At 38.0% G+C, this 288,358-nt stretch overlaps 1 protein-coding gene across 1 annotated transcript; it reads right to left on the bottom strand.

Annotated features, from left to right (window-relative positions):
• Positions 1-66,608: 66,608 nt before the first annotated feature.
• MAN2A1 (mannosidase alpha class 2A member 1) lies at positions 66,609-234,293 on the bottom strand. Its single transcript, XM_004267441.4, has 22 exons — positions 233,950-234,293; positions 198,534-198,791; positions 196,089-196,233; positions 180,632-180,803; positions 164,787-164,914; positions 157,195-157,368; positions 154,287-154,473; positions 150,016-150,193; positions 144,334-144,536; positions 141,379-141,561; positions 136,741-136,855; positions 135,938-136,005; positions 113,643-113,808; positions 112,092-112,310; positions 111,237-111,359; positions 107,976-108,090; positions 93,982-94,115; positions 90,300-90,441; positions 87,755-87,888; positions 80,603-80,797; positions 70,988-71,098; positions 66,609-69,361 (listed from the first exon to the last, which is right to left on the bottom strand). Exons 1-22 carry the CDS (start codon positions 234,082-234,084, stop codon positions 69,209-69,211), a joined length of 3,438 nt encoding a protein of 1,145 aa, XP_004267489.1. The 5' UTR covers positions 234,085-234,293; the 3' UTR covers positions 66,609-69,208.
• Between the last annotated feature and the right edge of the window lie 54,065 nt (positions 234,294-288,358).

Consider the following 288,358-nt stretch of genomic DNA (forward strand, 5'->3'; position numbering starts at 1 on the left):
GGAGTCATTGAGCCACTGATGTGTCCCAAGGAGCCATACCTAACAGAACATGGGCAGGGACAATTCAGTCAGTGAAGCCACGCAAAATAATCATGCCTGAAAGGAAGCCACACTATTGGGATATCACTAAAGAAAATCGGGAAGAAATGGACAAATTCTTAGAAGGGTACAGTCTCCCAAGACTGAACCAGGAAGAAATAGAAAATATGAACAGATCAATCACAAGTAATGAAATTGAAACTGTGATTAAAAATCTTCCAGCAAATAAAAGTCCAGGACCAGATGGCTTCACAAGTGAATTCTATCAAACATTTAGAGAAGAGCTAACACCCATCCTTCTCAAACTCTTCCAAAAAATTGCAGAGGAAGGAACACTCCCAAACTCATTCTATGAGGCCACCATCACCCTGATAGCAAAACCAGAAAAAGATACTACAAAAAAAAGAAAATTACAGACCAATATCACTAATGAATATAGATGCAAAAATCCTCAACAAAATACTAGCAAACAGAATCCAACAACACATTAAAAGGATCATACACCATGATCCAGTAGGATTTATCCCAGGGATGCAAGGATTCTTCAATATAAGCAAATCATTCAATGGGATACACCATATTAACAAACCATATTAACAAATAAAAACCATATGATCATCTCAATAGATGTGTAAAAAGCTTTTGCCAAAATTCAACACCCATTTATGATAAAAACTCTCCAGAAATTGGGCATAGAGGGAACCTACCTCAACATAATAAAGGCCATATATGACAAACCCACATCAAACATCATTCTCAATGGTGAAAAAGTGAAAGCATTCCCTCTAAGATCAGGAACAAGGCAAGGATGTCCACTATTGCCTCTATTATTCAACACAGTTGTTGAAGTCCTAGCCACAGTAATCAGAGAAGAGAAAGAAATAAAAGGAATTCAAATTGGAAAAGAAGAAGTAAAACTGTCACTGTTTGCAGATGACATGATACTATACAAAGAGAATCCTAAAGATGCCACCAGAAAACTACTAGAGCTAATCAATGAATCTGGTAAAGTTGCAGGGTACAAAATTAATGCACAGAAATCTCTTGCATTCCTATATACTAACAATGAAAGATCAGAAAGAGAAATTAAAGAAACAATCCCATTCACCATTGCAACCATGGCAACAAAAAGAATAAAATACCTAGGAATAAACCTACCTAAGGAGGTAAAAGACCTGTACTCAGAAAACTATAAGACACTGATGAAAGAAATCAAAGATGACACAAACAGATGGAGAGATATACCATGTTCTTGGATTGGAAGAATCAATATTGTGAAAATGACTATACTACCCAAAGCAATCTACAGATTCAATGCAATCCCTATCAAATTACCAATGGCATGTTTTACAGAACTAGAACAAAAAATCTTAAAAGTTGTATGGAGTCAGACAGAAAAGACCCCGAATAGCCAAAGCAATCTTAAGGGAAAAAAGACGAAGCTGGAGGAATCAGGCTCCCTGACTTCAGACTATACTACAAAGCTACAGTAATCAAGTCAATATGGTACTTGCACAAAAACAGAAATATAGATCAATGGAACAGGATAGAAAGCCCAGAGATAAACCCATGCACTTATGGTCAACTAGTCTATGACAAAGGAGGCAAGGATATACAATGGAGAAAAGATAGTCTCTTCAATAAGTGGTGCTGGGAAAACTGGACAGCTACATGTAAAAGAATGAAATTAGAACACTCCCTAACACTATACACAAAAATAAACTCAAAATGGATTAAAGAACTAAATGTAAGTCTGGACACTATAAAACTCTTAGAGGAAAACATAGGAAGAACACTCTTTGACATAATCACAGCAAGATCTCTTTTGATCCACCTCCTAGAGTAATGGAAATAAAAACAAAAGTAAACAAATGGGACCTAATGAAACTTCAAAGCTTTTGCAAAGCAAAGGAAACTATAAACAAGACGAAAAGACAACCCTCAGAATGGGAGAAAATATTTGCAAATGAATCAATGGAGAAAGGATTAGTCTCCAAAATGTATAAAAAGCTCATGCAGCTTAGTATTAGAAAAACAAACAACCCAATGAAAAAATGGGCAGAAGACTTAAATAGACGTTTCTCCAAAGAAGACACACAAATGGCCAAGAGGCACATGAAAACATGCTCAACATCACTGATTATTAGAGAAATGCAAATCAAAACTACAATGAGTTATCACCTCACACCAGTCAGAATGGCTGTCATCAAAAAATCTTCAAACAATAAATGCTGGAGAGAGTGTGGAGAAAAGGGAACCCTCTTCCACTGTTGGTGGGAATGTAAGTTGATACAGCCACTATGGAGAACAATATGCAGGTTCCTTAAAAAACTAAAAATAGAACTACCATATGACCCAGCAATCCCACTACTGGGCATATAGCCAGAGAAAATCATAATTCAAAAGGACACATGAACCGCAGTGTTCATTGCAGCACTATTTACAATAGCCAGGTCATGAAGCAACCTAAATGCCCATCGACAGACGAATGGATAAAGAATATGTGGTACATATATAAAATGGAATATTACTCAGCCATAAAAAGGAACAAATATTGGTCATTTGTAGAGATGTGGATGAACCTAGAGAGTGAACCTACAGAGTGAAGTAAGTCAGAAAGAGAAAAACAAATATCATATATTAACACATATATGTGGAATCTAGAAAAGTGATACAAATGAACTGGTTTGCAAGGCACAAATAGAGATACAGATGTAGAGAACAAACGTATGGACACCAAGGCGGGGAAGCGGGGGTTGGTGGTGAGATGGGGGTGGTGGGATGAATTGGGAGATTGGGATTAACATATATATACTAATATGTATAAAATACATATGTATAAAATACATAACTAATACATACATAACTAATAAGAACTTGCTGTATAAAGAATATAAATAAAATAAAATTACCAGAAGAGACCAAGAGACATTTTAGAAAAGTCTTTTGGAAAATCAAAACCAATAATCCATGTTAAAGCTGGAATCTCTAGTAGGATCTCTAGCAGCTTAGGAAATTGACTGGGTTGTATTTAAATCTATATGTATCCTAGTTCCTGAAGAGTAGCTGTGTGCAGTCACTATCTCCAGAATAGCTGATCCCAGTTCACTGAGCACTGATGGGCTTGTTCATATGTTTTCACTCATCACACCCAAAATAGTGCATCAGAGGGAGGTAACATCACACAGTAGTCAAAGAGCTGGAGTCTGCACTCAGAGAACATGATTTCAAATCCTGGTTCCACCTCTCATTAAACGTGTGACTGCAAGCACTACTTAATTGCTATAGGTTTCAGTTTCTTCCCCTTCAAAAATGGGGAAGGGGTAATAATGGCGCTTACCTCACAGTGGGGTCTGAGAGTTAAGTGAGTCAATATATGTGAAATGGTAGAACAGTGCCTGGCAAATACTATATACCAAGTAAGTGCTGATTCTCATTATGGATAATAGAAACACATGGATTGCTTCTCACAATTGGACAAATTGTTCATACTTCTTGTTGTTTGAATCCCTGTTCCGGAAAGAACGTGAGGCAGCTAACAAAAGTAAAATACAGTAGAATAGCATAATTTTCAAGCGGGAGCAAAAGAAATAAAAGCAAGGGTGGAGCTAAAATTAAGCTAGCGTATTTACTGCATTTTTTTATTGTGAGTTGACCTCGTAAAGGAAAGACAATAGTTAGAGAAATAGGGAAGCTGCATCCTCATGTACAATAAGCCTTATAGCAGACGCTACAGCCTATTCTTAAATAATTTTCTGGTTGGTGTGTCATTATTGCTTCCTTTGAAGTAAACATTTTTGCTGGTTTTGTTCTCTTTCCTTTGCATCACTGATCCTTAACGCTCATGCAGAAATGTAGAGCAGGGATGAGGAACCACTACTAGAGAGAAGACGGGGAGAAGGTGAGGAGGTGGAAGGTTAGAACAAAGGCAGACAGTGCAAAAGGCAAGGAGGAGAATCAGGGTGTCTAAGGGGCTTACAGCACTCCCTCCCCAGTCCTAGAAAGATGTGCTCTATATACGCCAGAGTCCTCTGGGGCTCCCAGGATCTACAAGGAACTCCCAGCCTGACTTCTGCTTCCAATTAATGTTGCCCATTAACATTTTCATGAGGTGATGCATTTGTCTTCTGAATATGGTAATGATCTGAGTTCTTCCTTGTCTTGGGAGAATTTATTCACCAAAAGTGTCTGCTCCAGGAACCAATTAGGAGAGCACTGTCTTAGAGAATTTTACCGTGGTTCCATCATCAGGATTAACTTCAGTGTAGGTCATGTTTACATGTCACAGAAACAAGGAAGTTACTGATATTCTAGAACTGGTTGATTACAATAACAATTCATGTTTAGACTCATGAAACTAGAGGGGACCTTTTAGGGATCATTGAATTCTGCTTCCTTATTTTGCAGCTGAGATGAAATAACTTTCCTCAGACCACCTTACACTAATCTTATTAGAGTAAGGGTAGATGCACAAAAGTGAATTTTTCTGTCAAAAGAGATTATTGGAACACAGTGCATGATTTTCCTCATGTTTCAGTTTTGTCAGTGTCTGAGCATCTTTCCTGCTCTAAGCTGCTGTCTCGGGGGCTAGATGTGTCAGGATGTTCACTACAGTTGTTCTGAGGGGGCCATTCAGGACGCTCTGTTGATTCCTTTCTGGCTGCCCAGCTGCCATCTGTCAGTGTAGCCATTTTTATTTCTCATGAGAATCAGCTATGACTTGAGGTGAGTTCCTACTCCTCAAGGGGAAACCACATCACCAAGATTACTACACTGGGAAGCACATTTTGTTCAAAATGTAATCAGTCAACTCTAGCTGGAGAATCAGAAGGTAATTCTGTACTTGTGTGCATGAGCATGAGCTTTATGCCACCTATTTTTCTGACTTCTTAGAAACATGGTGGCAAAAGAAATGGCCCCTGGCAATAGACTGCCTTGGTTATCAGCTACATGATCTTAGGCTAACCTCGCTAAGCTTCAGTTTCCTTATATGAGAATAGAGACTCTAACAATAGTACCAATGACATATGGTTATTGCATGATGTAAATGAGATAAACCAAGTAAAGCACTAGTACATGTAGGCATTAAATAAAGCAAAAGAAGTATCTCAAGCCTGGGGAGTAGACAGACACTCATTTAACATAATAAGGCAATAAAAAGAGACGCCAAGCTATCAGGAGATTAACCTTTGTAATGCAAGACATCTGACTGTGTTTTTTTTAGACATTTCACTCAGAGAACAGACCTCCAGGCTTCTTCTCCCTCCCCTTCTTTACCCTCATGACGCTATTATTTCAAGGCTACCACTCCCCCCACCCCCCCACACACATTCCATTCAGCAGAAAAAAAAAATACTGGATTGAGCAAAAAATGACTATCACCCATGTTTTGAGGCTGGACACAGGAAAAGGCAGAAACATGAGGGGTGGGGAGCAAAGGGGTTAAATGGACTGAGAAACTGTAGGGATTGTCATAAGGAAGACGGAGGGAAGGCCATCCATGTATCTAACACCCCCAAGAATCTAGAATTCAACTTGTGGGCAAATTGAATAGATCAAGGAATCTAATTTTGCTTCATGGGCCAAATGGGGATTGGGCAGGGGAGTACCTGCTGTTTTTCCCCATCCCTACCTCCAACTTCTATCAAACACTTGGATTTCTCCATTTGGAGCTCGGGAGGTAGAGAGAAACAGGTACAGCATTTAGCAACCATCATAGTAATAGCTGACTCAAACAAGAATTATCAAAGGATGATAAAACAATTGGGTAAAAGTTTGATGGAAAACAGGGTGCTTATGTAGTTTCCAAATACTAATTACAAAGAAGAAAGTGTAACTTTACAGTGGATGCCTCATAACCACACAATCCAAGCTAACATCATCAATAATGAGACAAATGGATATTACCTGCCTCCTGATATGATGCATTAAGATGGATACAATATCACTTGTATAGTATTCCTTCCAAAAATGCATAACCGGAAAGTAATCATGAGGAAAGAGTCAGACAAACACAAATCACTGGGCATTTCACAAAACAACTGGCCAGGTACTCTTTCAAAATGCCAATGCCATGAAGGACAACTAAAGGCTGAGGAACTATTCCAGATTAAAGGAGACTCAAGAGTACAATAAGTGATCCTAGGTTTGATCCTGAATCAAGAGAAAAATGATACGTATAAGAGATATTATTGAGATGAGAGCTAAACATGAACTGCATATTAAAGACTACTGTTATATCAGTGTTAAGTTTCCTGCATCTGATCATTATATTGTGGGTATGTAAAAGAATATTCTTGTTTTTAAGAGATACACACAGAAGTATTTAGGGGTAAAAGTTATGGCATCTTGGGCTTCCCTGGTGGCGGAGTGGTTGAGAGTTCGCCTGCCGATGCAGGGGACACGGGTTCGTGCCCCGGTCCAGGAAGATCCCGCATGCCACGGAGCGGCTGGGCCTGTGAGCCATGGCCGCTGAGCCTGTGCGTCCGGAGCCTGTGCTCCGCAACGGGAGAGGCCACAGCAGTGAGAGGCCCGCGTACCGCAAAAAAAAAAAAAAAAAAAAGTTATGGCATCTCAAATCATTTAGCAAGTTTCATAAGAAGGAAGAGGAGGAGTAGGAAGAAAAGAAGTATGTGCAAGGGGGTGGTGAAGCATGTAGAAAGAGAGAAACAAAGCAAAGACTGCAAAATGTTAACATTGGTGAATCTAGGTAAAGGGGCAAGGAAGTTCATTACATTATACTTGCATCTTTCTGTAAGTTTGAATTTTTTCCAAACAAAACATTGTGTAAAACATTAGAGAAAAAGAGAGAGCAAGACATATATATAAGACAAACAACAAGCTGATTGCAAGATGGACTTTCTGTGGAAGGCACCACCTCCTTGCATGAGAGGCACGCTGGCCTGCGTCACTTGGGGTGCCTGGCTGAGCTCCCATATTGTTGCAGGCTCCGAGGGTGCGACCACCAATCATTGTGCTTTCACGACAAAGACAGACTGCTGATTTTGTGTGGACTTAATTCTTTTGGAATTTACTAAATTTTTTTTTTTTTTTAGTAAAACTCCTCTTATGTTACCTACCGATCAGGAAGAATAGGTAACTGGTTAACTGCAAAAAGTTTATGAAAGCAGCAAACCATTTTCAAAAATTACGCATACATGGCTTAAATACTTCTTTTCCCTTGAAACTTTGTGTATTTTCTTTGAGTGGGTGTTTGCCAGTTAGAGTTGCATGTTGTCTTTCTTGCATCAAGTACATTCATACAACCCATACATCACCAATTATTTCCAGATTTAGTTTCTTTAAAGTTGAAAGTGCAGTTCTTCTAGATGTTTACTTCTTTTCAATCATTTACAGGTGTCTCGCCCACTAATTTTACATAGACTTTTTAAGCACTTGACTTTATCGAGTTTCTCCAGAGCATTCAACTTATTTTTCATAGAAAAAAAGAACCTCTTTCCTTACATGTATCATCAGTTTATGTAATATCTAATTAAATTCTATAATTACAATCTGAAGCACAACTGGGAGGAAGAGATTTGGAAACAAATGCAACTGGGTCTTGGTTAGCACACAGGCATACAGCTCACTCAGGAAGAAGAACGAGGGCGTGGTGCTGAGTTGCCGACAGGCTATATGCATTCAGTGGCCATGAGCTCCAGCCAACATGTGTTAGAGAAGAGATGGAAGAACACCGGTTAATTCCATGGGGAGTTGGGTGTCACTACGTAGAGATCATTAAAAGATTTTCTGTATTTACTGACTTTCAGCCAGCAAAAAAAGATTTGATACTCCAAGGATAAAAATACCCTTCTGGTGATGAATATTAATTCTCTATGAAATTTACCACATATCAGAGAAACTAAAAATAGGAATTTGGTTACATACAGAAAATTGAGTGCCTACTATGTGCCAGGCACTGTTCTATGTACTAGGGTACAGAGCTTCCAACATCATGGGTCTAGTTCCGTGGTGGGCCTGCTGGGCTCGGTTTTTCTACCCTGGAGGAATCTGCAAAAAATGCTTGCTTGACTGAATAAGCAAGAAATTAATTCAAGGCTGTCCTTTTTCTCTTCTGAGGACCTGGAAGGATGACAAAGAGGGAATTTTCTTACCCTGTGTCGAGTTAAATGATGTTATCATTTGCCACATATGCAACATGTTGTTTATGGTACAGTCAATTGATCATGACGCCTGAAACCAAGTGATAGATGGGATATGGCTGGAGCGGCAGCAGAAAAACAAGGAAAAATAGCCATAATTAACATATGGAGGCACACTGATGCAATTTGGTGTCTTCTTTTACTTAAGCAATTTTCTAAATTTGAGATGATTCCTTTAATTAATCATAGAGCCAAGGCTTTTCAGTTTCCAGTATTTATCTTTACCTTCAAATTACATCGAAAAGACTGCTGCTGCTTTTAATAGAAAGAACCTTGCCTTCAAGTGGGAAAGGAAACTGGGAAGCTTCCTGAAATATTTGGGTTAAAGAACATAGCTATAGGTTCCAGCATTGATTTCTGCATTGCCTACCCCCCTAACTGGGTCTACCCCTCTTTGCCTGTAATCTGTCTCCACTCCCCTCCTTCCTCAGCTCCCATCCCCACAAGGCAGGCCATCCCCTCTGCAGACATACATCCACCTCTAAGCCCGATGAATAAAAGTGGCCCTGCTAAGAGTGGCTTCCTCCTTCCTCTCCCTGAATTGAATCCTATACTTTGCTAAATGCTCAAATCAAGGCTCCCTTCCTCTGAGCAATTTTCTGTCCCCACTCCTGTCTTATGGATACATAAAAGTGCATCTCATGAATACTTTTTAGGAATGACCAAGTTCAAACTCTTTTATCAGAAGAAAACCGAGGCTGGTAGAGAATGAATAGCACAGCCCCTGTCATATGGTAGAATGGGAGCAAAACTCAAAGTATCCTCTTTCTCAGCTAAGGGCCCTTTCTACTCTCTTATTTTTATTACTTTAGCACTTATTCATATAGCCTCTGCATAAGTGCCCTGAACTTGCTTCCCATCAGAATCCATCTGATTCAGTTATGTGAAGCCTGCCCACCCAATTAGCATGCAGGTTCCTTGAGGGTAGGGACTGTGCCTTTCATGTCCTCGGCTTGCACAGAGCGAGAAGACACTGACTAAAGGACAGTTGAATTTAATTAGCTAAATCTCAAACCAGACAGCATCAGATCCTTCCTCCCAGAAACCTCCCAGTGCCCCAATAATCTCAGCCAGCACACGTCTTCTGACTGCATTTCCAGGCCCCCCTGTGCTTTTGATTAACTTCTGTATTTTTCAGCCGTTGCATTGCCAAAGCATCCATTTTGTTTCCCCAGGTGGCATATAGAACTGGAGGTAACAGGCAGTTAATAAGCTTAACAGGTAGGGACAGAGGCTCATTAAGGGTTGCTCTGTGATTTGTGGTCAGTTCCCACAGCACCTAAATCTTGAAATAAATATATTCCGAGACTCCGTGATTCCGGAAGAGGACATGGATCATTTTTCTTTCATTAACAATGAGCCACTACAGCAACATTTTTATTTATATGCACACTTCCAAGCCTAAAAGCTTGTCCCTTTAAACCTGCTCGCAGTAAATTTTGATCAGCCCTTGATGAAAGAAGACTTATGGATCGGAGACAACCTGGTAACCATCTGTGCCCAATGCATATTAAAGGAAATGTAAATTCACAAAATCCTCCCCAGCATGTATCAGTTTATCCACTCTGGGAAGACAGGATGATTAGATGATCGGGGACCAAAGCTCCAGATTCAGCAGGGCCATGTGAATGAGGAACTTTGCTGAAGTACGCAACAGGGAGTACCTTCAAATACAGAAATTTCTAGCTAACGGGTGTGTCCAGTTATCCTTTCTCTGGTTATCTATCTGATGTGGTAGACACTTACAGAGGCCCCTGTCTAACCATAAGATCTCACACACACGCACACACACATGCATCTCTGAGCCATAATGAAGATGGGTCTAGGCAGCCATGTTAATATTGTATGACCTCCTCTCTACTACCACCACCCACTCTCCTCCCTCCCCCTGCTGCCCTACGTCCATAGCCTTGGAGCTGCTTTGGACTCAGGCTGTTAGGCCTCTCTATGATCAGAACTTGGGTAATCGCCATATCCCGCCCTCTGAACCCTTTGAATTTACTCTAACTTAATCTCAACTAATCAGATTTTTTTTTTTTCTGTGACTTTGGAATTGGCACTGAGAGGATCAGCTCTGCTGTTTGCCTGAACTGAGGGCTTTGTAAAATTGGGAGCTAAGAGGTGGCGTCTTCTGCCATGTGCTAGAAGTAACAGCAAAGGTTGGTGCAGTGAGAGAAGAAAAAAGCAGGTACACAGTGACAAGTTGGGAGCCAGAGCCTGGCAAGTCTCAGAGGGAGGCGGAAAGAGAAAGAAACTGTGTTGCATTTTGGACATTTTCCAGGTGCTGGGCCCAGCCAGCCATGGGCCCATGCCTAGCCTTCCCTTGAGTTTCAGGCAGTAGCCCCAGTTTTGTAACATCAGTCCTTCATTCTGTTTAGTTTGTGTGCAATCAAAATCAGCTTTGAGGAAGACCCCGGGCCAGGTAAGGGCAGGGTCCAATCCAGGCTTCGCGGCCAGCCCTCAGCAAAGTCACGCTGGGCTGGGAGCTTGCCACCACCTGGCCTGACCAGTGCCTGACCTATTTCAGAAGCAGACCCTCCTGCTGCCACTGAAAGAATCTTTTCAACGCTCTGTCTTTGCCTGAGGCACGTGGAGCCAGAAGACTAAGGCACAAAGGAGGAGGGAGGGAGCCTCCGGCAGAAGTAAAAGCAAACCAGGAACTGCTGTTGACAACTGCATCTCTCCCTTGCTGTTCTCAAGCTGTAACCTGTTGGGACTCCACCGAAGTGTTCTCAGCTGAATTCTGTCCTGGGGTCAGGGACAAAGAAGCAGCCCCACTTCCCTACAATGGACAGTCAGTCGGTCACATCTAAAAGCTGCAGGGTTGAGTGTTCCAGTGTGGCTGTAACACAGTCCTCCTGCCAGAAGGAAAGAGAGGTGGGCAACTCCCCGTCTCTCCACCACAGTGAAGGTCTGCCTGTTCTTTCTTTAGAAGCATACGACAGGCTCAAGGATGTACTGTACAACATGGGTAATATAGCCAATATTTTGCAGTAGTTGTAAATGGAAAATGACCTTAAAAATTGTACAAAAATTTAAAAATTTAAGACATCCTGACATATGTGCCCCTAATATGATCACTAAGAAGAGCACGTCGCCCCACAGTGTGCCCGCCAAAAACGTATTACCTCATCCTAACCTTGAGAACACTTAGGCTAAACACAAATTGAGGGGCCTTCCACAAAATCCCTGTACTCCACAAAAGTGTCAAATCACAAGAAGACAAGGGAAGAACAAAGACTTGTCAAAGATCGAAGGAGACAAAGGGAGACGTGACAACAGACTACAACATGGGATCCTGAACTGGATCCTAGAACAGGAAAATGACATTAATGGAAAAACAGGTGAAACCTGAATCCAGTCTGCTGTTAATAGCACTGCACCAATGTCAATGTCTTAGGTTTGATAGCTGTGCAATGGTTAGGTAAGATGTTAACACTAGGAGAAGCTGGGGGGGTGGGAATTCTCGGTACTGTTTTCCCAACTCTTCTCTGAGTCTAAAATTATCTCAAAATAAAAAGGGTTTTAAAAAATCAAAAAAAAAAAAAGAAGAAGATACTTTATACACTATCCCATTTTCAATGAAAATTCTATACCCAATCTGGTCAAAGTTCCATCTTTCCTTAGCTCCAATACAGGTTCTAAGTCTCTGATCACTGGACTCAAATCAGTACCAAAAGAATTTCACTTCCCCCAAACAAAGCGGAAGCATGTCCACCCACAGCTCCCTCCAAGGCGATGCCATTCCCCATTGCCCCATCTTTGCCCACCATACTTCCTCGATAAGCCTCCCCGTTCCTTCTGGAGACCGCCAGAGCAACAGGGAGAAATTTAGTACCACACAGGACGCTTTATCCTTGGAGTGCTAAATACAAGTTAAGACTCGTGACTCTTTTCAGCTCTAATCACAGACTAATTTCTCTGATAAAGCCACTCCAGATTTCGATTCAGCTCACACCCTTGGCATCAGACCTCGGAGCTGTTCCCAGCCCAGGCTGCATGGCACATCCTGTGATCTGAGCTCAGGCAGTCACCACATCCCTCCCCCCCTGAACCTTTTAACCTGTTTTGTTTTGATTGTTTTAAAATCCTGCCAAACCCATTAGGGCTAATGCTCAGCTGAAAGCAGCCACGACCTCCTGTCAGTGCTTGGCATGGCAGGGCTATCTGCGACAAGGAGGAAGCTCAGGATCTTCTCCAAAAGAGGCCAGAACCCTCTGCTTCCAAAGTGGGGGGAGCAACAGTGGAAAAGGCACCTCCCGCCTAAACCTCTAAAGTCAAAGTCTCCCCTCCCCCTACAGCTCAGTCCTCAGCTCTCTGAAGGATTTGAGCAGCTTCTGAAGCACCATCGGCCTCACGATTCAAAAAGCCGCACCAGCAGCTCTCTGAGTTTGTAATCAAAACAAAACCACATCTGCTCGGTGCTTTGTGACCACCTAGAGGGGTGGGATAGGGAGGGTGGGAGGGAGGGAGACGCAAGAGGGAAGAGGTATGGGAACATATATATATGTATAACTGATTCACTTTGTTACGGGGCGGAAGCTAACACACCACTGTAAAGCAATTATACTCCAATAAAGATGTTAAAAAAAAAAGCACACCTGTGTTTTGGCAGCTTCAAAGGGGTCACAAGTGGGGAGTGAATGCCACATGGTTAAGAGAGAAGCGCTTTGAGTCTACGACTGCTGCAGATGCACCCCAGCGTTCTGGCACCAAGGATGCGTGGTGACCTTGAGGGGTCACCTAATGGACCCTCAACATGAGAGAGTCATAGCTGGTTTGCCTTGAAACAAAGGTGCCCTCAGGAACTCAGTCTATAATTAAAGCCACTCACAGCCTGTCTTTCCAAGGCTTGGATTTGTACCACTTCTCTCTAACGTTGAATCAAAGCTTCCTGCAGCCTCCCCTTTGTTCTTGGCTCCTGGAATGTTCCTCCCTCCCGCAACTCAAATCTGGCACATTCTCTAAGACCCAGCTTTAGTTACTTTTTCTCTAAGGCTTTCTTGGCTGCCTACCACAGCCCTCAAGGCTCCTCCTACAACCCTTTCAGGAGGTTGCACACAATTCTGCAGTCATTTTAGATTCTTTTCTATTGTTCTCAGTCATTATGTCTGTGTTAATATTGTGTCCCTCAATGTCATGAGCTCCTCCAGCCCAAATCATTTTAGTGCACTCTTAGATTGCATGATTGATTAGAAGGAAAGAAAATCATAAAAACAGTGACAGTGCGCATCTCAGGGCATGGTTTCCCAGCCACCCTCCTTAGTATTCGTACTCTGCATCACGAGAATGAAGCGCTGTGTAATTTCCAAAGGTCAGAGCAAGGTGACTGTGGTTGGCCACCAAAGGTCTGGCGAGCCATGACCATCTGTATGTCCCTGCTGTCTATTTCTGTGTAATCCTCCCCTCATTGAGGGAGTCTGCACTGCAAATGGTGGTGGCTTCCAATCCACAATTACATCATCTTTCCTTTAGCCCCAAGTGTGGATCATTTCTGGGTCCCTGCCTTGGCAGCCACAGGGCTTATCCAGCTCTTATCAACTGCAAGAAGTAGTGACAGGACCATAAGGCTCCTACAGCTGCAGGAAGGGACCACAGGTGACCATAACCACCAGAAATGACCAAAAGGACTCTGCCTGTTTGCTTCACCTTGGGTGTCCTTGGAGGGCCAGGCCTGGCTGAGAGAAGAGTTGGGGAAATCAGAAAGGAGGCTTTGCAGTGTAACGCTGAGGAAAGCTAGCCCTGTGGACCCCCAGAGGTAAAGAGTCCTGAACAGTAGGAAGATAGCAATCCGCATCAACACCACACTCTCAAGGACCCACAGAGACGTGCCCCTGGCTGTGGCTTACCAAGAGTCCTACCTTCCCAGGGAGCAAGGGGCAGGGCCCTCACTGGCCTTGGAATCCCTGATCACTCTCAGTAGTGGAGAAGGAGGAACAAGAAAGAAAATCCACTCAAAGTCAGCTCCTAGCAGAGTCCATATAAGATTAAAACAAAAATTTTTAAGTCAGTTTAGAAGGATCTAGGAGCTCAGTCACTGGCTCATTTCTCTGCACCCAATCCATCATGGACAATCAATGTTTTGGCTCAAGTGCTTCTAAATTGAGGTATGAAGTAAGGGAAACATTATACGTTTTATTTTGTCCTGAGGAGGGGAAACCAATTTTCAGGGGTAATACTGCTGAGGAAGAGGAAGATAAACATTAAAAAAAAATGAGGTGAGGGTTTCCCTGGTGGCGCGGTGGTTGAGAGTCCGCCTGCCGATGCAGGGGACGCGGGTTCGTGCCCCGGTCCGGGAGGATCCCACGTGCCGCGGAGCGGCTAGGCCCGTGAGCCATGGCCGCTGAGCCTGCGCGTCCGGAGCCTGTGCTCCGCAACGGGAGAGGCCACAGCAGTGAGAGGCCCTCATACCGCAAAAAAAAAAAAAAAAAAAAGAGGTGAAAAAAATCAAAATGAATACATCCAAAAAAGCCTCTAAGACTTCAGATATCATCCTAGCATATACATTTGACAGAGCTGCATTTGCTCTAGGAGGGCTAGACTTCTTTTTCCTGGAAATGTCCTGTTCTCTGCCCACCACGGCCCTCCCATTCCACACTCCGGGACTTCTGTAGACCACCCAGCCCCTCACCACTCACACACCAGCCCAGCAGCTCCAATGGCTGTCAGGAGAATTGCCTGTTATCAGGCTTATGTGAGATTAAATTTAGTCATTATCTTGGAAGACAATTATCCCATGTTGACAAAGTCCCTCAGAGTTCACTGTAGAGAACTTTAATTTCCACATTCAAATGAGATTTGAATTTGATCAGGCATCAATTAAACACTGTGCATTACACAGTGACCTAACTTCTGAAGAAGACACACTACCTGCTCTGGGCTTGTTCAGCTCTAAGGTTTTATTTCCTCCTAAAACTCTAGTCTGAGGTTATAGGGCAGACTTGGAAATAATGGGCAATACATTTACAGTAATACACATGGGTTTGATTGCTGCTTTTAAGAAGAGCCATAACATTCTAAATTACAGGCTAACTTTCCTGGGTCAGCTCAGTCTCAATGAGGATAATACCATGTGGCAGTTAAGAGCAACCAGACAGACCTGAATCCAAATCTCATGCCATTACTTTTAGCCATGTCAAATCAGGCAAGTTAATTAACCTCTCCATGTTCAGTTTCCTCATCTACAACATAGGAAATAACAATGAGATGATGATTATAAAAGGCATAGCACAATGCCTGATATAGAAGAAGCACTCAATAAATGACAGCTGCCACTTTCAGTACCCCTCTTAGGATATTAATCATTTTCTACATTCAATTATTTATTTATTCAATCATCAAATGTATGTTGAGTACCTACTAACCCACTGGGGAAGATAGTAGGGATAGAAAAATAAAAATATGTGGCCTCAAAGAGCTTATAATTTTGAGGTGAGACATACTTCTCATCAAGCTTATGAGACTGTATACACAGTGTTATGAGCATATTGGAGAAGGAGCTTTCAAATTTGACTGAGGAAATCAAGGAAAGCTTTATAGAAGAGGTTGCTCTTAAACTCACATTTGAAGGGTAAGCATGTAGTAAGGACACAAATGCAGGGAGGCCATTCACTTCAGAGGTAATAGCTTGTGCTGAGTCTCATGGGCTTGAGAGAGCACAGCTCACCCAGGTAACTCTAAGCTGGTCCATCATGCCTGGTGAGGAGAGGTGAAAGCAAAGGTAACGGAGCAAACAAGAGCTGGATGATAAAGGACCACTGTAGACTCTCAGTAAGGAAGAAATTACTTTAGCAGTTTTGCACATTGAGGACAAGGCCCAGCTCTTATTCATTTGTACCCAGCACAGAGACATGCTGTGGTGGTTAATTTTATGTATCAACTTGAAAGGGCCACAACATGCCCAGATATCTGGTTAGGTATTATTTCTGAGTGTGTCTGTGAGGGTATCTCCAGAATAGATTAGCATTTTAATTCGTGGACTGAGTAAAGCTTCCCCAAAGTGGGGAGGCATCAACCAACCCACTGAGAGCCCAAGTAGAACATAAAGGCAGAAGAACATTGCATTCACTCTCTCTGCCTAAATGCATGAGCTGAGACATCAGTCTTTGCAGACTGGGACTTACACCATCAGGCGATCTCAGACCTTTAGACTCAGACTAGAATTTATACCTTTGGCTTTCCTGGGCATCCAGCTTGCAGACAGCAGATCATGCGACTTCTCAGCCTCCATAATCATATATGTATCTATATCTATTTTGATATCTATCTATTGCACCTATTAGTTCTGTTTCTCTAGAGAAGATTACCTGCACATAGCAGATGCTCAATAAGTGTTACTCGAAACACAAATTAATGAATAGATCCTCCCAGGATTACTGTCTCACTTTCAGGAATTGGATCAGATTTCGAGGGGGGGAGGATTAAAAGGGGGAAAATGGAAGTTGCCACAGAAATCTGGTCCTAAACCTCTGTATTTTGCCCAGGGAAAGCCAAGACCTCACATGTTAGATCCTAGGACATACCTGAGCATACTTTTCAAGCTATGGACTATCATACAATCAGTTTATACTCAGGTGACATTGCTCTCTGAACATCAGCATTTCCACCCCCAAAATGGGGAGCACTTACTGTAGGGTAAGTCAGTACCTTTGGTAAAAAAACAAAACAAAACAAAACAAACCAGGGGCTTCCCTGGTGACGCAGTGGTTGAGAGTCCGCCCGCCGATGCAGAGGACACGGGTTCGTGCCCCGGTCTGGGAAGATCCCACATGCCGTGGAGCGGCTGGGCCCGTGAGCCATGGCCGCTGAGCCTGCGCGTCCGGAGCCTGTGCTCCACAACGGGAGAGGCCACAACAGTGAGGGGCCCGCGTACCGCAAACAAAACAAAACAAAACAAACCCAAGCACCTTTCAAAACAAAGGATTTACATGTATGGTTCAGGAATTCAGATGAGCCAGAGCCAGTCCTCTAGTGTGCAAGCACATCTGAAGTGGGAGCAAAAGAAGGGCTGGGCTGGTGGGGCAGGGAATAGAGGAGATCCCCGAGGGAGGAAGACGGTGTCTTCCGGGTTCCTCTGGGGAAAGAAAACCAGAAGGGACCCAGGCACTTGTCCTCATCCACTAAGCACTGCGTTTCTTCATTAACCATTTTGCTCTGCATTCGCCATGCACGTCCCTATGGGCAGAAATACTACCTAAATAGATGTTCTGTACTTTGCTTATTGTTGGCACCCAAATAAATATTGAATAATAATGAAAATTGTACCTATATAAGTACCATCCGTTTAGCTACACATGCCACAGAGAAGAGGCCTTATGAGCTGCCAGTTTTGGGGATTCACCCACTTACTCCTTGGCTATTCAAGATTACACAGTAAATACAGTAAACCAGAAGGCATAAACAATGTGTTTTCCATATTCCTTGGTTTTGGTAGGCACTGACTGAAAAGTAACTTTAGGATCTGGGTAAAAGGGCAGGGTAAGGTGGCTGGTTCTAAGAATTCAAGGGAGCAGAACCCTGTTAATTATGAGGAGAGGAGACCAACAATGCTTTGCTCAGTGGAGTGTCCCATGAAGGGTTTGTCAAGATCACTTTCCCAGAGAAAGAGTGACTTCGATGCTGTTTCCTTTGATTTTGTGTTCTCTCTAAGTTCTTCTGTGGGGAGGATTCTAAATAGAAATTAACTTCCAAGGGAAAAGTAGCAGCATTCGGTAACCAATTTTTTTTTAACTTCATTTATAGTCTGTCCTTTCTCTGACCTTCAGCATGAATTAGAAGGAGAGAGCAACGGACAGAAGAAATGCATTTTGAAAGCTGGAGAGTCCTTCGTTGTTCACTTGAAAGAGTTAAGTCTGATTCTCCCAGGCCTAACACATCTTCCTGCCTGTGCTCGATAAAACAACCAGGCTGCTTCTTCCCGTGAAATAACCATATTTGCCACTCAATGAGACTCCTTTTTCCTTCAGAAGGTCTCCCTGGCAATGTTAGCATGCATGTGAACTCTTATTCTCACGTGTTGGTCAAGACGACGCTTGTTAATTAGATTCCACGGTGGCTTGGGTGAGTGGTCAAAATCACTTTGCATTTGTCTCACTAATAACTTCACACTTGGAGTCAGCCTTCCTGCAAGTCACAGCTGCCCAGAGAGGCTGATCTGGGAAGAACCAGAAAAATCCCACAACCCTTGCCCAAAGATATCTGCACCAACCAGGAGCTACAGGGCTAGAAATGTTGACATTTTCAACTTGTTTTTTGCAGCGGTAGCATAACCTTTTCAAAGAGTTCTGTATTTTCCATTTGGCAAACATACGTTAAGCATCCTTCAAGCATGCACAGGCATTATGAGAGACTCTGCAGTACGACAGCCTACACTATACAGAGTCCACATGGAAGATGGATAAGTATCAATAACCATGTCTAGGATGAAAAGTATAAGTGTCTTAAGAGAGTTTCGGGTAAAATGCTTTTGGGAACTCAAAAGAGGAAGTTATTGATCACTTTTGACTCAGAGGATCATTTGACATTTGAGCTGTGCCTTAAAGGGTGGGTATGGTTTGCACCTAACTGGAAGGCATTCTAGAGGCGCTGAAATTTGTGAGCTTTTTTCCTGTCTTTTTAACAGTGAATATCCTAAAATAAATAAGTGATTTTGTCTTTCAGATAAATTTTCTCTGTGGCAAGAGAAGTCTGGGATCAGCAAGTGTTTCATCAAGCACCACACCAATCACTTCAAAGGAAAGGGCACCAAAACAGCTGGACTGGTGAACTTCCTAGATTCACATTTTTACCTGTACCAGGCAAAACTTTGATATAAGTGATAGAAACTGATATTTTCCAGTAACTCCTTTGGGGGATATATGATCCCATAGTAGCAGGGGGACCAAAGCCCTGTCAATGGCTGGGTATGGGGGCTTGGGGAAGGACTGCCCTCAGTCTGGAAGTATATGTAGGAAAGGTGGGCTAGCTATGGTCAATCCAAAGTCAGCAGGTGCGATGTCACAGAAAATGTGGGGCACAAGGTCAATTCTAGCAGTTCCTTGAGATACTGAGACTATGCCTTTTTGTAAAAATCTTTTTTTTTTTTTTACTTCTAGTTGTGATAAAATATACATAACATAAAATTCGCCATCTTAACCATTTAAAAAAAATTTATTGGAGTATAGTTGCTTTACAGTGTTGTGTTTATTTCTGCTATACAGCAAAGTGAATCAGCTAAATGGGTTAAGCTCATTCACATTGTTGTACAACCAATCTCCACAACTTCATTCACCTTGTGAAACTGAAACTTTACACCCATTAAACAACTCTGCATTTCCCCCTCCCCGCAGCGCCTGGCAACCACCATTCTATTTTCTCTCTCTAAATTTGACTACTCTAAGTACCTCATATAAGTGGAATCAAACAGTATTTGCCCTTTATGTGACTGGCTTTTTTCACTTAGTTAATACCCTCAAGTTTCATCCATGCTGTGGCATATGTCAGAATTTCCTTCCTCTTTAAGGCTGAGTAATATTCCATTGTATGTACCTACCACATTTTGTTTATCCTTTCATTCGTCGATAGGCACTTGGGTTGCTCCCACTTTTTGGCTATTGTAAATAATGCTGCAATGAATGTGGGCACATAGGTATCTCTTCAAGACCCTGCTTTCAGTTCTTTGGGGTACATATATCCAGAAGGGAAATTATTGGATCACAAAGTGATTCTACTTTTAATTTTTTGAGGAACGACCATACTGTTTCCCGCAGAACTGTACCATTTGACATTGCCACCAACAGTGTACAAGCGTTCCAATTTCTCTACATCTTGCCAACTCTTGCTATTTTCTGGTTTTTTGAAAGTAACCAACCTGATGGGTATGAGGTGGCACAGAGACTTATAATATTGTGCCCAGCGGATGAACCTGCCTCTGCAGGGAGGGAGCCATTAGACAGGAGAACTGGTGCAGCTTCAGTCTTAAAATAGCGATGCCCCTCAGCAAGCCTGCAAAATAAGGCAAAAGAGAGGCTGCCAGGGAAGGGTTGCCTGCCAGCCTGCCTGATCAGGCCCACTTTGAAACTCCTGAGATATGCATGAGCCATCCGCCATCTGAAGCTATTGTCCTGTAACTCAATGGAACAGTTTCAACAGGAAAGGCCTGCGTTTGGCAGCATTGTGAAAGGGGAACATATTGCTCAAAGAAGTAGTGTTAGGAGGTGAAGGCAAAATGCCCAACCCCTCCTCCGAGGCTTGATGTACAAGCACAGGGCAGTGCCACAGGCATTGCCAAAGGAATCCCAACCAATGGGGGGCAGTGTGAGAGGCTGAAGGTGTAGCTGGTTCTATCCTGAGCTTAAAACAATCTATAGGTCCTAGAACTGCAATTTTTTTAGTGATACCAGATAATATAATTAGCCCACCATATTATACTATGAACTCTTGGAGGGAGGAGGGTACTGAATATTTTTTTTAGAACACGGGCGTGAATGTTTTTGAAGGGGAAGAACTGGATTTGAACTGCTTTTCTGGCCCATTTAGAGAAATCCCCAGGATTCTGAGTCAAAGCTTCAACCACAGAAATGTGAATCCTTTGAATGTAGATGGGCCCCTTTTTTGCTGGCACCTCTACCCCTGAGATGACACTAAAATTTCCTCCAAATGTCACTGCTCTTAAATAGGCCATCATCTCTCAGCCAGCTTGAACTCTGTCCACCCATGGCCAAAGTGTCCAGATGCTGGGCTCCGTCAGTGTAATCTGAAAACACAAGCATCCAGGCAGTTCTTACCCTGGTTCATAATGATATTTTGGGATACAATCTGCTGTTTAAAACAGCTGTTGTTGATTTACTTGGGTTCACATGCTGATTTTACGTCAAACAGAATGTCACGCAAACTTCTCAAGGAGTCCTAGCGAAAAGAAAGAAGAGCATTTATAAACATTTGCCTACATTTGAATCCCCTGTATAAAAATTTTCAGACATTCTGGGAAATAATGTGCCTATCTGACTTCAGATTTCCTATTTCATCATGCATGCTCTTATGCTTATGTGAACCAAAGAGGAAAGGAAAATATATCTTCTGACAGTGAAGCACTAGTTACACTGAGGAAGCCTCTAATAAATACTGAAATAATAATGAAAAACATTATGACAATTCTTTATTTTCAGGGAGGGACCTTACCTCCCCAAGTCTTCTCTTTTCTGTTCAACCTTCCTTTAGTCCCCTAATCTCAACCACTTTTCATCATCTTTTTCTTTCCAAAATGAAACCAAATTTATTTGGTTTAACAAAGACTTCTTTCTTTGTAGGTTTATTGAGCACAAATAACACAGACTGTGATCAATTTGAGGATATAAATAGAATGGATCTTTTAGCTTCCTGTCAGAAAGACTGCCAGATGTGGGCGCTTAATAAATTCCTAAATAATCAATTAGGTTGAATGAAGAGTTGGTTAGTGCTCCAGAAGGCATCATCTGAGGGACTTCCTGAGTGGAAGTTTGTCTCTGCCTTACCACTCTGCCCTCTCTCCTGCAGATAACTATCTACTCCTATGGCTCAGCCCTGTACTCAACCCCTCACCTTGCCATTGGCCATCAATAGCCTTCCACCTTCCAGCTACTGGGCCTCTTTGCTCTGTCTTTAGGTATCATATTGGTCTGTGCACAAGGCTATCAGTTCTGCTTTCTTCAATGTGCTGGAACCATCCCTGTCCTGGATTACTCTTTTTCCAGTTCACTCTCCTCCATTCTCAAGTTTAATTGGTTCAAACCACAGTCCTCATACTGACACATCTGTGTTTCAGGAAGGTGACCAAAAAAGAAGAACCGGGTTTTTTATAGTTTCACCAAAAAGCCAATTCCAAAGCACATCCAAGTGGTCAATTTCCCTTATGATCTATGATACACTGACATATCTAGGACTCCTTAGGGAGAAAAAAAAAACACAGAAGTTATAAAGAATCAGTCACGAAACAAACACTGCTACTCAAATTCACTATGATAATAAAGGATAGCATATTGGAGCTATCCAATACAGCAGGCACCTTCTGATTCCACAAAGAAGACCTGGTCTACTTATGGATCAAAAATTCAACATAACAAAGCAATTTTGAAAAATTTAAAAGGTGTGGTGAATTAATCAGAGGCAAAAAAATCACTATGTAGCATGTCTTAATCTATTCAAGCTGTTATAACAAAATATCCCAGACAGGGTAGTTTATAAACAACAGAAATTTATTTCTCACAGTTCTGGAGGCTGGGAAGACCAAGATTGAGGTGCTGGCATGGTCACATTCTGGTGAAAGCCCTCTTCCTGGTACATACCCAGCACCTTCTAGTTATGTCCTCATATGGCAGAAGGGGTGAGGGAGTTCCGTGGGATCTCTTTTGTAAGAACACTAAATCTCCCAATATAAATCAGTACAATTATTATGGAGAACAGTATGGAGGTTCCTTAAAAAACTAAAAATAGAGCTACCATAGGCTCCAGCAATCCCACTCCTGGGCATATATCCGGAGAAAACCATACATGCACCCCAGTGTTCACTGCAGCACTATGTACAATAGCAAAGACATAGAAGCAAACTAAGTGTCCATCGACAGAGGAATGGATAAAGAAGATGTGGCACATATATACAATGGAATATTACTCAGCCTTAAAAAAGAATGAAATAATGCCATTTGCAGCAATATGGATGGACCTAGAGATTATCATACTAAGTGAAGTAAATCAGAAAGAGAAAGACAAATATTATATGATATAACTTATATATGGAATCTAAAAAAAAAATGATAAGATGAACATTTACAAAACAGAAACAGACTCACAGATTTTGAAAACAAACTTATGGTTACCAAAGGGGAAAGGTAGGGGGAGAGATAAATTAGGAGTTTGGGATTAACATATACACACTACTATATATAAAATAGATAATCTACAAGGACCTACTGTATAGCACAGGGAACTCTACTCAATATTCTGTAATAACCTATATGGAAAAAGAATCTGAAAAAGAATGGATATATGTATATGAATAACTGAATCACTTTGCTGTACACCTGAAACTAATACAATGTTGTAAATCAACTATACTCTGATATAAAAAAATGTTTTAAAAAGAACACTAATCCCATTTATGAGGACTCCACCCTCATGACCTAAGCACCTCCCAAAGTCCCCACCTACTAATACCATCACCTTTGGGGTTTGGAATATTAACATCTGAATTTGAGGGGAACACAAACATTCAGACCATAGCACAGCACCAATATAGGCTAGGCTTATCCTAGATACTGAAGATCCAATAGTAAACTTTAAAAGTCCCTGCCTATTGAGAATTTACATTTATTTGGGAAGACAGAGAAAAGCAAGTAAAGACAGTAACTGAAAGATGTACCTTTAGATACTAATAAATGCTCTGAAGAAAATATAATCAGGTTGAGGGATTGTAGTAAAACAGCAGTGGGGGCAAGGACTGTTTTAGGTTGGATGGGTGGGGAAAGAGTCTTTGTGCAAACTCTTTCAAAGATCTGGAAGAGGGCTTCCCTGGTCGCGCAGTGGTTGAGAATCCGCCTGCTAATGCAGGGGACATGGGTTCGAGCCCTGGTTCAGGAGGATCCCACATGCCTCGGAGCAACTAAGCCCGTGCGCCACAACTACTGAGCCTGTGCTCTAGAGCCCGCGAGCCACAACTACTGAGCCCGTGAGCCACAACTACTGAAGCCTGTGCGCCTGGAGCTCATGCTCCGCAACAAGAGAAGCCACTGTAATGAGAAGCCCGCACACGGCAACAAAGAGTAGCCTCCGCTCGCCACAACTACAGAAAGCTCGCGCGCAGCAAATGAAGACCTAATGCAGCCAAAAATAAATAAATAAATTTATTTTAAAAATAAATAATAAAGTCTGGAAAAGACTCTTCAGACAGAGGAAAGAGTAATTGCAATAATCCTGAGGAGGAAATAAGCCTGGTGTGTTCATGGGACCTAAGAAAGCTCACATGACCAGAACAGAATATGTAATAGGGACAGAAATTGAAAATTAGATTAGAGAAATAGGAAGAAGTCAAAGTATATGGGCCTTGTTGGCCATGATAAAAATTTTGATTTTATCATAGGTATGATAGGAACATACTGGAGGATTTTGAATGAGAAGTGGCAGAATCTGACTTAGGTTTTAAAAATACAATTGAGGCTGCTGTGTGGAGATTGGATTTGGGTCAGTCTCAACCAGAAGCAAAAAGATTCATAAGGAGGCTTTTGCACTAGTCCAAATGACTGTTTATGGTGATGCAATAGGACAGTAGTTTTGAAATTGAGGAATAGTTAGATTTGAGGTGTAATTTGAAGAATAGACAGGATTTTCTAATAGATAAGATCTAGAATATGAAGTCAACAAAAGATTAAAAGGTGGCTCCTATAGTTTTGACCTGAACAACTGAGTAGATTTATTGTACATGCTAAGTTTGATAAATTTATTGGACATTGGAGATTCCAACAAGGCACTATGCTGTGAATTTGGAGTTCAGATGAGGGGTTGAGGCTGAAGGCAGAGGATACACATAATACTTAAAGACATGAAACTAGATGCCTAGTTTCTTAGATGGAATCATCTAGGAATATAAGAAGACAGAGATCTGAGACATGAGTCCCAGTGTACCCCAAATAGTGGTCAGAAAGAAGAGGTGGAGCCAGCAGAGAAGGCTGACAAGTAGTTGAGGATACAGAATGAATATCAGAAAACTGGGATGGCTTAGAAGCCAAGAGAAGAGTGTTTCAAAAATAAGAAGTGAAAATTTGTGTCAAATGATGCTGAGAGTTCCCCAAAGATGAGAACTGTAAGGTGGTTACTAGAGTTGGCAATAGGGAAGGGACTGGGGACTTGACCAGGAGTGGTGAGGACAAAACACAAGGGAATGAATTAAGAAGAGATTCAAAGACGAGCAAGTAGAAACAGAGTATAGACAACTGTATTGGAGTTTCTGTCATCAAGAAACAGTGAAAACAGTTTGAGCAGTGAAAATAGGATATAGGTGAAGGAAGACATGGGACTTGGGGTCAAGTTTTCTCTCCTTGTTGTTTATTTTAAGATAGGAAGTATTAAGAGTATTTGTATACCTATGGGAACAATCCAGTAGAGAGGAGAAAATTGATTATATGTGCTATGGACTGACTGTGTCTCCCCAAAAGTCATGTGTTGAAGTCCTATTCCCCCATGTGATGGTATTGAATATTGGAGGTGGACCCTTTGAGAGGTGATTAAATTATAAGGGCAGAGCCCTCATGAATGAGATTAGTGCCCTTATAATAAGAGACACAAGAGAAATAATGTCTCTCCACCATGTGAGATACAGCAAGAAGGCATCTATCTGCAAACCAGAAGTGCTCTCACCAAGAAATGAGGCTGCCATCATCTTGATCTTGGACTTCCAGCTTCCAGACTGTGAGAAACAAATTTCTGTTGTTTAAGCCACCCAGTCTACGGTACTTTTCTTATAACAACCGAAACTAAGACAATACAGGACGGAAAATGAAGAATTGCTGGGGTTTAATTAAAAGAGGATAAGCTCCAGTTCCTAAATGAATAGAGGCATTGGCTTTGATAGGACAAATGCTTTCTAATCTAAGTGTTTTTTTTCCAGAATAAATATACTAATTGCTTCCATTTTTTCCTCCTTTCATATGGGCTACATATGAAACATAGGTATTATTTATTTCCCATTTCACCAGGAAAATGAGACAATATAGTTAAGCAACTTTGTCTGAAGTCAAACACCTAATATCAGTATCAGAGCAGGACTCATACTCTGAGCTTCTGAGGCCCCATCCCTGGGGGGGTCTCCCTACTTCTCCACACAGCACATGCATAGGTGACATACAATGGAAATGCCACTCTCAGGGGGATGAGTCAAGGCCACCGGTTTAGTAACTTGTGGAAATTAAGTAAGGCAAACTTTTGACAAATTCATTCAAAACGAATGTTTTCAACTTTGAGCTGCACCTGTCTTCCCCAGTCAGCCTAGCCCAGAGACTCAGTACTGACAGATGGTCATTACGACTTAACCAACGGAGCACTACGATTCCTTCTCTTCTGCCAGTCCTTCCAGATGCATTTCTTCCCAAATGGCAGACTTATCAAGGATATAGTGTATTCTGCTAGCAAGTAGCCAAGTGATGGACCAGAAACATATTAGACAGCAGAGCGAAGATGGTCTGGAATTATCAGTTTGCTGGGTCTAATGCTCAAATGCATAATTAACAGCTGACAATAGTTCTGGGTTGGGCACAGTCCTGTAATGGTCAGATCAAGGCATCATCTATAGCACTTAAACCTGGGCATTTGCGATTCTTCTCCCCTTAATTAGGAAGTTGGAAGCTTTCTATCTTAAACAGCTTTTTCTTTTCCCTTTTTTTTTTTCCATCTCTACCACTACCTAACTTGCCCTTTAAAAATATGCTCAGTTTCTTCCAAGGATAAAACCAGAGTGAGAGATAAAGAGGATATGAATCTGAAAGGTAGTCTTTGCTGTTTTGCTACATCTGCTTGAAATTCCACAGCTGGCACTGAATCCTAGAGATTACTGGATGACTAATGAGTCACACAGTTCCCAGTCTTAAATGAGCTTGTGAAAATGTTTAGGGATTTGACCACAACTTTTCAACATCAAGAATGAGAGGTGTGAGAGCTCTCAGACATCAGCTAGCTCACCTCTTGCCAGGTCTGGATTTTTCCCTTCTGGATGAGATTCTAGCAGATGCTTTAGCTAGTCTTGTTTTATTTATTTTTTAATTATTATAATTATTTTTTGCAGTACGCAGGCCTCTCACTGTTGTGGCCTCTCCCATTGCGGAGCACAGGCTCCGGACGCGCAGGCTCAGTGGCCATGGCTCATGGGCCCAGCCGCTCTGCGGCATGTGGGATCCTCCCAGACCGGGGCACGAACCCGTGTCCCCTGCATCGGCAGGCGGACTCTCAACCACCGCGCCACCAGGGAAGCCCTCTAGTCTTGTTTTAAATATCTTAAATGATGGCACTCCTTCCCCTTTCCACTGAAAGGCTATTTCACAGTCCAGTGGATCTTATCACCAGACTGTGTTTTCCAGAAAGTTGCCTGAAATTCATTTTTTGTTAATTTCTTAACATAACTCACATTGGCAACTCACCTGTGAGTAGCCTCTCTCCCTCGATGGCAATTAAGCGAGTAAATCTACAATGGAGAGATCATCAGCCAATCACTTCCCAGTACTCCTTTTTCCTGTTGGATACACCCAGCATGCTGAGAAGCTTTGGGCACTGAACACCCAGTGGTGTTCTGTGGCTTTTACTCTGTCTCTTCAATTATCACCTCATCACTCTCAGCCACTGCATGGAATGTACCCATCTACCAGGCTTGGCAGGGGATTCAGTCATTAACACAATGCCGTTTATTCACACTGATTCCCTCCCTGGCCCTGACCCGACAAGGATTCTTAACAAATTCTACTGACAGTGATTGCAGGGTGGGGACAGTCAGCAGAAGGTACCCACTGCAAAGGTGGTCAAGGTAGAAGACTTCTCCCACCTCCCTCAAGTGGATCCCTGTTTCCCACTGCCACAGTGTCCTGGTCCATTCTCATGACAGGTCCTCTGGACTCAAATTCACTGATGCTTTTCCTTCCACTCATCCTCCTCAGTCTAGTCACTACATCTGGCCATCTTTCCAAATTTTCCCATTTCTCTGAACCCATTTCTCTTTCTTCTTCCACCTTACAACTCTTATCTCTGAAATACATTAATCACTTTCATCTTTCTCTCAGGTGACAGACAACCCTGTGGGCTATATAAGACAGACAGTATTTCTTTCAACTTTTCACATACTGGGAAACTGAGATATCATGGTCAAGTGACTTGTCTGAAGTCAAGCAGCTATTATCAGTATCAGAGCAGGACTCCTACCCTGAGCCTCTGCAGCCCCATCCATGGCTCTCCCTGCTTTTCCCCACAGCACGTTCCATTGTGCGTTCATGACACACAATGGAAGCAGTCTTTGCTATCTACTCCCCTGTTTTCCTAGGAGGTACTTCATATCTAAATATACTTATTTTAATGCCATAAAGAATCAACCTTCTAACTTTCCTTTTGGGAAAAGGAAATACCCAGAATTGGGTATTCTGGATGTGGTTTTAAATGGTTAAAAACAAAGGAGCAGTTTCTTCCAAAGTTATTTCTTTTTCTTTTTGCACTTAGGCTAAATGTGTTTCACTATCTAGAAATGCTTCAGTACCTTATATGATGACTGAAAAGTAATTTAATAGAATTTACATTTTGAATCCAAGAAAATCCCATTAGGCTAAGGATTTATAAAGACAATTTTATTTTGCTCAGTTCTTGCTTGAACTAAACACCCAACTTGCCACAATCAAACAAAAAGCTTTTGTCTTCCTAAACTGATGTCACGTGAGTTGCTCTGTTCTGCTTTAGAATCCACAGGACTAGAGTGAAAAAAAAAGAAACAAAACCAAAACAAAACCAGCAGTAACTGGAAAGCTAACAGGATCAGGAGGATGTGACTAACATAACCTGCATACTGCTTACTAAATTGCTTTGAATTTCCACACAATATGATCTACCGGTCTACTTCAGTTTCCACACTGCACTTTAAGAGTTTTTGCTTCACTACTCTGGTTTAATTTCTAAAAAAACACAGGATTTCAAAGTTATGGCCAACTGCTTATCCCAGGCAAATTAAATTAAGCCCCTGGCATGCAACTAAAAGTTTGTTTCACCTAATTGAGCAGCTAATGGGTATGGATGAATTTGAGGTACAGATAAAAATATTGTTTTCAAAGAGCCTTTCTGATTAGCATGCTCTGAAATGGGCAAAGAAAAATATTTATGCAGCCATTTTTATAAGCACGTTCAAATCCATTCGTTAAGCTCCAGGGAAGATTTTGAAGGACTCTGTCCTGTTTTTACATGAAGTGATCTACTTATTGCTGAAAGAGGACTAAAATCCTTCACCAAAGACATTCTGACATTAGGCTGAATCAACACCAGGCCAGTAGAAAATGTGCTTTTCCCATTACCAGTTTGTGTCTTCACTCGAGGAATGAGTGTGTCTCCATTCCGATGAAACTCTATTGTTTCATCTGATAAATGGCCTCATCTAATAAATGGGTTTAGTGCTACTGTGCCACTAAAGCGGCTCTTAGTGGGACAGAGGAGCAAAGAAACAAATAGCTGGGGAGGATTCTCTGAAATATTAACATTCTGGAACTTGTTGCATTAATTCCTTAGCATTTTGCTGTGTTTGTTTTATAGTATTGAATGTCAGGGCAGATGGCTGTTTCTCCCTATGAATCTCCTTCTTCAATATTGTCTTTTTAAAATAAGCTTTTGTTAACAACAAAACCATATATGTATTATTTTCTACATCTAGAAAAGACATGCAAAAAGACACCATGCTTCTAGAATTCACATGCCATTTTAAAGTCAGTTAACAAAACCTTAGAGACACTATTTTAAATGACAGCTATCACTGTGACAAATTTGCCTCAAATTCTATTATTCCTGTACATCTACAACCTTCTGAGGGTCTTGTGTTTGTCTGTTTGTTCACTGTAGTTCTGGTTTTCTGTTCAGCTCTCCTGCTCATTTATAATGAAAGAACAGAGGAAATACTCTGGGGTGGAGAGTAGGATACAAAAGGCACACGGATTATGTCCCAGCAGCTACATTCCCTGAAAACTAAAGTCAGGTTGTCGTGGGGATAATTCTCTAGCAAATGCTTGACTCGATGGCCTTCCATGCGTTTACTTCATTTGGTCCATAGGTGAACCTGTCACATCACATTTACAAGGAGCAATAAACCTGTTTCCAGTACACCCTGAATCTTAAAGGAGCTCCTACTAAAAACATTCTCTATCCAAGTAATCTGTTTTCCATACCTGTGTCCAGAACTGATTGTCAGAGATGCAAAAGTTGCCATCTTAATACAATTTGTCTCTTCTTTTGCTGAGCTAGGAGCATAGTATCTAGTGGACACTTTCAAGTTTCAGAACTGTTGTGCAGTTCAGTTGAATTATATCCCCCAGCCCTACCCCAAATTCATATGTTGAAATCCCCAGTACCTCAGAATGTGACCATATTTGGAGGCAAGATCTTTACAGAGGTAATCAAGTTAAAATGAGGGCACAGTGTGGGTCCTAATCCAATATGACTGGTGTCCTTATAAAAGGGGAAACTTGGAGACAGAAACATATAGAGGGAGGATGATGTGAAGACACAGGGAGAAGACAGCCATCGACAAGTCAAACAGAAAAGCCTGGAACAGATCCTTCCTTCCTTCACAGCCCTCAGGAGGAACCTGTCTTCAAGATGCCAACATCTTGAACTTATAGCTTCCAGAACTATGAGAAAATAAATTTCTGTTATTTAAGCCACCTTGGTTGTAGCACTTGGTTATGGAAGCCCTTGAAAACCAATACAGATAATCATTTAATCATCTACTTCCTGTGCTCATTTAATAAATAATCAAGACTGACCTGAAAAGGCTTCCACATCTACTGGTGGGAATCCCGCAGTCTGGCTATTGAGCAATCTTTATAACAAGAAATTCTAATTTTTTGGTGCTGCTCATCAGTCTGCCGCAGATTAAATTCATTCTTATTCCTGGTTTGAGCAAGAAAATTTCACTTCTGTTTGTCCCATTAAGGTGCAGAACTTTTCTTCCCTAACTAACATTAGCCCAGCAAGTAATCGCTCTCTACACTGAGATCAAGATTCCAATTCCATTCTCTTCTGGGTGTAAAAGTAACAGATGCTAATTACACATCATTTTATTGTTCACTTACTACCTCAAAATGCATAGCAATTTTGTGTCCCTTTGTGTGACACATGTACATCCATGAGCCATATGCACACACATACACACACATTTATCAATCTACTTTCCCCCTGTCTACAAACTCTTGCTATGTACCCAGAATTGGCCCATCCTGGAGGTCACAGGTAGAGCTCTCACCTGGAATGTGAGGGAAGAAAGGAAGGAACTTAACACGTCTATACCACCTACTATATGTATATAAAGTTAAGACATATACTATCCTAATTAATACTCAAAACAACGCTGCGAGGTATGTACTATTACAGATAAAACAAATGAACCCAGGGTGGTAATGGTCACTCACATTTAAGTGTCCTGGCCAGGACAGATACCTTTCTTTTCCCCCAAGTCTTCACTGCAATACCACCCATGCATGTATATCCAGGCTTCCTCCTCAATCAGAGAAAACATCTGACATGTCCAGAAAAAGAAGCACTGTTCAGTCCTCATGACCAAGCAGAGTTTCCTCCTTGAAAGTTTCCATGGCAAGACCATTAATTGGGGCCAACAGCACCTGGAGGCAGGAGCTCTCTTCTCCCCACCTGTCAAGACTTGGCTCACATGCCATCCATCTCACAGGACCAGGGAGTGTTTAATGGAGTGGATTGGGATCAGTGGAGATTGGTGTTTAGGCCGTTCTCCAAGACCTCTAGAATGGCTGGGAAACATGCCTGTTTTTGGCAAGGAGTCCAGTGCTTATTGTGGTTTTATTTTTAAATAAACCTCTCTGACATTTTTTTTAGTTCCCTGTTCTATTGAAAGCTCTTTCAGTTATTCAGATCAATTCAATCAGAATTTATTGAGCACCTATTCTGTGCCAGACAGAGCTGGGGTATAAAAAGATCACTAAGATACTGCTCCAGGAACTTGAGGAATGAGGAAGAGGCAAAGACGAGAGCAATGAAGGGTTACAGATAAAGAGCTATAGGAACTCAGGCAAAGGAGGCATCGCTTCTGGTTGGAAAAAAGACAACATGTATAAGGAGCTAGCATTCGATACAGACCTTTAGGAATTCAGTCATTCAGTCATTTAGTCAGAAAAGATTTAATGAACATCTCTCATGTGCCAGGCATGTGCTAAGAACTGGAGACACAAGAGGGACACAGTCCTTGCCCTCAAGAGATCTGCATTCTAGTGAATAATTAGACAAGGGGCAAGTAAACTAATTAATTAATTATAGCTTGTTATGGATATGAGAATTGAATGAGCAGAAGGCACTGATAGTATTAACCAGGGTAGGTGGTGCTGGTGGCAGGGCAGGGTACCTACTTTGGCAAAGTGGGCAGGGAAGGCCTTACTCCAGAAGTGAGTTTTAGTGGAAATCTGAGGCATGAGGAAGAACCAGCTATTTGAAAAGCAGGGATTGGAATGATCAAGATTCTGTGAGCATTAAGTGAAAAGTTCTTAAAAAGAAAAAGAATTTGGGATTATCAAGAAAGAGTCAAAAGGTCACTGTGGCCAGAAAATGGAAGCAATGGGACAGCCAGCTTGAGAAGGGCTGGAGAAATAGGTGGGGTTCAGTCTTGCAAGGCATTGGTCATAGGAAGGAATCTGGATTTTCTCCCAATTGTAGAAGGACCTTTGACAGGTTTTAAGCTGGGCAGTGGCATGAAGCCAATTTGCATTTTGAAAAGAAAGGTCCTCATCCACCAGAGGGCAGAGAGCAGAAACAAGGAGAACTACAATCCTGCAGCCTGTGGAACAAAAACCACATTCACAGAAAGATAGACAAGATGAAAAGGCAGAGGGCTATGTACCAGATGAAGGAACAAGATGAAACCCCAGAAAAACAACTAAATGAAGTGGAGATAGGCAACCTTCCAGAAAAAGAATTCAGAATAATAATAGTGAAGATAATCCAGGACCTCGGAAAAACAATGGAGGCAAAGAGCAAGAAGATGCAAGAAATGTTTAACAAAGACCTAGAAGAATTAAAGAACAAACAAACAGAGATAAGCAACACAATACCTGAAATGAAAAATACACTAGAAGGAATCAATAGCAGAATAACTGAGGTAGAAGAACAGATAAGTGACTTGGAAGACAGAATGGTGGAATTCACTGCTGCAGAACAGACTAAAGAAAAAAGAATGAAAAGAAATGAAGGACAGCCTAAGAAACCTCTGGGACAACATTAAACTCAACAACATTCACATTATAGGGGTCCCAGAAGAAGAGAGAGAGAAAGAACAGAGAATATATTTAAAGAGATTATAGTCAAAAACCTGCCTAACATGGGAAAGGAAATAGCCACCCAAGTCCAGGAAGCGCAGCGAGTCCCATACAGGATAAACCCAAGGAGAAACACGCCAAGATACATAGTAATCAAATTGGCAAAAATTAAAGACAAATTATTGAAAGCAGCAAGGGAAAAATGACAAATAACATACAAGAGAACTCCCATAAGGTTAATAGCTGATTTCTCAGCAGAAATTCTACAAGCCAGAAGGCAGTGGCATGATATACTTAAAGTGAAGAAAGGGAAGAACCTACAACAAAGATTACTCTACCAGCAAGGATCTCATTCAGATTTGATGGAGAAATCAAAAGCTTTACAGACAAGCAAAAGTTAAGAGAATTCAGCACCACCAAACCAGCTCTACAACAAATGCTAAAGGAACTTCTCTAAGTGGGAAACACAAGAGAAGAAAAGGATCTACAAAGACAAACTCAAAACAATTAAGAAAATGGTCATAGGAACATACATATCGATAATTACCTTAAATGTGAATGGATTAAATGCTCCAACCAAAAGACACAGGCTTGCCAAATGGATACAAAGGCAAGACTCATCTATATGCTGTCTACGAGAGACCCACTTCTGACCTAGGGAAACATACAGACTGAAAGTGAAGGGATGGAAAAAGATATTCCATGCAAATGGAAATCAAAAGAAAGCTGGAGTAGCTATACTCATATCAGATAAAATAGACTTTAAAATAAAGAATGTTACAAGGGACAGGAAGAACACTACATAATGATCAAGGGATCAATCCAAGAAGAAGATATAACAATTATAAATATATATGCACCCAACATAGGAGCACCTCAATACCTAAGACAACTGCTAACAGCTATAAAAGAGGAAATCGACAGTAACACAATAATAGTGGGGAACTTTAACACCCCATTTTCTCCAATGGACAGATCATCCAAAATGGAAATAAATAAGGAAACACAAGCTTTAAATGATACATTAAACAAGATGGACTTAATTGATATTTATAGGACATTCTGTCCAAAAACAACAGAATACACATTTTTCTCAAGTGCTCATGGAACATTCTCCAGGATAGATCATATCTTGGGTCACAAATAAAGCCTTGGTAAATTTAAGAAAATTGAAATTGTATCAAGTATCTTTTCCAACCACAATGCTATGAGATTAGATATAAATTAGAGGAAAAGATCTATAAAAAATACAAACACATGGAGGCTAAACAATACACTACTTAATAATGAACTGATCACTGAAGAAATCAAAGAGGAAATAAAAAAATACCTAGAAACAAATGACAATGGAAACATGACAACCCAAAACCTATGGGATGCAGCAAAAACAGTTCTAAGAGGGAGGTTTATAGCAATACAATCCTACCTTAAGAAACAGGAAACATCTCAAATAAACAACCTAACCTTGCACCTAAAGCAATTAGAGAAAGAACAAAAAAACTCCAAAGTTAGCAGAAGGAAAGAAATCATAAAAATAAGATCAGAAATAAATGAAAAAGAAATGAAGGAAACGATAGCAAAGATCAATAAAACTAAAAGCTGGTTCTTTGAGAAGATAAATAAAATTGATAAACCACTAGTCAGACTCATCAAAAAAAAAAAGAGAGAAGACTCAAATCAATAGAATTAGAAATGAAAAAGGAGAAGTAACAACTGACACTGCAGAAATACAAAAGATCATGAGAGATTACTCATGATCTTTACAAGCAACTCTATGCCAATAAAATGGACAACCTGGAAGAAATGGACAAATTCTTAGAAATGCACAACCTGCCAAGACTGAACCAGGAAGAAATAGAAAATATGAACAAACCAATCACAAGCACTGAAATTGAGACTGTGAGTAAAAATCTTCCAACAAACAAAAGCCCAGGACCAGATGGCTTCACATGCGAATTCTAGCAAACATTTAGAGAAGAGCTAACACCTATCCTTCTCAAACACTTCCAAAATATAGCAGAGGGAGGAACACTCCCAAACTCATTCTATGAGGCAACCATCACCCTGATACCAAAACCAGACAAAGATGATACAAAGAAAGAAAACTAAAGGCCAATATTACTGATGAACATAGATGCAAAAATCCTCAACAAAATACTAGCAAACAGAATCCAACAGCACATTAAAAGGATCATACACCATGATCAAGTGGGGTTTATTCCAGGAATGCAAGGATTCTTCAATATACGCAAATCAATCAACGTGATACACCATATTAACAAATTGAAGGAGAAAAAACATATGATCATCTCAGTAGATGCAGAGAAAGCTTTTGACAAAATTCAACACCGATTTATGATAAAAACTCTGCAGAAAGTAGGCATAGAGGGAACTTTCCTCAACATAATAAAGGCCATATATGACAAACCCACAGCAAACATCGTCCTCAATGGTGAAAAACTGAAACCATTTCCACTAAGATCAGGAACAAGACAAGGTTGCCCAGTCTCACTACTATTATTCAGCATAGTTTTGGAATTTTTAGCCACAGCAATCAAAGAAGAAAAAGAAATAAAAGGAATCCAAATTGGAAAAGAAGAAGTAAAGCTGTCACTGTTTGCAGATGACATGATAGTATACATAGAGAATCCCAAAGATGCTACCAGAAAACTACTAGAGCTAATTAATGAATTTGGTAAAGTAGCAGGATACAAAATTAATGCACAGAAATCTCTGGCATTCCTATACACTAATGATGAAAAATCTGAAAGTGAAATTAAGAAAACACTCCCATTTACCACTGCAACAAAAAGAATAAAATATCTAGGAATAAACCTACCTAATGAGACAAGAGACCTGTATGCAGAAAATTATAAGACACTGATGAAAGAAATTAAAGATGATACAAATAGATGTATAGATATACCATGTTCTTGGATTGGAAGAATCAACATTGTGAAAATGACTCTACTACCCAAAGCAATCCACAGATTCAATTCAATCCCTATCAAACTAACACTGGCATTTTTCACAGAACTAGAACAAAAATTTTCACAATTTGTATGGAAACACAAAAGACCCCAAATAGCCAAAGCAATCTTGAGAACGAAAAATGGAGCTGGAGGAATCAGGCTCCCTGACTTCAGACTATACTACAAAGCTACAGTAATCAAGACAATATGGTACTGGCACAAAAACAGAAAGATAGATCAATGGAACAGGATAGAAAGCCCAGAAATAAACCCTTGTACATATGGTCACCTTATCTTTGATAAAGGAGGCAAGAACATACAGTGGAGAAAAGACAGCCTCTTCAATTAGTGGTGCTGGGAAAACTGGACAGGTACATATAAAAGTATGAGATTAGAACACTCCCTAACACCATACAAAAAAATAAGCTCAAAATGGATTAAAGACCTAAATGTAAGGCCAGAAACTATCAAACTTTTAGAGGAAAACATAGGCAGAACGCTCTATGACATAAATCACAGCAAGATCCATTTTGACCTACCTCCTAGAGAAATGGAAATAAAAACAAAAACAAACAAATGGGACCTAATGAAACCTCAAAGCTTTTGCACAGCAAAGGAAACCATAAACAAGACCAAAAGACAACCCTCAGAATGGGAGAAAATATTTGCAGATGAAGCAACTCACAAAGGATTAATCTCCAAAATTTACAAGCAGCTCATGCAGCTCAATAACAAAAAAATAAACAACCCAATCAAAAAATGGGCAGAAGACCTAAATAGACATTTCTCCAAAGAAGATATACAGATTGCCAACAAACACATGAAAGAATGCTCAACATCATTAATCATTAGAGAAATGCAAATCAAAACTACAATGAGATATCATCTCATACCAGTCAGAATGGCCATCATCAAAAAATCTAGAAACAATAAATGCTGGAGAGGGTGTGGAGAAAAGGGAACATTCTTGCACTGCTGGTGGGAATATAAATTGATACCACCACTACGGAGAACAGTATGGAGGTTCCTTAAAAAACTAAAAATAGAACTACCGTATGACCCAGCAATCCCACTACTGGGCATATACGCTGAGAAAACCGTAATTCAAAAAGTCATGTACCAAAATGTTCATTGCAACTCTATATTTGCAATAGCTAGGAGATGGAAGCAACCTAAGTGTCCATCATCGGATGAATGGATAAAGAAGATGTGGCACATATATACAATGGAATATTACTCAGCCATAAAAAGAACCGAAATTGAGTTATTTGTAGTAAGGTGGATGGACCTAGAGTCTGTCATACAGAGTGAAGTAAGTCAGAAAGAGAAAAACAAATACCGTATGCTTACACATATATATGGAATCTAAGAAAAAAAAATGTCATGAAGAACCTAGGGGTAAGACGGGAATAAAGACACAGACCTACTAGAGAATGGACTTGAGGATATGGGGAGGGGGAAAGGTAAGCTGTGACAAAGTGAGAGAGTGGCATGGACATATATACACTACCAAATGTAAAATAGATAGCTCGTGGGAAGCAGCCGCATAGCACAGGGAGATCAGCTCAGTGCTTTGTGACCACTTAGAGGGGTGGGATAGGGAGGGTGGGAGGGAGGGAGATGCAAGAGGGAAGAGATATGGGAACATATGCATATGTATAACTGATTCACTTTATTATAAAGCGGAAACTAACACACCATTGTAAAGCAATTATACTCCAATAAAGATGTTAAAAAAAAAAACCTATGGGATGCAGCAAAAGCAGTTCTAAGAGGGAAGTTTATAGCTATAAAAGCCTACCTCAAGAAACAAGAAAAATTGCAAATTAACAATGTAACCTTACACCTAAAGGAACTAGAGAAAGAAGAACAAAGAAAACCCAAAGTTAGCAGAAGGAAAGAAATCATAAAGATCAGAGCAGAAATAAATGAAATAGAAACAAAGAAAACAATAGCAAAGATCAATAAAACTAAAAGCTGGTTCTTTGAGAAGATAAACAAAATTGATAAACCATTAGCCAGACTCATCAAGAAAAAGAGGGAGAGGACTCAAATAAAATTAGAAATGAAAAAGGAGAAGTTACGACAGACACCACAGAAATACAAAGCATCCTGAGACTACTACAAGGAACTCTATGCCAATAAAATGAACAATCTGGAAGAAATGGACAAATTCTTAGAAACGTATAACCTTCAAAGACTGAACCGGGAGAAACAGAAAATATGAACAGATGAATCACAAGTAATGATATTGAAACTGCGATTAAAAATCTTACAACAAACAAAACTCCAGGACCAGAGGGCTTCACAGGTGAATTCTATCAAACATTTAGAGAAGAGCTAACACCCATCCTTCTCAAACTCTTTCAAAAATTTTCAGGGGAAGGAACACTCCCAAACTCATTCTATGAGGACACCATCTCCCTGATACCAAAACCAGACAAAGGTACTACAAAAAAAGAAAATTACAGACCAATATCACTGATGTATATAGATGCAAAAATCCTCAGCAAAATACCAGCAAACAGAATCCAACAACACATTAAAAGGATCATACACCATGATCAAGTGGGATTTATCCGAGGGATGCAAGGATTCTTCAATATATGCAAATCAATCAACATGATACACCAGATTAACAAATTGAAGGAGAAAAACCATATGTTCATCTGAATAGATGCAGAAAAATCTTTTGACAAAATTCAACACCGATTTATGATAAAAACTCTCCACAAAGCGGGCATAGAGGGAAACTACCTCAACATAATAAAGGCCATATATGACAAACCCACAGCAAACATCATTCTCAATGGAGAAAAACTGAAAGCATTCCCTCTAAGATCAGGAATGAGACAAGGATGTCCACTCTCACCAGTATTATTCAACATAGTTTTGGAAGTCCTAGCCATGGCAATTAGAGAAGAAAAAGAAATAAAAGGAATATAAATTGGAAGAGAAGAAGTAAAGCTGTCACTGTTTGCAGTGACATGATACTATACATAGAGAATCCTAAAGATGCGACCAGAAAACTACTAGAGCTAATCAATGAATTTGGTAAAGTTGCAGGATACAAAATTAATGCACAGAAATCTCTGGCATTCCTATACACTAATGATGAAAGATCTGAAAGAGAAATTATGGAAACACTCCCATGTACCATTGCAACAAAAAGACTAAAATACCTAGGAATAAACCTACCTAGGGAAGCAAAAGACCTGTATGTAGAAAACTATAAGACACTGATGAAAGAAATTAAAGATGATACCAACAGAAAGAGAGATATACCATGTTCTTGGATTGGAAGAAACAACATTGTGAAAATGACTCTACTACCCAAAGCAATCTACGGATTCAATGCAATCCCTATCAAATTACCAATGGCAATTTTTACAGAACTAGAACAAAAAATCTTAAAATTTGTATGGAGACAGAAAAGACCCCGAATAGCCAAAGCAGTCTTGAGGGAAAAAAACAGAGCTGGAGGAATCAGACTCCCTGACTTCAGACTATACTACAAAGCTACAGTAATGAAGACAGTATGGTACTGGCACAGAAACAGAAACACAGATCAATGGAACAAGATAGAAAGCCCAGAGATAAACCCAGGCACCTATGGTGAACTAATCTATGACAAAGGAGGCAAGGATATACAATGGAGAAAAGACAGTCTCTTCAATAAGCGGTGCAGGGAAAACTGGACAACTACATGTAAAAGAATGAAATTAGAACACTCCATAACACCATATACAAAAATAAACTCAAAGTGGATTAGAGACCTAAATGTAAGACTGGACACTATAGAACTCTTAGAGGAAAACAGAGGAAGAACACTCTTTGACATAAATCACAGCAAGATCTTTTTTGATCCACCCCCTAGAGTAATGGAAATAAAACCAAGTAAACAAATGGGACCTAATGAAACTTAAAATCTTTTTCACAGCAAAGGAAACCATAAACAAGACGAAAAGACAACCCTCAGAATGGGAGAAAATATTCGCAAATGAATCAACGGACAAAGGATTAATCTCCAAAATATATAAACAGCTCATGTAGCTCAATATTAAAGAAACAAAGAACCCAATCCAAAAATGCTCAGAAGACCTAAATAGACATTTCTCCAAAGAAAACATACAGATGGCCAAGAAGCACATGAAAAGCTGCTCAACATTACTAATTATTAGAGAAATGCAAATCAAAACTACAATGAGGTATCACCTCACACCAGTTAGAATGGGCATCATCAGAAAATCTACAAACAACAAATGCTGGAGAGGGTGTGGAGAAAAGGGAATCCTCTTGCACTGTTGGTGCAAATGTAAATTGATACAGCCACTATGGAGAACAGTAAGGAGGTTCCTTAAAAAACTAAAAATAGAATTACCATATGATCCAGCAATCCCACTACTGGGCATATACCCAGAGAAAACCATAATTCAAAAATACACATGCACCCCAATATTCATTGCAGCACTATTTACAATAGCCAGGTAATGGAAGCAACCTAAATGTCCATCAACAGATTAATGTATAAAGAAGATGTGGTACATATATACAATGGAATATTACTCAGCCATAAAAAAGACTGAAATTGAGTCATTTGTTGAGACGTGGATGGACCTAGAGACTGTCATACAGAGTGAAGTAAGTCAGAAAGAGAAAAAGAAATATCGTATATTGATGCATGTATGTGGAACCTAGAAAAATGGTACGGATGAACTGGTTTGCAGGGCAGAAGTTGAGACACAGGTGTAGAGAACAAATGTATGGACACCAAGGGGAGAAAACCGTGTTGGGGTGGTGATGGTGGTGTGCTGAATTGGGCGATTGGGATTGACATGTATACACTGATGTGTAAAAAATTGGTGATTGATAAGAACCTGCAGTATAAAAAAACAATCAAGAAAAACAACTAATACTAAACTTTCTTTGGGTTATTTGTATGGAAATATGTTAATATAAATGTTTCAGATATTACATGAAATTTCTAAAAATCTTATACGTTCTGGTATAATGTTATAAGTCATAGTTCTAGTTATTAGTTTAAAATGTATATCTGAGAAATAACTAAATTTCCTTGTCAATTGCATTATTACGAACTTTCATGAAATCTTTAACTGTGGTCATTTTTAAGTTTTTTGTCATGTACAGACAGTTCTGGGTGTACTCTGAAGCTTTTGCAAAAATATTCCTATAAAAAAAAGGAAAAGAAAGGTCAAGTTGGAGCACCATGTGGAGAATGGGCTGGACCTGGGAGGGGAATAAGGAGACTGTAGCATTTGTCCATTTGAGACAATGTGTTTTATACAAGGATGAGGCCCGGAGTTACAAAGGTAGATAAATTTGAGACATATTTTGGAAAAACAAACAACAAGAACTACGGGATTTAGGTAGAACACGGCATTTAAGTAGATAAAACCACATAAGCAAAGATTCAAAGGGGAAAAATGGTGGCTCTACGTGGGTTTCATTGAGACTAAAACAGCATAACTCTTCTTTGTAATAGAGCCCTGGGTCAAGGAACAGCATTATCCTCACTCCTTAATTGCAGCTTTACTCCCCACCCCCGCACCTCCACTCTCCACATATGACTCATCATAATAAAACAAGTAAAGGTTGCTGGAGTTCACAGACACCTAAACAAACATTGAGGCCAACATTCCCCAACATATAGTCTGTGAAATACTTGGTATACTACATGCTTCTTGAAAAAAAGAAAGGGGGTTTGTGGTCAAATAAGTTTAGAAAATGACTTTCACATCCCCTTCCTAGAAAACTACAATGCACATTGGCATACTAAAGACTCCGAGATTTTTTTTTTTTTAACACAACAATCTATTTACTTTTGTTAACAGTTAACCCATTTTTTTCCCAAACTGATAGGACTTTGGGTCCCTTATTCCATAGAACAACCCTAGGGATCCTGTAGATCACTGACCTGGCCCACAGGACCAGCTACATAATTTGCAAGGCTCAGGAAAAAACCAACCCAAGGGTAGGGCCATTTAAGCATGGGGTTCTGAGGGACCGCACAGATCTAGTACAACCATGAAGCCAGCCTTGAAGGTCCATCATCTTCAAGTTACAGAGGAGAGAACAACCCAGAAAAGTGAAGTGGCCTCCCCATGATCTCTTGTTAGGTCAGTGGTGGCACAAGATCTGCCCCCTGGGCCTTGTGATCATTTACAGTACGCCAGATTGGCTTCTACAGGGTGAACCAGATACTATGGGAGATGGATCTTATTGCTACCTCTGTAATTCATGTCACTCCTCAGCCAGGCACTTCAGCAGGCTCCCTACCACCCTAAAGGACCAACTCTGGCACAGCTTACTTCTCATTTGCTACTCAAGCCAATTTCACTGCTCTCTCCAGTCATCACTCTGGTTTATTGAAACTGGTCACAGAACCTAATTCCTACCCTAACAGCAGTGTGGGAATAAAGTATGGCTTATAGAAATACTGTGAACTGCCTGGCTACAGATGAATAAGAAAGCCAGGTTAGAGGAGTAGAGGAGAAGACCATGATTATTTGACTCTTCCCCTGTTTGTGAGAAAGAACAAATATTTCCTATCCATATTCCATAGACACATAACACAATATTTTGTAAAGAGCATGTGCCCAAAAAAGAAAGTGCTCTTTCTCCCTTAAAGGTAGGGAAGCTGAAGAAGTCTATGTGGAAATAGAATGAGCAAATTGTAAGGAAACTCCAGTGCCCTGTGAAACTATAAAGTGGGTGAAGCCTAGTTCTCCAAGAGTAAAAACAGGGAGGGCTTCAAGGAAAGGATATTAATGAGCTCTAGAACAGACTGCCCTGAAATAGACATATTTCAGGGACAGAAAGGAGAGGATGCAGGTAGATAGAACACACAGCCTGAAAAGGAATAGAAAGTCTTAGAGAGAAGAAATGGGGAGTTAGTCTACTGTTTTTCCTGTTATATTAGTTAGCATTTTCCAAAGAAACAGAACCAGTCTGTACACATGGAGAGAGAGAGAGAGGGGAGAGAGAGAAATGGTTCAAGTTATTATGAAAGCTGACAAGTTTCAAGATCTCAACAGGGTGAGTTGGCAAACTGAAGAACCAGGAGAACCAATGATGTAAGTTCTAATCCAAAGACCAGCAGGCTCAAGACCCAGGAAGATACAGGGCAGGAACAGTTGGGGACCACTATGTGAAAAGGACCTACCTGAAAAACAGAGCTGAGGGATGAGGAGAGAGAAAGAGAGAGAAAATGAGTCCTGGTGACATGGTTTGGTTTGACCCCCTGATTCAACTTTGCTTGGACTTTTTAGTGGCATGAGTTATGTGAGTTAGTTGCTTGAGTTTCATTTCATGTTTAAGTTGATTTAAGGTAAGTCCTTTTCTTTTATAAGCAACCAGTCCTGACAGATGCTGTGAGCACATTATGCTCAGAGAATAAGCCAAGGAAATGGGCCTCCCTTACCTAAGGAGCAGAGAGCAAGCAGCTGGCAGCTCTGCTTTCCAAATGGTCCTTTTAAACTAAGTTACAGTGTCACTGAAGGCAGATGAGTGAGCTGGACTTAGCTCCTGAGGCTGAAGTTAAATCTATGAACTACTAATGTCACACTATTAACTGGAAATCATTTTGTTCCTGAAATTCTATCACTTTGACCATGAAAATCATCTGGTGTCATTTAATATGAGCATATATAGTGTACTGTCAGGGCTAGAATGGGGAGAGTGAGCATAGAGCTCAAAATCCAAATACTATTGCTTTGAGTGATAGGAACAGAATTTGGGACCCCGGATGATTCCAGGGATGAGTTAGAGGTACAGGTCAGGGTTACTTGATGTCAGCAAGATGGTGGGATAGGAGGCCCTAAACTCTCCTCTCCTCAGACACACTGATTCAACAACAACACATGGATCAATACCCTTGTGGGAAATCAGAAACAAGGTGACAGGTTCCTACATCCTAGGCAAGTACAAATCCAGCCACACTAAAACAAATAGGACAAACAGAGAACACCCTCCCACCATCATTCCCACCCCTAGTAAAGGGTCATATGATCAGGAGGGAACCCCCAGCTCAAGGATTCTCCTTAAGAAGCAAAGGAGTTAGACCACACACCTAGTGTCCCAACTTCTCTCAGTGCTACCCAAGAGCCTGGTTTGAATCTTGCCTGTCTCAGAGAGTTAACAGGATCTGGCATTTGCTAGTCCCTGGAGTTACAGAGAACAGAATGATTTGAACTGGTGTACAGGCACTCACCACGGCTCTTCCCTCCAGTTCAGCACATAGTGACAGGCAATAAACCCCAGCTTCTAGCTTCTCCCTGAGGAGTAAAAGAGGTGAATCACACATCTAATGTCCCAAGTTTTCATAGTGCTGCCCAAGGAACTGGCTTCTCACTTGTCTCACCTGTACTGACAGGACCTGGCATACTCTAGGTTCCTGGGGGGCTGCTAAGAATAAAGAAAACAGGTTGAACTAGCACAAAAGTTTGAGAGGCCTCCATAATCTCTATCTGGACTTATTGGAGGGTCTTCTCCTCTACAAGGTCAGTCCATGAAGGTTGGGAAAAGTGGCTGTTTTATGTAATGCACAGGCACAAACATAGAGACTCAAGGAAAATAAAGAAACAAGAAAATGTGTCCTCCCATGACCTCCCCCCAAAAAGAACAAGATAAACCTTCAGAAACCAACCATAATGAAATGAAGATATATGATTTACCTGTCCAATGGAATTTTTTATAGAAATAGAAAAAAAAACAATTATAAAATTCATATGAAACTGTAAAAGACCATGAATAGCCAAAACAATCTTGATAAAGGAGAACAAAGCTGGAGGTATCACACTTCTTAACTTCAAAATATATTACAAAGCTACAACAATTAAAACAGTATGGTACTGGCATAAAGACAAACATATAGACCAATAGAACAAAATAGAGATCCCAGAAATAAATCCACACATATATGGTTAACAGATCTTCAACAAGAGTGCCAAGAATACATAATGGGGAAAGGATAGTCTCTTCAACAAATGGTGTTGGGAAAACTGGATTTCCACATGCAAAATAATAAAATTGTACCCTATCTCATACCATACACAAAAATCAACTCAAAATGGATTAAAGACTTAAACATAAGAATTGAAACTATAAAACTCCGAGGAGACAATACAGGGGCAAAACTTCATGACATTGGTCTTGGCAATTATTTCATGGATATACCACTAAAAGCATAGGTAACAAAAGCAAGTAGGACTACATTAAACTAAACAGCTTCTGCACAGCAAAGGAAACAATGGAGTAAAAAGGCAACCTATGGAATGGGAGAAAATATTTGCAAACTGTGTATCTGATAGGGGTTAATTTCCAAAATATGTAAGAAATTCAAACAACTCAAGAGCAAAAAAAGCAAAACAAAACCAAAAACACAAAAATCAGAAACGAAAACAAACTAATAACTTGATTTAAAAATGGGCAAATGGGGCTTCCCTGGTGGCGCAGTGGTTGAGAGTCCGCCTGCCGATGCAAGGGACACGGGTTCGTGCCCCGGTCCGGGAAGATCCCACATGCCGCAGAGCAGCTGGGCCCATGAGCCATGGCCGTTGAGCCTGCACGTCCGGAGCCTGTGCTCCGCAACAGGAGAGGCCACAATAGTGAGAGGCCCACATACCGCAAAAAAAAAGGGCAAATGACTTCAACAGACATTTCTCCAAAGAAGACATACAAATGGCCAATAGGTGTGTGTGTGTATATGCGTATATATATATATATATATGGTATAAGGTGTGGATACATAGGATATATAAAGGTATATATAAATGTACTCAACATAAATTAATCATCAGGAAAATGCAAATCAAAACCACAAGATATCACTTCACACCCATTAGGATGGTTATTATCAAAAAAACAAAAGACAATATATTTTGGTGAGGATGAGGAGAAAGCAGAACCCTCATAAAGAGTTGGTGGGAATGCAAAATGGTGCAGCTACAATGGAAAACAGTACAGAGGTTCCACAAAAAAATTAAATATAGAACTACCATATGACCCAGCAATTCCACTTCTGGGTATTTATCCAAAAGAATTGAAATTAGGATACAGAAGAGATATTATCACTTTCAGATTTGTTGTAGCACTATTCATATTAGCCAAAATACAGAAACAATCTAAATATCCAAAGATGGATAAATGAATTTTAAAATGTGGTATATACATGCAGTGGAATATTATTCAGCCTTAACTAAAAAGAAGGAAGTCTTACAGTATGCAACAGCATAGATGAATCTTGAGGACATTATGCTAAGTGAGGACATTATGCTAAGTGAAATAAACCAGTCACAAAAAGACAAGCCTTGCATGATTCCACTTATATGAAGTAGCTAAAAAAGTCAAATGTATAGCAGCAAAGAATAGAATGGTGGTTGCCAGTGGCTAGGGTTGGGGGAGAGGAAATGGGCAGTTGCTAATCAGTGGGTGTAAAATTTCATTTACGCAAGATGAATAAGTTCTATACCTATGTGCAATGTTATACCTATAGTTAACAATACTATAGTATTTTACACTTTAAAATATGTTAAGAGGGTAGATCTCATGTTAAGTGTTCTTGCCACAATAAAACAAGATAAAATAGGAATTTCAACTCCAAAAAACAAAAAATGGCAGCAACAACATAGGATGGGAAGCTGGAGCCACTTGCGCGTCACTGTTAACTTCAAACAAATCCATGTTGATTACTATGTTGTTTTCTTCTTTTCCTCTCTCCCCTCCTCTCTCTTTTCTTTCTTTATTTTTTTCCCCACAATTTTTGAGCTCTCAACTGTTCCAAGAACTATGCCAATCACAAAGTTTATGAAAACAAGCACTAAAGACATTCACAAGCTGGGATTAGGAAGGTCATGGTGGTGGGGAGAGGATAAAACATGCATCACTATTACACTACAGTAAGAACAGTGTTGTAATAGTGACACAAATTGCCTTGAAAGCACAGGGAAGGAATGACTCATTCACCATTTGTAGGGTGTAATCAGGAATGTTTTCCAATGCTTTGGGTCTCAGTATCAGGGGAAAAGTAATTCTGAAAAAATAATTTCTATTGCTTAACCTTGGAACCTTGTAATTGGTCACATTTTCTTCTCTGCTTTGACCACTAGGATGCTCAGAACCAATACATGGTCTATATTCTAAAGTAACTCTAGTTCATTATGACAATCATTTCATATCTTAACCTGATCACTGGATATATCTTATTTTTGTAATGTTCTCACTTATTTTCATTCTGTTGTGTTTTGTACATTTGTGTAAAATATTCCAAAGCCTTTGGTAATGAAGCATGCATAAAGAAATTATGTCCATATATGCCTTAGTGAGTAATTTTAGCTATTTAAAATAAATAATATTCTTAAATGATAATTTGAGCAGATAGTAATTCTTTTACAGTAACCCTATGATTCTTATTTAAATAAATAAAGTAATATGTACTGCTTAAAGAAACGATAGGTAAATCAATAGGATAAAATAAACAGCCAAGAACTTGCCAATATTAGTATATATAATAATTTAATGTAAGACAAATGTAGTATCACACCTTTGTGGGGGAAAATAAATATTCAATGAATATTCAAGTGTTGGGATAATTAGCTCATCTTTGAAAAAAAATAAAAGTTTACCTTAATCAGATAAAACTTTTGATGGTTTAAAGAGTGAAATGCTAAAAATTAGCCTCAAACAAATGAGAAGAAAATGTATTTAGTATTTATCAGATCTTAATGTTTGGAATGCCTTTTAAGGAATTAATAAATATAAAAATCAAAACAGAAAAGGGCAGTAGAATTGGTCATAAAATATAAAACTTTCTATATAAAAAATACCATAAACAATTTTAAATGGCAAACAATATACTGGGAGCTGTTACTTGACATGGAATATGCTAGCTCAATACATAATATTTTAAACATGTAAAGAAACAAGAAGAAAAGAGCCCTAACATGGTTATAAAAGTGAGCCAAGGGCTATAACAAAGAATTCAGAAAAGGGAAAGACACAAAAGGCTATTAAGAACAATATTTTAGGGCTTCCCTGGTGGCGCAGTGGTTGAGAGTCCGCCTGCCGATGCAGGGGACACGGGTTCGTGCCCCGGTCCGGGAGGATCCCACATGCTGAGGAGTGGCTGGGCCCGTGAGCCATGGCCACTGAGCCTGCGCGTCCGGAGCCTGTGCTCCGCAACGGGAGAGGCCACAACAGTGAGAGGCCCGCGTACCGCAAAAAAAAAAAAAAAAAAGAACAATATTTTAACACATTTGTCTCTGTAATCTCAGTTTTTAGGATTTTACCTAAGAAAACAACCTGTGGTAAATCAGATAAATGTTATTAGGATTTGGATGGAGCATTATGTAGAATAGTGAAAAACTGGAAATATCCTAAATGTCCAGCAATAAAGGAATCATCACATAAATTTCAAAGATAATGTAATAAAATGGGATAAAAACTCATAAAACTTTCAAAAATAACTTTATAAAACTAATAATTTTAAAAATAACCTTAAAGTGCTAAAAACTATGATTCCAAGGCTAGATATGTAAATAAATATAATAAAATAACAGGTAGCAGGAATATAATCAATTTTCAAAGCAACGTTTTTTCTCAATCTTCTACAATGAGTATATGTTAACTTTACAGACAACAGCAAAGTTTCTTAAATATTGAGGAATTTTGAAAAGATTTTCAGAGAGAAAGAAGACGAGAAATACATTTAAGAGGAGTGTATTTAAGCCTCCTGTTCCCAAAGCAACCTCAGAAAATATAGTCCCTCAAGCTTCCGTGTCTTATTCAGAAACACAGGCATTGAACATGGTCTTACATGGCCTGAATACAGTCATGGCCTCCTGCAGCTGCTTGTGGTAGGGGGCAGGGCAGCAACACCTTTCCTTTGCAGATGCTCAGTTCCCTGGTCTTCTTGCAGCCTTTTCCAGCAGGGCCAGCCTCACAGAATGAGGGAGGGTCAGAGGTTATATCTAAACTTGGTTTAACATCAGACTAGGTGCTAAGGAGCTGGATAAATGCAGGCCTGGCTGACAGGGAGGCCTCTTTTGTGTAGAGTCTACACAAAAGAGCCTGTGCTTTGGCATCTTCCAAGCCTGGGTGCCCTCCAGGTTCCCCTTCCTCTCTGTCTCCTCCAAGTTGAGCGACAATAGCACAACTACTTAACCTTCTTGAGTCTCAGTTTCCTCAACTATAAAATAGAAATGATAATCTCTGCCTCATGGTGTTGTAAGCAGGGCTTCCAACCAGGCAGCCCTCAATGGTTCAGCTGTATTGATTGCTAAAATATTAAAAATTTTCAGTACAGGTTGGTAAATAATCACTGCCCAAGCCTCTACAGCCTCCCCATGGCCCCTACTCACACTTCTCTATAATCTTCCAACTAAAGACACAGAGGGGACTTCAGGTCCCTGCTCCAGGCCCTGTTTGAGGGTGCCATTTGAATCATCCATGAAGTTATCTTATTAGTTGTTAAATGTTTTGAATATCATCCCTTGTTGTGGGAATTAAATATGAATGAGGTGATTCACATCCGTGAGATTATAGACTGCAGAGATTTGGAGATTTTTTTCAAGACGCATATACTTGCAGTAACCGACCCAGGTCAAGAGGATATTTTTGCTCCTTGGGACCAAGATACCTCCCCTAAAAAGGTAAGGAAGACTTGAGGAGTGGGTGAAAGAGAAGTGAAGAGTATGACCCAAAAGCAACTCTCTTGGCCTTTAATCACTGCCTATTCCAAGCTCAGAGGATTGGGCAAGTTCAACCATTCATTAAGCCTCATTATGTAATCACCAGAAGTGACCTTCCTTAGCCTTGTCACTTTGCATATGAAGAAGATAACTAGTTTTTTTCACAATAAAAATAGTTTCTCTGAAGAGAAAGTATATGGCCTCAGAATTTAATAGATCATCTGAGAGTTTCTGACACTGATAAAGTTTAAGTGTTGAACTTATGGTCTATCTGGTTTCAGAGCTGGGCTGCCAACTCTTCAGAAAACAGAGGTGCTAAGAAAAAAAACCCTTAGTTTATGATTCTGGTCTTTTCTCCAGCGTATTTTGTCCATTCCTTACAAAGATGGACCTAGAAGAGTCTGCTCAGAGATATTTCATGAGAGTGATCACTAATTCTGGTAGACACCCCTCATAATGGACAATCCACACCCTTACTCTTTTCCAAAGCATTTTTTTGCCCTTTCATGAGATAATATTGAGAAACCTTCTGGACACTGATGATCTAACACAAATTTGTTAAGAAAAAATATTGTCTACATTTTCTAGACATACGCACATTAATGATACCAAAGTGAGTACAACTTACATAGAATTACTTCTTTCTTGTTCTTGATGTAAATGCTACAAAAACATAACATGTGATATTTAACTGGCCCAGCTTCCAGAGACATTGTTATTCAGTTGGAGTGAGAATTATATTAATCTGAGTGTACTTAAATGGGATAGAATTCAGATACTTTTCTTTCACGTGCTAGGCTTCCTGTTAAAAAATGTGCCTTTCTTAACACTATATGTTCTACTCATTCTCAGTTGTTATTAAGTCCTGGGGAAAAGAGAACAATCCAAATTCTTGTGCCCATGTCTATTTTTTGGCACTTAATTTTGCACACCTGCTCTACCAATTTGGAAACCTGACACTCAAAAGGCTCCAGTGCCCCTAAAGACAATTTCATGAACTATTACTGTTCTTTTCCTCCAGGTAAAAGGTTCTTTTATCTTGTGAACCTCATGACCAAACTTTGGAGGAAGGCAACCTGCACTTTTCACAGGTGTTCTTGTTTGTCACAAAGAACAAATTAAGTCTCCAAAAAGACTCATCTGCTAGCTTTTTCTGATGACTTCTATTTCAAGGTCTTCTCTCTCTAATTAGCCTCCCCAAATGGACTGTTTAATGCATAACTAATCTTGAACTTGCTCTTTTCTTTGACTGAAGAGAAAATTGCACTTCATTTTGTTGAGCTATGGTGCTTATGTTGCACATTTAACAACGAGTGATATTTTAGAATTCTAGATGGCAGCTGTTCAGAGTTTTCTCATTGGCACTATTAGATTGGGAATTACTAATGGTGAATATATAAGCCCTCTTTAATATGCAATCTAATTAAAAATTTTCTAAATATTTAGCTTCTTAAATTCAAATTATTTTCCAAAGTATATTAGTCTAATGTGAAAAAGGAGCACTCTTTTTCGGATCCAGAGGAAAGTTGAAAGCATTTATAACCTTTATCATGTGACCAGATAAATCAATGATGACAATATAATACAGTGTGTTAATCTTAACATCTTCCTAGCTCTGTACTAACATCGTTTTATCTATTTCTATTATTTTCTTTTCAACAGTAAATAAAATATTTCAAAAAAATTTAGTGTGGAAAAAAAAAAGCCATACTTTCTTTGTGTTGTTTTACCAAAGTCATTTTTTTTAAGTTTGTTTTTGTTTGTCATTCTACTGCAAGTAAAGAAGTGGAACAAAATAAATATACACAAGCTGAAATACTACAAGCAAATAGAGTTCACAAAATGATTCCTTTCAATGCTTGATGCCACACTTAAGTAGCCAACAAACAACAGTGTCTCTCCTGTCCCTACAAGCAAACAGAGTTCCCTTGAAGCAAGTAAGAATCTGTGGGCAAAGAGCCCAGCGTATTACAAAAACTTCCTAAACTTTTCTTTCTAAGAAGTACAGCCCTTACCTTTTTAAAGGAGCCTTGAATTGAATAGAAAGTGGGAACAAAAGCTAAAAATCCTTAGGTTTGGGGGTGGGGCGATATCAACCAAGGAAATAAGAAATTGAGAAGAGTTGCAGAATCAAAGAATTTTATATCAAAAATGGTATAAAACAGGTGCTCTAGGGTGGACTTCACAGAAGGAGGAGGCACTTATCAGGTGGAAGAGAAGAAGAGAAAGTCCCAGACATAAGGAAACAGAGTCACATGAGTGCTCAAGAGTTACATACACACCACGTCGCCACCCCGCTGTACAGATCTGTCTCCAACTGAACACAACAGGAAACTAAAATGGATCTGGGGCTTGGTTTAGACTGAAGCTCTAAGACTATAGGCAGAAACTGCTCCCAGATTCCAAAATGATGCACCTCTGCAAGGCTTGTATCACACATGGTCCAAAGCCAGTCTTGCCTTTTTCAAAAGAAGGGTAGGAAATGGTTGAAATGAATGCCTACCAGGTTGCTAAAGGAAAAAATGGTCTGTGTTTGGGGAAGATATTGTATTCAAAGATGGAGATGTACCACAAGATATCCAGGGACTGTGAGAGGAAGCCAGTGATTGCTAAAAGCTTGTGTCCACATCAAGGGAAAGGTCAGTGAGAGAATACCAGCAATGGAGAGGGTTCCCAAAGAACCCAGGAAAATGTCCCATGACAAAGTCAACTTTAAATGTCTACCATTGATTGAGGCCAGTCAGTGAAGACCTTCCCCCATTCTCTTGCCTCTCCTGCCTCCCTCTTACCTTGTTAAGGAGTTGGAGAGTCAGGCAGAGAAGAGCTGGCAGAACAATGAAGCCAGTCACATCCTCTTCACCTTCTCACGTTGGGCTCTGATAGGCCAAAACTGGAGGAAGGGAGAAATTATAAATTTGAATAAAATTTGGAGTTATGACTGGAAATCCAGGTGATTGAATTGAGACTACTCAGATTAAATATTTTTAATCAGATTAAATTATCTGATTTAAGCAGATTAAATATTTTAATTTTCTAACTGTGACCAGAAAAGTCAGTGGTATCTACCTCCAATTTTATCTGGGGACAGAAAAGAACCAGCTTGTGGAGTGGGTTTGCTGCAGCAGTTGTAAGAGAAAAAAAAAATTTAATTACTTTATGTTTGTTCCTTATAAGTCCTGTTTGTTCATTGTAATGGTAACATAGAAATGCATATAAACAGTTAAACAGGTAGGTGAAAGAATAGCACGTTGAAGAATAACACTAAAAAATGAGAAAACATTCCACAGAAGAGATGCAGAATTAGGAAAGACTGAAAATCTGTTGGAGGTACAAAGAAAAATCTGCACTGCATTTAGGAAAATATAGAAATGGAACTAAAGAGGCTCTGATAACAGTAACTGTTTCATAGTAACTATCTTTAAAAAAAAAAATTGTCTCTGGGCTGAAAGACTAACTTCCTTCTCTTGAGGAAAACAAAATAAGAACAATCTACTGATGTGGAATAAGCATTTCTCACTCAATCCTTAAATAAGAAGGGAGTGGCATTTCTGGTGGGACAACTGGTCTATGTTTGGGGGCCACGTGTACCTCCGTGTAATGCAGGAAATCAACTTCCTAATATAAAGTAGTCATGTGTGAGTTTGGGTAACAAGTCAGTTCTCCCAGAACCTCACAACTAAAAGTGTGCTTTCCCCTGGTTCCTTCAAATGCCATGCTGGCACCCTCTGCTGAAGTTTCAGCTCTAGTTGTAAGGTCATACTTGTGACTTCTTTCTCACCCTAGGCCTCTTCTGGTCCACCACTTCTTTCATTTCTCATCCCTGCCAGGGATATAGCACATGGTAGGATATGAATAAATGGGGTGATATCTAAAGCTCAGCCCTCTAGACACCTTCCTAAGCCATTTCTAAAATGCTGTCTGGCACCATGCTAGAAGTAGTGTCATGCCAACTGTGGGGATGCTCTGAAATATATGCTAGGATAAGCCACTGTTCTGGAACATGTTTTTGCCACGTATTCCAAGAAAGTACAACCCCAAGGGGGCCAGACAGCTGGGATATTCATGTCTGATGACTCGTATTTCTTCTCCTTTCTACACTCAAACACCTCCTCTCAAAAATGGAAGGGTCTTGGGCTTCCCTGGTGGCGCAGTGGTTGAGAGTCCACCTGCCGATGCAGGGGACACGGGTTCATGACCCGGTCCGGGAAGATCCCACATGCCGCGGAGCAGCTGGGCCCGTGAGCCATGGCCGCTGAGCCTGCATGTAACAAATGTCAGTCCTCTCTACACTATGGCTTAAGATAAAATGCAGTGATCCAGATTCCCTAGGCTTAGGATTTGATTTGTAAAAGGAATTTTGGCAAATTTAAACAACTTTTTCCCCCCTCTCAACAAAGCCTGGATTTCAACACTGTAGTCTCACTGTGAATTTTTTTAAAATACGGTTTTCCACTCACCATCAAGAAATGACTTCTCTGTTCCAAACTCCCATGACGTGATGAAGTCCATTGATTTATTAAGTACAGAGCCACATGACTTCTGGGAATGAAAAAATGTCAGTTTAATGTTTGCAAAAATATTATTCCTGTAAAAATAATAATCTAGATATATCTGCCTTTGGGGAATTGTGAGCTAAGAAAATAATTTATGCAAGTATAACCATTGTATCTAGGGCCATAGATGATAAACAGCTTAAGACCAAATATGGCTGAGTTTCTACAAATTTGGATCTCTTGCAGATGCTAGAATCATAGAAACATAGGGAATAAGACTCTGTAGAGATTATTACAGAGAAATTTGGTACAACGAGAGATGACTTCTCCTAGGAAACCAACGAGATTAGTAGTATCTATTCTTTCACAACTTGACCCTAATCTAGTACTCCAGCCATATTTCCCATTCCTCACCTGTGTCAACCTTCTCTTTCAACAAAGCCTGCCAACCCATGGGCCTTCACATCCACTGACTGCATTCCTATATTTGTGTCTTTGGTCTTATTATAGTCACTTCAGTCCGAATGCCCCTAAGTTAGAGCTTTAAAGAGCAAATCCATGAGGATTGAGTATCACAAGTCTTGCCTCCTTATATTTCCATCAAACGAGGGAATCTTGTGTTGCTATAAGAATGGAAGTACAATATTTAGTTAGATTTCCTAAAAAAAATTGGACAATTGTGGTATCATACTTTGAGGGAAAAAGAGATATGTCCAATTTCCATTTGCTATAGTTTGTCTATTCCTTTCAAAAGGACATCTGAGTGGGAGCCATAAAGCTGAGTCTGGCTCTGAGGAGAGGGAAAAAATGGGAGCATAAACACTGAGCAGAAAGCGGGGAGGCCATGGTTGTTACCATAGTGATGAACATACAGTCCGGATGGTGTTGTTGCCGGCTTGCGCTAGTGAGTGGGAGAAAAACCACCTTCCTTCTGGACTAGTGGAGCTGAGGACAGAAAAATCCGAGTTGACCAATTTAACTCTCTACTTGAGAGCTTAAATTGTGTCTCTGCAGATATGGCCAATGTTTATTAAGCACCAACTAAGTGGTTGGCAATGTGCCGGGTATTTTAGAGGATTTAATGTATGTAAATCCCCAAAGTTAGGGACTAACACCCTTATTTTAAATATGAAGAAAGTAAAGTTTCAAGAGGGTAAATAACTTGTTATTTAATGACCTAGCTAGTAAAAAGGCAGGGCTAAGATTTAAATCCAGGTCTTTAACTTAATTTAATCAAATTTACTTTCAACATAAACCTATTTCCACCAAGCCATAACTATGCCTATCAAATGACAAGGCAGGAAAATTGTGTCCATTTGAATAATGCAAACTTAGGAAATCCATGGTTATTCCAAGCTTTGACATTTTAGTTTTCCTTCTCTTGCAAGTTTCTCAGAAAAATAATTGATGTTAAAGCTTTCTTTCCTTCATTTAAAATAGAATTAGTTTTCTGATAACAAATTAATTGATTAAGAAATGATTCAAAATGACAGCTTTCAATGTATTTTGCATTAATGTGACAGTATCTATGATTTACTGACTGCAAACATCATCTTACAGATAGGCAAAGGTCATTGAATTATCTCATTTGTTCTTTTTCTTCCAAAATAGGGGAAGCTTTGAATTTTTAACAACAATCACTTATTACCAGTAAACATAATAAACAATATCAAGATATTAAAGGCCCTAATAGTTCTATTCCCATTCCCATCCCTAATCTAAAATAATAACTGTTGGCACTTGTCCATTTCGAACATTTATGCACAGTGTAGTGATTCAGAGTGTAAATTCACACTCCAGCTTTACCACTTATTAGCTGTGTGACTAGGCAAATTAACCTTAGACCTCAATTATTTATGTGTAAAATAGGGATAATAATACTACCTAAACACATGTGAATGTTGTATGGAATAAACGAGATGAGATAAATTATGTTAACTGTATAGCACAGTACTTGGCACATTGTAGCACTTTATAAATGGGTGAATACATGTATGTATATCTTTATACATTTTACAGAAATGGATCATGCTACACATATTGAACTATAATTCTCACTTAACAAAATATCTTAAGACATATATCCATCCATGTCTGTATGTAAGAAGTCACCCTATCAAATGCTGCATAATACTTTATAAGACAATGTGCCCTCACATGGCCTTTCCTCAGTGTGTGTCCGTGGAGGGAGAGAGAGCGAGCTTTCTCATGTCTGTTTACAAGGGCACTAATCCCATATTGGAGGCCCCACCCTCATGACCTCACCTAACACTAATTACCTCTTAAAGGCCCAAATACCATCATTTTGGGGGTTAGGGCTTCAACATATAAATTTTGGGGAGATACAAACATTCAGTTCATGACACATTAACAGAGGGACAAATTTTTAAATTGTAAGTGTTGATATGCATCATCAGAGTTTCTACAATTTACACTCCTATCAAAATATGTGAGTTCCCATCTCTCTACATCTTATCATTAACAGTTTTTATAACTCATTTTATTATTTGATAATCTGATAAAGCACTATATCTAACTTTGGTGTGCATATATTTGACTATGCATGAGGATAAACATTTTTTCATATATTTATTGGTGAACCATATTTCTCCATTTGGGAATTTCCAGTATATATCTATTGTTGATTTTTCTATGTTAATATTTTTCTCATTGATTTCCATGAGTTATTTATACACAAGATATTAACTCCTGTCTGTCAATACTTATCTACACCATATTTTTCCCATGGCATCCAGGCTTGACCTTTCTAATACTCATTATACTTTAAATTGTTCAATGTGATTCCTTACTTACTAAATCACAAGTTTCACACTGAATAAGATCTGTACTTATCTTATTCAGTGTTTTGTTTCCAGCACCAACTACAGTGTCTGGCCCATAGCTGGTGCTCCAAAGCTGTTGAATATATTAATGAATAAAACATATATTGCAAATATTTACCACGGTATATTGTTTTGTTTTTCTTTTAACTCTATTTCTGACATCTTGGTCACACCACTTTTAATTTTTATAATCAAATTTGTCAGGATGGGATAGGGAGGGTGGGAGTGAGGTGCAAAAGGGAGGGGATATATGTATATGTATAGCTGATTCACTTTGTTATAAAGCAGAAATTAACACACCACTATAAAGCAATTATACTCCAATAAAGATGTTTAAAAAAATTTTGTCTAATTGTTTTTACAGCTCTCAAGTTCTTATCTTGCATAGAAATGCCTTCTTCAATCCTAAGTGATTAAAATAGTCTCCTGTATTTTTTCTATTATATGTATAGTCTTAATTTTTGCAATTAACTCTTTAATCTGCCAATTATTTGCATTGTGTGTTTGCGGTAGATATACAATTTCATTTTTCTCTAAATAAAGACCATGCTATTTATTGAATGATCCACCTCTTTACCACCAATGTGAATTGCAATCCTTATATTCTTTACAAGATGTTATATCTGTATGTTTTGTTATGTGATAAGGCAAATCTCTATTTTTCTTCTTTAAAACTTTCTTTCCTAGTCTCCTTCAAGGACACAGCCAGGTAACTGTGTTGTCAATTTATCAAGTCTCTGTTGAGTCAAGTCAATCCCTAAAAGGTAAGCCAATGAGCAGGGCATTGGATCAGGAAAAAATATCTGTCAATCAGGCTGCCTTCATTAGTTTTCCAGTTTTAAGTCGCACAGCTCTGAAAGATCCATAATCATACCTATCTGACCTGCTTCACAGAGTTATTATGAGAGAAAAGAGTGCAAATTAATCTTCATATTAATAGTGCTCTAAAAATTAGAAGTTCCTAAGAAGTGAAAATTATTCATATTCTCCATTATTGACAAGTATCCAACCATTTCATCTTGAGAAGACTTTACTCAAATTTATTGGAACTAGATGAATAACTTTCTGTGGTAAGTGGTGGCAAATCACTAAAAACATTTTCCTGTTTTTATTGCAAGTCGTACTCTAAACTGCCAGCGGATAAGTAATCCCACAAAATGAATCAAATACCAAAGGGGTTCCTGTCCAGTTCTGTGCTTCTCTGTTTTTGGCAAAGTGCTGTGTCTGCCACAAATCAACATAATCCTGCAGCCTTTCATTCTCTGACAGGATCCCAGGGGAGACTGGGGAAAGCCCCGTGTGCTTCTCCAGACAGGCAGTAGGATGGTTAGATGTATTCTGAGTACTATATTAGTTTCCTGAGGCTTCTGTAACAAATTACTTCAACTGGGTGGCTTAAAACAACAGAAATTTATCCTCTCACAGTTCTGGAGGCCAGAAGTCTGAAATCAACGTGTCGGCAGGGTCACACTCCCTCGGGAGGATCTAGGGGAGAATCCTCCCGTGACTCTTCCAGCCTTAGGTAGCTGTCAGCGTTCCTTGACTTGGGGTCGCATCTCTCTAGTCTCTGCCTCCGTGGTCACATTGCTTCCTCCTTGCTGTGTTTTCCATGCTGTCTCTTATAAGGACATTTGCATTAGATTTAGGGCCCACCCAGATAATCCATCTCATCTCAAGGTCTTTAATTCAATCACATATGCAAAGACCCTTGTACCACATAAGGTAACATAGCAGGTTCCAGGGATTAGGATATGGACAAATCTCTTGGGACCCCTCCCCATCCCCCGCTTCAACCCACGACACATGCCTGTGTCATAAGAGATCAGGCTCAGGATGTGCAGTGCTTTACCAACTTGAGACCCGACAGGACACAACTGACATTTGCCAAATGGAAGTTCATTCCTAAATGGTGGACATGAAGTTCTGACGTCTTTCTCTTTCTAAAATATACTTATAGCTTCTCTCACACTCAAACTTGACTCAGGTTGAATTCAAAGATATACATCTAATTATTTCCTTCCTGCTCCCACTCCAAATCTTTATGCTTTAAAAAGAAAAGAGTCAAGACAGGATCACCAAACTAACACATTTCTTGCTTCAAACAAACACGACGCAGTATTGGAACAAGATACAGGTCCCATCACCAGCCTTCTCATCAGGCAGTAGCTCAGGCACTTATCACAAGGCAGCTTGTATTTTTTCCCCTAAGCAGTCCTTTCCCTTAATCTTTCAGGGTAAAGCTACACCAGGACTGATTTTTCACCACAGATGGCAAAAGACTAAGATTCCTTGAGATTTAAAGTGATTTCTTAACTTAGTCCTTCAATGGAAGAATCTCCTGTTCCACAGGTCCCTGCACTGATCTGAAGCCCACAACATGTAGGTGCTGTTGGTGCTGACTCACAGCTTGAAACTCAATGGTTTTTACATAATCCTTTTGGGATTTTTTATATTACTCTTCACATTCAGCCTTCAATCTCCCTAGAAAAAGCTTCAGGCTTAGGTGGTTTCAGTGGAAGGAAACCCTGGCATTCACAAAAACAAAACAAAACAAAACAGTTTTTGCATTAAACAGAATATTCCCATTCTGAAACATCTTTCTACCCAAAGGTGCCATACCCCAAACATGCAGAAATAGGACTTCAAAAGGTTATTTGGCAAGAGCTGTGAGCGTTGCCATGGAGAACTGGTAAAAATGCATTTTATTTGATCAGTTAAAATAGCTTTTTGCAAACCAGAAAAACTGTTTAGGAAATCTTTTAATTTGGAAGCTTGGCAGTGTTGCTTTAATGAGCAGATCAGGAAGAAAGATTTCTTAGGAGGTGGAGTGACTTTTCCAAGGTCCCAGTTACTTTTTGCAGAATTGAGACAAGAATCTAGATTGTCAGGCTCCCAGTCTCATGCTCTTTCCACTACTGCTGCCACATTTTCCATTCTTTTATAGTTAAAATGTTCTCAATATTCACTGAAGTGACAAGTCTGGGGATTCCACATCAAGTGGACTCTATAGTCAGATAAAAGGTCTACTTTTTTCTCTAAAGGACCATCAGCAAATATTTTCAGCTTTGTGGGCCATATGGTCTCTGTCACAACTACTCAATTCTGCCTTTGTAGCCATACAGTACCCATAAAAAGTATGTAACAAATGGTATCACTGTGTTCCAATACGATGTTATTTACACAAACAGGCAGTAGGCTAACTTTGACCTGTGGACCGTAGTTCTCAGACCCCCAGTAGACCAAGACTGGAATTGTATTTCTTTAGCCTTCACTTTCCTTTTCTGTAAAATGGGTATAATAATAGTACAGCCTTTACAGGGTGGCTGTAAGGCATACCTAAGTATGCCATGTATTTACAGTGCCTGGGACATAACACTCAGTAAGTGTTGGCAATGATTATTATGATCATATTTTACTTCCGGCCATGACTTCTGAAAAAGGAAGAGAAAAGGGAATCAGCATTTAGTGATCCTTTCTTTTCCCTCGTCCTCTGACAATATTTGCCCGCTCTCACGAGCCCCCGCTGCTCTACAAACATTATCAGGTAGCTGATTGTCATAACCACACAGATGGCAACACCAGACCCTACAGGCCCGAGACAGACAGTTTGCCTTCTATTGGGAACCCTGGCAAGTTTGGAACTCCTACAGCCTCCTGGCTCCATGGTACCAGGTGTTCAAGTAGGTAGCTTTCTTTTTAAATGTTGAAAAGCTTTCATTTTCATTGTTTATTTCTAGAGATTTTAATGAAGCGAGGTGCATATTTTCAAAAACCAGTCATTTTTGCTGGTGCCATCTTGCCCCTTGTGTTCCCTTCTAATTTGAAGTGTTGGCCTTCAAAGGGCTCCATGTCCCCCATACCTGTTAAAGCTGTAAGAACTGGGGCTACAACTTTGTTGAAATCTCAATCATCTCTCATCATGCAAACAGGGTGGGATTCAGGATCAGGTGGGCTGGTCTTTCACCTTATGTAGTTTTTACTGACTTACAAAACCTCATCATTACGTTTCAATGACACAGGCCCAAGAGACTGCATATGACAAAGTTTTACTAAACTTTAAAATAGTAGACCCTTTTAAAAGTATTTTAATAACGTGTCTCATTAATTCTTTGACCTCTTATCTGGGTGACAAATACTCTAGAGTTTATAGCTGACAAATTAAATTGTAGAGACAGTCCTGAAGTAGATGCACTATGGACTAATGAAAGGAGCTAGTTACTTCGATACCCTGTAAAATGGTTCTGTCCAAGCTTAGATTACTATTTCACTAATAAAATCACTATAGATTTCTGAAGTCAACAGTCTCATACACAAGAAACTAATTGCCTTAATCAGGCATCACGTGGCTACAATGAAAAAAATCAATTCAGACATATATGCTTCCCTTTCTTCACAATTACTGGCAATTATTAAGGGTTCCTGAAAACTACACACATGCTTCTTTCCTTTCACCTTCTTAAATGTGTTGATCAATCAATATCTATGTGCATACTACCGCATCTCCATTTTCTTCTGTAGAGTCCAAAGTCTAGATACAGATTATGGGGGGCCTTTAAATTATACAAAAACATTTCCAGTATAACTTCCAATGATTTCCCTTCACAAAATTTCCACCAGACATGAGATTTCTTGTTTTCATGCTGTTGGTGCCATGCCACCCTCCTCTCCCACATCTAGTTGGTGATATACTTATATCCTTCCAGGCTCAGCTCAAATCCTCCCACCTCCTCTTCTCCCCTCATCACTCCATATGGAAGCAAAGTCTCCTTCCTATGTGCTTTAAGTACCTTATCATTTGTGCCGCCAGCGCTAACATGGCCCTCTTGCCCTATGGTCTTCTAGTACCTTAACTCCATGCACGATTTCTCTCCCTTACTAGACAGGAGGGCAAGATTATTAAAATCCCACTCCCCCAGAGCCCAGCACAGGTACCCTGAGCAAATGACAACTCCCATGAATGTTTATTGAAAGCTCAATGCAAAATCTAAAACCAACTGCCTTCAGACTCTATTAATGGGAGCCCACACATTCAATGAAGATGAATTTGTAGATTTTTCTTAAGAAAATAGATTTAAACTTCAAAGTAATCTTATTAACTGCACTTTAAAAATCCATCTAGGAAGATAAAATAAACAAATGAGTCAAATCACTTTTTTTGAAAACTCACTTCCATAGAGCCAGCCCAAAATGTTTTCAATCCTGCATGTGACAAGGACATCCATCCCAAGAAAGGTGAGTGCTCTGATCTGCTCCAGTTGGGGGGGAGTTTTGGATCAAAACAAAGGCCTCCTCACAACTTCAGATCATGCTCTGAAAGTCAACCAATGAGGGCTCCATTTGGTTTAGTAAAAGAGTTTTCACACATCCAGACCCTAGAGACACATCTTGCTTGCTAACATTGCCACTTAGATTTGGGACCAGAAAATGAGCCCCAAGGCTAAGCTTATGAATAAAAAATTGGAAAGCTACATAGAGCACGGGAGCCAAGAACACTGGGTTCCATGTAAGGCCCTTAAAATATGCCCTTTAAAATAGCACTGTTACAATTTCCTTCCTTTGCCTGGTTTGGAGATTCAGAAATTCACTTACAGTCCTTCAAAGATTTAAATCTATTTGGAAAAATCTTAAAATAGTTAAAGAATTAGCTGACATACTTCAAAGAGGCTAGCCTCCACCGACTCATTGCTCCCACCCCAGCCCCTTGGTTTTCTTCCCCTCTGCCTCCAGATTTTGCTTATCATTTGGTTAACATAAGGTTCACCATACTAGAGAAGCCAGCCCCAATTCCACATTTGAGTTGACACTCTCTGAGGGCATATGCCAAAGGAGCTCTGCAGTCTTCAGGCATTTTGCTAGTACACACATCCTGGATTCATTTTGCATTTTTAAAAATCCTGCTTCTCATATTTGAAAAAATGTCTACACAATATCATTAAGAACAGTTTTATTTAATATTTTGAGCAAATGTGCAAGGTGGTGGGAGCAATAGGGACAAAGTAAGAGGCTGTGTTCTGAGAAACTGACTTTACAACTAAGCTTTAGTCAGGCAAGTACACATGTACCCATTCAAAACAAGAGAGCACGGTGCTGAGGCAGCAGTGAGGGGCATCAGTTTAAATGTTTTCAGCTCTTTGTAACATAACACTAAACTCGAATTGTCTTAAATACTAAAGTGACATTACTTCATATAACAAGAAGGTGGGAGTTGGTTCATTCAGCAGCTCAGCATCATCAGCTCTACTCATTTGTTATTTGGTCATCCAGTTGACTTTTGTCGTCAGGCTTGTCTCTGCAGGGTTGCAAAATGGCTGCAGCAGCTCCAGCATCAACACTTACACAAAACTGCCTTTGAACTTTGTTGCATGAGGATAAGATGCTCTGCCCTTTTGAGGAGGAGTCCTCTCCCAGAAGCCCTCAACAGACTTCCCATCATAGTTCATTGGCCAAAATTGTGTCACAAGTCAATTCCTAAATCAGTCATCAAGCCTAGAGAAGGAAATCATCATGACTAATTTAGACCAATCACAATTCACCTCCTGAGGCGTATGACTGTCTGATATGTGAATCAAATCAGGATTTTATTAGCAAAGAAGCCAGAGGGCCAGTAGCTGGTTGTTAAGCAACAATATCTTCCATAAAGAGGTCACATCCTTTAGGCAAATTAGGAATGCAGCTTGAAACGTTTATACTTTAATTTCTGGTAATGGGACTTTTCAGCAGGAAAATAACATGAACAAATACAATTAAGATGTAAGGGACTTCACAGCCTTCTCATTCTGAAAATTGCAATTTTTGTTTCTCAACACTTAATGGTGATAAACATTTTCATCAATTTATTGAACACCTATTTTCTGAATGTCTGCTGTTGCAAGTGTGGGGATAACAAGGCTGAACGAACAGCTGGGGTTCCTGCCTTCAGTAGCACTTATATCAGTGAGGAAGGCAAACTGACATGATTTCACACTTGGCTCTGTTAGGAAGAAAGGAAGCAGGGTAATAAAATACTTAGTGAAGAAGTGGAGGTAGGACTTGTATAAATTGGCTGGTCCAGGGAGATTCTTGAGAAGGTGACTATGAACCAAAGCAGAATATCAAGGAGCCTGTCCCAGGAAGGTATGAAAGTAGGATCACTGAAGCAGAGGGAACCAGTGCAAAGCCCTAAAGAAAAGGAATCATAACAGTGTATGAAGGTTCCCTTTTCTCCACATGCTTGCCAACGCTTCTTATTTCTTGCCTTTTTGATAACTGACTTTTTGATAACAGCCATTCTAACAGGCGTGAGAGACTTTGTTTCTTGAAAAATGTTCTAGGCTGGAGCTTTAGTATGCACGTTAATCCTCTGGGGGTCTTGCTAAAACGTAGATTATGATTCAGCAGGTCTGGGGGCGGGGAACTAACAAGTTTCCAGGTAATGCCAATGCTTCTGGTCTGAGGACCACACTGAGTAGCAGGATTGTAGCAGAATGTGTCCTCAACTTGCATTTTAAGTTGTATTTCCTATTAGTATCTTATAGCTACCATGTGCTCCAGACCAGGGTTAATACTGTAGACACATGTTGCTATTCAACTAGAATAAGCTGTTCAGTTCCTTAGTTGCACTCTCCACATTTCAAATGTTCAAGAGCCACATGTGGCTAGTGGCTACCATACTGGACAGCACATGTAGAAAGAACCTCGCCATTACCACAGAAAAGTTTTATTGGACGGTGCTGCTCCAGACAGAAGGAACTATTTCTAGTTCTTCAGGCTTGCTGTTACCATGTCCTTCCTCATTCTGGTCTTTTACGGAGTACACGCATATTGTTCTACCTCCTAAAGTCAAATGCATCTTTTAGGAACTATTGATATTTCAAGCCTACCTCTTCTATGAAACCTTTCCTGAAATGGAAGCTACGTGTGCTTTCTACTTCCTTTAAATTTGCACATTTGTTTTTTCTCAGCAATATTTCGTACTGTATTTTGCCTGCCTAGAATCCATAGTATCCCAGTATCCAACTCCCTTTCCTCTGGTTGTAAAATCCCATTTTCTATGAGATGGGGGATGATGAGAGGACTATTTCTCACGCTTTTTGCCCATGGGGTTCAGTTGAACCTAACTCTACCCTTAGCCACCATCATTAGGATATGAGCAAGATGACGGCCAGTACTGTCAATCCCAGGACATTTGCTGAAAATGTGGATGAAGGTGCTCTTACCAATGGGGTCACTAAGCCGGCTGGGATGCAAGTCTGAGTCTGCTGGTAGCCATCTTGCCATCAAATGTGCAGTCCTTGCCTGAGAAGAATAACTCAGAGGAAAGCAAAACATGAGAAAAAAAACATATCCTGGATGACATCACCTTAGAGTCGGCTACAGCTGTATTTGGAGTGCTGTCTACCCTTGAACCTTAGGTACTAGGGACAATAAATCACCTGTTTTTGCTTAAGCCAGTGTACGTTGAAGGAGGCTCGTCCATTACCTCTCTTCAGGCATTCTCTATATAGGCTATACGGCAGCATATGTCATAGGGTCCTCCTCCCACTCCCCTTTGGGCCACTACTTCAACCATTCACAGCCACAATCACCCTTAGTTGGTTTCACATCGCAGCTCTGTAGGAGGAATGTGAACATATGCCCACCTACACAAAATTTTTCTTTACCAGTTTTAACATTCAAATGATTTTGACATGCTGAACATCAAATATGCAGCCAAAAATAATTTTCACTATCTGATGATGAAATTAGTATTTTTATTAATATTTCTCTAGGGTTTTATAGCTCAGTATATACATATTACAAATTGATTAATCTCTTTACTTTTTAAGTCACTCAAAACAAGTCCAAACTTCCTAGTCAGCATGTATCGTTTGCCTGGGTAACCCATATGTACCTCTGGGATATTTATCCCTCCCCCTCCCCCACCTCCTGGCTTTGAAGGAATTCCCCCCAAACCACTAAGTTGTGTGCTGGTCTGGGCCAGCAGGCTGGCAGAGTGCCTCCAGATTCCACTCTTCCAACACACCTTACCTTCCGGATCAGCTCACATGGACCTTCTTCATTTCACATCTTGGTTTACTCTCATCTTATCCTGGAATACATGGAATGTGACCACAATTCTCGCCCTGCTCATTGGTTCAGAAGGTCCTACAGGCACGGCGTTCCTGGGAAGGTTCCTGGACTCCAACCTCAAAGCTGACCCCAAACCCAGATGTGAAACTCACTATCACCCCCACCTGCTACTTGCTTGCTAAAACTATCTTTTCTAACTAGAATGGACTGAAGAAGGAGCGATTCATTCATAATGGAAGAAAGAACAAGCCCTCACACCTCCACCCTACCCCTCAAAATGTTTTAATATATCTTGTTTACAAAATAGGACTTAAGAACTACTCTAGAGGACCATGTACATGATAATATTTATCTTTTATTAGATATATTACATATTCCCAAAAAGATATAAAATATTCCAAGAGAAAATATCAAAACCTATTGATTTCAAGGTAAGCAACATAAACAAAATGAAAGCAAAGAATTTCTTCCAGAAAAAGGAATGTGAAAACATTTCAGCACAAATACAACAAAGACATGGGAAGGTAATTACAATGTTTTACATTTTACAGCATTTTGTTTTAATCAGTATTTGTAGAAAACAAGGATGCTGAGTTCTCAAACACTGTAGTTATAAGCACAAATTAAATTTTCAGAAAAAAAATAAGAGAAAGTAATGAACTACTGAACATCTGCAATAATAAATGTAATAAAACATAAGCAAACAAATATGCCACTGAGATCACAACTGAAGTGTATGATTTTTAGCGTGTGCCAGGGTCACTAAACCATTTAATCAGTTCTTGACCACAACCCAAAGCAAAAGCATCCTCTCTTCATTTCCCTGATGATTTATTCTAAAAATAAAAAGCAGAAACTTGCTGGTAAAAGAGAATTTCTGCTTTATCTGTGAGCAGCTAGTGGCAACACACACTGAATAAGACCCCAACCAAACACGGGACAGATCCATCTCAAACAACCGGGAGTGGCAAAACCACTATTATTGCATCAAGATTTTTTTATTTCAATTGATCAGAAATTCCAGAACAATTAAGCACACCCACTTAAACCACAGAACACAGTAAACTCCTATAGGAAGGTTCTACATTTAAGACACAACGAAAATACTGATCTCATTCCTGGGATTTGCTTCTGGTAATCCTAACACCTGTAGATGTCCACAAAAAGGAAGCTTTTTTTTTTAAAGTTGTTTATCCCCCCAAAATGAGGAAGAAAACTTACAGTACATGTTTATTGCATGAAATTACTCCCTTGTAATATCTCGATCAACACTAGTATTGTTTCCTTAATAATTAAAGGAGAAAGAAGTTTATGAATTTAACATAACAATAATCTTAGGAGCTGCATCCTGACTGAAAATCCAGATGATAATCAGACTACATGATAACATAGAAATTGTGTTTTATTTCTGTATGAAGATGTTGGAATGGCAGGAGGTATAATGGAAGTTTAACGTCAGGTAATACTAAATCTATTAGTTAACACAAAGAGAATTTTCAGAAGTGCATATAGTCAAGAATCCTTTCTATGCTAAAACTGAATCTTCTAAATGTTGCTAATGTTGCTTTTATTTTAATGTCAAGTTCACGATGATCCCAAATAAATTTTATCAAGAGTACTGTAATGGCACATAGGTTTAGAGCTTCACTTTGAGGTTAGCATGTACGAAAGTCTGGAATTCACTGAACAAACATACTCTTTAATAAGATAAATTATGATGAGCTACATGTAAGTGGGTTTAAAACAGGGTCTATTTTAAAGCATTCTCTCTTCAAAATGGTGAACTCCTGTGAAATGGAAACAGCATGTGGATTCTGCATGTTACAAAATCCTTGCTTCACGTTGCAGTCTCCTTGGCAGCAGCATATTTTACTTAACAATATTTTTCTTCCTTCTTTTGTTTTCTGACATCTCAGTACATTCAAATAGTCAAAATGTTTAAAGTAACATCACCACAAATTTAATGAAACAGATCAGAACGTGGCCAGCATTGTCAGGCAAAAATTATACAATTTATGTGTCATAGAAAGTACCCACCCCTCCACCTCCCCCCAGCCTCTTCCCTTCCCCCAACCATAATATGGACACCAAAAGATTTAACAGGACTTATAAAAAAATAAGGCACATTTATTCTGATACGATAATTTTAAAATAGAAAACCCCTTCTCAGAACATCTGTATTCAAATGAGCTGCGTAAAAAGACACCTTGTGGTACCTAAAAGAGGTCATGGTACCTATGGAATTGCTGCTTCTATTTTAGTGACAATGGAATAAATTGCACCTATCCCACACTGTCAAGTAATGAAAATATGCCTCTTTGTCTACTACTGAATGATTCAAAATCTTATATTTCTGGAAATACTTACAAAGGGTAGGAGGGGAGGGGTCAAGTGGTACAAGTGGTAGAAAAACACATAGTCAACTATGTATAAGGGTTGACGGATTGCACTTTTCCACATATTTCAACACATAAAATTTTTCTAACATGTATGAATGATTGCAACCATTTTGGCCATTAGCTATTACCCACCAGCTTTTTATTCCATTTTGGTAAAAATGGGTATTTTTGTAAGACTAACAAAGGGTCAGCAACATGAATACTTACAACAATCTCTTCACAACCCCCAACACAGATATAATTAGTTAACATTTAACCTGAGATACAATCTGTTGAGAGGTTGTCTTTAGACATTTCTTTGTTTGTTGCATCAATTCATACTGATGATGGTAGTTCATGGAAGGAACTTAAAAAAAAAAAGTTTATAGCATGGCTTTTTTTTTTTCCTCTCTTACTGTACTGGTTTAAAAAAAAAAAATCACAGATTTCATGTCCTCACAGTAGCCAGAAGCTAAAATAATGTGCTTCTTTATTGCACGTCAAACCAAGAAGTGTATAAAAGCCAATGCTTCCCAATCCAAATCTGAAAGCCAGGTTCACCTCAACTGGATTCGGAATGTGCTGATTTCCATGGGACTCAAGTTGATCTCACTTATATTTCGGGCGTCTGGAGGTGAATGCATCAAGGATAATGACGAAGGTATGAGACTTACAACAGTAAACTTGTTAAAAAGTTTCTGTACCAATATCTAAAAAGTAAATGATAAAAAAATTGCACGTTTAGAACAACTCTGAAGAAAGATTAGTAGCGCATCTATATATTCAGTGGGAGAAAAAGTGAAAAGTATGTTTGAAGTTCCCTTTTAATGAAAAATAAGGGGAAGGGGAGGGAGATTAAATCCACCTCTACATACTTGAACGTGGAGACTAACCCTGGAGGGAGACAGAGGAAACTGTAACGGGAGGATGATGGGTTCTGGATTCCTTTTCTGTTGCTTGAGAACACATCAGGTGCAGGGGCCATTTTTTCAATAAAAGAAAGGACATCTATAGGCCAAGAAGCTTTAAACACATCTATATCCTCTTTCAGTCAATACTTACCCCTAACAGTGGTGCTCATCCACCATATTCCCTGTGCCCAAAGAGCCGGGAGATAGGACACAGGCTGCCACAAGGAAGGCCCATCATGTCAGTGAGTCCCATTTATAGGGTGGGGAGGTTGTTTAGAAAATACTGTCCTCACTTCTAGCAGGTTATTCTAATATGTCTCTCTGGACCGTATAACCCCCTAAAGACTCAATGCCTTAATGTTTGAGTACAAATGTTCACAAGCAAGTATTCTCAGATCATCACTAATAAGGGAGAGTGCAAATGTAATGAAACAAAGATATCAGTGCTTTCTTAGCACCAACCACATACAGGGTGAGGCAACAGAAATGCAGAAGCTTATCTATCTAAGCAGATTTAGGCCCCCCTACTATATTTTCTTTTCTTTTTGGGTCTTATGCACATACTAATTTTGTAGGGCTGGAACTGAATCACTTGAGTCTGGTCTAACACTATGTCTATTAGGTTTTGGAGAAGAGCTGGGTCCCCTGAGCTGACTTGGTGGAGGAGACCCGCCAGTGTGGTAGAATCAGCCCAAGCATCTTCTTGTAGTTACAGCTAGCTCAGAGCCACAGGCATAAGATTGGAGGTTCATTTGCTTCCAGGGAGAGTTCTCTGATGAGAACTGTCAGCAAGACCGCCTTGAAGTCAGAAATGCGCAGCCACCAAGCAGTGGTCAGCCTGAGGATCTGTTTGGTCTGCAGAGTGTGGACTCATATGCAAATCTTGCTTAATCAGAAGATCTAGCCCTGCATCTTTCCCCTGGGGAAACAACTGACTGGAGCTAAGTACAGCTGCCCTGGGGTCTTCGGTTGAGTTATCCCACTGGCCACAGTCTCATTGCTCCCTCTCTTCCCATACTGCAAGCCAGCACCCCACTTTAGTTACTGTAAAACTTGTCTGGGCCCCTGTAGGACTTGGGTTTGCCACCCCTGAACTGGATCATACATGACCATGTCCGAGAGAGGTGGAAATGAGGGGGTGGGCAGGAAGAAGGTGCTATGCAGGTTGGAAATGGAAGACCTAAGAATCGATGAGGACACTGCCTTCAAACGTGTACATGTTTGCCTATGCATTTTAATGGTGATAAGAAGAGACTGAACGTTAAGAAAGGGCTTTCTTAAGATGGGGAAACTTGAACTAATTTGAAGTTGAGGGGAATGAGTCAGCGAAGAGGCAATGAAACATGTCATTGTCAAGATTATCTGCAGAAAGTAAGGATTTCAAAGCACACTAACTCAACAAGCAAAAATAAGCTTTCAGCTCACCTTTCCCTGGGTAGTGGAACAAAGCAGCCCCGTGTCTCTGCTAGAGAAGCAGCAATCAAACCCCTTCCTGTGGAGGATCAAGGCTGCCTCATTGGAATGCTTGCCATCCACCTGCAAATGAGCAGAGCGCCAACACGCCACGGTGACATGAAGGCAAATACTGACACTATTGCATACCCTTGACGTCAGTGTCCCCAAACCACAAATGCTCATTTTATTGAAAAGTGAATCCAGGCAAATCCATTTCCATTCAGGTTCCATGCTCACTGTGCCCACCCACCCCCTGCTACACTCCCTCCCACAAGGAGTCAGGTGATATTATGTTCTAAGAATCCCTGTTAAGTCACTCAAGCCTTGGTTTCCTCCATAGTTCCTGAGGACGTGGGTTATCTTTCGTCCACATATTATATATCGTTTTATCAAAGTTTCTTCAAATAAAGCATTTTATTTTTAATAAATCCATCAACTGAATAAAGTATACCTGAATTTAGTCCTTATCTTGTCATTGAATGATATATTATCCATCTTAAAACTGAAACATGCTTCTTCGCTGAATACTAATTTTTGCTAATTGCATTAACATTTTTAATCTTTAATGTACTGGTTCATTATTTTTATATAAGAGGCATTTAAATTGAATTAGTTATGCTTATCACTTGCTAAGCCAACCACATTTATTAGATTGATATATCATTTAAATTCACATTACAGAAGCTATTCTTCTTGTGCAGGCAAAAAGGAAAATACTAAACATGGCAAGTCAGCTACAGGGATCAGTATATAGTTTCTTGCAATGAAATTTCTTGTACCCATTTAAGTAGCAATGTCACAAATGCTTCAAGTCCTTGAATATTTAAAATTACAACTATTTAATAAATTTTATGTTTCTAAACTGGGAAAATGTTTATGATAAATAAACTGAATTAAAAATCCTTGGAAAAGTTAAGAAGTGCATATTTATTCCAAGGAGAGTCATGTGCTGCTTGGCACTGACACTGTGACGAAATTGGTCCCTTTTTCTTTTTTGTGGCCACAGATATGAATATGCCCATGTTCTTGATCATCCTTACTAGGGCATAAAATTTTTAATGTGCTACAGAGACATCTTTTCTGAACAGCTGCCAGCATTCCCATCACTGATTTGATTTTAATGTGACTGAACAACTTAAAGCTGTCCTCACCTCAGATTCTTGGCTGGAATAACCTGTTTTATGACATTTAACACTGGTATTTTGCAGTGGTACTGCTGAAATTTTGTTTGAAGGGAGAGAAAAAAGTCATTTAAGGGATTCTGTGAGTCATCACAGGACCACATGATACACACAGTAGGTTGAAATCACATGACAGAGATTTCTAATGAAATTTCAAACAATTTCACAGTCCCAAAATGGCACTAAAAGAGCACATAAGAAAACGCTTTATTTATTATATACAGAAGGATAATAGTTGTGCCAATTGTGAAACCTTGGAATAGTCCTTTATTCTTCCTAATTGTCAGTTTCCTTGTCTGTAAAATGGAGCTAATGCATGTCTACCTCCTTCATGGAGTCATGGTGCAGGTTAACCCATTGAAAATACTATGTAAGGTAGCCCAGCTTATAGGACAGAATGTGCTAGTTAAGAAGCTGTAGAAATGAATGGTTCAGAATCTGAGCTGGGAGTCAGACAGCCTAAGATCTGTATCTTAGTTCTGCAATTTACTAGCTGCTGATTTCAGCAAAACAGTTTTTCCTTTACCATAAAAAAAAAAAAAAAAGAGAGAGATGAAATGAAATGAAATAGCGTAACAAGGACTTAGCCTAGGGTTTGGAGCAGAGGAAGCCCTCAGTATGTTGTTATTGTTTCTATCAACATCATCCATCAAATAAATAGTGATTATTTTCATAGTAGTTACAAATTAAACAATATTCTTATCTAACTTCTCATTCACAAATTTCTTTTATTGACATCATAACTTTGTAGCTAAGGAATCAGGGAAGCTCCAAATTATATGTCCACAATTATACATCAAAATCATAACAGAACCCTGATTCAAATTCACAAATTAGATGCCCTCTTAATTAGACTCCAAAAGCACTTATCACTATTAACCTAAAGCATCTGGCCATCTTAACTCACTAGACCATCCTTAAAGAAACACTGATAAGCAGGCATTGCTAAAATTCCTGCAACACATTTGTTCTTGAATAATGAATATGTAAGGCCTTTAGCAGACTGAAGGTGACAAAAAATTGGGAAGGGAAACACTTTTGGAATTCTGCCACTGAATTCGATAAGAGATTTAAACAAACAATACAAAAGTAGAGATTAAAGTCATAAAAATTAATTTTCACCAATGGGAAAAAGTTTTACTTTCTCTGAAAACCAAAACTGTATCACTATTCATAAGGACTAAAACACCAAATGAAATGGCATTCATCTTGTGTAAGTTTTAAAAATCAAGTATTCATGAAAGTATCAGTTTTCAAGCAAAAATACCTGAGGCAAAGCAGCAGTTTTTCAGTTTCAAAGTCTGTCTAGACATTTTATTTCCAAGAAAACTGTTTTTCAAAGTAGGGAAGCTGTGAATTTAACTTGAATATGTGTACAGGAAAACAGATACCTTCAAGTAGTCACACTATATACTCTAGGAGAGTAAACAAATTTTGAAAGACCTGTTTTTATATTCATTAACACATTAGTAGCATCCAGACCTCAGAAAAGAAGGGGAGGGTGTGGGGAAGAAAACTTACAAATTTTGAAATTGCACCAAGCACTGTGCTAGGTGAGCTTCAAATGAAGTGTCTTTGTAAAACAGTTCAGATCACCATTGAGACTGAACCCCTGCTTGGATGTTCCCAAGTTGCACCAGGAAAATCCACTGTAGAACTTATTTCAGGGGATAAACCAACATCTAGCTCCCAGACTAAGGGGGGGCCTATGAAATGTCTCCAGCAACTGGGGGAACTAGGGGGGAAGGTGATCTGGCTTACCAAATGAAGCCATCAGGCTCAGAGAAAGCTAGACTGGAGGCAAGGTTTGGTTCCACCACGAATCAGTTAAGTGACTGAGTCTATCCTCTGAAAATTCAGGGAACTAGGTTAGACTCATGACAAACCCCTTTGAGGATCCACCACAGGGAGGACAATAACAGTAACTGCAGCTAACACTTATTGAGCACCTGCTGTGTGCCAGTCATGTACAGAATGCTTTTCATGGATTAACTCATTTCATCTTGCAACAACCTTTGAAGTAGCTGAGGTGATATACAAGGTGTATTGCTCTCTTTAAAGGTAAAGGAACACCCCTATCACAAAACATTCCCTCTCATACTCAAAGTGCAATTATCACTAATGACTCTATAACGGCCCTTCATGACCGTTCCCCATCAATGGCTGGTGAACACTTTTACAGTGTCCCATCATTATTGAGTAGACAAGAAGAAAACAGGCAGTGTGTTCCCTAACATTTTTAGCACTAGTGCTCCCCTCGTCTTCCCAGGCAGTATAAGGTTCTGAGCAGGGAGATCTGGAGTCAGGCTCGCTGCGGTGTGGCTCCCAGCACCGCCGCTTACTGGCTGTGTGACCTGGAAAGTTACCCCAGCCCTAGGTCAGTCAGTTTTCTCTTCCACACGATGGGGCCCAAATAGTGCCTACTTCCACAGTGTTGTCGTGAGAGCTAAATAAGGCTCAGGTAAAGCACTCAGGGTAATACCTGGCATGGAGACACTTCTAGGTACGTTGTTTTGGAAAATCTGAGGAATCAGTAATAAACTATATAAGGAATACACATCACAGTGACATCAAGATTTACTTTGGCAATACACTTCAACCTTCTCCAATTTATAAAAAAAACAGTGCCAAGATTTTCACTTCATTATTAGTAACAATCACAACTGCTTATGACTGAATGATCACAGTTGAGAACCTTTATTTGTCAAGCACTTAGTGGTTACTACATGCCAGCTGCTGCTCTAAATGCTTTACAAACATCAACTCATTTAATCCTCTCAGAACATCTCTAAGGTGGGTACTATTACCATTGCCTTGTTACTCTTGAGGAAACTGGGACTCAGAGAATTAAGAGATTTGCTCTAAGACACCCAGCCAGCAAGTACGGGGAATGCACTCAAACCTAGGTGGTCTGACTCCCAAGTCTGTACTTTCACAACTACATTCTCCTGCCTTTGCTCTAGCTGTGGATCCGTGCTCAGAGATACTTAGCTTGGAGGGCAAAGGGGAGGATTGCTTTTGACTTAATATAATGAAAGGCTATCAACTAAAGGAGATCCCCCCCTCTGATCCGAGGCTGGAAAAAGGGAGTATTCATTAATGGTTCCAATAGAGCTAAAACCATGATTTACCAACACATATTCAGAAAGAAAGGTTTAGAAACTATCATTTCTATCCATCTACAACCCTCCCACCTATCCACTCATCCCATTTTGAAACAGGATTTAAAGTCTCTCTGAAAATTACACACACATCTGACAGTCTCTTCTAAGAAAAGGAAGAGCCAAATGTTCCTCTCCTGAGGTGGATGAGAACTCTGCAAAACGTGAGAGCTGAGCTACTCGCATCTCACACCAAAAGAAGCTGGATTTGCTCCTTACAAAAGTGAGGGTCACAAATCTGTAACGCCTGGAAGCTGTGCTAAACAGCATACGTACACACGTTGTTTCTGAGGAAGAGAGGGGTTGTAACTTTGACCAGATTCTCCAAGAAGAATGTGACCCCACCCTTCTCAGAGGATGTGTAAGTGGTACACAGATAAAGGCATAGCTAAACACCTGGTGGGAAAATTTCTCCAACTTGCCCAGATTCTTTGAAAATGCCAAACAACACTCATATTTCAGTGCATTCTGGCAGCTGGGAAGGTTAGAAAATCTCACACTGTGTTATAAGTCCTGAGACAGGAAATAACCAGTAGAAATTCATTTTCCAGGGCCCTCGTTAAAATGTCAATAACAGTTATCCTGTTTTAATCAACAAGATAGCATGACAGAAAGAAAGGGGAAGGTGAATAGCTGTTCTCAGATATGTACAACAAAGGACATTTTTTCCCACAATTTTCACCTTTCGAGAAGCTAGGGAGATCAATAAAGCACCAATCAATTCTTATAAGAAGGGCAAAATAAAGTAAAACCTTAAACTGCCTCTTACAAGAAAAGGAGGGGGTGGTATAAACAAGTTGAGAGAGAAAATCTTATTCAGTAAGTGGTGCTGATGTTGAAATGACTGGTTAACTATTTGTAAGAAACAGTTAAGCACAAATCAAAATAAATTCCATACAGAGTGAAGAGTTAAATGTAATACATAGCTATAGATAGAGAGTATAGATATAAAGATATATATCTAAAATTAAATTAAATAAAAATATATGTAAACATAAAAGCAGTGGAAACAATCTGCAAAAAAAAGTTGAAACAGATATCACTGTTCAAAACATCAAGGCAGAATGGCTCCATGAAGCCTAGATGAACAGCTTAATCAAGTTCCTCCTCATCTCTGGAATGTCAGCATTCCAGGATGAACCTTTCACTGTAGCCTGACCCATGATCCGTCCTCCCATGAGATTCTCCCAGCATCCTCTCTACCAAGCCTCTCTTCTCCCTAAATCATTACCCTTTCCCAATGACATGGTTTTCCCGTTTAGTGCACTTGAGTGGTCCTCTTATTCCCCAGTTTTCAAATCTTTATAGAAGCTTCGTTTTGTATCTCAAACTGTTGATAGTGTAAGAACAGAGGGTGATAAAGAGAGTTGGAGGCCAGGCATATAGGATGAGAAGGCTAACATTTAAATTCCTAGACAGGGGCTGGAGCATGCTGGGCCATACAGCTATGAGGCAGGGTTTTAAGAGATGTTTGTTTCCCTCTTCATCTGACTACAAATATATGACATATAATTAAGTTTTTTCCAAAAAAAATTATAAACTAGAAAAGCAAGAGATGCCTATGTAAAAATAAACTCATCTACCAATATAGAACAATTTCTGAAAAACTGGACTTTTTCTCCTTGAGAAACTGGACTTTAAGAACAGATTTAGTAAGTCTTAAAAGGTCAAATACCACCCTCTGAGGCTACGTTCAGCACCCAGGTTCAGAAGACCTGGATGTGGCTCCTGATTCTGCCATTTACTGCTGGGTAGTTTAATTTTAATCATTTAATTTTTCTAACCCTTACTTTCCTAATTTAGCCAATGGTGATAACTCAGCAATTTCTAGAATCACGAGGAGAGTTATTAAAAATTACTGATTCCTAAGCTCTCCACACCAGACCTACAGAATCAGAATCTCAGAGATGGGGGAATTTGTAAAAGTCTCTTCTTGTAAAAATCTCCTCAGTGTGATCTGGACACAGTGACTCGCAGAATGATAGCTCGAAATGCTGAACCAGCTCAGTGGTTAGCAAACCTCCAGCCCCCACCTTCCTTCTCTCACTATTGCTTGAGCCCATAACTCCTTTCTCCTCAAGGAGTGAAGGAGACTGAGGCTTAGAACTGAGCAACCTTCAGACAGCAGCCTGGGCATGGGCAAGCAGAGGACGTGTCCTCTGTTACACAGCTGATGGGGGAGGTCACAAGGGAAGACAGACGTGCCCTTATCATGTCAAGGGGGTCCTCAGACACTTTTCTCATGGAAATACTGTGAGGTGATGGTTAGGAAAATGCTTACTTAGATATAGGCCAATGTAGACCTCTAGTCTTGCTTGGAAGCAGCCAACACCTCTGTTTACATAATTTCAATGGGAAAAATGCACTGCAGTCTCTGAAAAACTCATTATTGTATGCTGGAAGCTGCCAGCACACAAAAAAAACAAGAACACAATCCAAAATGATTAGCTCTGGCTTCTGGATTGAGTTATTTTTGTCTTTCTTTTAGTATAATCATGAAATTACACTTGACACCTTTTAAGTATCAAGCTTTCTTTGAATGAATACCTACATTAGCTTCCTTCAATGATTACTTTCCTATTATCAGAGGTTAGGGGACAGAGAGCAATTCTTTAAAGTATCCCTTCAGACTACTGGTAAGTTTTTTCTTTTCCCCCTGCAATTTTATTATTTATTTATTTTTTACATCTTCCCTGGAGTATAATTGTACTGGTAAGTTTTTGAACAACTGTTCGAAATACGTGCTAAGAGTCAAAGACTAACATAGAACTGGCACCAATTTATATGATAATACAAAAAAGCCCCAAATATTTAGTTCTGATCACGTGTTAGGCATTAACCTATGCCTATGGTTAGGCATTTCGGTCTTTATTCTTCCTGGTCAAATTGTTAAATTGCTTTTATTCCCTCTGCTAAAACTCCAGTTTGCACCTGCGTTGGCATGTACTGTAAGCATCATCAGGATAACAATGTATGTCTACAAAGCACTTCTGTTTCAAAGGGCTCTCACAGCACTATTTCATCTGTTTTTCATACTAGACCTGAAACAGGCATATCTGATATCAGGCCCATTTTATAAATGGTAGCTGAGTCAGCAGTCACGCAGCCAGCAGGGAGTGAAGGTGGTTCACCTTCCAAAGGTGAGAAGGGCAATGGGAAGCCAGGTGGCTACAGCCAGCGAGGCCAGACTGCAGAGGGACTGAATGCCCAAGGGTCTAAATCAACTTTGTAGGCAATGGGATTTTTAATCCCGAAAGTGATTAGATTTGTATTACAGGAAGCTAGCCAACAGCAGGAAGAATGAAAGGAACAGGTAATCATAAAAAAGAGGTGACCTGGAAAACAAGCGAAAACCTTGGAGGGTAAAACCCTACACTCACCGATTCTGGAGTCAGCTGGTGCTGCTTCCAGAAAATAATCATGGGAAAGAGTCATCTAAAAGTGAGGCTAAAACTTCTCCATGGCCGCCATGGACCCCAGAAGCCCCTGGATCCCTCAGCTGCTAATGTCCTCTACCATCCATGCCCCGAGGTGGCAGCCTGAGGCTCAGAGTCTGGTGTCTCCACCCTATCCTTTCATTCTCTTTAGCCCATGAATTAATGACAGGTTACCTCAGGGAGGCTGCCCATCTCTAGTGCGTTCTTTCCCTGAGTCAAAAAGTAGACCCACAAAAGACCATAGTAGAATCCTAGAGAGAACGCTCACAAGATCCACTTGTTCAACAAACTGTCACCGAGCCCCTACTAGGTGCAGGCGCTGTTCTCGGCAGGGGGATACAGCAAGGCATCAAAGAACAGCCCAGGTTTCATGGCTCTTCCATTCTGACCAGCATCTCCTGCCTTCAGGCCTTCCACTTGCTCCTAACTCTTCCCAACCGCTCTACCCTCAGAAATCTGCATTTCTTATTCCCTGACCTCCTTTGGATTTTTACTCCATTATCACCTTTTCTGCAAGGCCTTCTCCAACCACGCTATTCAAATCACCTTCTAAAACTGTCCTTCCTTCCTTCTTCCCCTTCATTATAACACTTATCATCATCTAACATATGTTTCTCTTATTTTTTCATCTTTAATTATTTTTCTCCTCTCACTAGAATCTAAGCTTCAGAAAGGCAAGGGCTCTTGTCTGTTTAGTCCATGACTATACCCCAGTGCCTTTAGCAATAACTGGCATGTAGCAGGCATGAAATAAATCCTGAAGTTCACTCACGTGATCAAACAAGCCCTTTTGACACAGAGATACACACAGAGGCCTCTAACGTTCACTTGCATTCATTATTATTAGACACATGTATTTTCCTACATAGTCAGGCGTAAGTTCCCTATCTTGGACATATAGTTTTAAAGCCCTAAATGTCCAAATTTGTAGGCATTGATCCTTTCTTTGTTTGGTTCTCTTCAGTTCTTTGTTCTCGAGCTAAACATTTTTTTCCTCTTACACTCTCTTCCAACATGAACACTCTTCTTTTCGCGCTCAGGCCATTTATTATAAGACATTTCCTACAGAATCTATAACCACTCACTATTTCCGGCTAAGTGGATGTCAATCCACAAGATGAAACAGCTTTACAAAACATAAAAATGATGTCAAACCTCTCATCTTTTCTTCTTTTCAAATGCAGTCTCTGACTTTAAAAGTAGGCATATAGGTAAACTCAAGCAATCAAACTGTGTTAAAATTCCATCCCTAATAAAATCTTCCCTTGTTTCTTCCTCTGATGTGTTTTTGTATCTCACCTACATAGCTGGATTCTCAATGCAAAGATTTGGGGTTTTTTAGGATTTTTTTTGTATTTTTAGGAGAAAAGATATGAATGTACAAAGTCTCTGGTACAGAAATAATTACACACTATACCTTCTGTTTCTCTAACTCCTGAGAAACACTGACTAATAAGGAGAAACAAATGGAAAATGCCAGTAGGGCTGATCTTAAGGCCTGGTTCTCCCACCTACTAATTATGTGACCTCAGGCCAGTCTCAGCTTCCTTATCTGTAAAAAGAACCTGATATTCCCTGACCTGCTCACCACACAGAACTTTTCTGAGAATAAAATAAATCAGTCTAAGGAAACACTCTAAACTACAGAGCAACAGTCAAATGAAAGGTACAATGATGTTGCCTAAAGGTGAAGTCCTCTTAATCATTCTTTGAAGCAGAGTAAAATTTACAGTTTTATTCCTTCCACCCCCTTACACCAAGTATACTACAAAAAGTAATTTTTTATAGATATGTTTTGGGATATACCTTTGATTGTATCGTCCTCAGATTAACCAGATGAATGTCACAAGGGAAAGATGACATTAATGGAGAGAATTCACCGAGCAGCTGAAGGGTGGGCACAGGGACCTTTTCTGTCATTGGAAAGATAGGATGATTCAGGAAAGAAGAAGTTATGTGGCTAAGGAGGGAAGGATAACTGACCGACTTCTTTTCTTCTTCCTATCAAGAAAAAACAAAAATGCTTAAGAGTTATATATTTGCAGTTCTTACAGTATTAATTGAATTATCAGACAGGGCTTAAACAGGAAAAAAATATACAAATATATTAATACTTTGATTTCATTATAGTTTATAAATAAGTCTTAGACAATGCACAGTAGATTATCAAGTTCAGTTCTAAGAAAACAGTGTCCACCTAACTCCCATGTTGAGAAATATCTCTTTTCCATTGCTTTAAAACTAAAAATCCTGACAACATTCTCAACATTCTAGGACAAGGTATAACTTTTTATGAAAATTCTTTCTCAACCTACCACAAAAGTCTTAAAGTAGATGGGTTGGGATGTTCATATATCTTATACATCGTCAAATGCTATCTCTTCTCCCTCAGGTTTTACCCATCATATTCTTATGGTTTCATTTATACACTTAACTAGACTGTAAAGTTATGTATTGATCCAAAGTTATGTTTTATAAATGTTACCCAATGATAGGATTTTTTAAAAAAAACTCAGAAATAAATATTTAAAATAACACAGGTAGCATAACCAGATCATCTGGTTTTTTTTTAAATTTGGTAAAATCATTGTCAGTTGCTTCACTTTATTCCAAAAATAGGAACTACTATATGTGTTATAGAATAGTTATCACACATTTACATGGTACACAATTTATTCAGTATAATTTTTAAATACTTTAGTCTTTGCTATGGTGTATGCTTAGAGCCAAGTATTTCAGCATGTTCAAACATTAAGTAAATCAACCAGAACTAGGGATATACATATGGTAGATGACATACACAATTAATTAAATCAATGATTAAGTAGAACCTTAACCAATAATGCCTAAGGTGTAAAAGCAGACACAGAAAAGCACTAAGAAGAAAACATAATTTATGTAGAAAGGTCTTTTGATCACCAGCAACATTTATAGAGAATTTAATTTTATATCTTATTTTTCGTAATGACTATTTCACTGATATCTTCTGATATATTTTTAATATATTTTTAATAGAGGGCTCAAATAAAAGGTTTGGCTACTTATCTGTGTGAAAAGATAAGATTTACAGAAGATACAGAGCTTAAAATTCAGAATGTCAGATTAGCATTGAACAGAGGGTGGTAGCAAAGAGTGAGGAGCATCTTGCCAGCAGCAAACTGTAGATACCATTACAATTCAGACTATGAAGAGAGAAAAGAAATTTTTTTCAAGGCAACAGAGGGACACTACAATATTAAGATACTGACAAAAAATATTAGGTATAAAAAGCGTTGTTAAAAAATTTTATCCATTCCACATTCCTTTTTTTAAGGAAAGATTAAATAAAGCATATAAAATAATATTCTTCAGCAATATTGAAATTTAATGCAGCTTGTAGAATAACATGAAGAGAGAGGGAACAGTTTCAACAAGAAGCTTTAAGTATACTCAAATATCAAAGGACTTCATAATCTAGGTCAGGATTGCTGACAAAATCACTTTTGAGTAATAAAAGATAAAAGCTTTTTAAGGCAGGAAAACACCTGCCTTATCAGATTCCGGAGGCATTAAGTCCATTCTAGGTCAAGAAACATTCAGAAAAAGCTTTCTGGCTTTGTCTTATGCTCTTGGAGGAATCCTTGGACGCTTCAGTGAGTATGTAGGGTACTTCTTGATAGATTATCTATACCTTAGTAGCAGTGATGTGCATATTTACTATTCCTCCAAACCCAAATCAGTTCTGACCTTCAGTGCTTCCCCCACATTGACCATACAGCAGAATCGCTTGGGGAACTTTTAGAAAACATAGATCCCTGGACCCGAACCCAAATCTACTGAATCAGAACCTCCTGGGGTGGGACCCTCGGAAGGTAAAGTTAAAAGCCCCCCAGATGACTGTCATATAGTCAGTCCCACACCGCTCTGCTGACCTGTGCTAGGAACTGCCACCCCAGACATCCTCCCAACATTTTAGAAGAAACAAAGCTCCCTTTGGAATCAAAAATATAAACCTCATCCTTTAACTTGTTTGGGATTAAAAAAACCAATATGCAGACTCGAAAACATGTTAATGAAAAGTCTTGTCAAATGATACAATGCCGTGAATGTAAGCACTTTTAGCATTCAAGAACTGTGCTATTTATTGTCTCCTAAGCAAGATAAAGAAGAAAAGTTTATATAAGAGTTGTGGTTTGGTGTCAGAAGAGCTCCTTGAACAAGTAACACTGCTGGACGCTGGCCAAGTCGGGTGTGGCAAAGTCTCAGGCAGAGCGCCATCATTCCCACACTTTCTGAACATATTTATAGCAGTAAGGGGCTAGCAAGATATTTAACTGTGGAGCTATCACCAATCTTTTAACCATAACCCTGATGATAAACCCAAAGCTTATAAAATATATTTACTATAGGAAATTTTACATGTTCGTTTAAGCTATAAATGAATTTCCCAGCCTTATAGTAACTAATATACTACTCTAAACATTATTTGGTTTCTTGTAGGTTGGAAGGTTTCAGACTGTACAGGTCTGGTTTTCTCCCTGCATCCTGTTCAACATTAAAAAGAGTTTCTAGCACATTCTGATCCAAACTACATCAAGTTGCGATCTTCTCTATTGGGTTTCAGCCCTTATTTCATAAGTCAGAATTTCTTGCCAGGCTCCTTCGTGCCCTTCATTAAGCCCAGATGAGTTCTCTGATTCCTAAACATCACAGGTTTCCATTCTGTCTACATTAACACCTGCTAAATTATTAAGAAAAAGATCGTTTTTTTAGTCACCTTTGTTTATTCAGAATGACCTGACACACGGTGAGAACTTGATAAATGTTTGTTGATGATTAATTAATTTATTAATTACTACATTAACAAGCAATGCAGTATAAATGAAAGAGAAAATTACTGTAGGGGGAAGGATGGGGTAAAAAGACAAAGAGGGAGGAGAGAGAATGAATGAAAATATGTAGACCTGTAAGATTTAGAGATAAATATCATTTAGCGCAGAGCTGAAGCCTAGTAGTATATGGGCCAAGCTGGCCTATTAGACATGTTTTGGTAGCTCTGTATGGTATTAAAAAGTTACTTGTTTTTCAGCCACCTCTCAAAAAAAGAAAAAAATCCAAGAGATTTCACATTAAAATCATCAACACAACAATAATAACAAAAACTCCCCTTAACAGATAACTGTTTTTTTACCCCAAACACTGGGTCCCCACATTCTCATGTGGAAACATCATCTAGGGCTGAGCTGTGGCTCCTAAGTGGGATGTGTCCATCCTCATGTTCACCACAGACCCTCTGGTCACCTCATGTAAGCATTTGTCCTCAAACCTGAACAACCTCCCTCATGCCATCACTTCCCTGAGCCCTGTCAGCATTTGAGTTTTTACCTGATCTCTCCAACTTCCTCTCCTTATATGTGAAGAACTGGTATCCAGAGGTAAAATGACCCAGTTGTAACACACGAACACTTCCTAGTTCAACACCCCCTTTACTATTATACTAGTCGCCAGAAGAAAGGGGGTAGGAAGTAAGGGTGAAAGAAACAAACCCTGAAGAGTAATGCTGATAAGACAGTTCCTATTTTCCACTTCTGCTGAGCCTTGAGCATTATTCCCACGGATGACAGTCAACCTCACACAGCCACAGTGCTTCACTGGGCATTTATACCTCTCCCAGCAATTATTTATCATTCCAGTCTTGTTCTCACTGCCTCTCTGCAGAACGCTCAAGAACAGGACGCTTTCATTTAGTCATCCAGGATTATTCCCATGAGGCTCAAAGCTTCCCACTAAAATGCATTCCCTTCCAGGGAGTGTCTCCCCACCTCAGTTTCTACCATTGATATTTTAGTCATAAGTCTGAGTTGAAAATAAAGACACTTTCTAGAAAATTTAAGTTACATGATGACATATTAACATTTCTTAATCAAATGTCTTTTTAATCAATTTCGCTAGAAATTAAAATGTATTTTTTCTTCTCTAGTTTATTTCTTATTTAAAAGAAACTATTGATTTAAGCCCAAGAATTTATAGTTTAGCAAAAGAAAAATTTAACCAACACAGGATTATAAAATCTTTGAATCAAATTTAAATCAATTACTACCCAAAGAGTTCTGAATGACAGTAAACAAATTATTTAACTTCTAAGTGAAAGCTTTATAGATCTGACATGAACATTTTTATTGCCATAGTTAACAGAAGTTTTGTAAATTAGTGTCTATAGAGAGAAAAATCGTCAAAGCCAGAAACATTTCAGGAGGAGCAAAGGATAGTAGCTGCCAGCACTCAGACAATGATTTTTATATAAAGTTTTAATCCTAAAACTAAGCTCTTATCAGTAATTGATTTAAACCACGAGTCTCAAGAACTTGGTATAAATCTTGACATCTAAAGTGGATATTAAAATCTTTTCTTAAAAGGTTCTAAATACTGGGAGAATTCTTTGCCATAATTAGCTGTTGCCATTTCATTCAATCAACTAGTATTTTATTTATAGCATGCCTACCACAGGCAAGGAGGCCCTGTGGGGCACATGCAAATGAAGTAGACAAATCCCTAGAATCTAGTAGGGAGAATAGAACATGCATACGGTGACAAGGCAGTAAGCAGTAATTGCGATAAACACAGTGGTGCAATGTGCTATCACAGTTCATTCATCTGTGCATTTGTGTATTCATTCACAGAACATACACTGGGTGCTTGCTCTGCTAGGAATAATCCTAGAAGCAGATAGAGACATAAGCCCTACTCCCAGTGAGTTTACGGTCCCAAAGAGGAGAAAAACAATGATCACATAATCACACAAACACAAAGGAGAGGTGCATGGTTCTGAGGGAGCACAGAAGGGGATCTGACCTGGTCAAGCCGAAGCAGTTGATGAAGTAGGCCCTGATCTGAACTATTACTAAGAGTCGCTGGGCAGAGAGATTGAAAGGCGTGTGCAAAGGTGCTTTGAGGGCTGGGTGCATGGGAAGTCCTTATGACTGAAAGAAAAACCAGCTGGCCCAGAGCAGAAACAGGGAAAGCCATGTAGATGAGGATGGGGGACAGGCAGGGCCCATACCACGAGGAGATCTGTGGGCTATGGTAAGGATTTGGCTTTTATATTGAGAGCAATGAGAAGACATAGTGGGGTTAAGCAGGGCACAGGGAGGACAGATTTGGTTTTGAAAAAACAAAAAACACTGCTTACTGGGTTAAAAACAGATATAGCAGAAAGAAGAGACAAGAGTGGATGTGTATAGGCTACCTCCAGGAAACACATGATGCTAGTTTAGATTAGAGTCGCTGAAGTAATCAAGTTCATAGATTTGAAATATTCAGGCAATGAGATAGCCAAGCACTGGTGATGACTCTGCTGTGAGAAGAGAGCAAGCAAAGGAGAAGTGTCTATCAGAGATGACTCATAGGCGGCTGGACTGGATGGAAGGTGGTGCTAGTTATCAAGAGAGGGAACACTGGAAAAGGGCCAGGTGTGGGGGGGAGATCACAAGAATGATATTGGATATGTCGAGCTTGAGATGCCCTTAAAAATGTAGAAAGAAATGCCAGGAAGCAACCAGATAGATGGGTCTGGAGGTGAGAGGTGAAACCGAAGCTGGGGGCTTGTATTTGTGGGTTCCAATTGACGCAGAGGAAGGCCATACAAAATGAGAAAAGGAAAAGGCCTGGGGCCGAGCCTTGAGGGCTCTAATATTTAATGGCTGAATAAACAGCTATGAGAGAGACAGAGAAAGAACTACCCCAGAGTCAGGAGGAAAACCAAGTAAAACCAAGTAAGTAGGGCACCATGGAAGCTCGCTAGGCAGTGTTTTAGGATATGACAATGGTCAGTGTCACATGCTGTTGAAAGGTGAAGTAAGATGATAACTGAAAACATCCACTGGATCTAGTGACACTGGCAAGAGCATATGATGGGGGCTCAAACCAGACTGAAATGAACTGAGTGTGAGAGGGAGGTGAGGACACAAACTCACCTCATCAGCTCTGGCTCAGTGGGGTAGAGGAGATAGTGTAGGGGAAACAGAAATGAGAGTCTGAGTGAGGGCTGTTTTTTGTTTTTGTTTTTCATGATAGAAAACGAAGAGCATTTAAAAGCCAACTGGAAGGCTATGAGGAGCAGGGACAGGGAAGGAGGGAGGATGATTAACAAAAGGATCCTCAGGAGGGAGACTGGGGTCAGTTCCAAGGACACTGGAGGGACTGGGCTACAAGGAAAGGAAGGTAACACAAGGGAAGAAGGACAAGGTGGGAGTAGATGCTTGGTATCTAGAACAGAGAGCCCTACGAATGGCTGTTCTCTCTACACAGTGGATGGTGAGGCCACTGGCTGAAAAGAGTAGAAAAGATCTGAAATGGTCAGTGTGGAAAGATGAAAAGCAGAGTAAGTGAAAACGGGCCATGTCCAGGGCCATCTGAGGTGGGTAGTCAGCAGTCTATGGGGGGCTCTGAGGTAACTTTTCTGCCACCTGAAGGAGTATACTGTCAGGTTGGTTCATGTCCGATCAAGCTTTTGCCAGACTCTTTTACATGGAATGCTAGATTTTTGCTTTGAGTAATGAAAACTGAACAAGAAAGCGTTCAAGTAAATCTACTTTCAACAGATGAGCCTAAGACTAGAATGAGTATACTAAGGTTTCAAATAAATTTTATTAATCAAACTTAATCTCCTAAGTACATGACTAAGCTCTATCCTTTAAACTCAACGCTCATTTCTTTCAAAGTAATTTCAGGAAATTTCACCCAAGCTGATTCCTTAACATTATTTTATATCTACACAATAAGCAAAACTAAAAATTAAAATGGCCTGAATGTAAATCTTACACAGTATATATAAATGAAGTTCTCTTTTTTGTGAATACAGGCTAAGTCTATTACAAAAATATCTCAATATTGGAAAATGCAAAAAATAAAAAAGTATAAAGTCATAATTTTGGATGGCAAAGAACAAACAACGTCCGAACATGAGAGCTTTTTTCCTACCATATTCATGACACTTCTTTTTTCTAGTAGTATTCGAAATAAATTAGCTGTAATCTTGTTATCATGGACACCTTGCTCAAGGCCACGATTATCATCTTGCATGAGTCTTCGATCCATGATAACTTCAATCTGACCTACCAAACAAACAAACAGGCCAGGGTTATTCATTGAGAACCTCATAATACAAGGCAGGGTCTCGATTGAAGTTTTTCCTCCAGTCAGGGAGACAGACCTATACAACCCACAGTACCATGGGCTTCCTCTCGATAATAGCGCAAAGCAGCTAGTATAAACTCATAAAGCAAGATTGTATTTCTTCTTTTCTTTATCAGCTTCTAGTAAAATCTAATAAGAAATTTAAAAATGGGACAGAAGAGATCAAAATTAAAGTGAAACTTACAAAAAATGAATAGAACCAGTAAATTAAATCCTCCAAAAATTTAGTGGCTTCATTTGGAATTTAAAAATGTACATCACGCATGGAGTAATAAGACAAACACAGAAGGACAGAATCTAAAAAGGATTTGAAGTAAAATTTTAGGTTACTTGATATGCTGTGATTCTCTGAAGCCCTAGAATTTGGAGACACCCACCATGTACCCCCTTCCCTCTCTGATACTGTGTTAGTTTGTCTTTTCTCCTATGGCCCCAAAAGTTGTCATATTTGGTTCCTTTATTTGCTATGCAATAATTCTACAACTCCTTTAGTTTAAATTGTAAGCTAATGGTTAGGTTATAAAATTACAGACTAAAAAAAAAACTGAAAAGAAATCACCCAGAGACATATTTATATGCTTAAGATTATACTCCCCCCAAACCCACTCAAGTTATATGTGTTTAAATATATATATTCATCTATCCATTCATTCATATTTACTACTGTATTGAGCAATCATTTGGCATAAAAGGGAACTACATAAAGGATTTTAATAACTATTATGCTTACATAGTCAAACCAAGTCTGTTTAGTTTCTATCTTCTCAGTTTAGGTATCCAGTACATAAAATTAACAGTGCTGGTTAGAATTTTCATTGTTGTTTCCCCCATATTTCATAAGACAATTGTCCAGAACATGCTCTTCAGGCACTGGGGCTAACTGTCCCCATGCCTATGTAGAATTTGATCTCTTCACACACAAATTAGTATATCAATCTCTTGGTCATTTCTAACTCTTCTCTCTGCCTCCAAATGTTAGCTCATATACTATGTGACACTGAGTAACTTCCTGGCCTGTACTCAAATTGTTTTTATGTCCATAGCTCTCTTGATCAGGGAAGTGAGATAATACTGTTTGGTTCATGACTGCTTGAATCCTAAGGTCTAGTCCCCTATTTAAGTAGAGCCCAGTTTTGAGAATTTAAGGCAGAGTTTAAAAATGGGTAGCTCAGGAGTCATCTCTGACACAAAGAGGCTTTATGTTCTGATTTTTAAAACATTATGTCACAAGTTACAGAATGGGCAACTTCTCATAAAATTCCAAACTTCTGGGCTTTTCTTCAAAAACTGAAAAATTTGGCAACACTGGGCCCCTTTCCCCATGGCGACAAGTAGCTGACACAAAGCAGTGGCCACCCCAGTGTACAGGGGGGATGTGCTCCGCAATTCACTCAAATCCCAGCACTCCCCACTGGAGCCCCAACATGAGGCCATTATTATTTTTATAACTGTATTCATGTCTTCATGACATGATCTCATGATTTTGTCTAGTGAAGGCCACAAAGAAAAATGATAAGTAGTAAGGTTTTCTGTGTGTGGAAGTACAGAATGCATGTATATACATAATATAAATAGTGGGATTGTATGCATATACCCAATATAAAATGAATATGCCAGGCATCTGTACACATTTATTATCTGCCTGGCTCCATAACATGCTTGTCTTAGCAACTCTTAGTATGTAAGGAAAGAAGAGCAATTGACACGTATATGATAATTAAAAACATGTATTATGAGGGAGAAAGTCTCCCAATAGAAAGTTCTAAAAAAAAAATCAATCAGCGTCTACTATCTATTTTCTCTTTCACTCCATTACATTCTCTCTTTTGGAATCTGTAAAGTCATGTCTGTCACCTCTTTATCCCCATATCTGTATCATCTCTACTCCCTTTCTTCTTTTCAGCTGGTAGTGTCCTAGAAGGATGGGATTCAGAGAAGGACCTAAGTTTGAACTGTAACTTTCCACCTTTGTAAACCTGGTTAAGTTATCTGAACTCTATCTAAACTTAGTTTAATTTGAGTCTGAATTTCCATTCCCAATCAGTCACAATAATGACAGACTTCTGCAAACAATGAGCCATCAGGTGAAGTAAATTATCTTTAAAAATAATCAGTTTCATGGACTTTTAGGTCCCTCTTTTTTCATCTGAAGATTAAGGAAATTTATTATTTTACATTGGTCTCATAAAGCTCAAAATTAACTAACAGTCTGGTTCTCAAAAGAAGAAAGCCTGTGACTGGGGATGATAATTAATACATATTACCAGCAGAAAGATTATACACTGGGGAGTGAAACTTATAAGAGCAAAAAATAATCTAAACAACACACCACTTTTCAAACTCGAAACACCTAAAGATTGAGCAGAGAGCAGGGTCAAGCGATACTCAGCATCCTGGACATATGCCATTGTAGTCATCGGATAAACGTTCGCCTGGAGAGGCAATTTGCTCAGTGTCATTCTAGGTTGAATCTGTAAGACCAAACAGTTCTCGTTAAGGAAAAAAAAATCAAGTGATATTTACACATGTACTTAAAAAAATTACTATCGACTACAGATGGTTTTCCTTCCAAACAAAAAAAGGTACAGCACCTTTCTTGTCCAATAGAACAGCTAACTTAGAAATGAAAACATTCTTCAAAACAATATGAAGAAAAATCATGAGCATCTTAGAAAACAATTTTTAAGTGAGAAAGGTAGAACTTGTCCAGATTTTTAAAATAGGCATTACCATTTAAATTCAGAATAAAAATTCTTAACAAGTTTTCTAGCTCTCCCAATATTTGCATAAAACAAATTATAAAGGTATTAAGGATTCACTTCTCATTTACATCTAACATACTGCTTTTGTAATGAAGGCTAAGCATAATAGCTCTCTATCCCCTTTCAAGAAATATCTCTTATGATTCTTGTATCAGTTTTAATAAATACCACACATCTCCTCACCAAATCCTCTAACATACTATGTTATAATAATCAAATGCATATTTATATTTAAAAACTATTCAAGGCTTACTCTTCTTGTTTAGTTTCAATGTAGACAGTTCCAAATTCCAATTTTTCTTGGTCTAGTATCTGAATGCATGAAATACAACTCTAATTTTATATTTTGAGAGACTGACAATGCACTAAGCTGATCTGGGTCAAGGAGACTCACTCAAACCTCAGGAGGAGACATCAAACAGAGACTTTGTTATCAGAAATCTTATACCACATAAAAATGCCATCTCTTCTTTTAAACTCATGAAAGTTCGACATGAAACTCAGAAAAGGAGAAGTTCAACATAAACATAATAGTTAACATGTACTGAGTAACCATTAATGCCAGGCACAGTATTGAGAATTTCACAGATAAGATCTTTAATCTTCACAACAACCCTGCAGTAGGTCATTCAACTTACTGGTTCTGAATAGTGTCCCCCCAAATTCATGTTCGCCCAGAACCTGTGAATGTCATTTTACTTTGAAATATGGTCTCTGCAGATAAAAATCAAGTTATACTGGACTAGGGTGAGCGATAATCTAAAGAACAGTGTCGGTGCTTTGTGACCGCCTGGAGGGATGGGACAGGGAGGGTGGGAGGGAGGGAGACGCAAGAGGGAAGAGATATGGGAACATATGTATATGTATAAGTGATCCACTTTGTTATAAAGCAGAAACTAACACAGCATTGTAAAGCAATTATACTCCAATAAAGATGTAAAAAAAAAAAAAACAAAAAAACTAGATGTTTGGGACTTCCCTGGCGGCGCAGTGGTTAAGAATCAGCCTGCCAATGCAGGAGACACGGGTTCAGTCCCTGGTCAGGGAAGATCCCACATGCCACAGAGCAACTAAGTCCGTGCGCCACAACTACTGAAGCCCGTGCGCCCGCACGCCTAGAGCCTCTGCTCCGCAACAAGAGAAGCCACCTCAATGAGAAGCCTGCGCACCGCAACGAAGAGTAGCCCCCGCTCAACGCAACTAGATAAAGCCCGTGCACAGCAATGAAGACCCAACACAGCCAAAAATAAATAAAAAAATAAGATTGAAAAAAAAAAAAGAATGGTGTCCTTACAAGAAATGGGGAATCTGGACACAGAGAGAGACATTCAGAGGCACAAGGAGACCATGTGACAGCACAGGCAGAGATTGGAGTGATATGTCTACAAGGCAAGGTGTACCAAGGATTGTCTGCAACCACCAGAAGCTAGAAAATGCAAGGTTATACTTCCCTAGAGTCGATGGAAGGAGTGGGGCCCTGCCTACATCTTGATTCTGGACTCCTAATGTCCAAAACTGTGAGAGAATAAATTTTTGTTGTTTTAAGCCACCCAGTTTGTGGCGGTTTATATCACAGCCCTAGGACATTAACAAACTGGTGGAAAAAACAACTGTAAAATGTTAAAAAAAAAAAAAAAAAAGGAAGGAAGGAAGGGAAGCTAATTAAAAGAAATCTTCAATCCTGATCTTCCTACTCCATTTACTTGTATACTTAAAAAAAAGACATTTAAAACGGTCACAATTGTGTAGCTGTTACCCTCACTCCCCACCTGCGGGTCTAGATTTCTAGTTTGGCCCAAGTAACTACTCTTTTCAAAGCTTAAGAAATGGCCTATTCTAAAAAAGAGGAAACACTTAGGCTATAGACTTAAAAATAATATTTTCCTATTTATTAAAATGGTCGAACCTTGTAAAGAAAATTCACATTTTTATTCATTTTTACTAAGTTTTTTCATTCATGTATACACCCACACATACATATTACTGCTTCTGTAAGACTTTAAGAAAAGCCTTTCTTTTGTACACAAGGAAAATGAATCACCATAAAGCCAGGGCTTCATTTGAAAACCAAACAGCTGTAGAAGAATTAACATGTTAATTCAAAATGTATGCTGCAATTTTTATGCTCTGAAAAGGTTTAAATTTAACTTTTGCAGGAAATTGTAGAAGAGAAAATTATCACAATCCCTTCCACTCATCCCAGTTGAAAATCAAAGTAACAGCATTTGTGAAATTATTTCTATTCGTAGCCAGAAATTTCTAAAATGCTAATGCCTCAAAAACATGCTCATGGGGCTTCCCTGGTGGCGCAGTGGTTGAGAGTCCGCCTGCGGATGCAGGGGACATGGGTTCGTGCCCCGGTCCGGGAAGATCCCACACGCCACAGAGCGGCTGGGACCGTGAGCCATGGCCGCTGAGTCTGCGCGTCTGGAGCCTGTGCTCCACAACGGGAGAGGCCACAGCAGTGAGAGGCCCGCGTACCGCAAAACAAACAAACAAACAAACAAAAACAAACATGCTCATGTTTCTAATAGTATTATTTCAAAGATATGTTGTTACACTCTGAATAGAGATTTAGGTAACAATCAAAAGAGCTCTAGTAAATTAGAGAAATGACAATCTTAAAAATTTTTATGAATCAATTTTCCCATTACTATTTTAAACTATTTCATGAAAATTTTGACTAAATACACACCTACTCACATTTCTAAACTGATGTTTTTATTTGTATATCTATGTCTATGTCCACATATGTGTGTGTATATATGTACACACACATATACATCAGAGAGAAGAGTTTTCCTGAAATTTAAAAGAGCCCAGTATTAAATCATACATTTAAAAACATATGTGGAATAAACTAAATATACATAGACCAATTCCTTATGAGGAAAAAAAAAGATATACTCCATCAGTCCCTAATTAATATTCCCTTTCTATTAGATAAATTCATATACATTTTGGCATCAAGGTATTTAACATGCGTAATGGTCACTAAATCTTCCTTTGAAAAAATAAATCCTTACAAATAGACATTTCACAAAATAGTCTTGCAAATATATTTGTTCTAACCTTGAAAATATGGTTGAATACAGAACCTCAAAGTGTCTGTTAAAATTCAGTTTTATTTTAGAAATAATTTGCAACCTTAAGCATATTTTTTCAAAGATTCCAAAATTAACTGGCCCATCATCACATATAAAAGTTACATATTATAACCATTACTTAAACATTTTAAAGGGAAATTACCTGGTATCCATTTAGGTCAGTATAAAATCTATTTTGGTTGTTGATGCTAGAAGAAATTCTCATTGCAATCTCACGGTTATGTTCTTTTCGGATGTCCACAATATTGGAAATTTCCACAGACTGTCCTTCTATTCCTAAAGTTAAAAGAATATATACATTAATAAAAAATAATTGCCGCGCTTTTCTTAAATATACTATACAGAACTCTTTCTAACGTTACAGGTATTTTCCTGTTTCCTATTTCCTATCTTTACTATCTCTCATATGCCAAATGGTGTCACAATTCACCTTTTTTTAAATCAGACAATAGAAAACATTTATTCAGGGGCATATATAACTCAACAGAAGGATGAAGAGGCTAGAATGAGATAAATGTAGGTGAAATATAATATGCAAATGATTCTGCAATGAGATCCAGAGGGGAAAGAGGACATTAAATGAGAAAAGGTCAGCCACACTACAGGCCAATCCACCACTCATGTGCACTGCCACTCCCCAACAGAGCCATTCAAGCCTACTTCTTCACCAGGCTCTCCTCACACATTGGAAATTATGAGCGGTGAAATTTACACCCTGGTGGTTCAAGAGACAGTGTATTACTGCCCATGATCTATAGCCAGGAAAAGAGACAGGAGGTCCAATGCAATGATTTATGGCTAAAACTGGTATTACCATATTAGTATTTGTGAAGTATAATCTGGAGAGCTCCCCAGAACTTAAATCAATTTAAATTGAGTTTGGTGTCTCTTAGGATCCCTTGTTATGGAGTGATTCATTTTGCCGTTTGCTATATAAAGCAGAGGAGAGCTTGAAAAAGTCCCAGATGTATCGAACATTTTTGTTTTTTTGGATAAGCCTGAAGTATTTACTAATTTCTATCTGTCATGCTACCCTAACTATATCTTCAGGTCCTCAGTGAACCCTTGGGTCTATTTCAGAGCTGGAGAGAGGAGTTATGAAGAAACCCAACACTCTTAATACAGATTTGAGTGGATATAGAAGATACTGTAGGATCTTCTAAGGAAGAGAATGATTACGAAAGTGGTCAAAGAAGAAAGATTGGCCATATCCTATTTCATACAGCTGAAGTTTTTTGAGGTTCCAAGAACCCTGGACACTTAACCACCGTTGTTATTCATGACCCACCTCTCCCCCTTCTCACACACAATCTGTCACTCTGCTGATAACCAGCATACTCTTTGGAGAAAGAGGGCTGTGTACAGAAAAGCAGGGAGGGGAGAAAGAGGGTGAGGAAGGCTTTTTCCAGGAGCCAAGAAGAATCCCCAGAGTTTAGACAGCAAATAGAAAGGAAGTTTGGATCTGTGGGATTTGTGGAAAAAATGTAAATGCAGCTGGCCCAGGCATTATAGGTTTATGTGAAAAGTACAACTGGAAATTGTACACCATAAATAATAATGTGGTAACAATACTAAATGGGCTGCAGTTTCCATCAATATAATTTTCAGCATGCTCACAGAAATTCTCTTCTGGTAGATGTTGTCTTTCCAACTCAACAACCTCAACCAGAGCCAACTTCAGTTTCTTACTATGATGAGCATGATCTCCATGGGTGGGGGAAGGAAGTGCCATTTTTTTTCCTGCTTTATAGCCACAGTCTGAACCACTAACCTCTGCTAATTAAATGCATACATACATTTCCTTCTGAGAATTACCAGAACCTGCCAACATAGTTGATCCAAACTTCTTCACCACTATTGGGAAGTTTGGGGGCGGGGGGGGAAAGCAAGTGCATATGCTGGTGATAGAACAATAGTGTGTTCTTTGAACTGGGAAATGCATTACTTTAGATGCAAACTTTCCTTCCAGTATACTTACATTGTCCAGAATATTTTTCTAAAACCAAATGAATTGTATATAAAATTTTAAAAGACAAGCATCCACAAATGAACCAAAGATGCCCAAAACCCAACATGTAGCACTAGAGATGCTAGTATTAATGCAGCACTAGGGAAAACAGCAGATGGCAAGTGACTCTACTTTACTGAAAGCATTCATAGCGTTTTTAGTACTGCTTTATGTTTTCTCCTCTCTAGATGGACTATTATCTCAGGGGTCAACAAAATACATGAAATGAAATAAAGTCTTCACAAAGGAGACCATCATTAATTTCAAGGTATGTATCTCTGGAAAACATTTACAAAAAACATGCTTCGAGAAAAAATTAGTAATTTCACATTATCTCTAGCAATGATAAATTATTTCCATTGAGAAAATCATCTTTCTCAAGCTCAGTATTATGCTCAGATCCTGTTGGGGCAACAAACGCTTAAAGCTCCTTTAAAAGGAGCCTTCACGTCCATTCACAATTCAGCAAGACACTGATTTAAATTCTGTGCCAGGGTAGACTTAAAATAAGTTCAGACTTAACATACTTATGGTGAACAAACCAAATGAAACCTGTAATGGTAAAAAAAAAGCAAGGAGGTATCCCTGAGTTCTCAAAGAAAAATAATTATTTTTAAAAGAAGAACATGTGTGAGGGAGAAAGAAGACTGCTGACTTTTCCTATTCTGTGTCAAGAATTCCTAAGATGTGTCAGTCCCAAAGAAGCTCATGGGACTGAGGGCAGAACTCCCCAGGAAGCAGGGGTACAAACCCAGTGGTCCCAGTGATATGCTGGATCTTTGCAGGATGTGGCAGCAAAAGATACTTTTACTAAAATGGTTCTACCTGAGCATAGATGGCCAGGGCTTTCTAAGTCCTTCTAGTTTTTCTTCAATCCTGGGAAAGAAAATAGCTCCTACTTAACAAGAGTAGTCCATGGGGGAGGGGGAGCGGGTGTGAGGCCATTCCCAGGTTTCAACAGAGAACTAAGTGCCCTTTTGCTAGCACCTCACACTCTGTGCCCTTGGAGAAGAGAGGATGGAGATTGTTTATCCTTATTAACACACAGGCAATGCAAAGTAAAATTTAGCCAGTTCACAGGTGAAAAGCTATAACAGAGAAGCCAAACGAGTGTTTCAGAACCCTGGAGCTCTTTAATTTTTCCTCCCTAGAGCCTATGAGCTGCTCACAAACACAGACTGTCTTATACACTATCTCATATTTCAGTTTTTAACAATGTTTTGGGCAGGTGGTCGGTGCTGAATCACTGTTAAACAGAATGAGTAAAGATGTGAGAGGCTGTCCCTCATGATGCAGAAGTTAACTGGTTGGGAGAAAGCAGATGGGCTATAGATAAGGTTCAAATAGATAAAAGATGAGTAAGTACTTTCATTTTGAGCAAACACATGCATGTTAGAAGGTCAGTTCCTCAGGTATAGGGACCATGTCTTATTTATCTTATGCTCCCAGCACATAACAGGTACACAAGAAGTGAGTGAAGGGTTCAGCTGCATAGGGGAAGGACAACAGTCAACAAGTACCAAGTGCTTACTATGTACCATACATTATAGGCTTTACATATAATCATTCCTGACCCTAAGCCTAGGAGGAAATTATCTGCCCCAGATCACAAGGCCTGGCAGAACCAGGACTAAACCTCTCAACCATCATGTCTCAATAGCAGACCAACTACTGGAAAATGTTGAAATTACTTTGGGACCAAGGATTGGGAAAAGCTTTGTAGGAATGCTTAAGTAGAGAGGAGAGCTCCAGACTATTTTCAAACAAGGAGAGAGGGCACTGATCTGGGATCTGATAAGCTGCGAGAGTTACTGAATTGAGTGAAATAAAATTAAGGGACAAGGCTTGCCAGAACCCAAAGCTTCTTTAAAACAATCCAAAAATCTCTTTCAAAACGTCACAGTCACTTTAGAAGCCAATAAAGTAATATATCTTAAATATTAAAAACACATACCCTAATTACCTCTCTTATCTACCTAAAATGAACACTAATCACGAGCACAAGCATGTTTACAGCGAGTGCACTGGTGCCAAGAGTAAAAAAAATGGGGAAACATGCTAGATGTCCATCAACAGGCAAATGAATAATAAAATCAGGTACACCCATGCTATGGAATGCTGTGTAGCAAATGAAAAGAAGGAGGCAACTCTCTGTCCTGGCAGAGAAAGATCTGATGGGAAAAGCAAACAGAGCGTTTGCACAGTACAATAAACTTTATGCTGACACAGACACAAACATAATACTATACATTTCTGTAGGTGTGTGTGTGTGTGTGAGAGAGAGAGAGAGAGAGAGAAAGAGAGAGAGCGTGCAAATATCTGTATTACCTCTCTTGACCAGTGGATAGGGGCCAGACACAGATTCCAGAGAGACTTTATGTTATGTCCATAATGTGTGAAATTTTTGTCAAAAGAGTATGTGTGTAAATAGACACACACACATACATGTATATAATTTGCATTTTATACATAAAAATAATTTTAAGCATTTTTTAAAAAGAATATTTTCTAAGATGGCAGGGAAAAATGAAACTAAGGAGGCAAGGGATCAGGGTCGGAAGGCAAGACCCTCTTGACTCCGTTGCTCAGCACTGGTCTTAAGGAAACCAAGAAACATACTCCTTTGAGTATGGAGAGAAAAACTGGAGGGCGCCTTGAACACATGCCCTGTGCCTGAAAGAAGAGGTGGAGCAAATATCCAGGATGGTCTAATGACTAAGTCATGCAGATGGAAAGGCTGGGGTCATGGCTCTGAGCAGCAACTGAGGGCCTCTGGAGAATCTTAGGCGTATCTCCTCTGCACAATCTACTCTCTTCATGTCAGATCATTCTAAAATCTATCTGGACCAGCCTAATTCAGCCCTCTCCACCTGCCTAGACCACCTTATTCTAACAATTCTGAAATGCAAGGCATACTTTTCCAAGGAATATAAATCGGACGCCTCTCTCACGACACTGAAGTAGTTATAGGAATAAGAGGCAGCAGCTTGGGGAAAAGAGCAAGACAGCCCCTCTCTCACTCCAGCAAGAATCCAATATCTTATTAGTGGCACTCAATGTGTGCTTAGGACAAGTTATCAGATCAAGATGGAAAAACAGCAACTGGCCCACACCCACCTGGGAAAATGAAAAGTGAAGGTGAGAGCCCTAAGAGAGGTGTTTAAGCCTTCAAACAAAAGTCTAACTGAAATGTGACATAGATAGGAAATCAAATATAAAATAAATCCTCAAAAAACCCACCCAGGATTTAAAGCAAGGTCTTTCAGTGACTGTCCTTAAAATGTGTGCTCTGGGGCAAAAATGGAACCTTGCTATCAACCTGCTGTCCTCATCCCTTTTCCTCAAATCTGTGTCTGAACGGAGAGAGGGCCTGAGCCCTCATGTCATAGCAGAAGTAAGGCAATAAGAACTGTCATGAAAAACCAGGGCTCCTAATTTTGAATATCTCCCCTTCAATTTTCGGAGTATTTTGTTTTGTATTTAAATGATCAAAAATATAAAAGTAACTCTCCTAGTGTGTATTTACTTTGTGACATTGTTTTTGTAAACTTATCCAACTTAACTGGGAGTTGACACATGATTATTAATTAACACACACTGCTTAGTTTGACACATACACTTAAATGACAATACACAACAATGATAAATTTAGTAGGTCAACATGTAGATAATGTTTCTAAAGAGCAAATATTATCATGACTATATTAAAAAAAAAAACAAACAAACTGTACTCCCATCTGAAAGTACCAAGAATAGAAATGGTAGTAATTCCCACAACCGGATGACCTTTTTATCCATGTTGACTGACTCAACTTATCATCCATTACAAGATCTAATTTATTCTCTGAGGTACCTGCCGATTTCCAGGCCTGTAAATGTTCACGTTGATTATTTCTCCACAAGTGAAAATTTTAACATCTGCTTTCAGGAATACACAGTTTAGTAAATTTCATTCCAAGACTCAAATTTAAGAAAATAATGATGCATCACTGTGTTTCATTTATAAAGCACTAGATAAGTAACTACCACTGCTTACTGATCAACGTATGAGCTAGGCACTAGTCTACGTACTTTATGCTCTTCATTTCAACAATTCTCACAATAACACAAAAGTAAATGCATAATAAGAAAGGTATAGCATTTCGATCACACAGATTACAAATTCTGGTTAAAGATTCTACCAATTAAGTATGATATATGTGAAAAATGCCTAATAACTGAAACATACACAACAAAACTGGGAATCTGTCATTTTTTTTCTAATAAACACTGATTTTAAAAAACAACAGGTTTTTTAGAAGCCCTGTTTTGGAGGAACATAACACCTACATCAGTAACATTCTTTTAAATCCAAAACAGACGTGGTCTAACTAACCTGGGAGGTGAATAAACAGCTCATGACCCACAGTCCAGACTTGGGCTGGTCTAGTACAGAGAAGGAAGGATGCTGGAGTAATCTCAGTGGTCTGCCTGCCTCCACACTGACAGTCACTCTGGAGTTGCCTACTTCCTGTTCTTGCAAACATACTCTTTTCCAAGGTGCTTTTAGATAGGAAGCTCAGATTCCACTGAAACATACCTGCCATGGAAGCATGTGGTTCTTCCTTTTCTTTTTTTTAAACCACACTTTCACTATTCCTTCTCCCAGCTTAACCAAAAAAAAGAAAAAAAAGGCAGCAGCATGCCTCTCACCCACCCTAACTCAAGTGGGGCTGAACAAAAACAATTTGAAGTATTGGTGTCTGATTGAACTTCAACAACCAGGGAACAAATATTTTTGCAAAACACATGGTTTTCCAATTGTTGGCTTTCAACAAAATTGAAGGTTACCTAGTAAAGTTGTCAGACAGTAGATCATTAAAAATAATTGATTAATGTTTGGCAATAGATCACTGTGATTTATGGAATATAACTCAGAAGGAGTTCAAGGAATTAAATGGCATTCTCATAACTAAACTCCTTCAATTTCCACCTACTTATTTATGTTAGCAACATTCCTTTGCCTTTCATTTATAAGAACAAAAAGAATAAAATCAATGCTGAAACCTATCTCTTCTAGCAATAAGTAACATTTACCAATGAATGCATAAACATTTAGGATACAAACGGTACAATTCATGTCATTAAGAAAAATGTTTCTATTAAAGTTTATAAATGATCAAAGTGGTAATATATATAGATCAATTATACATTTTGATCAATCATATACTATAACAATTTTTATAACTCAATCCAGAAGAAATTTAATACTGCGAGTTTTAGGATGACAGAATTTTAAAACATACATATATATATTTAAAACACATATATATATTTCTTTCAGAAGAATGAAAAGTTGACCAATAATAAGACTCTCAAGCATAAAGTATTATATTAAGATAAAATTTGGTGGAGGAAGTAGAATGGAAATATGAGTTCAAGGAGAAAATAATGATATGAAATTTGACTGTTTAAGAAGAGTTTGTTGAGGGGCTTCCCTGGCGGCGCAATGGTTGAGAGTCCGCCTGCCGATGCAGGGGACACGGGTTTGTGTCCCAGTCTGGGAAGATCCCACATGCCGCGGAGCGGCTGGGCCCGTGAGCCATGGCCGCTGAGCCTGCGCGTCTGGAGCCTGTGCTCCGCAATGGGAGAGGTCACGACAGTGAGAGGCCCGCGTATCGAAGAAAAAAAAAAAATAAAAGAGTTTGTTGAGGCTTTTAAAAAATGCATGATTTGGGCTTCCCTGGTGGCGCAGTGGTTGAGAATCTGCCTGCCAGCGCAGGGGACATGGGTTCGAGCCCTGGTCTGAGAAGATCCCACATGCCGCGGAGCAACTAGGCCTGTGAGCCACAACTACTGAGCCTGCACGTCTGGAGCCTGTGCCCCGCAACAAGAGAGGCCGTGACAGTGAAAGGCCCGCGCACCGTGATGAAGAGTGGACCCCGCTTGCCGCAACTAGAGAAAGCCCTCACATAGAAACGAAGACCCAACACAGCCAAAAAAATTTTAAATAAATAAATAAGTCAGGAGATCTTAAAAAAAAATGCATGATTTAGTATCAAATTGCTACCCATTGGATATGCTTATCTTAAAATGTCAATATTTACAGTATACCAAAAATAAAACCCTTTGCAAATACTTAAATGTATAAAGGAAAACTAGATGTCAAATTACAAATATGTAACGGACACAGATTCTTCAAATTCTTATAGGAACAAGGGAATTTGATCTCACCCACACCACTTCACACTTTGTGCTATTCTTTTCCTCTTTTCTGCCCATTCAAGTGACATTTCTCTAAGACCTAGCATCTCAGAAACTCACTTCCTTTATCAAATCTTCTCCAAATGCCTCAACCCTCCAATGACCACTCTCTCAGGCCTGCACATCCTTCTTAAGGAGATACAACACTTAGTGTGTGTCAGGTTTTATGTACATTAACTCAGTTAATCCTCCAACACTCCTATGAGGAAGACTCTATTATTGTCATCATTTTTAGGATGATGAAGCCAAGACCATGTATGTAATAACCTGCACAAGGTCAAACACCTGGTAAGCGGCAGAGCAGGTTTGGAAGCTGGGAATGAAATGTACATGGGCTAACTCTGGAGTCGGAGCTCTTAACCGTCACACTTGCCTGTGTTTCCCATCCCTATTCCCTTCATCTTAGTTTAGTATAACACATATTTGTGGGAGATGATGCTATTTCCCACTAAGAAGCTATGCCTTCAATGCAGCAGCTGCTGTCAAACAGCCCCCAAGATAACCTCTGAGTTCTGAATTTGTGTAACCAGAATGTGCCTATAGTCCCTTAGAATAACCTTCCTTTTCACGCCTATAGGGAATAATCAGATTTGACACATAGCTACTTATTTCATTTTTTAAAAGTTCCAATTAACAGGAAAAAAATTCTTAGCAGTCAATTGCATATTATGATATTCCAAAAATGTTTTAATTACCTAAGTCTGCCCAGCCATAACTTACTTAATGCTTTTTACTCTTAAATCAAACTAAATATGGAACGTAGTCCTGGGAAAAATGAGAGATTGATTATAAACCATTTTAATATCCTCATGAATCTTTTTATGGAAATAAAAACAACTTCAGCGAAGCTGTGAGACCTTGTTTGTAAGTGGAAGGACTCCAGGGATGAGGGCCCCAGATTCAAGCATCCTTAGAAGATGAATTTAGGAGCAAGGAGTCAAGCACCAAAGAAACTTGATGTGAAAACAAGTGTTGTTAAGACTCTTTGATGGTGATACCTAATTGACCATCAAGTCTTTCTCTCCTAAGAAGTTAAAGAACAAACTCAAGGTCACTCTAGTTTGCTTAGAGGCGAAACTAAGGATTCAGATCTCTAATTCCCAAAGTGATTCTCTTATATGTTTAACTGGATACAATTCATTTTGACTCTCTAAAAGTCAAGGGTCGTGTTATGAATCCATTTAGATTATATATTCAAAACAGAAGAAAAACAAAGCAACTTCTCTTTGATTGCTAAATATGCCCTTGGAAGGAAATTATCAGTCATTTCAGCCAAAAGAAAGTCTTTTCTTCCATACTTCTTGATGGCAGTTCATTACATTTTACCCCCAGGCTACTGTGTACTTTCTTTTGGCAAGATCCACTACATGCAGTACTTTCATAATATGTTGGTGGAAAACAGGCAAAAGTATTTACTGCGTTTAAGGTATTTCTCCTAAGGGTTGAAACATGGTTTACACAGACACATTCACTCACTCACTCACTCACAAACACCTGCCTAGGAGAACATAGTCCTGAGGGGGGGAAAAATACCTTGAAGGTATATATTAACAGATCTGGAACCTGAACCTTGTGCCAGTGAAAATGAACATGATACATTGGTAACCCATAGCAACCTAATTCTTCAAAGTAGCAGTTTATGTCAGAAAATAGCACCAGTCTAATAATTACAACTCTGAAGACAAATGAAACTACGGCTCGTGAATGTCACTTACTGATCATAACATCACAGCAAGATACGTATTTTTTGTGATGGTAAAATAACAAATTACTATAACACAAGGTGGTACAGGGGTTTCTGTTTGTATTATATTCTATCTTCTAATCCAAGGTTAATGATAAAAGCTAAAGCAACATATCTGGTAACATTTACAGCTTCAATTTAACGAAAGATGATTACACTACAAGAAAAATTAATCCCCACCTCTCCCACCTTTTCCTCCAGAAAAATGTTATTTTCTATGAATGAAATAATCTTTTAGAAATCATAAAATAGTCCTAAAAGGGCATTTCATTAAGTTATGGTCACCATAAAAAGGATTTATTTAACTTGATATAAGGCAAAGCATGATGTTTCATTAGAAATCTCTGATCTTTTGAAGCTTTTAAAGCTTGTGAGCACAAAATTTCCTCTAATTTAATATTTCTAAAAACCTTTTGAATGTAATGTCTGAACAATAATGAAAATAAAATCACAGTGTTTTTAATAGCTTAAATGATGTTAAGAGAGAGATTTTAACCTGTACTGCTTATTATTTTCAGAATCTGGAGAGAACACAAATAGAGAAACTAAAGTTAAATACCAAACCAAGAACAAAATCAGAAGTCAGGCTGCACCCGGGCCTCCCAACTCAGTTTGTTTCAAAATCAACAAGGATCACACAGTTTATGTAATTTGGGAAGTGTTGGTTGATTTTTGTCCTTGACTTTGTTTTCTGCTGAAGATTAAATTGGGCAAAAGTTACTTTATGGAGAGAAGGATCAAAGAGTAACTAAAAAAGGAGACTGAGAAATTTAAATATATTTTGTCAGGTTTGCATTACCTTAGGTTTTAAAAGAATGTTTCAAGTAAATGGAATTTGAAAGGTTTAATATGAACGGATACTCAGTAAAGACAATCTATAATAAAACTCATTTTCTGTTTCTTCACCCTTCTTGCTCAGAGATAATAAAATCTTTTGTGTGATTAACTGGTTTAGTAAACATACAATTTCAGTATGTAATCTTAAAATATTAATAGTCTCCCTCCCCCCAACACCCATTGATCATGAATTTGGTACTAACAACAGGCTCTAGTCATTAATACTCATCCAAATAACCATATCCACTCAGTTTAAAGGGGGCAAAATTAGTCTATGCCTGAAAATAGTTTAATAAGTTAAGTTCAAGAATAGATATTTTTGTTATCTTAAGACATTTAAAACCAAAGCCAATCTATAAAAGCTTGGAAGTTGGCTGAAGTATTCGTAGCACCTAAGATCAAAAGTCAGTTTGTCTATGCATTTTGATCAATCACTCAGAAGCCTAGTTTACAAGAGGCCAAAGTTCAAAAGAGCTGTCAAGTATTTCTTAGTACAGACGCTTTAGCGCTGCATAACCAAACCCTTTTCAGGTACTATGAACACCTAGAGAGTCAAACACCCTGAAGAGTTCACATCTCTGTCACAGGCCTGGGTTAGTGATTTAATTAAAACCCACTAAGACAGGATCCAGACAACCTGCACCCTCACGCGATAGTGTATGAAAGAAAAGGACAGATGGAAATGGGTCACAGAGGCTACCAAGAAAAGGCTCTATCTCTAGAACTGGGCTTTTTTTCTTTTTTTTTCCCAGGAGCTCAGATACAAACATGGGAGGCTATACAGTTTGGAAGAAAGCCTTTCAGGTGATCTAATATCTCCATTTTTCACAAACTGTAGTCTTGTTGGGGAAAAAAAATGCTCTGGGCTTGAGACAGCAAAAAGAAAGATGGATCTGAATAGTTACATATGCTGGTTTCAGGTTCAGTCCAAGCAAGTACAGTAAAACTCATCTGAACAGCACTTTAAGTTAACTTCACATTATATCCAACTTATTTATCTGTCATTTCCCACAAACTTCTGAAGCTTCCTGCTTCCAAGCTGCAAAAATCTACCATCAGCAAAAAAGGCTTGAGCTCAAGTTTATTCCACTCACTGAGACATCCAGAGGCAATCTGAGGTCTGCATATTTATTTTTTATTAGTATTTTTGTTATGCTAATACTCTAAGTACTCCGTTCAAAACAACCTCTATTCCTTAACTGACTAATCAGAGCCAGCACTGCCACCTTGGAGAGTTGGGGCTCAGTGAATCCTCCGTGGCCCCTGCTCCTGCTAAAGGGCTGCTCGTCAGCCATTGGGCATTTCTGACTGCTCAGTAGGGGACAGGAGGGGAGGGGAAGAGGAGAAAAGACAAGCATTTAGTTCTGATGCGTGTGTGTTTATTGGAATAAGTAAACGGGCCAAGTCAGAGCCTATTAATTTCCAAATTGGCCATTGAAGCATGACGGCAAGCTAGGCTACAGCCACAGAAGCAGAAGAGGGCCCTCTAATTTACAGAAACCACCCTTTGATATGAGACCCAGATCCCATGGCCAACAGAAGAAAATTCAGAAGTTGCATTGATGGATGGATGCAATTAAACAGAAGCAAAAGCAATTAAGCAAATACACCTGTTGAGAAGTTGGAATTTTTCTGATGAGTTGCTTCAGCAACTCTGAGACACAGCCTATCCCTAAATATAACTGATGAAAAGCAATAGTAAACCAAGCCTGATGATGGAGATCTGTGCCAAACGGTGCCATGTTATATTCAAGGAAGAACGTCTCCATTAAAACACAATAGTTTTAGCAAACTTAAAAAGTAGATAAGCACATCTCCTGTGTGATCATGCTATTTTCTACCCATAAAATGAAACCTTTGGTGAAACATAGGTGAAGATGGAGTTTTAGGGCTCTCAGAAACAGTAAACAATGGCTTATGCAAGAGTACAAAGAGATAGCCAAAAATAGTGTTTCTGACTTAAAAGGTTTTGGGAAACTAAATAAAAGATTATTTCAAAACTACAAACTTTCTTGTAGGTAGCAAAGTGATTTCAGATAATTGCAAAAGACACATAGTTAGTGTCTAATATGACTTTACCATCTTCTAGAAGACCTTTTACTTCTTAATTCAACATACAAATCATGGGTACTCCTGAAAACATATCACATTACCACCTAAGAAGTCACATGAGAAAGTTTGTCCACACCTGAAATTCTACCAAAAGGCAAACATCGTTGAGATTTGAAGTTTAAGAAAGTTAACTAAAAACAAAATCAAATTTAGACACTGAAATTTGAAAACTGAACTTAGTTGTCCAAGAAATTCCCTGAACATAGCAGCCTTTGCTTCCGCACAATACCTAAAAAGTAAACAGGGCCTGCCCATTCATTTTATCACTGGTTTTGAAATGCTTTATTGTCTACCTGCCTAAAGATTCTGGGAAAGAATATTTTCCTTTCCTAATTTTTCATCTTAGCTAACAGCAACAAAACATTTAAAGTGGCATTTTTATGAGGTCTTTTCTAAGAGAGTTGATATAACGGTAAATGGCCTGGTTATCAGGATTAAACTTGTGGTTGGAAGAGTACTCTATTCTAAAAAGAGCAAATTCAAAATCAAACAACAAGACTGTACAATTCTGAGATTGTTTGGGAACCACAGCTCCACCCAAATCCTATGGAAGGACCAGTGCCACGGTCCACAGTTCAGTTTCTAGTGAGATCAAAGGCCTACTTCTTATCACTTGATTAACAAAGAAGCTGCTTCAATACTGTCCTAAAAGCAATGAAAACTGCCTGATTTTATGCTCTATAAGCTAAAGAGTCATAAACAAGCAGAACAAGCAGAGAACATTTTTCTTTTAAAGTTAAATTCTAGTAGTACACTATGACAATACATTCTATATTTAAGGCAGGCCGTGTGTGTGTGTGTGTGTGTGTGTGTGTGTGTGAGACAGAGGTAGTCAGTGATCCATTAATTGAAAGCCACATTTAATATAATTTCCATTTTATAAAATAAAACCACTATACTGTTTTTAAATCTGAGAAATGAGCACATGACTTAAGACAAATACTGCAATAGGAAAGAGAAGATATACAGAAGAAAAGAACAAGTATATGTAAGGCGTTAAATGTTTTACCATTTTTAATTATCAAAGGGTAAATACTACATTTTAAATCATATGATAAGTCTGATGTCAAGGTTAGACAGATGATTGTCATCTCCGAAAACCAACTGCTAATTTATTAAAACCAACAAAAGAAAAGCAAGAATTCAAGAATCAGTATACATTTGTTTCACATCTGCGTTTCTGTTTTCTTACCATGTATGTTGTACAGTCGAACTCTGTGGGTTACATGTTCAAAAAAGCAAGTCACATCCGAAAAAAACCTTCCATGTTGCACTATGACAAAGGGTGGTGTTGTGTAAACATAAGGCTGAGGAGGAAATCACATTTTTAAGAAAAGTATTTTGGCTTTTAGGTTTTCCAAGGAATGTTTATTACAGTTTCCAAACTGGCAAATGTATATCACCTGATATTTGTAATTTTAAGTGAAAAACAAACCTTACGAGGTATCAGAATATGTGCATGCTACAAAAATTGAATATAAGGTTTTGCATTAGACAAAAACTGCTGAAAATAGAAAATAAAAATTTTACAACCTGATTGGCCTAGATGATCTACAAACATTTCTCCCAGATATAAAAATTTCTAATTAAAATCTTTCTATATTGTCCATATGTTGTTTATTAGAATGAGCAATCGTTCTATAGCAGTGACATTTTCTCAGGTAAACATTTATTATAACCATGGCTCCCTAATGTTCAGGGGTTGGGAAGGTGGCTAGGATGACCACAGGGAGTCATCTTAAGCAAACAGGAAGCAGGAATCAGAAACATAGTTTAATCACAGTCAGGTTTACTACTCTAACACTGCCCTTTTACTCACAAGAACTAGCTGAATATAAAGCCAACTTCCAAACTCGGAAAAACTATGGCAAACACTGGTTTAGTTTTCATTATTTAGAATCTAGATTAAAGAAACTATGGGAATAAAACACATAGCTTATATGACACAGAAACAAAATTTAAAGCATTTATGAAGAATTTTATTTTCTTAAGTATTACACACCTTAGAAAGCTCAACAATAGCCTAAAAAGCTAGGCTTGCAATGTAGCACAAGATTTTCAGAACTGTGTAATTTTCTTCCAAATTTACCTCTTTGGCTAGAGAAAAATATTCTGAAATTAATATAATGCTTTATAGTTAACAAAGTTCTTGTACCTAATTACCATATAGCTAGAAAGTAATGGAGGAGAATGAAACCTAGGACGGTGATGTCCGGGCCTTTTTCTGATAAACTCAGCTGTCTCTTTCCCTGATGTTCTTTTATTTCTTCTTTGTAAACATATGATGATTCTCTTTATCCTTCTATCTAATATTAGAGCTATTTAAAGATAAAATCATTTAAAATAAATTAGTAATTATAATTGTCCATGTATAATATTCTATAGCATAGCTACTTTTTTTTTTTAAAAGAAAATGTCAGTCAAAACAAAATGCCTGTCTAATGACAAAAGCTGTTAAGTGAGAAAACACTGATGTAGCTTATACTTAGGATCCACTGCCTATCCTGAAATGCCTACTATGAGCTGTAGCTTACCTTTAATTCCTCAATGATTTAAAAAAACAGAAACAATGACAAATAACTAGAATCCTGAGTGTGGCCTACACAATCTCTTAAAATCTATATTTGATTTTGGTTAGCAAGCTTTTCTAGAACAAAAGTAACTTTTTCAGGAGACAGGACCCTAGGCAACAAAATACGGAGAATATTTAATTTATCTTAAAGTGGAGAAAACCTGTGTAAGTGTAAAAGCAAAGGAAGAAACTCTAAAGAAAAAAAATACAAAATTGACTACACAAAAATTAAAAACTACTACGTAACAGAAAAATAAAAGAATTAACAAACTAAATGACACATTGAGAGCATAAATAGGATATAGGATTGCAATAAATAGGAAAAAGGATTACTTTTACCATATATAAAGAATACTTACAGATCCACAAGTCATATCGATAGAAAAATGGTCAAAGAACTTAAATAGGAAACTCATAAAAGAAATATGAAAGATAAAGACAAAAAAGTTCAACCTCACTAATAATCAGAAAAATCTTAACAGTAAAATATTTTTCACTCATTATTATAGGTAAAGCATTTAATATGGCTAATTCTCAAAGCTTAGAATAGCATACTAGAGAGCTACTCTCAGAAAAACACTGGTGGGAGTGAATACGTATGCCATCTTTCTAGAGGGAAGATAAGCAGTACGTATATGTCAAAAGCCTTAAAAGGCTTCATCCACTGACACAAAATGACTCTTCTGGAAAGTTATTCTCAGGAAATAATTAGCACTGTACAAAAAGAATGCTACAGAGAAAGCTTATCACAATGTTACAGCAGTAAAGTATTGGAGAAAATGTACATAGGCAACAATAGGAAATTCTTTTTTTTCCCACATATATACACACATACACACATGTTTTTTGTGTGAGAACACTTAAGTTCTACCCTCTTAGCAAATTTCAATTATATAATACAGTGCTATCAACTAGTTACCATATTATATATCAGATCCTCAGACCTCATTCATCTTATAGCTAAAAGTTTTAAAACACAAAAGTGTATATTAAAACTGTGTTTTCAGGGCTTCCCTGGTGGCGCAGTGGTTGAGAGTCCACCTGCCGATGCAGGGGACATGGGTTCGTGCCCCGGTCCGGGAAGATCCCACATGCCGCGGAGCGGCTGGGCCCATGAGCCATGGCCGCTGAGCCTGCACGTCCGGAGCCTGTGCTCTGCAACGGGAGAGGCCACGGCAGTGAGAGGCCCACATACCGCAAAAAAACAAAAAAACACAAAAAAAACAACCATGTTTTCAAAGAACATATCAAATTGTGAGCACTGTCTCAATGAAAAATAAAATATGTTCATGTAGGAAGACAAAAACTTAAAAATGGGGGAAAAAAGATATGCACAGAATAAAAGACAGTAAAAATATATCAAAATGTTGGCAGGGGTTTTCATGGGCTTGTGGAATAGTTGGCAAGTTTTATTGTTTTCTTAGTTTTCTGCATTAAATGTGCTAAGATTTGCATATACTACCTTTACAGTCAAGGGTAGGAAAACATTTTTTTGTTTGCTTTTTAAAGTGCTAAAATTTAAGGAGAAAAATGGCTCAGTGGTCAATCTATTTTTCTCATATAGCTAGGAATTTTGTGTCTATATATATGCCATGCCACATATGTACACAACAACACAGCAGCATCCTAATCTTAAATCAAATCTAGCTTCTTTCCATAGAAAGCATTTGTCCACTGTAGCATCCTAACTGAATTTCAACTCTGAGAAATTATTTGTTTATCTAACATTCAACTAGAAATTGCTATGTGTCAATAATGATATATATAATGGAGCCAACTCATTTATTCCTAATAGATAACAAAATATTGAGATGCATTTATTTTGCTCCTCATTATTCTTTCAATAAGTGCTTATTCACTGCTCAGCTCACCAGCACTTACCTTGGCTTCCCCATCTGGTAAGAAGAGGTAGGCACCACTTTTGTCCTTTTTACTCGTGGTTCCATACCATGAAAACTGCACTTTTACTTCATGACTTTTACCATCTCCTTTATTTATCATTTCCTAAGGATAAAAAAAAAAAAAAATTAAGGTAACTCACAATTAAGACATTAACAAGTCGTATCTAGTTACACGTATATGTCAATTTCAAAAAAAAAAAAAAAAATTACCCGGCAATAGATTCAAAAATGATAACATTCACCCTCTAATATTCACAATTCTTAGATAAACACTCAAAATTTTATACTTAACCTTAGGATTTAAAATCTTTGCCATAGGAACAAAAAGAACACATTTCACCAAGGAAGAAAGAGATACACAAATTAAGAGATTAGACCAGTACTTCTCAAACTTTCTGTAGCAAAGGAGTGGATTTATTTTTATTTCCAATATGTATGGAACAATATTTTTGTAAAATACAATGAAAGTGAATTACTAGAAAAATTAAAGTGATATGCCAAATATACACTCAAATTTTTTATTATTAGATTCAATAGGCATAATTTTACTCAGTCAAATTACTTTAAAGTTTCCATAAACATTTCTCAACAGCCACAGCTTCCATACTTATCTTGTGGACAAATAACAAACAGTCCACTGAGCAGCACCCCCCACAGACCACACTTAGAAGGAGCAAGTGGTCACTGTGGACCACAAGGAGAAGGTACATATAGCTCATCTATCCTTTCTCCCAGAGAATCTGTGTCCACTTTTCCCACTTTGCAGAAGTAATCTGCATATATTATAATAAAAGTGACAAGACTTCTATAAATTTCAGAACTATTCAGAACATACCTCCATAAGCCCAGAGTGACCAAACCGCAGCTTAATAAATGAGTTCTCTAGAGTTATATCTTCTTGAGCACTTTTTATATTATTCATGTTGAAAATTCCTTTATTTGCTATATGACCATTATATAGGGCATATTCAGCTAAATGTGGATTTGAACTTGCTGTTTCCAAAATCTTATATACTTTCAGTCCCAATGGTGGCATCTGTGCTAGAAAAGAGATCTTTACAAGATAAAGGAGAGAATTTATTAAAGAGAAATGTATCTATTGAAAGGAAACCATATATACTTCTAGTAAAAAGGAGAAACTACCATATTTAAAAAAGAGAATATAGTAATATTCCATAAATATATTTTGATAACTTATGGGTAGAGTATCCACATCTCTGTTATCCAGGGAAACTAATAACTTCAAGTGGGTAAGACTATCAAAGACATTACTGCTTTCATCCAATATATGAAATTATGTGACCATCCTCAATTGTCCTACGGTGCTCATAATAGATGCTCAGACAGGGAAATTCTCCATGAAGGTAAGGGTTTATTGTGAACAATGATTTTTCCTAATTATTAGGACTCTTTTAATAATACTATAATATTTCAGTACATTAAAAATAAAAATGGTAAGTGTAACAATATAAAAATTAAGCACATTAGTTCAATCAACACCAACCATCAAATGCCTGGGTGCCAGCAGACACTGAACAAGGCATGGAGGATGCACCCACCATGAGACATAACTCCTGCCTTCCAGGAGCTACTGTTCCATTCTCTAAATGGGGTGTTTCCTGTAAAATCTGACCAAAACTGGTGTTATACTTTCCTTTCTATCTAAAGGATTATGAATTTATAAGAGCAGCCAGCAATGGCTTTTAATTTTCTTTTAGAGTTCCTAGCTTATGTCTGTGTCTTTAGGGTTTGGAGTACAATTTAAATTGTACTCCAAACTATAAAATTTAGATCTTTCCAGTGATATGGGGGTTCAGTTTAATATTGCTTATTTTAAGACATTTCCCCCCCAAAATGTCTATTATTTGAATCCAGATTTTTTCCATAATTATCTCAGAAAAGAAGCATCTTACTTATTTTAGGAAGTCTTTCTTTCACAGTATATTAATGTCACCTTTGCAGTGAAAAGTTGAAAGTATCCCAAGTTATTTAGAAGGATGGTATTTATCTCCATTTCAATATTTATAACTGTCATTAAATTAAGTTAGACAAAACATTCAAAATTTTATGAGAAATGATTACTTCATGACTTCAGGAACAAGTTACAATAGATATACAAAGATATACAATATACATACTAATAACATTCTAAAAATAACATACAACACACATACTAACAAAGATATTAATATTTTGGAAAGTACAGGATCTATTTTCCTTTAGTGTCATTTAACTCACCAGTTAAATCCTCTGGCATTTACAACTTTAACCACTTTACATACACCAACTTGACAGCTCTCAGGGATATATATTAATACACATATAAACTATATACTGGCTATGCTTTTTTCATGTTGCCTCTCTAAGTTCTATAGAGAGCACATACCTCATAGGCTGTCTGTGAAACAGTACTTGCTGTATCCCACACTGCACTCATTTGAATTTCCACGGGCTTTCCTGAAGCAGAGGATACTTGCGCTGTCGGGGAGCTCACACAGACTGAGACTACTGAGTTTCGGTCTTGTTCTGAAGGATTGTAGACCACAAGATACCTGCAAAAACAGTCGCTTTACTATTGGGGTCTCAAGATATTTGAACTTTTCCACCTTATTTGTGAGATTTCAGGTCATAGACAGTCATAAAGCCAACACAAGGAGAAGAATTATAAGAAATAGTCTGGTAAAACTTTTGGAGAACAGGAAATTTCATCACAACAAATACCACACAGTACAAAGAGTAATGAAATAATGACTCAGACTTTCTAAGAATAAATGTTATACAAATGAAAGACATTAATACAACTATAATTAAGTTATTTCTATGTCCCAGAAAATGACTTATATACATATGGTTTTATTGGTCTTTCTAAAATAACCAGCCCTATACCACTAATATCCTGATCCCTGCCTAACTCACTGAACAAGAAAATACATAAATTGTCTGTTTGCATTTTAGTCACAACTAATTTCAATTAAAATTCATTTAGTTCATTCATTTTAGATCATTAAAACACAGTGAAATGTACGGCTATACATGCAGAATCACATAATTCACATATATATTTTATACACAGGGGCCCTTATTATCCAAGAGAGTTGGTTCTAGAGGAAAGGTCATTTGAAGTGAATCCACTTAAAATAGAGGATGAAATTTTATAATAAATGGTGGTAAAATAATTGATTGGAACTTGGCTAGAAAAGGGAAATAACGACTATTAAAATAAGTTTAGGCAATATTTGCAACTAAGTATAATTCTTAGAATGAAGTAGGGTTTTTGGCAAAATTTTTCCAACAATATTTTATATTAGTACATTATGACATCCTTCACATAACATTTCATTTTTACAGGATGGTTTTAAACATAACTATATTTATAAAAAATATTCAAGGACTTAATCATTTTTCTAAAAGTTCTCTCTCAATTCTTTGATATTTAAATAATTGTCAGTTGAATCCCCTAACATCCTTGGTTTTCTCAGTAGCATAACTCTGCTGGATCCTCACTGCTTCATGGCTTTGCCTGTGAGTAAAAACGTTCTAGATCATCATGTCACAGACTTCATGAATTATGCACTCTTTGTAACATTTATGATTTTACTTTATAAACAATTTGCATCATATTATCTTCAAATAAAATAAGCAGTATCAAAGAGGATATTTGACTAATAATATAACTGATTCAATAGTGAATATTTTCATGATCTGAAATATTTTGCTTTCCTACATAATTTTGTAACTTCAGGAACACAGAAATGAATAGTCAGTCAACCACTTCTCCCTCTTACCCACAGTGATATCAGACTTGGTCCAAACAAGCTAGCATTGTTTATTTAGTGCATCAGAAAGCCTAGCAGCGCTGTTTTATCCTATATGTGTCCTGTATATTTCAAATGCATTGCAAATGGTTTGTCAGGAAATAAAACTAATACAGTGGCCAAAACTAAAGTGAAGGATAACAGAAAAGCACGAAGGAAAAGAAAGAGGATGTAGCGTAAAACCTATAAAATGTTTGACTTATAAGCTGTTTATCAGCTGAAGCACTTTTGATTGAGACAGTACTGTGAGATACCAAAGGTAACAATATATGACAATAAGAACGTCTCTGGCTCCTATTAGGCTTGTAGTATATACATCAGGATCACAAGATCTAACTTACACCATTTACGTTCATTGAGATTCCACATGTATACGAGAAAAGAGCAGCTGAAGCATGCAGGCAAAAACATATCTACAAAGGGCACTGAAGCCTCAAAGTGCTAGGCAAAACCCCATTTTTATCCACAGAAGCAATTCTCAAGGAGAGTGAGAATACTGCCCCCTTGAGAGGTGTGCTTAACAGACTTACCTGAAGGAATCAACCTATTTGCACCCTCCCACTGCCCTCCACCAGAGCTCACGTTTTGCCTGATTGTTCTCCTATCACAAACACACCTGGAGAATCACAAATGCCAGGGTTCATTGTTATCAACTACACTATATTATATTCCTCAGATACACGGGAGAAGAAAAGCAGTTGAGGATCACTCATGTCCAGCACCAAAGATGTTCAAACCAGCATCCCAGAAATGAGTGACTTACTACTGAACCCCATGTGCCCAGAGGCTTAGAGCCAGTATGTGAAGAACTCTAGAACATGTAGTCTGAAGACTTAGGCCAGTCCCTTAATTCTGCAGAAGTCATGAGGCAGACCTAGGTTCAGAACCCAGAATTCCCACTTCAAGTTCTCTGATGCTCTACTACCCAGAGCTGGCTATAAAGGCTTTTTTATTATTTTTATTATTGATAATAAAATATAATGTGTCCAAGCAATAAATTAGGTAGCAAGCACCCAAAACACTGATTCTTCCCAGCGAGGAAGAAAATGACTCAAATTTAAAGCAAATAATAATTTCAACCATACATTTTGTTTTGTACAATATTAAATAGCTTTTTATAATAAGCTGTGAACTAGGTTCTGTTTTGTTTCATTTTCATAGCTAATTAGTATTTGACCATAATGATGTTTCTACTGTACTGAATGATTATGTAATTATCATGTCAGGAATCTATTCAAAACTAAATGTGTAGAGTATATAATGAGTATAAAGCTGCACTAAGAAAATAATTTTTTAACATAATTAGAGATTCCCAGCATGTTCAAGTACATCACAGCACACATTTATCTGATACACAAACCTCTACGTACATTTCAAGTAGAGTACAGAGAAAGCATTATCATACATGAATTATATTTCCTTGGGAAATAAGTACAGCATCACAAATTAACTAAATTTTCATTGTCATTATCATGTTTAGTAGTCAAACATTTGTTACACTGCCAATATCTCCAAACATGAATCCTTTTAAGTCAATCAATTGTGAACGGAACCAGGAGGTTTCATATCATAATATCATACTCACTTATTAAAAATTAATATTATTTCATCCACACTAACAGATGAAAAGAGTAAAATATCGCTGAAAAATGGGGCTAGTTAATTTCTATTTTATCTTGGAAGTAACTATATAGGAAGGAACTATATAGGATGAAATATATATATATTTCATCCACACTAACAGATGAAAAGAGTAAAATATCGCTGAAAAATGGGGCTAGTTAATTTCTATTTTATCTTGGAAGTAACTATATAGGAACTTATTAAAAATTAATATTATTTCATCCACACTAACAGATGAAAAGAGTAAAATATCGCTGAAAAATGGGGCTAGTTAATTTCTATTTTATCTTGGAAGTAACTATATAGGAACTATAAAAGAGTAAAATATCGCTGAAAAATGGGGCTAGTTAATTTCTATTTTATCTTGGAAGTAACTATATAGGAAAAAAATATTTTTTCCCAATTTCCCCTATATTTGCATTAGCTTCTTATCTATCATCTGTCACCAAGTCACATCCAGCCTCCTAGCTCGCATTATGACATTAAGCCCCTGCAACTTGCCTACAGGCAATTATCTCAATTTTCTATATACAATGAACAAACTTCACCTCATGAAGATACCTGCCAATCAAATGAGAGGGCAAACTATGATCTACTGTGGCTGAGGGAAAAAGGAATGGAGAGAAATGAAAAGACATCTGTACGCTCATGTCAAACTGGGAGTCATTTTAGGAAGAACTATAATTCCACTGTAAACGAGGTTCTGTCCTTGAAGATTCTAATGAGGAGGAGTATATTTAGAATTTCCTCACTCCTTTTGTAGAAATGATTTATGTCATGTTAAGAAAGACAACGGTGGCATTCCAGGTCCTCTCTCTGAGGCAAATCTAATCAGTGCCTACTATGAACAAAAGACTAGGACCACGTGGACTTCCTTCTTGGACTGGACATAGGGCAGAATGAAATTAAGATGCCTCTTGGTGAGAGTGAAGCTAGAGTTAACCACTTACAGAGTGCTTCCTGTATGCCGGGGTTCAGTCCTCAGGCCTATAATCTATGAGGCACAGCCTTTCATCCTTCACTGGACAGATAGGAGAGCTGAGGTTCAGGGAGGTTAGGTATATTGCAGAGGCGCAAGCAGCTACAAGTGCCACAACAGACTTAGAACTCAGTCCTACCCCTATTACAATCTTCTTAACCATCCTAACCACTTTATTCACAGGCCAAGCTTATAACAACCATTTTGACAACTGCGGTTTCCTGTGAGATTCCCTTAGTTACTAATTCACTTGAGAAGAACTTTGTCTTCACTGATGCCAAAGATCCCCACAGACCTTCTATCTTCAGGAAGCTCAGGATGAACAAAGAGCTATTTACATTTCAGTACATTCTGTGAAAGAAAATTTATAAACTGGAACGCTGGCATAGAAAATATCTTGTAACATATACTAAAGAGTTTATCTTATAACCTCACTGCATGAGGAAAGCAAAAACATTATTCAAAAAACCATTAAAAAATACTACATACATTTATGGCTGTGCAAAGAAGACAGAAATGAAAAATATTTGCAAGTCCCCTGTAAGTGCAGTTTAAAACCAATTAAGTGAACACCAGGTTATATGAAAAGTAATTGTAACTTCATGTGCCTAGTGTAGTACCTGGCATGGAATAACATTCAATAAATAGTTGATGAATGAGTAACACACAAAAATCCCAGTAGGAGAATTTATCATTTGTGAATAATACCTACTAGTGTGGAGCCTTATCATTTTCATTTTGATTATTTTAATTCCTTAAAAAATAGCATCGACAAGCTATGCAATTAACCCCTTTGCAAAGATGGGGGAAATGACAGATCCAAGATCACAGAGAAAGTTAAGAACAAAGCAAAGAGTAGAGCTCACTCTGTCCAATTCTTAATCAATGACAGCATATTAAAAAATTCAAACAATATATTCATCTTCTCTAAGTAGCCTCATTAGTGGAGCATCATCTAAAGAAGAGTAGTAACCTTTGTACCGTATTCTGAATACGAAAATATATAGTTTTATATGTTTACAAAAATTGCACTTTCTAGATATGAACTTTTCATATCGTCTACCTAGTTTTTTAGGTTTAAAACATAATGCTTACCATATTAGCCATCAGGAAAAAAAATTAAGCTATAAAAACAAAGGGAGCCTTTCTGAGATACATTAGATCTTCAAAAATCATGATTAGTTCTGTGAGTCCTTAGCTCTGGAGTCAGATACATTCAAGTTCAAAAACCCACTACAGCACTTAGAATTTGAGAGGCTTTGGACACGTGATTTCATTTCTTCAAGCCTTAATATCTTTATTTACAAAATCAGGAGACAAGATTGCAATTAGGGTTAAATGATAAAATGTTTGGAAAATCACAGAGCTCAGAGCTCAGACCTGGCACAAAGTAGAATCTCAACAGCAATTAAATCTCTCCTTTCCCTTATAAGACCCTCCTGGTGTCCTGACCAGATACCCTGCTACATGAATCACACGAATGGCAGAATGAATGTTTTAATTAACTCAGGTCACTGAGCTGCCTTATATGCTTTCTTATGTAAGGCATATATAAATCTAAATGAAAGAAATTAACAAAACCACACATGTTATAACATAGATACCTTAAAACAAGAGTTCAGATAAAATGGCGGGGGGTGGAGATAAATAAAGAGATGCACATAATCTACACACATACAAAGTAACCATATGGCATGTGGCTAAATTAAAAGGCAAGAAAAAAAAAAAAAGGACAGAGAGAAGGACTCCTCATGGTATGTGTAGTTATAACCTTATGAATGTGACTACACAGTCCCTGTTCTGAATATCTATAGTCTAGAAGGGGAGAAAGAGAAATTGTTGAGTTCAATATAATAGGGTAGGTAATAATACAAAACTATGTACAGTGTGTCTTGTGATACACACAAAAGATGGCAGTCAGGATGATTAAGAATTAATCAGGAGAGCATTCAAAACAGAAAATTAATTAATACAAAATGAGCAAAATGTATATACAGAAGTTGACAGAACTTTACTGAGGGACATAAAAGTGAATGAATGAAGAGACATACTTTTCTAGGTGAGAAAACTAAAATACTGCAAAATATACAACTCTCCTAAAATTAATTCATGAATCTTATGCACTGCCAACCAAAATCCCACTGAAATCCTTTTATTGGGAGAAAGGGAGCAAAACAATCCTATGATACATCTACAGTAATAGATGGGCAAGATAAATGGTTAAACAAATGCATTAAAACAATATGCCAACACTGATTCTAGATGAATTAAAAAATTTAAAAACAGAAAAAATGATACAAAATCAGTAAGAAAAATAAATATAAAATTTGTGGTACAAATTCTCTTTTTAATCATAACAGAAAAATACAGCAAAGCAAAAGACTGGCAGATTTGATAACAAAAAGCTTAGAACATTTTCTATATTAAAAAATAAGATTAAAGAATAAAAAAATAAAAGGAGATCAAATTTGGGATATTTGTAAAGTGCTCCTACAAATCAATAGAAATATAAACACTCAAGTGGAAAAAATGAGTATTTTTCTTTCACCAAACTGAAGTTGAAAAATAAACAATGCTTCCACTTCCAGGAGAGATGAAGTAGTTGACGAGAGCTCTCACTTCTATGGGCCAACTAGAAAAACCAGATAAAATACAGTAATCATCTGCTTGAAGGCAACAGAGAACTGCTGAGGAGAAAAAACTGCAGAGAAGAGAGCTGCCTTCTCTAGCCATTTTCACCCTGGGCTGTGCCAATTCTCAGCATGGGAAAGGCTGAGTTCCCTGCAAAACCCAGAACAAAAGCCTAGAGAAGTTTCACTGTGGTGGCAAAGAGGCTAAAAGGCACTTGGTGAGGATGTAGAAAGCTTCAAGTGCACAGCTGGCTTTCTCACCAGTCCATGTGCCAAACACTGGGAGCTGCACAGAAAAGGAGGCTTAAAATCTAAACAGAAAGCTTCTAAAAAGTAGAGCAGAGACATATCATGAGGTTTTAGAACCCACCAGGGAACAGGGCCTACAGAATATACCAGGCTATTAGCTGAAAACTTAATGAGCTAGATGAAGAAGACATTGAGAGAATTAGCCTCAATTTAGCACAGCCCTTGATTGGAGTAAGAGTGAACACTCTCTAGAAGATAGTTTCTAGAGCCTATAAAATTTTTCTACACAATGTCTAGCACTTAATAAAAAGCTGAGACATCTGCAAAGACAGAGCCACATGATTAAACAACAAAAAGACAGAAGAATTAGAACCACACATCTGGATATTGGTGTCAACTGATAAGCCTTTAAAATGATAATTACTATGTCCAAGGAAAGAGGAAAACATGAATACAGTAGATGAAAAGATAAAGAATTCCACCACAGAAACTGAATACGTCAAAAATTAACTGAATGAAATTCTAGAAGGATAAATATTTGAAATTAAGGACTCAGCCGATATGTTTAACAACAGAGTAGATTAAGCAGAAGAGAAGTTAAACTGTTAACAGAGATACTTCCTCTAGATTCTGGGATTTTTAGCGAACATCCTGCAGCTACTTTTTAGACATCTAGATATAAAACACTATTCTACAAAAAGTACGTATTTTTTAAATAATCAGAAAAATACAACTACAAAAACATGTAACTTTTTAAAAGGTCAGGGAGAGATAGCCAAGTAAAAGTAGGGAAATACACTCTAGGTAGAGTGACCATAAGAATAATGGCACAGATATATAAAGAAAAAAAGGACATTATTTTCAGGACATACAGGTCATTCAATATCACTAGAATCTACATAGTAAAGCGCATGTCTAAAATGCCAATACATGGAGCTAGAAAGAGAGATAAATCTCAAATCACAGTGAGGAGTGAGGTGTCTTTAAGTCATTACAAATTGCTAAAAACCTTATTATATGGGGTATGGGGAGTGACTTGAAGGTTTAACGTGGTCAGATTCATTTTTAATAAGTACTTCTAGTTGCCAGGTAGAGGAAGGATTTAAGGAGTCAAGACTCAAAGGAGGAAGACCAAGTAAATAGCTACAACAGCCAAGGTAGAAAAGGTGAAAACCTAAGTTACAGGAGCTGGTAGAAATGCAAAAAGAGGAACAAGTCTGAGAAACAGGTAGGAATTCTTATTAATAGGAATTTTTGGATTCCTTGGAGAAGGATGCATAAGCCACAAGGAAAAGTCTGTAATTCCTGTTTTGCAGTTAGGGTGGCATAGATATGGTAGCGCCACTAACCAAGATTGAACCCCTAAGGATGGGTGGAAGACATATCAAGATAAAGGTGATAAATCCAGTATCAGACCTCTCGAACTTGAGGTACCTGAGGGATATCTACATAGATTTATCCTGATGTTCTTAAATTAGTTATCCCACTTATCCACTGGAAATACACTGGTTTCCAGGTATGGTAGGCAGAATAATTCCACCCCCCTCCCCACCCCAGGATGTCCACATCCTAATCCCCAGAACCTATGAATATGTTACCTTACATAGCAAAAGAGACTTTGCAGATGTGATTAAATTAAGGGTCTTGGGATAGGGAGATTTCCTGGATTATCCAAGTGGGCCCAATATAATCACAAGGTCCTTATAAGAGAGAGACTGAGAAGTCTAACAGAGAAGGTGGCCACGTGACAACAGAAGCAAGAGGCTGGAATGTGTGTGGAAGGGGCCACAGGCCAAGCAATGCAGGTGACCATTAGACGATGAAACAGGCAAAGGATCAGATTTTTCCCTCAGAGCCTCCAGGAGGAACAAGCCCTGCCAATACTTTGTCAGCCCAGTGAAACTGATTTTGGACTTCTGACCTCCGAAACTGTAGATAATAAATTTGTGTTATTTTTGAAAGACTAAGTTTGTGGTTATTTGGTACAGCAGCACTAGGAAACTGATACACCAGGTTATACTATTCCTCTTGAAAATGAGGGCCAACTTCCGGTTTCACATCACAAAGACCACCATACACAGAAAAGAAACTCTTGAATGCTGGAAAAGGGGGCAGGGGTGGGGGTGGGTGAAGGGCAATGAGAAGAACTTGGGGTCCTTGGAACTGGGCCCAAGCAAAGACTGAATGAAGTAAGTGTGTCTAGCCCTCTGACCTGCTCTCTCATGGAGGACTTCCTCATACTTTCTCATCCGCTGGCTACAAGGTCTGATGTGCCCAAATTCACACTGTCCCTGTGCAAGTGCCCATAGATAATAACAATAAGGAAAAAGCAGAGGAGAAAACCCCCAGACCTGCACTTCATAAAAAGCAAATGATTGACAGTCCCTTACACTGACCAAGGTGGTTATTTTTAACCTTTTAAAATTCTACTTATCTTCTAATCTTTGAATACCTTATACAGACACCATTCACTGAAGAAATGCACATACGCACAAGATTTTTCATGTAAGTTCCAAGGCCTCCCAGTTTAAAAACGTTTCTATTACTATAAAACAGGCCTTCTTAAATAGGCAAACATTTAGCTGTTTTCCCATAAAAACCTCTCTAGAAACTATACAATAACAATCTCACTTATCTTCCATGACCAGATATGGGACTTTATATTTGCAAGAGGAAAAATAAAACATGACATTTTATGGAAGCTTCTAATTGATTTTGTAACATATATTATTTGGCCTCATTTAAGAAGAAGAAAAATTCAACACTGAAGAACAGAACACAATTTCATTTCAGCAATCAAAATTAGGATTGTACTTGAATATAGTAGTACATAAATGTTATCTGAATTTCCTAACACATGAAAGTTTATTTCAACATTTTTTTCTACATTTAGGAGAAATAAATTAAAATTCATGGACAAAACTATTATAAATCTATCATCCCATTGAAGTCATTCACCCAAGGGCAAGATTCAAAAGGAAAGTAAACAAGTGTACTGCAGGGTGATCAAATCTAGTGTGAAGATGCCCTTTATGAAACAGTAAGATGATAGTAGTACCTAAAACTGCTGTTGTCAACTAAGGTTTTGATTTCTGAAAATACCTTACAAAATCCAAGAACTCCATTAAATATTACTGAGAAGAGTTCTTAGTTTAGATGAAAAGTATGCAATTATTAAGAAAATATTCTAGAAAGCTCTATGTTAGAAGACATTACTTTGTGTAGAGAATTATGTTTATAATACTAATAGGCAAAGCAGTAAATCAAAAATAAAATTTTATATTATTAAAGGGATATTTTTTGCTACTTTTAACTCAAAGTAAATTTGACTTGGTAAGTGGCAGAGAGTTTTCCAGATGTTAATAGTAACAACAATAACAGTAATACCAAACAGCTAGCACTAATGAGCCTTTAGAACAGTGCCTCGCATACAGCATGTGCTGTACTTGAATTAACTCCTCTCAGCTTCACAACCAACTTATCAAGTTCTAAAATCATGCCCATTTTATAGATGTGTAGACTGGCTTGGTATCCAGCTCATGGTTCACAGCCATTTAAATGGTAGAGCCAGGATTCAAGTTCAAGCAGTCAGGCTTTAAGGCATCTTGGAGGGGGGGTAGGTGGCCCTGCTCTTCTCCAGTGGGTAAGGGACTCGGGGTGTATATGCTAGAAGCACAGAGTCCCACCAGAGTTCCATTTCCCCAAGTCTCTCTGAACTCTGCTTCATCAGAGGGCTCCACCTCCACCCTAGCAAATAGCCCTCACTCTGAAAGCCCCCAACCAGCTGTAATGGCAGGACTGGGGTAAGGGGTTTTCTCTGAGGTGATGAAACTGAGCTACTTATCAAAGCTGCTCTAATAACAACACAAGCTGTTCTTTCAGTAGTTCTTACTTTATGTAAGAGGCAGTGGGAGAGGAATTGTTAAATTACAGGTCTTCATTTTGCAATACTGGTGATATTTTGGAAAATAGTTTCCTTATCCTATGTCCCAGTTACTGAACAAACTTGGTTATTTTCCAGAGTTGAGTTTTCTACCCCCAAACTTCCTTTCCCAGTGTTCATCCAAACGAATGCTTTATAAATGATTTGTGTTGTAACAGACAAAAAAACTAAATGTCAGTTGGATGTAACCCTGGGGATTATCTACTTTAGCCCCTCTCTCCCAAGACATATTGCAAATGCAACTAACGTTTCAAAAAAAGAAGGCTGGTTAGTGCCAGAGGTGGGACCAGAATGAGCCCTCTGACTCTCAGTCCAAGGCTCCCTTCACAACACTGTGCTCTTTCCAGGTATCTGACAGTAAGATCTGCCCAAAGCTCAATGGTATAGAAGCAAAAGAGTATCATAAATGTTCGAATTTATAGCTGCAAATGCAACTCAACACTATAAATTAAAATCTTAACCCTCAAAAGTAGAACTATATTTCAGGCTTTCCTACATTGAGAGAAGCATTTCTAAAAGCATAAAAAAAACCCACAACCAAATTAGAATTAACATGTAATTTTATAACTTTTTTAAACAAAATAAGGTTGAAAAATCTTGCAATTATTCCCAGTGCATAAGAGAAAATAGCAAGTCAATGAAAAGGATGAATATTCTTTTCCAACTATTCTAAAATTTTTGATACTAAAGCAATAAAAAGAGACAGACACAAAAACTGTACATAATTTGGCTGACCCCAAGAGTCTTGTCACCAGTTAAGATGCTTTCACTCTGAGAGAGTTTTGCCTAAAACAAAAACACCATCTGTTTTACCTAAAACATTAAGATGTTCTATTTTCTTGTCAATTCAGAAATCACATCTGTAACCATTTTCTGAAAAGACAGCAAAAGACATTATATTTATGGGTGACTGCATAAGGAATGATGTTCAATCAAAACGTAATTTTCATCTACTAGAAGAAAATTTCATTTCTCCAATGACTGTAACGCCATAACTTTGGAGGAATACATAGTACATAAACAGGCTGATTTTTACACATAAAAAGATCTTAAAAGTTAATACAGTAAAATAAGGTTATTTTGTTGTGAAAGACAAAAATGGCAAATACGTTTGTATTCATTTTGACAACTGAAAACCTATCTTGTGTGAGGCTTTCAGGTGAAGAGAAAACAACAACTTTTTACTGGTGCAACATCTCTTCATGCTAGTGAGCCATCATGTAAGAGGTAAAAATATGAAAACAACAAAAACACAAACCACTCTCTCTTTTCAAAACACTTTTACACAATATCAGTTCTGGGAAAGATACCCTACAATCCAGTGAACCGACTGAAGAAGATACAAAACACTAGAAAAAACATCACTCACAGTGAAGGCAAACACCATGTCACAAGAGATAAAGAACACGTTTCGAAGAAAAACACACAAGCCATCCAAACACCTATAGTACTTTGAGTATACATTAAGTACCTACAAAATATCAAAATCTAAAACCCAAGTATGTTTTAGTTTGAAAAGTACCCCAATTTCACAGTTAATTTTCTTGCCTAAAAAAAATAAAGCTACTCTCCAAATAAGGATGAAATAAATAAGTCCAAAGGCTCTATTTAAAATGTTTCTTTTACCACAAAGTTGTGAAGTGTTCTGAAGTCCAAGATGGGCTTGAAGCCCTCCCTGACTTTCTCAGGATCAGGATACCTTCACTAAAATCCTTTTCCTTGTTCCTCTTGTAGTGCACGGTTTATTAATCTGCATTCAGAAGGAAAAAAAATCTGGTTCAGAAGAATGGAAGACTTTGAAATATGCCGCATCACTTCAGTCTGTGCTCTGAACTGCTCTGAGTTAATGAGTTTTGTGTTAGCAATTTCAGAAGACATGATGGACACTGGGAGGAAGAGAAGAGAGAGGACAGAGAACTAAGTGTGCACAAAACTAGAAAAAATAAGGAATCGCTCTCACATACTCGTCAATTCTCCCCAACCCAATACAAATCACTCAAGAAATCATTCATACGCCAGATATTTAATTTACTTTAACACTTTCACAGTGCATGACATAACTCCAACTAATGGGGGAAAAAACTTGGGTGCTACAAGCAATAACACAGAACAGAATCACTCAAACTTTGCACTTTCCTTAGATTCTACGAAGTTACTTATTTCCAAATACCTCAATTGGAAATTATTATAGTCCTTCCTAGATCGTAGGTGGTAGTCCCCATGCTAACTCTGCCTTCATATTGTAAGATATCAAAATAACATCATAATCCTACATATAGAGGCACATATTACTGTTCCCCATCTTCTGCACTTTCTTGATTGTGGTCCTTGATGGAGTAATTGTAAGATGTTGTAAGCAATGTGCAAAAGTCACTTTAATTTCATTACACAAACCACACAACTTAAACACCCTGTGTAAACTTAATTCACTGTATAATAATCTGACAACAATAAATTAGAACCACACAGCTAGTTAAGAAAGTTTGATTTAAAGTATAAACAATAAAAAGGAAATTAAAACACAGACTAACCAGGAAATTTAGCAGGTGTTCACTGAACATGTTAACTACTTTGCCATTGTTTTTAAACAAATAAACATTAAAACAATCATTTAAAATGCACTCTGGGGCTTCCCTGGTGGCGCAGTGGTTGAGAGTCCGCCTGCCAATACAGGAGACGTGGGTTCGTGCCCCGGTCCGGGAAGATCCCACATGCCACGGAACGGCTGGGCCCGTGAGCCATGGCTGCTGAGCCTGCGCGTCTGGAGCCTGTTTCCGCAACGGGAGAGGCCACAACAGTGAGAGGTCCGCGTACCGCAAAAAAAAAAAAAAATGCCGTCTGTTCAACCACTTCTACAAATGAAATCTAAATCCAATAAATCTAAAATAATTTTGTACCTAGGAACAAAAATCACAGCAGACTAATTATAAGGGCCTGGGAAGAAGTTGCACTTTTCAAGTTTATGTAAAATTGATGAAAAGAATGGTTTAAGATACCATACCCTGAAAACACTAAGGAGACAAATTCCACATTGTGACTCTTTAACTTTTTGAGAATTCAAAAGAGTTTTTTAAAAAAAATATTTTCTGGTCTCTGTAATAAATTAAGAGATAAGTTGTTCTTCTGAGTCTTCATGTTACCCTAATTTTCATCATTTTGCAGAGCTTTTTCACGTGTTTCCTATGATAACTTTCCATTTACTTATCCTCACAGAAATAGATATCCAACACAAGAGGGAGGAGATATGGGGATATATGTATATGTATAGCTGATTCACTTTGTTATAAAGCAGAAACTAACACACCATTGTAAAGCAATTATACTCCAATAAAGATGTTAAAAAAAAAAAAAAAAAGAAATAGACATCCATCCAGCCCCTGTGTATGAGAAAGGTACCTCTTGGTCTTTATTGTGGTATTGCTTGAAGTTCATCTCTTATTTAGAATTAGTTATTTGACAAATATTTGTTGAGCACCTACAATGTACCAGGTATTTGCCACGGGATTTGAAAGAACAAGAGCTAATACTTTAGCAAGGGAGATGCACAACCAGAAATAAAGGAAATAATCAGTTTGTTAATAATGTCTGAAGGATGTAAAGATGCAGCAGTAATGGAGAAAAGAATGAGTGAAAAATAGGTTCACATGCATAGATGCAGCCTGACTGCAAGTTCCCAAAAGGCTACTATCCAAGGGGGCTATTGTCTGTAGCATTCAGTCTTCTACACCAGCTCTGCTGTTCTGAACAAATGGAGGGCTTCTTTCTTCAACAAACAATATCAGGTACTCTTCTGGCCCATGCCACCACCAACAGCGATTTCCTTGAGTGGATACTGCCCTAGATCAATGCTCTGTCATCACTTCCCCATTTGCTCCTGCCTATTTTATTTCTGGCAGATTCAGTCTCCAAATTGGTTGTAAAATAGAGACACAGTGAAAGCCATCAATGTGATTAAGGTTGGCAATAGATGCATTAACTGAAAGAGTTAAAGCTGACTTGAAAGTAAAAATTAAAGTAGGACATCTTTAAGGTGCATGTATGTATGTGTGTGTGTGTGTGTGTGTGTATGTGTACGTGTGTGTATGTGTGTGTGTGTATATATATATATATATACTTTACCATAAAACATACAAATGTGTATCATGTCCCAGTCTACTGATGTAAGAGCAAAGCTTCTGCTTTGATTATGGGACCACTAATTGGCATTCTCTGTCATATTTTCTGCATAACCATACATATGATAAATTATCTGTGGTTTCTAGCTTAGTTTTTCTAAAGTAGAACAAGAACTTAAACACCTAAAAGTATAAAGCAATCTGAGTGCAGATTGCTTCTACATCTTTACAATTTCTTCCCAAATCTTTTGTAGTCATCTCGTCAGTATTTATCAGTGACTCAAAGCACTCAACTTTATATTAAAACAAAATCTTTTTGCTTAATTCATCAGTTTAATAAAAATCAAATTATCAGAGAAAAATAACAAGAAAAACTGATTTGGGAATAAGTAATTGATTGGTGGTAATCACACAACTCAACTGAAATACTGGAGAGAAAGAAGTGTGCCAGTCTGCTAGCTAGTAGTCTATTAGCAACAAGGTCAGGGTGCCATGGGCACAGAAAAGAAATGTAGAGTATCAGTTGATCCAGCTGGTCAATTAAGTAGAGGTTTTTTAATAGAGATTTTAGGCAAAGAGGATGAAAAGTAAAGAACAGCTACCCATCTAGCTATAAAAAGTAGCACCTTCCTTGTAGAAAAACATTTGTCCATTTTTCTTGTTGGTAAAGTACCAGAATTTCAAAGCCTTGGGGGCAGACATTACGGAAAGGCAAAGGAATCAATCTCCACACCTGCTTTTAGAAACCTGCATGGTGTCTTTATTTCTAACTGTTTATCATTGGTCAGTGACTAACTGCATTTCTCAGTCCAGTTCGATCAGCGTTGCAGTTTGAGGTTATCTTAGATTGTGGCAATAGGGTGACTGTCAAACCAAGGTTTTGGTGCTCCTCTGACTGTCATCTTCATGTTTTCATGAGTTTTAATAAAAATTTAAAAGAGTCAGTCTCAGGGTTCCTAGTCAGCCATCATATAAAATGGAAGTGTCAACATTTTAAAAAAAGAAACATGTAATAGGTGTTATTTCATCTAAGTCAATGTGAGGTTGAAAGAGTATTTCAGGAATTAATACTCATCATTCCTGATATAATAAAATAAATAGAAATAATAAGGGTGGGGAGAATAGTGTGGGAAAGGTGGAGTCTTTCCTCCTACTCGCTCCCCAAAGATCTATTTCCCTGAAAAATCAGGGAGAAAGCAAACCAGTGAATGACTGACTTAAAATGGCAAACTCCAGGCAAGGTTATTTATTTTCCTTGCCAGACGTGACTGTTCGTTCCAAAACTAGTTCCAACCACTAGGCAAAGAAGTTTTAACATAAAGTTAACTAATGTACCATGGGGAAGGTATCTCCAGTTCCCTAAGAAACTTCTGATTGTTTAAATAATATACTATATTCCACTCAGTCTTCTGGGTAAAACATGCCCTCTAAAAATATTCCAGATTACAACCAGGCTGAAACGTGCTTCTGGATAATCAGAGAACTGGTCAATATACATCTTAAAAACAGTCATAATTAACAAAACACAACTCAGGTGGAATGTAGATGAAAATACACAAATATCCTTCACAAGCAATTAATATTTAAACAGAAAAGTATCTCGGAGAAGAGTTTAGGAACTCATCCTTCAAGTCCAGTAATGACTCAACTCATAAATGGACTATGCAATTAATACCCAGATAGACCTAGACTAGAATAGCTCAGCTTTTTTGAGTCTCCGGTACTGTCAGTTAATAATTCCCCCATTAAAAGAGAAGTTCTAAACTAGTTTTCTCAGGAAAGGACATTTGGGCTGCTCTCAGAATAACAGAACCTCTGGAGAGTACAGTGTCAAATCCTAGTCAAATCATGTATTCTATTATCACCTTGAATTCCCTTGGTATAATTTTAAAATGCAACCCACCATTTTCAAGAAAAAAAAAAAAAGCTCAATCTTCTTGATTGTATCCATTTATCTTTCTGCTAACTAATGTGAAGACACTTCTATACTAGCTTTCTAGTACATGATAAGACTTGAGCTTGAACATTACAATCCATGAAAAACAAGCACAGTGCTTACACTAATTATCACTGCTAATGCTTTTCCATCTCCCCCAAAGAAAAACAGTGAATATTCCAAACAATAAAAATAAGGTTGTGAACTTGGTTTCTTCACTTAAAACTTATGTTTAAATAACTGGTAGAGATGTTAGATACCTTCTTACTTACATTCTGACTTGGTATAAAAATAGGTTGATGACATAGTGACCAATCAGAAAATGCCCTAAAGCCTTGAATCCCATCACACTAGTAGATAATTACTACCAGAAGAACTGTTTCTGGGAACAATATTAAAAACACAAAACGTAGAATCAGGCAAATACTCTTATGTCAACAACAATAAAAAAAGTCTTATGATCTGATAAGGCAACTCATTCAGGTATTTGGGAGTATCTTTTGAACACTCATTCTGATGAGCCCCCAAGGATGCAACCCCAACGAAGTTCATTCTACAAGAATGCAATGATGCTGAGATGCAACCCTGAATTTTTCAAGTCTCATAGTATGAAACTCTGAAATCTCAAATGAGCAGTTGTCTAAATGCTGATCAAATTCAAAGCTATATTGAATTACTGCTGATTTTTACTTGTATTAGTATTTAGTGGATTGGAAGTCTTCTGCCACTCAACCTACAAATATTAGATGAAAGAATCAATTGGGGAGAATATACACCAGGATACTACATTTTCACATAGAATATGGTTCACATAGAATGTGAACCATATTCTATGCATATCTGGTGTCTGAAGTTTAATATCCTCTTCAAGCAATAATAAAATATATTACAACAAATCTTTATTAAATTCTTACTATGTTGAATATCATACCATAGGCATAGTGGTGGACATAAATGACAGAAATAATTCGTACCCTCGAGGAGTTTACAGTCTAGTGGGATTAACTTCAAATAATTATACTGGCAGAAATAAGCCAATCACAATTCCCAGCCATATGGCTGAGCCGTGTTGGACCTGATTTAGATGAAAAATTGGGGCCACTATCATAATGGGATGAGATCTTGGGCAACTTGGGAGGAGGGTGAGTTTATTTTATTTTGCACATGGGAGGTATGTGAATTGTGGTGGTCAGTGGCGAACTGTGGTAGATAGTCCCCAGAGATGACCGCCATCATTCCCTTTGCTTCCTGCACATGCTCCTCACATCAAGTAATGGAGAATAATTCCCCTCTCTTATATCCTGGATGGCCTTAGTGACTTGCTTGACGAGTAGAATGTAGTGAAAATGACATTCTAGGACTTTTGAGTCTAGGTCCTAAGAAGCCTTGCTGTTTCTAGCCAGGTAACTTTTTCAGAGTTCTGCTTTGGGTAGATTCCTCAGATAACTACATAAATTATAGTTAATAATTTAGGCACAGAGAAAGGCCTTGGGGCAAGAAGCCACTGCAGTAGTTCAAGCAAAACATAAAGGATGGCTTAAAACCAAAGTAACAGAAAGAGAGGAGAGGATGGATGTCAGCGATGAGTAAAGCTAAAATCCAAAACACTCTACAATTGATACTTAAGGAATGAGAAAAGACAGAAGTCAAAGTGTTTTCTGGGGTTACAGAACCTAGACAGCTAAAAAGAAAATGATGCTCTCAATCAAGATTAGAATCCAAAAAAAGTATATATAGAGAAAAACAGAGGAAATTAAATTAGAGGGGCAGGGAGGTCATCCAACAAACGAATGGCAATACTCCAAGTGAATGGGTTAACAAGTGCCTTTTTGGAGTTCTGTCCTTTTTAAATCTGGCTAAGCCTAGAAAACATTGACTTCATTTGTGTCTCCACATGGTTAATGTTTTCTTTTCAAAGTAATCCCTTCTTTTTCTAGCCAAAAGAAACAGCAAGGTATTTATTCCTTACCAATAAATACCTTGCTAAAAATTAAAAGCATTTAAAGGTAAATTTGTAATAGTGGTTTGAATAAATTACTCTCAAACTAAAAACATATCTATTACTTAAAAAGTTAAACTTTCAGATTTACAGACGCAATCTCGATGTAACTTTGATTACATACTTGGTGGCATTTCAAATTATCTACCATTAAAAAAAAAGTTCCTTTATACCTTGTCAAACCATGTGATTTACAGACCTGTGCTGTGGCAACATTTAATCCTGTCCTGCCTGAACAGATGGAATGCTGAAAGAAGACTGAAATCTCTTTGCCTGTCTCAGATTTTACCTTGCATCCTCAGTGTTCTCTAAATTCCTAATCCTGTAAGTCTTTGTATTAAGTGTCCTTACAGTTGCTTTCCTTAGGCAATTGTGAATGTAGAGAAACAGAAACATCTTTGTACATTTAAGGATTATTTAAGGCTAGACAATTTATGACTTGTCCAGGGTGCCCTAACTTTTAATCACATCTGCTTTCTATACAAAGGCTAAGAATGTATTCATTATACAGCTCACATAACCTTGTGAATTAAATTAGGCTCACTGACATGTACTATGTCACTTTCAGCAGATCATGGACTACTTTTTAAATACTCACAAACTAAATCATGTTAGGTTATAACTGTAATGTTGCCAACAGCATGATCAAATTCATTCACATGTATTATTTAAACTGTATGGATTTAGACCAGTGTTTCTCAACCTTTTTTTATTACAACCTCCTTAAAGATTCTTTTTAGACATTTTTTTCCTAATTATCCCTCTACACAATTTTAATACTACACATAAAATGTTTATCTGTTACGTACTATTATCTGTATCTGTGCTTTGCATATTAAAAAAAATAAGTGTTTTTCACCGCCCCCCACCCTGCCACCAAGAACCAATTCTTAGCCTCCTAGGGAAGACATCTCCCTATTGAGAATGCATGTTTTATTTAGATTAATAATATGTCGTTCAAATAAGTATTATTCTTATAAGCAAAATAAAGCTAAGCCTTAGAGCATCACAGAAGACTCACAAAGAATAGAAGACTGAGTTATGGCCACTCTTTTTTTTTTTGTTCTTTTGTTGTTTTACGGTACACGGGCCTGTCACTGCTGTAGCCTCTCCCGTTGCGGAGCAGAGGCTCCGGACGCGCAGGCTCAGCGGCCGTGGCTCACGGCCCCAGCCGCTCCGCGGCATGTGGGATCCTCCCAGACCGGGGCACGAACCCGTGTGCCCTGCATCGGCAGGCGGACTCTCAACCACTGCACCACCAGGGAAGACCATGGCCACTCTTTTGAAACTGCCAATTTAAAGACTGAGAAGTACAGACAATTATTTAACTTTCGGTACCTGCAAAATAAAACTACCAAAGGCTTCCATTTTAAAGGCCATAGTCAGTCCTCCATTCTTCACTGATTTTACTGAAAGATCAATAACTCAGAAAATTTGTGGCTAACAAGTAAAAAATAGATTTTAAAACCAAAAATATAAGTGGTTTTATTCATGAGGTTCTAAAGTTCAAAAAGGACAATAAAGATAAAAATAGGAATCAGACAATCCTAAGTATTCGCAATTCCCCTAACTACGGAAACAGGAGCATTGACATTTGGTAGAAAAGAACTCTGAAGATATAATATTAAAATGAAGAACACTATTTAAATACAAACTGTTTAAATGGAAATATCAAAAAGTGACTGTTTTCCTAATAGATTCAAAAAGCCTACTTATGTTTATCTTTAATTAAAACTCTTCAATATTAAAAGCTCAAAAATATATTAATTAATAGACCTCTATCTCCTAACTTTCTGTCCTTAATTAATAGACCTCTATCTCCTAACTTTCTTCCTCTGGCATAAGTAAGGCTGAATTATCACTTACGTCTGGCTAAGGCAAGGACAGAGCACAGAGCATGAGTCCTCTGACTCATTATGGCCCCATCCCCACTGCATCCCACCCACCTTAACATGTACCCACAGGAAGACTAATGGGCTGGGGATGGAGCATGAATTACGTATAGCAAGCATAAGTTATTCTTAGAGTCAGCAAAAAAGAAGATCTTCCCCCAACAAAATAGAAAAAGATAAAAAAGGTAATAGATAAGAGGATTATGCCAAAAGCCAAATAGATTTACTGACACCACAGTTTATTAGGGACACAATATATAAAGAATGCCCATACAACCCAAAATTCATCAAAACATTACTTATTTTAAGACAAAGAAAATGTTTTGTAATTTTACAACTGATTTTTCTTTCAATATCATTATCCTTTCATCCTAACTATGGCCTGGCAATATGAAAGCTTTAAGACTTCAGCAAGACTAAACTTAAGACTTAAACTTTCTTTTCAAATTAATCCCTTCTTTTTTCCAGCCAAATGAGATGTAGGGTTTCTTTAGTATTACTTTAGTGATACTTTAGTATTACTAAAATATACTTACCTTCCTGTTCTAAGGTTGACCTTTATATGCTTTAAGTTTCTATTTACTGAAGAAGTTTAGTCAGCTAAGGCTCTAGTCTATGTTTAACTGAAATCTCAACTTTATTAACAATTATAAAATTTCTGTGATAACTTTGATTCCATTTATTTTAAAATAATTTTAATAAAGTGTAAAATCATGAATTACACTTTACAATTACTCTTTTATTCTACAATTTATAACAGGTGATACTCAATTTCTCAATTTAGGTAGTAAAAAGTTATATTACAAAACTACGCTGTGTATCTGCATACACTGGGTACTGACTGATTGATATTTGCTCATTAAAAATGGATAACTTGGTTAAATAATTGTCAATAAAAACATAAAAGGTTTCTTTGTAAATCAGAGGCAGCCATCCATTAAATGCCCCATTTTTAGGTCGACTGAACACCTTTCCCATTTACTTAAACATAAATCAACAATGTGAAAATGAGGCAGTTTTACAAGCACAATGACAGTTACCTAGTAAATAATTTACAGTAGGAACGCTTATCTTCTAATAGTAATTACGTCTCTTCTTTCATTTAAAAATACAGGATCAGAGATTAATGAAAACAAGGTAAGTAAATAAAAAGGTAATCAAGAAAGAACACACTCTAAAAATAATCAATATTGTAAATATAAGGTAATTTTTAGAATAAAGCTATATATTTACCATCCAACATCAAGTATTCTGTAAGAAATATTGTTATAATAGTTTATTCAGCTATCAAGGTACCAAACGCCGTGTTAGCTATTAGCACTGAATACAACACAGTCATGGGAGAAAATCCATTTCTTCAAAACAATTGTTTTAAATTTGTAAGTTGATTAAATGAAATACTGCCTTATGATATATGCTGGGTCCAGAACAAAATCATGAAAACCCCAAAAAGTTAAGTCATAGAAGTGGTCAAAGTTTATGAGAAATTATGCTATTTACCTTGGCTCCGCACTCAGACTTATTACATTTTTTTGTGGCAGAGAACTTTGTGTTCTTTGTTTCAAATCCTATAAAAATGAACAGAAGTTTTTATTTTACTTTTAAAACTTGTTTCAAAGTTAGCTATGTAATAGTACCTTAAAAAAACATGAAAAGGGCACAGTAGGAAAAAAAAAGCCCTTTCCAGCTACATGAAGTCCATCATAGTTCAAAACAAATAAATCTTGTGTCTGTGCGCATGTATTGTGTATTTAGATTTCAAGTACAGCATATGTTACGGGTACTAGAGTCCATAACGAGCAGTTCTAACTAGGAATCAAATCAGAATTCTAGAGACAATTCTGCAAAAAGTTTTACTATGTTACTTTTGTGTCATATGTTTCATATCTTTAAAAAATGTAAGTCTGTTTATTGCATTCTTACTTTAATATGAAAACATATGATCAAGGAGCTTCTAATTAAAGCTAAGGAAAATAACAATTATAATGTCCAGTTACCTTACTATATCACTTAAGTGTTCTAAAAGCCTGTATGCTTTACATACCTTGAAATAAGTTCATTATTTTATTTTTCATGCTTAGATTTAGTGAGAATAAAATACACACCATAAATCAAATAGAGTCACACTTATGGGAAAGGACACACAGGTAATTTATATAAAGTGATAAAAATTCTTTCAAATAATGTAAAAAGAAATAATTATATTTCAATGTCTCTTTTTATTAAGATTCTCACTCCCTTTTCCAACCCAAGAACAAAAGAATCACACATTTTTATTATGAAAATAGAAGATATCAACTAACCATTTCTAGGAAGGTATCAAAAGAGTAAGAGTCGTATGAGCGTTTGTCCTTCAAAATAAGCAGCAGTGCAGAATGTCCAATTATCTTCTTTAAATTCATCAATGAATGAAAGAGTCTGTGAACCAAAAATTTTACTAGTCTGAGAAGTAATTCAAAAATCTCTATGCGGTATAAAAAATAAATAAAATAAAATTCCCCCCCCCAAATCTCTATACAATATTTTCCTAGAGAACAGACTTGTGGTTGCCAAGGGGGAAGGCGGTGGGGGAGGGTTGGACTGGGAGTTTGGGATTAGTCAGATGCAAACTATTATACACAGAATGGGTAAACAACAAGGTCCTACTGTATAGTGCATGGATCTATATACAATATCCTGTGATTAAACCATAATGGAAAAGAATATGAAAATTTGTATGTGTATAACTGAATCACTGCTGTACAGCAGAAATTAACACAACATTGTACATCAACTATACTTTAATAAAAACATTTAAAAAAATCTGTATATAATATTTTCAGTTTCTTTAATTATGGCCAAACCACTATCACCTTCATCCTGTATTCAAAGTGAAACCTATAATAAACCTATGATGAATTGGCTCTTTTTTTTTTTTTACCCTGAATGAAGTACTTAGGGATAAAAAAAAGTTAATCAGAAGGTATCACTGATAAGGATTCATTTAAAATAAGAAAACTTTCTAGACACACCCAAAACACATAAACTTATTCAAACTACTTATATTCTACATGAATATCATACCAAATAATAACAATAGCCAACATGATCACCCCAATAGCTCTAAGGCGTTCTACCAAAAAGCAATGATTTGATACTTTACTTTAGAAAAATCTTTAACAAGCATTGAAATAATGACAAAAGAAGACATGAGATTAACTCTCATTCACAAAAAAATTCAATCAGTATACACATTTCAAAGAATTTAAATTCCTGAAGAATTCAAATATATATTTTGTGAATTTAGTTTCATGTTCTTGTTCAAGAGAACTAGAGAAAAAAAGTATTTCACAGATCCAGATAATGAAATTGTCTTTGTCCTTATCATATTTCTTTGTCATTGAAATTCTTAACTGTATTCAAATTGTATAATTATGTCTGAGGAGCCAAAGGGATGCTTATGAATCAACTGTTTCAAGATCAATTCTGGAATAGAATCTCAGTACATTACCAGCTATTGGTGAAGCACTACACATAGGGGAAAAACCGCCTTTTTTCCAAATTTAATCTTACTATTTAAAGCTTTAGAGAGCAGGCACCTCTAAGCAAACTCATATTGGAGAAATCTGTAGAGAAACTTTGCTAATCATGTTTTCAATCAACCATTAGAATAAATCTATTATGTTTATAGAGTGACTATATTATTTTCCCCAACACAGGAAGCAATTTTGGATCTATCTGTTAAAAACATTTTTGTCGGCATGCAACAACAAAAAAATTGTAAAAGAACTAGATAGAAATAACTTCTTTTTTCCAGAGCATTAAGATTAACTTCAAAGATGTAAGCGATCATGATCAATAAGTTATGAATTAAATGCATTTACATAGTAACTCTGTAACCATAGTATTAAAATCTTATGGATTTAAGTTCAGACCATCATCCACCTAAATTTCTCAGTCTATTCAAATGTTTTACTACATAGTAGTAAGTGTTTTCACCAGACTAAAAGACCATATACATGAATGAATACAATTCAGTTAGAAAAACAACTCCTTCAATCTAAGTTTATTTTTATTATCTACATGGCTATCTTTATGAGGTCATCTGAACATGAAGAATAAGTCACGTTCTCCATCAGCTAAAACCTTATATGTGTTACTGTGTATTAAAGTAGTCCTAATTAAACTGAGTGAATGTCACGAATCAATTTTCGTGTCCTAAAGGCACACACGCAGTCTTCTTATGAGATGACCGCTAAGGACAGGCGCATTTCCCAAACACTTTCTCAGTATGTATAAAGCTATTTTATTGAAAACAAAACAAAGCTAAACACAGTAAATAAGTCTGGGGAAAACTGGGTAGAACAAAATTTTACATGTTTCAACATTTCATCAACGTGGTATTTCTCAGAGCTTCTAATTTCCTAACCTGCCCTTATCCTATTATAAAACAGTTCAGGAAACGTCACTTTGGAATCACAGTTTTCTAGTTGGCTACCATTCCTGCAGTCTAAAGGAGACGTTATCATGTCTGTTATTCAACAGTTTGATCTACATGTTAGGAGTCTCGTTCGTTCTTCCCCTCTGTTCATTTTCTTCTCCTACCTATCTTTATTACAACTTAGCAATGGACAGAATTCTTAATCTTTCTGTAATTGACCTCATTACCATTCCTTCTTCACACAGCCCCATTAACCACTTTTAAGCTGAACATCCACATAGACACTGCCCATTCTAATTCATTTTTTATGCCATGATTAGAATTAACAGCCAAATATGCCATGATGTATGCTTGCTCTCCAGTTTATAATTACATAAAGATTCAATCTACTGTTGATAGCATGACACTAAGAGTCACCCTTAAACGGCAGAAGAGAGAGCTAAAAGGGCCTGGAGCCCTGATGGCATTGTGGAGCTGTCACACCTGAACCAGTGACCTGCAGACTTCTTTCACATGGCCTAAAAATAAGCAGGATAGGATTAATTCTGTTCTGAGTTGCTATTACTAGCAGCCAAAGGCAGCCCCTAACTCATACACTTGTTCACTGGGACATTTCTGCCAACATCTGAATAAAAAGTAGTCAACAATCCAAGGACAAGAGACCACCCAATACTAGCTGCCTCTTTATTTATAATTCTCTAACTTGTGTTTTGAAATTTCCTACTTAAAATGTCTGTGCTAATGACTTGATAATTGTTTACGACTTTTCAATGAAGTGTGAAGTACTCACAAAGCAAATTTACAAATGTCAAGTACAACTTGAGAATTATTGTGTCTTTTTTCTCTGAGATGCAATTTTGTATGTGGATGCTTTTATAAGCTAAAAGCAACACCAAACATATGGAGGAACTAATGACAGGCCGCTGGAGAGGTTATGAGACAGAAAATGTTCTGTAGCAAAAACCCAGTGACCTGTACCCAAATTTCTTTCAATATCACAGCCAGAGAGATAGCAAGTAGGTAGTGGAGGAGGATGACTTCTCTATTTCCTCTTAGGAGCTCTGCTCTGGTCTGATTCCCAGCAGCCTCACTTTTAAACTCTCAATAAACCAAGAAGACAGGAACAGGTGAAAAAGAAAAATGGAGTATCTGACCTTACTTTCAAAAATGCTTTCTGTGGAAGAAATAACATCATTATCATACAATGAGTTTTTCTTACTTTAAGCTCAGCTCAATCTCAATAGACGGATGCTAAATACATCTGCCATAAGAAAACTGAGAAGATATTCAAGGTACTACCTTGAATATATTTTTTAAAGACTCAAGTCAACTAATGAAACCTCAAGAACACTTTTTTCCCAAGTTTAGGGAAAGGAAGTCGAAATACTGTAACTAAAACTTTAATTAACCCTCATTACAATTAGTAGTATCAGTTGTGGATCAAGTTTTTAATAATGACTTTATGTGCTATGTACACTTTCCACATATGAGAATACCTATAAAAGAGATTAACTTTTAAAATCTATAATCAGAACATATTTTTAATGATTTAAAAATAATATCAAAGCATAATCTGGAAGAAATACTAACCTAAGCTACAGTGAAACAATAGGCAAAACTCCTCCCCCAGTGTGGGAATCTCCTCTGCACTGATCCTAACGAATGGCAGCCTCAACTCTGGTATGATGATGGAAATCTCACTATCACAAAAGGTAAGCTTATTGGGAAGCACTGTTTACAAAGCCCTCTGCTATTCTGAGCCAAAGGCTGTACTCATTGTTTCTGATCTGCAATATGAAAATAACTGAGTTCTACTCCATCATTCATTTGACAGACCATCCAAGAGCTAAAGATGGCTTTGATATCAATACCCAGGCCATCGCTTTTCATCCCAATTCCTTATATCGGCCATATATGACAAGGTTTCTAGGCTCTTCTACTTCCTGGCTATTCTTCCAGCCTTAAACTTTTTTGTCAATGCCCCTATCAAAAAATGAGGTATCCGAGAACAAATGGATATGAAATAGGATGAAATTAAATGGCTATATAATGAAGTGGAGCTCTTTATCTCCCTGGATTATAACTATGATTTACTTGATACCAAATCCTTGGTCAATTACCACACTGTACTTGGGGAAAAGTGGGATCGGTTTTATAATAATGTTTTACTACTCCATTTACAGAAATGCGCTACAATAAAAAGTTGAGACAGCCAGTACTTTGTCAACAGATTTCTTGAAAAACTGGTGACTCTGAAAATTGGTGGGTTTTCTAAAGCAAACCTTATAAGGGATATAATTATTAAAAACTTCATCAAAACATAAGCATTTTGGGCTGTCAGCATAACTGAAAATGTTTTCTTGGTGTGACACATGTATCTTTGAAATTGGTTTGACTTAGTGTGCTTTTACTTCAGTAAAAATTCAGCATTACAATTAAAAAAGACACTTCATCAAAAATAAAAGCTTATGACCTGAAATTTTAAAAGATTTTGTTTTAAGTCCACTTTTCAATATATTACCTGGTACCATAATCCACAACCACCCAATCTTTTGCAGTTCCTGTGATAGCATCATGATGTTGAAATAGTCCCAAATTCCTTCTTGCTTCTGTCAGCATCATATAATGGGATGATGAAAGAAATTTACTTATCTTGTATTGCTGAGCTTGTTTCAGGGCGAAATAGTAAAGAATTTCAGCAGCCCTAATTGCATAAAACAGTCATTAATTTTTATTTCAAAACAAACATTTTAGTTTACTACCTAAAATAGGTGGCACTGATACATTTTCAAATGTGTTTTTTTTTAAATCCATGATTTCAGTACAATCAGTTTATAAGACAGATACTGATAATAAACATTTCTATAAAACCACAAAGGTATCCACCTAATACATCTAAATTCTCAATCATCAAAGAACACCATGTCTCAGTGATATAAGGAAGAGAAGTCAGTACCTGTTGGCAGAAAGATATGTCCATTTACATATAACATAGGGAAAAAATATCTCAAAGCAGTAAGAACTGGATAAATGTTTCCGTCCTTTCTTCTTAGCAGCTTAGACATATACCATGAACTTCATCACCAGAAAGCCATTTACTCTCACATAGGTACATTAAGAGGAGAGGTGGTGGGGAAATGCATGGCCACATGAGTGTTAGACTAACAGTAAAGGAGAAGAAGAAAATGATGGCCAGACAGCTCAGAGACAAGAGTTAGTCCAAGTGCTGAATGATAACATACAACAACTATAGAGAATTTAACATTAGAAACTGAAAGATGATAAATCTTATGCCATCTTTTCTTAGTATTTTAAAGTAAAGAATAAAAATACTTTAGCTTAAGGACAGTTTTGAGCAATAATATGGGGGTTTATAATTTTCATCTTTAATGTTTTTCATCTGAGGACATGGTTCAAGATGGGTTTCTTAAAAGTTCTTTAAAAAGAGACATGCCTTGATGGAGTGAAAAATATAAGAAGATTCTTTACCACAAACATGTTAAGATAATGGAGAGGAAAATCAAGGAAGCATGAAAATGTACCAAGGTATCAAAAAACAAGGAGAGATTCAAACTGCTTAAAAAAAAAAAAAAGAATTCGTTTGAATTGTTGAAATAATTTAAAGAAACTAAATATTCTCCACTTTACAAAATTATAAGCCTTCTGAAATTCATGGCATGAGAATCACTATATAGGAATTAAGGAAATTGTATGTATATGTATGCATATATATCCAGAGCAAGTATTCCTGGTTATGGAAAGAATATATATACATATAAATACTCCAAAATGTAAAAAAGTGGATTTCAATAATATTTTCTTCTTTGTACATTTCTATTTTATACACATTTTTTACAAATGAGCTGAGGATGAAATATCATTATCACACAATTAACTTATTTTCAAATAAATTAATTACATTTTGAAATTCAACTTACTATAGGTTTATTGTTTTAGTTTAAAGCAGCAGAATTATCAAAATATATTACCAGTAGTAATATATTTAAGTAACACCTTAAACAAGTTTAATAAATTAAGATTGAACCAATATTCATAACTCTTTGCCACTAAAAAATACTTGACCCAAAAATTATGAATAACATAAAGATAACTAACATAAAGATAACTAAGATTCTATTGGGTAAGAATGCAGAAATCTCTGTAATATATAAATCTATTTTGTTACAAATAATGTATATTCATCTGGCACGTTTGTGAATATCCCCCCAAATAGTCAAAGGTTAGGCTTTTTAAATAACAGTTACTGTTAGTTTGTGGGAACAGTAGCACAACAACAGTAAAAATAATAAAAACACACACTACTATAAAAAAGTACAATTCTTAAAGAAATTATTGATTTTTATAAAAAGTCTGTCCAAAATATATTCAATATCCATTAGTACATAGAAGAGGGTGGGTTTGATATAAATTTTTATTTTTAATACTGAGATTCATCATGAATTCATATTTTGAACTTAACTGACAATGAATTTGTCATGAAAATAAATTACTCTCCTGAGCTACACACATAGAAAAAGCCTCAGGATTCCCTTGGGGTGGTTTCTCTTTATCAAAAAACAATGAGACTCAGTTACATAGAATTGTACTCTCCACTATGACAGCCACTAGCCACATGTGGCTATGTATATTAAAATTCATTAAAATTAAATAAAATTAAGAGTTCAGTTCCTCAGTCCCATTGGTCAAATTTCAAGTGCTCTATAGTTACATGTGGCTAGTGGCTACGATACTTCATAAACAGTGCAGAAATAGAGTATTTCTATCACTGCAGAAAGTTCTATTGGCTAGTGACTGAAAAGAACTGGATAATGCACGGTTAGAGTGTTTTTATGTTTTTCTAATGACTTTCCTGTCGTCTCCATATCTGTTTACTTTTTCAACCAATCACTCTGCCTCCATCTGTTCTCATCTCTTTCAAATTTTCTTCTTCTAAGCAGAAAATCATACCTATAGAAATGTGTTTCAAATAAATAAATAAGAACTGAGATGGAGCCTCTAAAGTTCTCCCACATATAAAGTACATTGGTTTTAGAGTATGTACTTTGAGGCCTACATTTTGGCTACTGAGAGACCCTATTTGCTCCTTTTGACCCTCGCCCCTGTTTCCAACAATTCAGTTTGCCAGGTTACTGACCTGCAGACACACGATGATGTCACTGAATACTACCATGGTGTGCAAATAATATAAGTAGTTTAATTAGAAAAATATAAAACATTGAATACAACTCCCAGAAAATCTAATTACATAAACTGCTTTTCCTTCCAGAATAAAAGCCTCTGTAATAATCTGATTATGGTTTGGAGACACATCTCTGATTGCATTAAAATTTCACAATTACATTAAATGCATCCTAACACTGTATAAATGCTGTATATTATGCAAAACTCTACAGATAGGTTATGATAACATAAAAGAAGTGAAAAAATAAATGTAGCTATCTAAAGGTAACTGTACCTTAAATGGGATTCCAATATCCTATCCATTCGTTTGTAAAAGGGTCTGGATGTAAAGTAGCCACTCCAGTAATGATCATCTCTGTCAGCATAAGTGAAAAAATCTCCACTTAGAACCGGGAACATTGATTGGCTATTCTTTCTATTGGCTGCATCTTCTTTATCCAGTGCATCAAAATAATCTGATAAAGTCCCAAACTGTATCTAGAAAGAAAAAAAAAAAGGTACATTTCACTTATTCACACATTCATCTCTACCTTAAAATTGCTTCTAGCACTGAAAGGAAAAGTTACTAATAAATATTTAAGACATGCTTCCAAGTTAAGATAAATATATAGCTCAGACTTACTCAAATGCAGGGGGGGAAGCACTCAGTGACTTTCTTTTACTTGCATCAAGTCCCAAATTAAACTAAGAGAAAACTTGTACACCTATGCAGTAAGAAGAGTTATTTAGAGCTACAAATTTGTGGATCTGAAAACTCCTTACATATCCCTAGAATCTCCAAGTGTGCAAGGATCAGGATATGGAATAATCCAGAGATGAATGGAAAGTGGGGGAAGCAGCAAAAATAAAAGACACGTATTTTGAGTAAAATGTTCCAGAAGTCTGGAAAAACAGTTTTGTTAGCTATTAAGTATTTTCATATATCATATGCACATATCCTCCCCTGGCCTCCCCTTCTCCCCAGTTTGTGTTCTTTATAATGGAGAGAAGAGAGACTTTTGAGAACAGCAGGTCATTAAAAAAAATGGACTTTCTCTACCAGCAGGTAACAATGAATATAGGTAAAACACAAAGAGGGAAAAGAAATGCAAGGCTGACTGCTCAAATGAAAAGGTTTTTCTGACTAGTGACTCAAATTACTAGTACATAAATCCATTTTTATGAGCCCAAACGATTCTATAAATCAAAGGAAAAAAGAAACATTATACCAGACCTCATAAACAGATATTAAAAGGCAGTGTTGCTAGAAGTAAACAGACAATTAGACAATTAAGTAGGGAATGTGTTCTTTTAAATAAGATGCTAATTTTGCTGTTTCTGACCTTATACATCATACATACATACACACACACAGATATTGAGAGCCATTTTGATTCAGTGTGGCAGAAAAATAATTAAAGTAGTCAAAAGGAGTTAGTGGCACTCCAACAGTTATTAAGAGCAGCACAGAAGCTGGATCCTGATGATGTGGGTTTGAATTCCATCTCTACCACTTATGAAACATGTGATTTTGAGCATAGTATATAATGTCTCTGGGTCTCTCTGTGTTACAGCTAATAGGGTTCTAAGTAAAATGCTTAGAAACATGATGGCAAATAACGGTATAAGTTTTAGCTATTATTCTTCCATTGCAAAGGCAAAATATTAACCAGAAACATAACAATGATATTAGTAAGATAAATATGTCATTATATATAAATATAAGTCATTATAATGACTTGTAAGATAATATAAGTCATTATAATCTAATATAATTGTGATATAATAAATTTTGTAACAGCAAAGTGGATGTCTATTTCCAAATCCTTATGCTTACATTAAAGAAAATCAATTTTCAACTATATTATCTACTCTTATCTTGGCTTCACCAAATATAGTGTTTCTTGGGCAAGTTAATCTATTTGTGCCTCAGTTTCCTCATGAGTAATTATAGTACCTGCCAGAAAATGTTCGGAGAATTCAATAATTGTTAAAGTAAAGCACTTTACTTGAGGGCATTATGCTAAGTAGATAAAGAGAAAGATAAATACTGTGGATCTCACTTACATGTGAAATGTAATAATAATAATAAACAACTCAGGAAAAGAGAGCAGATGTGTGGTTATCAGAGGTGGTGGGTAGGGAGGAGGAGTTGGAGAAAGGTAGTCCAAAGGTATAAACTTCCAGTTATAAGAGAAATAAGTACTAGGAATGTAATATACAATATGATGACTACAGTTAACACTGCTGTATTTGTATGAAAATTGTGAAGAGAGTAAATCCTAAGAGTTCTCATCACAAGGAAAATATTTTTTCTTTTTCTTTTTTTTATTATACCTATATGAGATGATGGATGCTAATTAAACTTATTGAGGTAATCATTCCACAATATATGTAGGTCAAATCATTATGCTGTACACCTTAAACACCTTAAACATAAACAGTGATATATGTCAAATTATATCTCAGTAAAACTAGAAAAAAATTTTTAAATAAAGTAAAGCACTTAAAAAACTTAATTACCAAATCATAATCTCTCAATACATTTTAGTTAATATTACGTATTACTCCCTAATCTCATTACCAGGAAGCAGAATGTAATTACTAGGAAGCAGAATATGTGTGTGTGAACATGCAAGAAATGAGGGTCACAAATACAAGGAAATACAGCGTTAACTTCAGACCCAATAGGTTCAGATGAGCTCAATAACCAATGCAATATTGAGGAGAACAAAACTAGAAGAATTATACTATCAGACAGTAAGATCTATTATAAAGCTGTAGTAATTAAGACAGTATGAGATCAGTCAGATAGACAAAAATGAATAGAAAGTCTAGACACAGACCCACACATACATTCATCTCACTCATGATTAATGATAAAGACGACACTGCAGTACAGTGGGCAAACTGTGGTCTTCAATAAATGGTGCTGGATATTCACATAGGCAAAAAGTATCTCGATCCCTCCCTTCACACAATACACAACAATCTATTCCAAACATACTACAGACCTAAATGTTGAAGGTAAAACAATAAAACTTCTAGAGGATAGCTTCAGAAGAAATATATTTTCATGACTATAGGGGTAAACAAAATTTTCTTAAGCGAAACATAACATGCACTAACCATAAAGGAAAATACTGCTGTATTACATTCAATTAAAATTAAGAATTTGTTCATCAAAAGACAGCATTAAGAGAGAGAAAACACAAGCTATACAGTGGGAGACAACATGTGTATAACTTTTATCTGAAAAAAAGACTCAATCCAAAATACATAAGAGAACTATAAATGGTTAGGAAAAAGACAGATGACCCAATTTAATAAAAAAAAAATCATCAAAAGACTTAAATAGGCACTTCACAAAAGAGGATATCCAAATGGCAATAAACTTATGAAAAGAGACTCAACCTCATTAACTACCAGAAATACAAAATAAAACCATCACATCTATCATAAAGGATTAAAAAAAAATCCTGACAATACAAAGTCTGAGTAAGGAAGTGGAGCAACTGAAACCGTCATACAATGCAATATCCAGTGCTTCTGTTTTGGAATCTTGTTTGGCAATATCTAGTGATGTTGAACATGTAAATTCCCAATAACCCCAGAACTCCATCCCATTTTATACCCACATAAATTCATACACATGTATACCAAAACATGCCATACACATGTATACATACACATGTATACCAAAACATGCACAAAATGTTCAAAGCAGCATTATTTGTAATAGGCAAAAACTGGAAACAACCCAAATGTTCATCAACAATAGAATGGATAAATGGTGGTATATATATATCAAATGGATACTAGAAATACTATACGGCATTGGGACTTCCCTGGTGGTCCAGTGGCTAAGACTCCACACTCCCAATGCAGGGGGTCTGGGTTCGATCCCTGGTCAGGGAACTAGATCCCACATGCTGCAACCAAGAGTTCGCATGCCGCAACTAAAGATCCCGCATGCCACAACAAAGATCCCGCATTTGGCAAACGAAGATCCCGCATGCCGCAACTAAGGCCCGATGCAGCCAGATAAATAAATAAATATTCCTTAAAAAGGAAAAAAGAAAAACTATACAGCATAAAAAGTTAATGAACTACTGTTACAGCAACACGTAACGGTGGATGGATGAATTTCAAAAACATAATGTGGAGCAAAAAAAGCTAGACACAAAATAACACATATTTAAGATTCCCTTCTCATAAAATTCAAAAACAGGCAACACTAATCGCAGTGATAGAAATGAAAATAGTGGTTACTTTTGAAGGAATTGGTAATGACTTAGAGGACATCTGTGGGACCCTTCCAGGGGCTATAAATGTTCTACATCTTGATCTGGATGGTGGTTACATGGGGGGGTTAATTATTTTTTTATTTTTTTTTATTGAAGTACAGTTGATTTACAATGCTGTGCCAATCTCTACTGTACAGCAAAGTGACTCAGTTATACACATATAGACATTCTTTTTTTTTATATTACATGGGGGTTTTAAAACTTGAAAATATTCTTTGCATAGTTAGTGGTTTGCACACTTCTATGTATATGATACATCAACTTTTTAAATTACTTTAAAATTGTTCTAGTGGGCAAACAAAGGAGGAAATAGGTAAAATACTAAAAGCAGGATTAAATTCTTCAGAATCATGCAGTGGATCCTTTTGCAGACCTCAAAACCATTCCCCAAGAAGATAATGAGATAAGATTCCCACATACATGCGGACTCTTCTAATCAAACGTCCATGTATGCACTTTATCTTTGAGATTACAGGGATGATTTAAATATAGGCCCGATGCTCAGAGTTTATAACATGGTAGAAATTCAGTTTTAAGTATCTTGAATAACCTCAATATTTTATTTAAGTATATTTATTTATTTAATATTATTTAAGTTTACTTAATAAATTTGAATTCTCACTACATAAAAGGTGGTATATCATCAGCTTTCTAATTTCCTACCAGGTATATCACTTCCTCCCTATGGTATTTTCACATATCTTTTACTGTCTTCAAGGTTCACATGTGAATATAATAAACTGTTGGATAATTCATTTTCTCATATAGGGTCCAACATATGACTCTTGTTTGAATCCTGACTTACACAATGTATCTGTTAAAAATAAAAAAAAAATGCTTTTGTGAGATCAGGAAAATTTGAATCTATCTGGATATATGATATTAAATTACTTTTAATTTTTTAGATGTGATAATGGTATTACGATCATACTTTTTACACCGAGTCCTTTTCATTTAGAGATACATACTGAAATCGTTATAGACAAAAATACATGACCGCTGAGATTTGCTCCAAAATAATTCGAGAGAGAGGAGTGAGATGACAGTGGGGCACAGCTGAAACAAGAGTGACCTTGAGTTGATGAATGTTGTAGCTGAGTCATGGATATGGGAAGCAGGAGTGGGGTGGAGGAAGGAATTTTCACTATTCTCACAACTTTAGGGTACATAATAGATTTTCCACAGGGGGGAAGAAAGAGCAAGAACGACAGGCAAATGATTAATTTTAGAAGCCTTCTCATCTAAGAAAAACGCTACTGTAGTCTCTGGATACAAGACGTTTGTTTGCAAAATTCTTGACATGTGCATCTGCCAGTCACACTACTAAATCACAGGACGCAAATGTAAGAAACAACACACTTTCAGTAGGAAAGGAAAACAGGGCATCACTGGAAAATGAACATCACAACTTAGTAGGTGCATGTTTTCAACTACATAAAGTAATGCCTCTTTAATCCTCAATGAGTGGTAAGAAAGGGACAACTTTAGAAATGGAACTGTAATATAAGATAATTTTCCTCTTCATGAATTATACTTTTATAGAAGAACTACATATTCTACGAAATACTGGGATGTGGGACAAAGAAACTAAGGCTATTGTGTTTTAGCCTCTCTTAATAATGAAGGGTCAACTTCAAATACAGTCTCATAATAAAATATTTTCTCATTACCTTAACATTATATTGAGAACGAGAATTCATATAGTCAAAAAGCAGTTGGTAATTCTTGAACTGATGATCCCATTCCGTGCGTTCACAGTAGCGGAAATCATCTCCTAGGGGGGCCAGGACAACTGTGGTACGGAAAAGCTTTGACTTCTTTCGGTACTGATCTAGAAGCATCTCAGCCCTACAAAAGAAGAAAGGAAAATACTACTAAGAAAATAACAAGGGGGTAACTCATTAAAAAGTGTATTATATTAAAATATTGTGTATTTTACCTATATTCTATCTTAGCATAATTTATGAGGCAGACTTTTTAAACTACCATAGTGATTTTCTTTATCCATTTAAAATATTCATAAATTCTTATCAGAGGGAAAAACCCATAGTTTTCCAATGGAATATCCTTAGAGAAATAAAGTCACATACCAACTTTGGCATATAATTACTGGGGGCATCAATGCCCTCCTAAAGGTCAGCCACAGAGATTGGCTCCCAGATAGCCTGTCGTAAAACAATTTAGTCCAAGAAGACAGGATTTCTCATCTATATAAACTTTGAAGTTTGCTTTGACTTAAGTCCCTTTCTCTAATTTAATCTAAAATTGCCTAATTAAACATAAAAAGGTATTTAGAATGAAGCCAATTATAGAAGCATATTTCCTTTTCTAAAGGAAGAAAATCAACTCACTTAACACCTTCCGTCAATAATGTGAGTATTCGTCACGGTGTCCTTCTTAATACTGATCAACAGATAAAGCTTAGGAGTTGAATGAGCTATTTTGGTTTCTATCTCTCTGGGTGCTAACCCATGACTCAAAAGGTCAGCTAAACACAACGTGCTGCTGTGCTTCATATATTTCATATTCTCGTATTCTGTAAAAAACCCTTTGGGAGATGCTGAATCGGAGAACCATTTGAGGAAGTCTGGGAACACAAACTAAGAGGAAGCGCTTCTGAAAGTGAAATTAAACAAGCAGATGAACCCAGAGTAGTTCTCCATATTTCTAATGCCAAAGCTTAAAAAAACAGTGATAAATGACAAATACACTTTTTTACACACTATTCCAATTTTCATTTCAAGGATTATCCAGAATTAGATTCTAATTCACAATATTAAAATTTATGAAGAAATCTCAAAGAATATCAATGATGGAAAGAGGCATTTTGTAGAAATTATGAAAAAAAATTTAACTAAATTTAGAATCTCATATGATCTTTTTATATTGATAGTCTTTTTATATTGACAGTCTCTATTTATATTAAAAAATTTAATATTTTGCAAATATTAAATTAGCAAAAATTTAATAACTTGGTGGGTAAAATGTAACCGTAATATTCTTTTTTAAATTTAATTTTATTTATTTTTTTATACAGCAGTTCTTATTAGTTACCTATTTTATACATATTAGTGTATATATGTCAATCCCAATCTCCCAATTCATCCCACTACCACCACCACCCCCTGCCGCTTTCCCCCCTTAGTGTCCATATGTTTGTTCTCTATATCTGTGTCTCAATTTCTGCCCTGCAAACAGGTTCATCTGTACCATTTTTCTAGGTTCCACGTATATGCGTTAATATACGATATTTGTTTTTCTCTTTCTGACTTACTTCACTCTGTATGACAGTCTCTAGATCCATCCACGTCTCTACAAATGACCCAATTATATAACATATAATACTTAGTTTTCTGAGATTAGCATTCAATATAGTACTTAATTTTTACTAGTAATTTACTAATATTCCACATTTTCCAAAAACAATTTTAGATTATTACTTACAATTAAAAAACACACATACGATGAAATTAATCACATAGAAAGATATATAAGACCAAAGAAATACGAGGAAAAAATATACACATAAATCGCCGATACAAGATATAGTATGAGTGAGCATCCAACTAGATCCCCCAGGCAACCAGCATAAAAAAGGGTATGCGATCATTTAAATGCATCCCAAGGTTTACTACTGTAAGATATACCATATTTTGCATGTATATGTGTAAAACACATAAGAGGAAAGAAATCACAGACTCTAATGAAGTGCCTTTTCTATTCAGCATCTATCCTAACTAACTCCCAAGCTCCTGCTCACAAAGTGTCAATGCTGGGAAAGCCAAGGGACCAACCTAACCCACCTGGCAGGTAGTGGGTACTCACTAATGCACAGTAAACTTATGACAAATGTACTGACCAACATCACATTTAAAGATGCACAGCTGCAATTCTCTTCATTTATTCTACCACGTAAGAAAGAGCAACTTAACTAGAACAAAGAAAAAAAGAATTCCCTGAAACATCATATTACCTGACATGTGAATCATCAATCATATGTAAAATATATGTACTAGACCAAAAACTGAACTTGTTGAAGAATGGTATTTCTTTATCTGCAAAGTAGAGGAACCTGATAAACTGAACTTATTAAATGTATCACCTGTAACTTATAGTTAAATTTCATTTTCTTTAGGGAATTAAAAATTCAAATGCCATTAAGCTGGAATGCCCACGTTTGATCTTTGTTCATCACAACTTCAAAAGGAAGGTGATATCTGCACAGGAATAACCAGCAGAGCTAAGACTTCAAGATTTGTAAGAAGTTTTAAAAAAAAAACTATGTAGGTATTATATAGATTCTTTCATCCGTATGCCCCAGGTGCCTGGAAACCACTTTCAGAATCACTGGAACTGACTGACCACAAGATGTGTTCTTGGGGGGATGGGGGGGTAATCTTTGAAGGGTTCTATGATACAGTGACGGGATTACACAAAATGGTTCTCAGGTACTCTAAGGAGCACCCAAAAAAGAAAAAAACGGGCCTCAAAATATCTATGAGTGCACTGGGATTCCGGTTACCCTTCAAAAAGTCTCTTATCCCTGACCACTGGAGCTGAAAGGAGTGTAAATACCTTTCAGTTACAGCTGTTTTCCCAAGTAGACAGGCAAGAATCCCCCCCGCTCAAACATGCACACACACACTGCCCCAATCCACCACCACTTCCTTTCCACTACTCCTTTTGCTACATAATATACTGGATTACTCTCTTAGCCTAAGTAGCCTGACCCTAGAAAGCAGGCTGTTCAGGGTCTCCCATTGACCCTCACTTCTCTAGGAATCAAGAAAATGAAACCAGGTTGATCCCAAACCTTGGACAGTTTTTCAAAACAACTATGAAAGCCAGATTTTGCTACAAAGAATCCATGGCTTCAAGAAGGCTGCCATGCTAAAATACTTTTTTGTCTGCCAGTGAGAGGCTCACACTGGAATGTTTTCTTTATCGCCACAAGGACACTCAATGCAAAGAGACCCAATCCCACCTTCATCCTCACACACACTTTTTTAAAAGGCTTTTTTTTTTTTTTAGTAGTTAATTCTTTTTTTTTTTTAACATCTTTATTGGAGTATAATTGCTTTACAATGGTGTGTTAGTTTCTGCTTTATAACAAAGTGCATCAGTTATACATATACATATGCTCAAAAATAAAGAGATTTGAGCCCAGAGCAACTATCTTACAAGGCTATATTATTTTTGTAGCAGAGTTGAGTGGTTTATATTACAACACAATGTTTTATTTTCATGCATTAACATGCCACTAATTTTAAAGTGAAGAAATTAAACTTTAAAAGCACCAGAATTAGAAGTATAGGTAGCTTGGTTTAATGAGATGCTTCCATCATTAGGACAGTTTTCTTCTAAGAAAAAAAAATAATTCATTCCTTTGATTTTTATTTAAAAATCTTTAAGTATAAATATTCCTAATTAAAGTTTTCTATAAGTCAAAAACATCAGAAAGATGCAGATGTGTATTCATCAGAGCTGGGCAGCATTCACTATTACTGAAATTGTTGTTAAGGGAACAGATAATTACACTCTTTATGTGTTCCATTTCAATAAATGTGTTTTTGCAGTTGGGCTGCTTTTCTTACCAATTTATACCATAGAGACCGTAAGTTTTATTATCAACGAAAGTATATGAAATCAATCAAACACAGTAGAAGGCTTTTATAATGAGGGCAAAGGAGACAGTAATAACAGTGTATTATAGGTTATCCATTGTATATTAATCTACTATTGTTCACTTTCCATTAAGTTATAACATACAAGACAAATAGTCAAGGCTCTGGTATTTTTAAGTTGCTTTAGATCTAGTTTGAATGAATACCTTGAACAAGGATAAGCTGGCTACTAAAAACCATTTATTCAATCCTTCAGCAACAAGCCACTGATGCTTGCTTGTTCAAGATATTGTCTCACAAAATGCATATTTTCGTACCTGTTCTGGAGATTTCCAAGATATATTGTTTCTGGGGGGACTCCCCAGGGACAACCATATCTGCCTCCAGGAAGTCGTTTAAAATCAAACTGGCAGCATATTTTAGGATCAGGTCCGCAAGTGTGAGGGATGTCATAGCTGTAGAAGGGCATCATGTGGCAAAAAATATCTGTGACAGATCCCAGATCTAAAATAAAGAGCCAACAGACCTGCATTTATAAATTTTGTTTTCCCCAAACTGTTCAAATTTCCAGTACTTTATACATACATAATGCAAGCTGTACCCTAAATCAACAACCCCTTAAACTACTAGAACACACACCCAAGCAGCGTTTAATGACCACCAGCCAGAAGGATGATACTCACATCTGTCTCTATCTACCTCTTCTATCTAAACTTAGCTGAGAGAGAAAAGCCCCGCCATAAAGCAGCATCTGCTGACCTGGAAGGATATAAACTGAGCAGAAGCAAAAGTTATAACCAGCTCATCCAAAATTATGGCCGTGTCTATCCCTGGCTGCCAGCTCCGGCCACATCTGCTCCCACCTCAGGTAACAGGACACTCTGAGAGAGACCATTAGCGGCAGAGACTAGGTGAGAAGAGAGGAAGGGAGTAAAAAAGGGGACCTGGAAGAATAAGGGAAGAAGAAGGAGGGGGTTGTGAAGATATTGGGGAAATACTGGTTTTGTAGTAATGAGAAAGAAGTGTACTCAGGAGAGTTTTGTGGAGTCACCCTGATGTTCACCAATAAAGAGCCAATGATGCTTTTCTCCATGGAGGCAGAGGAAAAGTAAAAGTAATTTTCAAAAGCAAAAAGAAGAATCAAAACAAAGCAAACAAAAAAGATACAGAAAATGAGCACTGGTTCCTGACACAGAATTGTTTTTAATTGAAACCTCAATGCCAGTATGTGTTGATATCCCTGCTTCCCAGAGGACAAAAGCCTCTCACCAAGTAAGGCTGAAGGACTTCGATAAGAGTTAAAAGTGGTATCTTTTTATGATTCTGACCTGCAAACACCTCTTCCCCTTTATGTATGGATCTCCAATTCTCATCAATGCATTGCTTTTATAAGAAAGACAGACAACAAGAAAAAACAAACAAGCAACATGTACATTTAAAAAAACTGAAAACAACTGCTTCATTAAGAACCAGAACACACAAAGAAGCTCTACTTGATTCCAAAACATCATTTTAAAGCAACATGTCCAAATCTATCAGGTAAGTCTTAAAATATTCCAGTTTTCTCTCACACTCCATTTAGTTAAAATAATTACCAGGTCTTTTCCAAACTTTAAAGCTATTATAATCCGTACATTTGTGTGCTGTAAGTTGTTTCACTGAATCACATTCATGATTGTCACATCATGGATGCTGGTCGCTAATGCTTGCTATCTGCACAGAGGCTGTCATAGTCCCAGGACTTACGGCAACTTCCTTTCCTTTCTGCTATGAATCAAGGACATACTCCACATCCTACTACCTCTCTTCATGCCATACTATTTAGCAGCTCATTTACACATTTCAGTTTATCTGCTGTATTTGGTGGTGTTTGTCTTTTATCAAATTAGACTATAATTTTCTTATAAGCAAGATTTCTTCTTAACATGGTATTAAGTACATAAGTACTCAGTAATTTCCTGGTGATAGATATTTATGGGCAATTTGAATGTAAGCAATATTTTAAGTAGGGCTTCCTCAAATTAATAATCCTTTTTATAAAACAGTTAGTATGCTCCTTTGCATTTGATCAAAGTATACAGGATGCAATCCCCTACAAGCTCTTGTTTTCCCTACAGATTAGGTTTTATTTTCCAGGATAAAAAATTATATAGCTATTATGTTTCCTTATTGAAAAAAACAACAGTACACATAAAGATACCATCTAAATTTACAAATGACTTTTCCAAAACACTTCAGGAGGGTCTTAGATTACACAGAGAAGCAAGTATGATGTAATGTAGTGATTTCTGAACATTGTCTTAGTAATGAAATCCTTTTTTTGGATGAAATTTTACCAAGAACTTAATACTGATGGTGGTATATACTAGGGGTTAGGGACCTGGGCTTTGGAAAAGCACAGAACTGGATTCAAATCTCAGCTCTGTACCCACTACCTGTATGACTTTTGGCAAATGGCTTCACATATCTAAGCCTCCATTTCTTCACCATTTAAAAGGGATAATTATAGAAACTAATTTAAAGAATTATAAAGATTCAATGAAAGAGTGAATATAAAGCATCTAACACCATGCATGGCCCATAATAAGGACTCAATAAATAAAATTAAGTAAGAAAATAAGGTGTTCTGAATTACCTGGGGGTTGGGAAAGGCAAAGGCCTCTCAGGAGGCCTAAATCTTGTCACCTCTGCCCCAGCAAAGAGCTGGAGAAGTACATCTTTAGAACACCTGCGTGCCCACAGAACAGTGTGAAAACAAGCGACACAGGTAATAGGAGGGCTGTTCTAGTAGGACAGGATTAAGGTTTTAAAAGGCAACTCTTACTAGATGCAGAGACAGGAGAGACAGAAGGAAGAAACAATGGCTGAATGAGAGATATATGACTGGACATTAGTTCTAATGCACATACAACTTTGTGATAAAACAGGTACTTTTTAAAAGAGAAGCAAGTGAAAGCATTACTTGCAAAAGACTAATTACTTGTATTTATTTACTTCCATTAGGCTTAAAAAAGAATCTACAATGTTCTATAGATAAATATCTTCACCAATGCTTAAAAGACTCCTGACACAAATACATTGAAAAAACAATTATGTGTATCTTTAGGCAACCATATTTTCAAGACTGACACTCTGAATAAAACCCATAACAGCATGAGTTCATAACCCCTGTGAAATAACATCTAGGTCAAGTGAGATCTTCAACTTTCATCAAACCCTACATACCCCAATTCTGTCTCCAAAAAAACTCCAGCGTTTTATGCAATGCAAAATGTTTTTTAACTGCATAATGAACTCTCTGGATAAGCATGTGAGAAAATCCAGCACGTTTTAGAAGATAAGCCATTGTTGGTGAATGTCCAAAAGGATCGATAGACCAGCCAGACCGAGGTTTCACCCCTGTTGATAAAGAAAATGTGTTATTGTTTTAAATTGATAAATGAAACAGAAGAAGTCACAACACATTTAGACCCATTAGAGTTCTTTTGGTCTCCTGGATTCTAAAATAAAGGGGCTGCCCAGCATTACCCTCAGCGAGCATTCCCAGCAGGACTCCCTGAGAGGAGGATTCTGCCACTGCTGTGTTCTCCCGGGCAGGCTGAATAACACTGGAAGTTAATCAGTTGGAGGTGAAATAAGCACTCTGCCACCTGATAGATATTAGAAAGCTACTGCACTCAGTGGAGGCAGAGAAAGAATCAGGACCAAGTCACTGCCCTCTAGGATCTAACAGTCCTGTCTTCTGTGGAGACGCATAACCCAGCAACTCCCTGTTACATAATATAGAAAAGTAACCTAAGTCATTTCAACTTGCACTCCCCAACCCCAACATTAAGGGATTTTAAACTATCTTGTATAGCTTACAATAGTCCCAAATCATCATAATATACAGTAGCAGAAATGGCCAAAGTAACTGTACCATATTTCATTAAATCTTAAGACATTTTGATGCTGGTGCTTTCTACCAAGAATGAGTCAATAGAATTTTTCACACCTGACTCACACCAATTCTAAGAGTGAAGCCCTAAAGATATATCTCAATTTCACAGAGGATAAAATATAAAAAACATAATAAATGCACAGATTAGAATTAATGAAATAAGATTATTCATTGGGCATTATACAAATCTGATCTTTTATTTATTCAGGATTCTCAAAGAAGGCTTCTACAAACAACCTATAAATCGACATAAGTAATAGAATTGTGCACATTTTTTTCACTCAAACACCTGTTTAGCACCTTTCATATGCCGAAGCCTAAAAGAGGCCCTAGGATTACAAAAATGAGTCAGTCTTGATCTTGATTCTAGTTGCAGAGATTATGATGCAAATACGTGTAACACAGGATAACAGAAAAGAGAACAGAGAGGACTCTATAGAACAATATTGAAGATTAACACAGAGGGAGAAGCCACCAAGGAGACTGAGAAGGAAAAGTCAGAACTGTCAGAGGACCAAGAGTATGTGTCAAAACTCAAAGTGACCATATAATTTGTCCATTTCACGTATGTAATTTACCTCCAAAAAATTATAAAGAAATTTTGAACTCTATTTAGTAATTTTGGGTTTTTGTGGTAGTATAGGTTTAGCAATTCTGAAACTTTCATGTGTTTCAAGACTGAGTAAATTAGAATAAAGGAGCCAGGTTTTACACTGTTAAGGAAAGGAACTATAGAGTATGTAAATATGAAAGAGCAGAACCCTATGATACTGAGTTGAAATAGGAGATAGTAGTACTAACACGAATAAATATACATATATACACACAAATATATATTTAAACAAACTCTCTCTATATATACATATACACACACATGCACACACACACACGCACACACACACACACACATTTCTTAGCTCAGTGCAATAACACCTCAGTACCAAAAACATTATCTTCAATCCCAGACTTTGACCTCTAAATGCCATACTCTATTAAAAATAACCTTAAAGAAATTACTTATTCCAGGGCTGAGGCTAGGAAAGTACAAGATAACCCTGGAACATATTCTTGGGGCATAAATTAAAGAAATGGTCAAAGGGTCATGGGAACATATAAAAATAAATCAGGAGATAGTTGAAGGGGCTTCCACTGGCCAAATGCAGGACAACTGGGGAATCAAAATAAATACTAATAGTACTGGACTATAGCCCATTGAATAAAATAAGAACCCATGAGCTCACAAATAAATTGAAAATAAAAAGGAAAGCTCTTCCTTTTAGTATTAATAGAATACTAACTGATAATTATAGAAGCAATGATGGAATTAGAAAATCACCAATGGATCCTAAAACTAAAACCTTAAAGTTTGATGAGGAACAGGATATTTACCTATTCTCAGTGTATGTTCTACAAATTAGTTATTAATTCGAAAGGCAGAAAATGTAACAGTACAGTAAAGAAAATTAAAAGACATAACTTAAACAAGTGATCAAGAATAGCATCACCAATATGGGGACAAAGAGATGACAAGTGCCTTCTGACAGGATGCATTGAGGAAAACAGAAAATAACTACAGTGATATTCTAGCAAAATAAATTAGGTTAGATTACATAGATAGATCAGATAGATAAATAACCTAAAGCTAATCAAAAGGAAACAGACAAACTCAAATTGAGAGACTTGCTACAACAGAGGTCTGCACTCCTCAAAAATATCAACGTCAAGAAATCCAGAGAAAGGCTGAGGTCTGTTTCAGGTTAAGGAGACTAAAAGGACATGACAACTACAAGCAATACGTGATCCTAGATTGGATTCTGGATTTGGAGGGGAAAAAGCAGTCTTTATTAAAAAACATTATTGAGACAATTGACAAAATTTGAATATAACCTGTGAACTAGATTGTAGTATTGCTAACGCTCCTGATTTGATAACTATCTTCTGCTTATCTAAGAAAACATCCTTATTTCTTATGAAATAACACAATGAAGTATTGAGAGACAAAGAGACAAGATGCCTCCAGCTTACTCTCAAATGGTTCAGAAAAACACATATGGGAATCTAACTAGAGTCCCTTGGTATCCAGGGAAGACTGGTTTCAGGACCCCTGAAGATACCAGAATCTTTGGATGTCAAGTCATATAAAATGGTGTAGTAGTTGCATATAACCTACACACATCCTCTTGTATACAGGCATACCTCCAAGATACTGTGGGTTTGGTTCCAGACCACTGCAATAAAGTGAATATCACAATATTTTGGTTTCCCTGTACATATAAAAGTTATGTTTACAGTAGTCTATTAAGTGTACAATAGCATTACGTCTAAAAAAAATGTACACACCTTAGTTAAAAAATACTTTATATGTGGAGAAAAAAGAACCCTTGTGCACTGTTGGTGGGAATGTAAATTGGTACAGCCACTATGGAAAACAGTATGGAGAATTCTCAAAAAATTAGAAAGAGAACTACCATATGACCCAGCAATTCCACTGTTGGGTATATATCAGAAGGAAACAGAAACACGAATTTGAAAAGATACATGTAGCCCCATGTTTACTGCAGCATTATTTACAATAGCCAAGATATGGAAGCAACCTAAGTATCCACAGATGGATCAATGAATAAAGAAAATGTGATGGTGTGTGTGTATATATATATACACACACACATATATATATATATAATGGAATCCTATTCAGGCATATGAAAGAATGAAATCTTGCCATTTGTGACAACACTGACGGAACTTGAGGACATATTTCTGATGAAATAAGTCAGACAGAGAAAGACAAATACTGTAATGATTTCACTTATATGTGGAAGCTAAAAAACAAAACGAATAAACATAATAAAACATAAACAGAGTCATAGATACAGAGAACAAACAGGTGGTTACCAGAAGGGAGGGGGCTGGGAGAAGGAAAGAAATAGGTGAGGGAAATTAAGAGGTACAAACTTCCAGTTGCAAAATAAATGAGTCATGGGTATGCAATGTACAGTGTGGGGAATATAGTCAATAACTATGTAATATCTTTGCATGGTGCCATATCTAGACTTATCGTGATGATCAATTTGAAATGCATAGAAATATCGAATCACTATGCTGTATACCAGGAACTAACATAATGTTGTAGGTCAAATATACTTCAAAAACAAACAAACAAACTTATAGAAAAAAGAGATCAGATCTATGGTTACTAGAGGTGAGGGTGGGAGAAGGAATTGAATGAAGACAGGCAAAAGGTAAACTTCCAGTTATAAAGATAAATAAGTACTAGGAATGTAATGTACAACACGATAAATATAATTAACACTGCTCCATGTTATATATGAAAGCTGTTAAGAGAGTCAAATCCTAAGAGTTCTCAGACAAGAGAAAATTGTTTTTTCTGTTTCTTTAATTTTGTATTTATATGAGGTGACAGATGTTCACTAAACTTGCTGAGATAATCTTTTCACGATGTATGTAAGCCAAATCACTATGCTGTATATCTTAAACCTACACAGTGCTGTATATCAATTATATCTCAATAAAACTGGAATAAAACCAAAACAAAATAAAACTTTATTGCTAAAAATCAGCTAAGCATCGCTAGCCTTCAGCAAGTCATAATCTTTTTGCAATAGAAACAAAGATCACTGATCTCAGATCACCATAACAAATACATTAACAATGAAAAAGTCTGAAATATTGCTAGAATTACCAAAATGTGACACAGAGACACAAAGTGAACAAATGCTGTTGGCAAAATGACACCAACAGACTTGCTCAACACAGGGCTGTGACAAATCTTCAATCTGTAAAGAACGTAGTATCTGTGAAGCACAGTAAAATGAGGTATGCCTATAATTTAAATCACCTCCAGATTACTTATAATACCTAATACAATGTAAATGCTATGTAAATAGTGATAAATACAATGTAAATACTATGTAAGTTGCTGCCAGGCATGGCAAATTCAAGTTTTGCTATTTGGAACTTTCCAGATTTTTTTTTTCAATTATTTTCTGTCCACTGTTGGTTGAATCATCAGATGTGGAACTGGTGAATACAGAGGGCCAAGCCTACAGGATATATAGGAGCCCCTCTCAAATACTATCATGCGACTCTATAAATTTGAAATGAAATGAAATTAAGCTATAAAATAAAAAAAAGGAGTATGTGTTGTCCCAAATAACTAGGACAGAATAAGCTTACAAACAAGAATAAAAATCAACATGAAAAGTTAGTGATGCCTGAGATTTCATCATCACTGATGATCTTTTCTGCATCAAAATCACCTGATACACAGGAATAGCAACCTAGCTGCAACAGATTAAAGAATCCCTGAGAAGTAATGATGTAGAAGAGAAAGAACGTAAACTACATTTTTAAAAACTGATACAAAATGAGGTAGAAGCTAGGGAGAGACATAGAAGGGACCCCAGTATTCTTCTAGGATTTTCCTTGGTATAAGCAAATCTTTATTTTTAAAGGGGGCAAGTGAAAAACTTAGGGGGGGAAATGCAGTATATGAAAAATCCAAAATTTTATAAAGAGGGTACATATGCCAATAACACCAGGAAAGATTTTGTGTTGTCATGTAAGAACAGGACTGTCAAAATATAAAAAGTAAAAACAAGAAAAATTACAGGAAACAATCATTAAAAAGAGTAAAATACATCATTCAGTTTTTGGCAAATCTAATAGACTTAAAAATTAGAACATGAATAATATAATTAATAAAACTGGATTATTCCAAATATAGCTAATATTAAAGCTTAAAAGGAGTCAGAGAACAGTTACAAAATGGATATTTTAGGCAAAAGATAACCTTAAAAACTCAAACTTAGTTTCTAATGGTCAAATTTATATAATAAAGTTAGTAAAAGCAGAAATTAACCACCAAAGACTAAACAATTTAAAAAGTATCCCAAACCAAATGTAAAAACAGTGTCCAAAACAACATGTTGTTCTAAACTGTTTAAACAAAACTGAGAACACTACTCTAATTTACAAGGTGCAGAGTTACATTTGTCAAAACTCAAACTCTACAGTTAAGATTTATGTGTTGCACTGCATGTAAATTACACATCCATAAAAGCTAAACATAAAAAAAAAATCCACAAAAACTGAGGTTTATAAAGTGAATATTTTGACTTAGAATATAATTATTTAAGAAAAGTGGCACTGAGTAGGGGGTCCCCAAGTCCACTCCCAGATTTCACGACTTAAGAAAACTTACAGCACTAGACATATAGTCATACTCACGGCTATGATTTATTATAGTGAAAAGATACAAAGCAAAATCAGCAAAGAGAAAAGGCACACAGGGCAGAGTCCACAGGAAACCAGGCACAAGCTTCTAAGAGTTCTCTCCCTGTGGATCACCCAGGATGAGTTAATTACTCCACCAGTGAATGGTGACAATACCTGAAATGCTGTCAACCCAGAAAGCTCACTAGAGTCTCAGTGTCCAAGGTTTTTACTGGGGTCTGGTCATGCAGGCACCCTCTGTCTAGTACATAATATGATTCTAGACTCCCAAAAGGGAAACAAATGTTTAGCATACACTGCCTGTTTGTATAGTTTAAACACAGTGAGTCACTCATCATTTAAGAAATCCAAGTCCTCAGACACCAGCCAACAGCCAACTTTGCAAGCAAGATCTTTCTAAGGATAGCAGTTTCAGATCTGCTATGTTAACTCTTTTCAGCACAGGTATGATATTTGCAACTTACTCTATAACAATCACAACAATAACAATATGGAAAGAGGAAAAAATAAGGCAAATGTGTCAAAATAATGACTGGTGAATCTGGTTGGGGGCCTTATGGGAGTTCTTTGTAGTATTCCTACAACTTTTAAGTTTGAAATCATTCCAAAATAAAAAGTAAACAAAATATTAATGGGGGTGGGGGGATTTTATCCCTAACAGAAGAATACTTTAAAATAATAAAATATTTAGAAATAACTTCAATAAAAACATGTATATTTACCATAAACTACAAAATTGTACTGAGAGATATGAAATATTTGAAAACAATTACATACCATGTTGCAGAATGCAAATATTCGATACCACAAAGATTTCGAGTAGTCCTATGTTCTTATGAGTTGTATGAACATCTGATTTTATCAGTTCAGAATACCCTTCCCCACTTCTTGTTGTAACAGGATACTTCTTCCCCATGGAGGACCCATTCACATGGTTCAGGCAAGGCTGACCCTGCCCAAACCACTTTCCCCACATGATCATTTCCATCAAATTAACCAGGCCTCAGGGATTTCAGCTCCTTTAACTCTGGCCTCAGTAAACTGGCTCAGAGATAAGCGCCTAACCCAAAGTGGGTCAATTAGGTAAGGTATTAAGGAAAACTCCTCCTAATTGTTAGACCAAGAAGATCAGAGTCCTGGTTGTCTATGGCAGAGTCAAGAGACAGTATCCCGATGACATAATCTAAGTCCTCTGGATCCAACCTTACCTGAAGCTACCCTATCTCTGGAATTCTCAATGACAAAACTAACATTTTTCTTTCCTTTTTTCTTTCTTTGCTTAAGCTAGTAAACTAGGTTTTTGCCTTTTATGATCAAGTGTCTTAACTAATATATAATTAAAATCCCAGGGGGATAGATTTAGAAAAAAATACTAAAATTAATAAATAGGTAAAATTGATAAATAGGTTAAACAAGGTAGATGACCCTAAGAGTGACCATATTATATCTATGTAACTGAGTTTATGATCCAAGAAACATCATAAATCAATAAAAAAAATATTCAGTAATAATCAGTGCTAGAAAAATTAGTTATTAAAAAAAATAAAAAGCCCCATCTCACATTCCCCAAAATTAATTTTCCAAAGCAGTCCAAATGAAAGAGAAAGATACAAATACATACCTAGATTTTTTTCCAGCCACTGATGTCCTTCAATTAGTTGGTCAATTAAGGCAAAATAATGTGGAGCAGCTTCATCAGGCATAACCCAGCCACCTGTCACAATTTCAAACTGACCGTTTTCTAGTAAACTAGGGAGAAAATAACATAAGAGTTTACATTAACATATATAAGAAAAGTTCAAATAAAAATGTAAGACATCATAAACATTAGAGACAGCCTTTACATGTAACCAGTATTCACACTAGTTGTTAATTTTTTTTTTTAAACCAGTGGATGAATTTCAACTTTGGGACCCTGGTGATAAACCGTCCTTAGTAAAGTATCTGCTCCTCCTGCCCTAGGCAAAGCCATGCACGTCACTCTGCCAGTTCTATTTCATAAGGGTATAATCTCCCATACAACTTCAAAGATTCCTGATGTCAGCAGCCACGTCTGATTTACTTCTGGATCTGGCCGAGCACCTAGCAAATACCTGAGTATATGCTTGATGAATGTTAATTGGAGGACTGTCATTTTAAGCACAATATTTGTTTCATTACACCTATGCTGAAAAATCAGGACTTATTTTAGTACTTCTGACACTGATAAGTTAATCATGCAAACTACAGAAGTAATAAAAATAAAAGTAAAGCTAGTAAATATCACATGCTTCTGGGAATACAGAAAACATTATAAAGCACCCTGCTCCAGTCGATTATAATGTAGGCTATATAGTTTATCTTTCATTATTGAGCCAAAAGCTCTAACATTATCATTATCTGTTCATTGAGTGCTCTTTACCATAATACTTCACAAAGTAACTAGACCACAGCCCTGGAGAACTAAATTGTTACGAGAAGATACCTTCCTCAGAGACAGAAAAAAATCATCAACTATCAAAAATTTGAAGAACTACCTGAGGAAGTGTAAATGGCCAGAACTTAAGCAAGCCTTTTAAGTGCCACAGACTTCTGAGTTTGCGACAAGGTGGTTTTGAAAACGATGTAAAATTTCAGAAGCAAAAGCAGCTTTAATAAGGATAAACATCACGGAATGCCTATAGCTAACAGCCAAGCACCAAGCCAAATTTAGTTGAAACAGACCAGAGGCATAAAGAATAAACATTTTCCTACAAAGCATGTAACAGAAGCCACAGCATTAACAGAACATCCAATTTTTTCAAATATATGCATGATCATAGAACCAATGACAGAGTGGATAATGGACACAATTTCTAAAAATGAATGAATACATGAATGATCTCCTTGTATAAAATAAAAAGAGATTACATCTATATTACCATGGGGATCACCAAATAATACAATTTCATATGGAGAATATGATGGCTCATTATATAGTGTCTAAAGAAACTCCAATGTTCCAGTCAAACCTCAGATTCTCACAGGCCCACATCAAGAACTTGTAAGAAAGAAGCTGGAAATTTCTGAAAATTGTATTTCTTTAAGAACACAACTAAATCCAAGGCTATTTTGTCCCACTCTTACTGCCTATGGGACTTTGCTTACAGTTAGTTCTTCTTGTCTTTCTGATGATTGCCTGATTTAGCCACACCCTGGAAGCCATGGACCAGTCCCACCCCTTATGCCTATGAGCAGTATTTGGAAGCCTGAGATGTCAGGACAGATTTGGGACTTAATCTCTAGTCATCAAATATAGAAACTTGACCTCCTTATCTCAGTATTCCAATAAACAGATCTTCTGGAAAATATCAGAAATAAATTGGTCAAAACAAATTCTTTGCTGCTCTTGAATAGAGAATAGAAACTATAAATTAAGTAATCTTAATATTAAATGGAAAAAAATCACTCCACTGATGGAATTTCTCACCTATATCAGTTTTATTTTGCTACATATTCCCTGTCCCATAGGCATAAATGGGCTCCAAGAAACAGCCAACCAAGCAAAGAATGACACATATTATATTTCCTCAGCTCTATCTGTGAATAATTTATCCCTTCCCCCTCTGCATGATGCCTGAGATGCTACTGTGATTGTGTACAGAGTTCTTATCTGTACACAATGATTACTTTAAAGACTATCCTATCTATTACTATGGGGGAGACATGAAAGCCTCTCACTCATTAAAATGTTTTTCAGGATTTTCTTATCTATTTTCTTCTCTCCTACCTTTCCCAACGTGGCTGATCCCAGCTGCCCTCATTTCTCAGCTCAAATAAAAGTCTCTGGGACACCCACAAAGTCTCTGGGCCACAGAGCCTAAATCAACACTCCCACTGTACCTCCACACTCTATCACACAATAGTATTTTTCACAAACCAGAATGGCCTTGTTCATTTACTGCTTCCTCTCCCTCCTCACCCCACCCACCATTATAACATAAGCTCCAAGAGAACAAGGACCAGGACATGTTTTGTTCACTTTTCCAGGCCCAGCACTGAGAAGCTTACTTGGCATTTAATGGGTACTCTCTGTTGTTAGATGAAGAGGGAATGAGTGAATGAGATTCTCAGTTTAAAATGAGTAGTAACATAAAGTTTGTTATTAGATGAAGTTCACAGACATATGCAAAATAAGTTGAACAGGGAAGGTCAGTTAAAAAGGAGTGTGAATAATATAGGTATAAAGTGACATGACCTGGAATATGATTCATGTAGGAGAAATGAACGGGGAGGGAGAGAGAGGAGATGCTTCATGAAGCATCAGTGGGAATTGAGAAATATCTTGACATAGAAGAACGGATTAAAGTACGAATGACTTAGGGTTTTGATTCCAGGGGTCTAATGGGGTGGTGGTGTTAATACACACAGACAGTGCAGTTCAGTTGAGAAGGGAATCATTTTGCAGTAATAAACATAAATTTGGATAAGGCTATTTGATGTGACAGTGAGGCAGCCAAAAGGACCTAACTGAAAAAGAAAACTAAGTTTAGGGGAAAAGGCCAATATAAAATTAAGTTTTGGAGGAATGAAACAAAGATGAAATAGAGAATGATGGGAAGTCTGGAGAAAACAGTCAAAAGGAGAGTTAAGGACCAAGCAGAAGGACAATATAAGAGGAAATTGAGGTGAAAAGAAATGTTAAAGATAAAAAGGTCAAACCTGTGACTATGACCTGAGACATTCTAGAAAAGAGTAATGAGGCACAACCTGCACTTCTCCTTGGTAAAAGTTGTTTTCATAGTTTAAAAAGCTACCATATGGGCTTCCCTGGTGGCGCAGTGGTTGAGAGTCTGCCTGCCGATGCAGGGGACATGGGTTCGTGACCCGGTCCGGAGGGATCCCGCATGCCGCGGAGCGGCTGGGCCCGTGAGCCATGGCCGCTGGGCCTGTGCGTCCAGAGCCTGTGCTCCACGGCCAGAGAGGCCACAACAGTGAGAGGCCCGCGTACCGCAAAAAAAAAAAAAAAAAAAGCTACCATATAACTGTGACTTACTCAGAAATGGACACATCAGTAGGTCAGAATATAAAGTTGAGAAATAAATTTAAAAAATTTTTATATTATTAAAATAGCCATTAAATTAGTGGGGAAGAATGGATTGCGGTTTATTTTTTTTAATCTTCAGTCTGAGTGATTTAAAACAAACTCATAAGAAAGCCAAAATATTATGTCGTGGAAGCCAAAGGACTGATATTTGAAATGGCTCACACAGGTTTTTAATAAAAGCTACATGAGGAGGTCACAAGAGGCATAAGTGATGTTACAATAGCAGGCCAGAAAGAACTTAGGTTTTAGTTTTTCTTAAGAAAGTTTCTCTAATCAGGTAGAACAAAAGGGAAGAAAATAGACAACATGATTTAAGATATGAAGCAATGTGACAATGAGTGGACACCTGGCCAAATAATCAGGTTAGTGAGTACTCCTATTTCACTCAACTGCCTGTTCTCCCTAGTCTATACATATGAATGGTGAAAACCAGATTATAAACCAGACATTCTTACAGGCAGGAAGGTCAGGCTTGATATAAAATATTCACTGTGTTAGGCAAAAACACATGCCACTTGACCAGTTAAACAAAAAATACACATGCACACATAAAAACTGAAGTGCACACATTTGCCACGTTTACCCCTGATTTCTAGAACATATGTGATAAGCACTTAAGAAGCACCTGAAGAATGACAGGAAAACAAAATGGTCCAAATATACATGAGGAAAACACTGACCTAATGACTGAAAAGCACAGCCACCATCATCATCAGGTAGTGATAGGTACAAAAAGTAGGCCTGACAGTCTTACAGAAACAACACTCCAGGAAATACTGAGAAAAATATTTATAAGCAATAGCAGAAAAGCTATGTTAGCCTACAAAAGGTACCATATTTAAAATCGCCATTGTTAGCAACACAAAATAAAATTAAGACAGACTGCAAGCTGTATATTCCACACCTTCGTAATTTTTTAAAAATCAGGTAATGGGAAACACCTATAGAAAAAGTTACTTAGAATAAGTATAGGTGCTTCCAAGTATTTCCACTCACTTAGTGCTCAACAAGCATGAATTGAGCTAGTTCTCTGCAGTTGTCAGGGGAGTACAACAAGGACCTACTGTATGGCACAGGGAACTATAGTCAGTATCTTTTAATAACCTATAATGGAAAAGACTCTGAAAAAGAGTATATATATATATATATATATATATATATACACACACACACACACACACACACACACACACACACATATATATGCATAACTGAATCACTTTGCTGTGTATACCTGGAACTAACACAACATTGTAAATCAACTATACTTCAATAGAAGGTTGTTCGGAAAAAAAAGAAAATGGGCATACTACTTATACTACTTTTAGGAGAGCAATGCATATTGTTTTAATGATAAAAGTGAAAGGATGCAGAAAATTGTAAATAAAAGTTACCCAGATCTAATTCCCCAATAACAACCACTGCTCTAACTCTGAAAAAAAAAAAAGGGAAGTACAAAATCAAAGAAGATGTGCCCACCTCATAGGGTCTATTGCTTAATTTCTACCAAGAGATGCTCTGGTTTCTGGCAAATTTTTTGCATGAATGCTCTTCCTAATATTTTCTAATAAACAAGAGATCCAGAAACAAATGAAAAGACTGGGAAAGAGAGGGAGAGAAAGAAGTATATACGTGCAGCAAATCCAGAAAATAGGAAAACAGGCACTAACTTTCACAATTCACAACACCCTTACTTTTCTAATTGGTTGATTTGTAAGCCATTATGTACTTCTCTGTTTCTACAATTTCTCTGCTTGAGAATCTGATATAAAAAACTTAAGAAAATACTGATCAAAATTAAGCTGAGTATATCTGTCACAGCTCACTTTGCCCAAGATCCAGAATTTACATTTATGAATTTACTTGCCAAGCACAAGAAGTTGCGAATCATTTTCTCTGAGTGTCACTTTTTCCCCTATGTAGACACATCACACATTTGAAATTTAGTCACACACAGAAGGACAGTCTCAAAGAGCTTTTTTCCCTAATGGGAAAATTGTTACAGATAACTTAGTAGCAAACAATGCATTATTTAGCAAGCTTCAAAGAATCACAAATTAATTTCACATGAGAAAACGAGTTGAATTTGTATGGGGAAATATGAAATAATACAAGATGATGTATGGTGATTCATTCTTAAATAAAAAATTAGTTAAATGGAAAATTAAAAAAGATGGAGGCTCTCAATGAATCAATTAATAGGCTAAAAGCATTTGCTCATCAGATTATCTGACTCGTATGACTTTCGTGGGGAATATCTAATAAGAGAGTAAAAATAAGATTTGTTTTAAAAACCACTCACATAATAATTGGGGAAACTGATCATATACCTCTGAGTATTATAGACACCCATCTTTAGAGAGTATACGAGGGACAGATGACCAATGAGTCATCTCCTCATTTCTTCCTCACTTCATTCCAGCCATACCCTTTCTTTGAGTTTGCAGTCCATGCTCTCTGTCTGGAATGTTTTTCCTCCCAGTATTTACCTCACTGGCTCGTAGCGGATCTATCAGGAGCCTTCTCTGGCCACCACACTCCACCCAAACCCCACCTAAGTTGTTATCTTTCATAAAATCCAAAACTTTTCTTTCATAGCATTTATCACAAAATTTAATAACACATCTGCATGTTTACTGTCTTTGTCCCTCAATAGACTGTAAGCTCATGAAGGCAGGAATCATATCTGTTTTGCTCGCCATTTAAATCTGGGCGTTCCTACTAGAAAAGGGTACCAACAACCCAAAAGAAAAGCAAACAAAAGATATGAAGCAGATATTTCAGAAATAACTAGCTCCTGAAAATGAAAAGAAGTTTAATATCACTCATGAGGAAATGCAAATTAAAACTTCAGTGAGATCAAAAAGTTGTGTAACATGTGATGTCAAGGATATTTACAAATAGGTATTGTTACTTAAGGCTGGCAATAACTATCAAATTTTAAAATGCATATATACTTTTATCTATGCTCATTAAAATGAAGTCAGAAAATACACAAAAATAAATAAAAGCACTGTACAGTCAGCCCTACATATCCACAGGTTCTGCATCCACAAATTCAATCAACTTCTGAAGGAAAATTTTAAAAAGAAAAATATTTCCAGAAAGGTTCAAAAAGCAAAACTTGAATTTACCACACACTAGCAACTATGTACATAGCATTGACATTGTATTTACAACTAGTTACATAACATTTACATTGTATTAAATATTATAAGTAATCTCAAGATGATTTCAAGTACACAGGAGAATGTGCGTAGGTTAAATGCGAATACTACTCAATTTTATATAAGGATTTGGGTACCTGGGGCAGGTTCTGCAAGCAACCCCCTGAGGATTATCAACGGATGACTATATACACTAAAGATAAAGATACACTTTATGCATTCACAAAAGACCAGAAACAAAACTACAGGGTCATTAATCAGGAGAAGTTACATAAATTAAGGCCCACTTGCAAGAGGGAAGAGATATGGGAACATATGCATATGTATAACTGATTCACTTTGTTATAAAGCAGAAACTAACACACCATTGTAAAGCAATTATACCCCAATAAAGATGTTAAAAAAAAAAATTATGGCCCACTCATAACAAACACTTTTATATAGTTTTTAAAAAGAAAGGTTCCTGAAAGGTTCTCCAAGATATATTAAGTTTAAAAACCATGGTACAAAACCCATTAGGGACTATTATCCAAAAAAAAAAAAAAAAAAAAAGAAAAGAAAAACAGGAAACCGGTGTTGATAAGGAACGTGGAGAAACTGGAAAGCTCAGGTACTACTGGTGGCAATGTGAAATGGTGCAGCTGTTGTGGAAAACAGTATGGGACTTCTGTGAAATATTAAACATAGAACTGCTATATGATCCAGCAATTCCACTTCTGGGTATATACACAAGAGAACTGAAAGCAAGGACTCAAACTGATATTTGTACACTCATATTCATAGCAGCATTTTTACAATAGCCAAAAGGTAAAAACAATCCAAACGTCCATTGATGAATGAATGAAAAAACAAAACATGGTATATTCATGCAATGGAATATTATTCAGTCCTAGAAAGGAAGGAAATTGACACATGCTTCCACATGGATGAACCTTGAAGACATTATGTTAGGTGAAATAAGCCAGACACACAAAAAGACAAATATTGTATGATTCTACTTATATGGGGTACCTAGCATAGTCAAATTTATAGAGACAGAAGGCAGAATGGTAGTTGCCAGGGCAGAGGGGAAGGGGAATTATTAACAGGTATAGCATTTCAGTTTGGGATGATGAAAAAGTTCTGGAGATGGTTATGGTTGCAAGACAATGTGAATATATGTAATGCCGCTGAATGTCACACATAAAATCATTAAAATGGTAAATTTTAAGTTATGTACATTTTACCACAATAAAAAAAAAGATGCACTCAAAAAAAAAAGCACAATGTGCATGTCATGCTATCATTTGTATAATATGTATGTGTCTTTGCACATATGTACATGCACATATTTTTCCTGTGTATCTCTTAATTAGATAAGCATCTGGTCAAAGTAGCTGCCTCCTGTGAGAAGAGTTAGATGCCAAGAAGACAGGAGTAGTCACACCTTACCTTTCATTGTATACCCTTTATATATTCAGGCTTATATTAAAATATGAATTAAATAAAATTTTTTTCTGAACTATAAATGTTATACTACCCTGATTTCTTCTAAGCACTAAAAACAAACAAAACTATAGCATAAAATAGTCACAAAATTTTATTTAAGAATATTTCTTATATTAGATGATTGAATTAATAGTTTGTTAAGTTTTAATAATTAGATATACTTTAAATATTTCACTGTATAGTAAATATTACTTCATTTTCTCACTTTTCTAAAACAAACTGTTCATTCAAATAAACCAGAAAATATATGAGGTTGAAAAATAAAATTTAAAAATCCACTCAATATCTTGCTATAAACGCATAAAGGGTTATGGTAGGCATAGTTTTTAATCAATTTATTTCACTTAGTACTATATACCATGAACATCTTTCCATCTTAATAAACAGACATATATCATTATGTTTATGGATGTACTGTATTTCTAAAGTATTTATAATTGAGATATAACAACACATAATATACATGTGTTCAGTTTGATGTATTTTGACAACTGTTTATACCCGTTACTACCCAAAACAACTGATATTTGTACACTGAAGACAAAGGCTATTCCCATCAACTCAGAGAGCCTTCTGCCCCTTTCCAATCAATTCCTACCTTACTCCCCCGCCAACAAAAAAGACATTCTTACTTAGTGATTTATATCACAATAGATTAGTTTACTTACTCTCAGACTTCATAAAATGGAGTCATACAATACTCTTTGGTGTCAGGATTCTTTTGCTAATGTATTTGTTAGATTCATTCATACTTCTGTGTATTTCAGTAACTCATTATTTTTCATTGCTGAGTGGTACTCCATTGTTTAAATATGGCACAAAATTTTAATCCAATATCTTATTGATGGACATTTGAACTGTTTCCTGTTCACCAAAACACTGGTGAATATATTTTTACTTTTCTTGGATAAATTCCTAGGAAGGAGCTCCCAGGTCACATGACGTATATTTAACTTTGGAGAGAATTCCAGTTGCGGCATATTCTTTTCAAGCCTTGGTGTTGTCAGTCTTTTTGATTTTAGCCATTCTAAGGTGTTTGGGATAGTATCTTGTAGTAGTTTTAATCTGCATCTCCCTGACGACCACATATTACTCAGCCCCTGCATGCACACCCTCCCCTGCACTGTTGCAGCCTAATAAACTTCTTTCAGGTGTTTGAACATGCCATGTTCTTGCTAATCCCTGGCCCATAATCACAATTCTCCTCTCATAACCTGGAATTCCTTCCTCACCCTCTGCCACCCTCTTTATACCTGGCTAGTTCTAACAGCCTTTCAAGTTTCAGCTTGAATACCACCTGCTTCAGGAAGCTTTCCAAGACCCACTTCTTGCTTCCATAGAAGAAAATGCTTTATTCTGATACTGTGTTAATTATATTGTCTTCCTTGCTCTGCCCTGAGAGTGGGGATCAGGTAAGTCTCACTCACTTCCTGTATCCCTGGAGTCTAGCACAGTCAATATTTGTTAAATAGATGACGGAGAAAATACAGGAAGGCTTTGGAGATGAGGTAATATTTCAGCTGAGTATTGAAGAATAAATAGGATTGAGATTATCCAATGTACAAAAGGAAAAATATATTCTCAGCTAAACTCATGGGCAAGTTCCTAAAAAGCAGGAAATAACCTGTGACTGAGGACACCCACGTGGCTCAGCATGGCTAAGGGGGGGTGTGAGGCAGGAAGTGATCTGAGGTAAGGGTGGACAAGCAGGGAGGAATCAGAGGACAAAAGCAAGGATGTGCCAGGCAAAGGAGGTTGGGCTGTACCTTTTGACAATGAATTGTCACTGAAGCATTTGAAAGCCAAGAAGAGACATGGGCAGACTCATATATTAGAAACCTAATTCTGTGGGTGAAATGGAGGACACCTGGAAGTGGCAAAGCTGGAAACAGGAAGACCAGTTGGAGGTTTTCGTTAAAGCAGGAAACAAGCGTAAGGGGGATAGAGCGGGGGCGGGGGGTGACTGTGCAGAGATACTAAAAAGGCAGAGCTGACAGGTTTGTGGGGACTGACTGGAAGACATGAACAGCAGACCGAAAGGCAGAGCACACAGTGGGCAGGAGCACTGGTTCTGGGGTAAGCCTTCCTGGTTCTGGTCCTCAGTCCACACTTAATTGCTGGGGGACCTTAGGCGCATTCCTTACCACCTCTGCATTGGTTTCCTCAGCAGTAGAATGAGAATAATGAAGGATCTTAACACATAGGGATGTTACAGGATGGGCTGAATGAATACATCTAAGTGTTTAGAACAAGCCTCCTACGTTGCGTACAGAGTAAGCATTCAATAGTGTTAGCTGTTACTGTTACCCTTAACTAGGGAAGAAGAACGAAATTGAGGTTGGAGCTTTAGATCTGGAAGCAGCCCACACACCTGGAAATTAAAACAACAGTGTGACAGGGCATGCAAAATGAGGAGAACCAAAACGGTGCTACCCCACAGAAGAGAACTGGGATATTTAGGAAAGAGCAGAGGAGGGAGTCAGAGGGATGATGACAAAGGGATGTTCAGCAATGCAGGACTAGAACCAGGAGAAAGAGCTCTGGCTCACAGAAGACAAAAAAAAAAAAAAAAAAAAAAGGAAAGAATTTTAAGGAGAATGGAGTGAGTGGTCAGTGTCAATGCTGCAAAGAAATTCTCCCAGAGGACTGAAGAAGTATCCAACAGACAGAGCGGCTGAGAAGTCCTCATGGCTTTTGCCTATAGCTGATGTAAATGAGAGGTGAAAGCAAAGCAAAGACACCTCAATCCAGATGAATGGGGATGGGATACATACTTTCTAAAATAAATGTACACCACTGCTTCAACTAGTAGAATCAAAGTTATTTTAGACACTGGTTTGATTCCTTTGAGAGACTGCTTTGATTCCTTTGATGAAATGCTATGTATCTTTAGGCTCTAAACTAAATCCAGATCTGCAATTTACCCTGAACGTCACAAGACACACTGTAACTTCTCACTGCTCCGCAAATTTTACAGCAGGCTTTGGTTAAATAGCACAAAATCTGACCTGTATAAAATGTATAATAAATTAGCTAGTATAAGAACTTTAAAGGTATTTTTTTTTCTAGTGAACTCATAATGCAGAATGCATGTAAGTTTGCAAAATGTAAGTTTGGATTTGTATTATTTGTATTACTTAAGAAAGTAATCTCAAACTTTTCTCTGATTTCAATAAGCAGAGATAGTTATAAGGACAGGGTAGAAGGTTCACTTAACTATAAACCTAGGAAAAAAGAAGTAAGAGAATGGTAGATTAGATAAAGACTTTGCGGTCTCAGCAAAGCAATGAAATCCAGCAATGCAGTGAAGACACAATATCTAATGGTACCCTTCCCCATTCACACATTTGGAGCCTTATGTTATACTAAAAGGTCCACACAGAGAAGCTGGTCAAGATTCTGGCAAACACATAAACTGTTCTAGGTTCCAACAGCCCAGTGCGCTTCTCAATTGAACACTGGTCTCAACAGCAGAAGCAGATGCAATGTAAAAACTCTTTCAATGTCTCAGAGCCCAGAGAGGAAAAATGAATATGTAATATGCTGGGTGTTAGTCAAAGGAAACGCTAAGGCTAATGTTTCAGCTGTTTGACTCTGAATAGGGTTCACATTTTGATGTATTATAAACGTCATGCAGTACTTAACTGCATTTAGCCAAAAAGTATTCAAATAGAAAGCCTAAAAAGTAAAAAGAATGTTAGCATACCAGTCATTTTCAAAATAAAACAAGCGTAGATGGAAAATGTGCTGATTATAACAAGGTAGTTTCTTTTAAATCCACTGGATATGTGTTACAAGTAGGAACCATGACTATACTTGATTAAATTACTCTGAGTCACACAAAATAAAAAAGCTAGATGTTGTTTGCATGGATCTCCCTTTAGTTAACCAGATTTTCATTTTTGAAAGCTGATAGAGCTGAATATTGCTGCCACAGGGGGGAAGAATCAAACAAGTCATTGCTAGCATAGATTATGAGGATCACTTGAGTTATGTTTCTGTTAAGTTCCCACAATCAACTGATATTCTTCAGGGACAATAAAAGCTTACACAGAACTCTGCTACAATTAACAGGTTCTTCTCTTCAACAGGTAGCTTGCAAATTTAGGTACAGATATTTAATCCACAGACTCATCTTCAAAAACAAGCCATTGCATAAGCATTACAGTAGTAGTCAAAAAATTCTATCATTAATGCCACTTAGTACAAGCTCAGAATTTTAAATAATGGGAGCAAACCTATGTATCTATTAAGTTTTTCTGTTTGTTTGTTTTGTTTTTTCTGGAACCCAGCTCTCCAACAAAGGATTTGAGGAGAAATATATCAGCTAGCTTTCTTGGTCGCAAGCAACACTGACTGACTGAACAGGAAATGTATTGGAGGACAGTCCTGGGTACACAGAACTGAGAACAGGCTAAAAGTCCAGGCTTAACAAAGGACTGGAAAAAAATGAGAGGCCATGCTACAGGCATGACAGGGTCCGTGACACAGGACAGGAAGAATCTTGCGGATGCACCAGTGCTGTGAGGGCTGACCTGCAACCTTCCCTCCATTCTGCTTCCCTTCTTTCCATCTCTTTACCCTCGCTTCACTCTAAAGGCTCAAAACCCTGGGAAATAATATATTGATTAGCTGAGCTCATCATCACTGACCTATGTGACCTGGGGCAGGACAATGAAGGATCTGACTTCCGTGTTTGGAGACCATTTCCTAAAAGGAAATCAGGTGAAATGGATGGGAAACAAAGTGTTTGGTTAGAAAAGGAAGGGCTTTGAGTCGAGTTACACTCTCTGTTTTGAAACAAATTCCAGGTGTGGATACATGTTACTGCTCGTGGATGAATTAAAAAAAAGGAAAATGCTTGGACTTACAGACAACAATATAAAGAACCCAGAACTAAAGGGTAATTAGAAAGCATAGTTAAAACCAAGCATTTGAAGCCAGAAAAGAACAGGCTCCACACCATCGAGAAGAATGTGAGGTGGGAAAGAAAACAAAAAGTCTTGAGAAAAACCTCACATAATGCAGTAAATATAACCAAAAAATTAAAATTAAAATGCATATGCCAAAGAGAGACCAGAGACTTAACAATTAGATAACTGAATTCTAAAACAAATGAAATAAAACCAGTAATTAATTAGTAAGAGCAAAAAAATATAAGCTGAAAAATATTCTGAATTGATAGATGGAAAATTTAGTAAGTTATACATACCCAGATATATGGCAAAAGTTTGGAATTTTAGGGATCAATGGCACTGGTTCTCAAAAATCTAAAGAATAAAAATTGTGCAGTCCATATTCTCTGACCACAAGACATTAAAACCACCTTTTAACACCTAAAGTATAACTGAGAAAAAAATAGGAATTTGAAAATTTTCCTAACATACTCAAGTCAAAGAGAAAAAAATACATACAGAATATTTAGGAAAAAAATAACATAAAAATGTGAAAGCTAATAAGAGCAGTAAAAAGGCAAACACAGAAGGAGATATGCTCCTTGTTAAAATAAATCAACTGGCCCATTTAGCATTAGTAAAAAACAGGTAGAAGGAATTAAATAAAAGCAGAAAAGTCAAGAGTAAATACCAGTAAAATATAAATATAATAGTTTTTTGGGGGTACAAAAACCAACAGAAATAGTAAAAGCTTTAGCTGATCTAATTAAGATGAAGAAAAAAATCAGATTCCCCCAAATAATAAGAAAACAAACAAAAACAAGCAGACAAAATAACTACAGATGCAATAAAATCTTAAAATCTGAACAATCTGAGTAAAACACTATAAAATTATAAGAAACTATGAAGTATTATTTGTACTCAAGGAGCAATATAAGACCTAGACAGACAAAAAAAAAATCTGTTTTAATCTCTAAGCTTAGTAAAAGAAAAAATATGTATAGACAAACACCAATTCTGCAGGGTTTCACAGGGCAGTTCTTAATTTTTGAAACACTGCAAACCAGTAGGTAACTCGATTTAAATGAAGGATTTGTGTGTGTGTGTGTGTATGTTAACCTAAATTGGCTGCTAACATTTCAACTTAAAAAGTCAAGACATTTTATGTAACATTTTGGAATTCCAGCTTGTCAAGAATAACTGGAAGAATATCCTGACAACTCTGGTTCCCGTGGCCACACATGGCAGGAGTGGAAGAAGGGGTAGTCCCTTTGGGTGTGGCAGTTACTCCTGGTACATTCAGGATCCTCAGACTCTACAGCCTTCAGTTATGGCACCTTCCTGGCCACTCTTATAAGCATTTTAAGCATGCTCTCGGTGAGGGGGGGAAATGTCTGATAGATAATAATGGAACACCAATTCTCTCTAAATTACCTTTAAACGTTTATGTCAATATCTATCAAAATCCCCCCCCTTTTTTTTTTGATAGGGTAGGAAGAATTTAGCAAGTTAATTCTAAAGCTCTCTGGGAAAATTAAGTGGTCACTCATTAAAAGAACTTTTCAATAAAGAGAAACAAGAGGAGATTTAAACTGTCTGTTATTGAAACACATAAGGCCGCAACAATTACAGTTAAACAGAAAAGTCCATGAAAGAGGTCAGAAAGCCCAGAAATCAATGCATATTGAAATACAATAAAGATGGCACTTCAAGTCAGTAGAAAAGAATGGACTATGTAAGTCTTAGGGAAGCACAGCACAACGTGCAAGGGAACAAACAGCCTGTGGGGCTGGACAGGCTGGACTGGATGGTAACTAGTGCAGCATGTGCAGCTGGGTGACCCTGGATGACAAGTGTCCTTATCTGTAAAATCAAGATAGTCATTATATCTACTTCACAGGATTGTTGCGAGGATTATCAGTTATCATTTGCAAGGTACTTAAAACAGGAAGTAATACAGTAAGCACTGTATATGTGATGTTAAATAAGTAAAAGAAAGCAATTGATGCTAAGACAATCCTTAAAGTCCTGGGAGCAGGGAGGAGGGAGACATGGGGAGCAAAACCTCCCATCACACCACATTAAAAAAATAAACTGGAGGATTTATAAAAGTGAACAATAAAAAACTAAATTGGGGAAAAAAGACTATCTCATCTCTTGGATTGGGGAAGACTTTTTAAATATGACAGCATATTAAATATGACAGCGAAGTCAATCAAGAAAACAGATTAATACATTTGACTACATAAATATTTTAAAAGTCTTTATATCAAACACTAAGAATTAAGAAGAAATATAAAGCTTCAGGAAAAATAAAGGTTGGTATGTATATAATAAATATTCTTACAAATCAGTAAGAAAAAGTACATGATCAAGCAATTCAAAAAAAGCTCTGCCTGTATATATGAGAAAGCATGGAACACTATCACTAATCAAAAATTCACATTTTTCACCACTTAAATGGTCAAACTTTTAGAAAAAATTATATTGTTGCCTAATATGCAGAGAAATTTGTACCTTTCTATATGGAAGACTGAAGAATACACTGAAACCCACCCTTCTAGGGGTCACTTTGATTATATGCTTCAAAAAATCTTTAAAATATTAAGCCCCTTTGACCTAGTAATTCCATTTCTAGGACAAAGATGGAACATAAGGATTTCAATGGAAAAGTTTCAAGTCACTTTTTCAGAGATGAACCAGATCAAGGAAAAACAGAATGCGAAGAAATATTTTAACTTTCAGATATAAAGCTAAGAATTTTCACGTTCTAAAAATTCAACACCTGTTTCACTGTATAATTAATGTTTAATATTACCAAATTTAAAAAAAAAAGTTTTAAAAAACAAACCTTTTAACAGCATCCTTCTTCTGAATATCTATAGTTTCCCACCACTTTGAAAGGTAAGAGATCTCAGACCACATAAATTTCCTCCGTGGGTCTTCTTTCAACTTGATGACCATGTTATTAAAAATATACTGAGTCTTCTCTCGAAAGTAGTCATCAAAAGTCTTCAACCAACCTAAATTAAGACACAAATATACCACAAAGGTCTGATTCATATGTCTGATTTAAACTGTCACATTCCATTGCATCACCCTTGCATAACCTCACGTTTCATTCATATAAAGACATATTTAAAAATTTAGCAAACGTTTTCAGTTAATGAAATTCCACTTAAATGGATGTGAGACTCAAAAAGCCACTAATAGGGCTTCCCTGGTGGCGCAGTGGTTGAGAGTCCGCCTGCTGATGCAGGGGACACGGGTTCGTGCCCCGGTCCGGGAAGATCCCACATGCCGCAGAGCGGCTGGGCCTGTGAGCCGTGGCCGCTGAGCCTGCGCGTCCGGAGCCTGTGCTCCGCAATGGGAGAGGCCACAACAGTGAGAGGCCCGCGTACCGCAAAAAAAAAAAAAAAAAAAAGCCACTAATATTGAAATGATAAAAATACTCTGAAAACTGTACAAATTCAGATATCAATGAGAAAAATGAAAAAGCCAAAAAGCGTTTCATATGTAATTATAATATCTAATTCAACTATTTATAATTTATCTCTAATTTAAGGAATTTTATATATATATATATATATATTTTTTTTTTTTGGTGGTACGCGGGCCTCTCACTGTTGTGGCCTCTCCCATTGCGGAGCACAGGCTCCGGACGTGCAGGCTCAGCGGCCATGGCTCAGGGGCCCAGCCGCTCTGCGGCATGTGGGATCTTCCCGGACGGGGGCACAAACCCGCGTGCCTTGCATCGGCAGGCGGACTCTCAACCACTGCGCCACCAGGGAAGCCCAATTTAAGGAATTTTTTAAATTAAAAAAATCTGAACAGTGTTGACAAGCTGACAGTAATATTCTCATAATATGGAATCAAAATTTTATCCTCTCTCATACCACATCTAAAATTTCCTATCCATTAAGTAACCTAAACTAAGAAAAAGAAAATCACAAGTACAAACTCTACTGAAAAGCCAGCAGCAGAGCAATAATCAAACAACAAATATGTACACATCTATGTAAAGTTGTTTTCAAAAAAGAATTGATGTTGACAACTTAGTTCTTTGACTTTTCCTACTGCATCTCAAAGATCCTGGAGACTTTATCTAAAGACATTTGCAATTCAACTATAAAGAAATATTTTTAACAAGACCTATAGCTCCAAATACAGCCCCATCCAGCAGAGTAATAAAGCAACGTGATGAGTGGCTGAAGCAAAACATACACAGCCACCAATTCCACCTACTGGTGGGACACAAAATATACCCTGCTGAGCATAATCTCTTACCTATGAAATCTAAAAGGAAGGGGACTTTCTATAGAGACAGGCTTAACCACTGTGCTATTGTTACCAAGCCTCAAGCATATGGGAGGTCTAAGATACAAGGGATACAACTGGCTATTTCTTTTGTCTGTCTACAATTAAGTGAATATTCAATGCATACTGTATTTGCTGGCAGAAAATAACAAAAACCTACGAGGGCTGAGCCGGCAATATACTATTCTGACAATGCAAATATGAGCCTCTAAAGGTCACTGCCAGTGTGACTATATTTCTCCCTTTTGCTTTAAGTGAACTCTATTCATTCTACGGTTATTTACTGAGCACCTACAAAGTGATGGGTATGAAGCTATGAGCCAAATAGGAATATAGTGTAAAATATTCTTTATAGGACTTTCTTGATCTGGAGTACTTTTAAGCTGGTTTGTCACCAAAGAATACTACCTGAATAATTCAACTTTTTCATGTTTAAATAAAAAGCCTGTACCTACAGAAAACGCAAAGATGTCTCATAAAATAGTGGTTTACAAAGAATCCCATCTTGCTTCACAAAGGTACAACCTAAACCCTGTCCCAGAGCACTGAGGCCAGGATCCACATCTGGATTCCCAGGGACAAGCAAAGAAAATTCAACCTATCCTTAAATGGAGATGCCCTAACTCCCTGCTGACCATGCAGCACCCCTGAGAGACAAAAAATATCAAGTGCTCAGACCTGAGCCCAGTATATAATATAGCACTTAATAATAATAATAGTAGCTGCTGCTACTATTATTATTATCATAATCATCATCAGTCTTTAATTGCCCCTTCCACATCTCTACAATCAAACTGGGTCAAAGGAGAAATAAAAGATATTCCTAACATCTAATTTTGAAAGAGTATACAATTTATTTAAAACATTAAATAAATTGCTCCACATCTTAAACATATTGGTTACCCAACACTTCAATTTGCATAGAATTCATTTTATGCCCCCATTATGGGCTGAATTGTGTCCCCTTGAAACTCATATGTTGAAGTCCTAACACCCAGTAACACCCACTTCAGAATGTGACTGTATTTGGATGTAAGGTCTTTAAAGAGATAATGAAGGTAAAATGAAGTCATGAGAATGGGCCTTAATCCAATACAGGCATAACTCGTTTTATTGCACTTTACTTTATTTTGCTTCACAGGTGTTGCATGTTTTACAAATTGAAGGTTTGTGGCAACCATCTGTCAAACAAATCGATCAGTGCCATTTTTCCAACAGCATTTGCTCACTTTGTGTCTCTGTCACATTTTGGTAATTCTCATAATATTTCAAAAATTTTAATTATCATTATATTTGTTACCATGAACTGTAAGCAGTGATCTTTGATGTTGCTGCTGCAGTTGTTTTGGGGGTGCCATGAACCACACCCACATAAGACAGTGAACTTAAACAATGTTCTGACTGCTCTACAGGCCATTCCCCATCTCTCTCCCTCCCCTCCAGCCTGCTTATTCCCTGATACAAAACAACATTGAAATTAGGCCAATGAATAACCCTGCAATGACCTCCAAGTGTTCAGTGAAAGGAAGAATCACATGTCTCTCACCTTTAATCGAAAGCTAGAAATGATTAAGCTTAGTGAGGAAGGCGTGTCAAAAGCTGAGAGAGACTAAAAGCTAGACCTCCTGCACCAAACAGTTAGCCAAGTTATGAATGCAAAGGAAAAGTTCTTGAAGGAAATGAAAACTGCTACCCAATCAAAACATGAATGATGAGAATGCTAAACAACCTTATTGCTGATATAGAGAAAGTTTTTGTGGTCTGGATAGAAGATCAAACCAATCACGACCTTCCCTTAAGTCAAAGTGTAATAATCCAGAGCAAGGCCCTAACTCTCTTCAATTCTATGAAGGCTGAGAGAGTTGAGGAAGATAAAGAAGAAAAGTTTGAAGCTAGCAGAGGCTGGTTCATGAGGTTGAAAGAAATAAGCCAACTTCCTAACATAAAAGTGCAAGGTGAAGCAGCAAGTGCTGAAGCAAGATATCCAGAAAAATCTAGCTCAGATAATGAACGAAGGTGGCTACACTAAACAAGAGATTTTCAATGTAGATGAAACAGCCTTCTATTGGAAGAAGATGCCATCTCGGACTTCCTTAGCTAGAGAGGAGAAGTCAATGCCTGGCTTCAAAGCCTCAAAGGACAGGTTGACTGTCTTGTTATGGGCTAATGCAGCTGGTGACTAGTGAAGTTAAAGCCAATGCTCACTCACCATTCTGAAAATTCTAGGGCCCTTAAGAATTATGCTAAATCTACTCCACCTGTGCTCTATAAATGGAAGAGCAAAGCCTGGATAACAGCACATCTGTTTACAATACGGTTTACTCAATACTTTAAGCCCATTACTGAAACCGTGTACTCAGAAAAAAAGATTCCTTTCAAAATAGTACTGCTCATTAGCAATGGTCACCTGGTCACCCAAGGACTCTGACAGAGATGTACAACGAGATTCACATTGGTTTCATGCCTGCTCACACAACATCCACTCTGCAGCTCATGGATCAAGTAGTAATTTTGACTTTCAAGTCTTATTCTTTAAGAAATACCTTTCATAAGACTATAGCTGCCATAGACGGTGATTCCTCTGCTGGGTCTAGGCAAAGTCAACTGAAAATCTTCTGGAAAGGATTTGCCATTCCAGATACCATTAAGAACCTCTGCGATTCATGGGAAGAGGTCAAAATATCAACATTAACAGGATTTTGGAATACGTTGATTCCAACCCTCAGGGATAACTTTGAGGGATTCAAGACTTCAGCAGAGGAAGTCACTGCAAATGTGGTGGAAAAAACATGAGAACCAGAATTAAATGTGGAGGCTGAAAATGACTGAATTGCTGCAATTTCCTGATAAAACTTTAAGGGATGAGGAGTTGCTCCTTATAGATGAGCAAAGAAGTGGTTTCTTAAGATGGAATCTACTCCTGATGAAGATGCTGTGAAGACTGTTGAAATAACAACTAAGGATTTAGAATATTATATAACTGTAGTTGATAAAGCAGCAGCGGAAAGGTTTGAAAGGACTGACTCCAATTTTTAAAGAAGTCTTACTTGTAGGCAAAACGCTATCAAGCAACATTGCATGCTACAGAGATATCATTCATGAAAGAAGGAGTCGACGCAGCAAACTTTACTGTCGTCTTATTTTAAGAAACTGCCACAGTCACCCCAGGCTTCAGCCGCCACCACCCTGATCGGTCAGCAGCCAGCAACATCGAGGCAAGACCCTCTATCGGCTGAAGACTCCGATGATGCCTAGCACTTTTAAGCAATAAAGTATCTATTAATTAAGATCTGTATGTTGTGTTTTTTTAGACAATGTTATTGCACTTTGAATACAGTATAGTGTAAACAAAACTTTTATACGCACTGGGAAAAAATTCGTGTGACTCACTTTATTGCAGTGGTCTCAAACCAAACCTGCAATACGTGCAAGGTACCATGCATGTCCTTCTAAGAAGAGGCATTTAGGGCATAGACACACACAGAGGGAAGCCCATGTAAAGACAAAGGGAGAAGAATGATCATCTACAAGCCAGGACAAGAGACCCATAGAAGAAACAAACCCTGCAGACACCTTGATTTTGGGCTTTTAGCCTCCAGAACTGTGAGGAAATAATTTTCTGTTGTTTAAGCCACCTGATCTGTGGTACTTTTTTAGGGCAGCCCTGGCGAACCAATATCACACTAGAAAACATAAGTGTTATTACTATTCAAAAAATGCAGAGAGAATCTACTTTACCAAATACCATCATAATACTTAATATACATCTACCTCTGTATTGCAAGACTGAGCTGAAATCAAATGTAAGTAACATCAATTTGCGTACCATGTTATTATATGTACTCAATAAGGACCATCTAAATTACTAAATGGCTCTACTAGAATTATGGTCCCTAAGACATCACATCTATCTTCTACCTAAATTTTAACAAAGGTCAAAATTAATCCCTAATTATTTGACTGATAACTCAATTAAAGAAAGGAACTATGAACAGAGGAATGCCTCCAAAATTAATTCAATAATAAAACACTAGAAACCTAGCAGAAGAGGCAAATTTAGAAAAAATAGTCTTTATGAAGATTAATAAGTGAAAGGGTTATTTTCTTAAATACAATTACTTATTTTCATCAGTTATACGTTGTTATGAACTCAGGCCATTTCAAAGAATAGTTTATCACGGGAGTTTTCATAGAGGAATCACAGTGACTGATTAATCCATTCTGCCTTCAACAATCATGCAGAAAATATGTCAAAGATATTTACGTGAGCCAAAATACAAGCTCAGAGATGTCAACTTAAAGGCCTTGCATAAAACTCATCTATAATAGATACTACTATCACTATAATACAGCACAATTAATTAAGAATGAACTGAAAGATAGCCTCTTGCAGTTTTCAATATTGAGTAATATAACAGTAAATTAGCTTTTACTGCTCTTATACAATAGCATAATCAAGTATTCCTTTTTACATTGAATTGGCTCTTTCTTTTTCTAAATTACTGTAAAACTCCAATTGTATATCAACATGAGACCAATCACAAAGATAGTATTTCACAAAAAGTTGTATGGGATGAATTTTTGTGACATAAAATTATATTCTTACCTCTAGATTGAGTAATCTTGGGACATTCGGTTGCAAACTGATTTACTTAAGTGGTCAATTCACAGCCTTTTTCTTTCCCTTGAATACACTTGGAAATTGAACCAGGGCTAGAACAGCATTAATACTTTTCAATTTATTCTTTCTCATTCTAACAACACTATCACCCATAAAACACCTAATCACTATTTTAAATAAGTGGGGAAATATTAAAAACAAAGAGTACACAACTAGAAGTTCTATACAGCCAGCATAATTCCAAATTCACTATCACTATTTTATCATAAAATGTTTTTAAGTTCTAAAACAGAAAACTAATAAAGTTGAAAACTCTACTGCTTATTTTTAATGTGCATAAACAAATAGACACCTAGTAATTGTTCGCTAACAAAATACAATTTATTTTTTAAATTTTGGACCCAATCTAGCTTTGAAGTCTACAGACTTCGTGGAGACCTGATCCTCTTAAGGAACACTTCGTTTTATTTGGTTCAAGGGCATACACAGTACCACCCTTAGGACCTGGGCAAAGACTGTCCCACCCTGAGCACTGGACTCGAGAGGGCTCTCCCTATTCTTCCTCTGACCACATCCCTTTCCACATGATAAATCCACAGCGCAAAGAACTTGCCCGCCCAGTCTGTCCTACCCAGCCCTGCCGTTCTGAGTCCCCGAGACCCAGAAATTTGTGTCCAAACATCCCCAAGCCAGCTTTCTGAGCCTCCCGAGGCCTTCTATAATGCCTTTACCTGCCAGGACAGTCGAACTTGCAGGTCGAACAGTCGAACTAGCCTGGGCAGTAGCCAAGGGGCTGCAGTTTGTAGGGGCGTGGGAAGAGTGCTGGGGTGTCTGCAAGAAGAGCCCCTCCTGGGTTAGGACAAGGCCAGGTCTGGGAGGAGAGGGGGCTGGGCCACCTGGAGGCTGGCTCTCCCCACACCAGCACATTCCAGTGGGGAAGTGGAGCCCAAGCAATCTAAACCCACACCTGGACTTCCAGATCTCTGAGCTATTTCTCAAGGGAGTAGGAAGAGACCTATTTTATTTAGCAATGTATTAGTTTGATTTATAACTTTTAAATGTTTAGACAGAGTGTCTGACAGCCTCCATGTACTTTTGCCCCAGGTCCTGCAAATTTTAGAAGCAAGCCTAGACACATGCTACAACCTGAACTTCAAATGAGTCAGTTCTCGTGAATCTAGCACCTGGTACAGTCTACAACAGCAAGAGTTCAGTAAGTGCTTGATAGATGAATGAAGTGTGGTGCCGAAAGGACTGGAAAAAAATGCAAGTGGAGTATAAATGCAAACTTACTACTTCAACTAGAAATGAACCAAAGGTCAAAGATACCACATACTATTAGCTCTGCTATGTTCACTCTCTGTTCTGATACTAACCTAATAATCTTTGAACAATATCTCTAAGTTCCTATTTTATATTTAAAAAGCCTCTGTCAGCCCTAAGATGATTTAAAAACACACATCCGGAAGAAGGCATGCCCCTCAAATCATTGTTACACTGTTACGGTTTTAACTGCTACAATAATGATTTTTTAATGAGTACATTAATTCCACTCAAAAGTTAAATAGGTACCAACTGTTAAGAAAACATAAAAAGATTGTGAGTCAAAAATAATTATATCCAGATAATAAACATTGAAAAACTACAATATGCTTCAATTTATTTCCATTTTAACATAATATTCTCAAATTTAAAAATACAAGTAGAGTGCATTAAAAAAATCTCCTTTATTTTAGTCATTAAGTGAGTCTACATGGACAACGGTTTCTTCCATCACTTGTCAAACCCTTCAATATTCGACTGCAACATCCAATCTTACACTTAAAGGGTCACATACAACTTTAATTGGTATTACCATAACTCACATGCTGATTAATTTTAATTCCAACATCTCTATTATAAAATAAGCTTATTTTCCCCCCCGATAAACTGTGGAAGAGTTTTAATTAACGTTCTGTTCTGGTTTATTCGTTCAAACACAAACCAAGCATCTAATAAGGGCAAAACGATAAAGCTAAGCTAAATGAAAACAGATTCTACAGTGAACGTATGAACCAAATGCCATGGGAATAAAGAAATGGTAAATTCCTACCAGAAGGACAGAAGAGAGATTCTTAAATTAGATGTCATCTGGTTAGACAGAAAAGGTGGAAGTTCCAAATACGGAAGAGGATATGGAAAAGACACTAAGCCATGAAATTGTGTGTCAGTTTCAGGTAGCAGAAGGCAGTTGGGTATGGCTGCACTGCAGCTTACATGGTGGGAGCATGGTGAGATAAATAGAAGTAGGGGGTCAGATCACAGAAACCTTCTAAACGATCCTTGTTTCTCACCAAGAACTTAGGAGAGAGGCAGTTAAGGTATTCTGAGCTGTGTTTTCAAAAATAACTGGACTGTGAGTATAAAGGATAGACTAACAAGGTAAAGTAGAAGAAAAACAGGAAATGAGGTCACTGCAATAATTCTGCTAAAATATGGTAATGGATCGCAGTGGAAACAAACAGAGGGAAATAAGAGGCCAAGGAGGCAAAATGAAGCGCCTTTACTAATTGACTTAAGTTTCCAGAAGAGAGTCGAGGGAGAATCAAAGATGAAGCTGAGTCTTTGGAAACCTGCAAACCTGCTGATTCCTCTAAATGCTTTTAAACTCAGATTTTCAAAATAACCCAACCTTTTTGCCAGGTGATTCAGTGTCATCTAATAGTTTTTAAAGCATATCAGCTTCACTTCCATTAACTTGTTTGAGATACAGCATTTTTTTTGAACCCATGTAAGATGCGGTCACTGGAAATTCTATCCCACACCACAAGAACCTATTTGCATTACTATTAGGACAGCTGGGGTTTTGTTCACCCCAGCTGTATATGTATAATGGCCAAATGTGACCTCTTACTGTACTGCTTTTCTAAATGCCCTTTAAAAGACCTGCATACCTTGATACCTGACACCTGCAATTGTGAGATCAACCTCTAAAATACTTTCTAAGTCGGTGCTAAAGTTACCTCCCTCTCTTGTTAAGAATTTCATCCATGAGTATCTACTCACACCAAATGAGGACACTTCAGGTCTAATAAGTCCTCTCCAAATAGAGTTTGGTTGTCTATAATATGAGAGACATGTATATTCCTTTGAGGCATTACTCTTAGGATATGTGAGGAGTCTATGTACTTAGCCGTATGAGTAAGCCAATACTGGACAAATAATCAAAGCTTCTAGAAGAAACCATTTAAAAGCTGGAAAATATGGCTTCTCAATCACTTTCTAATTGTAAAATATGTAGCAATGAGGAAAACCACTCACCATTTCATGTACTAATTTAGTATTTAAGGACAAAGACATCTGTTTCAATAAGGACAGAAGAGAAGAAAAAAAGGATAGGAAACAGTGCAATGAGGAATCTACTTTTGCAAGAGAGTTACTAAAATGTTTTACGTGATTAATAATACTAAAGTAGATAGCATTTGGCTTGGAAAAACTTAAAAGACTTTCTTCCTAAAAGCTCTCCTATGGGTTCAGAAGTATTACCTGCAAGAGGCAATATTTAATGGTTATAAGTTCTGATTCCAGAACCAGATGGCTTGGGTTCAAACCCAGCCCTGCCACTGACACATTACTTATCCTCTCTTCTGCCTCAGTTTTCTTATCTGCAAAATGAGGGTAAAAACAGGATTTTTTGTCATAAAGTTGCTGAGAGGAGTGATGGATTCAATACATGTAAAATACCTAGAACAGCGCCTGGAACATAGTAAATTCCCATAGTGCCAGCAATTATTTGTGTAACCAGCATACTGGTGAGCTCTGATGCACCCAGGATTGATGACAGACAAAAGTAATCAAAATAGGGGAATCGGGAGATGTTTATATGATCACCTACATCTCTTAGGCACTACCTGACTTTTGTGCTCCTAAGGAATGCAGTCCAGTCAGAGCCCAAACAATCAGACTTTTTCCCTCTAAAAAGGAACCTCAATACACCAATTCTAGAGATCTCTTAAAAAGACAACCCTAAAGAGCCATGTAATTATTTAACTTTTAAATGCCACTATTTCTTAGCAATTAAGATTGCCCAATAAAATACAGGATGCCAAGTTAAATTTGAACTTCAGATAAATAATAAATGTTTAGTATAAGTGTGTCCCATACAATATTTGCAACACATGTAAAAAAATTATTCATTGTTTATAGGAAATTTAAATTTAACTGAGCAGCCTGTTTTTCTTTTTTTCCCCAGCTAAATCTGGCAACTCTATTAACAACCCAAAGTTCAGATAAATGTGCTAATAAATTAGCTAATGCCCATAAAGCAAGAAGAAAATAAACACTAGCATCATCTGAACTAAATAAAGTATCTTAAGCGGCAGTATAGAAAATGGAAAGAACGTGGATCTTAGAATCAGATCAGAATCAGAACTGAATCTGAGATCCAGTTCACTCCTCTGCCCATTTATTTATGACTAACTGACCTGGAACAAATAACTACACTTTCTCTAACCTTACTGTCCTCACCTGGTAAATGGGATTTAAATTTACCACTTCTCAGGGTTGCAGGACAGATTCCATGAAGTAACACACACCAAACACACCCTGAGGCAGGACGGGCAATGAATGTCATAGTATCTTAGCTCCAGAAACGCAAATTTCCCATCACAGTAGCCAGAACCAAAGAACTCGCTTTATCCCACAATAACTAAACAGAAAAATATACTCCCCAAACTGTGCCCGCGTACAATGCTCTCCTCCTCCTGACCATCTCATTCCACTAGGCAGGTTCCTTTGGCAGCCTGAGTTCTGTCCCCACTGCCTTTCACCTACATGCGCGGTACTCAACCATGGCTGGCCAGAACTGGTTTCTTCTGACTGTGCTTAACAGTATTTGAACAGAAAAGCTGTGAAATAACATTACACTGTGATGTCCTCACATGTTTTTGTTCTTTTTCACAAACTTTTTAAGAATAAGGATACATAAACAAATTCATTTCAAATTATCATATAATACTAAATGCAAAAATCTGCTCTTAATTTTCAAAAAAAAAAGGCTGAAAATCCTAATCACTCAATCAAGTCAATAAAAATTCTGCAGAAGAACTGCAAATGCATGAAAGAAAATTATTTTCCATTGTGACTCTTGGGCCTAGGTCTTCCTTCTGTTTTGGAGTCATACCACACGGGGGATTATTTTCTAACGCTCATTTTACAAATTGCTTAACTAACAATATGCTGTCCAATTTTTCATTTAGTATACCTTATCTTCTCTCTACACACTGATTTCTTTGAAGGAAAATTAACTAAATATTTCAGCAGTTTAACTAGTGGGAAGCAAAGAATTAAGATTGTAGATACAAAGGTGCTGTAACTGTGTTTTAATCAGCTTATTAAATACAACATGAACATGTATCAATCAACTAACATTTAATTTCATGGTCTATGATTCAAAACTTTTGAAAAGCATAAAGGTACAAAATTATCAGTATTTACTTAACAATTCCTTTCCAACTTTGTTTTATCTCATATAAACCATGTAAAATATTATATGATAATTGTTACATGTCCTTATGGACTGGAAGAAGACATAATTAGGAATTTTATTAATATACAAATATAATTTGAAATTTATCTTTCCAATTTGATCCCAAAAGAAAAATATCTCCACATATAAAAATACAGCAACATAATTTTTTAAGTACGGTGACTAAATATAGGAATCTTCTAAACTCCATCCCCAACAGACAACACTTCACTGATAAACTACTGAGCTAAAGTTTGTTTTAAATTGTTGTGGCAGAAAATGGAAACAAATCTCTATAAATTTCATTTAGAAAGTAAACTGCCTTAATTGCACATTCATTTAGGAGTATTATACAAAGATTTCCCATCAGAGTCACACTTTGACTTGGAATGTATGTGTACATACTTATCTCTTCTCTACTGAAAGAGTGGTTTTTCATGATCTGAGTGATTCAGTTTTTCACAGAATAATTTAGTTTATCTGAATTCTATTCTTGTTAAGGAGCAGTGAAAATTATTAAGTAAAGTCAGGTTCTTCTCTAGCATTTTGCTTGATAGCAAAAATTACTTTAGTTTTAAAAGGTCTGTTTCTGACCATTATTTTTGTCTCAAGTAGAGAAGGGCCTGAGGGTAAGGGTCATTAACATCTTTCACTAAGACAAAAAGATTCAACTGTGGTTGCTAGGATACCAACAGACAGATTCACTTATTACAGTCAGGAACAGTTATTCATAATGTCTTCTCACAAAACAACATACTAACTGCAACAAGAAGGAAGCTTAATGCAAACAAAGTCTAAAGGGCAGAGGCAGTCCCTGCCCTTTAAGAGCTTAATATTGTCTGTTACTGGTATTTAAAAGTACATTTTAAATAAGCTATTTTTTAAAGGAATGGAAATAAGTAGACATCAGGAAGAAGTGAAGGAGGGAAGTTAAATGTATAGGCCAAAGAATAAGTCAACTGTTTCATCTGAGTCTGTAATCACATTCCTTTGTTCACTAACTTATTTAACTGAATGACTCTGTACTATGTGCTGATTACTGTTCTAGGCATTAACCCCAGTGGTTAATAAGACAAAGTTCAAGCCCTCATTGAGCTTACACTCCAGGAAGGAGACCAAGGAGAAGTTAATATTTGTGCCTACAGGCAAGCATGAATGCGTGCGTGTGTGTGTGTGTGTGTGTGTGTGTGTGTGTGTGTATACACAAGCATGAATGCATGTGTATACACACCATGTGAAAAGGGCACGGAGGCAGGTCAGTGAAGGCCTTACATATATTTAGCGTTTACTACATGCCAAGTGCTAGGCTAGGCAATGAGGACAGAGTGTAACAAGAGACACATGTTTTCTGACACTCAAGTTTATCTGGGTGGGAGATCCAGGTAAACTAACAGGGAAGTATTCTGGTGCCACTTACTGCCTGTGTAACCTTGGCAAGTTGGTAACACCTTCATCATGAATAGTGGCACTAACCTTCAAAAGTTATTGTGAACATTAGATGTTTATAAAATGTTTGGCACATTGCCTGGTAAACTACAAATTTTATTATTTCAGTTAAGAGCCCATGTTATAGAATAACAAGACATGAGATTGATGGAAATTGAGGATGGCAGAAAAGAGGAAATGATAATAAAGGTCTGTAAAAAATCAAAAAGGGAGGAGAGTTGGGTTTGCATTAGAAGCTCTTTGTAAAACACACCGCTAAGTGTATTTATAAGCCTACAAGGAAGAGTATGCAATGGAATCATATCACATACCCAATTAAGTGACAAGAATTAAACGATACATGATTGGCTCTGCCACTATCTCACTGTGGCTCATGATTGGCTCTGCCACAAAAGAGGAGGAGAGAACAATTTAAATAATAAAAGTGGCTCTGCCACTATCTCACTCAATGAGGGACTATTTTAGAGTAAATGAGATTTACAGAAAAAAAATCTGCAGTCCTACAGGCAAGTCTCAGATCCCACATGTAAAGTGTGAGCACCTCACCTCACTGAGTGAGACCAGATATAAACAAAGACTGTGTTTTCATATGTGTCCCCTAAATGCAAATGTACTATTTAATCTGGTGCTCAAGTGGCTAAAGAGCAAAAGGAATTTTTATTAGATGTGATTTTCATCACTTTTGTACTTACTTTATAACTAATTCTTGTCCACTATATGACCTCCGTTTTATAGATACACAATTTTCTACATTTTATAGATAAATAAGCCCAAGGACACCAGAAGGTCTGCTTCATTCTGCCTGGCTCCAAATCTCTGTAGCCTTTATTCAGTGCCCAGGCAACCCTGAGTTTTGATTTGAAGGGAAAGGCTAAGACTAAGGAGGAAGATGATATAAAACATGTAAGAGAAAAAGTTAATAAGACTAATAGGGATTTTTAGGAAAAGATAAAGACATTAAGACCAAAGACAAGGAAACCAAGTCAGAAGCTGATGTGTAGTAACTGCTCATCACAAATTTCCAGAACAATATTGACTTCACATATATTATACCTCTGTGCATACTAAATATTGAAGTATACTGGAAATTCAAACATTTCAGCATCCAAGCTCTATCTCCCAGACTATCTCTCACACCCAAAAGCAGGGTGCATGCGTACACACACACACACACACACAAAGCTTCACCAAATCATTTGTCTGGACATAAAGTAACAAGTTCTATTGTCTTAGAAACAGAAATAAATACATAACAATAAACTTGTTGAAAAGAATATAAGTATGACAAAATTGAAAATAAAGAATAAAACCTTCAAAGTAGTAAATGAATATGGTGCCTCTGATAGTAATAATGAAATTGAGAAAAATAACGAATAGAAGCAAAAGTAAGTCATTCAAAAGAGGTCTTTGGAAGTATATTCCAAAAAAAAATCCTGCAACTTAATTCACTGGGCATTTACTCATTGCCTGTGTCCTCACACTAACAGAGATAAACATCGAATCATATTTCCCATCATCATTTTAGCAACTTCCCTTTACCTTGGGGGGAAAATCTCTGGCCCCAGTAAATAACAAAAGTTGTTATATGAAAGAATAATAACATTAATGATAATGATAGCAGTTACTCTAGGGCTGTGTAACATACCTTTAACATTTTACCCTATGAAGTAAGTACTTTAGCCTGATTCCACCTAGGAAAAAACTTACTCTCATGTTAAGAAGCTGGCCTAAAGTTGTTTAACACTGTTAGGATTGGGACTCACTCTCATGTCTGCTTAACATCAAGGCTCTTAACCACTTTATACCGTTTCTACATTTTAAAGATACAAACTTTCCCATGAGCACTCTGCATTTTCTAACATGGAGTTTATGGACATGAAAGAATTCTCCCACACAATACGTAAGAAGTAACTAAAATGAACTATCAGTGCCTTAAATACATGTAACTTTTCATCTCCCAAAGCTAAGACCCCTTTTTTTTTTTTTTTTTTTTGCGTTACGCGGGCCTCTCACTGTTGTGGCCTCTCCCATTGCGGAGCACAGGCTCCGGACGCGCAAGCCCAGCGGCCATGGCTCACGGGCCCAGCCACTCTGTGGCATGTGGGATCTTCCCGGACCGGGGCACGAACCCGTGTCCCCTGCATCAGCAGGCGGACTCTCAACCACTGCGCCACCAGGGAAGCCCGCTAAGACCTTCTTGTGTTTATTCCTATTTCATACTATACAGGTATTATCCTTGAATGGCTCATAAATTGATAAAATGAGAACACAACTACATATAAAATAAATATGTTATTGTTAAAAGTCAGAGAATAACGTCTCAAATATATGAGAAGTGGGTTATACCAGATTCTCATTAAAATACTCTGGGCCTACAAGGGCTTATTAACCTCTAGATTTTTGAAGTACTAATTTTACCTGGGTCATTATGGGAATGAGGCACCACAAAGACTTGAAGGGGCTTAGTATCCCATTCATCAGCTTTATAGGTAATGTCAAATCCTTGCTTCCAAACTCCACCATCCGGATTGTCAAAAGGAATTAGACTGTAAACATCTAACATCTAAAAATATGAGACAAAGAAAAAAAGTTAAATTTAATCATGTATAACCATTATTAATTTAAACTTAATGTTGGAAATATTTGCTCAAAACTACTCCTTGCTATACTGTATATATATTTTAAAAGATAAAACTATTTCTGTAGACATTATCTAAAGAGTTTAAGACAGAAAATATTTCATCACCATTCAAAGGGTTAAAATGCTATTTTTATTATATAATTAACCTGATAAATAATCCCCTTCCTCTTCTGCTTCTAATATAAAATATCTTCATTCAATTCTTCTTCCCTTGCTTTACTTCCAATACAATTTAATAGAAAATAATGGGAACTGAAGAGCAAACAAAAAAAAATTTCATCATGATCAAGTATTTTAGCATTTTCAAACACGGTACTGAAAATTATTTTATACTTCATCTTTATATTATAATCAATCTCCTATGTATCTGAATCTGAATGGAAATGGATCTGTAGCTATTCTTTAATTTTGCCTACGTATGTTTACCTTTTTTATTCTAAAAATAAAACTATAACAGGGTCAACTAGGTTTAAAAATGGAAGCATTTTTTACATTGAGATTTAGCTTTTAGTGTTCAAACATTTTCTAAGTTTCCAATGTAGTGTTCCTTCTAGATAATAATCTTTTTAGACAAAAAGGAAAAAAAATATTACCAAAAAACAAAGCCAAACAAACCTAAAAAGTTATTTTTCATACTCTTTATAATAGTAAGTGTAACAAGGAACACAAACCTCCTTTGGTAAAATTCAAACTAAAAAATTACATCCTAATAAATACATAAATGGGTTAAAAATTTTTTTAAGATAAGCAAGTCATATAAAAGTGAATACAAAGTATTTTAAGACAATCATATATCTTTCACTTGGAAGTTTATAACTAAAATAAAATACTCCCAAGGATGAGAACAAATCTTTGGTAACCAGCTGGATAAGAGGATGTGAGAGCACTCTCTGCTATTCCTTCCAGGTCTTTCTGGGGCCCTGCAGCTTTCCCAGTACCCTGCTGCCTTGCTCTGCCTCATTTCCATGGCTGCTCTGCAGCTCCTTTCTGTCCAGCTCAGATTTAGACCCTTCCCCTCCCCCCCAAAAAAGATTTTATCATTTCCCTTTAAAAGGTACTTAATTAAAACCTAAACAAAGCCAAGCCTCACAGAAATAGATACCCCTTCAAAGCACAGGATCGTGATCCTATCTGAACCTGGCCACACACTAGGCTGATGAGGCTGTAGGCACGCAGCCCGGGCAGCTCCACTGTCCCCAGCTTCCGGCGTGGCCTGTGAGCCATGGCCTCGAGATCATATCATGTTCTCTGTCCCCAAGAGTTAATGAAAACTTCTACTCTGAAGCAAGGCCAGAGCCAACTCCTTTTGTCCAACTTTAAAATATTCACACCCCAGGGTCCTGTCACCAAGTTCCAGTTTCCAGTCTAAGGTACAACGGTAAAATAGCTCTTTGTCAATCTGTAGAACAGAGCAAACATGAGTGACACACCGAAAGTTTAAGAAAGGCAGAAGTCCTTTCTTACCTTAGTTTTCAACTCCCCTACCCTCTAGAACAGTGCTACCCGAGGGAAATATTATGCAAGCCAAATACATAATTTAAAATTTTCTAGTAAAATGAAATAGGTAAAATTAATTTTGATGATATATTTTTTAACCTGATATATTCGAAATTTTACCATCGCAACATGTAATGAATGAGCAAGATATTTTACATTCTTTTTTCACATTAACTCTTCAACACTTTGTGTGGATATTAGTGCACATCTTAACTCAAATTAGCCACACTTGAAGTGCTCATTAACCGCAGGTGGACAGCAGCCTCCATCCTGGACAGCACAGCTTTAGAACATTTCCCTTCCCTCTCACAAAGGCATATTCAGTAAAAAGAATCTAACCTTACACTGTGTGAAACCTATAATGTAGAACAGATATATACTAAGAGTAGGGCTTTTCTGGTACTCTCCAAAGGAAGGTAAAAAAAATCTCTTTGGCCAGATTTAAACCTCTGGAGGTCTTCAACTATTACAGAAAATAAGACCTAAGAAGCATACAGAAAAGGCCATAGTCAGGAAGTATAAAATAAGAAAAATTAGGAGAAACACAGGATTACAGTAATTTATCACTAAAAAGAACATTAATGATCATTTGACTAATCAAATGATTTTACAAAAATAGAAACGATAATCCAGAGAATTCAGCAACTAAGAACAGATACCAGATCAAATCTAAAAAAACAAAAACAAATCAAAGCCCAGTGATTATTAACGAATGCATACATTACCTGCACATCTGAACCCTGACTTCCACTTTGTGAAGCAAACAGACAGTCTCCAGGATCAACTGTGAGAGACAACTGTTTCGATGGCAGAAGAGGTGAGCCGGCTCCTTGGCTGAAATTGCCTTTTGAGCTTTTCGAACCATCTTCCACAGACTCACTCAAATTGATGACCGAGTCTCTAATATTTGAGATGATCTCATTATTCTCAGCTAGCAAACGTTCCAAATGGTCTATTTTTTCTTGCAACATTGAGAGCTGGCCCTACAATAAAAAAGAAAAAGGCAGCTATATGAAACTCTAATATAGCTCTGCAGAGACACACAACATTTTCTTTAAACTATGTGCCTGACCAAGAGGGCAGCTACTCTCCCTTCACTATCCACTTTTATAAGTTGGATCACATAATGCATGAATGCGTAAGAGCTGGCTGTTAAAACACCAATTTACAGCAGAAAATCTTCTCCATGGCTGCAATCTTTGTTTAGTCATATTTTAAAATGTGCAACAGAAAGACCAAAAATATTGGGGGCTATATTTTCTATTACCCCAAACCCAGCCCTAAAAGATCTTCAGGTCTCTAAAATCACTAAGTATAACACCATATTATACTCAGCTATGAAATTTTAAATTTAACTATAATTGATTCCAGTTACTTATAAGAGCAAAAATGTATGAACCTAAAAAAGATCATTCCATTTCAATCAGTAACACTAGTGAACAATCCTAAAGAAGAACTATCATCAATAGAAAAATCAACTAGTCAATTCTTAATTAGCGATATTATGAAAAAGATTGGCATGAACCTTCCCCAAGCAACTGCACTGTAAGTCATTTAGATTGCTTCTACTATACTACTGTGTATCTTTCAGTTTTTTTAATTGATCCTCACATGTAGAGGCTTGCCACCTCTAAACATAAACCATGCTATATAGAATAAACCTTCAACTTATGAGAGCAATGACAATCTTTGTCTTGTTCACTCCTATATCTTGGGTCCCAAATACATAGTACTTATATGTTTATCACATGGCCCTCACATTTCTTCAACTCAACAATAATTCTTTAGTGAACACCCACTGTACAGGCATCAGGCTACATGCTGGAAAGACAGATGTGCATTAGATATGGGCCCTGTCTGAATACACAAGGTGACATTGCATTTGTGCCACAGCAATAGCAATAGCCTGCGCTATGACCCCAAAAATGTCCACATTAAGGTTTAATAAAATATATGCATAGGAAATAAACAAATCCGTACACCCAGAAACAAAAATTCTCTCACCAGTAAATAACAGGAAGACAGAAAGGGGGAAGGAAAAGAAGTAGAAAAAACACCTACATGTCCCAAAGTGAAGGACTGGTCAAGTGATACATCTAATATCATGAAACAGTTTTCAGTCGCTAAAAAGTTAGAAATACAAATTTTTTTAAACAAAGAAATATTGGGAAGTTACTTTCAGGAGATACAGTGAAGAAAACCCAGTTTTAAAATAGTATGTATGAAAAACGTAGCATGTATGACATGATTGATCCTCTTTTGATAAAAAAAATACATAAGGAAGGCCATAATCAAGATGGAAAAAACTGGTTAAGGGTATTTATACTCTTCTTTAGTCCGTTTTGAGTGGTTGTGGATTTTGTAATGGGGAGGCCAAGAATAAGAAAGATTCAAGTTCCAAGTATTGGCCAGTTCAGCAAGGGGTGGGGAGAAATCAAAAGAGTGCTATCTACCAAGAGAAGACCACTTCAGCAAACTGTGAGAGAGGTGACAGAAGTCTGAAGGGACTAAGGGAGATACTTTGGAATAAGAAAAAAAGTACAGCAAGTCCCCTACATACGAATGAGTTCCATTCCAAGAGCGCGTCTGTAAGTCCAATTTGTTTGCGAGTCCAACAAAGTTAGCCTAGGTACCCAGCTAACACAATCGGCTATATATTGATAGCATTGTACTGTAGTAAGTTTATAATACATTCGCATCTTTGAAAGTTCGCAGCTTGAAGGTTCGTATGTAGGGGACTTACTATAGCCAAGATGAGAAGCAAACCAGCAGGAAGGTACCTTGAGGGTGAGCGGGAGAGACAACACTGGAGATGAATACCCAAAGCCTAGACGCTGAAGAAACAAAGAGCACAAGATGGCCATGGACCTCCTCAGACCTGAAAGATGCTCTCACAGGCCTCTCTACTTAGACACATATGATAGAAAGAGCCCCCTACAGGTCAGAACTGTAGTCCTTTAAGGCAACTGTCACCTCTAGGGTGGGGTGCCATGTCCTACAAGGGAGAACTCAAGCCTGTTCATCTATGTATAGAGAAGCAGAAAGTGCAAGGTCTTAGCAAAGAACTCATGCTGCAAGACAAGCCTCACTTCCCCCCATGAAAAGCAAGAGAGAGAATATGGATCAGTCCTTGACTAGAAATGGCAAAACAAATGAAACCTGATGGATCACTGACACACTAGTTCAGGGTCCAAAGAAGCTAGCTGAATGATGGAGGTTGCCGGTCAGCAATTGAGCAATATTACACTACAAATCTTTCTCTATAGGCACACATCCGTATTGGTCGATTGGCTCTCGTGGAAAGACCAAAGGGGGCCCCTTGGCCTAACCCAAAGTTCACCCAAAGAAGCTAAAAATATTTGAGAGTTAGGTACACAGCTGACTAATCTGTATTTAATTTCCTAAACAGACATGCTATCAAAGGCAGTCTGAAATAAGGGAAAAACTTTTCTTCACTCATTATCACAACACCCCGGACCGACGCTTTTTGAAATCACCACTGATGAGTTTCGTTGAATATTTCCAATACTGAAGATACAAGCCTACTTCATGTGATGTTTGCAATTTCTACCGCAGCAGGTAACAACAGTAAATCAAGTTCCTCTGAATCCAAGCAGAATTAGAACATGTTGCCTTGTCTTGCCTGCGGTAAAGCTACATACCTCCATAAAATAAAACCTTAGCTTAGTCTAAAATACCACCATCGCAGAGCTTTTAAAGATGCTACGTGTTTTATCAGATGCTTATAATGTATAAATTAATTCATGGGTGCCCATGTTTCTCCAGATCTTTCTGTACTTTCGGGAAAAGATAATTTTGGAGGCATGCACATAGCAAAGCCACCTATAGCTTAAAAGAACACACTGAGAAAAAAGAGCCTCCTTTTGTGAATATTCTCACTATGGCCACAGTCCCAAAACCCATGGATGAGAGTATTATACAAAATAAACATTACAGGCGATGGATGTTCCATGAAAAAAGATCCTGCAGGCATTAAAGACGATTTTCAATCTCATTGTAGCTTTAAAGATACAATTAATGATCAGTACCTGGAATTCTGTACAGAATTAATAAGTCCATGGAGAAAATTGTGGCCTAGAGATATGTTAGCATAATGGTCTAATGAAAATCATTTTTTAAACTATATTATGCAGTGGAATAAAGTCTCGCTACAAACAGCTAAAATTCTTGAAATATACATACTTCCATAAGCAAATTCTGTACACAGGACAGAGAAGCATGATATGACCTTAAAAAGATACACTTGTAGTCTGCATTAAAGTAACAGAAATCATAGATAATGTTTCAGTTATGCTGACAAGTCAAAGAATGCTGATGGTAATATTGAAAAAGACAATTTTCTGTAGGGCAAGAAAATCACTTGTGAGAAAACCACTTTATTCTTTGATTTGCTAATCAGTTCTACAGGGAGGCCACAGTGTTGCACTGCCAAGGAGTGGGGAAGGAGGTCATGATATTTGATTTACTCTGCTTCTGGTGAAAAAGAAAAACTGAGGAAAAAAAAAAAAATCACTGATAGCAAAGACTTTTGAGAGAAAATTTAGAGCCTACGACAAGCAAACCAAGATCAGTACCCACACCATCCTATGAACAAAATCAATCTATATACACCTAACTGCTAAATCCAAAAACTTATATAATTATTTGTCCCATATAAGACACTAGCTGCTGGGATTGGCATCACTGTAATCACTCAAGCATGGCTGAATGTGCATATCATTCTTCCTTCCTGTTACAACTGAAAAAATATGTGCCTCCCTGCCCCGCTTCAAAGACCAACACTCCACTGGTGAGCTCCAAACCCATCTCTCCCAATTGCTCAAAGGCTGTATTCTTTTGGTTAAACTCCCTCAACACTGCTTCATCAAACTCGCCTTCTAAAAGCAACTCATCCTCAATAGTATAACATATTATATTAGGTCAAATTATATGAAATTGCCATTCTCATAAGCCAAAAATAGTCCAATGTCACCAATTTCTTATGGTTCAACTTAATACTATATCCTATCTAATAAAATAAACTCTGGTGCTTCCCTTAGCCCCACCATTCCCTTACTCATCATCTCGAGGAGCATTTGGCCCAGTGGACCACTCCCTCCTCCCTGAAATATTTTCTTCACTTGCTCGCAGCACCGCATGCTCTTGGTTTTCCTCCTGCCAACTGTTTATCAGTCTCTTTCTCTCCCCAGTATCTAAACAATGGAGGCCCTCAAGGTTAGCTCCTGAGAAATCTGCCTTCTCTATACTGTCTTAAATGATCTCATCCACTTCTTGGTTTAAATTCCATTTTCTGTACTGATGTATCCCATATTTATATCTCCAAACGAAACCTCTTCTCTGAAAAATAGACCCATATATCCAAATGATTACCTGATTTCTCCACTTCGGTTTCAAACTTAAGTCTGAAAGATTACTTTCCCCAAAAAGCCATCTTATAGGCCTCCAGTCTTTACTAAGTAGCTTCAACGTCTACCTCGTTGGCCACTCCTGAAATCCTCCTCACCCTGCTCACACATCCAACCCACCTGCAAGTTCATTCATCCTATCTCCAAAATATTTACTGAATCCATCTACCTCTCTCCCTCTCAACTGCTACCACACTGGTCCAAGCCACCAACAATCTCTCCTAGCCTAGTATAGCAGCCTCTTAACTGATTTCCTATATCCACATCCTTCAACCATGCCCTACTCAGCTGTAATACCTTTATTACAATCCAGTGCTAGTTTCTTATCACACTTAAAAAAAAAATTAAAACACCTCACACTAGACTCAATAAGGACCTGCATATCCATCTCCCCACGCTGCTCTCTTTCTCTCTCTCCTCCAACTTAGCTTCACCCTGATCTTATCTCAGTTCTAAACCTGCTCCTCTCCACCCCATCAAGACCGTGGTTCATGTTCTCTTTACAGAATGCTCCAGCTCCCTTCTGCTCCAAATGTCCCCTCTGCATAGTCTTCTCTAGCCATCCTCTCAAAAATAGGCCTCCTCATGTTATACTCTATGTCAGCTTAGTTTTTGTTTCTTCCACAGCATTTGACCTATTTTATTCATGTACTATTTCCCCATCTTCATCACTAAATGAATCACTATATTCAGAACAAGCACCACAGTTGTTTTACTCATCATTGTACCCTGATCCCTAGCACAACACCTGGCACACAATAGAAATGCAAATATTTACTTAAAAAAAAAAAAAAAAGACAGAAAAACAGTGTGTAACATTTTTCCTAAGACAAGGAAGTAGTAAATGTCATTTTTTGGCACATATACCTACACCAAAAATAATACAAATAAAAATGAAACTAATAATTTTTAAAGAAAGAAAATCCAGAAAAACTCTTCACTGTAACCCAAAAAGTAGGTAAGAAGAGAATCAGGAGTCCTAAATAATAGGGTGATCTTCATGGACTGTTTGGGAAATGAAATAAAAAATGACCCATATTCGGTCACATAGTGACAATCACGACCTCGTGAGTAGAGTAAAATACGTGGCTCCTTTTCTAGGGCAAAGATTATGGATTCTGTACAGTCCAATCAAATGTTTTCAGATTTCACAAACTTCAGTAACCATGGCTCAATGGGCTATGATTTTCAACTGACGTGTGGGGGGCAGGGTGGAGGGAGTTTGGATAAAGAACGCTGAGATGATTCTAGAATCCTTCTTACCGTGGTAGTGATATGAAATCTTCATTCAACCAAATCAAATTTATAATTAAGAGAACTCTAGAGGAAATATTATTACATGTATATTATATAACCACCAATGGCAAAATGCAAAAGAAACTTCACCCAAAGAAACAAAACTTCACCCCAATATGTGTGTGTGTGTGTGTATATACCTGCAACTCTAGATCTATACCCCCTTTCATTTATGCTTTTTCCCCCCTTTAAATTTAATTTTGTTAGATTCAGCATGTCACTCCATCACATCAAGATTTTTCTGCACTTGGATTCTGTCACTGAAGTGTCCTTCATGAAGTGAATGTGGTTGGGTGAACAAGGCTCTAACAGTGACCATTAGACTCATTGGAAAGGTTGCTCAAAATTACAGATCCCTGGGATTCATCCTGGAATCTCAGGTAGGGCCCCAGAAGCTGCAATGTTAATGTTCCACAGGTGACTCTGGTGATTAGCCAAGTTTGGGACCTATGGCTCTGACATCATGCATTTTAGTGAAATACCTAAGAGAATGTAGCAAACAATAAACCATTTGGCAAGTCATCCCTCAACTCCCCACAGGGTGACATGAATTCACAGACCTGCACCCTTTGATAATCTGTTTAAATAGATATTAACTCTCCTCCATCTCATGCTCTAGGATATTATACCTTACCACATTTTTATTTTTAAATAACAGCAAATAATGATTACTTTTAATGACTCCTTTTACCAGATAAAGGTAAAGGCAGTTTAGCTAAATAGTTAAGCACACAGGCTCTGGGTCAGACTGTTTGGGTTCCAATCCTAGATGTGGCACTTACAAGCACTGTGACCTTGAGGAAGTACAACAGCTTAACTTTGGGGAGCCTCAGTTTCATTATGGCTAAATGCAGTGCTAATACCCATTGCTTGGAATGGCTGTAAATGAACTTAGCACAGAACCTGCCACCAAGTAAGCACTCAAGAAGGTATTACTGCTGCTACTGCTATAATAAAAGTTTGGCTTTCTAAAATTACTTTGAAGGGGAACAACAACTGTGATTAAGAACAGACTCTAAAGCCAAGTCAAGAGAGTAGCATAACCAAAACAGCAGCATAGGAGACCCCTGCCTCCATCTTCCCACAAAGATCAACAATTAGACAGCTATCCACAAACAAAATAGTTCTGGGAGAGCTCTGGAGTCTACTTACAGAATTTCAGCAACACAGTGGAACAACAAACTGAGAATACCACACAAAAAAAGAAGGAAAGCAGCTTCATTTTGCCTGCATAATGCCATCCCCCAAGCCAACATTGTTCACTGCCAAGAGCGAACTCCACAGCTAGAAAGAGTTCCCCTTGCTGGGAAAGAAAAGTGCATAAGTGATCAACCTCCTCAGCCCTTTGGAGCACTGTACAAAGAGACACATAGAGACACCTAGGAACAAGGAAGAAAAGCAGGGGCTACCAATAGCAGTCACACAGCAGGAGGTCACAGTGACCAGCTCTGCAGAGAAACCCAGCAGCTTCCATCACTGAAGAAGGAACCAATAGCCAGCACAGTAGTCACAGAACCCCTGCAGATTTCACCAGTTTTCACCTCACATGTGTTCACATTCATTGACTCCAGCCCCGTGTCCCTTCCTGCTTCCTCCACACCCATCCCCTCTGGAGCCCAGGAACCACATCAGCAGCCAAACCAGGCCTCTGTGGCTGCTCAAGTGCAAGATTCCAGCCTAGACCCCCACTACCATGGGAGCCCCTCCAGCTGTGCACTTGCAAGCTGCTGCCAACCTGATGCCTATCACCAGCCTCCATCACCTGCACACACCCAGGAAGAGACTGTGAAGCCATGGGAAAGCATGCCTACCGCAAGGGCCCCCACAGCTGCTTGTGGGTCAGGATGTGGTCCTGTCTTCTGTCACCGGCAGGCAACACTGTGCCCACCGGCAGCTAGACCTGCCAGCTGTGCACCTGCACACCCCCAGACTGCTCCTGTCACCAGCCTCCACTGCGGCGTGCTCATGGTGAGACGGAGCAGTCACAGTAGTACACATCAACAACCAGGGCCCTGCAACTACCAGTGTACCCATAGTTGGCTCCAGCTTTGCTGCCTGACTTGTAGTGCCACAAATACATGTACGTCTGCAACCGGCCCTGCCACTACACTGGCCCCTGTAGCTGGCTCCCATGGGCAAATGTGTGCACACCACCAGCTCTGGCCATCACTGCTGTCTGCTCTAATACCTAGCCATTGAACCTAGCGATGCCACTGAGGACTCAGACAGCCCTTGCAGCCACTGAAAACACCCTGCATCACTCACCAGAGACCACACACATCAATGTCGTGAAATCCAGTGGCCTGAGCCAAAGAGACATCACACTGACCCTCAAAACTGATGCAGCCACACACCCCTGCACTTGAAGCTCTGCACCACTAGACCTGGGGTCACAACATGCTCCAGCATGCCCCCACCCACAGGTGAAAGGCTTCTCTTACCAGTCAGTCCATAGTTTGGAGAAGGTCACTGCTTCTTCAAATGCAGACACCTTTACTAGGCTACAGGGATCACAACGAACCAGGGAAGCATGGCTCCACCAAAGGAATACAGTAAACCTCTAGTAATTGGTCTCAAACAAATGAAGATACATTGGTTGGAATTGCCCAACAAATAATTCACAATTGTTCAAAAGATGCTCAGAGTTACAAGAGAAAACAGATAAGCAACATAACAATATCATGAAAACAATATAAAAACAAAATTAGAAGTTCAATGAAGAGATGGAAAACATATATAAGAACCAAACAAGAAATTTTCAAGCTGAAGAATACAATGATCAGTAGAGAGCTCTAACACCAGACTTGACCAAGCAAGTGAGCTCAAAGATAGATCAATTGAAATCATTCAACCAAGAGAAAAAAGAAAAAGGAATGAAAAAGAATTTTAAAAGCCTACATGTTCTGTGGGATACCAACAAAAGAACCGGTTTGCAAATTATTGGAGTTTGGGAAGGAGAAGAGTGCAGAAAGCTTATTTAATGAAATAATGGCTAAGAACTTTCCCAAACTGAGAAGAGATTTGAATATCAGGTTCATGAAGCTAATAGGTCACCAAACCAAATCAATTTAAAGTGATCCTCTCCAAGACACAGTTTAACAAATTGACAGAAATCAAAGACAAAGAGAAATCTTAAAAGCTGGAAGAGAAAAAAAGCTTGTAACGCTCAAGAGAACCCCCAATAGGCTATTGGTGGATTTCTAAGCAGAAATCTTACGGGGCAGGAGAGAGCAGGATGATATATTCAAAGGGCTGAAAGAAGAAAACTGCCAACCAAGGATACTTTCTTTATCTGGCAAAGCTGTCATTCAGAAATGAAGAAGGGATAAAGATTCTCCCAGACAAACAAAAGCTAAGGGAACTCATCACAACACCTGCCTTACAAGAAATGCTGAAAAAAGTCTTCCAGCTGAAATGAAAACACACTAATTAGTAACATGAAAACACAGAAAGTACAAAACACACTGGTAAAGATAAGTATATAGTCAAATTCAGAATACTCTAATACTGTAATAAAGTACAGTGGAGTGCTAACCATTTAACTCTAATAAAATAAAGTTATACATATATATACACAATGGAATATTACTCAGCCATTAAAAGGAATGAAATTGGTTCATCTGTAGAGACGTGGATGAATCTAGAGACTGTCATTCAGAGTGAAGTAAGTCAGAGAAAAACACATATCGCATATTAACGCATATATGTGGAACCTAGAAAAATGGTATAGATGAACCGGTTTGCAGGGCAGAAACTGAGACACAGATGTAGAGAACAAACGTATGGACACCAAGCGGGGAAAGCAGCGGTGGGTGGGGGTGGTGGTGTGATGAACTGGGAGATTGGGATTGACATATATACACTGATGTGTATAAAATTGATGACTAATAAGAACCTGCTGTATAAAAAAATAAAATAAAATTCAAAAATTCAAAAAAAAAGTTAAGGAAAAAGCATTAAAATAACTAGCTACAGTAATTTGTTAATGGATACACAATATAAAAAGAAGTAAATTGTGACTTCAAAGGGGAGAGTAAAAGGGTAAAGTTTTTGTGTGTTATCGAAGTTAAGTTATCATCGTAAAATACATTGTTAAAACTATGAAATGTTTTATGTAAGCCTCATGGTAACCACAAAGCAAAATGCTACAGCAGATTCACAAAAGACAGAGAAGAGAATCAAAGCATACTGCTACAGAAAATCAAGTCACAAAGGAAGGTAGCAAGACAGGAATAAAGAACAAGGGAACTACAAAACAGCCAGACAACAAGATGATGTTAGTAAGTTCTTACCAATCAGTAATTACCCTAAATGTAAATGCATTAAATTCTGCAATCAAAAGACAGAGTGGGGGCTTCCCCGGTGGTGCAGTGGTTTAGAGTCCGCCTGCCGATGCAGGGGACACGGGTTCGTTCCCCGGTCCGGGAAGATCCCACATGCCGCGGAGCGGCTAGGCCCGTGAGCCATGGCCGCTGAGCCTGTGCGTCCGGAGCCTGTGCTCCACAACGGGAGAGGCCACAACAGTGAGAGGCCCGCGTACCACAAAAAAAAAACAAAAAAAAACAAAAAAAAAAGACAGAGTGGCTGGATGGACAAAAAGCAAGACCTAACTATATACTGGCTACACAACACTCACTTCAGCTTTAAGGACACACACAAATTCAAAGTGAAGGGGTGGAAAAAGATATTTTGGGGAATTCCCTGGTTCCTTGGTCTAGTGGTTAGGACGTAGTGCTTTCACTGCCAGGGCCCAGGTCTGATCCCTGGTTGGGGAACTAAGATCCCTCAAGCCGTGTGACCTGGCCAAAAAAATAAATAAATAAACTAGCAATTAAAAAAAAAAAGATATTCTGTACAAATGGAAACCAAAACTGAACAGAATTAAATATAATTTTATCAGACAAAATAGACTTTAAGACAAAAATGGTAAAAAGAAACAAAAAGGTCATTATATATTGATAAAGCAATCAATTAGTCAACAAGGCATAACACTCCTAAATGTATATGTGCCCAACACTGGAGTACCTAAATATATTAAGCAATTATTAACAGACCTGAAGGAAAAATAGGCAATATAATAATAGTAGGGGACTTCAGTACCCCACATTCGACAATAGACAGATCATCCAGACAGAAAATCAACAAGGAAACATTGGACTTGAGCCACACTTTGGAACGAATGAACCTAATGGACATATATAGAACACTTCAACCAACAATAGCAGAATACATATTCTTTTCAAGCACACATGGAACATTCTCCAGAACAGATGATACGATAGATCACAAAGCAAGTTTAGCAAATTTAAGAAGACTGAAAGCACATCAAGCATCTTTTCCCACCAGAATGGAATCTAACTAGGAATGAACTAACAGAAGGAATGCTGGAAAATTCACGAATATGTGGAAATTACATAACACACTCCTGAATAACTAATGGGTCAAAGAAGAAACCAAAAGGGAAATCAAAAAATACCTTTACACAAATGAAAAGGGAAACACAGCATACCAAAACCCAGTAAATGCTGCAAAAGCAGTTCTAAAAGGGAAGTTAATAGTGATAAATGCCTACATTAAGAAAAAAGAGGGCTTCCCTGGTGGCGCAGTGGTTGAGAGTCTGCCTGCCGATGCAGGGGACTCGGGTTCGTACCCCGGTCCGGGAAGATCCCACATGCCGCGGAGCGGCTGGGCCCGTAAGCCATGGCCGCTGAGCCTGTGCTCCGCAATGGGAGAGGCCACAGCAGTGAGAGGCCCGCGTACCACAAAAAAAAAAAAAAAAAAAAAAAAAGAAAGAAAAAAGAAAGATCTCAAATAAACAACGTAACTTTACAACTCAAGGAACTAGAGAAAGAAGAACAAACTAAGCCCAAAGTTAGCAGAGGAAGGAATTAACAAATATTAGAGCAGAAACAAATGGAAAGATATCCCTTGTTCATGAGTCAAAAGAACAAATATTGTTAAAATGTTCATATTACCCAATGCCGTCCCTATCAAAATTCAATGCAATCCCTATCAAAATTCCAATGGCATTTTTCCAGAAATGGAAAAAACAATCGTGTAATTTGTATAAAATGATGAAAGACCTCAAAAAGCCAAAGCAATACTGAGAAAGAAGAGTAAAGCTAGAGGCATCACACTTCCTGATTTTAAACTGTACTACAAAGCTATAGTAATCAAAACAGTATGGTACTGACACATAGGCCAATGAAACAGAATCAGGAGCTCAGAAATAAATCCTCACATATATGGTCAACTAATATTTAACAAGGGAGCCAAAAATACTCAAAGAGGAATGGATATTCTATTCCATAAACAATGTTGAGAATACTGGAAAACCACAAGCAGAAGAATGGAATTAGACCCCAATCTTATAGCACTGAAATGGATTCAGGACTTAAACATAAGAACTGAAACTGTAAAACCCCTAGAAAAAAACATAAGGAAAATGTTTGACATTGGTCTGGGCAACAATTTTTTGGATGTGACCCCAAAAGCACAAGCAACAAAAGCAAAAATTAGTACGTGGGACTACATCAAACTAAAATGCTCTGCACAGCAAAAGAAATAATCAACAACAAAAAAAGGGAACCTATGGAATAAGAGAAAATATTTGCAAACATGTATCTAATAAGGGGTTAATACCCAATATATAAAGAATGCATACAACTCAGTAGTTAAAAAAAAAACTGATTAAAAATTGAGCAGAGGAATAGATATTTTCCCAAAGCTGATAAACAGATGGCCAACAGGTACATGAAAAGGTGCTCGACAGCACTAATCATCAGGGAAATGCAAATCAAAACCACAATGAGATATCACCTATCACCTCACAATGGATAAAATGGCTGTCATCAAAAAGACAAGAGGTAACAAGTGTTGGTGAGGGTATAGAGAAAATAGAACACTTGAGCACTGTCAGTGGGAATGTAAACTGGTGCATCCATTATGGAAAACAGTATGGAGGTTCCTCAACAAATAAAAATAGAACTACTATATGATCCAGCAATGCCACTTCAGGGTATGTATCAAAAGGAAATGAAAACAGGATCTCAAAGAAATGTTCACTGCAGCATTACTCACAACAGCCAGATACCAAAACAATCTAAGTGTCCATCAACAGATGAATAAAGAAAATGTGGTACATGTGTACACACACACACACCTTAGCCATAAAAAAAGAAGGAAATCCTCTATTTGTGATAATACAGATGGGCCTTGAGGACATTATGCTAAGTGAAATAAGTCAAAAAAAATACATATACTATATGGTACCATTTACATGTGGAATCTAAAAAATCATAGAAACACAGAATAGAATGGTATTAATAGTTACTCGGGGCTGGGAGGAGGGGAAAACGGGGAGATGTTAATCAAAGGGTACAAACTACCAGTTATAAGATGAATAAATTCTAGGGATCTAATGTATAGCACGATGATTACAGTTAACGATACTGTATATAAATATGTGTTCCCACCACAAAAAAGAAATAGTAATTATGTGAGGTGATGGATTTGTCAACTAATATTATTAGAGTAATCATTTTGTAATATATACATGTATCAAAGCATCATTTGTACACCTTAAACTTATATAATGTTATACGTCAATTATTTCTCAATAAAGCTGGAAAATAAGATAAAAAATAAAGCCTAGCCAAATTTGAATTATGGTTCCACTATTAATGGCTGTATAACCTTGGGCAAGTTACATAATTTCTCTGTGCCTCAGTTTCCTCATCTGTAAAATGGGGATCACTAATAATACCTAACTCATAGGATGGTTATGAGTGTTAAATTAGTTTGCATACACAAATCAGTTTAAATAGTGCCTGGTGTGGCAGGCAGAATAATGGCCTCCCAATGATGTCCATGTCCTAATCCCTGAAAACTGTGAATCTGTTACTTTACATGGCAAAAGGAACTTTGCTGATGTGATTAACTTAAGATTTTTGAGATGGGGAGGCTGTCCTAGAATATTCAGGTAGTCCCAACATAATCACATGGGGCCTTATAATGGAAAACAAGGTGATGGAAGAGTCACAGTCAGAGGAGATAGGAAGACAGAAGAGCAGGTGAAAGTGATGCCAGGCTAGAAGGGGACCTTTGAGCAGCAAAGGCAGGCAGCCTCTAGAGGCTGGAAAAGGTGAGGAAATGGATTCTCCCTTAAAGTCTCCATGAGGAAATCAGCCCTGCCAACGTCTTGATTTTAGTCAAATAAGACCCTTTCCAAACTTCTGACCTGTAGAACTGTAAGATAATACATTTTTCTTCTTTTAAGCCACTAAGTTTGTTGCGATTTATTAGGAAAGTAATACACCTGGCAGAGAGCTGTCCTATATAAAGCTCAGCAAGTATCCTTACACTTGAAGTCCCTGTGAGTGGAAGTCTGCCCAAATGCCCATCAGAAGAGGCGGAGAGCTGGGAGCCTAAGGAGCTGAGAGCCCATACAATGGAGCAAGGAAGGTGAGACCATTTGACTTTATAAGCTGTTTCCCAGGGGCATATTTTGATCTAACAAGACTATATACTATCTTTGAATAAAGGAGGCAGAAAAAGACGTTATGGTTAAAAATATTTTTCAGGGAAAGAAACATCCGTATCTTCATCCTGGACAGTTTTGGGATCAATGAACAAAAAGTGTTTTAAAGCTATCCTGGTGCTGTAGTGAAGCAGTGGAGGAAGAGGTTACTGCAGTTTGCCAGGTAAACATTGAGGTAGCCAGGGCCGAGCCAAGGCAGCAGAGGTGGAGGAATGTGAAAGGATTTGACAGGCCAGATGAACTGGGCGGGGTGCGGGTGGGGGTCTGAGGGGCAGGAAAGCAAGAAAAATGGCCCCTTATTTTTGCTGAGACAACTGGGAGGATGATGGTTTTTGCTGGGGAACTGGGAGGATAGTGGGTGGCATTTTAAGAAAACAAGGAATGTTGGGGAAGGTACAGAGTGAGGGGCAAAGGTTCCATTCTGGAACTACTAGATAGCTCAACGGTGGTGTCACACTGACATGCAAGTCTGAAAGTCAGGAGAATATATAAACTTGAGTGGTCAGTATAAATATGAATTTAAGGCCGTGGGAATGAATGGGATTACCCAGAGAGAGAGTGCACAGATCTGCCTTTTATCATTGTAAAAGGCTCACCAGGCAATTCTCACACATATCCAGTTAAGAACCACTGCATTAAAGCTAAATATAGGAACAGTGATTTGGTAAAAGAGAGTCTGTATTTCCAGCAGGGGTGTCACCGTTATTGCCTTAGTTCCACGTCAGTCAGCTGCTATGCAACTATACAGAAAAATCCTGCTATTTAGTCAGATCTCAGGCACGTGACAGGAAAGCATTTTGGTTTGATAAAATGACAAGTCACCCAAGTGACCACTCTACCCCTTAAGATGTGCAGTGCTGAGGCCAGAGAGAGTGTGAACTAAGGCTGTGGCCACAGTTATGTATGTAACTCTACTACTCTATCAACAAGCCACAAACCACAATTACAAATGACCTTTCAGTGATTTACCCAGACCTGGAGCTGATCATGCCTGAATCTCTTCCAAGGTATTGTCTTTGTGCTTCTACTTGTCCATTCAAAGAAATAAATGCCCTCACCGTGGGAGCACAAAGAATACTTAGTTACATAATACCCTGTCAAAACACAAGAGCCAAGGCACTCTTTGCCCTGGAAATCATCATTCATAAATCTCACACCTGCCTAGGTGTGACAGTGACAAAGGCTACTTGGATGTAGGTATATGAATAGAGTGCCAAGTGACTGTGAAGGGAAGAGCTGGGACTCCAAGTTCACCATCCCTTGCTTCCTTCAGGGAACCCAAAAGACTTCTCCTGGCTGCATGTGGGTAACCACTCTGTAGCTGCTGGAATCACTACAGAGGATCCCAGCCCTGACCCAGAAAAACAACAGACCACAGTGGTTCTCCCCATCTTTGTAATCCCATTCTCTCACCACCTCCAAAGTACGGTCAGGATTCCAATTGCTGGCAGCTTTCTGTGGGCTCCAGGACATAGCTCTCCTTCCACCCTATGGGTTTCCAGATGTTTACGGGAATTGGAACCCTATCATCCCCATCCACAGCAGCCCAGTGCAGCTGCACAGGAACCACCTCCTGTTGAGGCCACATTTTAGGCACCGAGCCACTGTATAAAGTGAAATTCTGCAAAACAGGTATCTTTTTAAAAATGATTATGAGAACAAGGCCTTGCAGGCAGCACAAAATGTTTACGTTATAAAATATTTTCATACAGTACAGTTTTATTACTTTCAAATATAGTTAATAACTGCAATTAAGTGGCACTAAGCAAATTAGGTGTTGACTAATAGAATTCTTTAATTCAGCACTTTGCAAACTCTTCCATGGGACATTACTTTTCTTTATAGTTTTGTAACTTTTTAAAAAATCATACTAATTTTTCTTCTAAAACATATTTTATATTTTAATGGAATTTCTATCCTTACACATAGTACTCTGAGATAATATGTCAACAATGTATCCCACCCAAGAACATGCATAAAAGTTCATGGGATACACTTTCAGACTGCAACAATTCCCAAGGAACCAGGATCATACTGTCATGCATTCATCTGATCAAAGACTTCTGGTCTATGTTGTTAATCTATCTTATATTTTTTGACATATGCCTGTCTTTGTACACAAGGGTTACTATGCACAATCCATTTATACTACCTAACTCATTCTCCATGAAGGAATGACATATATTATACTTCAGGATCTGCTAATAAAAGTTCTATCGACATATTATAATTTTACACAAGTAATTTTGAGGAACACAATTTTAATGTAAAAAGAAAGTAACTGTCAAAAATGGAAAAAAACAAATCAACCTAAACAGTGTTAGCCTATTAAAATAAATGCAATTGGTCCCAGGAGGAGCTCTGACCTGAGGTGCCCGGTGTGAGGCCTATGCACGTGGCGTCCTGTGAGCGAGTGAAACTAGACTAAGCACAAAGGGAAAAAAACAGGCCCTCTTCCAGTGTGGCGCTGGGGCAGCTGGAGGCTTCTTAGTCCAACAAAAAGTGGAATTTCCTATCTGTGGGGCAGGATGGGCTTAAAGAAGAGGATTTATCTTTAGCAGCTGACCATGGCAACCACCCATCAGGCCTCAGAAGCAGCGGATTAAAGCTCCACAATCAACTTGATATACCCTGCATCTGTGGAATACCTGAATAGACAACGAATCATCCCAAATTAAGGAGCCCTGTGGATGAAAGGGGCTTGGTGCTGCAGCCAGGAGTCAGTGCTGTGCCTCTGAGGTGGGAGAGCCAACTTCAGGACACTGGTCCACAAGAGACCTCCCAGCTGCACATAATATCAAACAGCAAAAATCTCCGAGAGATCTCCATCTCAACGCCAGCACCCAGCTTCACTCAACGACCAGCAAGCTACAGTGCTGGACACCCTATGCCAAACAACTAGCAAGACAGGAACACAACCCCACCCATTAGCAGAGAGGCTGCCCAAAATCATAATAAGTCTACAGACACCCCAAAACACACCACCAGACGTGGACCTGCCCACCAGAAAGACAAGATCCAGCCTCATCCACCAGAACACAGGCACTAGTACCCTCCACCAGGAAGCCGACACAACCCACTGAACCAACCTTAGCCACTGGGGACAGACACAAAAAACAACAGGAACTACGAACCTTCAGCCTGCAAAAAAGGAGACCCCAAACACAGTAAGATAAGCAAAATGAAAAGACAGAAAAACACACAGCAGATGAAGGAGCAAGATAAAAACCCACCAGACCTAACAAATGAAGAGGAAATAGGCAGTCTACCGGAGAAAGAATTCAGAATAATGATAGTAAGGTTGATCCGAAATCTTGGAGATAGAATGGACAATACAATGGACAAAATGCAAGAATCAGTTAACAAGGACCTAGAAGAACTAAAGATGAAACAGGCAACGATGAACAACACAATAAATGAAATTAAAAGTACTCTAGATGGGATCAATAGCAGAATAACTGAGGCAGAAGAACGGATAAGTGACCTGGAAGATAAAATAGTGGAAATAACTACTGCAGAGCAGAATAAAGAAAAAAGAATGAAAAGAACTGAGGACAGTCTCAGAGACCTCTGGGACAACATTAAACGCACCAACATTCGAATTATAGGGGTTCCAGAAGAAGAAGAGAAAAAGAAAGGGACTGAGAAAATATTTGAAGAGATTATAGTTGAAAACTTCCCTAATATGGGAAAGGAAATAGTTAATCAAGTCCAGGAAGCACAGAGAGTCCCATACAGGATAAATCCAAGGAGAAATACGCCAAGACACATATTAATCAAACTGTCAAAAATTAAATACAAAGAAAACATATTAAAAGCAGCAAGGGAAAAACAACAAATAACACACAAGGGAATCCCCATAAGGTTAACAGCTGATCTTTCAGCAGAAACTCTGCAAGCCAGAAGGGAGTGGCAGGACATATTGAAAGTGTTGAAGGAGAAAAACCTGCAACCAAGATTACTCTACCCAGCAAGGATCTCATTCAGATTTGATGGAGAAATTAAAACCTTTACAGACAAGCAAAAGCTGAGAGAGTTCAGCACCACCAAACCAGCTCTACAACAACTGCTAAAGGAACTTCTCTAGGCAAGAAACACAAAAGAAGGAAAAGACCTACAATAACAAACCCCAAACAATTAAGAAAATGGGAATGGGAACACACATATCGATAATTACCTTAAATGTAAATGGACTAAATGCTCCCACCAAAAGACACAGATTGGCTGAATGGATACAAAAACAAGACCCATATATTTGCTGTCTACAAGAGACCCACCTCAGACCTAGAGACACATACAGACTGAAAGTAAGGGGATGGAAAAAGGTATTTCATGCAAATGGAAACCAAAAGAAAGCTGGAGTAGCAATTCTCATATCAGACAAAATAGACTTTAAAACAAAGACTATTAGAAGAGACAAAGAAGGACACTACATAATGATCAAGGGATCGATCCAAGAGGAAGATATAACAATTGTAAATATTTATGCACCCAACATAGGTGCACCTCAATACATAAGGCAAATACTGACAACCATAAAAGGGGAAATCGACAGTAACACATTCATAGTAGGGGACTTTAACACCCCACTTTCACCAATGGACAGATCATCCAAAATGAAAATAAATAAGGAAACACAAGCTTTAAATGATACATTAAATGAGATAGAGTTAATTGATATTTATAGGACATTCCATCCAAAAACAACAGAATACACATTTTTCTCAAGTGCTCATGGAACATTCTCCAGGATAGATCATATCTTGGGTCACAAATCAAGCCTTGGTAAATTTAAGAAAATTGAAATTGTATCAAGTATCTTTTCCGACCACAACGCTATGAGACTCGATATCAATCACAGGAGAAGATCTGTAAAAAATACAAACACATGGAGGCTAAACAATACACTACTTAATAACGAAGTGATCACTGAAGAAATCAAAGGGGATATCAAAAAATACCTAGAAACAAATGACAATGGAGACACGACGACTCAAAATCTATGGGATGCAGCAAAAGCAGTTCTAAGAGGGAAGTTTATAGCAATACAATCTTACCTTAAGAAACAGGAAACATCTCGGATAAACAACCTAACCTTGCACCTAAAGCAATTAGAGAAAGAAGAACAAAAAAACCCCAAAGTTAGCAGGAGGAAAGAAATCATAAAAATCAGATCAGAAATAAATGAAAAAGAAATGAAGGAAACGATAGCAAAGATCAATAAAACTAAAAGCTGGTTCTTTGAAAGGATAAACAAAATTGATAAACCATTAGCCAGACTCATCAAGAAAAAAAGGGAGAAGACTCAAATCAATAGAATTAGAAATGAAAAAGGAGAAGTAACAACTGACACTGCAGAAATACAAAAGATCATGAGAGATTACTACAAGCAACTCTATGCCAATAAAATGGACAACATGGAAGAAATGGACAAATTCTTAGAAAGGCACAACCTGCCAAGACTGAATCAGAAAGAAATAGAAAATATGAACAGACCAATCACAAGCACTGAAATTGAAACTGTGATTAAAAATCTTCCAACAAGCAAAAGCCCAGGACCAGATGGCTTCACAGGCGAATTCTATCAAACATTTAGAGAAGAGTTAACACCTATCCTTCTCAGACTCTTCCAAAATATAGCAGAGGGAGGAACACTCCCAAACTCATTCTACGAGGCCACCATCACCCTGATACCAAAACCAGACAAGGATGTCACAAAGAAAGAAAACTACAGGCCAATATCACTGATGAACATAGATGCAAAGATCCTCAACAAAATACTAGCAAACAGAATCCAACAGCACATTAAACGGATCATACACCATGATCAAGTGGGGTTTATTCCAGGAATGCAAGGATTCTTCAATATACGCAAATCAATCAACGTGATACACCATATTAACAAATTGAAGGAGAAAAACCATATGATCATCTCAATAGATGCAGAGAAAGCTTTTGACAAAATTCAACACCCATTTATGATAAAAACCCTGCAGAAAGTAGGCATAGAGGGAACTTTCCTTAACATAATAAAGGCCATATATAACAAACCCACAGCCAACATCGTCCTCAATGGTGAAAAACTGAAAGCATTTCCACTAAGATCAGGAACAAGACAAGGTTGCCCACTCTCACCACTCTTATTCAACATAGTTTTGGAAGTTTTAGCCACAGCAATCAGAGAAGAAAAGGAAATAAAAGGAATCCAAATCGGAAAAGAAGAAGTAAAGCTGTCACTGTTTGCAGATGACATGATACTATACATACAGAATCCTAAAGATGCTACCAGAAAACTACTAGAGCTAATCAATGAATTTGGTAAAGTAGCAGGATACAAAATTAATGCACAGAAATCTCTGGCATTCCTATACACTAAGGATGAAAAATCTGAAAGTGAAATCAAGAAAACACTCCCATTTACCATTGCAACAAAAAGAATAAAATACCTAGGAATAAACCTACCTAAGGAGACAAAAGACCTGTATGCAGAAAATTATAAGACACTGATGAAAGAAATTAAAAATGATACAAATAGATGGAGAGATATACCATGTTCTTGGATTGGCAGAATCAACATTGTGAAAATGACTATACTACCCAAAGCAATCTACAGATTCAATGCAATCCCTATGAAACTACCACTGGCATTTTTCACAGAACTAGAACAAAAAATCTCACAATTTGTATGGAAACACAAAAGACCCCGAATAGCCAAAGCAATCTTGAGAACGAAAAATGGAGCTGGAGGAATCAGGCTTCCTGACTTCAGACTATACTACAAAGCTACAGTAATCAAGACAGTATGGTACTGGCACAAAAACAGAAATATAGATCAGTGGAACAGGATAGAAAGCCCAGAGATAAACCCACGCACATATGGTCACCTTATCTTTGACAAAGGAGGCAGAAATGTACAGTGGAGAAAGGACAGCCTATTCAATAAGTGGTGCTGGGAAAACTGGACAGCTACATGTAAAAGTATGAGATTAGATCACTCCCTAACACCATACACAAAAATAAGCTCAAAATGGATTAAAGACCTAAATGTAAGGCCAGAAACTATCAAACTCTTAGAGGAAAACATAGGCAGAACACTCTATGACATAAATCACAGCAAGATCCTTTTTGACCCACCTCCTAGAGAAATGGAAATAAAAACAAAAGTAAACAAATGGGACCTAATGAAACTTAAAAGCTTTTGCGCAGCAAAGGAAACCATAAAGAAGACCAAAAGACAACCCTCAGAATGGGAGAAAATATTTGCAAATGAAGCAACTGACAAAGGATTAATCTCCAAAATTTATAAGCAGCTCATGCAGCTTAATAACAAAAGAACAAACAACCCAATCCAAAAATGGGCAGAAGACCTAAATAGACATTTCTCCAAAGAAGATATACAGACTGCCAACAAACACATGAAAGAATGCTCAACATCACTAATCATTAGAGAAATGCAAATCAAAACTACAATGAGATATCATCTCACACCAGTCAGAATGGCCATCATCAAAAAATCTAGAAACAATAAATGCTGGAGAGGGTGTGGAGAAAAGGGAACCCTCTTACACTGTTGGTGGGAATGTAAATTGATACAGCCACTGTGGAGAACAGTATGGAGGTTCCTTAAAAAGCTACAAATAGAACTACCATATGACCCAGCAATCCCACTACTGGGCATATACCCTGAGAAAACCATAATTCAAAAAGAGTCATGTACCAAAATGTTCATTGCAGCTCTATTTACAATAGCCCAGAGATGGAAACAACCTAAGTGTCCATCATCGGATGAATGGATAAAGAAGATGTGGCACATATATACAATGGAATATTACTCAGCCATAAAAAGAGACGAAATTGAGCTATTTGTAATGAGGTGGATAGACCTAGAGTCTGTCATACAGAGTGAAGTAAGTCAGAAAGAGAGAGACAAATACCGTATGCTAACACATATATATGGAATTTAAGAAAAAAAAAATGTCATGAAAAACCTAGGGGTGAAACAGGAATAAAGACACAGACTTACTAGAGAATGGACTTGAGGCTATGGGGAGGGGGAAGGGTAAACGGTGACAAGGCAATAAAGAGGCATGGACATGTATACACTACCAAACGTAAGGTAGATAGCTAGTGGGAAGCAGCCGCATAGCACAGGGAGATCAGCTCGGTGCTTTGTGACCGCCTGGAGGGGTGGGATAGGGAGGGTGGGAGAGAGGGAGACACAAGCGGGAAGAGATATGGGAACATATGTATATATATAACTGATTCATTTTGTTGTGAAGCTGAAACTAACATACCATTGTAAAGCAATTATGCTCCAATAAAGATGTTTAAAAAAAAAAAAAATAAAAAAAAAAATAAATGCAATTGGCATGTCTAAGACGGTTTTTCATACAGAAATAGTTCTGGGGAATCTCTGAAGGCAGGATTGTATTAAGTAGATAATCAGCCTACCTTCAGTCTTGCTTATACTATTCATTTCCTGAATAAGCCCCTCTATTCCTTACAGACAAGAGACAGGTGTTTAGGCAAGTCCCACCTGAATTATTATAAATTCTGAATTTCCTTACTTTTCTTTCCAAGCATCAAATATTCTAAAGTTTTACAAATCCTTTCCTAGTGACTTTGTAAAAATCAGTCTGATGGAGAACAGGCTTGTGGTTGCCGAAGGGGAGGAGGGGGGAATGGGTTGGGAGTTTGGGATTAGCAGATGCAAACTATTATATACAGAATGGATAAACAACAAGGTCCTACTGTATAGCACAGGGAACTATATTCAACGTCCTGTGATACGCCGAAATGGAAAAGAATAGGAAAAAGAATGTGTATATATATGTATAACTAAATCACTTTGCTGTACAGCAGAAATTAACACAACACTGTAAATTAACTATACTTCAATAAAATAAATTTAAAAAAAAATCGGTCTGAACCAATTGATCTACAAGGGCAAGGAGGAGCATGATAAATACCACAGACACAACAAAAGCAATAGTAAGGCACAATGCAACATAAAAGAATGTAAAATAGCAAACTTCTAAATATCATACTATCAGCTATCAGAGATGAGTTAAAGATATTAATTTCTTGGGTTCTTCAAAGTTTTTTTCTTTTAAACAGTTATTGGTTAGATCTCCCCTGAAAGTCACAAGAAGTATCAGGGTTGGCCAAAAAGTTCGTCCGAGTTTTTCCGTAACATCTTATGGAAAAACCCAAACAAAATTTTTGGCCAGCCCAATATCTTGCATCTTGAGTGTTGTCATTTGGCCCTACAAATTTTCACTAATTGGTCTGGGGACAAAAAGAGTTCTTCTTCAGTTCTGGGGTGAGGGACATGAGGCTAGCCACCATTCAAATGGGACAGGCTCTTCTTTGCTATAAACAACAGGCAGTTTGGGGGTATCCTCAGAAATCTGTTCGATCTTCAGAACAACCTTGAGCTATGAGGCCCCTGCTTAGAGTGCTGCCTTTTGGTCTTTAATAAATCTCTCTTTTCCTCCCTCTCCCTCCCCCACCCCCCAACATACACACACCCCACATGCACACACACATAGAGTAATCTATTTTTTGTTCTTATAACCTAGAAAAAATAATTTAGTCCCATAATTTGGGCCAAAGGTGAAATGGGCCTTTTTTCATTTCCTACTGAAATCCTTCTTTGTAATCCTTCCTTATGATAGCCTTACCTTTTCTGAGGTATGCTGACCAATGAACTGGTCTCTGACAATTTGAATACAAGCTGCTGCATTTTATTAACATCTGCTACACAGTAATCTTAATCTAAGAAGCATAGCTTTTGGCTATAAGAAATGTTACTTGGCTCTCTGCTGTCTTCTCACAAGGCCCCATGTGAGCTCATTCATTCTCGACTGTGCTGATGATACCAGATCAGCATCTCCATTCCCCGATCTCTCACTCTGGCACTCCAGCCCACTTGGCTATTTCCACTCACATCCACCTCATCATACACGAAACTGAACTTGGCTTCCCAAACTAGCTTATCCTTCCAACTATCCCCTTCTGCAAGCAGTACAAGCAGTCTCCAAATGCCCCAAAGGAAAAAGGTGGGAGAACCATTTTTACTCAAGCCACCCATCATTACCCTTTTTCAAATCTGTTAGAAAGCCCGACACTTCTTACAAAATGTCTCCACATTTTCCCTCTTCCTCTTGATTCCAGCCAATTCAATACTGGTACAGGGATTTACTGCCTTATGTCTGTATTACCTCAAACAGATTCTCAGCTGCCTTCCTGCTTCTGAGTCTTCCTACACACCTGCTACCAGAATAATTTAGATTTAATATTCTCTTAGCTCCCTTCCAGGTCTAAAATTTTCTATGAAATTAATTCTCCAACATTGGTTTTCTCAAGCAGCTTCCTGACATACTCAATAACTTCGAATGGTTCACCACCATCCAACTCATAACTCCTCGCACTGGCTCTCAGGAAAATTCACAATCTGATCCCAAACTACCTGCTGTGTTTTCCCAATTACTCTTTATAAGCTCCAAATATTATAAATCAAACCAACCTCCTTACCTCTTCTCATTGTGCCAGGCTCCGAGCCTTCGGAAGCATTGTACTTCACACTAGGAATGTCTTTTCTCCTTTCAAAGTCCTACCCAATCAGAAAAGCCTAGCTTCTGTCCCATGTCCTTTGGTCAGTTGGAGCTAGGCCATTACACGAACTTAGTTCTGAATTCTCTTTAAGGCCTTTGCCCTTATATTAAGAATATAAATTAAGATCATGGACTCTTGTTTTATTCTTAGTTCCTTTATACCCAGAACCTACAACAATGCCTTGTACATAATAGATACTATATAAACCTCTGTTCATTGGTAATAGCATTTATTGAGCATTTGCTACATGCCAGGCATTGTTCTAACTTTTTTAAATTAACTCTTCTAAAGAATAACTAAATAACACTCAACTGTCTCTAATTGTTTCAGAAATGGCAGTTGTGTCTCCTCAAACAACTAAGAAGCTCTATCAAAAAGCAAATAATATATCTGGCATGTCTATCACAATTTCCATAGTACCTAACGCATAGTGAGTCATCAAATATATGCTGGCTGTAGTACAACGAAAGATCATTGAATTACAGGACAGCAAGCATGTCCCAGGTATGCTATGACTAGTTATGGGACCTAAGCCAAAAAACCAAAACAAAACTGCTGAGGTCCAGTTTACACGTCTGTGTCCTTATCTGAAAAAGCAAAGACTAAATTACCTAACCTTGGAAGGGCCCTCCAAAAATTCTATGACTCTTTCCTATTATGACTTTTCTGAGGAACTGATGACTGCTAAGAGAATGACTACCTCACTGATTCTAAAAACAGAAATTCAGGACTTCTTTTATGTAGAAAATAATTCTGAGAATGATTCAGACTGTCAGGCTTCCATCCTCTAATGCTCCACAGGTAAAAATGTTGCCACAAAGGCCAGGACCAATAAATTCCAGATTCCTCCACACCTGCAGGAGGGAAAAGAGGGTAAAGCTGCCAAGTACACCTTCAGGCCCAACGTACAGCTTCATCCTGAAGAGGAAGAGCTTCCCATTACAAAACTAAACACCATCAGACCTGGAAGAAACATGTATTCAGAAGAAAAAAAAAAAAAATTGGCAACTTTCCCGGCTCTCCAGACTCCTGATTCAGGACAATAATGTTCACTGGTAGGATCAGGTCTCATTTGGGACCTGCTCTGCCTTTGCAAAAAGCAGTTGATTTTGCTGGACTTCTGAAGGCAATTACCTGCAAAGGAAGCCAGTGCAGAAATCCACTTACATGTGAAAAATGCACACATGCATATATTTGAAAATAAAAAAAAAAAAACACTTAAAAGTTGCACTCAATGAGACGCATTACACTCATTTTGTTCAGAGGAAGTGCACTACATTTTAATGGTGACAGTAAAGTCTTTGAGCACACAAACGGGATGGTGGCCTGTGCCACAGAAATGATGAAAGTCACACATAATCATTAAGAAGCATAAAGAAGGATCAAAATTAGCAGGAATTAATTACTCTTGGATAACCAGAGTAGCACAGTGCCCCTGCAGACACCCTGGTAGTCAGTTCTTTGCCTTCAAGCTGAGCAGTCGTCGGGGTCCCAGAGATGACTGCCAAGTTCCGGCCTAGATCTATGGTTTTTGCAGAAGATACCTTTTGCAGAAGGACCTGGGCTCTCCTTCCACGGTACTAACCAACCCAAGCAGTCAGATTAGGCTCAGAATTCAGCCCATCTGTGAATTACAGCAAATCCAAGACACAATAAAGTCATGGTTTGCAATCTCAAGACTATGGATCAATTTTGCTTAGTTCATGCCCTAGAACCCTCTGTCCCAGATCGGTCCCAGAGTGAGAAATCTTCAGGTGATAGAAGGGAAACAAATTAAACATGTCAAGCATGCCCGTGCTCTAGCACAGAAGTTCCCCAAGGACCCTTGGAAATCTATGAAACACATAGACAACACAAGTTTTAAACCACACTCTCAAAACACAAACTAAGTTTGAGTAATGTTTACCTAATAACCAGTTTACGAGAACTTTGTTTGTTTTTAATTAACCCACCTCTGCTTCAACACATCTAACCACACTATTTGCCTCCAATGTTAATAACAGAGAAATACGGTTTAAACCAAGGGTTGGCAAACTTTTTCTGCAAAGGGTCAAACAGTAAATATTTTAGGCTTTGTGGGCTACACTTTCTGTCGCAACCTCTCAACTCTGCCCTTGTAACACAAAAGCAGCCAGAGATGATTCGATTCACAGAGGAATGAGTGTAACCATGTCATGACATATTTAACCATTTTAAAATGTAAGAATCATTCTTAGCTTGTGGCCCTACATAAACAGGTGTCAGGCCAGACTGGGCCCACAGTTAGCTGACTTCAGCAAAGTTCAAGACCACAGGCCTTCGGACAAAAGGGAAGGAAGGAGAATATTTGCCCCGAATTTCATTCTTTTCCTACCCCTACCTCCACCCCTTTCTTTAAAAAGGCTGTTTAGAACCAAATGAAATGAACAGGAAGGAAGTCTCCATCCACTTTATTTTCCAGTTTCTTTCCCTGCTTTTTCTAATCTCAAAAAGGAATACAAAATGCAGTAACCAGAATCATCAGAATTAGCAGAAATAAAACAAGTAATACACTGAAGAAAGTAAATATCTTGCCTGAGAAAGCTTTAGACAACTCAAATTATTTTTGCATATGCCTTCCATACTACCTTATTACTAATCAATATATCTTATTTTCCTGTGCTAAAAGGCAAGGGGAATAAATCTAGACTACTGCTAAACTCTAACTAAGCTTGCAGAAAGTAAAACGTGGTCTATTTACTATCACTTGACCAAATGCTTTTCTCAGAATAATAAGGATGGTCCAATTTTTTTTAAATTAAGTTTCATTACAATAATCTTCCATTTTTAACTTCCATATGAACATAATCTACCCCTGTATTTTCTATAACATACTGCAATGTAGAATCCTAAAAATATAAGTGAATTTGGGGCATCTAGTGAAAGGATACATTTCAGTCATCAAAAAAATGCTAGTTATCCTTGAGTATTAGAATTAAGCCTTTTGACTTAAATACAAGACATGACACCATAAAACTCCTCGAAGAGAACACAGGCAACAGTCTCTGACATAAATCGTACCAGTGTTTTCTTAGGTCAGTCTCCCAAAGCAATAGAAATAAAAGCAAAAATAAACAAATGGGACCTAATCAAATTTATAAATTTTTGCACAGCAAAGGAAACCATAAACAAAACAAAAAGACAACCTATGGACTGAGAGAAATTATTTGCAAACAATGTGACTGACAAGGGCTTAACTTCCAAAATATAAAAACAGCTCAAACAACTCAAAAAACAAACAACCCAGTCAAAAAATGGGCAGAAGACATAAACAGACATTTCTCCAAAGAAGACATACAGATGGTCAATAGGCACATGAAAAGATGCTCGACATCTCTAATTCTTAGAGAAATGCAAATCAAAACTACAATGAGATACCACCTCACACCAGTCAAAATGGCCATCATTAAAAAGTCTACAAATAACAAATGCTGGAGAGGGTGTGGAGAAAAGGGAACCCTCCTCCTACGCTGTTAGTGAGAATGCAAATTGGTGCAGCCACTATGGAGAACAGTATGGACGTTCCTCAAAAAACTAAAAATAGAGTTGCCATATGATCCTGCAATCCCACTCCTGGGCATTTATCCAGACAAAACTATAATATAATTCAAAAAGATACATGCACCCCTATGCTCACAGCAGCACTATTTACAATAGCCAAGACAGGGAAACAAACTAAATGTCCATCTAAAGATGAATGGACAAAGAAGATATGGCATACACACACACACACACACACACACACACACACACACACAACTATTACCCAGAAATAAAAAAAGAATGAAATAATGCCATTTGCAGCTACATGGATAGACCTAGAGATTATCCTACTAAATAAGGTGAGTCACAAAGAGAAAAACAAATACCATACGATATATGTGGAATCTAAAATATGACACAAATGAACTTATCTACAAAACAGAAACAGACTCACAAACATAGAGAACAGACTTGTGGTTGCCAAGGGGGAGGGGGGAAGGGTTGGACTGGGAGTTTGGGACTAGCAGATGCAAACTATTATATATAGAATGGATAAACAACATGGTCCTATTATATAGCACAGGGAAGTATATTCAATATCCCATAATAAGCCATAATGGAAAAGCATATGTAAAAGTACACACACACACACACACACACACACACACACACACACATATATAACTGAATCACTCTGCTGTACACCAGAAACTAACACAACATGTAACTCTACTATACTTCAATTAAAAAAAAAAAGAATTAAGCCTTTTGATCACTCCTTCCTAAAATGCAAAGTGCTAACAAAGTGCTATGGGTATAAAGAATAGGCCTTTGGCTAGACTGCAGCCAAAGTGGTTTTCAACAGGGTCGATTTTTTTTCCCCCGGGGGACATACAGCAATGTGAGGAGACACTTTTGGTTGCTACAAGTTGGGGAAAGGTGTTTCTGGCATATACTGGGTAGAGACCAGGGATGCTGCTAAACATCCTGTGATGCACAGGACAGCCCCCCACATCAAAGAATCCAGCCCCAAATGTCAGTAGCAAAGAGTTTGTGAGGCAGCCAAAGGTAGAGATGTACACGTTTAAACTAGCTTTCTTCAAGGTTGATCTTTTCTTTAGATATAACGTGTTAAATTTACAAATTTAACATGAAATATTTACTAGATACCTACTATGCACTGGTCTGCACAGAAGTATTGCAATACAAATAGCATTACCTTAAATACACTGTCTCACAGAAAAGCTACATTGTAACCTCAAGAGACTGAGTCTACTCAAATCAAATCATTTACTTCCTCCCTATCACAAGGCAAATTCAGCAATACTCAAGCACTAGGTCTCAACTCCATTTCAGAACAATCATCCCTCAAACTTGTTTGAACCTAAACACAGTTTCAACCTTAAAATTAGCAGCTTTGCTGTAACACCTGTAACTGAAACAGAAACCCCTTTTAGCTAAAATGGTCTACACTTCCTCTCCTGATCAACTTACTAATCACAACTGTGAAAAGAAGCAAAATTTGCTCTTTAGAGTTCCTCCTCCTCTCTTCCACATGTACTATAAAAGCTGATCTACCAGGAATATGACCACCAGGATGGAAGGGGCCAAAAACGCAATGAGGCCTTTATAATCCAGCAACCAGAGATTATATCCCAGCTGTTGAATATCCTCCCATTTTCTTACAGATCTCCATGGAAGTGAGGGAACAACAAGGGAAAACTAAGACTGCTGGACTCAAAAAACTAAGAGTAAAAACAGGGAATCAGAAGCAGCTACTGAACTACTCTTTCTAGGACAATCTCAACACTTAGTCCAGTCTGTCAAAAAAGGTCAAAGTTTTAACAGCTATCACCAAAATCAATAGATGACTCAAAATAAAAAACAACAAATAAAAGTGGTAATTTTAGTCAATGTTTTGCCCACAGCCCAGATATCCTTTAATGCTAATTAATGAGTCACAGAGAAAATCCCCTTCAGATAAACAGGACTGCAACATCTCCCAAGCAAAAGCATTTGTTTAGGTCCTGACAGCAGTGCTGATCTGGGAATAACACATTCAATTCAATTTAAAAAATAATAAACTTAAGCCTTCAGACCAGATGCAGTCATGACTGTCTGTCCTAGTTCGTGTATAGGAAGACTCTTGAGTCTTAGTGAAACATGCTGGCAGGAGGAGTCCTGAAGGACTGCTGGACTCCATTCTGGAGGGGGTGGAGGAAACCAGCCCTTTTCAGGGGCTTTCATGTTCTTGCACTCATTTCTCCTAAATCCCTGGTTGTCACCATGGTCAAGGTCAAAGTTCCATCACTTCCCAAAAGTCACAGCTCTCAAACAGTGTAACCCAAGGAATGAAACAAACTTCCGTCTACACACCTGCACAAACCCTAACAAGAACTATTGTTTATAAATAGAGCGCACTGGAGTGTGGAGAAGCAGGAAAAATCGTATTTTTCTATTTATTATTCTTAAGATTCACAGATTTCTAAAAGCAAGAAAAAACAACTGGGGGACTGAGGTCAACTTTAATTAAACATATACTGTGTTGAACGCTTAAGAAAGTACTAGAGATGTAAAGTGTTTAAGCATGTTTTTATATGTGTATTATATTTTCACAGTAAAAGTTAAAAAAAAAAAAAGACATAAAAGTCCCCACCTACCAACGTCTTTCAATCAAATACTTAAAGACATTCACACTTTCTCACTTGATAAATGTTTTCTGGGCACCAAGATAAAATCTGAACTTCACTTTCACATTTTCCATCAGTCCCGATCTCTGAACTTTCAAGGGTTAATATGAATCGCTATGACCATATGCTATACTAGTTATTTAAAGATCGATCATTTGTTATACAAAACCTGAGTCATTAATTCTGCAGATTCAAACATAAGACATTAATAAGCCATCCTCTTATACACAAAGTAGATAGTAAGCAACTTGTGAAATCGCTTGTAGGAAGTGATGAAGAATTTCAGGAAGACCTTAACAATGTTTCTCCTTTCCATCTGCTCGAATTCTTACATTACCTCAAAGCACCTTCAGGGCATTAGGCCCTGGCCAGCCTCTCATTCACAGTGGAATTTTTATTAATTTTTCTAGCTGAGATTTATTAACCCTAAAATACACACAAGCTAAAACAGACAAAGCCACCTGTTGCCTCAAGGCCTCAAAGGAATTCCTCCCAGAAGCACAGGGGAAAGCCTTCCAAGGACTATCTCAGAGGTAGGCAGCTGCTCCAGGGTGGGAGAACCTAGAGCACCCAGAGTTGGGCCCACTTCCACCCCAGAGTCTGGCCAAGTGGTGGAAAACACACTTGGGGAGGAGGCAAAAAGAAAGCAAGCCAGAATTACAGCAAATAGACTGCTCTCAACTGAAGACGGTTTTAAAACATATCTTGTTTACATGATGGACCATGTAAGGTTCCATGTTAACTGGAAGGAACTAAAATGGACAATTCGGAGGAAATCAATCCCTTTCTAGAGAAATCATTCTACTAGACACCCAAAATGATTTATAGTGACTGACTAGCTTGGCTCTATTAAAACTAAGGAATTCAATACCCAAACTCATCAAAGAAATATAATTTAGTGCAACCTAGCTTTGCTATGCTTGGTGTTCTCATCAGATTAAGATTTACATAGGAGTTAGGAGTAGTGAAAAAATAAAAATCAACTCAAATGCTAGGATGCTATGCTGCATAATGGTTTTCATTATAGTGTTTAGCTCTCAAGTGAGCTAGAAGACATTCTGGGAGAGATATAAATCTCAACCATTACACGTTTCATAAAAAGGAGCACATTCGGTGGTCTGGAACTGAACCTGCAATATCTCTGAGGTATGCCTGTACCCTATGACCCAGCAATTGTACTCCTGGGCATTTTTCAGAGAAATGAGGGCTTATGTGAATGTTTATAACGTTCATAGCAGTTTTATTTGAAATAAACTGCCCCAAGTTGGAAACTACCCAGATGTCCTTCAATGGGTGAATGGTTAAACAAACTGTGCTCTATCTATGGAATACTACTCAGCAATAATAAGGAACAAAAGAAAAATGAAAAGATAATAACATCAGCAAAAAATAATAAGGAACAAACATGTAACAACCTGGATGTCTCTGCAGAGATTCAGACTGAGTGAAAAAAGCCAATCCCCAAAGGTTGCACACTACATGATTTCACTTGTCATTCTTGAAATGACAAAATTACAGAAATTGAGAACAGGTGAGTAATTGCCAGCGGCTAGAAGGGAACAGGGACAGGAGGAAAATGGTTGTGGCTATAAAAGGGCAATGTAAGGGGTCCTTGTGGTGATGGAAATATTCTGTATATTGACTGTATCAAGATATAAATATCCAAGGTGTGATACTATATTATAGTTTTGCAAGATGGTACCACTGGGGGAAACTGGTAAAGGATACATGTGATCTCTGTATTATTACTTATACGTGCATGTGAATCTACAATTACCTCAAAATCAAACACTTATTTTTTTTAAAAAGGCTTAAAAAAAAAGCAGCACATTCATTAGGGCTTCATAATAAAAACTCCTTTAAAAAAAAAAGTCATAAGCTAAGGAGCTGCAGAGCATTATGCTCTATTTTCCACAAGCAAGTTGGGGGACTAAACAGTAGGCAAAGCATTACTAAAGGGGGCAGTACAGCATAGTGGCTGAGAGCTCAGACTCCAAAGGCTGCCTGTTGAAATCTCAGCTCTTAGCTGTGTGACTCTGGGCAAGTTACTCTCTCTGTGCCTAAGTTTCCTCACCTACTGGGTGGTGATTGTGTGAATGCAGTTTACCATGTAAGACTAAGACACACAGGCTGATATCAGACATACAAGAGTTAGGCTTATACAGCATCTATCCAGTCCACCTGCGTGGGGATTCAGTGGCTCTCCAAAACTAAATCAGCAAAGGTGCCTTTTGCACCGAAAAGCCAGTACTGAAAATCTGAGAAAGGCAAACTTAAGTATAAAACGTTCCACCTTCCAAACCCTCTCCCCTTGCACACAAAACAGAATATACGCAGGGCCTTCTCTCCCAGCAGCCACTGTCACTTTCCATTAAATGCTTTATGTTGTAAGCAGAACTTCAGCCCCTTGACAAGGACTAGGGCTGGATATTAAAATATTGGAATTAACTTCGCCTAAGACGTCCCAGTAACCAAATGACTCACTCACTTCTTTAGAAACAGTAAAATGTCAAGGTTGCCAGAGAACCCCAGCCCCAGATGTGTGCATAAATCATTGAGAAGTGTTCATTAAGCCAAAGCCAAAGGACATTACTCAAGATAACACTTTAAGTAAAATCTATCAGTTTTTATGGTTTTTCCTGTAATGGAGAAAATTCGAAAAAATAGGATTGCTGGAGGGAAAATCACGGTAAGTTAAGCCCCAAAATTGTACAACATATTTTAAAAAGGCTTAGAACTCCTCCATTTGCTCTGGCTTCAGAGGGTTTACCCTTCCTCCCTCCCGCCCCTTTTTTTAACTGTTTTATCCAATCTCATCAACAAGCACTGGACAAACTCTAAACTATTTTCTCTATAATACTACCTAAAAGCAGAAGCTTTTAAATTTTTTGATACATCTGTTTAATATATCTCATCTGCAAAGCATTTTGAATGCTCTGTATTGATGACACCATCCACAAAGGGGTCTTTTTTTCACTTTCATAATAATTCAGGTAAAATTAGTAGTCTAATTTCATTAAACTCAAGCCTTTTGTCCTAGCGTTTCACAAGAACAAAAGGCAAGAATATTCCTTGGTCATTTACACTGTCACACAAAAGAAAAACAAACAAACAAAAAAACACCAACTTGTTCACGTCCTACGTTTCTCTACCCTTGAATGAAGTAGTTGATAAATCAGCTTGTCAGGGTTTTGAGTTCTTCGGTTCATTCATTACAGGGGATACTACCCAATACCCAGTTTTACTAAAATGTCTGGATCGTACAGGTCATTGGCAAATAACTTGAAACAAATCGCACACGCGGTATAGCCTCCCAAACAGAACCGATTGTCTCCGTTTGCTTATTTTTAGTAACTTGAGATAAAAGACTTAAGACGGGTCGTTTTCCCAACTCGTTTGACAATTTGACCGCTGCCTCGGGACTGAGCGCCCCATAGCTACAGGCTGGAGTATAACAAGCGCTTCCCCACTAGGCTCCCTCATCCGCTCCAAACAAACCCCATGTAATAGCTGAAGAATGACGACACTAAAATCAACCCCACAGATTCATACCTTAGAGGTCTGCAACACGGAATAAACTTTTTTTCCTCAAGCGACAGTGCAGTTTAAATAAATAAATAAACGTAACACCCAGATGGGGTTTATTTGATCCATTCCCGCGACTGGGTGCGCGCAGGGGGTAAGTGCAACTTAACCCTGTGTGGGCCTAGGGGCTCACCAACAGCTGTCAGTGGGCGCTGCGCCGGCGAGGGAGCGCCTCACGCCGCGCCGGTTCACTGGCTAGCAGGTGACCACCCCAACAAGCCCGGGTGCGAAGTGCGGGAACACGGCCACTTCCCCCTGAGCGCGATCCGGCCACCGCACGCCGCCTGGTACTTTGTTAACTCCGCGCGCCCGGGATGAGGTGGCTGCGGAGCCCAGGCTGGAGGAGGATCCAAGCCTCCTCCAGTTTGGCCTCGCCCTGCCGGAGCGCGGAGCCTCGGCGGGAGGGAGAGGTCGCCGAGCAGCGGGTAACTACGGCCCCCACCCCTACCCTCTCGGAGCCCCGTGTCCCCACTTCCTCGTTCCTTACCTGGGGAAAGGAGCCCTCGCGGCGCGGGCTCTTGGGGTAGTCTAAGTGACCCCGGTCCAGCATCAGGTAGAGCGAAAAGATCACCACACAAAAGATAGCGCTGCCAAACACGGTGAACTGGCGGCTTAACTTCATTTTTCCTCGATAGACTCGGGGCCAGGGCACTGTCCTCACCCGGAGGAAGAGGCGGACTGTGGACTCCTGGAAGCGGCCGCCGGAGGCTCCCTGCTCCCGGACTTGTGCTCTCCGCGCTTTCCGCTGCGGATGCGGGTCCGGGCGGCGCTCCGCACCTTATCTCCGGCGCCACCACGCGCCCTTGGCCTTCGCCCCGGCCCACCGCCCTCCCTGGGGCCGGGCGTCCCTCCTGAGGCGGGATTCGCCTGCAGCCCGGAAGGGGCCCGCTCAAACTAGATCTCGAGTTCAGCGCCGGCACCCGGCAAGGCGCGCGGAGCAGGCGGAGGAAAGGTCGCTGTCTGGACTTCCTGCCACCGTCGCCCAACCAAGTCGGCAGGAAAAGTTTTCTCGACCAGGGCAGGCGTGTCCTCTTCACCCAGGAGGTGCTGGCTCGGCGGCTCTCGGGTCGGCGGCGCGGAACTGGGTCCGAGGAGCCGTGGGGAAAGAAATCAGGTTGGGAGGAGCCGGGCCCCACAACTTAGCGCCGGGACAGCCGGGCCCGCCCCCGTGGCACCGCCCCCGCCTCCCCCGACTGAGCCCCTTCCTGCTGCCGCCGCCGCCGCCGAGGCCGGGCCGGGGTGGACCCTGGGCGCGGGGATGCACGGGTCCGGCAGGAGTTTCCTCCGAGCGCGCGTCCGCCCGCCAGCGCCTCCCGCCCCCCAACGCCCTTTTCGCTCAGCTCTCGGACCCGGGCTGCGCTCGGAGGGCGCAGGGGGCGGGCGGCGGCGGCGCGCGGAGGAGGAAAAGGAGAGCAAGGAGAGGACCTTCCCCAGAGAGAAGCCCGCTCCAGCTGCAGCCGCGAGTCCCCTCCCTCCCGCCCCGCAAATGCGGAGATGGCGGCGGCAGCGGCGAAGAAACGCCGGTTCTCCAGCGCCACTCGGCGCTCCTGCACCGCCCGCCACGAGCAGGAGGAGACAGCAGCGGTGCAGTGGCCGCTGGGTCAATAGGCGCCGGCAGCCACGGAGCTGAGCAGGCGGCGGGCCCCGCCTCCTCCCGACGCTCCGGGATGAGGAGGCGGGCTCCCCGGCGCCCAATCACAACGCGCCGCTCGCAGGGCCCGCCCCGCGTCGGCCTGCCGGATCCCCCAGCGATGGGAAGACCTCAGACTGCTTTTGTGACCTGGGAGGCGGCATTGCTCAAGTTGAGACCCTGAGAGACCCTGGGGCACCAGCAGCCCAGTTCTGCTGCGCTTTCTCCCCACTTCCTTTTCACTGCCCAGGTTTCCTGTCCTTGAGGTCCCAGGCCTGGGGTGCCTTGGACGGACATTCGGTGAGGAGAAGGGGGCTGCGAATTCTGTTCAGACTCATCTTTTCCTCTGCGGCTTTTGGAGACGTCTGGGGAAACCTGAGGGAAAGGAGCCTGCCGAAGGACTCTCCAGACAGGTGTAGACGTCTGGCTACAAAAATCTGTGAGGGGAGCCTGCTTGTGCCGGTTATTGATTTATTGCCTCTCAACTCCAAATTCACCCTTTTTGACTGCACTGTGAAAATGGGTCTGGGCCTTTTAAAGTAAGTTTTCCTTTGCCAGCAGGGGCTGAAGCTTTGTCCGTAGAGGATGTTGAAGAGACATTACAGGAAGAAAAGTATTTTGCTACCTGGTTTTGGTGCATTAGTAGGCAGGTTCTTGCAGCATACCTGGCTTGCTCCAGGGCCGAGCTCCTATGCTGCTCAGGGGCCAGCGGTTTCTTCCCACGTCCCCAAGTCTAGTGATTTTGTAGTAGGGGGGCTAAAGATAGACACTACCTCGAGAATAGCTTTCTGGGCACCCTGGAGGCAAGATCTGTAGCCAGTTCCAGAGGGCCGATTTTTCACAAGGTGTGGCACCACAGTGATTTCTCTGCCATTCAGTGAGCCAGGCTGTGCCCTCTCCAGTAATTTTTGGATCTTAGCCCTGGGAAGGGCTGGGGGAGCTCTTCTTTGCGAACTCTATCTCCTAGTCCAAGGGTTACTTATAAGGTTAGCTCCTTAAAGCTGCTCTTTCTATATTCTCTAGGGTTCTCTTACTAGTGAATCTCTCGTTATTCCAAAACCCTGTTATAGTTAATAATTCTTTTTATTAAACTTTATTTGTAGTCGCAACAGATAGACCTGCAAAGATAGGATTAGGAGTTTGGCTTGATTGGGCCTTTGGGCTTGAGCTCAGTGCTGAGTTCCTTGCCAAAGTGAATTAAGACACTAATAATTCATAGTACATGGGGCATCCCAATTAACCAGTCATCTGTGGCTGACTGTGGTGAACTACCAAGTTCCTCGGAGCCCCAAGTGGCAGCTACACTGGACAGTTACGGCTGTAAGGTAACTATAAGGACTATGGTGTGAGATGTATTCTTTTGAGTTCCTTTGAATGCTTTTTTTTTTAAAGTTTTTACAGTTTTATTGAGAAATGATTGACATACACCACTGAATAAGTTTAAGGTATACAGCATGATGGTTTGCTTTACATATATTATAAAATGATTACCACAATAAGTTTAGTTCTCATCCATCATCTCATATAGATACAATAAAAAGAAAAAAAGTTTTTTCTTACAATGAGCACTTTTAGGACCTGCTCTCTTAACAATTTTCCTATATATTATACAGCAATATAAACTATCATCATCATGTTGTACATCACATCCCTAGTATTTTTTTAAATTGTAGTTTATTTTTTATACAGCAGGTTCTTATTAGTTATCTGTTTTATACGTATTAGTGTATATATGTCAATCCCTATCTCCCAATTCATCCCACCGCCACCACCACCACCACCCACACCTTGAATGCTTAAAAAGAGAAATGACAAGCACAGTTCCAAGTTATGGTATGAGAACCAGAGAGATAGACTCCATACAATTCTAAAGGAAGCGCTTATTGATTGTAGCAACAAAATGATATTACTGAAAATCAAAACACAAAATTTAAATTTTCACGTTACTGAATTACAACTTCTGTTGAATTCATGGATGTGCAAGTTTCTCATGTAAAAGTTAGGGTGCTGTAAAATAATAGGATCCCAAAACTTGGAGTGGGTTAGACCCAAATGAAACTGACAGTCTTGAACCCCCAAGTCACTCTGAGCCTCTCTTACTAGTGGAAGTAGGTTGCCCTCCAGTTTCTGAAGAGGTAGGCTTCCTCTGCTTGAAAACTCACCTGGGGCAGATGCCTTGAGAGGAAATTCACATTCTCCTCAAAACCCACAGTAATCACCCTCTACTACAGTGTACTCACAACTAGGATCAAATTTCAGCATGCTCCTGGGGTATAGATGCACACTCTGATGGAGGAAGTAGTAACTTACACACCAAAGTAACTACAAGACTTTGATAATATATAGGCAGAAACCTGGAGAACGTGTGGGAGTGGATTCTGAGGGTGTTAGACCATGGAGGATGGAATGTAATACTATACTGAGCCAAATTTATTGTTATGGTGTTTATTATATGTGTTAGCTCATGCAGCTAGAGCTTACTTGGTTGGCTGATGGAAACGTGGACTCATCAGCTGCCTGGAGTTTGTGAGGTTGAAATGCCAGAGCTTCCCTGACATGATGTGGAACAGGGAATACAAAAGTTTACGGAAATGTTACACTGGACTTATCATATGTAATCTGCATGCACATCCCCCAGCTGTGTTCCATGCAAAGGCCCAGAAGATGCTCCTTCAATGAAGAATTGAGAAATACATTAGTGAGGGGAAGACATGCATCTTTGAAAATCTCTGTGGATGTTTCCCTCTGTAGGCCATGTATGACTATAGAGGATGCCACTATTGAGGTGCACTCACTGATAACAATGGGGATGACAGGATCCCAAAATAGCACAGACCACCAAAGGTAATGTGGGTACATCTGCCTTATGAAAGGGCAACAGGTGTGTACAGGCAATCAGAGTGCCTTGGCCCACAGAGATGCCCTAGGAAAAAAATAGATAGGCAACCTAATAGAGTACTACTTAATATTTATTAACAAGAAAAGCTCTAAATCAGGTAGCCAGTATCTGACCTGAGTCACCACAGTGGACTCTCACTCAGTTTTCAGACCTATATCAATTCACAGACCCAGAACCCCTTGATTGAAGGAGAGTCTGTGTACTCTTTAGGAATTACCTTGCACCACTGCCACAGTACACGTTGTAAATGTTCCCTCAACCTTGTCCCCCCAAAATGTGTGGCTATATACTAGAGTGGCAGTACGTTGGAGAAAAGGATATATGGAGATCTTTTGAGGTTTTCTAGACATCAGATCTGAACTGATGCTAATTCCTGGGGACTCAAAACACCACTGTGACTCTTCAACCAAAGCTGGAGTTTATCTTGGTCAGTAGATAGATGAAGTCTTAGCTCATATCCAGCTCACAGTTGGTTGGTAGGTCACTTGATCCACACACCAACTGTGTGATTATTTTCTCAGTTCTAGAACTGAGCATATCCCCATTTTGGCTTTCTTATCCATAGGATGAAGTCCATTATAATAGGAAGAGCTAAGTGGATGTGCCTAGAAATCTCACTCTCTTCCAAGATAGTAAAGCAATTAATGTTGTTACTGGGTACAAGCTCAGGCTGCTCGCCGCATGACAGGCCAGTGAATCAAGAGACGGTATGTTGGGACAAGGAATAGTGACTTTACTTAGAAAGCCAGCAGACCAAGAAGATGGTGGACTGGTGTCCCAGTGAACTATCTTGCCTGGGTTTGGATGCTAGTTTCTTTTATAGAGCAAAGAGGAAGAGGTGAGGAGGTAAAGTAAAAAAAGCTGATAAGTTTTTGCAAATATTTCTGGGTTTCAGCAGACTCTGGAGGGGATGTGTTAATTTCTTCTTTCCTGCAGCCATTTACAGGTGGGCCTGGTCAGGATGTTTCCTGTGAGCTAAACGAAAGTATTTAAGCTTAAGTTCTGGCATGGGAGGCTGGCTTCCCAGAGATGGGCCCTTATGCATACTTTAAGCTATAGGCAAAATCTCTTAAGTGATTAACTTGTAGCAAAAGCAATAGAATACAAATGTTAAAGTAAAAGAAACAGATCAAATGTGGAGTCACATTTGTTCTTCCCTGTTACAATGTCATCATAAAAGACTTGAAAAAAAGCAGGGGTGCTGATACCTATCACATTCTCATTTAACTCACCAGTTTGGCCAGTGCAAAAGTGGATCTTGAAAAATGACTGTGGACTATTATAAACTTAACCAGGCAGTAATTCTAATTGTGACCACTGTCCCCAGGTGCAGTGTTTTTACCGAAACAAATCAACACAGCACCTGGCACTTGGTATAAAGCTACTGACATGGATAATGCTGTCTTCTCTATACTTACTCATAAAAACCACCAGAAGCAGCTGGCTTTTACCTAACAGGGCCAACAGTATGTTACTGCATCCTGGCTCGAACTGCTTACCGCTCAACAGGCCAATAAATCAAGAGACAAGTTATTGGAGCAAGGAATAGCAACTTTATCTGGAAAGCCAGCAGACTGAGAAGATGGTGGACTAGTGTCCCAAAGAACCATCTTCCTCGTTAGAATTCAGGCTTCTTTTATACCAAAAGGGGAGGGGGTGTGGTTAGTTGTTGCAAACTTCTTGGTGTCAGAATCCTTTGTTCTTACAACTGTCCAGGTAGGTCAGGTCACAATGTTCCTGTAAACCCCCAACAAGAAATGTTATTCTCTGTTCCACAACTTTTTATCTCTATGTGAATGGAAAAGTGTTATACCCTTAAAGATCAGAGCCTTGAGAATGGGCTATCCTGTATATTTCAGGCTATAGGCAACATTCTTAACTTGTAGCAAAAGCAATAGAATACAAAGGTTAAAGTAAAAGAAACAGATTAAATGTGGAGTCATATTTATTCTTCCCTATTACAAGTATACCTCCACAGTATTGCCTCAGGGACACATCAGTTCTCCTCAATATAGCCTACAGAAATATTGATCATCTTGTCATTCCACAAAACACCACACAGGTTCATTTTGGTTTTTTATAATAACAGTATGCTGATTGAACATGATAAGCAGGAAGCAGCAATTATTTTATACACCTTAATAAGATTTGTTTGAACTAGAGGGCATCAGATAGTAATCAGGAGTGTGAGATGATAACTCTGAAGTGGTCCTGGCAAGGCCCACACCTCAGGGGTGGGATAAGTTCTAGGATGGTACAAGCTATACAAGGAAAAAGCCACTAAGAGAGAAATCCAAGCAAATGGTGCTGGTTAGAAATTATAGGATTGGAAAAATAGTGAAGTGAGTGCTGCAGACACCAGTCATACCAATCATGTGGCTATGGAAGGAAATCAACAGTACAACTGGTGGAAAAGGAACACCCTTAACCCCAGGAAGTTAAGAGTCGGGGGAAGACTCATTAACCTCTCTTGGCTCTTACCTGTAGGACACCTGGCCTGGTATCTCAGGATGCTTTGGTATCTGAATACCGATTCTTAACTTAGATCCTAGATCCTTAGATCTTAGGACATAGATCCTTAGTCCTTAGATCTTAAACTCAGGACTGTTGACCTTTCAGATGGATGACTTCCACCCATGATGACAGAACAAGATTAATTTTCTGGACGTGAATATGGCTCCACCTAGCCTGAGATTATTCAGTCCCATGTGTTCTCTATTTACCAGCTTAAAAAAAAAAAAAAAAATTCTCTTCTATGCTTTCCCCAGACCATTGCTCATGCTCTGAATTTGACTGATTGCTGTATCTATCACTCCCTCCTGACCCTACTGCCAAATACTTAACAGATGTTCCTTTGGACACTGAAAAGTCAAACCTTGACCCCCATGTCAGCAAAATGCTGTTGCTGAAGTCACTATAAACCTATTAGCAGAATCTAGTTTACCTGGAGCAGTTCTTGCTGTAAAGGCTAGGCTGATTGGCTGTGACAGCCAGATTGTTCTCCTCAAAAGCACTGCAGGCTGCTTTGCAGGAATAATTTAGGTTTAACCACGGGGTTTGTCCATCACAAGGGACACAAAATTGACTGGCTGCAATAAATGATACTAAACACTCCTAATACAGTTTATGCCCCCAATAGGGTACTACCTCTAATGTGGACATCAGGCCTATACTTGCCTAACAAAAACCAGTCTGAACTCTCTAATGTGAGTGGTTATAGACAATCACATTTCTCTGGACCTCCTGCTGGCCAATGAAGGTAAAATATATTCAAATGCCAGCACCTGTTGCTTCACTGATATTAATAAATCAGGGCAGGTGGAGCGATATATCTCCTACCTTAGAGAGAAAGCTGTGTGGCTCTCTAAGGTCTATATCAGTGGTACCTGAGATGTACTTAGCTGGCTTGGCTCTGGTTGGGAGCTTGTTTGCCATTTAGCCTTCAAATGGGTCTGATCATCCTGCTAGGAGTCAGAGTCATGGTCACTCTCATCTGAGGTAGCCTAAGAAACATAGAAACTATTTGGTTCAAGCCCCTGCAGTTAATCAGTAGAGTTAATTAGGTAATTTAATGGGTGGCCTGAATTCCTGAAAATAATTCTTTCTTGGATACATGAAGGGTCAGGGATGGAGTTACTGAGAGACAGCTCTGCTACCACATGGCTTTACATGGCTTTATGTAGGCCAGTCAGGCAAGTCTGACCAGAGTCCTCCTGGAATGCCCTGCAATTCCTTCTCGACCAGCGGGAGATAAGCTTCTTGTGCGGAGCTGCCATAAAACCATTTCTCATCCAACTCCCTCATTTCAGCTGAGCCTAGGACTTTCCATCTAACTCCATCTTCCTTCAAATACAGCTGCAAGCTTCTGTGTAAGTCTAGAAACTGCCTGGCTATAGTTGCGATGGCTTCTCAGTAGTAGGTCAACCATCACTCCTGTCTCTGTCACTGGGTCCCTCCAGTTCAGTGTCCTTCAGTGGGACTAGAGATGTGGGGAGGTGACACCATCCTGGTATTGTTTTTGCTGTGCAAGTAATAAATTGTCTAAATTCAGTTGAGCCTGTGGTCACCTTAATGGCTGATGCCACAGCCATTAAGTGTGGCAAACCAACCTAGAAGCTTTTGTTGTGATCCTTGTGGCTCTGTTAGCCACTGCACTGTTGCTTAGGGGCTGCTCAGCCACTTGTTACTTAGAAGGGTAGGATTTTCCCAATCTGAAGAGTGAATTAAGCCAGTATAATTCATGTGAAAAAGTAGGAGTGAGCAGAAGCAAGTATTTGATATATTGGGGCAGCTAAAGGCTGTAGGGATGAAGTAAGTGGAGAGAGATTGAAGACACAGGAAAAAGAAGAGTTCAGTAATATATCAAGGTAGTAGAGAAGAAGATACAGTGATGGGGACCAATAGCTTGGTAGAGAGAACCACTCTGGAAAGGAAGACACTCCCTTCCCTGAGACCAAAGAAGCCTCCTTCCTATCCTTTTCTATCATGGCGCTCCCATTCTCTTCTGGTTTGTCTCTTACCAGGTCTCCTGACTATCTTGTCCTACTGTCACAACTTTCCCAATTGCCTAAAAATCCTTCAGTAGTTCCCCAGCACCTTCACATTTGATACTAATCGCATTAGTATGTACCCTAAGTTCCTTCAAGTTCTGACCTCTGCCATTTTATTTTTAATTTAAAAAAAATATGATTTTTAAAGGTTACTTTCCATTTATAATTATTACAAAATATTGGCTATATTTGTTGTGTTGTACAATACATCCTTGAGCCTGTCTTACACCCAATAGTTTGTACCTCCCACTTTCCCACCCCTATGTTGCCCCTCCCCCTGATAACCATTAGTTTGCTCTCTATATCTGTGTCTGCTTCTTTTATGTTTTATTCACTAGTATGTTGTAGTCTTTAGATTACACATATGAATGATATCATACAGTAATTTCTCTGTCTGACTTACTTCACTTAGCATAATGCCCTCCAAGTCCATCCATGTTTCTGCAAATGACAAAAATCTCGTTTTTTTCATGGTTGCGTAGTTTTCCATTGTATATGTATACCACATCTCCTTTATCCATTCATCTGTTGATGACCACTTAGGTTGCTTCCATACCTTGACTATTGTAAATAATGCTGCTATGAATATTGGGGTGCATGTATCTTTTCAAATGAGTGTTTTGGGGTTTTTTTGGTTATATACCTGGGAGTCTGACCTCTGCCTTTCTATTCAGGCTTATCTCCTATCGCACTTTCACACACAATCTTCACTCCAGTTATGTTGAACAACTTACCTCTCTCTAATGGGCTAGGCAGACAGGGCTGCTGTGTATGGTTGTACAGACTGCACATGGAACATCTCCAAGAAGTGCCACACATATTGCTGATATTGTCAGTTTGTATAGTTATTAGAACTATTTTCTGGAAGATGGCAGTAGACTGTCCTATTCTAATAAAATTAATATGACAGATTTGTGACAAACAGAAATAGAGTACTACCTTGAAGAAAGTGTCCGTTTTATAAAAACTTGAACAAAGATGTACCTCAAATCCTTGGTATAAGTTTTTATGTTTAGAATGTCCTCCAGCTGCCTTGTCCACCAGCAAACTCCTACTCATTCCACATAAGGAAACTCAAACACTATCTCTCTATCTCTTCAAATATTGTCAGGTATTTTTTATAGCTACTCATCTCGTGGTCTAGAAATATTTGTGGTTCTTATCCCTCCTCTGAATTGTCTAGTAGTGGGTTTTTAATATCCATCTTTATTCATTTTATCCTGAATGAGCACATGAGGTGTTCTGGATCAGAGGCAAATTTCTTATTATCCCACAGTAAGTAAGAACTGCATGCTCCCCACTCCCAGTTTGCCCCAGGCCTTACCCCTGGGACAACGAAGTGATGAAAAAGAATGGAAATGTCCTTATATGAGTGGCCAGATACTCTGTGGACAAAGGACAAGGGAAAATGATTTTTCTCTGCTTATAAAGGTAAAGGAGGCAGCTGTGCCCCTCCTCTCCTGGAAGGGTCTCCTCCTTACTCCAGATGTCTTCAAACTCCAGGGCCTAGGAATGTCTTCATTCCTAGTTGAAATTTAAATAACTAGAAAGATAACACTCTAGTCTCCCCAGCACCTTCAGAACTAACCTAGGTGCCTTTCCCAGGATATAATTTTTTGCTTTGGGGAAGATAAGAGAGGTTTTATTAACCCTTTGGATCATAGCAGTTAGCTCTGTCATTAGGAAAACAAGCAGCTACAGATATAATATTTATAGTATGAGAAATGTATCTAGGAAAAGTGAAAGAAAACATTCTCTGTAGTGCATACATTTCTGTGGCTTAGGAGGCTAGAGCCTCTTACAGGAACACTAAAAAAAAAAAAAAAAAAAAAAAAAAAACCCAGGGAAGTTTTATTTTCCCATTTCTAAAGCCAACATGAGTGAGGTCCCATGTCATAAAGATTTCTTCTGATTCCTTCTCCAGGACACAGCCTTTGTCATTTTGGGAGAGTTACATAAAATCTCCAAAACTATTTTCTAATGTATCCCATTGAGATAATAATAACTATTTTTCAGCATTTGCTGTAGGAATCAAGAGGTAACAAATGACATGTTGGGAGAGCATTCCCCAGTTGCCTTCCATTTTCTCTGGGAAATGGAAAAATGGGTTCCATGAAGGGGTGAATAGGGTAGAGAACATTTGAAATTACCACCATTGGAAGTGGAGAGTGGAGTCCACATAGATAAATTGGACAACATTGATTTATTATGGAGCAAGTCTACAATTTTCTCTCCCTGGCTTGAAAGCGCAAGGAAAGTGGACTCTGAGGATGACCCATGAATGGCGCTTTCTACCAGGATTCAAGAGCAGTGGCCATACAAGGAGAGCTCAGGGCTGAGAACATATCATATTCTGCCCTTTTCCCTCCCACATAAATATATGTTTGCAGTGGAGGTTTGTTAAAATGAGCACTCAATGATAGCTTGAATAGGAAAAGAGCCTAGGGTGAGGTTTCTAGGTGTGAGGTCTAGCACCATGCTTCTGGAGATGAGAGGCTGTATATCCATACAGAAGCCTCAGGTTATATTTGGTAATAACTGGAAAATCTATCTCTTCCCCTATCAACTTCTTCTGTAATCTGAGGTCTTCAATTGCCTAAATATATCACATCTAGGGTGAAAGTTTCGAAGGGAGTAGAAACAAAGTTCTAACTTCTAAGACCTTAGAAAATTTTGTAGTTATGATTGCACAAAACTGTAAAGGATGGAGGGTTCAATTATTTTCTCCCCTCTACCTGTTGGGAAAAGCAATCTGCCAAGGGTCCTGAGCATCTCTGTACATTATTTCTGGGTATGCCAAGGATGCAGAGCCCAGACTACTCTTTACTTGGGTCATTTCTCAGGGTTGGATTTGTAGCAAGCAACCTTGAGCAACCAAGTAATAGCTTCCTCCCAAAGAGTAAGATTGCTTACCAAACACTATAAAAGCAGTAAATTCCCCGAGTTCAATATTCCTTGGCTGTGACAGAAAACCACTGAGTATGTGGCAGCCACCTGGACCCCTCCCCGTAGACCCCATGGGATTTTGGGGGCATAAGAAACAAGTGCCAACATCATGCTAACGCTGCTTTGACATATGCTCCTTTGTCTCTAATCCAGGCATCATCTATTTTCTGCTGGCATCCATGAAACAGTAACAGGCCCCAGACTCTTCACATATCCTGAAACTACTCGCCTACCTAAGAGAATCTTGACATTATTGGCATAATCTCCACCAACGTATGCCCTTCCTCCCATGAAAGGAAGCTGAGAGACGGGATGAGTCAAGTAACATAATAAACTTCTGAGAAGGTAAGGGAAAGAGAGCTAAAGGAAGAATGCCTTTTTACATAATCCTTCTCATTATTTGAAATTATATGCTGACTTATTTTATGTCAGTCTCTCCCAGTAGAATGCAAGCTCCTGGAAGTCAGGGACCTTTTTATTTACCACTGTATCTTAATGAGTAAAGTAGTGCCTAGAAATGTTGAGGCTTAATAAATATTTGTTGAGATAATTAACAAATTATCTGGGCCCTGAGCCACCAGTTGGGATGAATTGGTAGTACTCATAATAGAAGTCTGTTTGCTCTTGAGCTGAGTTTAAAGATATTCCTCTTGTCTTTGTGACTCAGCGCCAAATCTTTGTGTTCCTACAAGGTCTTTTTAAAGTCCTTTAAAGAGAATTTCCCCCAAAATTATTTTGCTAATCACCTCAGTCACCAAAGGACATCCCATATGGGGACAGAAAGAAATGAACTCTATTTAGTGAGTGACCATTCAATGCTAGATACTAAGTACATAGATACTTTGCTTGTGTTGCCTCATTTAATTCTCACAACTCTACAAGATTAGTATACTGATATCTATTTCATATATATATGTGTGTGTGTGTGTGTGTGTGTGTGTGTATATGAACTTAGATACAAAGAGGTTAAATAACTTGCTTAAGGATACATAACTACTAAACTAGCTTGTTTTTTCTAGTTTCAAAACCCCTCCTCTATTTGCTATAGCATTCTATAGAGTTATAATACTTTGCATCTTGTGTTATGGTGAATAGATTTTCCAAAATAATATCTAGGATGTGTATCAGTAGGATTCAGTGCAAAAAAAATAGAAACAATTCTAAGTATTTTAAGCAGGAATGTATTTAATACAGGGTACTTTCAAAAATCCATGTCAGGATTGGAGAAGTGCGTTAACAGACTAGGCCTGTAAGAATGAACGATTCCAGCATAATACAGAGTTGACCTATCAGTGGAGCTATTATTGCTGAGGATGACTGGAACACTGGGTTCAGAAACATAACCCTGTGATAGAAGGTGGAGTCAAAAAGCTACTACTCTCATAGCTGCCACAACTGCTGATTGCCTTCCAGGAGGCTGAGTAATAAACTATGGAACATTGCTCTAGAAAAATGTTTCCATGACCTTAATTATAAGAGAAATACAGTCAGAAGTGGTCAGAAGGTTGCCTCAACTTCTCTTATGTTTTCTAAATCTTGCACAAGTATACCTAACTGGCAGACCAAATTCATATCCATAGCTCTAGGTGCAAAGAAGTCTAGGACATTTTTTAAGCTTCCAGTCTCTGTATTATGAACGCCGCCATAAGAGGATGGTAGAATGGACATTGGGTGAGCCAACCTGCAGTACTTAGCCCAGGCAGTATTTGGAGAAATACAAATACTTCTACAGAGAGAATGGGTTAAAATGTTCAAAACTGACTCTGTCCAGGAAAACCTATATGATATGATTATTTATTTGAACTCCAAACTCCTAACATGCAACTCTTAATGGCTATGATTTATCCTGGAAAAAATGTTCCCTATGCATGTTAAGGCCAAAATGTACACATATCAGAGATGAGAAAATTATCTGTGATGTGGGATCATTACTTTCATTTTTCCATAGCCTTTTGTTTGCTGACACTATTATTGGCATGAATTTTCAGAAGAGGAGGCTTATTTCCAGCAGGCCCCAGGCCTTTCTCTGGATTCTTTTTTACTCTGATTTCTCATATGCCAACACAATACTCACATAGGAAGGGCTTAACAATTTAGTACTCTAAAGCTTCAAAGACACAGCACATCCAAACATCTTACATGGAGGCCCCAGAGAAGTAAAAAGATTTGCCCAAGATCTCATGGAGACTAGACTAGAAGCCAAGTTCTCTGGCTCCCTGTCCAAAGCTTTTTTTCATCACAACATAACCAAGCCTTGGATTGTATGCTTCCTAAATACAGTGATAGTGTGTGTGTGTGTGTGTGTGTGTGTGTGTGTGTGTGTGTGTGTGTGAGTGTGAGAGAGAGAGAGAGAGAGAGAGATTCCATTTATATCAAGTTCAATAACAGGCAAAATGAAGCTATACTTTTAGGGAAGCATACTCAGATGTTAAAGTATGAAGCAGAACAAGGAAGTGTTAACCATCAAATTCTGATTAGTGGTGGAGGTGGGGAGTTGTTACTGGAAAAATGCACATGGGGATTTTGGGGATGATGGCAATGTCTCAGGAAACTCAGTTTTGTAAAACTCAAGCTTATTTTTTTAACCCAGTATAATGTATTTGATTTTTTTGTCTTTAATAACACTTAGTCTTAGTACTCACTGTATGAAAGAGCCAGGCTATGTGCTTTCCATGGATTATTTCATTTAACTCTCACTGGAACATGCTAATAGAGGCACTATTAGTATGCCCACTTTATAGATGAGGAAACTGAGGCATAGCCTTTACTAATCTGTCCAAATCCACACAGTTAGGTAGCAGAGCTGGTATTTGATTCATCAGGCCCCAATGTCAGGTGCTTAAGTACTCTGCTAATGCTAGCCAACAGAAATTTTGTGGGTGAGTCTAATTATAGACCCCTTTATTATCATTATTTCATAGTTATAAAAGTTATAGTTATGAAAACCATATTAATAAGAGAAAAAATCTGGTTGCAAAACTATACACACACAGAACTATGATTACATCTATGTTAAATATATATATGCATAAGTATAAAAAGACCAAAATATAAAACACTAAATTAGGATGATGAAAATATAGGTGCTTTTTACCCCTCTTTTTTGTTTTCCAAATTTATTGTAAAGTAGCCATATTAAATTTATAATGGGAAAATGTGCTCTAAAATAAACTTCCCATTTACCTGAAACATAAAATTTCTTTCTACACTCTCCTTTCCTGCAGCTTTGTATAATCTTTTAGAAGCCTCTTCTGTTCAATGAGTAACTTCATTACTAAATTGATGGCACCGGATCATTCTAGCTATGCAAATCACAGACCCACAGCCAGCTCAGGAAAAAGATTACATTAAAAATTAAAGCAACGTGTGGAGATGTGGAGATAATGTGCTTACAATTATTTCTACATATTTAATATTTATGTAGTTACAAAGCCAGTCATGACAAATCTTAAATATTGAGTCATATTCCTTTTGCCCTCTAATATTTTTGACCTTGAACTGAGACTGCCAAATAATATATAAAAAATGGCTGTGGGAGAAGCATTTCTTTTGGTCTATAAATGATAAATGCTTTTTTCTTAGAAAGTGATCTCATTTCTTCCTAGCCTTTGTTTATTTTCAATGCCTTGTATTTTTTTTACTCTGTTGCATTCTGATCACCCTTGAAAGCGCTGGGCTTTCGGTCTTCCACAGTTTGGTTGTATCGTTTTCTGGTAGTGTTGCTGCTGCTGTGATGTGTTTTCTGTCAGAGGAAATTTACAGGCACATTAGCCTACTTGACAGGCACAACAAGCCACAGGCTCTCCTAAGGAGAAACAACCACGTGCTGTGGTGAGGTTTTCTGTGTCTCTCCATCTCACCTTGCCTCTTAAACCTTAGCACCCCACCATGATTCAGATACAAGTCCCCACCACTTTTGCTTATAGGTATCGCCTTGGATCCCGGATTTAACTCTCTGGTTCCTGGTGACAGCAGTACATTGGGTCCTGCAGTAATTAATTCATATTTTGGCAACAATCTGACTATAGCAGTTTGTGGATAAAGCCCATGTCTTCACTTAGAGCCATATAGATACCAAGTAAGGAACTGGTGGGAACTTTTCTGTTCCTGTGATGAGTCATTGACACAAAGGGTAAAGTAGCATCCAAAAACTATACAAAGGAAAAGCACTATCATTACATTTTATGGAAGGCGTTTAGAGAGAAAATTCTCAAACACTCAATTTACTTTTCTCCATGTGCCATAGAAAAATGGTCAACAAAAATCAATGACTTACTAAAAATTCAAAAACATAAAATGAGACATAAATGAAAGGGTAAACTGTTTCCTTGGCAGATTCCAAATAAATTAGAGTACTACCCTACAGCCGCTGGGGAGCCAAAGGCCTGTGCATTTTAAGTTTAATATAGATTATGTTGCCCCTGAGGGAGTAAATCTGCTAAGATATAGCAGTTCTGGTACATTCGGACCCTGACTTCATGCCAGGCCATCTCTTCAATTTATGATCTTCCAGACCTTTTAAATAATTTTTGAAGGGTGATTTTATTTTGAGAATATTCCCTTTATCCTTGGTATGTTTGACCATACACATGTAACTATGTACCCTACAGAAATTATTAGGATAGTCCAAAATCATATGTAAGTTTCTTGCTTGATTCTCTGTCAAGAAGCAGACGTATTTACCAAGCCAATCCATAGCGTTGGTCTGAGCTGCTCTATTTATTGAATGAGTAAATACATAAATGAACTTTGCATTATCTGGAAACCAGGATAGGTGGTTTTCTGCTAGATTTATTTTTTAGAGAATTAACTAGGAACATTGTTAGTTTGTCCCTGTCCTAAGCATTTCATGCTTCTGTAAAAATATAGACTAGGCAGCTTACAAACAGCAGAAATCTATTGCTCACAAATTCGGAGGTTGGAAATCTGAGATCAGGGTGCCAGCACGGTCGGGCGAGGGCCCTTTTCCAGGATGCAGGCTTCTCATTGAGTCTCTAAGTGGCCGAAGGGGCTAGGGAGCTCTGTGGACTCTCTTTCTTCATAAGAGCACTAATCCCATGCATGAGGGCTCTACCCTCATGACCCAAGCACTTCCCAAAGGCCCTACCTCCTATACCATCAACTTTGGGGGGTTAGGATTTCAAAATATAAATTTTGTTGAAAATGAAATAGTCAGGCCATTGCAGGCCCCCTTTCCTTTTTTCTCTTTCTTGGGGCCATGCTCTCCCAAAGGTTTCAGTATAGCCAGCTGCAGCTGTGTTCTCACCTATGCCCTCTGTCCCTCCCCATCCTTAAGAGGACAAATGAAAGTTTTTTGGTTCTGGCAGCCTGGTGGTCCTTGGAGAGACTGACTCATTCCTCAGGCTCCCTAAGAGTGACAGCAGACCATACATTCCTATCTTTAGATTGACTCTTCCTTAGTCTGGTTTTCTGCAATGACAGTGGTTCTCCTCTCTGCCTTTTGATCCTCTGTAGTGACTGCAAGGATGAGAAGAGAGACCTAGTTTTCCAGGTTGTCAGGATGACTAGAGGTCTTCCCAGCTAGTTCAGAGCAATGGCAACAGGCACCATTAATCTTGCGCACCATCTGGAAAATACGGAATACCTGAAGAGCAGGAATTATTTATCCTCACACAAAGAAAACCAAGGTGCCAGTCACTGGACTTTATATATAGCCATTCTCCATCTAAATGTCTTTAGAAGTAGAATTCATTAATCTAGGGTGATTTGAGGAAGATTCTTTCTGAAACAAGAGGCCAATTTAGATAAAACCCAAGGTGTCTTTAAATTCATTTTTTGTTTTGTTTTTTACCTGAAAAGGTCATAAAAAATGGATAAATTTTCATAAATAATATAAATTTCTCTCTGCATCTAGTGGGAGATTTCCTCTAATTTTAACACTGAACTGTTTTAACAAATAATCATCAAATGCCTATTATGTGCCAGGCAGGCACTGTTGTAGATGCTGAAAATATAGCATAATGTGTACATTAAATCTCCAATGTGAAGACTGCATACAGACGCTGAGAATTCTTCAGGCTCTCTGATGAATCCATTCACATTTTCTGTACCCGTTCATACTTTAAACTGTAGTCAGGTGAGCTCTCTAAACTGGGTTTCACTTGTCTCCCTGATCCCCTAGGACTAAACCAAAGGTATTAAATCCCAGCTCCTTCATCCCCAACCCCAGCCTAGTGGATGCATTTTCAATGGGATGGGTGTATCCAGGAGTAGAATTTTATCAGGCCCCCCAAGGGCCAGAGGAGTTTTTCTTTCAGTACCAAGAAGTCTTTCCTGAAAGTCAGCATCCAGGTAGATTAACTGACAAAAAGGACCCTAAGACATGGAAGCATTTGCCAGTCTGGACATCTGCACTGATAGCTATCTGGGGAGCTACTACAAAATGTATGGAGGGGGAAAATTACTCATTTGGAATCCTGGCTGTCAAAGAAAATCCAAACCCAGGAGCTTTTCTCCTAAGAATCCCTGTGACATTTTATTCTTTAAATAAATCTTTTCTTCCTCTCTTTAGGTAAGAGATTGACATTTTAAGATCAATCATGCCTCTGCTTTTCAGGGTTGGTAGACTTAGAACAGGATAAATGGAAATTAAGCAAAATTTCCATTTTTTTTAATAAAAATGCTCAAAATAGCTATATTCTAACTCAGTATAAAAGAGGGATGCTCTTCCTCCAGTGGTCATTCTCATTACTATGGTTATCTCAAGACCTTTTGATGTCAAAATTTCACCCTGTTTTCTCTAAAAGAACCATTCTGAACATACGCCTGCTGTTTGAATAGCAGCAGAAAGCAAAGGAATCTCATACTATGTTTTTCTCCATCATAGCCAAGGATGCTTTAGTGCTTCTATATAGTCACAGGTCACCAGCCTTTCTAGCCCCTCATCGTCATGGGGTGTTTCACCTTGTTACTACAGGCTATAGTTGAATTCTTTCCTCCTGTTTATATTATTCAGCAGCCCCCTTCTTGCTCATAATGGTCTTGTTGCAATTGGCTAGCCTCTCTGAGAAGCACATTTGTTCAGTGTTTTTAAGTAAGTTAAAATGATGTTTTTAATTATTAAGGTTCTCAGGCCATTCAGTTAGTCAATACACATTTATTGTGAGTCTACTACGTGCCAGGCATTGGAGGAGGCGTTGGGTACTGTAGAATTCCAGGGAGCATGCTGTGGTCAAAGGAGCAACTAGATGAGGTCAGGAGGTGCCATTCTAATAGAAACAGCCTTACCCCTGACATGTGTGGCCTGGGCAAGGCCATCAACCTCTGGGATTCCAGTTTTCTCACATGCAAAATAGGAGGTGGACAGAGCTTCTCTAACTTCAGACCCTAACATTCTGTGATTACTTCTGGTTTGGTTTACTCATCGCCCTGGAAACCCAGTACTTCCCAAAGGTGAATGCTTTTATAAGCCTTCCCAAAGGGTCCTAATTCTAATCCAAAGAGCAGTTTTGTGCTAAAATGAATGCTTTTCAAAGACCCAAGAAGACATTTAGAGACAGGGTACCTATATGTTTTTCACTTTACTGTGTATTTGAGCATATTTTCCCCAAAAATGCTTAGCCACTTTCTATTTGCTAGGTAGTATAAGGGAATAATTTCCAAGTGTGGAGGTTCATTTAGAATTCCAAACACCATGGTCTAATCTCTCCAGGATAATAATAAATCAAAGATACAAACACAAGCGATGAGTCCAGATAATTCTGCACTTAAAATAGTGACAGTTCATCAGGGCACGTTAAAACTCCCTAATTCTGTGCCATTTCAGTAGTTCCAACTGTTTTCAAAGCATCTGAGACTATTATTGTTATGTATTTATTTGTATTGACAATAAAATGAATGCTTCCTTATTTGCAAGCCACTAGATAGTCTTCTAATATAATGTGAGAATTACTTTTTCATCTATTTTCTCACTATTTGACATGTATTTTATAAATTTTTTTTAAGTGCATCTCAATTTGCAAAACATGCAATGGTTTGGTATTGGGACCAGGCAAATTATTTGAAATTCAGCATGATTCCCCAGTTTCTAACATAAAAAAGCAAGGGAAATAAAGGAAACTTTGTATTGCTTTTTAGACCTCATCTTCCTGCATTTGTGGTTAGTTCATTTCAATTTTTTGTATCAAAATACTATAGTAACTTATCATATACCATTGATCAGAGGGAGATTTCCTCTTTCTGTTTCTTAGAAAAGACTCCACATATATATCACACATTAAAAAAATTTTTTTTTTTAAATGAAGAACAGGTAGTAAGGTATGAGTTATACTGAGTAGCTCTCTCTATTTCCCTGACTTCCTAGTAACATTTCATGGTTTTCTGTCCTTTCTTTCCCCCTTCACTATAAATATCAGGGCTGATGACTGACTTTTACTGCTGCCTTTCATGCAAACTCCTCAGGCTTGCAAATCAGCTACTGATTCCAGGAAGCATCTCCCTGTCTCCTGTCCTTGCTCACAGTTTTCTAATGGAGCTAAGGGGCCACAGAGGATACACAAACATTTTGTAGCATGTTAATTTGAATAGTAAGACTCAAAGAGTGGATGTTAGACTCATTGCATCAGCTCATTTCAGTCCCCTTGGTGCATGGCACAAGGCAGCGATCCCCTGAACATTTTGCCTATTGAGAGGATGGCAAAAGGGCAACCTGGACAGGTGACAAAAATGGAGAAGGAAAACAGAAATGTTTGCTGAAAGCCTTCCTGCAAGCAGAAATTCTAATCCCTACTTCAAATACTGTTGCTCTTTTAAAATGACATTTCAAGGTACTTTACCTTTCTAAAATGAGTTATCTTCCCTAATAATGATCCCATATAACATTCTATTATACCTATCCTCTAACTTTCTCATAGTACTTTACACTCACATTCTTGTTCTGCCTGATCAAAACTTATGAAGCAGGTTTAGTGGATCTGTTGGCGGGGTGTGTGTGTATATATGCACACATATATATCCAAATGCCATGTTGATTTAGAAACATAGAAGAATGGAATAATTAACCATGGTAATTAGCATTTTTGAGAACATACAATGTGCCAGGGACTGTTCTCTCTCTCTTGCTTGCTTGCTTGCTCTCTCTCTCTCTCCCTCTCTCTCTCTCTCTCTCACACACACACACACACACAAACACACTCATTCTCATTTAACACAATTTGAGGTAGAAACTGTTAGCTCCATTTTCTAGGTAAGGAAACTGAGACACAGAGATGTTAAGTGACTTGCTCAGGGTAACACAGCAGAGGGTATCAGAGCAGGACTGCTAACCCAAGCACTACACTCCTTTGCCTAAAATTGAGATGCTCCGCATAGCCCAAAAAGTGACACAATGTGTGTTTTCTTTGGGAAGTTGGTTCCAAACATTAACTAAACTTGAGTGTTACTGCCAAACTTCTGAATTTTATGACAATTTTATCCCCTCAAAAAGTGACAGTTCTTAGAGTTATAGCTCCTGGAAACAAACTTTTAAACCTCAGGCTCTTGGACTGTGCTGGCTGATATGATAGCACATTGGCTATTAAAATTAAATTCAAAATAAATTACTGTAAGGCCCCCAGTTACACTAGCCACATTTCAAATGCTCAATGGCGGCATGTAGCTAGTGTCCACTCTGCTAGTCAGCACAGCTATGGGACATTTCCACCATGATAGCAGCAGTGCTCCAGGAGACACATAACTGAGGAGATACAAAAGAGTAAATGATCCTTGAGTCCCTTCTAGAAAAGGCACTGACGTGTGTTTCCAAGCAAGAACATTTATTGAGTGCCTGCTCTTGGCCAGGCACTGTGCTAGGTGCCAAGGGTACAATGATCCCTACCGATTGATGAGGCAGACATGATCTCTGCCCTTCCTGGAACTCACAGTCTCTGTCTGAGCCAGTCACCAGAATGAGCACTGCAGTGATAGGGAAGGTCTAACATGCTAGGAGACATAGAAAACCTAGAATATGTAGGGTTAGGGGTCAGTTAAGACTTTCTGGAGGAGAGAGGAGTCTAAACTAAGGCCTTGACTTTGAGAAAGCTTAAGAAACAAATACAAGAGGAAAAGTGTTCTGGTCGAAGGAACAGCCTGTGTGAAGACTCATAAGGGAAAGAGAGCATGCCATGTTTTGGAGAAGTTTAAAGAAGTCAATAAAATTATTTTCTCTGTTCTGTTTCTTAGGATCAGAGCTTGAATTAAAACGAAAGAAAACTTTTTTTTGCATTGTCCGAATTACTTGGCACAAAGGGAGGGCAGTAGAGAAAGAAAAAGCAAGAGGGTAGTTCAGAGCAGGTATGCAGGAGCCAGAAGTGGCTAGTAGCTATGCCCCCCACCAAGTGCTCCAATATGAAGAATGTGCTTGGAGAGCAGCCTTGGCATGATAACAGCAACATGGCAGCCATTTTAGATGAAGGGCATGTACCAGATACCCTTCTGGGCAGTTCAATAGCATTATTTTACTCAGTCCTCATCATAAGCATAGCTATTTTCCTACATTTACATAATTAGAAATTGGTAGAGCAACCCATGAGATAGAACAACCCAAACTCACAAACTCTTTATTTATTTGCTTGAATACCAAGCTGTATAGGCTCCCCGGTTATTGCTTCTTCCCTGTCCCAGGCTAGTACCACCTGAGATGACCAGGTAGAGGAATGGTTTAACTGACATGAAGACATGGAAGCTAAGTCAGAGAGTGGAACTAAGAAAACCTGTGCTGCAGAGAATTAATTTCCAAAAAAGAAACAAATGACTAGGGAAAATGCCCTCTCTCTCTTTCAGAACTAATTCCTATAAAGATTAACCGTTTACCACTAGTGATTAAGCCCAATAGAAGAATTTTGTTTTTTAGAATTTTCCAGAAAAGCACTAAACTAGAAACACTTGTATTTGTCATCTTATCCAGCAATATTCAGACTGACTCAAAACATTTATGACTTACAGTCAGATAGTTCAAGCCAACTTTCTTCACAAACTTCCCTCTAAGATTGCCTCAATCTGTTGAAAACTGTTTTATGACTCAACCCAGCTAAAATTCCAGCAGCGCATATCTTCGGATAAAACGCTTCATTCACATCAAGCAGTAATTAAATGTGCAGGGCATGAAATAAGCAGCAAGTTTGGCTTCAGAGCCATCTTGCAATCTGTAAACGATCCAAGATAGACCATATGCCTTTAAATCTAGATGACTGTATACGTATCCAAGAGAAAGCTAATTGCCATTTCTGCATGAGAGTCATCAAAAGATGAAAAAAGACAGATTTATGTAGCTTGTCTGATAAATGTATGTTAATATATATGTCCATTGAGGTTTGATAAACTGCCCTTAACTTTCCCTATTGCGTTCTTGATTCCATTCTTCTAGAGAAAACATTCAAATTGACAACTCAAACCAACAGTATTCTTCAGTAGCTCATTGCATTGGACTAGGGTAGCCGTTTGGACAGACAGAGTTTTCCTCTCTCTAGCAAGGGTTGCCACCCTCTTCTTTTGGCTTTTTAAGGAAACTTCCCCCCACTTCACACTGGGACTATCCACCCCTGTGCCACCCTGACTCCTGCACATGCTCACAATGCTTGGGTAGGGGGGTGGGAAATTGGTTCCGTCATGAACATGTGACATATGGAGCATGCCCCACCCTGAATCTTCCTTGGGCTTGTTGTGTACACATGGGAAGGAGAAGTCTTCCATCCATGGGCTTGCTAAGACAGGAGGATGTGAGAATGGAGCCGCTGGTGTCATCTTGCTACCGAATGAGAAGAACCTATGTGAGAACAGTCAGGCAGGGTAAAGCAGAACTGGGAGATGGAGACAGAGTCCTGACCACATTGTTTGGGCCCCTGGATTCCTTCATGTTTGATGTCACTTCGTGAGTATTGAATGAGTTAAGCAGTGTCTGGTAACACAGGAGGTGCTCAATAAATGTTATTTGCCATCTCTTTTCCTCCCTCTTTGACTTTGGCAGCTGCCAGACAAGGATTCAAACCATCTTTGGCAGCCAGCACTTCTGTTTCTTGCTTTTAGAGGAAAGCCGATCAGACAGGCTGGAAAATGATGAGCACAGAGTCAGCACCCTAGAGCAATGCAAGCTCCCTCTGCATCTGACAGATGTCTCTTTGGGAACAGCCATTCTTTGCTCAGTGCACTCTCATAGCTTAGACAACAGCCCAGCCATACTAAAGCTGGTACAAAAATGGCACTCTATTACCTAGGGAAGGAAGGAGATGACTTGGTCAAACCATAAAGTGGGAGCTACTACAGGAAGCAGGCTTGCTACAAAAGCACCTCAGAATGCAGTTTTCCAATGGCCAATTGGATGAAGGTACCAATCTGTGCTTGTTTGGCTATTTGCCAGTGGTACCATTCTGTAGAAAGCAGGCAACCCAAACTGTTAAAAATATAGAACTTAGCAACCTGACACAGTGTTTAATCTCATGAAAACCAGACATCATGGTGGTTATTAGTGCTAAATATTAAGTGATCTAAAATTCAGTTAAAATAGGGCAAATAAAACCATCACTACTGAGTGATGTTTGCAAAACATGCATCCTCTCACCCCTGCACAGTTTTGCAGAAAAACTGTTTGCTTGCACAATAAATGCTGGTGGTTGGTTGATTATCAAATTGAGTTGTTTATGTGATACAATCCCTGTAGTACAAAAGTCTTAAAAGTAATGTCTGAGACCTTATGTTTGTGATATTTTCAGACTCAATAAGCAATGTCATAAAAAATCGTAGAATTTAGAACTGGAATGGATCTTATAGATGAAAGAAGTTAAGGCTCAGAAAGGTTTAATGAGTTGTTAAATGGCAAGGTGGGGGCCTTAAGCCCTGTCTTCTGGTTTTTAGTTGGACATCTCTGTCATATGGCATTCTCTCATAGATGATAGCACAGAACATGAGAGTTGGGAAGGATCCTTTACATCATCTAATCCAACCTGCTCATTTACAAGTAAGAAAATGGGGACCAAAGAGTTGAGGTTCTCTCTGAAGTTCAGTAAGGAATTAGGCTAAAATTTATTGACTCCTGGGTAAGTATTCTTTATGAAACTTAGTTTGGTAAGTTTGACAAGTTATCCCACCATTTAATTTCTGTCAGAGGGCAAACAAATTAACAAACACGCAGTAATCACCAGAAAAATCTGGCAGGGGTTAAAGTCTGGCAATAAAATTTTTTAGAGAAACAGGGTCTCTTAGTCAAGTAAGTGTGTGGTGAAGTATAAATAAACAACTGAGCTGAAAGACTATAATCTGCCAGGTGTGTTGTGGTATTTTATTTTTCCCATAGTCACTGAGATCTGAAGGCTGCAGCTATTTCTGATAATGAAACCTTGCTGGCTTCACTAAGAAGGCCTTTAAATGGCATACAGCGTCAAGTCTTTTCTCTGTTCCTGGTTCCTAATTTATTCTGATACGGTAGACGGGGTTAAGCGAAGAGTATTTGTGTTGTTGTCATAATTTGAAGTTCACTGCTTTCTAACTTCCTGTAGGATGTGCGTATACCAGGTGGAGTCTGCAAAACTGTTGATAAGTCTCTCTCCCCCATCCGCCACCCCCGACTCTCTCTCTCTCTCTGAAAATTCGAAGAGTTAAGTCATTCTATCTAAGGAAGAGGGGGAAAGAGAGAAGCAAGCCTCTGAGTTGCCTGTCCGCCTACAGAAGAACATTAACATTGTTAATCAGCATTACAGGCTTGGCTTTGCTTCCCAGGGAAATGGTAGGTAGAGACAGAAAATGTTTTAATCCTTTCCAAGCAATGTTGTCCTTGGTGATAGCCAGGAAGGAGGGATTTTTTTCTTTTCATTTATACCTTTTTAGCAATCTTGTACAGTTTTGAGTTACTAACAGTAAGAAGCAAACTTGTCAAATAATGTCATATCAGGTTAGTGAGGAATTATCAACTGCACTGTGCCCAACATTGTCCTAAGCCCTACCTGTGAGGCAAAAAATAATATTGTCTTTGCCCTTGAAGAGTTCACCGTCTTCTTAGAGCAACAATATTTAATTAAAAAAACAATAAAATGTTGTTCTCCCTTGGGTATAGTGAATTCTGGTACAGATGACCCTTATCCAGTGGGGCATGACTTGTGGAAGTGGTCAGAAGGCCAGGGAGGATAAGAAGGTTCTGATGAACCCAGGATGAACATGAAGGCTGTTTCACATGACCTCATGACTGGAGTCATCTCTTTTTTTTTTTTTTTTTCTTGTTTGCTTTGGCTTCCTGCAGCAAGGACTCTGAGGCTGCAATGTAAAGGGTCCCTCACCCCACACTCTACCCCTTGTACTGTATGTGGTCTGTTATGTGGCTTAGAAAGTGGTGGCCTCAAAGCCTCAGAGAAATGGTATGAAACAGCCCCTTGGTAATCTTGCTTGAAATACCTTTGGCCTCAAACCCAGGGACTGTTATGGATCTGAACAGATGCTTTCCTCTGATCCTAAGTGATTAGCCTTAGATCAAACCTGCAGTCTCGACTGTCTTATTATGAAGAATGAGATGTGGTTTTGGTTGCTGTTGTTTTCCTTATATTTTTACTTCCACAGCCTACATCTTTATCTTTTATGCAAATAACTCCCTTGATGGATCCACTCTATTTGTTCTTCAGTTATGTTCTGATTTATCTGAGTCTTGGGTAAACAAAGCTGAGGCAGCAGTCAATCAACCCATTAATCCTGTTGGAGCAAAGTAGATGTACCTGCTAGCTGTTGGTTCTGAACTGCTTATCCGGTTACAGTTACTAGCAAGGACTTGGGAGACACACGCAAGCTAGTGGGGGTTCCCAAATAAGTTATTTAACTTCTCACAGTCTTTGCTTCCTTATGTCTAAAACAGAAAGAATAATAATCCTACCTCCTAATGATGTCAGGAGGATTAAATGTGGTACTACACACAAGGTGCTAAATACCCTGAATAAGCAATTTGGGCTTTTATTTTGATCATTATCCTTAACACTGATCTTAATGTCCTTTCAGTTCAATTTACTGTATCAAAAAATGCTGGGGGTGAGTCAGAGGAAGGCCACAATGTGCTCTGCCGTTAGTCAAAGAAGAGGGAATGCTGAATTTAGCCACAGACCCATAACAGTTGAACTCTAGCAGAACTTTTACTGTTCAGTCAGCAGTCAAATCATACCATATGATAAAAAGAGCAGCAAAGTACCTACTACTACTCCTCACCCTAACAAATCAATTATTATTTTTTTATGTTCTTTTTCAAGTTTGTCCATCGTCAAACATAATTTTGCAGTTGCATGTGTAGCAGTTTGGATTCATTCAAAAAAGCAAATAAATCCCCTAATGAGCAATTATTGACTGCCTACTAAGTACCAGGCACTATTCTAAGGTGCTGAGAACACAAAGAAGAAAACACCTTGAAAACTGATAGTCAATCTAAATAAAATATTGGTTTTTGTTTTGGTAGTGTATTTTTTTTCCACAGCATAAGGATTTTCACATGTTGCTAGAGAGGAATAGAGGAAGAGTCAAGAAATAGAAGATAATGCATATTTCAGAGCTGGTAGTAAAATAGAGAAGTGACTGGAGAATGCCTGACCAATCCATGCATAATAGCTGAGCCCATTCTAAGAGGCATAGGAATATCCTGCATTAGGAATCATTTATGTTACAGAAAAGGTAAAAATAGGAGTGATACAAAAAAAAAAAAAGAAAGAAAGGAGTTCATGTGACACATGCATCATGGGATAGGTGCAATAGTGATGACTTAAGAAATAAATAAAAATAAGTAAAGAGTAATTAAAAGTATGAAAAGGGACTATTTGTGAAATTGAGGCCATTAAGGAAATGAAAGAGATGAAAACTCAACTCATACTTAAAGATAAACTTGTTCGTATTCACTATTAGCTTTATGTTGGTAGGTACCACAAAATGGGGGGATGTCAACCAAAAAAGAGAACCCTATCCATTAATAGAAAGGTAAGAAGTCAATTTCCACTTAAAAAATTGTATAACACTCAAAAGCAACAACAACAAAAATCTCTATAAAAATAAATAAGTGGGAGGCATTTGGCACATTTTATGGGAGATTTTTTGAATCCTCCTTTGCACTTTGAATTATCTTGCTGCTATTATTCCGTTTCTTATGGGAATCACACAGACAATTATGCAATGTACACAGGCTAAGTTGAGATCTTACTGATCCATGGCCTTTTTGGTAAGCATTCATTGTCATCAAAAAGAAAATTATATAATTGGCCATCAAAATAATAAATTTTCCTAAATTGTAGTAAATTCTCACCCAGAAATGAAAGCATAAGTGTATTTTACTGACAAAAGTCCTGATGCTAGGAAGCTTATTGCTTTAGTTAACTGGTTTACGGAACACTGCTAGAGAAGTAGAGTATGAATCATTAATGGGACAGAGGCTGGCATGGGTTGGATATTGGTGAATTTCAAGTCTTTCCTTTAGTCAGTTGATATCCGTTACTCAATAATAGGATGGACAATCCATGATCTTATTAAAAGTAATCTAGCATATCCCATACTCTTGGATTGAAAGAATTAATATTGTTAAAATGGACATACTACCCAAAGCAATCGACATTTTATGTGATCCCTATCAAACTACCCATTACATTTTTCACAGAACTAGAACACATAATCCTCAAATTTATATGGAACCACAAAAGACCCAGAATTGCTAAAGCAATCCTGAGGATAAAGAACAAAGCTGGAGGCATAATCCTCCCAGACTTCAGACAATACTACAAAGATACAGCAATCAAAACAGCATGGTGTTGGCAACAAAAACAGACATATGGATCAATGGAACAGAATGGAGAGCCCAGAAATAAACCCACATAGCTACAGTCAGTCAATCTTTGACAAAGAAGGCAAGAATATACAATGGAGAAAAGACAATCTCTTCAGCATGTGCTGTTGGAAAGCTGGACAGCCGCATATAAATCAATGAAGTTAGAACACTCGGTCATATCATACACAAAAATAAACTCAAATGGCTTAAAGACTTAACTATAAGATGTGATACCATAAAACTCCCAGAAAAGAACATAGGCAAAACATTCTCTGACATACATCATAGCAATATTTTCTTAATTTCCCAAGGTAATAGAAAAAAGAAAGCAGATAGAATCTAATCAAACATAAACTTTTGCACAGCAAAGGAAACCATAAACAAAATGAAAAGGAAATCTACAGACTAGGAGAAAATATTTGCAAATGATGCAACCAACAAGGGCTTAACTTCCAAAATATACAAACAGCTCATACAACTCAATAACAAAAAAATGAACAACCCAATCAAAAAAATTGACAAAAGACCTAAAGAGACATTCCTCCAGAGAAGATATCCAGATGGCCAATAGGCACATGAAAAGCTACTCAACATCTCTAATTATTAGAGAAATGCAAATCAAAACTGTAATGAGGTACCACCTCACACTGGTCAAAATGGCCATCATCAAAAAGTCAAATAATAAATGCTGGAAAAAAATAAAAATAAATAAATGCTGGAGAGGGTGTGGAGAAAAGGGAACCCTCCTACACTGTTGATGGGAATGTAAATTGGTGTAGCCACTATGGAAAGTAGTATGGAGGTTCCTTAAAAAACTAAAGAGATACCATATGATCTAGCAATCCCATTCCTGGGCATATATCTACAGAAAACTCTAATTCGAAAAGATACATGCACCCCATTTTTCATAGCAGCACTATTGACAATAGCCAAGATATAGAAGCAACCTAAATGTCCATCAACAAATGAATGGGTAAAGAAGATATGATATACATATATATACACACACACACACACACACACACACACACACACACACAATGGACTATTACTCAGAAATAAAAGAGAATGAAATAATGCCATTTACAGCAACATGGATAGACCTAGAGATTATTACTAAGTGAAGTAAGTCAGAGGAAGACAAATATCATATGATATCACTTATTTGTGGAATCTAAAAAATGATGCAAATTAGCTTATTTACAAAACAGAAATAGACTCACAGACATAGAAAACAAACTTACTGTTACCAAAGGGGAAAGTTTGGGGAGGGATAAATTAGGCGTTTGGGATTAGCAGATACAAACTACTGTATATAAAATAAATAAGCAACAAGATCCTACTGTATAGCACAGGGAACTATATTCAATATCTTGTAATAAACTATAATGGAAAAGAATCTGAAAAAGATCATATATATGTATATGTGTGTGTGTATGTGTGTGTGTATATATATATATATAAAACTGAATCACTTTTTGGTACACCAGAAACTAACACAACATTTTAAGTCAATTATACTTCAATAAAAAAGTAATCTACCAAAAAATGCCTCCAAATATTTTGAATGTTAATAAATTGAAGACTAAAAATTATAATACATCCAATGCAATGCAGTACTAATCAGCTGTTAAAATAACATGTACACCCAAATGTATTTAAATATTTTACAGAAATCACATAATTAGGATGGATAGATAAGATGTAGATACTCAAGATGTAGAAAGATATTCAAGGTAGCTATTAAGTGAAAAAATAATTCTAGTTGTATAATGGTATCATATATATACCTTTTTAAAGGGAAAATACATATATAAATATAATTATTTCTGGAAGGATACACAAGAGATTGTGAACAGTGACTACCTCTAGGAGTGAAGCTGTGGTGAGAGGTGTATTTATACTTTTCAGTGTGTATATATTCATATTCTTTAAATTTTTAGACAGGAGCATGAATTACCATAATAGTAAACTAGTTTAAAGCTGAGAAAAAATTAATAAAAAACTGTAAGGACAGTTAATGGCAAATATCAAATACATCAAAGAAAAAAACTGTAAGTTTAACAAAGGGAAATCATTATTTGGTCAAAAGTGAGATAAATAATTTTCAGTGGAAATAAATTTATCTCTTGGTTCTAAAATAAAACAACCAGAAAATAAATGCTGAACAATACAGTAAACACATTAGTTGCCATGTGTTAACAGCACTAAATTACCAACAAAACTGTGAAGCTAATGGTTCCCTTTCAGTCAGTTGCTTTAATTATCAAGAATCAAATTTATAAATGAAACTTGAGTTTCCCCATGAATATGCATCTAAAAGACAGAAGGCTTCTTCCCTTCTTCCTAACTACACTTACTCACAGCTCTGCCATCACTGTCAGCAGATGCTCACTACTGAAGGGAAATTTAATTTCATGACCCACTTAAAATATTGACATCTAAATGTAGACATTCCTTTCATTGGAATAACTGTTGTGACCATACCCTTACATGGAAAAGACAAATTCAAAGGAATATACACATTTTGGAGTGTGTCAAATGGTGACTCAACATGTGGCGTTTGGAAAGGATAGGCTTTGGGGTAGTAGGAGGTATCTCCTTGCTTTACCCATTTTGGGCCAAATCATACCTGTTGTCAGATGTGTCTACTGCTTCACTCCTTTCAGGATTCATGTTAATATCACAAGGGATTCTTGTAATGCCGAACTTTATGATGACAGTGGAAGGGGCAAAATAAGAATGCCTGAATCCACACTGGGGAATGAATATATGGGATCATAAATAGGTAATTAGGCACACAAATACTATATGGTCTGTCAGTAATCCCAGATTATGTTCATTAAAGGATTGGTGAAGTCTTGAGCCTGGTCCCATTTGGATTCTCACCTTCTTCCATGTCTTCCACTGATCCTCATCCAAGTCCTTTTACTGTTATCAGTAAGTACTATTATTAATGATGATTCTTGTTACCATATATTGTGAACCTAGCGTATGTCAAGCACTGTGCCAACCACATTGCATGTATTTTCCAATTTCTTATAACTCCATAAGGAAGTAAGGGCTCAGAGAGGACACACAGGTAATAATTGTGAAAGCTAAATGGGAACCCTAGTGTACCGCTTAGGGTTCTGGGTTGCAAACAGTAGCTCTCATTCTGGTTAACATAAAGCAGAAGAGTAATTCATTGAAAGGATATCAGAAACATCACAACATCTATGTGTATCCTTCCAGAAATTATATATACATGTGTTTTTCCCCTTTAAAAAAAAGTATACTATTACACTGGAGAAATAGGCTCAGAACTAAGCAGAGGGTCAAAGGAGAGCCTAGGCAGTCAGAAGCTCAGCCCAAATTATGCCACTTGTTCGTAATAGAAAAAGAAATGTAGACAGTGAATGGCTATGAAGGAGAATGGCTGAATAAATTATGATGGAATTAATTGAATGTAATGCAGCCACTAATTAAGATGAATAACACTCTCCCTGCTACCTTGGATAAATTTTCATAAGGAATTGCTGATTAAGAAAAGTACTTATACCAGAAGTGATTGGCTGAGGTGGGAATGGGAGGGAGGGGTTGCAGGGTGAGGGTTGATGGAAGCAAGCAAAAAAAGGCAAGGCAAAAAATCTAAGAAGATACACCATATGTATATGATTATATTTCTACATTTATGTAAAGTTGTGTTTATGTTATACATGTAATAAATAATTTTTTAAATGCTAGAGGAGGGTCTGGTTAGGATTCTGTAACTGCTGCTGCCACCATCAACATGAGCTCTCTGCATCTGTACCTTCTCTGCATTCTTTGCTCCAGAAGGAGAGCATCTAAGGATGGAGAGCATCTGCCTTGGTCTGGGCAAGTGTATTAGTCAGCTCAGGTGCATAACAAACTACCACAGGCTGGGTGGCTTAAACAGAAATTTTCTTCTCATAGTTCTGGAGGCTATAAGTCCAAGATCAAGGTTTGGCCAAGTCCAGGTCTGTGAAACCTCTCTTCCTGGCTTACAGATGGCCTCTGTCTCAAAGCATCCTCACATGACCTCTTCTTTGTGTGCCAGCAGAGATTTCTCTTTTTCTGTTTCTCCCTCCCACTCTCTTTCTTCCTCTCTTCCTCTTCTTATAAGGCCACTAGTCTTATTAGATTAGAGTCCTACCCCATGACTTCATTTAACCTTAATTACCTCCTAAAGACCCTATCTCCAAATACAGTTACATTGGGGCTAGGATGTCAACACATGAATTTTGTGGACACACAATTCAGTCAATAACAGTGAACCAGCTTCTTTATTTTTCTTCCATCATGGGAGTCCAGGTCCTGACTTCCACTAGACTTACACATGCAGTGACAGATTCTCCAAACACGCAAAAGTGGTTTGGCAGAGTAGCAAAAGACACTTGACAAACATGCAGATATCTGACTCCAAAAGCTGTGTGCACTTTTCACAATTACAGGTTGCTTTCCCTGCAAAGAAATTCAGTCTCTGTTTCAATGATGTATGTTCAGGCTTTAGGTATAGCGTCTTGAGCAACTGTATGTCTATTGCATTAGCCACCAAAGTTCCTAATTTGCTATTGTACGGATCCAAACTTAATCTGCAGTGTAATAGCTTTTAGGTATTGAGGTTGGGAGAGAGGCATTTGAGAGATATCTTTTATATGTCTGTGCTTTCTCTTTTTGCTTGTTGTGATAATGAGAAGGATTATTCAGACCACCCTGCCTTTTGGAGAGAAAATATTAATTCATACTTGAAAAAAATTCTTCTTCTGAGCAAGAGTTATTTTTCTTATCTCACACATCAAATGCCTCCTGGCTACAGTCATGTGAAATTTTGCTATTTAATTATTTCATATCCACCTTAATGGATTAAGCCACTGTGCCTAGAAATTATTATTTTTCAGGACCCCTTGGTAGGCCAGAAATCCAAAATGACTCGTTACTGTCTAATTCACACATAATTTCTATGAGGCTAAGACCCATAGTCGTTACAAATGCATAAAAATTCTTAAATCTTGGAAATCTATTGAATATATGCAACAGATGTTACATAATGGATACTAAAATTCAAAGCCATGTTTAACAAAATGCCTCTGATAATAAGTGAGCCAGAAAAGTGCAAAGGAATATAAATACTATGCTACCACTTGTGTAAGAAGGGAAATAAAACATTTACCTATCTACTTATCTTTACAAAAATAAACATAGGAAGGTATTGTAGACTGAATTGTGTCCCCTTAAAATTCATATGCTGAAGTCCTAACCCCCAGTATCTAAGAATGTGACTGTATTTAGAGATAGGACCTTTAAGGAGGTAATTAAATTAAAATGAGACCATTAGGGTGGGCCCTAACCCAATCTGACTGGTGTCTTTAAGAGGAAGATATTAGGATACACAGAGAGACACCTGGAGCTTTCACGCACAGAGGGTTGGCCGTGTGAAGAGGCAGCAAAAGGGCAGCCAAGCAGAGAGGCCTCAAAGGAAAACAACACTGCTGGCACCTTGATCTTGGACATCCAGCCTCCAAAACTGTGAGAAAACAAATTTCCGTTATTTAAGCCAACCAGCCTGTGGTATTTTGTTAACGGCAACTCTACCAAACTAAAACAGAAGGATAAACCAGAGAACAATGAACTTGGTTACTTACAATGGGGACAGTAAATAGGGTGAAAGGGATACAAGAAGGAGTTCCACTTCTTTCATTATACCTTTTTGCATAGTTTTGACTTTTGGAAGCATGTTAGTGTTCTACAAGTTGAAAATAAAATTAATTCGCCAAGATGAAAAGGGGAAAAAACTACAATGGAAAACCACCTGCAATAAACAAACACAATTGTATTTCAAATGCATGTCATAACTACACTGAATGGGGTGGGGGTGAAAAGTTCTAGTCAAAGTTATTTATAAACACAGTATTTGACTATATACTCTCAGTCTTGGTTGGGGGATGGGATGGGGTGAGAATTTAAGTAAATTCTGAGGTCTTCTTAGTAGGTTTATTTATTTGTTTTGTAATGTTATGGAAAAAACAATTTTGGAGCCATTTTAGATGCATTGCAGAGTTAAGCAAGATAATAAATATACTGATGATGTTAAAAGCCAGTGTTCTCACTATGAAAGAAGAGACCCACATATATAGAGCTGAGAAAGACAGGAAATATTTCCACGGTGATGAATTAGACTTGAAGAAATGAACATGAATTCATGATTTCTAAAATATGTATATGTATGTGCACAGGCATATCTAAGTGCATGTGTATATGCATATATGTATACATATGTATATATGATTATATCTACATATATGCATATATTTCCTAGCCCTGGCCACATAGGAATAAAGAGACCACAGTCAAAATGAGCATACTTAGCATGCTTATTTTGGTGTCTAACATTCCTTTATGTAAAGGATCCAGGGCTTCTCAGAGAAAGGGCTGTTTACAAGACTGGAGCAGAATAGGTACAAGATGAACTTATAATATTTTGTCGTGCCAGAAATAAAGGAAGTGATTAAAAAAAATAATAGAGGCCAGTTTGAAGGAGATGACACCTGCCAAATCTGGGACAATTTTAGTGCCAAAATAACTGAATACAGTAATGAATTATAAACCAATTATAAGATAGGAATCCATGTGTTCATACTGATAATAGGTAGATAAATCGATAGAGGATAAGGAGGGCTCTTGCTTACAGTAGAGTGCTGAGTGTAGAGTGGCAAATGTGGAGGGAGAGCTGAAGTTGGATAAATATTAATTCACAAAGATTGGCCCAGGTTAGAATCACCAATAGATGCTGAATATAGGGGTAATTTTTATGGGGAGCAGGATATTTGCATGGTCTTCAAGAAATCCCCATAGGTTGCTTATTAGTTATGAGGGAAAAAATAATAACTATGTAGTAAACAAATAGTACAGCACCTTTGCCATGTAATCAAAATTAACATCACCAGTGAAGGGCAAATATACATCATTCACTTCTAGATATGATACATTGAAAAGGATACAACATTGCTTTTGTGATATTCTGGCCAGTAATGTATAAGCTGAATCAAATCAGAGGAAATATCAGACAAGCCTAAATGAGAGATATTATTGTATATTTTTATTTACTTCCAAAAAACTCAATAACATGAAACACTGTGGAAGCCTGTGGAAATATTCCAATGAAAGGCTGATAAGTAAATGCAATATCTGATTCTAGGCTGGATCCCATATTGGAGGGAAAAAATGCTATAAAGATGTTATTTTGTTAATAGGTAAAATTGACATGTGGATAGTGGACTAGGTCTAAGTGTTGTTTCATTGTATGTTTACTGAAGTTGAAGACTTTATTGTGGTTACTTATGTAAAAGAATATCCCTAATATTATGAAATACACACTGACGTATTTAGGGATAAAGAACATGATATATACATTTTACTGTCAAATTGTTGACAGGAAAATATTTTATATGTAAATATACATATATATGTATATACACACACGATGGATGGGTAGATAAATAGAAAGCAAGCAAGCAAAAACAAAGCAGTGGAGTAGAATATTAACAGTAGGTGAATCTGGGTAAAGTGAATGTTGGTATTTTCTGTAATATTCTTGTATCTTTGTATAAGTTTGAAATTATTTCCAAATTAAAAGGGTGGGGTTTTTTTGTTTGTTTGCTGGGACTTGTTTATGTTTCTTGTATGTTTGGGAAAGACACTTTTAAGAAAAGGGCTTTTTCATCTGAGGAGTTTCCTGTTTAAGAATCCGTCTTCTCATAGTGAACTGTTTTTCTGTTTTTTAGAGGACCACTGACCTGTAGAGAAGACGGCAGTAATTAGGAATGCAGCTAAAGAAGCTGGTTATGAGTACTATTTTGCTCCAAGAAAAGATATTTTTTCTTATACTGAGAAGTTGTTAGCTCAAGAATGAATAAAATTCTAATGGGAAGAATATAAAATTGCAAGTATAGCAAATTTACTTATAGCTTTAACATTTTACTTTAAATAAATGACAATATGTGAGAGAAAACAAACTACTTTCCAGAGAATAGGTATGATATCTTTGAGAAAAAACAAAAGGAAAACTTACAGTGCTTCTTTAGAAACCATCGTTGTCCTCTAGTACTTTCTCCTTTAAGTTGTGTAAGGAATAAATTCAGTTCTCTGCTTCATTTTGACTGTTCACAGTCTACTTTGCTCATGTCTACCTTCCTCTCCTCACTGTGAGTTAGAGATAATGCAGAGATTCTCTGAATGCCAGGAACAGCAAACCTCCCCACCTGCTTATATACCTAGATTTGTCTTATTTCAGTTTCAGGACCATGTGATCGTAATTATTTTAAGCCATTAATTTGTAATTGAACTAGTCCCAAATGAAGGGCTAATCTCTAAGGTAGTTCTGTTAGAATTTTTACAAATAGTCATATTCAGGTACATAAAACTGATTGTAATGCTACAAACCTCATAAAGACTACAGTGTCCGAAAGACATTTTATAAAATATGTATACTCTCACTCTATACTTTAGAATTTATTTTACTTTTAAAACTTTTTTGTTATGGAAATGTTCAAACATACACAAAAGTAGAGAGCATTATATAATGATCTCCCATACACCAATCCCATAGCTTCAACAGTCATCAACATATGCGCACTCTGGTTTCACCTATTACCCCACTTTTTTCATATCTCATTCCCCACTGGATTATTTTGGGGGCAACTCTCAGATATTATTTCATTTATAAATACTTCAGCACGTAGCTCTTTGGAAAAACTATCATTATTACCCTGAATAATAATAATTTAAAGGCAATTTTAAATTAAAACTTTATTTTCAAGTATTTGGTTTTTTCCTTCTTTTTTTGTCATTTCTTCTTGATCTGTCTCTTTGACCTCTAACCCTTTCTGTACAATATTGAGGCATAAAAAGGCAAAGGCATTGCTTAAAGTACAAGAAACCACCCCCAGCTTATAAATAGTTTACAGAGTTATGCTCATAATCTAAAGCTACATAGTCTTAAAATTTTTTTAACTCTTTATTGTAAAATGAAACACAGATACAGAAAGCTATATAAATGTACAGCTTAATGAATTATTACAAGGTTACCTCAAAAGCCTCTCCACATGAATTGTCTCAACATCAGCTGTCTGTCCCTCAAAAGCAACCACTACCTTTATAATTATCCCCTGCATGCTTTGCTTTATAGTTCTGTCACCCAAGAGTACAAACCTGGACCCTATAGTTTTAACCTTGCCCATTTTTGTTTAATTTGGTATACCTTTTCGAAGCTACATGTCCTTTAAGACAGGCTACATGCTTTTCCCATTGAATTTTCTCTACCTTCCCCATCCATGAAAAGTAATTAGGTTTTAAACATTCTTTCCTTCAATGTACCATTACTATAACCAAAATATATTCAACTAAACCCACACAAAAATTAAAAGCAAACACTTTTTTCCTGATGTAAGCAGACAAATTAGTCCAAAATACTTTGATCTAGATTGAGGTGGGAGGTGCGAAGCACATTCTTATAATTTCAGCCAACACTAGAAAGGCCAACAGTGTTTCACTGTATTTTGAATAACTTCTGGTGGCATAGTTTCCTCTTAGTTGTCATGACAATATTCACATTCTTTACAATGTGGAAGCAATTAGAGAGTACCTGGGAGATTAGAAGGAAAAAAAAAAAAGAAACTTCTAGACAAAGGTGTTTATTTCGGATAATCAGGGTGAAATAAAGACTAATACATTTTGTGCTGGAAAGGTTGTGGAGAAAAGGAAACCCTCTTGCACTGTTGGTGGGAGTGTAAATTGATACAGCCACTATGGAGAACAGTATGGAGGTTTCTTAAAAAACTACAAATAGAACTACCATAAGACCCAGCAATCCCACTACTGGGCATATACCCTGAAAAAACCATAATTCAAAAAGAGTCATGTACCAAAATGTTCATTGCAGCTCTATTTACAATAGCCAGGACATGGAAGCAACCTAAGTGTCCATCAGCAGATGAGTGGATAAAGAAGACGAGGCACATATATACAATGGAATATTACTCAGCCATAAAAAGGAACGAAACTGAGTTATTTGTAGTGAGGTGGATGGACCTAGAGTCTGTCATACAGAGTGAAGTCAGTCAGAAAGAGAAAAACAAATACCGTATGCTAACATACATATATGGAATCTAAAAAAAGAAAATGGTCAGAAGAACCTAGGGGCAAGATGGAAATAAAGATGCAGACCTACTAGAAAATGGACTTGAGGATATGGGGAGGGGGAAGAGTAAGCTGGGACAAAGTGAGAGAGTGGTATGGACATATATGCACTACCAAATATAAAATAGATAGCTAGTGGGAAGCAGCCACATAGCACAGGGAGATCAGCTCAGTGCTTTGTGACCCCCTAGAGGGGTGGGATAGGGAGTGTGGGAGGGAGGGAGATGCAAGAGGGAAGAGATATGGGGACATATGTATATGTATAAATGATTCACTTTGTTATAGAGCAGAAACTGACACACCATTGTAAAGCAATTATACTCTAATAAAGATGTTAAAAAAAGACTAATACATTTTGATCACTTCTGGGGAGAACATTTTTCTGAAAATCCTTCCACCTCTACTTTTTTTTTTTTTTTTACCAGCTTTATTGGAGTATAATTGCTTTACAATGGTGCGTCAGTTTCTGCTCTATAACAAAGTGAACCAGCTATACATATACATATATCCCCATATCTTCTCCCTCTTGCGTCTCCCTCCCACCCTCCCTATCCCACCCCTCTAGGTGGACACAAAGCACCGAGCTGATCCCCTGTGCTATGCGGCTGCTTCCCACTAGCTCTCTATTTTACATTTGGTAGTGTATATATGTCCATGCCACTCTCTCTCTCACTTCGTCCCAGCTTACCCTTCCCCCTCCCCACCTCTACTTTTATTGATTAGGGCAGCTCTGTGATTGAAGAAAATTATAAAAAAGGGCCTATATTAAAATATGAATTCCCATTTTGTATTCTGTCTTATCACTGTCTGTTATGCTTACACATCATAAGGTAAAATTTAGAAACGTAGCTTATGCTGCAAAAAGGGTATCCATTTTAGAAATGGTGTCAGCAAAAGCTTTCCTCCAATAAGGCAGTAAATAATTGTAAGATATTTTTCTTCACTTACATTTCATAGTCAGATTTAGGTTAGAAAGAAACTGAAAAAAGTCTCTAGCATTAACAGTCATATTTGGTAAATGAGAATAACAGTAACATTGCTGTTTGTAACTTGATTCTTGTTAAATGTTTTGTATCTTGGTGAGCGTGATAGATCCTAGAATTTCATGCGTTTCCCTTCAGTTTTCCTTCCTTCTTTATATCTAGGCTTTTAGAAAAATAATCATGTGTCATTGATTATCTACTAGCTATAATATAATCTTTAATATAAAAAGTGATTGGTTTTATAAGACCTGAAAGAATAATAAGTCTTGAAGGTGCTAATAAAATGCACCATTGTTTAATTTTGGTCATATTTATTACCCGAAAGAGAATTAGCTGGAGAAATAACCGTGCTACTATTACCATGCATTTACATCAATGAGTTTTCATGTTAACCTATATTTTTTCCATCAGTATTACATATGGCAATGAAGGTCCAACTGAATAAATATCTCTCCTTGTGAAATTGTGAGTCATCTGTTAAACTATGCTCTAAATTTAATTCTCACTGAATCATATCACTTATTTTTCCTTAAAAATGTAACGATTAGAAGTCATTGTTTATCTGTGCGATCTTGATATTACCTTAAGCTCTTGAGGAGCCTAGCAAAGATGTGACCTCTGTCCTAAGTTTTATATTTCAAATTCCTTTAAGAGGAAAAACAATGACCTCAAGATTTGGTCACCATTTCTCAGCTGTCAAAAATGTCTTTTCTGGGCTTCCTTGGTGGCGCAGTGGTTGGCAGTCTGCCTGCCGATGCAGGGGACACGGGTTTGTGCCCCGGTCTGGGAAGATCCCACACGCCGCGGAGCAGCTAGGCCCGTGAGCCATGGCCGCTGAGCCTGCGCGTCCGGAGCCTGTGCTCCGCAGTGGGAGAGGCCACAACAGTGAGAGGCCCGCGTACAGCAAAAAAAAAAAAAAAAAAGTCTTTTCTTTCTGGTGGTAGAGAAATAATCACGTTGTCCAGCTTTGTTTCAAGGTCGTCTGTCAAGAGTCTCAATTTACCTGCAAGTCTTGGTGGATCTTAAACATCAATAAGTGGCTCATTCCTACCTTGCAATATAAAACTGAGTCTATTCTTTCGTCATCTAATAAGACTATGAGTGCTTTTTTAGCAGTGTTAGCAGTAAACACTCAAAAGCATCACATCTAGTTCTCTTCTCTTTCTCTCTTGAGAGAGGACGGAGATGTCTCCTCCTAAGGAATAGAAACTCTCTGGCATCACCTCTCTGTCAAACAGCTCTCCTCCTAATGAAGCAATAATCTCTCTATATACAGAATCTTTAAAAAATATGGGTTTTTTTTGTCCCTATTGTGAAAGAGACACTGTCCCTGCCTGGACTGTCCATAAAACATCCCTTTTGTGTGCATCCTCCCTATTTTCATGGAATTTTTGGCATTCTTTTACATTGATATACCAAACAGCCATCTGGACTACACAGTAGTGGGCAGTTTATTAAAGAGAAGTTTTAAATAGGAAACTGTAAGAGCCTATTTTATTCTTTACATTGCAAGTGTAAGGACATCAAATGTCAGTGAATTTATTTTTGTGTGATTCTGGGTCCCTTTTTGTGGAACATAAGCTCAACAATTCTTTGTGAAGTTTAAATCCTCATGTCCATGCCCAGGAAGCCTAGATAGGCTAGGATATGACTGGACAAGTTATTTAATTCATTTTCCATAATTATCATTAATGCTAATCATTATAACATTTTGTGAGGGCACTCTGTTTTAAGTAGGTTGGCACTGTGCTTCACATTTCCCTTTATGCCATTATCTTTTATCCAACAAAGGGTCAGAAAATTAATTTGTTTATTTATTCAGCCATCAGATATATTTATGGAGGACTTTCTACATGCAAGGCACTCTTCTTAGTGTTAGAGAATATTCAAATGAGTTTAAGAAAAGGCCCTTGCTTTCAAAGACCCTATGCTCTTGCAGAGGCAGTAAGACCTGCTTTCAAAAACCCATAATACAGAGCAATGCTATTTGAGTGGTAAAGGAAGGGAAATACGTATTGATCATCTAAATGCACTCACATATGATCTCATATAATTCTTACAGCCATCCTCCCCCGGGAGTATTATTATCATTGTTTTTTTTTGCTAAAAAAATGAAGAAATTGCTGAAAGTCATGGAATTTTAAAGTGGATCTGTCTGAGTCCAAAGCCCACATTTATTCTAGTAGGAGCACAATCTTACACTTTCAGGAAAGGAAAAGGTCACTTCAAAATTTGGTTGAATGGAATAGAGGATGTTCCAGAATAAAGCACAGGGAAGGGAGTAGGGGGTGAAAGGAAGGATTCACTTGGGGAACTGCAAGTAGTAGTGCTGGTAGGTAGTGCTGGAATAGGAGGCTAGAACTGGCAGCTGTGGGTCTGAGGAGTAAGGCTATTTAGTGGTGGACTGTGGAGGCTGCACTGGAAACTGCAATCAAAAGACCACTGGAAAATTCTGATTAAGGACATCTGCCAGCAGTGTTCAGAGGGAATAGATGCAAACTATTCTGTCATTCCCACTGCAAGCCACACTTCTGGTTTCTGGGTTGGCCCAGGAAGCTGCCAATTATGCTTTTTGTGGTCTGTGGTGAACATGTTCACTCCTTCCTGTGTGAGATGCACAGTTCCTTCTTAGTTCTAAGTGTGTCATGGAGAAGTATTTCTGTGGCTGACAAAAAATAGAGGGGCAAGGCAAGAAAAAGGGGAGATTTAAACTCATTATTTAAACTCATTATTATTACTCGGTGCAGTGAAAATAATGATTGTACTCTCCGATTAAAGGACAAGAGTAAGCTCAACTTTTTCTTTTTTTAACACTTATTTATTTATTTTGGCTGCGCCGAGTCTTGGTTGCTGCACATGGGATCTTCACTGCAGCATGCTTAGTTGTGGCATGCGGGATCTTTAGTTGCAGCATGCAGGCTTCTTAGTTGCGGCATTCGAACTCTTAGTTGCGGCATGCACGTGGGATCTAGTTGCCCAACCAGGGGTTGAAGCTGGGCTCCCTGCATTGGGAGCACAGAGTCTTACCACCAGGGAAGTTCAACTTTTTTTGTGCATTTTTTAATCTCACAATAAGGCAAATATTTTTTTTTGCCTAAGCTCAACTTTTTTTGTGCATTTTTTAATCTCACAATAAGGCAAATGTTCGTTCTGGCAGGAACGAAGAGTGAAAGAAGTGATTCTGAGGTCATGGCAACTTCATAAATACCCTTCAAAAATGCATACTTAATAAAAGTTCTAAAAGGTCTAGGTGGAGAGGAGTGGAGGGCTTAAAAGGGAATGGCATTATCGACGCTTCTGTAGCATATGGTTAGAGGTTGAGGGTAGGAGTTCACTACTAGGAGACACAGACATGCCCAGATGTGGTAGGAGGGCCCAAACCTTACACCTAAACTACCTTGACTGTCCTATATTAGAGAGTAATGTTTATCCTCCCTGGTTGCACATTAGAATCACCTCAAGAGTTTTGAAACAAAAATACTCATATCCAGGCCCTACTGCCAAGAGGTCCTGAATTACGTGCTGAGATTTTTTTTCCTTTTTTAAAAAAATTGAGTTTAATTTACAGAGAATAACACATGCAGATTTTTGGTCTACCATTGATGAGGGATCCAGTTTTTGAAATTGAGATGCCATAAAATTCAGAGATGCACAGTCTTTGACCTTCAAGCAGCACATTGAATACCTATTAGGCTAGAAGAAATTCAGAGACTTAGAAGAAATGGAGATGATTATTAAAATTAGCTTTAAAATACATTTTGGGCTAAATTTACTCAGAAGGTATAGTTTGACCAGAGTCACAATATATAATTTTTTTTTAATTTTCTTTTTTGAGTATATACGCTAGAACACCAAATTAATGATGCACATCAATGAATTCTGGGAAGGCCATGAAGCCAGAAGTTATTTTTCCCTTGTGATTCACCCCACTGATATGACCTTAAGTCCTGTTATGGAGAAATAGGATTGTATGAGAAGAATGAGTACAGGGGGCTGCTCCTGGCGGTATGATCTTGTCACCAAAGCTTTAACAGAGACCCTTACTTGGTCCTGTTATTATATAGAGAGAAGGTGGGAGAGGGAGTAGCACAGGTAATTCTACCAGCACCAGCCTGTCTAAAGGAAAAAGACTTGTCTGGTGCCATGCTTCCAAGAGAAACATCCTCTGCATGGAAAAATACTAGAGAATACCAAAAAGTCAAATGCAGAGGAGCACGAAGGAAGGACAAATAGAACCAGAAATTTAAGGCATTGTTCAATTTTCCTTATCACGATTAAACTGCTTTTGAAACACTGATAAGAGGGAGGATCGGGAATTTTATCAGTATGAAAAATAGTGATTTGGTAAACATGTAAGCACTTAAACATGCAAGATGTAACTTTATTGTTCGATGTTCATTTCTGGCATTCTTTCTGGGAGAACGACACACTAAAACCTAATTTCTGGAACCAGTTTTTGGCAGCTCAGATTTTAAATTCTTATTGGTTATTGAAAATAAGCAAACTAACTCTTTTTTTTGTAATTCCCTTTGATTCTTTATTAAGCTTTCTATAACTGTCATACAAGATTTGAAGCATTTGGCCAGATATACCTCCTGACACAAACTAGCATTTTGAAATTGATATGCATATATAGAGTGGACAACATCCCCAATTATATTTAAGATACAGAGTTCTCCCAAGATAGAGCTCAAAATACCATAGTTTTAACCTTTCATTCTGTTAATGTAGTGTATTACATTTATTGATTTGTGTGTGTTGAACCGTCTTTGCACCCCAGGGATAAATCCCACTTGATCATGGTGTATGAGTCTTTTAATGTGCTGTTGAATTTGGTTTGCTAGTATCTTGTTGAGAATTTTTGCATCTATATTCATCAGGGATATTGGCCTGTAGTTTTCTTTTCTTGTTGTATCCTTATCTGGCTTTGGTATCAGGATAATGCTCACCTCATAAGATGAGTTTGGGAATGTTCCCTACTCTTCAATTTTTTGGAAGCGTTTGAGAAAGATTGGCATTAATTCTTTACGTGTTTGGTAGAATTCATCGGTGAAACCATCTGATCCTGGGCTTTTCTTTGTTAGGAGGTTTTGATTACTGATTCAAAATCTTTACCCATTATTGATTTGTTCAGATTTTCTATTTCTTCCAGACTCAGTCTTCGTAGATTATATGTTTCTAGGAATTTATCCATTTCTTTTGGGTCATCCAATTTGTTAGCAGATAATTACTTATATAGTCTCTGGATTTCTGTAGTCTTCGCTTTCATTTATAACTTTATTTATTTGAGTCCTAGATCTTTTTGTCTTGGTTAGTCCAGCTAAAATTTTGTCAATTTTATCTTTTCGCAAACTAATTCTTAAGAAGGCAGAGAAACTACACATGATCTCCATTTCAACTAGCATTAGGCCTAGGAAAATATTTAGTAGTAAATTTGAACATTCTCATTTCAGAGATGTGTTTAAAATGGGTGAATAAAAATCATGTATAAGTTTAGTTAGCTAAAAAGATTTTAGTATTTCGAAATGTAAGCATAGCAATGAAACATCATTGAGTCATCATTTCCCCTCAGTGCCCCGTATATAAATGGGCACTGAAGGGAATAACTTTTAAGAGTTTCCCACATGCCAGACCAGGCTCTGGGAAAAGTTCATTATGTGGTTTATCTCATTTAATTCTCACAACACTTTCATGGTGTGGGTCCTGTTATTATTATTCCCATTTCACAGATGAAGGAATTAAGAAGTTAAATAACTTATTCACCTCTCAGGGGGAGAGGCAGGACTAGAACCCAGGCAGGCTGTTTCAGACTCAGGGATATGCACAGTATTAATAGTCAAGTGCCTATGTTCAGTGCACAGCATCAAAAATATAGTCCAGGGACCCCAGTGGAACCTGTTCAGAGGCAGGATAGGAAAGATGGGGAACTGAAATCCATTCCTGCTTCACCTACCCTCTCCCCCTTGGTGAGTCCTCACAAGAAGCATCAGACAATCAGGTAGTTTTCTTCTCTGACCTCTCTCCTCCCTTCAAGCAGCCGATTCAAAGTGATAAGAACAACAGTCACAGTAGCAGACAGGGACAGTAGACAGGGGGTCTCCTCTGCCCGTCACCGCATGAAGTGGAGGACATTTCAGGACATCGTCAGCACCAGGCCGCAGGTAGACGGCTGTGTCCGAGCTTAGATAAGTGGTTCTGAGGAGCCCCCTCTCTCCGTGAGCATCTTTGTCACTGTGCCTTTAACTCTGCTATTCAACCTTTGAACCAAAAGAATGTATCCAGAGAAATAATAGTGATAAGTAAGTTGTACATAATTCTTACTAACTGCATGCCACTGTGTCCAAGTACCTTATGTACACAGCTCCCTTAATCCTTGTTCCAATCCTGTGAGGTGGGTCCCAAGGTGACCAGCTTGTTCCCATTTACTTGGAAGTTCCTCAGTTTGAGCAGTGAAAGACCTGTATCCCAGGAACCTCCTTAGTCCCCGGCAAGCTGGGATGGTTGGTCACCCAAGCAGGTAGTCCTACAAATAAAAAACAATGGGAGGCACAGGGAGGTTAAGGGACTTCCTCAAGATCAAAGACGTAGCAAGCGGCAGAGGCAGCACTTGAAGCCAGGAGGTCTGGCTCCAGAGCCCTCACTCTTAACTTCTAAGATATAAATGGTCTCTCTATAATCAATAGTATTGTAATAACTTTGTAGGGTGACAGATGATAAATCAGACTTATAGTGCTGATTATTTTCTAGTGTATAAAAATATCAAATCCCTATATTGTACACATGAAACTAATATAATATTGTAAGTCAATTATACTTTAAAAGAATTTGTAACAAACATTTTACCAAAAAAAAAAAATGATATAAATTGCTCTCTCTTGAGAACAGGGGAACCTTAGTGATGGACAAATAACAATGATAATAATATCATCCCAAAGATATTTGAGCTGGGAAATTGGAAAAGGGAAGAAACATTATTGGGACACTGTGCTAGTCAGGCCCTTCAGTTAAACGATTTCATTTAACCCTCACAACAACCTAGTTAGGTATCATTATTCCCATTTTATGAATGAAGAAACACAGGCTCAGGAAACTTAAAAGCTTTGCTTAACTCTACAGGGCTAGCAATGGATTTCAAATCTAATTCTTGCTGTCTCTGAAGTCAATGATTACTTCATAACATCTGACTGGCTCTAACACAAATGTGCACTTTACAGTTTACAAAGCTTTGTCACAGGTATCACCTTTTAAATTTTTTATCGAAGTATAGTTGATTTACAATATTATATTATTTTCAGATGTACAACATAACGATTCAATATTTTTATAGATTATACTCCATTTAAAGTTAATATAAAATATTAGCTATATTCCCAGTGCTGTATAATATATCCTTGCAGCTTATTTATTTTATACATAGTAGTCTGTACCTCTTAATGCCCTAATTCTGTCTTGCCTCTCCCCTATTCCATCTCCCCACTGGTAACCACTAGTTTATTCTCTATATCTGTGAATCTACGAATTTGTCTTATTATATTAATATGTTTGTTTTATTTTTTAGATTTCATGTTAGAATTTACAAAGTTGAATGATATGATTATTATGTATCATATAAGTGACAACATACAGTATTTGTCTTTCTCTGTCTGACTTATTTCACTAACATATTACCTTCCAGGTCCAGGTCCACCCACATTTTTGCAAATGAAAAAATTGCATTTTTCCATGGCTGAGTAGCACTTCATTATATATATATATATAATATATAATATATATCATACTATATATTATGTATATCATATTGATATATATATATATATAAATACCACATCTTATAAAATCAGGAACAAGACAAGGATGCCCACTCTCGCCACTTCTATTTAACAATATTCTTACATGTATACTACATCTTCTTTAACCATTCATCTGTTGATGGGCACTTAGTTGCTTCCATATCTTGGCTATTGTAAATAACGCTGCTGTGAACATTGGGGTGCATGTACCTTTTCGAATTTGTGTTTTCATTTTCTTTGGATGTATAACCAGGAGTGGAATTGCTGGATCATGTGACAGTTCTATTTTTGATATTTTGAGGAACCTCCATACTGTCTTCCATAATGGTTGCACAAATTTACCTTCCCACCAACAGTGTACTAAGGTTCCCTTTTCTCCACATCCTCCCCAACATTTGTTATTTGTAGACTCTTTAATGATAGACATTCTAACAGGTGTGAGGTGATATCTCATTGTGGTTTTAATTTGCATTTCTCTGATGATTAGTGATGTTGAGCATCTTTTCATGTATCTGTTGGCCATCTGTATATCTTCTTTGGAAAAATGTCTATTCAGGTCTTCTGTCATTTTTTCATCAGGTTTTTTGGGTTTTTTGGATTTGGGGTTGTATGAGCTATTTATATATTTGGATATTAATCCCCTATCAGTCTATCATTTGTAAATATGTTCTCCCATTCAGTAGGTTGTCTTTTCATTTTGTCAATGGTTTTCTTTGCTGTGCAAAAGCTTTTAGGTTTAATTAGGTCCCATTGGTTTATTTTTGCTTTTGTTTCCTTTGCCTTAGGAGACAGATCAAAAGAATATTGCTATGATTTATGTCAAAGAGTGTTCTGCCTATGTTTTCTTCTAGGAGTTTAATGGTTCCCGGTCTTACACTTATGTTATTAATCCATTTTGAATTTATTTTTGTATATGACATGAGAAAATGTTCTAATTTCATTCTTTTACATGTAGCTGTTGTAAAGCTTTGTCATGTGTATCACCTTTTTAATTCTAGCACCATGGTTTTTTTTTGTTTTTTCTTTTGGCGATACGCGGGCCTCTCACTGTCATGGCCTCTCCCGTTGTGGAGCACAGGCTCCGGATGCGCAGGTTCTGGCGCGGTCTCAGTGGCCATGGCTCACGGGCTCAGCCGCTCCACGGCATGTGGGATCTTCCCGGACCAGGGAACGAACCCGTGTCCCCTGCATCAGCAGGCAGACTCTCAACCACTGTGCCACCAGGGAAGCCCTAGCACCATGTTTTGAAGAGACTGTCTTTTCTCCATTATATATTCTTGCCTCCTTATTTGTAGATTAATTGACCATAAGTGTGTGGGGTTATTTCTAGGCTCTATATTCTTTTCCATTGATCTGTGTGTGTTTTTGTGCCAGCACCATGTTGTTTTAATTACTGTAGCTTTGTAGTATAGTCTGAAGCCAAGGAATATGATACCTCCAGCTTTGTTCTTTTGTCTCAAGATTGCTTTGGCTATTCAGGGTCTTTTGTGGTTCTGTATAAATTTTAGGATTATTTGTTCTAGTTCTTTGAAATCTGTCATGGTTGTTTTGATAGGGATTGAATTCAATTTGTAGATTGCTTTGTGTATATGGCCATTTAAACAATATTAATTCTTCCAATCCATGAACATGGCATATCTTTCCATTTCTGTATATCATCTTCACTTTCCTTCATCAGTGTTTTATAGTATGGGTCTTTCATCTTCTTGGTTAAGTTTATTCCTAGGTATTTTATTCTTTTTGATGCAATTTTAAAGGGTATTGTTTTCTTGCTTTCTCTTTCTGATAGTTCATTATTTGTGTATAGAAACACAATGGATTTCTGTATAATAATGTTGTATTCTGCAATCTTGCTGAAATCATTTATTCTAATAGTTTTTTGTGGGTTTTTTGGGCAGAGATGTGAGGGTTTTCTATATATAGTTCATGTCATCTGCAAATAGTGACAGTTTTACTTCTTCCCTTCCAATTGAATGCCTTTTATTTCTTTTTCTTGTCTGATTGCTATGGATAGGATTCCCAATAGTATGTTAAGTAGAAGTGGTAAGAGTGGACATCCTTGTCTTTTTTCTGATTTTGGAGGAAAAGCTTTCACCGTGGAGTATGATGTTAGCTGTGGGTTTGTCTTAAACAGCCTTTATTATGTTGAGATATGTTTCCACTATACCCACTTTAATGAGAGTTTTTATCATGAATCCATGTTGAATTTTGTCTAATGCTTTTTCTGCATCTATTGAGATGATCATGTGATTTGTACCCTTCCTTTTGTTAATGTGGTGTATCACATTGTTTGATTTGTGAATATTGAACCATCCTAGCATCCCTAAAATAAATCCCACCTGATCATGGTGTCTGATCCTTTTTATACATTGTTGAATTCAGTTTGCTAATATTTTGTTGAGAATTTTCACTTCTATATTCATCAGAGATATCGGCCTGGATTTTCTTTCTTTGTTGTGTCTTTGGTTTTGGTATCAGGGTAATATTTGCCTTATAGAATGAATTTGGAAGTGTTCCCTACTCTTCAGCAGTATTTTGGAATAATTTGAGAAGGATAGATATTGGCTCTTCTTTATATGTTTGGTAGAATTCCTCTGTGAAGACATCTGGTCCTGGACTCTTATTAGCTGGGAGGGTTTTTTTAATTATTATTACAGATTCATTTTCACTACTAGTGATTAGTTTATTCAGATTGTCTATTTCCTCCTGATTCAGTCTTGGAAGATTGTGTGTTTCTAGAAATTTATCTATTTCTTCTAGGTTGTCCAGTTTGTTTGCATATAACTGTTCATAGTATCATCTTACGATAGTTTTTGTATCTCTGTGATATCAGTTGTTACTTCTCCTCTTTTGTTTCTTATTTTGTTTATTTGGGTCCTCTTTCTCTTTTTTTTTTTTTTTTTTTTTGATGAGCCTGGCTAAAGGCTTATCAATTTTGTTTATCTTTTTAAAAAGCCAGCTCTTGGTTTCATTGATCTTTTCTATTATTTTTTTGGTCTCTATTTTATTTATTTCCTCTCTGATCTTTATTATTTCCTTCCTGATGCTGACTTTGGGCTTTGTTTATTCTTCTTTTTCTAGTTCCTTTAGGTGGTAGGTTAGGTGTTTATTTGAGATTTTTCTTGTTTCTTGAAGGCCTGTATCACTATAAACTTCCCTCTTGGAACTGCTTTTGTTATGTCTCAAAGATTTTGGAAAGTTTTGTTTTTATTTTCATTTGTCTCAAGGTATTTTCTGATTTCCTCTTTGATTTCTTCATTGACCCTTTGACTTTTTTAGTGAAATGTTGTTTAGTTTCCACGTGTTTGTGTTTTTCCCATTTTTTTCTTCCCATTATTGGTTTCTAGTTTCATACTGTTGTGGTTGGGAAAAAATGCTTGTATCACCTTCTTTGATCCTCATGAACTCACTGAGGTAGGCATAGTACTAATAACATTTTCACTTATATATGAAGACACCAAATAACCTAAAGGTTACATGTTCTCCTGAGGTGACACAGGTATCATGTGGCTGAAATGACCTGGAAGCTGAGTTTTCTGAAAAGTTAATGTTATGGAGTGAATGTTTGGTTTGGTCCAAATTCATATGTTGAAACCTAATCCCCAGTGTAATGGTTTTAGAAGATGGAGTCTTTGGGAGGTGCTGATGTCATGCTGGTGGGACCCTTATGAATGGAATTAGTGCCCTTATAAGAGAGACCACAGAGAGTTCTCTTGCCTCTTTTGCCATGTGAGCATGTGAGGACACAGAGAGAAGATGGGGTTATGAAAGAGGAAGTGGGCTCTCCTAAGACACTGTATCTGCTAGTGCCTTGATTGTGTACTTCTTAGTCTCCAGAACTATGAAACATCTATTTCTGTTGTTTGTAAGCACTCAGTCTATGGTAATTTGTAATAGCAGCCCAAATAGACTAAAACACTTAATGTTCTTTCATTGTTTCTTCCTAACTTTTTAAGAATATATTCTGTAGGATAGTCATGAACCTATGTGACAGAAATAAATGGGTAAGGTTATGGGTGTAAGGAAGGAGGTAGAGCAGATGGTGAACTCCAGTCCCAGGAATTAAAGTCACAGTAGGCTAGGATGCAAATACTATTGGAATTTCTAAATAGGCAGGCAAAGAGGGGCCAGGAGGAAATAGGTCTACACTTTTTTGACATTTCAGTAAAGACCAGAACAAATTTTACATACTGTATAAAAAAATCTCTTCTGTCTCCAACTCATTCATTCATTCAACACACATTTAGTGAGTCCCTTAGTGAGTACTTAAGGAGGGGGATACAAGAGTGAACAATATAGATACAGGAGAGCTGGACACACAGGTGTGGGGGGGAAATACAACCACATGCCAGTCCTGGCTCTCCCCATAGCAGCTGGTGGTGAGGGGAACAACTACTTGGTGTAAGTTTGTCCGATTCATGGTGTAAGTAGTCCCACCTGTGGCTGATAGTAAGTTGCCAAGGTGATGTCAGTTAATACACAAAATTCCTGAAAATTTGTTCAGAAAATTTGTTCAGTTCTCCAGGCTTGGCACGGCAGTAAAACTACCTCCCATCTTACCCACCTTACCCTTACATAATTAACAGCAGGAATTATTATTCCTTACAAATTCTAAAGGGTTTTAAAGCTAGGAGTGTGTTCACAGCACTAGGAGGGTAGCATCAAAGTTGGGAAACTATTGGGTAGTTTGGGTTTTTGCCCAGAGTGACAGAAGTGTGGACAGGGGAATCAAGTAATCTGCCAAAGCATGTCTATGGAACTCTATAGAAAGAAAAGCTGGAGCACATTCAGAACCTGCTAAAGATCTAGAAGTGTACCCCCACTGCAAGAGAAGGACCACTTCAGCAAGTCTGATTTCTCCACAGCTTAGCTTTACTCTTTCAGGCCCATTTTCTCATATAAGATCTTTACCTGAGAGATGTATCCATGAAGGTGGGTCAGTAGATCACACTTGTCTGCATTTTGCTGAGGATATATCCTCAAAATTCTTAAAAAGTGTTTTGGAGAGAGCTAGGTTCAAGGGGTGAGAAACTTGCTGGAGAGAATGTATTTAGGTGAGAACCCAGAAAGCAGAGTGGGGAAAACACCAACGCCTCATGAATCCTCCTTCATAATTTTTCCTGGGGCTGGTGAAATATGCACATTTTGAGCTATCAGCAGATATAAAGTGGCCATGATGATAAAAATCAGGTCAAAAAATAAAGTAAGGTATTTTGGAAGGATTTTTTACCTCCTATCTTTTCTAATAACCCTGCAAAAGACATTTGACAGCAAATAAGAGTTTACAGCTGTTATGGCTCCCATAGAGACTACAGGTTAGTTTTGGCAATACTCTGCAGTACTTAGCAGCATGTGTGAAATTACTCATGGAAATGCTTCTCATTTTGTGCATTTTATTTATTTATTATATTTTTAACCATGGTATGAAACTGAATGCTTTCTAGATGCAGTAAAGTGAGCCTCCAGATTGCTTTTCAGTGACAGTACAAAACTTTCTGCCCACCTAAGGAAGAAAAAACATTACAAGTGACATTTGGTACTACATCAAAATACCTGAAGTTCTGCTCAGTTGGAAATTATTTATGTAATGCTTGAAGGTGTTTGGTAATCGGAAAATGTTGCAAATTTGTAATGAGAAATTGGTCAAATGAGTTGGTGGTGACAATATATTTAATTCTTTTTTTTTTTTTTTTGCGGTATGCGGGCCTCTCACTGTTGTGGCCTCTCCCATTGCGGAGCACAGACCCTAGATGCGCAGGCTCAGCGGCCATGGCTCACGGGCCTAGCCGCTCCGCGGCATGTGGGATCTTCCCGGACCGGGGCCTGAACCCGTGTCCCCTGCATCAGCAGGCAGACTCTCAACCACTGCGCCACCAGGGAAGCCCTTTAATTCTTTTTTAATGCAGACTGTAAACAAGACTCAGTACTTTAAGATTTTTACTTGACAGATAACAACCAAAAAAACCCCCAACAACCTGGGTGTGATTGGATTTCAGCCTGGTCTCCTCGAGGATGATCCCATGTGTATAACAGATGCTGAAAAGATGGTGGTAAAGAAAGGAAAGTGCAGTTTCACTGTGACATTAATGGTTTCAGTATTTCCATATAATAGTTTATCAACATCTATTTGCGCATAGCCTCCACATAATGTTCAACTGGTAAATAGTACAACTAACATACACAGACACTGCTGAAACAATACATTGTAGGAAATTTTGGGAAAACTGTGATGGCTTCTAAAATCATGTCTCAAATAATAAATTCACTTGGATTAAAGTATATGCGAACATACTTCAATGCATAACCCTGTCTGTTTTCTAATTCTTGATTACAGGACATACTTTCTTTCCTTTTTCCCCTTCCTATCACTGGGAATTACAGTTTGACAATATAACAAATGTACCTCAAGATTTAGTAGGTGCTTCTTTTAGAAGCTAGATTTTTCTCTTCTTCATAGATTTATTACCATACCATTCCCAACTCTTATCCCAAATGACATTGAGTTTCAATGCTCAAGGAATCTAAGCTCCTAATTAAAATTAGGATAAAAAAACTACCCTGAAGAATCAGAGACCCACAAAAAAATACAGCTCAAACAAGTTAACTCTAGTGCCTAACAAATATTTTCCTATTTTTTGCTTCCTTTAAATTATAAAATCAATATAAAACCAATATTAAAGAAAATTTTGAAAAAATTAAAACTCAGCTGTTATCCTGGATGCCAACAAAATTACTTTCAGTTGTACATTTGCTATTGCATTCTTCAGCCCAAGGTATATGCATTTTACATAGTTGTCATTAAAGCATATACTCAAATTTTTATTACTTTGATTATATTCATTGAAGTCTTTTAATGGTCATTTGCTGGGTTTTTTCATTACTGAATATCCAATAAGTACCTAAAACAGTGCCTGGCATATAGTAGGTGTCATAAATAAATACTTTCATAAAGGATGGCAGAAATGTCAAAGTGCCTGGATGCTCTCGAAAAGGAGAATGTGTGATGCTTTATACTAAACTGGATCCCCTTAGGTTCCAGATGGAACAGAGTAGCAGCTATTACTTGTGAGACAAAGTGTGAGTTGATGAATCACTCTATCCTTTTCACGTTTCAAGTCTCTCCTTAGGCAGGATGC

This window comes from Orcinus orca, chromosome 3 (assembly GCF_937001465.1).
Source record: "Orcinus orca chromosome 3, mOrcOrc1.1, whole genome shotgun sequence".
Taxonomy (NCBI): Eukaryota; Metazoa; Chordata; class Mammalia; order Artiodactyla; family Delphinidae; genus Orcinus; species Orcinus orca.

Excerpts from the sequence above, each read along its gene's own strand:
- MAN2A1 (XM_004267441.4), bottom strand. The coding sequence starts at position 234,084 with ATGAAGTTAAGCCGCCAGTTCACCGTGTTTGGCAGCGCTATCTTTTGT. Across the intron at positions 141,562-144,333 it reads ATATTGGAATCCCATTTAAG|GGCTGCTGAAATTCTTTACT; the intron begins GTACAGTTACCT and ends TTATGCAATTAG. Across the intron at positions 90,442-93,981 it reads CTGACCTAAATGGATACCAG|ATTCAACCTAGAATGACACT; the intron begins GTAATTTCCCTT and ends TTGGTCTTACAG.